General features: G+C 39.7%; 1 protein-coding gene across 1 annotated transcript; it reads right to left on the reverse strand.

Moving 5' to 3' along the window:
* Positions 1-17,832: 17,832 nt before the first annotated feature.
* On the reverse strand, positions 17,833-209,841 carry LOC110175780 (gamma-aminobutyric acid receptor subunit pi). The gene is given in 11 exon segments (XM_055162938.1): positions 17,833-18,045; positions 18,047-18,211; positions 19,963-20,153; positions 23,156-23,308; positions 23,640-23,777; positions 49,210-49,292; positions 63,534-63,751; positions 65,701-65,768; positions 79,543-79,655; positions 207,492-207,608; positions 209,750-209,841. Coding segments are annotated over 11 exon segments (1,551 nt in total).
* Between the last annotated feature and the right edge of the window lie 78,517 nt (positions 209,842-288,358).

Here is a 288,358-nt window from a genome sequence, read left to right on the forward strand (position 1 = left end):
AAAAATCCAGATGAGGATAAATGTACTAAAATTGTGATTAGGTTCTGTAAAGGTTAAAGATAAATTACATTACTGATGCATTCATGTTTCTTTTATGCTTTTATGTCATGTGTATGAAGTACTTTTACAATAGAATATCATGTGAATTCACTAATCCTCGTCACAGTGGGTGTATCTCTGCAGCTCGTGTCCAGATGATCCGTGTGTGAAATCTGCTCTGTGACAGATATGACCACGTTTCATTCTGTGCTTTTCCCTGCGGAGTTCAGTCATGTGGGAAATCATTTTTGGTCTCCACAGTCCAACAAATCCAGAGACAGAACACACGTCTATATAAATATTTCAAAATCACTGTTCTCACTGGCCTCTCCAAACAACCAGCTGCAGTACAAGAACACTACAGCTCTGGTCCGGACTAGAACCAGGAAGTCCGAGCGCATAAACCCCCTGCACAGAGAGAGAGACCTCCTGCGGCTCAGAGAAGAGACTTTAAAGCGGCTCTGTTGTACACAAGTCTCTGCATGGCCTAACACCAAAGTACATCTGTGACATGTTAGTGACATATGAACCATTTCGCACTTTGAGGAGCTCAGGGACTGACCTCCTGCTGGTGCCCAGAGTCACGACTAAACACGAGGAGTCAGCGTTTGACTTTTATGCAGCTAAAACCTCTTATAAAAACTCTGACTATGTTTAAATCCAGGCTCAGAACGGTTCTGTTTAGCCGTGCACATGACTGAAAGGTTTTCATTCTGCACTCTTCACTTTTAATGTTCATTTTGTGATGATTATTCATGTTTTGATCTGTTTGTATTGTTATTTTAATGTCTTTCTCAATCTGTAAAACACTTTGAATTACTTTGTTTACGAATTGTGCTATACAAATGGACTTTTAGCTCATACAATATTCCACAGTATGGCATAAAACTTATCTCTATTTCAATAGACTCTTTCCACCCCTAGAAAGTTAAGTACCATATTTTTCGGACTATAAATCACACTTTTTTCATGGTTTGGGTAGTTCTGTGACTTATACTCCGTTACGACTTATATATTAAAATTTTCACACTGACATTTGTCTTGACAAAGAAATAAAAGAATCAAGTACAATGATGACATTTTAAAAATACATAAAATCAATTGCAATGTGTATGTATGAAAAAGAAAAGTAAGTTGTTGTGCATAAAAGTGAAGATTTCTGTTTGCAATTGATCAGTAATTGTGCCTGAACTGATTTGGAATGTTTAGTAACCATCGGTGTTGATGTTTTGTCTAGAAAGGGGGACAGAGAACATAAGATTTCTCTTCTTTCTGCTCCTTTTCATTCATTTCTTGTATGTCTGATGTTATGACACTCTCGATGTCTTTTTATACTTTATGAATGAAATGAATAAACAAATACAAACTACAGTTGCGAGAAGGTGTTCTAATCTTGTGTGTCAGTATCTGCTGCTCCTGTTACTCCTGTACCACTGTCACTTGGCTCTACTGCGCGTGTCTCCTGCAGAAAGAGTCTCTGTCCTGCTGCAAGTAGTGAAATATGCAGCTGAAAACGGTAATGAAGCAGCAGAAAGAAAGTTTGGAATGAGCGAGAAACTTGTGAGGGACTGGTGAAAGGCGGGGATGGAGAACACAGCTTCATGGGGACCGGGAGGGTTCGCCATGCAACTTTCCTGGAATCGATGGATGGATCGACAAAGCCTGGACTTCAGTGAAAACCGAAACCATCCTGTTGGGCTTCAGAAAGGTCGAAATAATTCAAACTGATGCTGAGTCTGATGACAGCTATGCCGAAGTTGCTCAGAAGTGACACCGAGGATGAAGAACTGAATGGATTTAGTGATTTGGAGTGAGATGGAGAGTTTGTTAAACTTGTTCTGTTCTGTTGTTTTTACTATAATTATCTGAAGAACTGTTCATTTGTGATGTTAACAGTCTGTTGTTCTCTGTTCTGTTGTTATTACTAGAAATTGCCCTTCAAGATGAAATGTGGGTTCCTGGTCTCTGATTTTATAATACATTTCCCCCCAAAAGTGAGACTTACATATGTTTTTTCTTCTTCATTATGCATTTTTTAGCTGGTGCAACTTATAGGCATTATCTTAAACTACGTTACTATTACTACAACTTTAAAGTATTGGAGAATGTGGTGGATTTAAGCATCAACTTCTTGTCTCAGCGTCACAGCAAAGTTAAGAGCAGTCAAATGTCTACAAGCACCAAACTGTAAAGACGTATCCTTTCAATGACCTGCCATGTCCTTGAGAGTAAATCGGCTGCATGTGAGTCTCTCCTGCATGAAAATATCAAATCAAAAAAGCAAAAAGAAAACATAAATAAGCAAAGTAGGATCTCAGAAGAGGATGTCCCAGTCCCCGGTGTTGTGCAGATCTGAACAGCTGCAAGCTTTTGGACATGTTTGAAACTCGCTCGGGGACTGCGCTTTTCTCCAGGCGTAATCTGAGACTTTTGGAGTTCTCTTGTACTTATGGAGATGGGTATTTAAACTTTATCAGATGGATTGTTGGCCTGTATTTTTCTTCTTTAGGACTGTCTGAAAAAGTTGCAGCGAAAAGAAAGGGCCTCTGAGGTAGCTCCTGAATAACAACAACACAACAATCATACTCGATAATCTATCTTTCCAACACTTGTTTGTCAAAAGTAAAAAGCTTCATCATTTTAGTCTTAATGTTCATATTAACCTGCTCTACATGATCCTGGTGTTTTTATTTCACTATTTTGTCTGTAAATCAATTCCTATTTCTTATTTAGAACTCTGCTCCAAACTTGAAGCACTTCATTTGGCTGAAGTTAAATGCTCTCGGTGACGTTACACTCCGTAAGTCCACTTCTTTATGTCCAATCTGAGCTGTGTGCGTCTAATTTTAAAAAGTTTAACTGTCCAACTGCCTAGGAAGTGTGTTAGCATGCTAGTTGTTGTCCGCTCAGAGTTATAAAAGCTCTTATAAACTCATCAGATACAATATACATCTCGATACAGTACACTTTTGATTCGATACAGTATATTTCAAATTGATTCGATATGGTTCAGTAAAAAAATAATGGCTCTATCATGGCTGTGATACTAAGGCCCCATCCACACTTGCGCATATTTGAGTGATTTTCATTGTGGATGCAGTGTTCTTTCACACTAAGCCAATGGAAAACGGCTCCAGAGACGGAACGATCTGGTGCTGTCAGCTCCCACGAATTCATCTGAGTATAGATCTGATCCGGCACTGTGTGGACGCCTGAAAACGCTGATACGCTGATGTAGGAGCTTTATTTCCTGTCCTTATTGGACCACGTCACTATGACTTTCTTGAGTCGCTGAGAAAAAAGCAGATTACCATTCTTTTTTTTTAGTTTTCGACTTTGTGTTTAAATGAACAAACGAAAAATTGGGTAATGGCCGTTTCCCATTTCCGTGACTTAAACTGTGATGCCAAACTGAACCAGGACTAAAATAGGACTGAACCAGGACGACTGAACCAACACTAAACCAGGACTGAACCAGGACTAAACCAGGACTGAGTGTGGGAAGCAGGCCCGGAAGTGCGCCCGCGTAGACTGTCGGGTGACTGCCGGCGAAAGAAGCTCTGCGCTCCACGGGTCATGTTGTCCTGCCTCCACTGGTAGGAAGACAGCACCAAAACTTGTAAAAAACAAAACAAAAACACAGCAACATCACGTGACCACTCTGAGAAAGACCACAGGGAGCAGTCGAAACTGTTTTCAGGTATGAAAACTGAAGTGGTGTGGTCTTGGTCTGAAAAAGAACCTAATCACACCAATATTATTATTATTCAGAACATATTATGGCAAGAATCAAACGTGCTAAAAACTTTCTTGAAATCGAATCACTGTGGGTCAAGTATCACCAAGAAAATAAAAAGTAAGATACAATTAATCAAAAATAAAACAGCTTACCCTGGTTTGGCACAGTACACAGCACGTTTATGATCCAAACTATGAATTCAATATTTTAAATTTGTGATTTAACATAGCTCAAAATCAACTCTACCTCTTTGTTTGCTTCTATGTATTGTACCTCCACCTCTATGTTTACCTCTGTGTTTACATTCAGACTATGTTGAGCCCACCAGTTCAGATTGGTCTGTGAATTCTCCGTTGCAGTTTGGATATTTTATGTGTTTGATCTGAGGTTTGCTTGGTTTGCACTCTGTTGTAATGACATAGGAAGCATTACATCAGGTTCTTATGCGCCGTGCATATATGAATCGTAATCGTCTCATCTTCTTTCATAAACATTTACATTGCGTCATGATAAGACCTGTAAACAGACAATACTGCAATGGTGGCACAGGGTTTAGACTTCTTCATACTTAACAGGATGGTCCCATGTTCTGTTTGTGTGGAGGTAGCGTGTCCATTATGTGCACGGGTTGGTTTTCTCCATAACAGCAGTTTTCTTCCATCTAAAACCTTCACAGTGAGCTCTCCTTCAGCTAGTTACTGTAAAAGATTGGAAAATGGGTCCCCAGATATTCCCCAGCTTTCATTCACTGTTCAGAAAAAATAAAAATGTGACTGTTTGAGGTTGCGCTTGGAAAAAGGATCGAAACTGTAAACACAACGAAATCCAGGAACTCCAAAAAAGTGAAAGTCGCACAAAGAAATCAGGGCTTAGTTGGTTCGACCGTGACCATTTGGACTAACTAATCCCTGATGAAGACCGGTCATGGTTGAAACATTTTGTCTTTGGCCATTTAAATAAAGGCCTTTAACTATATTTTCCTTGTGTGACTTTTACTTTATTGGAGTGCCTGGATTTCGTTGCGTCTAAAGTTTCATTCACTGTTGTTGGCAAGATCTCCCAGCGCCACTGAGCTGCAGTTTTTACATCCATACATGTACCAAAATTGCATTGTGTACCTGTCTCTTTATACTTCAAAAACAGCATTAAGGAAAAAAAATATAACAAAGCCGTATTAATCCTATTGTCATGTTTGTTGTTTTGATGCCATTATATAAAGAAACTCAACATGAAAGGATTCAGTATTCGGAAAACACAAAATACATTTGCAAAGTATTTTCCTGATGTCTTAACTCTTCCGTCTGCTCATTTTCATCCATTTTCCTGTATGTTTAAAGCAGAGCTAAGTACCTTTGTTTTACCTAATAAGTCTTTTTAAGTCCGTGGGATGGTTAAATAGATATTGTTGCGGAGTCTGAAGGGTCCGTTGTCTTCCCCTGCTGTCCCTGTGCAGAAAACCAGCCTTACAACATGAAGGATATCGACCTGAAAAGAGTTCTCTAGGCAAACCCTGGCTCTGAGCAGGGGTCAGCAGCATTATAGAGCCAGACATGACCTGAGAAAAGAAGAGAAAAGAAAAGAAGAAAACAACAACAACAGGGAAACATGTACAGTCACTTAAGTTCAGCACATCTGCTCAACCACTCCATGTCTTTAAAGGTCCTATATTAAGCAAAAGTGACTCTTATGAGCTTTAAGCCAAGTTAAAATGTTGTTACCTTATCAAAAACATACCATACATAACATATTCACACATGTTTGAGTAACCTGACTGTCTGTGTACATCTCCAAAGCCCAAAATGCTCCAGGACTGAAATATTCCAACTTATTCTATTGAAGGTGTATGGAGTTTTTAAAAGTACTTCCTGTTTACCACATGAGATCATAAGGTGCAAGAAGAACTCAGCTTGAATAAACAGGGTTTGTGTGTTAAACATGTGTGAATGAAACAAAACACAACTCTGGGTATGTTTTTGATGAGGTAACAGTATTATAATACAGATCAGATCACTTGGACTACATTCAGACTGCAGGGTTTAATGCTCAATTCAGATTTTGTGAAATCAAATTTTTTGGTGAGGTCGTTCACATTTCCAAATAAATGCAACTTGTATGTGATCTCCAGTGTGAACTTTAAATGCCCCAAAAGTGTCCAGCAGGTAGAGGTAAGATCTTAAGACCGAGCCCAAGCCCGGGCTTCAAATAAATATATGTTTATAAAATGTATGCTAAAACGATGTGTGGATACTAAACTAAGGAATACTTGTTATAAAATAAATAATATGGATAAAACAGAGAAGTAATGTAATGTAATTGCTATTTAACTACTAAACAGGATCCGCAGAGCCAGAGCTCTGCGCACGTGAACGCCCCCTCTTAATTTAATAATCTTCCCCTCCGCAAGTCTGCATCTATTTTGACCTGGTGTCCCCAATATGGAGGAGCAAGAAGTTAAACTAAAGGCAGGAGAACTGAAAAGACAAACACGCACCGGTAAGAGTGAGGTGTGGAAAAGCTTCAAATTGATTGTTGAAAATGCTACAGAAACTTGCGTTGGCTTCGCTGAATGTCGTCAATGTGGCGCTTTGCTTTCATACGAGAGCAAAAAGACTGGCACCTCGACGCTGAGCACTGCTCCTCCTCCCGAGTCCTCACAAATAAAATATGACATTTCGGGTTTGCTTCGGGCTCGGGCCTGCAAATCAAGTTAATTGGTCGGGCTCGGGGCGGGTCGGGTTTTAATACCCGCGGGCCGGGTCGGGTCGGGCTGGATTTTTTAGGCCCGATCTCACCTCTACCAGCAGGCGCATTGGAGGACACAACGACGTCACACACAGTGGCCGTGCTCAGTGTAGGAAGTCGCCTAAAAGTTGGGCTTGTCTCCCAAAATACGGTCCAGTTACACGTCCATGGCCGCTTCGTTTGAGTCTTTAGCCTCCTTGTATTTGACTCGCAGGATGTTTATTTTTTGTTGACATTGGAACCAGGATTGCCTGTGGCTGCACTTGGTAATTTCTTTGATTGTCATTTCAAAAAACGCCTGGTTCCGATAAGACTCCTCCAATTTGGCATGAATACAGCGATCCCCCCAAATATGAATAAACTTGCTAAACTCGTTTTCCCTCCATTGACGAGACTCCGAGACGTGTAGGTGGGATGAATGCGACCTGGCCGTTCAGACTCAGTCACATGTCAAAAGATCGGATATGTAGCGGTTTTAGGAGAACATATCCAAGTGGCCTGGGTCACATTTAAAAAAAAATCTGATCTGTGTTGTTCAGACTGTTAAAAGATCAGATACAGGTCGCATAGGGGCATAAAAAAATCGGATTTGAGTCACTTCAGGCTGCAGTCTGAACGTCGCCCCAATCCTGCATTAACATTATATTTATGAATGGAAAAATTTAAAAGTAAGAAAACCTCAGAAACTGCAGGTGTCAACAGCGCACATGAAATCTCTTTTATTGCTATCATTCATATTCTTACACCAATAAACATGCATAGTGGTACTATGTATTTACAAGAGGTTAAGCGAACCAAAAGCCTATGCAGTAATAATATTAACATGGTACTACAATTTAGAAATACATTTCACATGAAGAGTATATCCCAGGTACGGTGAGGTATTACATATACGCACACCTCCCCACTGGAAACTGCAGTCTTGAATCACTGGTCCTTCCAAAAATCATGCTTCCAACTCCCATTCTTTCACAATAGGGAATCCATGTACTTTAGTTTACACATATGGACATGGGCCATCTGTAGAGTTCATTTTTCCTGCAAAACTTCCAACGTCTACATAGAAAAAAGCAGTTCTCTTGTGTTCCGTTGGCTCCAAAACGGCGGAAACTTCATATGCACTGGGAACAATAATATTCACAATACAACCGTGGTCCTATATTATAAACCAAAAATAAAAGTAAAGGTGCACTGTGTAGCTTTTGGTGGAGGGTCCATCGGCAGCTGCTGTCTGTGGAGATGTTGCCTGGAATATTCCCCAGTATAGCATTACACTTATTTATCTCTACAGAGACAGCGGGCAACGGCAAACGGTAGGGCAAAGATACAGGTGAGATCTAGTGTCGTAGTACTCGAGACCAGTCCCTCGAGGCATTTTTTTTTTTACGGTTTTGGTCTCGTCTTGGACTCGAGCGCAGCTGGACTCAGTCTTTTCTCAGTTCTTGAAGGTGTTTGAACTCGGTCTTGTCTCAAACTCGAGGTCTGACACTCAAGTGCGATCATATTTCATTTTCGGCCGCTACTGTCGGCAATAAACTTGTGTGCAGGAGTGTGCAAGAATGTGTGGGAGTGTGCGGGAATGTGCGGGACGTCTCACTGCAGCCTGTGCGCTCGTCTGGAAACCGTGGACATTGCGCGGCACATTACAAACAGCAGCAGCTTGTGCGCAACAGTGTGTTCCCCCGTGTCCCAGTGTGTATCACAGGGCAGGTTAAACTTCTTAAAACATCCTGCCTGTGCACGTGCCTCACGTCAGCGGACCTCTCCTTGCCTTTTCACGCTCTCGCACCTCCACGCATATAGTGCGCACAGGCTCCCACTTCAAAGCGTGCTGATTAGAAGAGCAAGACGAAATGCAAAACAAAAACGAATCTAAATTTATGCTGCAGTGTCCGAACAGAGCCGGCCTACAGCACATGGCAAGGCTAAAGAGACATGCGACTGAAGTTTGCCAAATTAAAGTGCTTCCAAACCATTTGTATTTGTACGGAGGCTGGATCAATATCATCGCAAAACCAGTAAGATAATGTAAGTCCAGTTAGGAAAACAGGTTTAAAATTCTGACACACTTTCTTCACTTTAAAGCAGCTTTGAGTAAAGTGCCAGTGAAAGTTCTCTTAAAAAAGGGTCACAGACTGTTTAAGTGCAGTACAGATTGCTTGGCTTATTTTAAGATTAAATTAACACTTATCAGATCAAATGGAATTAGATTTATAAAAAGATTGATATATATATGTGCCAAAATAACTGTAAAATACAAATAAATGTCGAAATTTTCAAAGAAGGTCTCGATTTGGTCTCGATGGGCTGTGGATTTGATCTTGTCTCGATCTCGACATTTAAAAGTCTTGGTCGTGTCTCGATCTCGACCTTTAAAAGTCTTGATCTTGTCTCGGTCTCGGGACCCTGTGGTCTCGGACTGGTCTTGGTCTCGATTAGTGCGGTCTTGACTACAACACTAGTCAGATCTGTAGCAAAGTCAATAGAAACCCATGTTATTGAGTAAATGTGAGATGGACACGTTTAATGCCACTTTGGGACATTCCAGACAAAGCAACAACATCTCCACAGATCAGAACAGGCGGGCGGCAGGACCCTCCATCCTCCAGGAAAGTTACACAACGCACCTTTAGGTAAAAGCCGCATTTATCGACATAGCGGTAACCTGACGCGAATGTAAAGTCTCTCATTCATCCTCATAAATAAATAATTACAATATGTCCTGTACACTTGGTGAGGTTGCGTCGAAAATATAGAATTAGAGAAACCGAAAGCTACACTTGTAATCATGCACAAGAAATCGAAATTAGCTAGTAACATCAGGCAAACATAGCAATCGGGAGTCAGCGGGGGGCGGTATCAAAACGAGAAAACGCGTCGGAAATAAACGCCGAATGAAGCTTTAGTTGGGATAGTGTTGCACAGAAACTCCCAAATGAACAGCTAAATCCAATGTGGTGAGTAACGTTGTAATACCAGATACAGCAATAAATAAACATGCATTGTGTTGGACTAAACCTTGTGTTGTCTGGGCAAACGAACCAGCTATCCAGTTGCAAGATGGCGGCATGCAAGCTGTGAGTACCCAGATAGCTAATAAACCATCGGAAAATCAAAAAGCTCGAGGGGGGGGGGGGGGGGGAATTGGAGAAGAGACAGAAAGAGCGAGAAAATGAAATTAGGATCTTTGGTTCTTTGGTTGGCGTCACTAGCCCCAAACACATCCGCACGCATCGCTTCCGAAATTGAACAAAAAAAGAGAGAAAGAAAGGAAGCGTAGCCAGCCGTTCTTCCATTTGGATAATAAACACATTACATGACGACATCCTGGTGAAATTTGCCGGCCCCATTCGCTCGTATTCAAATCACTGGAACATCTAAAGCTCGACTACAGCTAGAGAAAGCACAGTGGAGACATCAAACCAGCAGCGGTGCATAAATATTACTAGAATACTAAAAAACAAGTCCAGCCGAGTGCTCCCTATACGGAACACGGCTCCTCGGTACATTTGCCTGATCACACAAGCTGAGATTTTAGTCAAACAAACTCGAGTGGGGACAAATATTGGAGCTCATATACAGTTTGTCTTTCTCATTTCCAAGGCAGAATCTGTTAAATTTGAGGTGCAGTCCAATATCAATACGACTTGTACGGCGATATGTGACTATGTATGTTGTACAAAGAATTTTAATTTAACTCGGAAAAGCATGTATAGGAGCCAAGAGAGGCCAAATAAAGTATAGTATGCCAATTTCAAGACATGAATTGCGGTCTAAAGTGTCAACTACCTACTAATGATTGAATACAACTTTCTTTATCTATTTTATCTTACATTTTATTATTATTAATTTATTATGATTATGATTTAACTACTTTATTTATATATGTTTTTATTTGTTTTTTAAATTTTGTTTATGTAAGAGATGTAGAATTTGAATTTAAATTTATTGATTTTATTTTTTATTTAATTTATATTCATTTATTTTATTGTAAGTGATGCTTACAGTGTAATTTAATGATTATTTTAGCTTTTCCTAGTCACTGTTTCTTTTTTTTTTTCTTCTTCTTCTTCTTTTTTTGTTAGAGAATATTTGTTCTAAACTAAAAAATAAAGTTATAAATAAAGCATAAAAAAAAAAAAAAAAAAAAATACACCTTCCTTGATCTTTCTATTGATTAGGGATGCACTGATATGTTACTGGTATTGGATATCGGCGACAATAACAAAAATTTTGATGGATTGGACTTTGGTTCCAAGATATTGGTTCAGTCGATATCCCATTTTGGTATTTAAATTGGTATAATAAGTCTGTTTACATACAAACATTGACCCGAAACACCTCGTAATATTGAACTTTATATAATTAATAAGTTACAAAACACATTTCGATCATTGTTTCCCATACGTCATTTGTGTTTAAAGGAAATAAATCATATTTTCAGACTCTGTTCTGGTAGCAGTTGATGTCGGGTATCGACAAATAGTATTGACATCAGTATCAAAACAGAAATAGCTGTATCAGTGCATCCGTAGTATTAATTTGAGGTTTCTAGAACAATCCAGTTGCAAGGTTCTTTGGCAAGATTTTAAACCAGATGGCCTCCCTGTCACAATACAATAGATTAATGTCTTAACTGAAATGTTTTTTAGTTTTAGTCAAGATTCAGTCAACTTATTCTTTTTGGTTTTAGTTGACGAAAATGTCCAGTAAATCCATAATATTAGTCAACCAGAAAATCTATATACTTATTTTAGGTCTGATGAATTGGGAGATGTAAAGAAACATTGATCTTGAGTTTGTATATCTTCTAGTTTGGTCTTGTTAGTCATAGTTTTTTGATGACTTTTTATTAAGGGTTAGTCTCCAAAAATATGGCATTGATGATAACTATGATAAAAAAATATTTTAGTCAATAAAATGAACTCAGGTTGGATTCTCGGATCAGACAGGGCCTTTCTGTGTTTCTGGTATGTTTGGGGAACACGTTTTGGTCCTCTGGTCTCTCTCAGCCTAAAACATGCACATTAAACTAGTTTCAGAAGTGTCAAATGCAGAGGATAAACTTATAGAGAGACAACAAACAACAATAAAGTGTAAACCTTTACCATACAAATGTACTTACTGGAATCAAAACACCTTCCAACTTGTTTGAACCAAATGTAGAGGATTTTACACCTTGGAAATGAGAAATATCGTTAATACCATTTTACCACATGTACCATTGGCCCTATTCCCAGCTGCTTGTATAGAAGGCCACTACATTTACAGTGTCACAGATTCAGACAGTGGTGCAAAGACATCACATGGCTGAATGAATGAAAATAACTAAAAATAATGATTTCAATTAGACAGATTAAAGAACACATGTTATGCAAAACTGACTTTTTGAGCTTTTAACAATGTTTTGGCATTGTTCCCTTCTCAAACACATATACCCAGAGTTGTATTTCACTTCATTGGTCTATATTCACTGAATCTTGTGCAGTAAGCTGCCACAAATTTATACTTTTTAATTTGAATTTTCCCTGGATTGTTACATCATAGATCAAGAATCATCAAACTAAGGCTCCCAGGTCGATTTCTGATTTCATCCCGCCACGTCCCTTTGATGGGTCTCCAGCTCCTCTGCCCTCTTCCACCTGAACTGGCCCTATGAAGCAATCGTCAAAAGTTGTCATGGCCTATGTTTTTTTTTATACATTTTGGCAAATAATAACATGTTTGCATCTTGTATTTTGTTGATTTTTTTCAATTTAAAAATGATATTTATATGAAGTATTTATGTTTATATTTAAATAACGATATGACATATTTACATTTGTCGCAGAATTTTCATCACCTGTCAAGCTCGAGATTAAACAGTGACAGTCGTGTGCACAGAGTTCTGTAGTGCAGCTAAAAACAGCAAAACGGCAAGTGTTAAAGTACGAAACGTTGACAGAGAGTGCCAAGTTTTCAAAGAACAGTGGACGACCAGTTACTTTTTTGTGTTCAGTGTAAGGACCGTGCAGTTTGTCTGATATGTAAAGAAAGTTTGGTGGTTTTCAAAGAATATAATCTGCATCATCAGGGTCAAACGATTCTGTTATACGACCGACCCGACCCCGTCACAGTCAGGAGCGACGATGTGGCCCCCAGAGAAAAAGTTTGGTGACCCCTGCCATAGATGTAACAGGTTAATTTCAAGTCTTTCTGCTATCAAATCATGTTCATTACAACCGTTTTTACATTAACACATCTGGGCATGTTCCTTGATTGGTTAAATTAACATTTTCATTATGGCAATTCCTTCTAATGCCAGTAGATGGAGCCCTAAACCAGTATGAGGAGCTCCTGAAGTGAAAAATAATTTCTGGTTCTTTCTATAGTTTTAATTTACGTTCTAAAACATGAAATGCCAAAGTAAAGATATTCAGCTATTGTTAAAGTCCAATACTAACACAATAATGCATAATATGTGTTCTTTAAAAGTCAGTTCATAAGGTTCTGTATTCTACTGTAACACTACTCCCTATGGCTCTATGTAGTTTGACTTTCTTCCTCTTTTGTCTCTCTCCTCTCCACTTATTGTCCATCCATTAATTTCACTGCACGCACGGTACCTGCAGGCAGCCAGAAGTAAATGAAGTTGTAAAATACCAATGTACAATTCATCATGGCGCAGTATCAAAGTGGAGTGGGCTTTTTCTCAGCTTGGCGGTGCTAGTGTGTCCTGTCACAGAGAGCTGAATTACAGATCCATCTTCGGACGGAGAAGAGAGAGCCTCCGCGGAAATAAATACGAGACGTTGTACCTCCTCAAGCAGTGTTTTCCATCTCTACTTCACATGGAATTAATTGAATCTTTCCCATCAAATTGTCACTCTCTTTTCATGTTTCCCAGCTGTCAAATTTTAAAAGCAAGCCACATTAATATATAAAACATGGAGAGGACATGAGTCTAAAATGAATCCAATACGTGTATGTAACAGTGAAAACATGTGGTAGGCCCATCGGAAATATACTGATGTACAGACGCTGCCTATTACATTAAAAAAAAAAAAAACATATGCAAATTTGGCTGTTTTGAGCTGTTAAAACATTGTTTCATCGTCAAAAACATCGTATTTTGCAAGGATGTAGGTTTGCATAGGGATGTTGGGGACATGTCACAACCAATATTTGGGGAACACAAAATAGTCCCTACCAATATTTACCATTTTATTAAATTTATTCTGATATTTTTCCAAACTGAGTAGTATTAATTTAACACGTTTTGGTTCACATTTTGTTTATTAGACGTTCTGAGATGTATTCAGTGATATGACGACAGGATTACACCTGCCGCTGTTTCATTGGCTGCAACAGAGTGATGTCATTAGTGGTACCAGGAGCCTAAACTGTCGAAGCGGCAGGACAGGGCCGCACCTGAAGATTTGCCGCTTGAGCAGACGTGAGTGAAGACGCTGCTCACCAAACTTTGAAAAACTTTTCAAAAGGAAGGCGAGGACAAAATTCAGTTTGTCGACTGGACAAAAGTTTGGTTGAAGACGTTTCGCAGCTCATCCAAGCTGCTTCTTCAGTCCAGTTCAGTTCAGAACTACAGTAAAGAAGCAGCCTGGATGAGCTGCGAAACGTCTTCAACCAAACTAATTTTTGTCCAGTCGACAAACTGAAGTTTCTCCTCGCCGTGGATTCTACCTGGACGACTGAGGGATTCTTCACACTTTTAAAAAGGAACTTACTTGGCTTCATCTTCAGTTAAACTTGTCTTATAATGAGTCGCCGCAGAAAAAGAACAACTATCACAAGTGCACCTCCCAAACGGAGCCCTACTTGTGCACTGTGAGCAGCTGGACTCTACTGACAATATTCCATGGAAAAATGTCTGGACATGACCTCAGAAATATCTCATCACACTTCTACATCTCTGTTATCCGCTAAAGAATCATCTTAGAAGAACAATGGACACAACTGTACATTTTGCAAACTGAAAAATGAAACCACCTCTCACTTATTTTGGACCTGCCCAGACTGTGTGTTTTTGGAAAAAAAAATCATAAAACATATTTGCAACTTCTTATCCAATTTTGTCCTTTCCTATAAAGATGTGTCCAAACCTACGCCCTCGGTATTTTGCCTAATTTATGCTTCTTTCTGTAATCCTGTGCACTAGAATCTGTTTTAATTTCCCCCAGATAGTTAAATAACTGAAAAAACAGGTCCATAAAACTTCACTGAGCTTGTTCTGAGCGTTTCTCTTTTCATATTGGTTTCATAAAACTGTGTGTGTATATTAGGATGGCAGTCACGTCGCTATATGCTTTGTAGTTGTCTTTTCATAGGTCATGGCTATTGCTGGGAGCTCTAAAGTAATCTGATTATTCTTCTATAGGCCTCTTGCTTTTGAAGTGTTTTCCAAATATAGACGTTATATTATTCGATGCTCTGAAAAGCATGCTTAGGAGCAAAATAAAGCATGATATGTCGACCTTAAGTCACAAATTGCTGTCTGAAGATCGCGGCGTGGTGCTTTTGTCAACTACTCTAAAGCCTCATTTCCATTGGTTCGCTTTGGAGCAGATGGGTACAGGCCACAAATGTCTCCAAGTGACCCGTACCTTCCTGTTGGAGGGTTCGAAGTGGACCCTGGAGGATACTAGCTCCCAACACGGCACTGATCTCTCGGGATGTGGAAACACAGCTCCACTGAAGGAGCCCACATAAAACAGACCTGCTCCAAGGCTGCCCCGAGCAAATGTGTTTGAGTAAGAATTGATCTAATACAATTTCCAAAGCAGCTGAACGGTGATTTGGCAGGATTTTACACCGAGTACCCTCCAGTGCAAAGATTTTAAAACTTATATCAGGTTATTCATCCTGTTTTCAGATTTATTATATACTTACTAGTTCTGAGATGCTTAATTCTAGTCTAGAGGTGATTTATTTTAAGATAACTTGCTGCATTGACAGATAATTTCACTACTTTTAAGTCATTTTCTGGTAGATTTAAGTGTTTGTATCTTAAATTTTGACCAAGTTTTTCTTTGCAGTGTCCCTGAGTTTTTACTAAACTTCATGTAGTTGACGTGTCTTGCCCTGGAGCACAACAATATTACGCATCCATGCAAGAATCAAACATAAACTCTGAAAAGTGAAGCACTGTCAATTTAAATCCCTATACTGTGTCCGAGGGCCCAGTTCATGAATTTCTCTCTGGTCCCTTTTTCTTCTTTTCAAAAGTATCACCAATAGGGATCATAGAATATTAGAATTAAAGACAAACTGCAGCGCTGGCTCTGATGCTCTAGAGGCAAAAATTCTCAAAATTGCACATGTTTTAATGTTTCCTTTAGCTTATCTTTTTAATCTGTCTCTAAAACATCTACATTTGCTTCCATCTGGAAAACAGGAAGAGTTACTCCTCCAACCTATTGATATGAGTAACTGTCAACCTATTTCTATTCTTTGGGCAGTCGCTAAAATATTTTTAAAAACATATTTTCCATCAGTTATATAATTATTTCAATAACATGTAATATTCTATCCCCTTTTCAATCTGGCCTTCGCTTTGGTTTTTCTACTACAACTAAACTACAGCTAAAATTTACTAATGATGTATTCTCGTCTTTTGTTTGTAATCAGTGCGTCAGATCTGTATTTCTTGACCGTCCAAAGCTTTCGATGTAGTTGGTTATTACTTGCTCCTAGACAAACTTTACACTGAAGCCATTTTGTGGTTTAACTTAAACCTTCATCATAGACGTCAGTTTGTTGTTTCACTTGGTGCTCAGTTAGACAAATGCATAATAGATAAAGGTGTGCCTCAAGGCTGCATCTTTGGCTCACTTTTATTTTCAGTTTTCATCAATGATCTTCCTCAAGTAATTTGAAACTGTTCAAGAAATATATATGCTGATGTAATTTATACTTCTAGTTCAGATCTTTCCTGGCTTCAAAACCAGTCACAGCTTGATTTTATAAAACTTGTTTACTTTTTGGAACTCACCACTATTTAATCCATTCCCCTAACCTTCACATTCAGTTCAGTGATGGGTACAGGGTGATTAAAACTGAAACTATCAAATATCTCGGGACCCTGAACTTAAACTCAACTGGCTACAACCATATAATAGACGATGAGTAATTGGATTCAACAAATAGTTTATATTTGTTTACTCTTAACTGTCCCCATTATCTACATCAATATTTAGTCCCAGAAAGATCGTCACATTCACTTAGAGGCACCCACTGTCTCACTTTTTCTGTTCTCCAAATCTGCAAAGAACCTGGATGCAGATCATTTCATTATAAAGCTCCTTCAGATTGGAATAGATTACCCACACGCTTAAGAACTTTAACTTTTGATTCATTTACTGTATTTCTCAGACTATAAGTTGTACTTTTTTTCATGGTTGGGTGTTTCCTGCGACTTCCACTCAGTTGCGACTGCAGAAAGAGATGCTGTCCTGCTGTAAGTAGCAAAATATTCAGCCGAAAACAGTAATCGAACAGCAGAAAAAAAAGTTTGGAGTGAGCGAGAAACTTGTGAGGGACTGGTGGAAAGTGGATGATACTTGAACTGCAATGAAGAAAACAATAAAGTTAATTGCGGGCTAAAAGATAGATTTAGCTAGAATTGGTGGAGTTGCTCAGAAGTGACACGAGAATGAAGAATCAATGGATTTAGTGATTTGGAGTGAGATGGAGAGTTCGGTAAACTTGTTCTATTGTGTTTTTTTATACTATAGTTATCTGAAGAACTGTTCATAGTTTAGGTTTACATCCCAGACACATATTCTTATAAATTTTAGATAAATTCCCATCCAAAAATGCAACTTACTGTATAGTCCAGTGCAATTTATATATGTTTTTTTTCTTCTTCATTATGCATTTTTTGGCTGTTGTGACTCCGGAGCGACTTTTAGTCCAAAAACTAAGTGAATCGTCTTTGTATCCATATCTCAAAACTCCTTTTTTATGTTTTTAGTTTGTATTTTTATTTTTCAGTTTGTTCAATTTTTTATTTATTTTTTTCCATTTGTTCATATTGTATTGTATTGTATTGTGTTTTACTAATGTGTTGTGTTTTTTGGACTCCCCTCCAATAAAATAAAAACTAAAACCTCAACAATATCATCCTGGCAAAAGTGTCTGTACATGAGTATATTAGAGCAAGTTTAGTTTATGATGTGCTGATTATGTAAGACCGTAACTGTCCACACACGTCTCCACCCACACCTGAAGAACACTTACTGTACATACATACAGCAAAATACACTGCGGCTCTACAAACAGCAGCGCCCCCTTGTGGAGAAGCCGGGGAACTGCTAAAAATACAGGTAGTATGTCCAGTAGAGCAGGTTGACTATGACGAACGAGAGAGGGAACGTGATTCGGGAGTAGTTGTCTATGTGATGGGGGTTTTCCACGGTGCAGCACTTTATGGAGCGGAGGAGTTTGCGCAGGGTCGCCAGGGCGGTGATGCACCAGTGGGTGTGTTCGGGCGGGGCCGGCTCGGGCTTGGGCTCGCTGCCGGAGGGGGGAGGAGGGGGTGACTGTCAGTTCGGTGGAGGCGGGGGTGGTGGCGGGCGCGGCGGGTTGCTCCTTGGCCCGTCTCTTGGCGCGGTTGGCGGCGGCGGCGTGGCTGGAGATGGTGGTGACGATGCCGTTGATCTCGTCGTCCAGGTCGTGGAGGTGGTGGCTGTACTGTGGACGCAAAAGCAGGAAACCAGGTGTTAGTGAAAGATATTTTGGTAACACTTTATTGATAGTTTGCAGTGGGGGTGTTCTACATGTATGTCTATGGTGGAATAGACGCATCAAGAATCCCGGACTTCCGGTCATTGCGCAATACATACTGGGAAGGATTTTTGAAAAAGTGAGCATCAAACTGCCATGTTTGTTTTCCCAGTGGGATGCGTCTATTGACAAAGCCGATCTTTTCAAGTCTTTTGAAGCGTATCACTTTTGTTTCTGGTTCTGATATTGTCATATTTTAGTTTTTTAGTTTTCATTTTAGTGCCATCAAAGCAAAATCCTGATCCTTCGCTCAACCTTGGTTATGAATTTAAAAAGTCAACACCAAAGCAAAACGCACCAGCTGTTCGCCAAGAAACAACTTCCACTGCAAAGCGACCAAGACTTAATGTTGCTGTAAAACCAAAAGAACAAGAAAGTGCGAGCTCAGTCTGTTTGTCTTCTGCACCTCTCGCTTAACAAACAGGATTTTTCTTTGTCGTTGCTCCACATACAAAATGTTCTCTGCAAACTCGGGATGATTTAGGCAGTCAAAGGTTTCCTTTTTTGTCCTTCCCGTGAATCAATCCTGCCGATCGCCTTCACCTTTCACTATTTTTTAATTCCGCTGGGAAGGGAAACAGTTTGAACGGAGTTGCAGTCACACAGATCTGATTCCCTTTTGTATTTATGTGTTTTGCCATTTTCCGCTGTTAGGATCCAACAACCACACAATTATGATGTCCGAATCCCAAAACTAAAATATGACAATATCAGAATCAGGAACAAAAGGGATATGGTTCAAAAGACTTGAAAAGACTGGCTTTGTCACTAGACGCATCACACTGGGAAAACAAACATGGCGGTTTGATGCTCACTTTTTCGAAAATCCTTCCCCGTTTGCACTGCTCGATGACCGGAAGTTCGAGATCCTTGATGTGTTTTTTTATCAGAATATATGTGCAATCCCTCAGTCATCCAATTGTGTGTACTGTATCGCCATGACAACGTCTGATAGCTCCTGGCAAAAGGAGAAATTCACTTTGTCAACTGGACAAAAGTTGATTTGGTTGAATATGTTTCGCAGCTCATCCAAGCTGCTTAAACACACATTAGCAAAGTCAAAAGTCAAAAAAGTTTTAAGTTCAATAAAAAATACAAAATGGATTCAGCCTGTGATCTATATGAGTGTTCATGCTCCTGTTTAGGAGTTTCAAAATTAAATCAATTTCTTGAAACGTTTTTGACATTGTTTGCTAATGTGCACATTGTGTCTCCATGGTAACTGCTGAATATTTCACCACAGAGCTAGAACACCCCCAGCATGATGTAACTGCAAATTATCAATAGTCTTACTACATGAGAAATAACTGAATTATGAAACCATTTTGATCTTTAAAAGCAACAATAATAATATTAGCAATACATTAGTTTTAAATTGTGTTTTTCTGGACACTCAAAGACGCTTTACAGAGCATTATTCATTCACTCCACACTCGGTGGTAAACTATTGTTGAGATCTGACAGGATCAGGCTTTGACAAACCGTTATGGCGATTGTAATATTAATTTCCGTTGTTTGTTCCAAGTTATGAATCCAATATCTCCCCTCACTTATTTTTACATGCTCCTGTAGATGATATTTACTCAGATTACCCCAAAGACTTTACTTGTTCCCCTAAGACTGCATAGATGATATTGGTTACTTACATAATGTCTTACCATGAGCATGTGGGAGTCGGTGCTGGTGAGGGTGCAGAAGTGGGCCACGGCGTACTCGATCAGAGCACCGAAGATGAAGCTGAAGCAGATGCCCAGGTACACGTCTATGGCCTTTATGAAGCAGTTTGCGTTGGGCAGAGAGGTGCGGGCGCCCATCATCAGGGTGGTCATGGTCAGCACTGTGGTCACGCCTAAAACGGAGACAAACACATGGGAAGGATGTTTCAGGTTCCAGATCACAGTGTTTACATTTTATCTGTTTGCATGCTAGTTCTTGTTGCAAAACTCCGCTCTGGGCTTTGAAATTGTGAGCACTTTTTAACTCATTGCGGTGAATGTGTTAGGAAAGTGAGGAAAACATTTGGACTGCAAAAACTATTTAAAATTTACTATTTTTTTCACATCATTAATACAGTTAGAAATAATATATAGTTTCTGTAATCATCCCAGCTAATGATACCCCACACAGTACAAACAAGTCATGAGCACATAGTCCATTTTACTATAACCATTAATTATATTCTTCAAATATGGAAATTGGGGAAATTTAAGTAAGAGATAGTTAACCTTGCACAATGAGATAGATTCTAGAGATATTTGTGAGTTCACAAGCTCTTGAGAGTCCATCTTGGAGTGCACCCACTGTACCACACACCACAACTCTGTGGGTGGACTAATGACAGAGCAGCATTGTGGGTTTGTTCAGAAGCCAAAGGTGAAGCCCAAACCGCAGACTCACGTTCTTCAGTCTGTTTAGCATCATTGCGGACTATTTTGTTTGTGAAAAAATGTGCACAAGGAAAGAGCTTTGTGCATTTGTAGACAGGGAAGATTTCTCTCAACTGGATGCAACAGAAGTTACATTTTTTTAGCTTAGTCGTCATGACATGTTTCTGAACACTTTCAGTAAGAGTCAGATTGATAAATTAGAGATGTGCGGATGGGATATTTTTTCATCTGCAACTGCATCACAAAACTCATCATCCATCCACTGTCCATTTATACCCACGCTTTTTTGACCAGGTTTCAAAACCGCACTCGTCTGCCACCCATCGATTGATCGCAGAGTTCCGAGTTTTTTATTCGAGTAGTAAAGTGCGAAGTATAGTTCTGCATCAACTCAACGCACACTGCCTTGTCGCCTTGTCATTTTTGATGTATGGATCTGCGTCGAGGTTTATGTGCCAAAAAGTAATTCACCACCACAACACTAGGAGGCGAGGATATACTGTATATCCATTCATATACATGATCTATGCGTATGACCTGCAGAATCAATCAATAATCTCAGAAAAGTTTAACATGAACCATCTCCAACATGATAGAAGCACAGAACAGACTCATCATCAGCAGAACACCCCTCTGTCACAGAAAGAACACAATTATTATTATATACAAACATATTTCACCATGTCCTTTTTAGGTCTGACGGAAGTTGACCACATTAGGGCACAAGGAGTGAGTTTTTTCAGCTCTAATAGTCTATGCAGTGTCTGTGCCATGTGGTTTTAAGTTTGATTTCTCAGTGTACATTGAAAGAAAGGAAAGCAGAGTAAAACCGCCACCTGCCCAAATTTTATTAAAATATAATTTTTCGTCATGTCATCCCCCGACCCGCGGTTTAACCATGGTTTACCTGCAGAGTCCGCGGCTGTGACCCCCATCCGTGCACCTCTACTGCACATCAGTGTGGTGTGAACCAGGTTAAGAGGCAGTAGCAGAAACATATACTTTTTCACAAATCTTTATTAACAACTCTGGATAGAAGTTGAAATGTTTTGATCTATAAAACTTTGTTAACATGGATTAAATCGATACTTGCAAACAAATTATCGCTGACCACCAAACAACACCTTTGCTCTATGTATTTATTCATATATACATATGTATATTTTTATACACACAGGGCACAACTTGGGAATAGAAGTTAGTTTGACTGTAGACTGCAGATATTGGGTCACTTCTCTTTATGCATTTTCCTGCAGAGATGATAGTGCCTGTATCTCTGCTCTGCTTTCTCTGCTCCATAAAAACTCAAATGTGAGGAGACATAAGCATTAGCTCACAGAGTCATTATCACTCAGCAGCGCACACTCCACAGATCCTGGTGCAGATTCACTTGATTTAATGAGCAATGTAATGAAGTAACACCATTTCTCTGCAGCCTGCCTGTGTGCTTATTCCAAACATTTTAGCATCTCCAAACAAAGCATCAAAGGTCCCTCTTTTTGAACTTCTGCCACTTTCAAACTTTAGAAACAACTTCAAGAGACTGTAGCCAATTTTTCCCATGTATTTGAACACACTTTGTCTTGCCCCAGTATAGATATATTGTATAAGCAGCTTTTGAGGTCAAAATAAGTCCACTGTGTACTGTTTGCATCTAATTATGAAGCCTTTTAATGTCCGATAATCAGGAAGTGTGCTTTAATATGCAAGTTGTTGTTAGCTTTTTCCGAGAGTTGTGTAAAGTGCATATAAACTGAATGCAGTGAGTAATTAGGATGCATAAGATAAGTGAGAAATAACTTTGGACCACTGTAAACTGTTAAAATTGAGCTAATGCTTTGAGAACCTCTAAGGTGGAAAAAGGCCGGAAAAAGGTGTCTTGACCTCTCCGGGTGCGTGGAGAGTCCCTGCCTCAAGTGGAAGAGTTCAAGAATCTTGGGGTCTTGTTCGCCTCCCTCGAGAGGTGTATCAGGGATGTCCCACCAGGAGGAGGCCCTGGGGAAGACCCAGGACACGCTGGAGGGATTATGTCTCTTGGCTGGTCTGGGGACGCCTTGAAGTCCCCCCATAGGAGTTGCAAGAAGTGCTTGGGGTGAAGGAAGTCTGGAAGTCCCTGCTTAGACCCAGCCCCGGATAAGCTGAAGAAAATGAATGGATGGATGCCTCGAAGGTAGAAAAGTGCTATAGAAATGTTCTGAGACTGCCAAGATTCCTACTTTATTTAAGATTAGAATGAATGCCTTATTTGATTTCCACGTGTCTTCTCTCTGTAAGACTTTGTAACTATCTGCAAAAAGCTCTATAGAGATAAAAAAATAATAATAATAATAATAAAAATTACTTAAAACTTTAATAAAATGTTTTATAGAAATAATACTATAGCATGCACAAAACTTCAAAAAGTTCATTTAGTGTATCATGTAAAGGCCTTGATTGTCGCTTGTATTATAGTTTGTTTTTTTACCTATACAGATGCGTGCCGGGACAGAGGAGAGCGAGATCCAGAAGGAGACCCAGGACAGCACCACCAGCAGGCTGGAGGGCACATAAGTCTCCAGGATGAAGTACAGGATGCTCCTCTTCAGCTCGAAGTGGAACACCAGCTTCGGGTAATGCCCTGGAACAAGAAAGAGCAAGAAAGTGAGTGTCATTTATTAATTATTAGCAATTTAATGACAATCTAATATCAAATATACCACATGGTAAGATCTCCAATACTGAAACTTTTGGTGGAGGGTTCAGTTACGTTTTTAGCGATAAAAACGTGTAATGGAATAAATTGAAGGCATAATGTGGAAAATTCCAGGCAAAGCAAAAATATCTCCTGCTGAAAAGCTTTAAGTATACCATGAAAATACCCACAATTTGGATATTTGCTACATAGCTAATACATACTGTGTAGCATCATTATATTAAAAAGACAAATATTATAGTTGCATGTGACTTGCCTGTCTCGTAAATGGCCTCAGACACAGAGGTGTAGTGGTCTTCCACAGTGTACTGAGCCAGCTGCAGAGAGTCCAGCCCACTCACAGACTCGTTCCCTCTGGTCCAGTAGAACATCACATCGTTTATGTTGTAGCCCCCTGTAAAAACACAAAATAGGTCAATATAAGCTATTTGACATATGAATGAAGGTCAGTATGTTCAGTTCAGGACTGAGTGTCGGGTGACCGCAGGTGAAAGGACCGTCACAGAGCTCAGCGCCACATGGGAGTAAGTGCATCCATCGCCTGATCGTGACATCCTGCTTCGTAGGGTCTCTCTCCCTTAAGTCCAAGATTAGACCTGGTCTAGTCCTGGTTGAGTCCTGTTTTAGTCCTGGTTTAGACCTGGTGTAGTCCTGGTTTAGTCCTGGTTTAGACCTGGTGTATGGTTTGGACCTGGTGTAGTCCTGGTTTAGACCTGGTGTAGTCCTGGTTTAGACCTGGTGTAGTCCTGGTTTAGACCTGGTGTAGTCCTGGTTTAGACCTGGTTCTGGTTTAGACCTGGTGTAGTTCCTGTTTAGACTGGTTTAGACCTGGTGTAGTCCTGGTTTAGAGTCCCTGGTTTAGACCTGGTGTAGTCCTGGTTTAGACCTGGTTTGTAGGTTTACTGGTAGACCTGGTGTAGTTCTGGTTTAGACCTGGTGTAGTTCTGTAGTGGTTTAGACCTGGTGTAGTCCTGGTTTAGATAGTCCTGGTTTAGACCTGGTGTAGTCCTGGTGTTAGACCTGGTTCTGGTTTAGACCTGGTGTAGTCCTAGTCCTGGTTTAGTCCTGGTTTAGACCTGGTGTAGTCCTGGTGTAGTCCTGGTTTAGTCCTGGTTTTAGACCTGGTAGTCCTGTGTAGTCCTGGTTAGTCCTGGTTTAGACCTGGTTTAGTTCCTGGTTTAGACCTGGTGTAGTCTCCTGGGTGTAGTCCTGGTTTAGTCCTGGTTTAGACCTGGTGTAGTCCTGGTTTGGTGACCTAGTCTTAGTGGTTAGTCCTGGTTTAGACCTGGTTTAGACCTGGTTTAGTCCTGGTTTAGACCTGGTGTCCTACTGATGTTCAGTAATGATAAAGTTGCCTCACTTTGCCCTGCATGAAGTTGCAAAAATTGTTTATGAATGCACTTAAAAAAAAAAAAAAAAATGACAATACAGTATTAAAAAAATATACCATCAGTTGTTTTTGAAACTCATCATTTCCAGGAACACAAAAGATGCATTTACTTCAAAGGTCTGTGCGGGGGAGGGCAGGTGGAAAGGAGTTTGGGAAAGGGGGAGGTGCTCGACTGTCTTTATCTACTCTAAGGGGAGACTTATATTCACCCAGTTTGAAAACCCCTGCAATAGAGAATTTGTGATCAAAAAGGAGGAGATGTCTTTTATTTCGGTTTAGACATGGTCAAGTTCTGGTTAAAGGTCCCATATTACACAAATGTGACTCTTCTGAGCTTTAAGGCATGTTACAATACTGTCCCCTCCTCAAAAACATTCTCAGAGTGTTTAGTTTTATTCACACACCTTTTACCCTTTTCAACAAGTCCAGGACTGAAATTATCCAAATGATTCTAGTGAAGGTGTGTGGATTTTAAAAACACAGTGGGCAGTGTTGGGGAGTAACAGATTACATGTACCGGAGTTACGTAATCAGAGTACAAATTCTGAGTAACTGTATTCGGTTACAGTTACTGTTTCAGTGAGTGGTAATTGGATTACAGTTACTTTGCTGAAATAAATGGATTACACAGCAGTATTTTCCTGTTTTCACATTTTGGGTTATATCCACCCCCTTTTTTTTTTTTTTTTTTTTTTTTTTTTTTGGTAATTCCACTCATTGCTGGAAACTAAACCAGGTCTAAATTAGATCTAAACCAGGTCTAAACCAGGACTAAACCAGGATTAAAACCAGGTCTAAACTAGATCTAAAACAGGTCTAAACCAGGTCTAAACCAAGTCTAAAACAGGTCGAAACCAGGACTAAACCAGGAATAAACCAGGTCTAAACCAGGACTAAAACCAGGTCTAAACCAGGTCTAAACCAGGACTAAAACCAGGTCTAAACCAGGACTAAAACCAGGACTAAACCAGGAATAAACCAGGTCTAAACCAGGATTAAACTAGGACTAAAACCAGGTCTAAACTAGAGCTAAATTAGATCTAAACCAGGTCTAAACCAGGACTAAACCAGGATTAAAACCAGGTCTAAACTAGATCTAAACTCGGTCTAAACCAGGTCTAAACCAGGTCTAAACCAGGTCTAAACCAGGACTAAACCAGGACTAAAACCAGGTCTAAACCAGGACTAAAACCAGAACTAAACCAGAAATAAACCAGGTCTAAACCAGGACTAAACTAGGACTAAAACCAGGTCTAAACTAGAGCTAAACTAGATCTAAACCAGGTCTAAAACAGGACTAAACCAGGACTAAAACAGGATTTAACATGATAGGACTAAATCATGCTGTGTGGACGTGTCTCCTCTTCTTCTATCAATAATATTTTTAATTTGGTTCAGTAAAGTCTGGGCTTTTTATTTTCTTTTATCAGACAAAACTTCTTATGTTATGATTTCCTCGTCTTTGCTTCTCTACAGCAAATCAAGTAATCCAGAGTATTCAGATTACATTACTCACCTTCAGTAATTTAATGGATTATGTTACAAACCACATTTTGGGGTTTGTAATCTGTAATCTGTAGGGGATTACATTTTAAAAGTCACCTTCCCAACACTGACAATGGGGCACTTCATGTATCACAAGGTGGTACAAGGGTTTTCAGTTTGAGAGACGAACTTTGTGTGAATTAAACCAAACAACTCCAGACACGTTTGTGGTGAAAAAACAGCATTGGACATGGATTAGAAAATAGTGTAATGTGAACCCTTTAAAAAACGTTTTACTCAACTAGATGCTACCAACGTCTGACACCACCAACAGTAAATAAAATAAACTTCAGAGAGCGAAAGTGTATCACACAGAAAACAGAGGCAAAATCTCCATTGCAAAGCCCGACTGTAGCACAACAGACTAATCATGCACAGAGCACCAGGCCCCAGAGAGAGGCCATAACCCAAATAAGACCAGAGGAAGGAGCCATGCAAATTTAATATGGTTAGATACACAGAGCCAGCGTTTCCACCCAGAAGAAACACTCTGGCCTTTTCTTTTCCAAGTAATTTCAGAAGAAGGTTTTCCTAATATTGCCTTTTTGAATTTTGAAACTTCACTTGAGAAATTACATTTTTGTGAGACTTTTTAAAGTAGTAAAGTAATAAAAACACTTTATTATAACACTTCAGTAGTAGTAGTAGCAGGAGCAGGAGGAGCAGTAGTAGTAGTAGTAGTAGAGTAGTAGTAGCAGTAGTAGTAGTAGTAGTAGCAGTAGTAGTAGTAGTAGTAGTAGTAGTAGTAGTAGTAGTAGTAGCAGTAGTAGCAGTAGTAGTAGTAGTAGTAGTAGCAGTAGTAGTAGTAGTAGTAGTAGTAGTAGTAGTAGTAGTAGTAGTAGTAGTAGTAGTAGTAGTAGTAGTAGCAGTAGTAGTAGTAGTAGTAGTAGTAGTAGTAGTAGTAGTAGTAGTAGTAGTAGTAGTAGTAGTAGTAGCAGAAGGAGCAGTAGCAGCAGTAGTAGTAGTACTTACTGCTGTAGTAGTAGTAGTAGTAGTAGTAGTAGTAGTAGTAGTAGTAGCGTAGTAGTAGTAGTAGTAGTAGTAGTAGTAGTAGTAGTAGTAGCAGAAGCAGCAGTAGCAGTAGTAGTAGTAGCAGTAGTAGTAGCAGTAGTAGCGTAGTAGTAGTAGTAGCTAGTAGCGTAGTAGTAGTAGTAGTAGTAGTAGCAGTAGCAGTAGTAGTAGTAGTAGTAGTAGTAGTAGTAGTAGTAGTAGTAGTAGTAGTAGTAGTTAGTAGTAGTAGTAGTAGTAGTAGTGGCAGTAGTAGTAGTAGGAGTAGCTAGTAAGTAGTAGCAGCAAAAGTAGTAGTAGAACTAGTAGTAGTATAGTAGTAGTAGAAGAGTAGTAGCAGTAGTAGGAGTATCAGTGGTAATAGTAGGAGTAGTACAAAGAGTAACAGGAGTAGAAGTAGTAGTGATAGTAGTATTAGGAGGAGTAACAAACAGGCATAGCAGGTAGTGGTAGAAGTAGTCGTAGTAGTAGTCGTAGTAGTAGTAGTAGTAGAGGTAGTAGTAGTTCTTTTTACAAGCACTTACATAAAACCTTACAGTTACTTTTACTTGAGTAACTGCATCTTAAATCATCAGATAAAAAGAGTCGAGCTTCTCTTCTCTCTTGTTAAAAATGCGTATGAATGTGCATTAACAGAGCCTCCTGGTGTATTTACATGAGTGACCTGCAGGGGGAGCAAGAGAACCAGGGAAGCACACTGTGTGAAATGTAAGAGCGGAGCTACACCTCTGTAATCTGCTCAAACGCTCTATAATTTGCTAATCCCTGTTAACCCCATACAGAGAGGGGCTGTGTCCACACTGAGCCCGGGGCAGCCAACCAACAGAGGGGACTTTGATCATTTAATAGGCTAGTTCAGGGACCCCTCGAAGTTTTCAGACATAATATTTTACACTTATTACTGAAATATCTTAATTGCATACGTACAAAACAGCACTAGTATAGGATAAAACATGGACAAAACAGCTACTGTATTTCAGACTAACCAGGGTTATGCACGGTCTAAACGGGGTCTAAACCAGGACTTAAGGAGGGACCAAATCAGGACTGGACCAGAACTAAACCAGGACTACTACTGTAAATGAATATTGGCTAAATCAGGACAACACGAGGGACTAAAGTGGACCTATAATCATCTTAAAGGGCCCATATCACACTACTTTCTGATCTCTGTTATAACACAGACCTGGAGTTGTGTTTTGTTTCATTCACACATTTAACACACAAACTGCAAATTTAGGCTAAATTCTTCTCTCAAACATGTGTGAATGAAACAAAACACAACTCCAGATATGTTTTTGAAGAGAGAAGATCACATAAAAGTCAACTTTCTGTAATAAAGGATTTTTCACATAGCCTGATTCATCAGCTGGTTTCACTTCGTAGAAACCGTCTGACCTCGCAGTGTTAGAATTCGTTCGCTTGACGGTAGGCGGATACTTTTTTTTTTCATTTAACCAATCGCTGCTATTTGGTCATGACGTATGTAATGTGCTGCTAACAGGGCTAACTAGTAGATAGTAGTAGTAGTAGTAGTAGTACAAAAGGCAGTAGTAGTAGTAGTAGTAGTAGTAGTAGTAGTAGTAGTAGTAAAAGGCAGTAGTAGTAGTAGTAGTAGTAGTAGTAGTAGTAGCAGTAGTAGTAGTAGTAGTAGTAGTAGTAGTAGTAGTAGTACAAAAGGCAGTAGTAGTACAAAAGGCAGTAGTAGTAGTAGTAGTAGTAGTAGTAGTAAGTAGTAGTAGTAGTAGTAGTAGTAGTAGTAGTAGTAGTAGTAGTACAAAAGGCAGTAGTAGTAGTAGTAGTAGTAGTAGTAGTAGTAGTAGTAGTAGTAGTAGTAGTAGTACAAAAGGCAGTAGTAGTAGTAGTAGTAGTAGTAGTAGTAGTAGTAGTAGTAGTAGTAGTAGTAGTAGTAGTAGTAAAAGTAGTAGTAGTAGTAGTAGTAGTAGTAGTAGTAGTACAAAAGGCAGTAGTAGTAGTAGTAGTAGTAGTAAGTAGTAGTAGTAGTACAAAAGGCAGTAGTAAGTAGTAGTAGTAGTAGTAGTAGTAGTAGTAGTAGTAGTAGTAGTAGTAGTAGTAGTAGTAGTAGTACAAAAGGCAGTAGTAGTAGTAGTAGTAGTAGTAGTAGTAGTACAAAAGGTAGTAGTAGTAGTAGTAGTAGTAGTACAAAAGGCAGTAGTAGTAGTAGTAGTAGTAGTAGTAGTACAAAAGGCAGTAGTAGCAGTAGTAGTACAAAAGGCAGTAGTAGTAGTAGTAGTAGTAGTAGTAGTACAAAAGGCAGTAGTAGTAGTAGTAGTAGTAGTACAAAAGCAGTAGTAGTAGTAGTAGTAGTAGTAGTACAAAAGGCAGTAGTAGTAGTAGTAGTAGTAGTAGCAAGTAGTAGTAGTAGTAGTAGTAGTACAAAAGGCAGTAGTAGTAGCAGTAGTAGTACAAAAGGCAGTAGTAGTAGTAGTAGTAGTAGTAGTAGTAGTAGTAGTACAAAAGGCAGTAGTAGTAGTAGTAGTAGTAGTAGTAGTAGTACAAAAGGCAGTAGTAGTAGTAGTAGTAGTAGTAGTAGTACAAACAGTTACCAAAGTGATTTATGTAGTAAAGGGAAATACTATTGCTGAATGTTGTTATTGCAGTAAGTTACAAAAGCATTACCTAATATATCTGTCACACTAATACAGTTTGCTCAAGGACAGGCAGAAATAAAAAAAAAATAAAAAAAATACAGCTGTATAAATAGAACGCAGCCTGGGCGCTTTATTTTTTTATTTTATTTAACCTTAATTTAACGAGGAGAACCAACAGTGTCCTGGCCAAGACGCAGCGCAATTCACGTCAAGTCATCAACCAGAGACAGAGAAACCTTGGGACAAACAACTGCACATGATTACACATAAAAAAAAAAAAAAAATCATTAGGAAATTATAAAAATAGACGCCTCATATAAAACAACTACAAACAGGCGATTGTTCCTCCAAGACAAAAGTATGCACACAGAAATTGGGACAAGGCAGTGTGTGCATTTATACTTTTATCCAATCAAAGTAGTACAGTTTTGGCTTCCAGAAAGAAAAAAAATGACCAGAGTCCTCATGTACAGAGAATCAAGAACTCAGGGGTGTCCAGATTGTGGTCCAATAAAATAATTTGGCCCAGATTGTAAGTTTGCCTCATCAGCCATTGCCTTCTACTTTCTTTGTGAATTCAGAAAGAACTGGAACAGAACAACAGAGAAATCTAACCACATTTGTAGCACGTGTCACTCAAATGCAGAACTCATCTCCTCTCCAAAATTCTCGTATAATTCAAGACAAAACATACAACTCCTTTTACCTGAAATAAGTTTTTTGGACACCTTTTTCATGGTTTGGTTGGTCCTGTGCCTTATACTCAGGTGCAAATTATATATTAAAATTTTCACACTGGCAGCGGTGAGGGGCTCTAGTCTTGTGTGTCAGTATCTGCTGCTCCTGTTCCTCCTGTACCACTGTCACTTGGCTCTACTGTGCATGTCTCCTGCAGAAAGAGCCTCTGTCCTGTCTGTATTCATGTCAGTCGATCGCACCATTATTTCTGTTCCACTGAAAATTTTAAATTTAATCAACCTTATAAAGACGACTGAGAAGACTGAACACAAATGCTCCCAAAAAAGACAATCATATTTTGCAGATTACAAGCTGCAAATAGCGAAATCTGCAGCCAACAATGGTAATCGAGCAGCAGAAAGAAAGTTTGGAGGTAAGCAGGAGGATGCACCATGCAGCTTTCCTCGAAGTCACTGGATGGATCAACAAAGCCTGGACTTCAGTCACACTGAAACCATCCTGTCGGGATTCAGAAAAAACTGAATAATTCTAACTGGAACTGATGCTGAGTCTGACAACAGCTACGCAGAAGAGGAAGTGCTGCTCTGTTTACCTCCAGAGGTCGTGGAGTTGCTCAGGAGTGACACCGAGGATGAAGAATTTAATGGATTTAGTGATTTGGAGTGAGATGGAGAGTTTGTTAAACTTGTTCTGTTCTGTTGTTTATGTTATAGTTTATCTGAAGAACTGTTCATATGTGACGTTAACAGTCTGTTGTTCTGTTGTTATTACTAGAACTTGCCTTTTAAGATGAAATGTCAGTTCCTGGTCTCTGATTTTATAAAATACATTTCTCCCAAAAACTGTCTCATATATGTATTTTTATTCTTCATTACTCATTTTTTGGCTGGTGCGACTTACACTCCGGAGTGACTTATAGTCTGAAAAAAATGGGAAAAGTTTGTTGCTTAGATTGTGGATGCTGTAAAAATCTGTGCTGTTTCAGTCCTTTGTTATTTTTTTACCCCGTCTTTTACATGTGAATCTCCAGGTTTGTTTTTGACTCTTTCACCTCTGATTGGTTAATCCATCTGTCAATCATGGCCTGTGAAATCAGGGAGACAGGATACAGCTCCAGATCCACTTATCTTTGTAAAGTTTTGTCAAACCTTGTGCTTCTGGCTCATAAAATCCAATGAAAATGACAAAGAATAATCTAGTTTGGAACCCATTACCTCATGTATCATAATTTAACTGTGTACTTTCTGAAACAACTGACTTTGAACTAACACATTTCCAACAACTCTGTCTCATCTGTCACGGAGGACAGTACATTTTGGGAATGAGAAGAAAATGACTTCACAAAACGCTCCACAAAAACAAACAAAACGCTCTGTCTTTTTGATCGATAGTTGAATTTCTTGGTTTCAGTTTTGACATTATACCTCTCTATAATCACATGCCGCCAGTGAATGAAACAGCTCAAGACCTCAGAGGAATCTCGTGTTTATGCTGTCAGAACGCACTAAATATTTTACATCAACAGATCTACACAGCCCCACTTCCATAAACAACTGTCATCAGCAGAGTGTTCACTTTGGCATCACATTAAAACATGAATCTATGCATAAAACTGTACAACTTTATCCTGGGGTGAAGGATAGGTCAGGCCTGCTGCAGTCAAATATGTCAAGAGACTGAGTTGATGTGATTTTATAACACTCTAAACTTAAAATCAAGTTGGAGGAAAGGCAAGTATTCTCTGGTAGGCATAGATAGATTTTATTTAGTTTAGGATTATAATGTTTTGGCATCGTTCTGAGATACATGCATGATTATTACTGCGTGTGTGGCCCCAATAATCTAATAACAAATTACCATGAAGGTTGGGAAATCCATAATATCTCTCTGTAATTTTTATACAGAGGAACATCTGCACATACTGGTCACTAGGGATGTATAACTGATATAACAATAACTGAAATATCGTGATATCGTATCGTCAAAAGTCTCACAATAATATTGTGCGCTGTCACAATATATCAAATTACAAAATCTTAGCTTAAATGAATTGTTTTATAGTAGCAATAGCTAATAAACATCAGGAACTACATATCCCATGATTCATTTCAGCGCAGACAACCTGAAGTTATGTTTTTTACTTGAATTCTTGGGATTATGACGGAAATAATTCACACCAAAGTCTTGTCAATCTTGTTGTTATATATATATATATATATATATATAGACATACATACATAAATAATATTGTACCAAGAGATTTGGAAATCGTTATATCCCTACTTTCTTACTTACTTTCGTCAGCATTCCTTCTTCATGTCTTGAGCCAGAACCAAACACGATCGTGCACTAGGATTTGTTTATTTCAGAGATGCATGTGAAATGACTGAGCTCATTGGTCACTCATCATTTTGAACAAAATGAGATCACCTCAGATTAACAATTTAGATCTTTGAATTAGCTCATTTTAGTCAGAGAGGAGGGTTTGTTTCAAGCCCTGGGATCGGCCGCTCATTCAAGTCACTGGGCCAAGCTCAATGGTGCATCTGCATGTTCCAGATGAGCGAAATATGCAGCCGAAAACGGTAATCGAGCTGCCCGGTGAGGTACTTCCGGTGGATCCCTGTCCATTGAACATTCGCAGTAGTGCTCTTTTCTCCCACCGGCACATGCATGCGAGTGTGCACAAGGAGAGCATATCATGTGATCGCTTTGACCAATTAGAGCAAGAGGAGCTAGAGTAGAGCATAGAGTAGAGCCGGAGCTAATGATTAAAAAGCTGTTTTGAGAACAACTGAAGAATTCTGAGCTTATGACCTCAAATTTAGTTTATGGTCTAAAAATAGGTAAAAATCGCCACAAAATCTGACCTTTTTAAAAGTTGTAGGTGCCCTGTCAGCCGAACAAGAGCAGTTTGTGATTACATTGTGAACACAAAATCCTTTCAGGGCAGGAGAGATTTTTTCCACTCAAGTACCAGTGAGTGAGCACGATGTCAACTCGAGGCAGCTACAAGCACCAATATCCTATCCAGTTATTTTAATAGATCCATTGTTTGTTTACCTGCTTTAGATATTTCGGCTACTTCCTGCAGCCGTCGTCAAAAGCGTGACATGACGGTGTAGTGACATGTCTTGTAGGCTGCTTTACTTGGTTTTGTCAGAAATGATGAGAAGGCAAAGAAGAAATTCAATTTGAAAACTGGACAAATACGTTTCACAGCTCATCCAAGCTGCTTCTTCAGTTCTGCTTTGTCCAGTTGACAAATTGAATTTCTCCTTTGCCATCGATTCTACCTGAACGACTGAGGGATTTTTCACACATCTGAAGTCGGAGAAGCTTACGTCAACTACTGTCTTGGTAGTGTACGCTTCCTCGTTACAACTTTTGCACGTTGGACCTTGTTTGTTGTCTTGTCTTGCAAATGAGGTCCATCAAGGTCTGAGGCTACAGTAAGCAGCTGAAAGATGTAAAGCAAGTAAACAATAGCTCCCATCTGACAAAAATAACCGCTGATTCTAAGTTTAAAAATGAAGACAGAATGAACCTTTACCTTACCTTTTTTCATTGTAAGCAGTCATATTTGTTTTGATACCGTACTATGCCACGTTCATTTCATGGCTCATGTCACACTCCCTAAGTCCACTTCTTTATACAGTCTATTTTTGATACGGACAAACCACGCATTTCCCTGATTGGCTAATCCACCTGTCAATCACGCTCATCTGAATCACCAGTGACAAGACTCACATCTTTGTAAAAAAATAAATAAATAAATGGTACAGTAAAACATAGTATAGTAAAAAAAATAGTACAGTGGTCCCTGAAGTACGCAAAGTAGTCAGTTTTATATTTTACAATTATTATATCTGTTTTAAGGCTGTAAAACCCCTCACCACACACTTTATACTCTTTTCTCAGACAGGACAGTTGCTTCCTTCTTAAAACGTATTGCTGCTGTCGTCCTTTTGTTATTTTCCTCCTTCTTTATGTAACGAACCGAAGATTAATTTATTCTGTAATGGAGCCCTACAGTGCAGAGTGCAGAGTCCTGTACAGGTCCATTTTTGGAGACACAGCACCTCTCCCTCCTGAGAATATATCAAAATTGTGTGCTGCCTACACCACGGACTAAAACAAGACTAAACCAGGACTAACCCAGGACTGATTCCAGGACTCAAGAGGAGGACTAAACCAGGACTGAACTAGGAGCAAACCAGGACTAAACCAGAACTGAAGCAGGACTCACTGTCGGGACGGGCTGCTCGGGGTTGTCTCTCTTAAGTCCTAGATTAGTCCTGGTTCAGACCTGATTTAGTCCTGACCCGCGCGTAATACGCAATACGCCTTCATAAGCTGTAAAAAAAAGCATGCGAAATTTCACAAAAAAAAAAAAAAAAAATCTGCAAAACAGCGAGACCGTGAAAGGTGAACCGAGGGACGACTGTATTGAGGTATAGTTTGTATTCTGGATTCTAGTCAACCAAGGCTAACAATGGCAGGTTTTCTGTTTGGTAACATATCTTGGTAACTATCTCCTGAAGCAAGTCCCTCTTCGTTCATCTGAAATCATCACTTTTTTTTACAATGTTGTGAGACAATCTTATCCAGTGAATGAAGCTCGAATTTCATCTTGGATCTGAAAGAGCACAAGGTCTCTCCATCATCCTCTCCATCACCAGAGTTTAACCTCCAGATGCGGTTTTGTGAGGTTTTTTTTGTGCTCGGAGCAGAGGGGTCGCTAGATGTTTTATTTGGCGCACAGGTCCGGGTGGGCTCCTGACAGGGATCAGACGCAGCTTAGCACCGGCTGCTGTCATAGAGCACACAACAGACGGAGAGGGAGACGGAGAGAACAGTAGAGACAGAGGATAGGAGTGGAGCTTTTCTCTCTCTTTTTTGTAATTTTACAGTAGCTAAAATAATATTTCGTCATGGGGGTTCAGCTCTCCGGTTACATCATACTGCAGTCTACTAATCCACTTGGAGACAGAGCTTTTGGACGTTTGGAAGCTCAAATTTAGACTGAATTAGAAAGTAATTAATGTAAAATAAATTATGTTAAATGTGCATTAAAACACTTAACATGATTTGGTGCAAGTTTGGGCCCAGATTTGTCTGAATGTATACTTTGTTTGGTGCTGTTCTACTCCTGGTTTAGTTCTGGTGTAGACCTAGTTTAGTCTCAGCTTTAATGTGGTCTATGCGCATGTACACATCTATAACGTCTTACATATCAATAGAATCCAAAGAATCCAAAGTTATTCCTGACTTTATCATCGTTTTCTTAGCATCCTAATCATTCAGTGCCACAAATTTCTTAGCACTTTCCGCAACTTTCAGAGGCCAGAGCTGAATTATGTCACGTCACTGCTAACAACCAGTATGCAAACAGTGCAAAGCAGAAATCAAACATCTACAAATGTATTAAGTACCTTTTTTGTTAAGTATTGTGATTAGATATGGAAGTTATGTTTAAAAAGTAGGATTCTGTTCACTTTGTAAACAATTCCGGGGGCATTAACATTACCCCGAATTTACACCAAAGTGTAACAGCGGTAAGCACAGCAGCACCGCCCACGACCAGCATATGACTTTCCATTTTAATCTGTCGGACAATTTACACCTGCAGTGTCATACGTGCGTCCAGCGACCGTCATGACGCTGCGCGCTGCTTAAAACAGGTTGGAGTTAAAATTTTGCAGCGTCAACAGAGAAAGACAGGAAATAAGCATGTGGTGTCAAAATAAACTTCCGAAAGCCTTTCAAAATACATTCTCTAAAACCACTACAGTCGCCTAAACACTGCGTCACATCAGGAGCTCGGGGCATGACTCATGATGGACTACAGAAAGTTTATAGCTGTAAAAGATAAACACAAAACACTTTACGACATCAGACAGCAACTCTACAAGAACAACATCTGAAGGAAAAGATGTGTGGTTCAGACAAACAAAGTTAAAAGGTGAGTAGCTTCATACGTGCACCGCAGATACGGCTCATTATCGCTGCAAAGCATCGTCTCTATTGCTGTCAACTTTTATATTGTGATTTAAAACATAATTCATCCAATCAATAATGAATACATAAGCAATGTCAAAAGTTTAGTGTTTAGACATGAGAATACACAGAGGCTCGTGTCACAGGAGCAGTTTTGTTGTCTCTGGTGTAAACTGAAGCTTTTAAAAGTATGTATGCGTGTATGCAGCGCTGTCTCCATTATGTGCTGTTGATGCTCCTGGTGTAAATTCCCATTTAGTGACAAGACTGAAATCTGAACTGATGTGGTAAATGGTCACTCAAAGGAACCATCAAGGAACCACTCACCCATTCACACACTAGAGTATGTACACCGACACTGGAGGCAGGGCGCGTTCAGTACCTTGCCCAAGGACACAACAACAGCATTCATCTGTGAGAGCTAGAATCGCACCACCAACATGTGTCTCAGTGGATCTGAATACTCAACCAATGATGTTTGTGTTGAGAGGGGGATTCAAACCACCAACCTTCATATCAGTGGACAAACACTCTACCAAGCAAATACAAGAATCCCATGCATTTCTGAGCAAGTTTGGCCTAAACCAGTGTGTCTAAAACTTTTTATCTGGGGACCCATATTTTAAAAGTCACAAATCTTCGCAACCCAAGTCAACAGATATTATTCATAAATCACAAAATAAAGATATGACCATTGGATTTCACCATTATTGAACATTAATGAGGATATTTTATTGTTGACTGATCGTGTCTCTCTGAACAATTAGTATTACTCAAGTTTTAAACAATGAAAACAGTAACTGAACAGAAGTAAACGGATCCATAAGTCGCCTATTTGGACATTAAATGTAGCCCATTTCTTTTTCTTTTCAACATTCAATTGAACCAGCAGCAGTATTGGAACAAAATCATCATTAAAATAATTACAAAAAGATTAGAAATTATACAAAACATGTTTTAACATTTCAACATGTCTAATGAGGTGAGTGGGCCTGTCTGCGTTTTTGTGGCATGTTCCAGTCTGCAAATTCAGTCTGTTTCTGTGCTTTGTCTTCGTTTTTGTGAGCACAGAAAATCACAATTCACACATATATGTAGTAGTGAAAGGAATAAGCAGGAAATACTGGCCCTACTGAGGACAGGAAATTCTGATGAAGTGTTTATCCAGAATGATGATAATATATTTGCTGACTCACTCGCTCTTTCATGTGTCAGAACTGTACATTGCAGACCTACATGCAGATCGTGACAAGGCGACCCAAAAAAATCTCTTGCGAACCACCTGAGAGTCACGATCCAATCTTTCAAAAAACAACGGCCTACACTACAATTTTGTTTTGCTTCAGTGTCTCACCTTTTGGCAGCAGGGGGAGCTGTACAAAACCTATTCTTGTAAGTGTGTGAACTCTCGAATATCACGAGAATTCATGTTGTTATTGTGTAAGTAATAGCCATGACATACTGTACACAGCAAGTCAACTGAATAAAAACTTAAAAAAGAAATAACACTGTCCATCGCTCCATACTGTTGTTCCCATGCCGTCCGTTTGAAGCCCTCTTATGTGACTGATTTATTTTAATTGGCGTCCTTTGGCTCTTCATGTACACAGCGGCAGTCAATTAACTGTAGTGTTTTTCATCATAAAGAACAAGGTCATGCGTCTAATGACACCATGTTTTACAGCGGCTCAAACCACCACAGGGCTTTTATCTAATGATGCACAGATGATACAACTCCTACAACACACAACATGCGCCTACAGCATCCAGTCAGCCAACGGTGTCCCTAATAAACAATAACACATTACATAATTGAGAGGAAACTGTTATTGCACAATTCATCATTCTATTCAATCTAACTGGTGCACGATTAACAAAAAACAAGGTAATAAGACAGAGGTGCGCAGCTTTTTGAGGTCAGTGTTGTGATCTTGTAGAAATGAAACAAAGGTTATGGTCGTAAATTGTTTTCAGACACAGATAATTACGTTTTCCACTGCCGAAGTCAACGCCAAGGCAGCAATCGCCTAATTATGTTTTAAGTGTCTGTTTGCTCAGCAGCAGTAAACATTGAAATGAAGCAAATTAAGGAATCACAAAGCCAACATGTCCTTCTGTCATCTGGCTTGTCTTCAGGTCAGTATTCAGTCGTCGTGCCCATTGAACTGAACATGAATTATAAATTAGATTGGATTCAAAGTCAAGAAGTTGTTACAGTTGACTGGCTAGCGCTATTGTTTCCTTCATCAACCCAAAACATGCAGAACAGGTTTAATCCTCCATTTTAGGCTATGTTCAAACTGCAGGGATTAATGCTTTAGGGAAATCAGATTTTTTTTCATGTGTCCAATTAACTACGACTTGTATGTGATCTCTAGCCAGTCTGGCACCACCTACTGCCTCTGCTCAATTTCATTTCTCTCCAGCGACTAGATCAGGAATCAGAATACACTAGACGGTTCGCAAAAACCCCGGAAGTCGTAGATCACGCACCGGCCAATCAGAGAAGAGCTGTGACACCATGACCTCAAACTCAGGCTCCTGTCTGGGTCCCTTTTGTAGAACAACACAACAGTAAACAAAGCGGTCGAGATGGATGTAGATGAAGACAGACATTCTGTATTGGCAACAAGTTCCTGAGATCGAGGATTTAAAGCCAGAACAAAGAGAATGTTTGGTGAATTTTATCAAGGGGAAAGACGTTATTGCCCTTCTTCCTACGGGATTTGGCGCATTACATACGTCACGACCAAATAGCAGCGATTGGTTAAATAAAAAAATGCACCAACCTACTGTCGAGCGAACGAATCCTAATGCTGTGAGGTCAGATTGATGAATCAGGCTATGTGATCTCCAGTGTGAACTTTAAACGCCCCAAAATTGTCCGACATGCGCATTGGAGCACACAACGGCGTCGCATGCAGCGAGAGCAACAAGCATGCTCAGTGTTTACGGAAGTAGCCTAAACATGGATGCGAGCATTGAGCACCTGGAGATTTTAAAGTTGCTGTTGTACCGGAGCCAGAACATGCACAGCTTTTTTGTTTCAAAGAGGAGATTGAGAAGGAGAAGGACGAGGTTTTTGGCCATGGTGTTTTGTGGGGCAGCGGCAGCAACGTCCGTAGAAAGGAACATCTGGGTGCAGGAGTTGCAGCCAAGAGTGGTGGGATTGAAATGTGCTTCACTGCTTCACTGACACAGAGTTCATACACAAGTTTTATATGACGAGAAGAACGTTTGTGGACATTTGTGACGTGTAGGTGGGATGAATGCCACCTGGCTGTTCAGACTGAAGTCGCATGTCAAAAGATCAGATATGTATCGGTTTTAGAAGCACATATCCACGTGGCCTGGGTCACATTTGAAAATATTGGATCTGTGTCATTCAGACTGTCATTGAGTGCGTATACATGCACATCAATAACCCGGTTATTAGCCATACCCCGGTTATGTCAGTATTCGGGTTACTGCGTTTACATGCGCACTGAGAAACCGGGATACTCATATTCGCGTATACATGATCAAATGGAGTATCCCGGTTTCTTGACATAATCTTACAAATGCGCAGGCGCAGAAATTAACTTAAATCAATTTCATAAACCAGGAAAAATACAAACCGTGAGCTCCTTTAGCATAAGAAGCTAAGGAGCTACGAGATCTCCCACAATCCACTGCGCAGATTCTTCATTAAAATCTTCTGCATAAATAAACTCAACTTTACAACATATAAACCATAAACACTATTGAGCTACTTCAGCCCGTACGTGTGCAGGTTTAGCGCAGCTCTTAATTTTACAGTCATTTCACTCGTTTGGTCACTTTGTTTATGTTGGTCAATTTATTTATGTGACTACTGTTGTGGTGAAAGGCTGGAAAGTGTCTTTTGGACGCATGCGCACTCAACTTTATGTTGCAGTAACCGGGGTACTGCGTATACATGCCACAAGTAACCCGGTTACTATCGGAATAAACCAGCTACAGTAACCCGGTTTCTAATAACCGGGATACTGCCATAACCGGGTTACTGAAACCGGGTTACTGCGTATACATGCACCATCAAGAAACCGGGATACTCAAAAAACCCGATCATAACCGGGTTATTGATGTGCATGTATACGCACTCATTGAAAGATCAGATGCAGGTCGCATGGGGCAAAAAAAATCTGATTTGGGTCACTTCAGTCTGCAGTCTGAATGTGGCCTAAGGTAGTCCTGACTCAGACTAGACTCAAGATCTGGAAGGGTGGGTCAAACACAGAGGACACATTTTCCTTGCATGTCAACAATTAGAAAATGGTCAGTTCACATTTTTGTAGATCCAATAATATTGTGTCAAAATGCAGTCAAATTCTAATTCAAGCACTTATGAACTTATTCAAGATCGTCACTGCTTCGTCTTCTACATCTTTTCAAAAACAGTCTGGTTCTTCTGAAAGCTCAGTCCCTCCTGAGCACAAACTGCACATGCTCAGTCACAGCCTCAGGAGTCTGTGTCTGTGAGGAACTCCAGTCTGTTCAGGTGCAGCTGGTTACAGAGCAGAAAGAAGCAGCTGCACACAGACTAAAAAAGACCAGACTAAACCAGACTAAAGAGGACCAGATTAGACGGGAGTAAAGATAACGAGACGAAAGCAAAATAATGAAGACCAGACCAAAGAGGACCAGGCTAAACCAGACTACAGAGGACCAGACTAAACCTGACTGAAGAAGACCAGACTAAACCAGACTAAAGATACCAGATGAAACCAAAATAAAGAAGACCAAACTAAAGCAGACTAAAGACAACCAGACTAAACCAGACTAAAGATGCCAGATGAAACCACAATAAGGAAGACTAGACTAAACCGGACTAAAGAGGACCAGATTACACCAGACTAAAGATAACCATATGAAATCAAAATAATGAAGACCAGACTAAACCAGATGAAAGTGGACCAAACTAAACCAGTCTAACGATACCAGATGAAACCAAAATAAAGAAGACTAGACTAAAGAAGACCAAACTTAAAAACCAGACTAAAACTGAAGAGGACCAGATAAGAGCAGACTAAAGATAACCAGACAAAAGCAAAATAATGAAGACCAGACTAAACTAGACTAAAGAGGACCGGACTAAACCAGACTAAAGAGGACCGGACTAAACCAGACTAAACCAGACTAAAGAGGACCGGATAAGAGCAGACTAAAGATAACCAGACAAAAGCAAAATAACAAAGACCAGACTAAACCAGACTAAAGATGCCAGATGAAACCACAATAAGGAAGACTAGACTAAACCGGACTAAAGAGGACCAGACTAAACTAGACTAAACGTAACCAGACGAAAGCAAAATAATGAAGACTAGACTAAAGAAGACCAAACTAAACCAGACTAAAGAGGACCAGATAAGAGCAGACTAAAGATAACCAGACAAAAGCAAAATAACAAAGACCAGACTAAACCAGACTAAAGAGGACCAGACTAAACCAGACTAAACGTAACCAGACGAAAGCAAAATAATGAAGGCCAGACTAAACCAGGCTAAGGAGGACCAGATTAGTCCAGACTAAAGATAACCAGACAAAAACAAAATAATGAAGACCAGACTAAATAGACTAAAGAGGACCAGACTAAACCAGACTACAGAGGACCAGACTAAAGACAACCAGACTAAACCACACTTAAGATACCAGATGAAACCAAAATAAAGAAGATCAGACTAAACCAGATTAAAGAGGACCAGACTAAACCTGACTGAAGAAGACCAGACTAAACCAGACTAAAGATACCAGATGAAACCAAAATAAAGAAGACCAAACTAAAGCAGACTAAAGACAACCAGACTAAACCAGACTAAAGATGCCAGATGAAACCACAATAAGGAAGACTAGACTAAACCAGACTAAAGAGGACCAGATTACAGCAGACTAAAGATAACCATATGAAATCAAAATAATGAAGACCAGACTAAACCAGATGAAAGTGGACCAAACTAAACCAGTCTAACGATACTAGATGAAATCAAAATAATGAAGACTAGACTAAAGAAGACCAAACTAAACCAGACTAAAGAGGACCAGATAAGAGCAGACTAAAGATAACCAGACAAAAGCAAAATAATGAAGACCAGACTAAACCAGACTAAAGAGGACCAGACTAAACCAGACTAAACGTAACCAGACGAAAGCAAAATAATGAAGGCCAGACTAAACCAGGCTAAGGAGGACCAGATTAGTCCAGACTAAAGATAACCAGACAAAAACAAAATAATCAAGACCAGACTAAACTAGACTAAAGAGGACCAGACTAACCCAGACTAAAGATATCAGATGAAACCAAAATAAAGAAGACTAGACTAAAGAAGACCAAACTAAACCAGACTAAAGAGGACCAGATAAGAGCAGACTAAAGATAACCAGACAAAAGCAAAATAATCAAGACCAGACTAAACTAGACTAAAGAGGACCAGACTAACCCAGACTAAAGATATCAGATGAAACCAAAATAAAGAAGATCAGACTAAAGCAGACTAAAGACAACCAGACTAAACCAGACTAAAGATGCCAGATGAAACCACAATAAGGAAGACTAGACTAAACCGGACTAAAGAGGACCAGATTACAGCAGAATAAAGATAAGCAGATGAAAACAAAATAATGAAGACCAGAGTAGACCAGACTAATGAGGACCACACTAAAGCAGACTAAAAACACCATATGAAATCAAAATAAAGAAGACCAGACTAAACCAGATGAAAGAGAACCAAACTAAACCAGTCTAACGATACCAGATGAAACCAAAATAATGAAGACTAGACTAAAGAAGACCAAACTAAACCAGACTAAAGAGGACCAGATAAGAGCAGACTAAAGATAACCAGACAAAAGCAAAATAATGAAGACCAGACTAAACTAGACTAAAGAGGACCGGACTAAACCAGACTAAACCAGACTAAAGAGGACCGGACTAAACCAGACTAAACCAGACTAAAGAGGACCGGATAAGAGCAGACTAAAGATAACCAGACAAAAGCAAAATAACAAAGACCAGACTAAACCAGACTAAAGATGCCAGATGAAACCACAATAAGGAAGACTAGACTAAACCGGACTAAAGAGGACCAGACTAAACCAGACTAAACGTAACCAGACGAAAGCAAAATAATGAAGACTAGACTAAAGAAGACCAAACTAAACCAGACTAAAGAGGACCAGATAAGAGCAGACTAAAGATAACCAGACAAAAAGCAAAATAACAAAGACCAGACTAAACCAGACTAAAGAGGACCAGACTAAACCAGACTAAACGTAACCAGACGAAAGCAAAATAATGAAGGCCAGACTAAACCAGGCTAAGGAGGACCAGATTAGTCCAGACTAAAGATAACCAGACAAAAACTAAATAATCAAGACCAGACTAAACTAGACTAAAGAGGACCAGACTAACCCAGACTAAAGATACCAGATGAAACCAAAATAAAGAAGACCAAACTAAAGCAGACTAAAGATAACCAGACAAAAGCAAAATAACAAAGACCAGACTAAACCAGACTAAAGAGGACCAGACTAAACCAGACTAAACGTAACCAGACGAAAGCAAAATAATGAAGGCCAGACTAAACCAGGCTAAGGAGGACCAGATTAGTCCAGACTAAAGATAACCAGACAAAAACAAAATAATCAAGACCAGACTAAACCAGACTAAAGAGGACCAGACTAAACCAGACTAAACGTAACCAGACGAAAGCAAAATAATGAAGGCCAGACTAAACCAGGCTAAGGAGGACCAGATTAGTCCAGACTAAAGATAACCAGACAAAAACTAAATAATCAAGACCAGACTAAACTAGACTAAAGAGGACCAGACTAACCCAGACTAAAGATATCAGATGAAACCAAAATAAAGAAGACCAAACTTAAGCAGACTAAAGACAACCAGACAAAAGCAAAATAACAAAGACCAGACTAAACCAGACTAAAGATGCCAGATGAAACCACAATAAGGAAGACTAGACTAAACCGGACTAAAGAGGACCAGATTACACCAGACTAAAGATAACCATATGAAATCAAAATAAAGAAGACCAGACTAAACCAGATGAAAGAGAACCAAACTAAACCAGTCTAACAATACCAGATGAAACCAAAATAATGAAGACTAGACTAAAGAAGACCAAACTAAACCAGACTAAAGAGGACCAGATAAGAGCAGACTAAAGATAACCAGACAAAAGCAAAATAACAAAGACCAGACTAAACCAGACTAAAGAGGACCAGACTAAACCAGACTAAAAGTAACCAGACGAAAGCAAAATAATGAAGGCCAGACTAAACCAGGCTAAAAAGGACCAAACTAAACTAGACTAAAGATAACCAGACAAAAGCACAATAACGAAGACCACGCTAAACCAGACTAAAGAGGACCAGACTAAACCAGACTAAAGATACCAGACAAAACCAAAATAATAAAGACCATACTAAACCAGACTAAAGAGGACCAGATTAGACCGGACTAAAGATAACAAGACGAAAGCAAAATAATTAAGACCAGACTAAACCAGACTAAAGAGGGCCAGACTAACCCAGACTAAAGATACCCACACAAAAGCAAAATAATGAAGACAGGATTAAACCAGACTAAAGATACCCAGATGAAACCAAAATAAAGATGACCACACTAAACCAGACTAGAGAGGACCAGACTAAACCAGACTAAAGAGGACCAGACTAAACCAGACTAAAGAGGACCAGACTAAAAGAGACTAAAGAGGACCAGATGAAACCAAAATAAAGATGACCACACTAAACCAGACTAGAGAGGACCAGACTAAAAGAGACTAAAGAGGACCAGATGAAACCAAAATAAAGATGACCACACTAAACCAAATAAAGATGACCACACTAAACCAGACTAGAGAGGACCAGACTAAACCAGACTAAAGAGGACCAGACTAAAAGAGACTAAAGAGGACCAGATGAAACCAAAATAAAGAAGAACAGACTAAACCAGACTAATGAGGACCAGACTAAACCAGACTCAAGAGGACCAGATTAAGGCAGACTAAAGGTAACCAGATGAAACCAAAATAACCAGACTAAAGATACCAGGCGAAACCAGACTAAAGAGGACCAGATATAAACAAAATAATGGAGACTAGACTAAACCAGATTGAAGAAAACAAAAAAAGTCATGTAAATCATAAATGAACACAGAGCTTTTCCACCTTCAAGTCACTCAAAGCGCTTTAAATCAAGGAACTTCTCACCTGTTCACACACACACTTATACAACCAATGTACACAGAGACTGGGAGTGAGGTGGGTTAAATGTCTTGCCCAGAGACACAACAACAGTGGGTCTGACTGCTCTACCAAAGATGTTTATGCCAAAGAGCGGGATTCGAACTGCCACACTTCGTATCAGTGGACAAACACTCTACCAACTGAGCTGCTGTTGTGTTTTTCCCCATGAACTTCCTTTATAAAGCAGAACTCCACACTGCAGACTTTAAGGTTGTATAGAGGATTTTCCAAGGAACGAGAAATCCAGCGACTGTTTGTCCTTTTTCAAATGTTGCGCATGCGTGAAACCACCCCCCCTCCCCTACAGCTCCTACGTAGAAACGCCTCCTCCCGCCTCCTCTTTACGCCAGAAACAGGTTTGTTTACAGCCGGTGCGCTGCACATGACTTGTAAACAACTAACTACAGTGTTGGTTAGGCAAGACGGAGAAGTGAGGAGCGGGGGGAGGGGGTGTGCGGACATTTCGTTCGCGGACGAGAAGTGAGGAGCAGGGAGAAGAGCGGAGCAGGGAGAGGAGAGAGGAGCGGTGCGCGGAGATTCCGTGCCCGGAGAAGTGAGGAGCAGGGGGAAGAGTGGATCGGGCAGCGGGGACAGGAGCAGGAAAGGGGAGCAGAGAAGGTTGCGCGGAGATTCAGTGCGAATGAACTAGCTACAACACGCAGCAGCAAGCGGACTCTTTCTTTGCCTTGAAAATGACGTTTTCAGACATAGGATATCGCTTTCGTGTTCTGAAAAACGTTTGTGTAGCTCTTGGAAATAAAGTACGTTTTCATAATAAGCAGAAGTGACCTGTCCAGGAGTAATTTGTGGACCAGTGCGTCAGTCTTTAGACCCTGCGTCTGCTTCAGTTGCGCCATCGCTGGAATGAATCTTCAAGAATCACCTTAGTTTGGCTTCGCTGCTTTTCCCCTTGTCTTCTTCTTTCAGCAATCTCAAAAACTGACTTTCTTTTGCGGCGAACTGCTCCTGGATTCTTGTCGCCATTGCAACAAACTTTGTGCGAACTGCGAGGAAGATATAGGTCAAAAAAAGCCGCTAAGAACTGTTGCGTTGGTGGAGTAAACAGCGTCTTGCGTCTGTGGACTGCGTGACAGGCGTATGCAAACCACGTACCCGCGGCGCGCAGGCAAGTCAGTTACGCTAGAAACGTAGGGAGATTGATTGACAGCCTGTCAGCTAACAGATAACGAGGCAGTGTCGTTATCTATTGGCAAATGTTTAGCCCCACCACGTCCAGAGTTGATGAATTTTTATTCTCTTTTTTTTGGTCATCATAATTACAAGGCTACTGCACCTCTATAATGCTATCATTGACAACTTGAAAAAAAAAAAAATGCTCCATACAACCTTTAATGACCCTGATTTGTCCCTTTTTTTTTTGTCTCCCTGCTGTTACATAAGACTGAAAACGTACCCCTACCTCTCTCCACTCTCAGATGTTTGATCCTGTGGTTTGATCACACACATTTGAAACCAAACCCAGAGGACCAGACATGCATCGCTACATCTTCAGGACTTTTCTTCACCGATCCGACCTCCCCGCCCTGTCGCTGAGCCTGGACCAGAGCTCATCTGTCCACATGTCCTCACGTGTCCCGGCGCTTTCCACATCTAAAAGCTTCTCTCACCGCAGCAACCAAAATATATCAATAATGCAGTGTGTTTCTACAACAGCAGGTGGCGCTTATGACTAACATAATTCTCAATAAATCTGTGGTGTAGTGGGGATTTTTTAAGTGGGGGTATGCACTTTGTGATGTATGATTTATGTAACTCCCACCCAAACAAACATAAAGGTGGTAGTCCAGTAAAAATCAGTAATATTTGATGTTTTTTTTTTTTTTTTTGTCAAAATGATGCAGATCATGTTACTAACATTAACGCTAATCATAATCACCTACAGAACATCAATCACAGACTGCAACATGTGCCCAGAACTAAACCAGGACTAAACCAAGACTAAACCAGAACTAAACCAGGACTAAAACAGAACTAAGCCAGGACTAAAGCATGACTATACCAGGACTAAACCAGGACTAAACCCGGACTAAACCAGGACTAAACCAGGCCTAAAACAGGACTAAACCAGGACTAAACCAGGACTAAAACAGAACTAAAAGAGGACTAAACCAGGACTAAAACAGGACTAAAACAGAACTAAACCAGGACTAAAACAGGAATAAAACAGAACAAAAACAGGACTAAACCAAGATTAAACCAGAACTAAACCAGGACTAAACCAGAACTAAGCCAGGACTAAAGCATGACTATACCAGGACTAAACCAGGACTAAACCCAGGACTAAACCAGGACTAAACCAGGCCTAAAACAGGACTAAACCAGGACTAAAACAGGACTAAACCAGGACTAAAACAGAACTAAAAGAGGACTAAACCAGGACTAAAACAGGACTAAACAGGACTAAACCAGGACTAAAAACTAAACAGGACTAAACCAGGACAGAACTAAAACAGAACTAAAACAGGACTAAACCAGGACTAAAACAGAACTAAACCAGGACTAAACCAGAACTAAAACAGAACTAAAACAGGACTAAACCAGGACTAATCTTGGACTTGAGAAAGGGAGAGAACTCAGAGCCCATGGAGCAGGGTGTCTGCAAAGCGAGATCAGGCGACAGCTGCGCTTGACCCTGTGGGGTGCGGAGCTCTGCACCCGCCCTTTCTCCTGCGATCACCCGACACTTTATGTAGGCGCCTCCGGGCATGTCCTGACACTCTGTCCTGGTTTAGACCTGGTTTATTCCTGGTTTAGTCATGTTTTAGTCCTGTTTTAGTCCTGGTTCAGTCCTGGTTCAGTCCTGGTCCCTCATGTGGCAGGTCACTATAGGACAGTACTGCAGATATCATGAGCCTATGCAGGTTGTTTTCACCATTGCCAATATCTCCAGTTTGAGATTTAAGTTGTAGCTATTTTATATTTGGGTGAAGTGGGTGGACTTCTCCCGATACCACGGACCACGCCCACTACACCCGTACAATAAACTATAGTTCTGAAAGCAACATGAGCTCTTGGCATCACATACATGGACAAAACAGACTGATTTATTATGACTTTTGTCCAAAGACAGAGGCACTTATGTTTGGATTTACACAAAGCTAAAATGAAGCTGAGAGTTGTTTGTTGCTGAGAGGGAAAAGAGAGTTTTGTGAATGGAGCATTGGGCCACTGGGTCAGCATTGGAACTGCCGATAATCTCCTTGGTGTGAAAGAGCCTTTAAAGCTTCACAGTTGAGATTAGCTCCATGTGAAGTGTTCGCTCGTACTCACAGCTCTCCAGTTGCAGCGTGCACGTCTGCTTGTCCATGGGGTACTTGGTGAGGTCCATGTTACAGGCCACTGTGGTGGTGATCCTGAAAGAGAGACACATCTGTATTTAGTTTCATGGAATAAAAAACACACCTGGAGAATCAGTGTGTCATTCGTTCATTCGTTTGTCAAAATAAAACCAAAAATAAGAAAACCAAAAAGCAACTATTTTCCTCATTATTTGTCTCCAGAACCAAAATGAAAAAATGGATAATGTTTTTTCAGTTTTCAATTTTGTGTTTAAATGAATAATGGAAAAAAAAAAAAAAACAGCTAACGGACATTTCCCTTTTCTGTGACTTAAACTGCAATCCCGGATTTTTGCACCACATATTGACTAAATCAGGACTGGACCAGGACTAAAACAGGACTAAACCAGGTCTAAACAAGGTCTAAACCAAGACTAAACCAGGTCTAAAATAGGATTGAACCAGGACTGAACCAGGACTAAACCATGTCTGAACCAGGTCTAAACCAAGACTAAACCAGGACTAAACCAGGTCTAAACCACGACTGAACCAGGACTGAACCAGGAACCAGGACTAGGACTAAACCAGGACTAAACCAGGTCTAAACCAGGACTGAACCAGGACTAAACCAGGACTAAACCAGTTCTAAACCAGGACTGAACCAGGTCTAAACCAGGACTGAACCAAGACTGAACCAGGACTGAACCATGACTACAACAGGACTAAATCAGGACTAAACAAGGTCTAAACAAGGTCTAAACCAGGTCTAAACCAGGTCTAAACCAGGACTAAACCAAGACTAAACCAGGTCTAAACAACGACTGAACCAGGACTGAACCAGGACTAAACCAGGTCTAAACTAGGTCTAAACCAAGACTAAACTAGGTCTAAACCAGGACTGAACCAGGACTGAACCAGGACTGAACCAGGACTACAACAGGACTAAATCAGGATAAACAAGGTCTAAAGCAGGTCTAAACCAGGTTTAAACCAGGTCTAAACCTGTCTCAGTCCTGGTCTCAGTCTTGATCTGGACTCGGTCTCAGTCCTGATCACTCAACAGTTTACGTGGGTGCACCTCTGAACCTGTCCCGACACTCAGTCCTGGTTTAGACCTGGTTTAGACCTGGTTTAGACCATGTTGCTGTCTGTGCCTCTAACTCACAGTTACACAGGTACGACGTTCTTTAGATGTTTTCAGTTTTTAAAATAGACTCTTTTGAGATTTGTGATTGAATAAAACTCCATCATAAGTCGGTGATCACTTGAAACATTTTTCAGTCTTGTTATCGACTCGTCCATTTCTGTTCTGAATCCATAAAGATGTATTTGTGGAACGTTGAAGTTGCTGCTCGTCCATCATCAGCTGACAGCTCTCAGATCGAGCGATTCGAGGTTCAAGTATGAAAGCAAGGGAGCATAACGTTTTTGAAATTTAGTTTAAAGGCACTGTACCTGATTCCAAACCATGAGGCAGGAACATTTTTCAGTTTTAACTTTTAGCCCAACAACTGTCTGGGAGAGTGACATACAGTTCATAACCAGTGTTGGAAGTAACATGTTATAAAAGTAACAAATTACTGTAATGTGTTGCTTTTTGCTGTAACACAGTAATGTTCAGCTTTACAAGGAAAAAAACTGTAATATTTGACTCTGTACAAATGTCAGTATCGTGTGTCACAATGCTTTTTTTAACCTGGATTGAACGTGGTGGGTTTTACGTTTTTCTTCATACAAATTCGCTAAAATCACCGTGATATCAGCAGAGGTGAAACGCCGGAGGTGCGCCCGCGTAGACCGTGATCTCGAGCGAAAGGACCGGCGCAGAACTCCACGCCCCACGGAGCTAAATGCAACTGACGCCCGATCGAGCTCAGGGGCGGTCCTAGATTCCATGTTCTAGTCCAAGATTAGTCCTGGTTTGGTCCTGGTTCAGTTCTGGTTTAGTCCTGGTTCAGCTCTGGATTAGTCCTAGTTTAGACCTGGTTTAGTCCTGGTTTAGTCCTAGTTTAGACCTAGTTTAGATCTGGTTTAGACTTTGTTTAGTCCTGGTTCAGTTCTGGTTTAGTCCTGGTTCAGTTCTGGTTTAGTCCTGGTTTAGACCTGGTTCAGTCCTGGTTCAGCTCCGGTTTAGTCCTAGTTTAGTCCTGGTTCTGGTTCAGTCCTGGTTCAGCTCTGGATTAGTCCTGGTTTAGTTTAGTTCTGGTTTAGACCTGATTTAGCCCTGTTTTAGTCCTGGTTCAATCCTCCTGGTTCAGTTCTGGTTTAGTCCTGGTTCAGTTCTGGTTTAGTCCTGGTTGAGTCCTGGTTCAGCTCTGGATTAGTCCTAGTTTAGACCTGGTTTAGTCCTAGTTTAGACCTAGTTTAGATCTGGTTTAGACTTTGTTTAGTCCTGGTTCAGTTCTGGTTTAGTCCTGGTTCAGTTCTGGTTTAGTCCTGGTTTAGACCTGGTTCAGTCCTGGTTCAGCTCTGGTTTAGTCCTAGTTTAGTCCTGGTTTAGTCCTGGTTCAGTCCTGGTTCAGCTCTGGATTAGTTCTGGTTTAGACCTGATTTAGCCCTGTTTTAGTCCTGGTTCAATCCTCCTGGTTCAGTTCTGGTTTAGTCCTGGTTCAGTCCTGGTTCAGTTCTGGTTTAGTCCTGGTTCAGTCCATATACGGCGCAAAAGTTCAAGCATCTTCACAGATATTTTGGTGAGAGTAAATTAAAAGTGCTGCAATAGTAATGTAATGTCTTACATTTTAAATACAGTAATATAGTAATGTAACAAAATACTTTGAAATGACAGTAACTAGTAAAAAACAACACATTACAGTTTTAAAGTAACTTGCCCAACAGTAGTTTATAATCTTAAACTTGTCCAATCTCTGTCTGTCTGTCTTCGTAACAATTAGCGTTGGGACTTTTTGCTCTTTTGTGAGATCCGAGTCTTTAGGATCCGTTCATTTCAAAGAGCTTTTCAAAAGACTGTCTCGTTTTACATTTATTGACACGACAGAAGCCAATGTTAGAACTCGTTTTATCTACAAGATGATCACAGAAAGAAAGGACCGAGGCTGAGATTTGTTTAAAATGTGAGGGAGTGGGAGTGTTTACTCTTTGAAATTATGCAAGATCTAAATAAAATGTTGCACTACAATATTAATAATTTAAAAAACGAACTGTTATTTTGATGTCGGATGTGTTTTTTGTGCACAAAGCCTCTCTCTCATGTTTTCTACTGTGTTTTTCTGATGATTTTAGTGTTGGGTTACCATTAATTAGTATAAAAATGGAGATATATATTTTTATCTTTTTTTAGGAGATCCAGTTTCAACAGTTCACGTGAAGGAGCCGTTCAAAAGAGCCGACTCGTTCATCACTGCTAACAATGTGTCAGAGGGGATGTAAAAAGGTGACCCTGTCCTTAGCTTTTGTATTACCGTATTTTTTGGACTATAAGTTGCACTTTTTTTCATGGTTTGGGTGGTTCCTGTGACTTACACTCCAGTGCGACTCATATATTAAAATTTTCACACTGACAGCTGTGAGAGGGCGCTTAGTCATGTGTGTATGTCAGTATCTGCTTGTCCTATTACTCCTGTACCACTGTCACTTTGCTCTACTGCGCATGTCTCCTGCAGAAAGAGCCTCTGTCCTGCTGTAAGTAGGGAAATATGCAGCCGAAAACAGTAATCGAGCAGCAGAAAGAAAGTTTGAAGTGAGCGAGAAACTTGTGGGGGACTGGCGGAAAGCAAGGATGGAGAACACAGCTTCACGGTGACCGGGAGGATGCACCATGCAACTTTTCTGGAAGTCATCGGATGGATCGACAAAGCCTGGACTTCACTAACAACCAAAACCATCCTGTCGGGATTCGGAAAGGCCAGAATAATTCTAACCGGAACTGATGCTGAGTCTGATGACAACGACACAGAAGAAGAGGATGCGACGCTCTGTTTACCTCCAGAGGTTGTGGAGTTGCTCAGAAGTGACACTGAGGATGAAGAATTGAATGGATTTAGTGATCTGGAGTGAGATGGAGAGTTTGTTAAACTTGTTCTGTTCTGTTGTTTATGTTATAGTTTATCTGAAGAACTGTTCATATGTGACGTTAACAGTCTGTTGTTCTCTGTTCTATTGTTATTACAATAACTTGCTCTCAAGATGAAATGTCGGTTCCTAGTCTCTGATTTTATAAAATAAATTTCCCCCCAAAAGTGCGACTTATAGTTCGGTCAGACGTATATATATATTTTTCTTCTTCATTACGTTTTTTTTTTTGGCTGGTACGACTCTTGTGTGACTTATCGTCCAAAAAATACGGTAGTAATTATCCGAGAAAATGCTATGTAAAATAAAGATAGGTCTCTATTTTCTTATCTAACAGTTTTTACTTACATGATGAAAAGAGAAAATATTTTGACCAGAATCAATTCAAATCAGGCCCTTTAAAGGTCTAACAATGCTTTGTGCTTTGTGTACAATGTTTCACAGTATGGCATTAAACAAATCTATATTATGTTACGGATCAGATCTGTGGAGACTCAACACTGCTCACAGCAAGAATGCATGTTATTCCAAGTTATTTTTCACCAATAAAAGCACCTGTAATTCAATACGTATAAGCTGGAACATTTCAGGTGAAGCAACAACATCTCCACAACAAGCAGATGCCAGACCCTCCACCAGAAAAGTTACTTAACCTTGCATAATTAGAAAAATTTAACTGCTTAATTACAAAAAATGTGTTTCCTTTTTGATTTGTTGAACCATATTTACTCAAAAACATACACATTCTCCAAAATTCAAATTAAACGCCTTTTAAAAATACGAACGAAAACGTCTTCACGCTGCTGTAACTTTCCCGTCACAACTTGATTAAACACAGAAAAGCAATTTAAAACCATGACCTCAAAATTAACCCATAATTCCGCTCCTCTCGTATATTTTATGACTTAACCAGCAGCGTAACCAGACAATTAGGAATGAATAAAACTGCTTTAGCATATTAACCACGGCGTCCTCCCCCTTTAAGGCAGGTTTGGCACTGTCTTGACCTCTCTCCAGTAGCATTACCGCAAAGTCCCCATACTTTAATTTAATAGTCCGTTCTAATTGCCCGACCTTGAGTTATCTTCTCTTCCTTGGTGTTTCGTCCCCCTCCGGCAGCGCAATGAGACTTTTACCTCCGTCGGTCCGTCTGTATTTCTGTGTGCAGCTCTGACCCTCTCTCTCTTTGGGGTCTATAATCCCTAAGGAAGCTGTCTCTCCTGTGAATATCTACTTCGATTTTCTCTATATCTCGCTCTTCTTCTTCTTCTGTCTATCCTATCTCTCCATCTAATCCCCTCTATTCTCTCCGTCACTCAACCTTTCACTTCTGCTTTCTTTCCACAAACATTCAAACGCACACTTTCACTTCTCTCTTCTCTCTCTATCGCCGTCTTATTCTTTCTACTCCCTCTTGTTGTTGTCTCCTCTAAACTCCCATCTTCTCTCTATCTATCTCTATCACACCGTCTCTTCTTATAGTCCCAGACCTCTTTCACAAAGGCCAGAAATGCTGCAATGTAGGTTAACCGTCGCTTAGGTTAAAGGTTTTCTATGGCAACATATCTGCGGAAATGTCTAGTGTATTTTCCACCAGCTTCATAAATCTGTCCCGTCACCAAATCTTCAACCAACAAGGTCGACAAAGGATAAACATTCTAACATGAAGAATTTATCCACAGCTATCAAGGTAAAAAAGACGAAAACGTAAAGGAGAACAACGACTGGCAATAGGTTACCGTGTTTTCCGGGCTATTAGGCGCACTGTCATTAAATGGTCTATTTTCTAACTTTTTTCACAAATAAACCGCACCGGACTTTAACTCTTTCCCCCCTGGACGCCTACTAGGAACAACCCATACATATGTTACTAGTTCTACCCATAGAGCATAATTGCATAAAAGAAAACAGACTTCCACGAGTGATTATAAATGATTTTTACACTCATGAACTTAATTGTAACACAGACATATTTGTATCTCTGGAAACCTTAGACTCTGAACTCTTCATTTATGGATGTTTAAATGTGATTCAACTCATTTATAGGTGTATAACATTTATAGGTGTATAACATCACTGAAAATGAGAGTTTACCTGGTCAGGTGCAAACTCGAAAACAAAAAACTACATTCAGCATCTGATATATACATGTTCTGAGAACTATATTCATAAAAAAATAAAAAAATATACTTTGTCAAAGTATTTAAACAGATTTCATATCACCAGATACAGTATAGCCAAGTGTGCACCTGTTTTTACCTGTTGTTCACCTGTGTGCACCCAATAATTTTTTTTCCATTTAACTTATTCAACTCATTTAACTTATTCAACTAATTTAGCTTATTATAATATAATAATAAAACTCTTCCCCGTCAGTGTGTGTCCAGTATTTGTCATCTTGGCTATTTTCTCGTGCGCAGAGCTCCGCATAAGCGTTTTTTCTGTAGTGATTCTGTTATACATCGCATCTTGGGAAAAAAAGACTGAAATATTTTAAAGGACTCGCCTGAGCAACATCCAGATTTCAGGGCGATTTTGGTTCATAATCGAGTATAAAGCTCAGATAGTTTGTTCGGATATCGCAGGACTCCACACAGACGCATCAGCGGCATTCTCATCTTCTCCCCGAAAGTCCGTCGCTATCGCTGTTTTCCACTTTATAATCAACTTCAACATCATCACTTTGAAATCTATAAAAGTCACTTTCTCTAAACTTATCCATAAAATACGTCCGCTCCTCATTATTTCTAAAACTGTGCGCCGCAGCACCGCGATCTTTCCATTGCACGTGTTTCGTGTTGTGTTTTTTCCGGAAGCTACCATCGTCACTACTTCGATTAACTTCGGAAAAAAATCAACGAAAAACATATCCTTGAATCCTATTGGTCAGTCTAGTGTGGGTTGTAGTGGCCCCCACCGATCACAGTCTCTGTTTAAATGTGAAAAACCGAGCCATTTCTAAAGGTCGTCAAATCTCGTCTTTAGTGATACAGCGGAGGTGTCAAAAGTCGGCATTAAGGAAACAAGGGGGGTCATCAAATGTCGTCTTCATGGGGGAAAGAGTTAAACGAAACACAACAGTTGGATGGGTCAGTGGGACTCTGTTTGGCGTGTTCACAGTGACTCTGGGCTTTGTTCAGTTGTGGCGTTTCGCTTCGTTCCTCCGTTCCCTTCCTCGTCGGCGTGGAGTGATGAGTGCGGCTGTGGGCGTGTTTCGCTGTGCGGTCGCTGTCTGCTCCATGCGTGTTTGCGGCTTTGTAGTTTACTGAAGTCGTGCTGAGACCCCCGAGTGGATTCATGTACAGGGCGCTCTGGAATTCGGGGCACGCGGCCGTTTTTTGATGGGGTTGGAGGCGTCTAATAGCCCGGAAAATACAGTACGTTTACACTGAAATTAATCACTGCATCGGAAACGACTTGGTCCAGACACGTCATTTCTGTGTCTGCATTCAAACCCTTCCCTGTCCACACAGTAACACGAAACTGCCTGACTGCCGATTTCGAGCTGAGGAAGATGTGAAGCATGAAAACAGTCTTTTCGTGGGCCGACGACGAGGTTCAGTTGTTACTGGATTTTAAAGGTTGTATGGAGGATTTTTTTTTTTTTTGTTTCAAATTGTCAATGAAAGTTTAAAATACCATTACAGAGACGAAGCAGCTTTGTAATTATGATGACCAAAAAAAAAAAACTCTGAAAATCTATCAACTGTGACGCAGTGAGACGAGATAAACATAAGCCAATAGAAAACGAGGCTGCCTCATTTCCTATTGGCTGTTAGGTTGTCAATCAAACTCCCTACGTTTTTAGTGTAACTGACTCGCCGGCGCGCGGGGATTACGTGGTTTATGCGGCGCTTCTTAGAGGCTTTTTCAAACTGTCGCTTCCTCACAATTCGCACAAAGTTTGTCGCGACGGCGGACGAGAATCCACGACCGGTTCGCCGCAAAAGAAAGTCCGTTTTTGAGGTCGCTGAAAGAAGAAGAGAAGAAGGAGAAAAGGAGCGAAGACAAACTGAGGTGATTCTTGAAGATTCCTTCCAGCGACGGCGCGAATGAAGCGGATGAAGGGTCTAAAAACTGACGCGTCGGTCGCTAAATTATTTCTAGACAGGAAACTTCAACAGTAATTCTGAACACGAACTTAATGTAAACAAGCGTGATTTCTAGAGTAAAAAAGGACTGTCGCTGTATTTCTCTTTCCTTAAAAAATCCTCTATACAACCTTTAAGACGAGCATGGATCAGAGTGTGGACTGGTAATCTGTGCAAGTAGTTTTAGATACGCTGTTTCCCATTTGTCTACGGTTTGTTTAAACTGTTTTCAACAATAGTATCACATGACCGTTGTCACAAACCCAGCGAAGCAGGAAGGTGCGAGTCACAGTCACGTGGTCCAAAAAGGACGCAACTAGAGCTCCTATGTCAGTGAATCAACGTTCTCAGGCGTTCACACAGTGCTGGATCAGATCTGTACTCAGATGAATTTGCGGGAGCCGGCGGCACCAGATCGTCAAGTCTCTGGAGCCATTTTCTATCGGAATAGTGTGGACAAACCCTCCATCCGCAACGAAAACGACTCGAATACGCACTGGTGTGGATGGGGCCTTAGTGAACTACTCCTGAGCAAAACTAACATCATGGTCATGAATAAAACAAATAATAAGTCATTTGTTAATACGTAACTTGTGGACTAATTCCAGAATGATGTAGATATTGACATGATGTTCACAGATCTAACATTTAAACTGCACAAATCTCTCTGTCTATGCCAATATCTACATCATGAAATCATTTTTTTTTTTTTTTTTTTTATTTTAGAATCAGTCTGAGTTCACAAGTTACTTATGTTATTATTTATGACCATAATGTTAGTTTTGCTCAAGAGTAATTTACGTTTACCTTTATGTTTTCATCTTTCTTACATTGATAGTTGTGGATAAATCGAACTTGTTGGATGAAGATTTGGTGATGGGGCAGATTTATGAAGCGCGTGGAAAATACACGAGACATTTCCACAGATGTTTTGCCATGGAAAAGCATTAACATAAGTGACGTTTAACCTACATGGCGGCACTTCTGGCCGTTGTGAAAAAGGTCTATCTCAGTCTCTCACCTCTCTCTCCAATCCTGTCTCTCTCAGCCTTCCACTACTCTGTTTGTCTTTCTCTTTCCCTCGAATGCCCCCTCTTTCTCTATGTCACTCTTTCACCCCTCCTCTCTCTCTCTCTCTCTTTGGCTTACTGTGACTGCTCCCCTTCTTTCTCTCGTCTCTTCTTTCCTTCTCACATCATCTCTTCCTCTTTCACCCACCCACTCTTACTCTCAATCTCCATCGCTCCCCTCTTTTGTTCCTCTATCTATCTCAGTGCTTCCCCTCTCTCACTCTCTCTCCTTCTACCTCTTTCTCTCACTGTCTCTCTCTCTTTCTTTCTCTCTCAGTAGTCGCAGACTGTCTGTGCCCTCCCCGACTTCTCCAGTGTCACGGTAAAGTCCTTAAAATGAAGCCTTGACTGGAGAAAAGAGGTCAGGTTTGAAGCCGAGTGCTGGAGCAGAGAAAGCAGTTATCGCTCCGAATATTCACCAAGGTGTGTCCTGAATCTCAAAGTATGTATGATAAAGTGAATCGAACAACAGCGCCCCCCGATGGTAATTCTTGTGTTCTGGATAGATAACTTAAAGGATGCACAATTTGTTTATGATCATTTCGTAAACAAAGTACAGGTTTTAGCTGATAGTGAAGGTGATTTTGGTGTGATTTTGGTGCCAATAGACCTTTTTCACAACGGCCGGAAGTGCCACAATGTAGGGTAAACGTCACTTCCGGTTAAAGCTTTTCTAAGGCAAAATATTTGTAAAAATGTCTCGCGTATTTTCCAGGAGCTTCATAAATCTGCCCCATCACCAAATCTTCATCCAACAAGGTCGACAAAGGACAAATTCTGTCCATGAAGAATTTATCCAAAACTATCAAGGTAAGAAAGACGAAAAATTAACGGCAAACAAAGACGAGCATTGGCCAACTACTGAACAGACCCTTTCTCTTTCTCTTTTCTCTCTTTTTATCTTTCTCTCTCTTTCTTTCTGTTATACATATTGAATTAGAGCCGGTGTTGACAGAGCTATGTTAAAAGCATGTTTAAAGGTTAATAACAATACAAATATAAATATTCCCAAATTGTATTCTATTCCTGAACTGAACTATTTTACTATTGTTGCAACTAAAGTCATTTACATTACACTGTTTAACCCTTCTAGATCTAAAGGCAATTTGAATAATTTGTCCTCGCCTGGATTTTTTTTCTTAATTTTGCTAATAAAACTCCCCCTTTTACCCCCTAATGGAGTGTTATACATCCTTTTTTTTCACTACAACCTGTTATTTCACAATCTACTGCTGTAGTTGTGTCATATGGCTGTAATAAAAGATATAGGACCAGAAATACAAATTAAAAAGAAAAAAAAAAAAATAAAATTTGCACTCATATAAAACAAACAGCAACCATGTCTAAAGAACTCCATCAACTGTCAAAAAAAAGAAACTTTTTGGATTGTAACCTTAAAGGCCACACAACATCCGGGCCTCAATGATGATTTGGATTATTCCATGTTTCTGTGAAAGTTAACTTTTTGGGTGATTTTTTATTGTAAATGATATTTTTTTGTACTTGTGATAGTCAATTGTCTATGTATTTCATATGTGATGGACACACCTACTCCCCTCCAACATGTCTCGTTATTCTTGTTGTTTGGTGGGGCTGCTCATTACTTATATATTCCTCATGGTTGGCCAACCTTTTGTTTTGTTTTGGGGTTTGCTCATTGTCTTTTTCCTGCTGTCATGTGATGTTGTCATGTGATTAATTGATTGTATTTATTGACACCCGGTGTGTCTTGTTTTTACAACTTTGTCCTGACGAAGACCATCTTGCTGGTCGTAACGTGTTGGTGTCCCTTCATGTAATAAAGGGCTTTTAATATATTCAGTCTGCGTGCCTCGGGTTTGTACCTTACCCATTTTTTTACATTTTTCCTGTAAGGGTAATTTTCTGTTCTAACAACTAAACAACTTTTTGGACATGCTTAATTTAGGGCCTTAGCTACAAAAGTGCTAAATATCAAGTCTCTAAGTAAACTCAAAATATCCTTATTGCCTCAAAACAAAAAAAAATTGCAATGGCCCCATGATTTTCCTGGTGTCAGTCACGGTAACAGCTCCTGTCAGGTCCAGGGCACAGAGCCACATCACTTCCTGCATTTCCATGGTGTTTATTACATTTGGATTTGTACATTTTGACAGAAATAAACCTTTCAAATAAAAATAGCAAGAGATTACGCAGACCAAAATGCATAATTTGCCATTTATTTGAGAAATATCTGCACTTAGAACTGATTTTTCAATTGTTACGAACACAGACGCTCAGAGTAGTCGACCATTTTGACTCATTACACTCTTTGGCAAAGTTTGGGCCAATCAAAATGGATGGAGCGCATGAATTTGGCGTAAAACAAAGTTCCCATTGGACACTTCGTCATCAGGCAGCGTGTGTGTGACGTTGGATAATGACGTAAATGTGTTCAGAAAGCTACAACTGTCAGCTTTTTCTTTGCTTTCTATGAAATCTGGTGTGAAGTTATCGAACATCGGTTTTGTTCAGAATTTTCCAAATGACGTCCCACGCGCATAATTCTATTCCATGTATTTCCATTTTCCAGTAACACATCTCACAGTTAACGTTGATGTCCTGCCTCCGAGCGCCCGTAAGCACACCGCCTTCACATTTGTCCCGGCGCAGTCACACGCCCGCAGAGCTGCCACTACACTGTGAGTAATTTCATTCTTACTTTAAACCCAAAGTTGTTATCCGGAGACAAGCCACCATCCCACCTCCCCAATCCCTGCGTCGTTTGTGTCAGGAGCCAGGAAATCCCGTCACACGAGCTTAAAGAAGCAGAACTAATTCATCCGCGCATCATCTCCGCCTCTCCGTACCCTGCACCGGTCTGCGCCCCTACCCGTTTTAATCAATGCATGTTCCACGTACTTGGCCCACGTTAAGCCCTTGAACAGAGGACAATCAAAGCTTAAAGATCCTAACAAGGCTATAGTGTTGCCCGCATATCTCCTCGCATCGACGTATCGCGTGTTACAATCCGACGCAATCCAATACAAACTAATAGAATCAACGGCGACTTCCCTGGGATTGCGTTATCCTCAATCCATCCCACACTTTCTCTTCCTCTTCCTCGTCTCAAAGCCGCTATTCATTGTTTGGCGAGGCGGTAAAGTAAACACAATTACGGTCGTATTGAACTTACAGCTGTAGCGCGGTGACAAGGCTGAATGTTTACACAGACTGGCTTCGGATTAAATATGAAATAAGAGTTTTACATTATGATATGACACCAGTCCAAGATAGAACATCACATAAGCAATCATGTAATAATCAAAAACTGTAATAAAGTGAGCGTTATGTGATTTAAAAATAATATTACTCAAAATCAATTTATTAAAGGTGGATTGTGGAGGGTCCATCAAATGCTTTTCTTTATGGAGCTGTTGTCTTGAATGTTTTACAGTATGGTATTAAGTCTTTATATCACCATGGAGACCAAATCAGATGAAGTTACAGGTCAGATCTGTGGAAAGGCAACCCCGCTCACAGTCAGAATGCTTGTTTTTCTGAGTATTTTTGAGCTGTAAAACCAACTGTAATTGAATAAATGTAAGGTAGATCTGTTTAATGTCATACTGTGGAACATTCCAGGCAGAGCAGTGACGTATCCATAGAAACACGCAGGTGACAGACCCTTAACCAAAAAGTTACATCGTGATTTTAACAATGAAACTAAATAAAAGCACCAAGGAGTCTCATGGTACCACTGTGATACCAGTTCAAGGTAAACATCAATACACAACTTCAAATGTGTTGCATAGTTACAATTAAAATACTTGGACACCATTCTATTCTAAGTTACACTGAGATCTTATTAAGATAAATTAAGGTACGACTAGCCCGGTAAAATTGTTTTGTTGATTGAATTATTCTCAATTGTAGTCTGGACAAGAAGTAATACACAGGCACAGTTAAGAGTTAAGAGATTAGAAAGCTGGACGTGAACAGCGTGGTCATAGATGTGTTTATTGTCTTTCAGTCTAGGGCTGGGCAACAAAAAAAGAATCACAGTTTTATTTCCCATAGTGATCAATTTCGATTTTCAATTTGATTTTCCTCCATCTTATTAAAAACAAAAAAAGACAGATATAACTTCAGGCATAAAGAACTGTGTGTCAGGATCAGTATAGTCTTTAGTTTGTGTTGATAGGACTGATAATTCTGGAGAAATCCACATGTAAAATTAGGATGAGTGTACAAAATATTAAGCCTAAAAGCATGCGCACAACTGCTATCAACAGAAGCACGGGAGATGTCTGTGTGCTAAATGAGGTCTTAAGTTGTGCTCATAAACGGTGAGAAAATAGTCGTTTAGTTTCTGGCACTTGGATTATAAAGATGAGGTGAGAAAGGAGAAAAGCCCTTTTCTCCTTTCTCACCTCATTTGTGGCTGGATCGGAGAGGGACAGTGGGCGGGGCAGATGGCACCACACACCGACAGGGACAGAGGGAGACTGGACTTTTTAGCCAAATTGTGCAGATTTAAGTCAAAACTTGTGAAGACATAAGAGGCACGTTGTGGCTCAGGCCAGAGAGAGCGTAAATAGTCATCAGTACCACACGCTCTTACTACCACATGATTGGCTGTTGACCTGTTGATTAAAATGCACTTGCCTTATCATCGAGATCGACCTAAGTAGAGATCACAACCTGTCAATCTTTCGATGTTTGGCACAGCAATAAATGGAAGTAAACACACTCTCTGATCTCTCTTTATTCCACCACAAGAGTTACATTAGCAAAAGAAAATTTTATTTTCTGGATAAAAATATGTCTGCTTGGAGCGAGATGAGTCATAGGGACATGAACAGTTATGCAAAATATGACTCAAGTAATAGTTCTTACATTAGAATAGTTCAATGAATTTAACTAACAACTTGGGTGTGTTGGCTTCACAGTAGTTAGTTTCAGACAGATTAACACAGTGGCTTATCTGACCCCTGCCTTTTAAAAACTCTTGTCCAGCAGACAGAGTTCATTTTTCTTTTGTTCAATAATTTGGTCTTGAACACTAGATTTTCAAATTAATATGAACAAATGTGGTTTCGTTTTAACCCAGCAGGGGCATACGTTTCATTCAGAACTGTTCCCCATCCAGTAAACCCAGCCTTTACCTGAGAGCGTAGAGGACGGTTCCATTGGGGAATATCCGGATCAGCCTGTTCTCCACAGTGATGTCGTGGAGAAAGGACTTCTTGGAGTCCACTATAAACGTGTCCGGGACCCAGAGCAGCTCCACCAGGCGCCCGTCCAGACTCAGGCTCTTGTTCCCCTCAAACACCAGCCGCTCATCAGTCCAGCGCTGACGGAGGAAGATGGTGGCTGTGTAGTCCTGCAAATGAGGTCACAAGGTTAACAGTTTAGCTGCATGGAGATATTAAAAATGTGTGCACATGGGAAAAAATGCATGGTTTGCACAAAAACACTTGTCCATCAGCATTTTCTCTTATTTTAAAATATAGCCTCAAACCATTTTGTTGACCTTTTAACCCTTTATTTGTTTGTGAGACTGGCTGGGACTGATAACCACAGGCAACCAGGCATATGCCCCAGGGCAACTGTGGCTAAAACAGCAACTCACAAGAACAAAAGTGAGACTGGAAAATAATAAATAATGAATCAAATTGTACAGTTGCATTGGCCACATTTACATTATGTTTTTTAATTCTGAATTGTTCTGAATCAAATAGTTCTGAATTGAGGTTTACATGGAAAACACGTTAACGATCGACTTTATTTAATTCCTCTAAAAGGGTTCTGATTGGACAGGGACATGAACATGAAAGCAAACTTTTTTCACAGTCCAGTTTCCAATGATAATTAAGAAGCAGCTGGAGAATTCTCTCATCACGCCTTACGTCTGTCAGTTGAGGAAGAGAAGGGAAGAGTGTCGGGGAAGGAGGAAGAAGACAAACTGAGTCAACGGCTGCTCTACCTCAGCCTGATTCATCAGCCAGTTTCATTTCGTGGAAACTGTCTGACCTTTGTTCGCTCGACGGTAGGACGAGTACTTTTTAAATCCATCTTGACCACTTTGTTTACTGTTGTGCTGCACCACAGAAGAGACCCAGACAGGCTCTTGAGTTTGACGTCATGGCTTCACAGCTCTTTGCTGATTGGCTGGTGCGTGGTCTACAACTTCCGGGGTTCTTGCAAACCATCTAGTGTATTCTGATTCCTGACCTAGTCACTGGAGAGAAATTACATTGAATGGAGGCACTAGGTGGCGCCAGTCTGGCTAGCTCTACCTCAGCCCACTCCCACATCCCACTCGCAAATCCAAAGAGCAGTGGATGAAAGTCCGAAGCCAGGACTGGTGGAGCCGGATCGTGTCAGAAGGGCGACCCAACGAGCATGCACTGAATGACTGGAGTTATTTTTAAGAAGAATCAACGTCCGGCTTTAAAATTGGAATAAACCACCCACTTACTCTTCAGAATTAAGTTTAATTCCGAAGAGTTTATTTATTTTTATTCAATCAAAGCTCTCATGTAAACGTGGCAATTGAAAAACTATATGTAGTGTTCATTAGTGTGACCTTCCTGTGGTATCTTGGGTTAAGTTTGGTTTCTTTATTCATACTCATAGGTAAGTTAGTTTTGCAGTTTGAGAGTCTGGTCCCACGTTTTTGAGGACTTTTCACCATTCAAAAGATTTTGTTTTGTTAACTTAATTTGGAAAGAGCACTGTGTAACGTTTCTGGTGTTGGATCTGTCATCCGCTTTGTTCTTGTGAGTTAATGTTTTAGCTTCAAATGTCCTGGGACATACGGTTACCAATCCCAACCAGTCTCACATTGACACATTTTTATAGGCAAAGCAAAAAGTGTCTACTGAAGAAATAAAGGTTTAAATGGTCAATGAATTAGTTTAGGGCTGTATTTTAAAATATGTTAAGAAAATGCTGACAGACAAGTGTTTTTGCGCCAACCAAGCTTTTTCCCATGCACCCTGTTACTCTGTAGGCATATTTTTACATTGTTGGATATTGATAGCGTCAGGTCCCTGAGCTAAGGTGCACTTCAAGGAAAAATAATCCATCGCAATGCTTCAACTCAGCAAGTATTTCCATGCTGCGTTTCAAGTCCAAGGATCATGTTTTTTATTCTAAATGTCTCTCTGTTGCGTCACATGGGATGAAAGCGTGGAATGGATTTGCACCTATTGTAGAAACGAGCTGTGAATGCAGCGAAGGGCCTCGCGTGGAGTTTGTGCAGGCTAAACAGAATTCCCTCGGTCATGGGGGGGTCACGAGGTGGGGTTAAGGGGAGTGGGAGCGTACCATATTGATTTCTGAGATGGTGTCGATGCTGGCGATGTCCAGGCTCATTCCCACCGTCACAGGGCCGTCTGGAAAACAAGCAAGAAAAAAATACATTAGTGGGAAAGAAGTAGATTGGATTACGGTGTATAACGGCAGCGCTTCTGGTGATACAGTGTTTGGTTAAGGTTAAGGTTACACTTTATTGTCCCCGTAGGGAAATCTGTCCCCTGCATTTGATCAAGAGAAGTGGACGCACAGTCTGGTGCACGTGGAACCATCTCTGTTAGTCTTGGTTGGGACTACTTTAGCTGGAGGATTTGACCTATGTAAGTAAGTAAGTAAGTAAGCCTTTACTTATATAGCACCTTTCACAGATAAAAAATAATCAGTTCGATGCTTTACAGTGCAATGAACAACATATACAAGTGCAGGGTTATTACAGAGTCATCTAAAAGCTTTTCTAAATAGCTGTGTCTTGAGCTGCGTTTTAAAAGAGTCTATAGAGTCTGTGTCATAGAGAGCTGGGGCAGGGCATTCCATAATTTGGGAGCCACAGCCTGGAAAGCACACATCCTCTCGAGTTTTAAATCAAGTCTCTGGGACCATCAAGAGGCCCTGACCTGAGGACCAGAGGGTGCGGCCTGAGGAGTAGGGGCGCAGTAAGTCACTGATGTACTGGGGTAGCTGTCCATTTAAAGCTCTGTGAGTTAAAACCAAGATTTTAAAATCAACTGAATAGGAAGCCAGTGCAGTGAAGATAACATTGGTGCTCCTGTTAAAAACCTTGCATCCGAGTTTTGTACAAGTTGCAGCCAGTTAATTTTAGAAGCGTTAAAACAAGTAAAAAGAGTTAGATTGAAAAGAGAGAAAGAGAGAGAGAAAAAAATTTAATAATGAATGAACAATCATTTCAAGATCAGCGTTTGATAAACTTGGTCTTAGTTTAGTGATGTTTCTATGCTGCATGTTTTGGGTTGAAGGGGGAAACCAGAATGTCCAGGGGAAACCCACTCCGACACGAGGTAAACATCTGAACTCCACACACAAAAGCCCGGGTCACCCAGGAGTGGAACCTGGAACTTTCTTGCTGTGAAGTGTTAGAGCTATAGCAAATTCAATATCAATATTCTGGATTCTATTGGCACTCCCAGCCTTTGGGTAAGTGGATCTGACCGCTGAACCAATGATGTTTATGTCAAGAGCAGAATTCGAACGAATAAACTTCGGATCAGTGGAAAAAACACTCAACCGAGCTACTTATTGCTTTGATTGGAATGTTCCACAATAATGGTTAATGGTATTACAAACTATTCTATTCTCTATTACCACAGAGACAAGCAGGTGAGATGATATTTCACCAAGAAAAAACTTCAAGCTGAATAAATTAAAGTTAAGACGGGCGTACACTGTGTGATTTTTGTCAGTTTTTGAGATGATTTTTCACTCGTGTGACTGTTTTTGGGATGATTTTTTGCTTAACCATGAGTTGTGCTTCATGTAGTAAACCTGGGATAACGAGAACCGATTAATACCTCACGACCAGCTCCCGATTTTCAATCAAAGGTTGCAAGAATATTAATCCTGTTTAAAATCCAGTCACCTCTTGTGAGGGTTTTGCACTGTTGAAGTAGTTCCATGAGCTGTGAACTTTTAAACCCTGTGATCTGGTCGTACAGTTTGAGCTGAAAATATCAAAATATCAAAAATATCGCACCGTGTACGTCCGGCAATAAACAAGTTTAATCTCACACTACTGAACATTCCAGCAACTTTTAACAGTGTTAGTTATAGATTTTAGTGTTTGCTGCTCACTGCAAGTTGCTGTAGATACAATCATAGCAAATACATACTAAAATATAAAGTTATTTTTCATACCATATACAGTATTATATAGATGACAGAGACTTCTTACTACATTGCAGGTAGTATGTGTACTTGGTTGTACTAAACTCTATCTGTACCAACTTCTGTTCAGTGTTTCAGTTTGTTTAAATATAAAACATCTTGTCCATCTGTGTAATTATAAACTAGCTGCACCACTGTTTATTTCCTGTCTAGACTGAATTTCTTTTTAAATGTTTCTGAATGTTTTTATCCTTCTTTTTCATCTCTGGTCATTTTGTGCTTGATCGGTTTTGTGACTTTTCCCTTTGGCCTTTCAGATACTCGTGCTTGTCTCTCCACTTCTTAAACTCCTTCTGAGTAAACAGCTTTGCTCCCAGACTGGATTTTGTGTGCTTTTGTCCAAGCTCGTTGACGGATAATTAAATGTGTCTTTACAGCTTTGGTTTTAAGCTGTTTGGTCAAGAAGACAACCTCTGAACGAGCAATCAGGCAGAAACTTATAATGATATGCAACTATTTTACAATAAATTACTGGTTGAGGTGTTGTTACTTTGCTTGGAATATTTCAAGGTCTGGCTTTAAACACGGCAAGCTACAGTATCTCCATGTCACAGGTCAGATCTGTGGAGAGGCGACCCAGCAACCCCGCTCACAATAAGAATAAGTGTTTCAAGTATTTTTTTGTCAGTTTAAACATCTGTAACTAAACATATCAAAGATAGATATGTTAAATGTCTTACTGTGGAACAGACCTCGGCATTGTCCAGCTCCCGGGCAACATACAACCCTTTATTTGACTCTGACCAGCCTGTTTAAGCTCATTTGGAATTACAAAATAAACACATTTTATCATTTTACCTCATGCATGGACTAAAGCTGCATTACTTTTATTTTAGAGGTGTTTTTTAATGACATTTTTTGTAAGGCGACCTCACTTTTTCTTTGCTTAGTCATGACATAAACTCTTAAAAGTCTTATCAGCTCATCAAAACAATGATATTTACTGCTTTTATAAAGAAATACAATTAATATTATCCGCAGATGTCCACGTCTTCAAGAATGTTTTCAAGTTTGGGCCGTCTGCTTTTATCCCCTCTGAAAAGTTTTTGTCGTCTTTTTGCGTTGAGTCAGTTCGCCGCGCTGCCATCGCCAAAATCTCACCATCGACTCATTCATGCCAAACTCAGATTTCCTTCTCCGACAGTCACATCAAGCGCCGTTAACTTAAAACCTGCATCATCTGCATTTCTTTGTGTGTTTTCCATGAGGAGGTTGTGTGTATGATGCGCAAAATAACTGTTCAAAACACAATCAAACGAGAATCTTCCTCGGCGCATCACCCCCGTCTCTCCCCGTGCATGTTTCCTGCAGAAAGAGTCTCTGTCCTTTCTGTATCATGTCAGTGTCTTGGAGGATTTCAGCAGATTTCAGACTCTCTCGAGGGCGGGGTTAGTTCTATCAATCAGGTAGGAGTGGACGTCCGGCTACTGAAGTTTGAGACGTTTCTTCTCGTCATTTTACACACACGGGTAACACGTATCCTCTTCACTAATGTTAATTTAGCATCATAACTTATTTTATCACACGGCGATAAACTATTTGAGTGTGCTTGAGCTCGTGTGGCAACTTCATGTGAACCCTAAATGTGTAACCGCACAGACAGCGGCGTTTTAGACCATATATATGAATGGACAAAGTGCCAAACAAAGAATCCGTCCATATATTAACCGCACTGTTTTATTCGACGCAGTGTTTAAAGTGTGAGAAAAAAGAAGCGGCTTATAGTCCAGAATTTACGGTATGTACGTATGTGTGTGTATATGTGTTTCAACCACGTGTTAAGGTAAAACAATTGGGGTAGGACACAATACGTTTTTTTAAACTTCATTCTACTCCTTTTGAGCACCAGAAATGGTCCAAAACTTGCACACGTACCAATCCTTACGTTTGTAATGTACTCTGCTGAAACAGAAAAAGTCATGAAGCAACAATTAATAGCTATCTTTTACCTTTAGTTCAGTAGAGATTGTCAAATCCAGGGCTGAAATTGTCCAAATGATTCTAGTGAAGGTGTATGGAGTTTAAAAACACAGTGGAGCACTTCCTGTATTACCAGTGACATCACAAGTTGGCAGAGTGTTTTCAGTTTGAGAGAAAAACTCTGCCTAAATATGCAGGATTTGTGTGTTAAACATGTGTGAATGAAACAAAACACAACTCCAGGTCTGTTTTTGATGTGGAAATAACATTATAACACACAATAGATCAGAAATTAGCATAATATAGACTCTTTAAATCCCATATCAAGTGTCAGTCAGCAGCCGTATAGTTTCTTCTATCACTTGAGCACACCATGAGCTTGTATAATAAAGTCTACAGAGTTACATAATACGAGGTTATTATAGGTCGTATTGAAATGCTAAGACAGACCCCGCACTGGATTTTGAGGCTTCTTCGGGGAATTAGTTCTTCTTGATAAACAATGAAAGAAGGAAAACTTTGGCACTTTACGATTTGATCCCTGCTCCCACTCCCACTTATCGCTGTTCATTTCTAACATGGTGAATGGGGGCGCTGTCATGGAGCAGATACAGCGCCGTGTGTAGGCTGTGCACGCCGAGCCCACGTGAACTGACGTCAACCAAACAAGAGCTCACTCCTTTTTATGATTAAAGGTCATATATTACGCAAAATGGACTCTTGTGAGCTTTAAGCCACGTTAGAATGTTGTTACCTCCTCAGAAACACAGCCGGAGTTGTGTTTTGTTTCGTTCACACATGTTTGAGTAATCCTGTGTTATTAGTCTGTCTGCATCTCCAAAGCTCAAAATGCTCTGTTCTGCTTTGTGATGTCATGTAGTTGTAGTTTTCAAGTTAACAGCTACATATTACCTTTTGTTTAGTAGAGATTGAAAATTCCAGGGCTGAAATTATTAGGGGTGTAATGATACATGTATTCGTGCTGAACCTTTTTGGTACAGGACATTTGGTTCGGTTGATGATTTTGCGCAATTTGTGTGTTTACATTTCACCACAAATGGCTCGGGAACTCGTCCGTGATTGGGTTGGCAGTGTTTCCCGCAGCGCTTTATACTTAGAGCGGACCCCTTGCCTTGAGTACGTCCCTCCAAACCACTTGAATCCTCGCAAAAATATGAAGATTGAGTAAAAATTCATCCTGGAACTGTTACTGCTTTTACTTTTTGAAATGTTTTCTTTACAGTTTACAAGGAATTCATTTTTTATAATATTTCATACATGAGAACAAGAATATTTTATTTAACTTACTGGTATTACCAAGCAGCACTTTGCATTTATTTTATTTTCCTGTGTGTATAATATTAAAAACAAATTGGTGGTTAAATTTGTGGTGTTACCTGCCGAGGGACTACAGATGGAAAATAGCATTTTTCCTATAATCTGGCATATTTACACTGCAGTGTTGTAGATGTTCATTAATATGCTATGTCCCTATTAAAAAATAAATAAATAAAAATGTATAAACACAGAAATGGTTTTTCATTTTGTTCCCATACTGCACCGAAAATGAACTGAACCATGACCTCAAAACCAAAGTACATACAGAACTGTGATTTTTGTGGACAGTTACACCCCTAGAAATTATCCAAATTATTCTAGTGAAGGTGTATGGAGTTTAAAAACACAGTGGAGCTCTTCCATGTATTACCACATGACATCCATACACCTTCACTAGAATCATCTGGGTAATTTTCAGACCTGGTAAACAGTAGTTGTTAACTTGAAAACTGCCACTACTACGACCGTTTGACCTCGCAGCATTAGGATTCGTTCGCTTGACGGTAGGCGGGTACTTTTTTTTATTTAACCAATCGCTGCTGTTTGGTTGTGACGTATGTAATGCACCAAATCCAAAAAAAAGGAAGAAGGGCAATAACTTCTTTCCCCTTGATGAAATTCACCAAACATTCTCTTTGTTCCAGCTTTAAATCCTCGATCTCAGGAATCGTTGCGAACACAGAATGTCTGTCTTCGTCTACATCCATCTCGACCGCTTTGTTTACTGTTGTTGCTGTACCACAAAAGGGACCGAGACAGACGCTTGAGTTTGACGTCATTTCTTCACAGCTCTTCACTGATTGGCCAGTGAGCGGTTTACAACTTCCAGGGTTCTTGCAAAGCGTCTAGTCGCTGGAGAGAAATGAAATCAAGCGGATTCTCGTGTACCTCTATAAATTATCCAAATGATTCTAGTGAAGGTGTATGGAGTTTAAAAACATAGTGGAGCTCTTCATGTATTACCACATGACATCCATACAACCTTCACTAGAATTATTTGGATAATTTCAGACCTGGTAAAAGGAGCTGTTGACTTGAAACCTACCACTACTTCTTGACTTCAAAAAGTGGAACAGAACATTCTGAGCTTTGGAGATCTAATAATGTGTGAATGAAACAAAACATAACTCCAGGTCTGTTTGTTATTTTCTAACAACGTTTAAAGCTCACAAGAATCAGTTTTGTGTAACGGGAAACCTCTAAACTAATAAAAATGAATGACAACGCCTTTATTTTGTTAAACTGTCAGAAAAATGTCTTCTTTGTGCGAAAAATGTCTCTGCATTTTTGGAAGGAATTGATCACAGCACTACTTTCTGTTATTCTTGTACCTTTTGTTTTGTACTTTTCTTCACAAACTGACACTTGACTGGTGTAAAATGATGATAAAGATCGATTTACGCTCTCAGTAGTAATTAGAAAAATATATGAATCTGTCAAATGCACTTGGAGTCGGTGAAGTGAACTGGAGCTCTTTCTCATTACATTATTGCTTATAGGCTTTCAGTCGCTTTCAAAGTCTACAAAGTGATCCCAAAGAGGACATAAGCATGGCAGAAAAACTTTGTAATTAAAATTTTAAAAAGTGAAGTGGTGGGTTTTTGAAAACTCACAGAAATTCGAACTTTCTTGCTACTTTTTTTGTTTGGTTTATCATTCCCAGTAACTTTCTTAACTTGGCAATATAGTTTCAGCAATTGGCTCTGTGTACAGTAGCACGCTTGGGGTTCGTACCACTGCTCCCCGGTGCCGCTGTTTTTGTGATGCAAAAACACAAAACTAAAATCTTCTTTTGTCACTCACAGTGGTAAAACTTTCCCTGAAGTAAGAGTAATATTGTAAAGTAGATTACTCAAGTATAAGAGGAAAAGCAGGATGTTTGAAAACTCATTTGAAGAGCAGTGCAATTTTATTAAAAACGGACTGAACTCACAACCTTTTTCATTGCACAAAGGCAGGTGTTCTAACCACTTCTGAGCCCAAGTTTTAATCAATAAATCCTCCGTTGGCTTTATATATGATTTTAAATGTCAGGATATATTGGGCCCATGTTCATCTCTGTAGCTTTCCCTTGGGCAGACTAATGAAAGACTGACTCTACACTGGTATTTCTATCAGCACGAATCACACACATTTACATATTCATACAAAGTCGTGTCAAGTAGTAATACAAGAAGTGCTCCACTGTGTTTTTAAACTCCATACACCTTCACTAGACTCATATGGATGATTTTAGCCCTGGAATTGCCGATCTCTTCTGAACTAAAGGTAATAGGAGCTGTTCACTCGAAAACTACCACTTCATGACATCACAAGGTGCAACATACGCTGTCAAATCTAATAAGTAGGTGTTACTTGAAAAAATCTAGGAAACCGATTGCCTAGAAAATCTGACTAAAGTGACTGTGAATCTAAAGCTGAGTTTACAAGTAGTAATTCCTCAGTGTATCCATCCATCTGCCCATCCATTTTCTTCCGCTTATCCGGGGCTGGATTGCGGGGGCAGCAGTCTAAGCAGGGACTCCCAGACTTCCTTCACCCCAAACATGTCCTCCAGCTCCTCCAGGAGGGACCCCAAGTCGTTCCCAGGCCAGCCGAGAGACTTAGTCCCTCCAAAGTGTCTTGAGTCTTCCCGAGGCCTCCTCCCGGTGGGACATGCCCGGAACACCTCCCGAGGGAGACGTCCAGGCCTCAGTGTAGTGTACGGTAAATTCCTCTTTCATCTAACTAGGCACAGCAAGTTAAATATACTTTAATTTTCATTCATATAACTCATGTGAAGCTGTGCCAACTAATCAGTCAATTCCTCAAATCTGAAATATGTAGTAACCTTTACTTGAAGAGTAAGTTCATCTTACATGATAAAACCATGGAAACCGATTACCTTGAACTGAGCAAATAAATGTTACTTATCTACACAAGTTAGAGTAAAAACAGGTTCTATTCTACAATAATGCCATTTAGATCTAGCCTGATTCATCAGCCGGTTTCATTTCGTGGAAACCATCTGACCTCACAGAATTAGAATTTCTTCGCTCAACAGTAGGAGGGTACTATTTTTTTATTTAGCCAATCGCTGCTATTTGGTCATGATGTATGTAATGCGCCGCTAATGGGGCTAAATGGAATATTAAGTTTTTCCCAAATCCCTTAGGAAGAAAGACAGTAACATCTTTCCCCTTGATAAAATTCACCAAACATTCTCTTTGTCCCAACTTTAAATCCTTGATCTCGGGAATCGTTGCCAACACAGAATGTCTGTCTTCGTCTACATCCATCTCGACCGTTTTGTTTACTGTTGTGTTGTACCACAAAAGGGACCCAGACAGACGCTTGAGTTTGACATCGTGGCTTTACAACTCTTCGCTAATTGGCCGGTGCGCAGTCTACAGTTTTTGCGAACCCTCTAGTGTATTCTGATTCCTGACCTAGTCGCTGGAGAGAAATGAAATTGAGCGGAGACACTAGGTGACGCCAACCTGTCTAATTTATATTTGCATCAGGTACACAAGGACTTGAATATTTATTCGTCTTTGAAAAAAACGCAGCAAAACTTTGGTTCAGCTTAAGGTCAAAACACATCGTAACATGTGAAACAATAAAATAATAAAGCTCAGTCATTCCATGTCAACTCAACCAAGTACCCTGCACTTACGGCTCAAAAAGTGCTGGAAGAAACAAAACAAGAGTACAGGTGTAATCTGGCAAAGACTGAATGAACAGACGGAGGATATAGAGATGCCCTGGGAGGATTCAGGAATGAGTGGCGGCTGTAGGAAAAACAGGGAGGCAGCAAAAGGTGGACCGGAACAGACTGGGAAATGGAGCTGGACTCTTGTCAATAATAGGTCACTGTTGAAGTTACTCGTCTCATTTAAGTTGAACTTAGTCTAATTGACAAGTAATGTGCTTTTTTAAACCCTGAAAATCATTGTTACTTTACCATAGTCATTAAGATCCACAAATTCGTAGCTGTTAAGCGAACAAGCTGAATGCAAGTTAGATTTTGTTAGACATGAGGTTTGTAGTACAGTATTTTTGCTATATTTTTTTTCTACATCATAAATCACACATATGATTTACGTACTCATACAAGCAACCAATTTCTCCACCAATTTCTTCCCTAACTTTGCCCTAAAACTCTAAACGAGAAAGCCCAAGCAAAAGGCGAAGTGAAAATTGCTAAGACCAGATTGAAACTTAATTAAAGTCTTTGTGAGTGATTGCGTCTGCAGGCTTCACCACCAAAACAAGACGATGAGAGGAAAGAGAGGAGCATTGTGTAGATGGCTCGGTTAATTCGGAGTTGTTATTACAGATAAGAAAAATGTGAAGTAAACAAAACCTAATCTTATTGTGTTGAATTTGGCTCTGAAGAATAAAGGCAGCAGTGTTTTGGGTGACGTAATGTTTCTCTCTTCACAAACCTGTTTCATGGGACTCACAGGGAATTAAGAGTCTCCATCTGATAGAAAAATAACAACTAAATGAGAGCTTGTTAAAATATAAAACTTTATGGAGAATGTATTTTAAGTCTGTTTACTTTTTAAGGTTCAGTTTACTGACCCTGTAGGGAAATTTGTCCCCTGCATTTGACTTGCGTGAATTTGGCCCCCTCATCAAACGCAAACGTACACAAAAACTAATCAGTCGTTTGTGCTGCAAAAAGTTTCCTTTGTGCTATTATGGTTCTTAAGATATAGGCGAGTTTCAGCTAAATTCATTGTTATTAAAAGCCCGCGTTGCATGCTGGGAAATATTTTGGTCGGAGGCAAGAAACACGATAGCGGTCAAACAAAGTGCGTAACCTCACATATTTATCCCCGATAATGGTAAATTCCTGCTGCATTATCGGATGCACAAATAGAAGCACGGAAGAAGGAAAATGTCTTTTTCGTATTCCGAGTGAAAAGAACCGCTAACGGTGAATTAAACGGCTTTCAAACATTCGCAGAGCAAACGTAGAAGATCCTAACAAACCGTGGACTCCAACAAGTTCAACGACGCATCGAGACTCTTGGAGGTTTTCATCTTTTCTGCTGTGAATGGCCCAGGAGTTTCCACCAAGTCATTGTGGATATCGCCCAAGTGAATATTTGTCCAGGTAGTTGGTGATTCTGACCAGAAATTTGGTTTGGTCCACCTTTTGTCGGGGTTGAAAAGGGTGATTTGGCGTCCATTGATGCTTATGACCAATTTCTGGTCAAATCGTCTTCAGTCCTCTGCCGTTAGAGTGGATAAATAACCGGGATCAATACCCTTTACGTGCTTTCTCGCTCCGTCCGTCATGTTGAATTAGTGTTTATTGCCGCCGACCAAAATAATACCCAGCATGCAACGCGCGCTTTTGTCAACAATGAAACTCGCCTATTAGGAGTTTTATATTTAGCCGAGCAGTTTTTATTTTGTATTTATTTATTTATTTTCAGTAGCCTGATTCATCAGCCAGTTTCATTTTGTGAAAACTGTCTGACCTCGCAGCATTAGGATTCGTTTGCTCGATGATAGGCAGGTACTTTTTTAATTTAATATTTGTTTGAATATTGTTTAATGAAGATACACATTGAGTTGAAGCTTAAACACTGAAATCGTATAAATGTTGAAAGGTACTACTGTGTGTCATACATAATGTGCTTTTAAGGAAATTCCTTTGCAGAACCGAGGCTGTGGAGATAACCCGGGCTGCCTTATCTAAACTGACTTGGCAGTGATTTACAAATGGTTTGGTGGGGATTGTCACTTCCTCCAAAGAAGAAATGCGAAGAAGCTTGAAGGAGGATCCAAGGCGTGAACCTGCTCAACATATTATTTGCATATTCATAGTGTTGTTTTATATCTCTGGGTTGAGGGAAACACAGGCGTTGAGATCGCCTGATTCAAGTCCTGTGTAGATGTAGGCCGTCAGGGGCAGCGATTTGACCCAGAGCTCTGTATTAGGATTGTATTGGAAAGGGAATACATTTTATGATTTTAGTCATTTTTGATAGAATATGCCTAACACTGGTACATTAAGCTTTTCCCAAATCCCGTAGGAAGAAGGGCAATAACGTCTTTCCCCTACAATTCACCAAACATTCTTATTAATGAATTTAAATCCTCGATCTCGGGAATCGTTGCCAACACAGAATGTATGTCTTCGTCTACATCCATCTCGACGCTTTGTTTACTGTTGTGTTATTCCACAAAAAGGACACAGACAGATGCTTGAGTTTGACGTCATGGCTTCACAGCTCTTCGCTGATTGGCTGGTGCGTGGTCTACAACTTCCGGGTTTCTTGGAAACCATCTAGTGTATTCTGATTCCTGACTTAGTCACTGGAGAGAAATGAAACTGAGCGAAGGCAGCCTGGCTAATCATCCAGTCTCAAAATGTTAAATAGTCTCAAAACAGGCAGAAAATACTTCAGATACATGATTTTTAAAACATAAAAAATTGTAGAAAAACAATCCACAGGAAGTAGAATCACTATCACGAATCTGCAGTCTCACCTTGATCCGTGCGCTGTGTGGATGTAAACAGACACAGTTGAGGAACTACTCCTGCCTTTTTACGTTGAATGCTTCAAACTGCATTAGTAGCTCTGTTTTGTGGACTGGATGTCATTATATGAGGAAAATCATTTCTATGGATAATATGGATGAGATGCTCCTCTTTAAATTTAAAACTTTACAAGAGGTGAGTAATAAAGTTTCTCATCATTTTCTTTATATCTCAAGTTCGTATTTTGCATCTTTGTGTCCGTTAGAGGCCACACAAACAATATCCTACGTGCATTAGTAGGCAATTTTTATTGTGTCGGGTTCAGTCAGGTTTGGACACAAGTATCTTAATGCCTATCGGGCTTGAGTCGGATTCAATCACTGCTCTGTTGGACACGGGCCGGGCTCGAACTGAAAAATTCAGCCTGATCCACACTTTAGTTAGCAATAGTTTCTTTTAATAAAACATGACATTTGTCAGCGACACATAAAATAGAGCCATAATGATTGGATCTATATCTGGCTATGAACATGGACTTTCTGTAAAGCTTTATACTCACCCATATCGCTTATGCTACAGAAAGCTCCCTTTGTTTTGATGCACGTATGCAGTACACTTCAAAGTGACTCTGCTGTCAGCACATATTATTCTATAGGGACGAGAGTGTGGGGGGGGGTCCAGGTGTTTCTCTGTCAAACACGTCTCTCGACTTTGTCTCCTGTCACATGTGTGTGCTGATTCTTACAGCCAAACAGAGGACACGGAAGTGAAAGAGAAGAGAGGAGGAGTAAAGGGATAAGAGAAAAGAGAATGAGAATAAGAGTTAAGAGAGAAAAGAGTAGGAGGTAATAAATGAGAAAGAAAAGAAGCCAAGAGCAAGAGAAGTGACAAAAAAGGAGGAGTGAGAAGAGGCAGAGAGGGCAAAGAGAGAAAAAAGTGGATAGGAGAGAGGGAATGAGAGAGGAGAGGAGATAATGAGAGCTAGAACAAGAGAGAGACAGTGTTGGGAAAGTTACTTTTAAAGTGTAATCCCCTACAGATTACAGATTACATACACCAGAATGTAATTTATAACGGAATCCATTAGGTTACTTAAAGTGAGTACCGTAATCTGAATACTTTGGATTACTTGATTTGCTGTAGAGAAGCAAAGACGAGGATATCGTAACATAAGATGTTTTGTCTGCTAAAAGAAAATAAAAAGTAAAAAAATTAAAAATATTATTGATAGAAGAGGAGGAGACACGTCCGCGCAGCATGATTTAGTCCTGTTAAATCCTGTTTTAGACCTGGTTTTAGACCTGGTTTAGACCTGGTTTAGACCTGGTTTAGACCTGCTGGTTTAGTCCTTGTCTAGTCCTGCTTTAGACCTGGTTTAGTCTTGTTTTAGTCCTGGTTTTAGACCTGGTTTAGACCTGGTTTAGACCTGATTTAGTCCTTGTTTAGTCCTGGTTTAGACCTAGTTTTAGACCTGGTTTAGACCTAGTCTTAGACCTGGTTTAGACCTGGGATAGTCCTGGTTTAGTCCTGGTTTAGACCTGGGATAGTCCTGGTTTAGTCCTGGTTTAGACCTAGTTTTAGACCTGGTTTAGACCTAGTTTTAGACCTGGTTTAGACCTGGTTAGTCCTGGTTTAGTCCTGGTTTAGACCTGGTTTAGACCTGTTTAGACCTTAGACCTGGTTAGTCCTGGTTTAGTCCTTGTTCAGACCTGGTTTAGACCTGGTTTAGACCTTGTTTAGACCTGGTTTAGACCTGGTTTAGACCTGGTTTAGATCTAATTTATACCTGGTTTAGTTTCCAGCAATGAGTGGAATTACTGAAAAAAAAAAAAAAAAAAAAAAGGGGGGATATAGCCCAAAATGTGAAAACAGGAAAATACCGCCGTGTAATCCATTTATTTCAACAAAGTAACTGTAATCCAATTACCTCTCATTAAAACAGTAACTGTAACTGAATACAGTTACTCATAATTTGTACATTGATTACGTAACTCCGGTACATGTAATCTGTTACTCCCCAACAGTGGAGAGAGAGGACAACAGAAGAAGGGCGATATAGAGAGATATAAAGTGGAAAGGAAGAGAGAAGGATGGAGGTAGAGGAGGAGATAAACGATGAGAAGAGAAAGAGAGAGAAACGGTGAGGAGAGAGAGGAAGACATAAGGAGGGAGATAGAGAGAGCTGAATGAGTATCATTTGTGTGCAGATTTCTTACTGTCAAAGAAGGGCCTCAGGTACTTGTTGTATCCTTTCATGAGTCTCTGGATGGTGGGAGGCAGGATCTCGCCCTCTTTCACTTCTGCGTTCAGCATCGAGCTCTCCAACAACCTGACAATACACAAAGACAAGAATGAAGTCGTAATCAGGATTTGACATGCAGATTTGTACACGGAACAAAAGACGAGTGGAGACCATTGTGGTTCTGAGATACGGGGGTGAATTACAGGTCACAGCCGACGTCACAATTGTTTAGGCTTATTATATTTAAAGGTCTTATATGACGCAAAATGGACTCTTGAGAGCTTTAAGCCATGTTATAATGTTGTTATCTCATCACAAACAGACCTGGAGTTGTGTTGTGTTTCATTCACACATGTTTGAGTAACTCTTTATTATTACTGTATTTTTCAAACTATAAGTCACACTTGTTTTCATGGTTTGCGTGGTCCTACGACTTATACTCAGGTGGGACTTAAAATGTTCACACTGACAGCCGCGAGAGGGCGCTCTAGTCTTGTGTGTCAGTATCTGCTGCTCCTGTTCCTCCTGTACCACTGTCACCTGGCTCTACTGCGCATGTCTCCTGCAGAAAGAGCCTCTGTCCTGTCTGTATCATGTCAGTCGATCGCACCATTACTTCTGTACCACTGAAAATTTTAACTTTAAACAAACTTAAAAAAAGACTGAAAAGAACTGAGAAGACTGAACACAAATGCCCCCAAAAAGAAAATCATATTTTGCAGATTACAACCCAAAACATGCTACAGGTCTCCAAGAACAGTTGATAATCAAGGTCAGTTAAATACAATCAATTCAATCATTGTGTCCTTAGGCAAGACACTTCATCCACATTGCCTTAGTATGAAAGTGGTGTGTGTGTGTGTGTGTGTGTGATGGTGGTGGTCGGAGGGACCGATGACGCCGATTGGCATGGCACCCGCATTTCTGTCAATGTGCCCCAGGGCAGCTGTGGCTACAACCGTAGCTTACCATCACCAGGGTATAGATGAATGATAGAATGAATGAATGCTAAATGAATAATGCTGAAAAATGCTCTGTAAAGCGTCTTTGGGGACAGAAAATGTCTGTGAAAAGCGCTATATAAATAAAGACTTACTTACTTACAAGCTGCAAGAAGCGAAATCTGCAGCCGAAAACAGTAATCGAGCAGCAGAAAGAAAGTTTAGAGTGAGCGAGAAACCTGTGACACCAGGAGGATAATCCGTGTATTGTGTATGTATGTATGTATGTATGTATTCGTTTTTCAATATAAAACCAAAAATAAGAAAACGAAAAAAGAACAGTTTTCTTCGTTTTTTCAGTTTTCGATTTTGTGTTTAAATAAAGAATGGAAAAAACGGATAACGGCCGTTTTTTCGTTTACGTGACTTCCGTGACTGCGATGCCGAACTTTTGCATCGCGTACGGACTGAACCAGGACTGATCCAGGTCTGAGACCAGACCAGGACCAGAGCGGGACTGAGACCGGGTGCGGTGCAAAAGTCCGGCATCGCAGTCACGGAAGTCACGTAAACAAAAAAACGGCCGTTATCCGTTTTTTCCATTCTTCATTTAAACACAAAATTGAAAACTGAAAAAACGAATCGTTATGTTTTTTTTTCATTTTGGTTTTGGAGACAAATAGTGAAGAAAACTGCTGTTTTTTCGTTTTCTTATTTTTGGTTTTATATTGAAAAACTAATGAACGAATGATACACGGATTGAGGATGCACCATGAAACTTTCCTGGAAGTCACTGGATGAATCAACAAAGCCTGGAATTCAGTGACAAATGAAACCATCCTGTCGGGATAAAGACCGGAATAATTCTAACTGGAACTGATGCTGAGTCTGACAACAGCTACACAGAGGAAGCAGCGCTCTGTTTACCTCCGGAGGTCATGGAGTTGCTCAGAAGTGACACCGAGGATGAAGAATTCAATGGATTTAGTGATTTGGAGTGAGATGGAGAGTTTGTTAAACTTGCTATAGTTTATCTGAAGAACTGTTCATATGTGACATTAACAGTCTGTTGTTCTCTGTTCTATTGTTATTACTAGAACTTGACTTTGAAGATGAAATGTCAGTTCCTGGTCTGATGTAATAAAATAAATTTCACCCAAAAAGTGCGACCTATAGTCCGGTAAGATTTATATGTTGTTGTTTTTTTCTTATTCATTATGCATTTTTTGGCTGGTGCAACTTATACTCTGGAGCTACTTATAGTCTGAAAAATAAGATAGTCTGTCTTCATCTCCAAAGCTCAGAGAGAAGGAAGGTGGGAGAAGAGAGGGAGAGAGGGGGGAACAAGAGAGGAAAAGGGGGAGAGGAGAGAGAGGATGGGAGGAAATTAGAGGGGGAAGAGGGAGACAAGAGAAAAGCGAGAAGAGAATGAAAGAAGAGGTGAGAGAGAAATAGAGAGGGAATGAAAAAGGAGCTGATAACACGTCACACTCGTCAGCTCCCACCTCTAATGAAGGTCCGACCACCAAAACATTTCAAGTAAATAAGCTCATACAGCATTTTTGTATTGTTATAAGAAAATGGAAAACTGTACTACAAAAAGAAGACTCAATAGATGAATGTTCAAGTATAATTGGTGTCACAAACCACATTAATCTTAAGGCTGAAAGCAGAACTAAGCATTTCATGGTTTTGTGAGTTTCTGTGGTGGTTAAATATGTATAAAATATTTGTAAGTGATTATGTGAGCGCTTTTAGTTTGTTCTCTGAGTGCATTCTCGTAGGGGAGCTGCAGGGGGAGCTCTACTGCCAAAAGTGACTTAGTTCTTTCAAGTTTCCATTACAACACTGGTCTTTGAGGTTAAATAATCACACGATTTTCTGAAGCTATTGTGAATAAAACATTAGAATTTGGTTTATTTATCCTGACAGAGAAGACGTCCAGCTCAGTTTTTGTTCCATGTGGATTGGCCCCAGTAATGACAAAGATATTAAAAATAAACCAGGTCAACAAATCTGCAATCTGACAATTAAACAGCAAATTCCACCAAAGATTCACCAAAATATCCATTCAGAATTATGAGAAGTTTGGATCAATCCCATTGCAATTAACAAATCAAAGCGTAACGCGGTATGACAATTACCAATGTGCAATTAATTGAAGTTTAATCGTGATTTTGATTTATGTGTCAAACGATCTCCAAACTCATATAATCGAGTTGAAACTATTCAAAGCTTAACAAAGTTTATTTTAGGATATTTTGATATAAACAAGTATATTTATTTATTTATTTATTTTTAAATATAGAGATTATAGAATAGCTGGATATTAGGGATGGGCATGATTAGTCGACTAATTGATAATTGATCATTAAGAATTTTGTCGATCACGTTCATTTTTAATCAACAAACCGAATGGAGGATGCTGTTTGTAGCGTAAGGAGAGGAGGCTGCGTCTGACACAAACACTGGAGTTGTGCCTCACAGTCCCAGGTTTGTGTCCCGGGTATGATCGGAGTTTTTTGAGTGTCCCGGTTTCGTCATGGTGCATGTAAACGCAGTATCCCGGTTACTGCAACATAAAGTTGAGTCACATGCGTCTAACAGACAAACAGTTTTCAGTCTTTTCATCACAACAGAAGCCAACATAAATAAAGTGACCAACATAAATAAATAAAGTGAAATGATGTTAAATAAAGAGCTGCACTAAACCTGCACACGTCTGATCTCTGAAAACATGAACCATCTCCAACACGACACACACACAGAACACACTCACCATCATCATCATCAACATCCCTCTGTCACAGAGAGAACACTCATATTCCACTGAGTCGAGTCCTTTAGTCCGACAGAAGCTGAACCGCATCAGCGCACAAGGAAAGAGCTGTTTTTTTGTTTTTTGTTTTGTTTTTTTTTGGGGGGGGGTTCAGCTCTTCAAGTTTATTCAAATGAGTCATGTGATTTAAAGTTTAATTTCTGTAAAACATAAACAAATGTGTCAAAGCTGCATTGAACACATCATAATCTCAAACGGGCTCTAGAGTGTTTATGGTTTATATGTTGTAAAGTTGAGTTTATTTACGCAGATTAGTAAAAGTAATAATAATGATGATGAAAACATGAATGATTAATAAAAAATCGATTGTTAATTCTCCCGAAGATCAATTAAGAAAATGTTATCGAATGCCCATCCCTCCTGTATATATAGTTTATTTTGGATCCATTTATGTTTTTCTATGCCTTATTTCATATTGAAAGTATATTTTATTCATTTTATATTTTATACATCGCAAAACTGCTCTAAGGCACATATTTGTAGCCTATATTTATTTTCAGTTTGAAAGTTTGCATAAATTATTATAATTAAGTGTTTTTTGGGGGGGGGTTTTTTTGTTTTGTGAGAGGAAATTTCTGAATAAATACATCTTGTAACAAAAAAAATTATCGTTTGAATAATTGTGATTTCAATATAATAAAAATCTAGCAGTTCTTTAATATGGTTTTATATCTTTTGAATGGTCACCGGTCCTCAAAATGGCACCATATAACAGAAAGCTGAAACTCACACTGCAAATTTCTCTGATCTGGCGAAGATTTTCAAACTTATATCAGGTCATTTATCTCCTTTTCAGATTTATTACTAGTTCTGAGACTGTTTAATTCTAGTTTATTTTAAGATAACTTGTCAGGTGAATGATCTTGCAGCATGGACAGATAATTTCACTAATTTTAAGCCATTTTCTGATAGATTTAAGCTCTTTTTTTTTTTTTTTTGCACGAACGGTGAGAAATCTCGTGAAACAAACCTACTGGAGATTACGTAACGCTGCGGTCTCTGATAACGTTCAGTTTGACTTACAGATGACCACTTGAAATCCCCTATACTTCCTCCCTGCTCATCTTCTCTTTGCCTTTAAATCCAGCCCCTTAAAGACGCATTTGAGACACGCACACACACACACACACACACACACACTCTGAAATGGAGGCAGATGATTGCATTGTCGCGTCTGGGGAATAGAGAAGCATCATTGCAGGTCGGTCTCCCCAGTGGTTTGTGTGTTTGCGTAAATCAGGCTTTAAATATGAGCAATCCGTGAAAAGAGGGAAGAGAAGGAGAGAAAGAAAGGGAGAAAGAGACGGGGGAGGGTTTTAAGAAAGAGCGACGGGAGCGGGAAGAGAGAAAGAGAGAGAAGAGGTGAAAAGACGAGAGAAAAATGAGACGGAGAGAAGGGACTGAGGAGAGAGGAAGAGAAGAGACGGAGAGAGGTGAGAAAAGAAGAGATGAGAAGGAGTGAGAGGGAGGTAGAGAGGAAAGAGAAGGAGAGGGAGAAGTTAAAAGACGAGAGGAGAGGAAAGAGGGAGAGAATGAGAGATGGGAGGTGGAGGTAGAGAAGAGATGGAGAGAAGTGAGAAAAGAAAGAGGAGAGGGAGAAGTTAAAAGACGAGATTAGAGAGATGGTGAGAAGATTGAAAGCAAGACAGAAGGAGAAAAAAGGCTGAGAGGGAGAAGAAGGAGAGCATAGAAAGACGGAGAGGTGGGAGGTAGAGGGAGAAGAGATGGAGAGAAGTGAGAAAAGAAAGAGGAGAGGGAGAAGTTAAAAGACGAGAGGAGAGAGATGGTGAGAAGATTGAAAGCAAAACGGGAGGAGAAAACAGACGGAGAGAGGGAGAGGAAGGAGAGCACAGAAAGACGGAGAGAGAGATGAGAGGTGAGAAAAGAAGAGATAAGAAGAAGCAAGATGGGGGGAGAGGAGAGGGAAGGAGAGAAGATTGAAAGCAAGACAGAAGGAGAAAAGAGACTTAAAGAGGGAGAGGAAGGAGAGCAAAGAAAGACAGAGAAAGATGGGAGGTAGAGGTAGAGAAAGGCGAGAAAAGAAGAGATGAGAAGGAGTGAGAGGGAGGTAGAGAGGAAAGAGAAGGAGATGGAGAAGTTAAAAGACGAGAGGAGAGAAAAGGCGAGAAGACTGAAAGCAAGACAGAAGGAGAATAGAAAGACAGAGAGAGAGATGGGAGGTAGAGGGAGAGAGAAGTGACAGAGAGAGGTGAGAAAAGAAGAGATGAGAAGGACTAAGAGGGAGGTAGAGGGGAGAGAGAAGGAGAGAAGATTGAAAGCAAGACAGGAGGAGAAAAGAGTCAGAGAGGGAGAGGAAGGAGAGCATAGAAAGACGAGAGAAATGGGAGGGAGAGGGAGGTGAGAGGAGAAGAAGGGATGAGAAGAGAGGAAAGAGAAAGATGGAGAAATTAAAAGACGAGAGGAGAGGGAAGATTGAAAGCAAGAAAGGAGGGAAAAAGGAGACAGAGAGGGAGAGGAAGGAGAGCACAGAAAGAGCGAGAGAGAGAGAGATGGGAGGTAGAGGGAGAGAGAAGTGAGAAAAGAAGAGATGAGAAGGAGTAAGAGGGAGGTAGAGAGGAAAGGGAAGACGAGAGGAGAGAGAGGGAGAGAGAAGATTGAAAGCAAGACAGGAGGAGAAAAGAGATTTAAAGAGGGAGAGCATAAAAGAAGGGGGAGAGAGAGGAAAGGTGAGGGACAGAGAGGGAGGTAAAGAGAGAGAGAAGAGGGTGAAAGAGACAGAGAGAGAGAGAGAGAGAGAGAGCCCAGGGGCAAGTGCCTGATGTAAGAGGGACTGAAGGAAGCTGGAGCGAGCCGTGTGCAGAGGCTGAAACATTCAAATGAAACACTGGCGCACTTTCAGAAGAACAGGAGAGCAGAAACACTCATGCATTTTACACGTGAGGTTAGATTTGCTTTGGAATCTGTTGTATAATTATAATTATCAGAGCAAAAATCCAACCAGGACCAAATTATTTACACCCCCGCACTGAGGCTCCCTGAGGTCTGAGGGGCAGATCCGGCTCTCGACGCCTGAGACGAGACTTAAAGGTTGTATAGAGGATTTTTTTAAGGGAAAAGAAATACATCGACAGTCCTTTTTCAAATGTTGTGCATGCGTGACACCACCTTCCTCATCCACAGCTCCCTCAGTAGAAACACCTCCTCCCGCCTCCTGACTCTAGAAATCACACTTGTTTACAGCCAGTGAGTGTTCAGAATTACTGTTGAAGTGACCCGTCTAGAAGTAATTTAGCAACCGAAGCGTCAGTTTTTAGACCCTTCGTCAGCTTCATTCGCGCCATCGCTGGAAGGAATCTCCAAGAATCACCTCAGTTTGTCTTCGCTCCTTTTCTCCTTCTCTTCTTCTTTCAGCGACCTCAAAAATGGATTTATTTTGCGGCGAACTGGTCGTGGATTCTCGTCCGCCATCGCAACAAACTTTGTGCAAACTGTGAGGAAGCGACAGTTTAAAAAAAGACTCTAAAAACCGCTGTATAAACCACGTAATCCCCAGTCAGTTACACTAGAAACGTAGGGAGTTTGATTGACAGCCTAACAGCCAATAGAAAATGAGGCAGCCTCGTTTTCTATTGGCTGATGTTTATCTGGCCTCACTACGTCCACAGTTGATAGATTTTCATTCTTTTTTTTTTTGGTCATCATAATTATAAGGCTGCTGCATCTCTGTAATGGTATTTTAAACTTTCACTGACAATTTGAAACAAAAAAAAAATCCTCCATACAACCTTTAAAACCAGAGGGGACAGCTCCTTCTCTGGCTCTGAAATGTTTGTAAGTGCTTTTTAGTTTGTTCTCTGAGTGTATTCTCATTGGGGAGCAGCAGGGGGAGCTCTATCGCCAAAACTGTCTGAGTTCTTTCAAGTTTCGATTCACAACGCAATGACAATTTGAGGTTAAATAATCACACGACTTTCTGAAGCGATTGTGAATAAAACATTCCACTTTTGTTTGTTTAAACTGACAAAGAAAACGTCCAACTCAAGTTTTTGTTCCATGTGGACAGGCCCCCAGTAATGACAAACATATTAAACATAAACCAGATCAACAAGATCTGACACAGTGGAGTGTTTTAAGTCTAAAAGACCCACTTTTACTCTCTGGCTTTTAACACTGTGTGAGTTGTGTGGTCCTCTGTGTCTTTTATCTCATTTTATTAATTCATTCTTTTTTTTTTTTTTTTTGCATTTTTAGCTTTATGCATTTTAACACTTTTATTTATCACGGAAATCCTTGAAAATCCGTGGAAATGAAAAATATCATTTTCCCGGCCTCAAAAAGTCATAGAATTTTGTAAATTCACTGAAGGTTTTGGAAAAGTCATGGAATTTTAGTATCTCTTTCACACAACTGCAGCGTCTATCATGATTACTTCCGAACGTCTGAGCTTTTTGTTCAAAAGAGACGACAATAAATGCACTGACAGGATTTTGAATGTTAAAAAAACTATAATTCCAAACCATAAGGTGAGTGGAAAGGGTTAACATTTCATATTTAGAGCTAAAAGTCTGATCAGTTCTACACAAGTAGGTGTTGTAAAGTTATGGAAAATTCACTTTAGGTCATGAAAAAGTCATTGAAAAGTTTTACAATTTTGTCAGTAAAAAAGAGTGGCAACCCTGTATTTATGATTTACTGGTTTTATTGCATTATTACATTCATTTGTCTGTGCAGCACTTTGGAAACTGTCATCTTTATAAAATGTCTTATATAAATACTGTAAAGTGGATTGGATTGGACATATTTGTTACCTTGTCCCAACCTTGTTCTTAAGCCAACCTGCTGCCAAGCTTCTTTCTCAACAAATAATTTCTCTATTCAAATAAATACTCTGTCCTTTCTAAAGACGAATGATTACGGATGCCATATCTAATGAAGCAGCCTGGTTTAGTCCTGGTTTAGTCCTGGTGTAGTCCTGGTTTAGTCCTGGTTTAGTCCTGGTGTAGTCCTGGTTTAGTCCTGGTTTAGTCCTGGTGTAGTCCTGGTTTTAGACCTGGTGTAGTCCTGGTTTAGTCCTGGTTTAGTCCTGGTGTAGTCCTGGTTTTAGACCTGGTGTAGTCCTGGTTTAGTCCTGGTTTAGTCCTGGTTTAGTCCTGGTTTAGTCCCGGTTTAGCCCAAAATGTGTACACAGGAAAATACTGCTGTGTAATCCATTTATTTCAATAAAGCAACTGTAATCCAGTTACCACTCACTGAAACAGTAACTGAGTACAGTTACTTATAAATTGTACTCTGATTACTCTGATGGGCGGCAGTAGCTCAGTCGGTAGAGCATTCGCCCACTGATCTGAAGGTTGCCGGTTTGAATCCAGCTCTCAACATAAACATCACAGGTTGAGCGGTCAGATCCACTGACCCACAGGTTGGCTGGTGTGATTCCAGCTCCCACAGATGAATGCTGCTGTTGTGTCCTTGGGCAAGACACTTAACCCACCTTGCCCACAGTGTCTGCGTATACTGGTTTGTGAATGGGTGGTTCCTTGTTGTAAAGCGCTTTGATCACCTTGAAGATGGACCATTACGTAATCTGTACTATACTGTGCCTAATATCTGCCCCTCTGACATGATTGATCACACACACCGGGCGGGTGGGTTAAGTGTCTTGCCGAAGAACACAGCAACACATTTTGTTCAGATCTGAAGTATGTTTATTTATACAGGATACTATAAATATACTTCTGCATAGATAGAATTACAGAAAACACAATATTGGAAATGTTAAGTCTATTCATATATACACAGTACAGAGGGAGTTATGATTTATTCATGGTAAATGCTGCACGGGTCCATTATGGTTTGTTTACGCAGGTGTCACTCTGTCTCCACTTCACATAACAGGGACACACAGCCCATAACGCGCTCATCTGTACATGCTTATATTTGCATGAATGCTAAAGCGACTGCATTCAGCCAGAGCTTCTGAAACCAGCTCCCATCAAAGAGCTTTACATCAGCAGCACTTTTCAACCATGAGCACAATAAGCATTTATGAATGTACAGTACACACCAGGAATACTCAAGAGGGCACGCAGGGTTCAGTGTCTTGCCTAAGGACATGGGCAGCATCTATAGGAGAGGGGGGGGGCATTTTAAAATAACTACAATAGGGTGACCATATTTCCATTTGTGAAAACCCGGACACCTTACCGGGGGTGGGAGGTGGGGCCTCAACATCACATCGAGCTACAGTTGTACCTCGCTATATCACGGTTCACCTTTCACGTTCTCTTTTTTTTTTTTTCTTTTTTTTTGTTTTTTTTTTGTTTTTTTTTGTTTTTTTTTTTTTTTTTTTTACACACGGGTGGGTCAGGACTAAACCAGGTCTAAACCAGGACTAATCTTGGACTTGAGAGAGAGAACCGAGCAGTTTGTCCGCAAAGCACGATCGGGCAATTGCCGCGTTTACCTCCGTGAGGTGCGGAGCTGAGCCGGTCCTTTCTCCTGCGGTCACCTCCGAGCCCGTCCTGACACTAAGTCCTGTTTGACTTCTGGTTAAGTCCTGGTTTAGTCCTGTTTTAGTCCTCGTTTAGTCCTGGATTAGTCCTCCTCTTCAGTCCTGGAATCAGTCCTAGGTTAGTCCTGGGTTAGTCCTGGTTTAGTCTTGGTTCATTCCGTGGCATAGGCAGCGCAATAGTTTGATATAATCTCGGGTTATCGGGCAGGTGCGATGTTGTACTGCAAGCGTGCGGTGCTGTACTCTCTCTCCAAAAATGGACGCGTGCAGGATTCTGCGCTGTTGGCTCCATTACGGAATAAATGAATCTTCAGTTCGTTACATAAAGAAGGAGAAAAATAACAAAAGGACAACAGCAGCAATAACGTTTTACGAAGGATGCAAAGGAAGGATGTCTGGGAAAAGTGTATAAAGTGTGTGGTGAGGGGTTTTACAGCCTTAAAACAGATATATTATAATTGTAAAATATAACCTTGTCTACTTTGCGGATTTCACCTATCGCGGGTTATTTTTAGAACGTAACCCCTGCAATAAACGAGGGACCACTGTACTCTCACCTCGCAACCTGTGCACATGGCCTCACACGGAGAATTTCTTGTACAAGTCATTGTTAAATGCATATTTGCGCTTCGGCATGTTGCAGACTGACCGACTGTTTGTGTCTCGCTCCTTCTGAGTCACAGATGCTACGAGAGACGCTCAGTTTAATGCCCCCAATGAACGGTAATGAAAACCCAGACATTTGCATCACTTTAAAAAAAAAAAAAAAAAAACCCGGACGCCCAGAACAGGAAGCAAAATACGGACATGTCTGGGGAAAAACGGACGTTTGGTCACCCTAAACTACAACCTAATTCATCTTAATAGAGCATGATGAAAAAAAGTTTAATAAGAGTGACTGAGAGTTAGTAATAACAAAAATGCAAAATAACAAGGGGTGGGACATTAACGCCTTCATTACAATTAATTAATTACATCATCATCATCATCATCTTTCTTCCAGACTCATGGACAAGGACAGTGACATTACAAAACTAATAAACATTTGTGTTTTTAAAAGACAACCAAACCAGTGTCTCCACATTTACACGCATCAAGAATCTCAGACTTCCGGTCATTGCCTAATTCATACTGGGAAGGATTTTCCAAAAACGTGAGCATCAAACCGCCATGTTTGTTTTCCCAGTGGGATGCGTCTATTGACAAAGCTGATCTTTTCAAGTCTTTTGAACCATAAATTTGGATTTCACAAAAAATCTGAATTGAGCTTTAAACTCAGTCTGAACGTAGCCATAATGTACAAAATTGCATTCTCTGAGCTTTTAAAGTTTAACATTGTCCCCCAAAACATAGCTGCTGTTGTATTTAGGTTCATTCACACTAATTCTGTTAATGAATGAGAGATCAGAATTCACTCCGTTTAAATTTTCCCTGGATTGTTACGTCACAGGTAGAAATCCACAGGCAGTTTTTAAGTTCATGAATAGTTTTCCGGCTTGTTCAAAAGTTCAAATTGCATTCATTTTGCACTTTTTGCATTATTTGAAGTTCTCCAACATGCAATGCCAAAGCAAAGGTACTCAAAAGTATACTTATAATTCAATAAGTATACAGATAGTGCATAATATGTGTCTTTGTGAGGTACACTTTATCATTATGACGTACCGTGTAGTACCCCAAAAAAAAAAAAATCTCCCATTCTTTCCAGATTTCTGCCTATTGTGCATCATTTTCTGTTGGTCTACCTGTAGTTAGACTCTGACTGACACAAAATCACATCGTATTTCATGTTTTACTGCTTTCATTTCTTCACAGTCTTTACTGAGGATATAACTTTAAGCACAACACAACCGCGCAATCCAGCCCTGTTAGATCCTTTGTTACAAGTTTTTTTAAAAGACTGTTCTGATCACAGGCTCCATTTCAGGCACCCACTTTGAAGCTGAGAAAACCAGCAGAAAAATGCCTTATTTTGACACTGCTTGTCACAACACAGTCCTCTCTGTTCCCTATTTTTAGATCAAAACTCGAACCAAAACGCAGTGAGAATCAAAATGACACACATCAAACGCCTGATTTTTCCTGCTTACTTAAACATCTGCTTCACTGTATAAGAATATTACATTTGCCACATAGATTTCCATTGTCTTTCCCCGAGAGCAGAGAGGAGGAAGAGGAGGAGGAGAGGTAGGACTTGTCTCACCTGACTGTGTCAAATCAGCTTAGACAGACTCCACTGTTGCCATGGTGAAGCAGCAGCCATGTTGTTTCCATGAGGAGGGACGGGATTGTTTAAAAGCCCATATTACGTTTTTTTCTGATCTATGTTATAATGCTGTTTCCTCATCAAAAACAGACCTGGAGTTGTGTTTTGTTTCATTCACAAACACTGCAAATTTAGGCTGAGTTCTTCTCTTAGACCCCGTTTACACTAAAACGAATCCACGTATCACCACATCACTGGATCGGAAACGATCTGCGTCCAGACACGTCATTTCTGTGTCTGCAATCAAAGTCTTCCAATGTCCACACAGTAACACAAAACCACCTGAAACGCTCGTCACGTGATAGGCTGATGTCACGTTGTCAGGACGTCTCGACGTCACGTGAGCGGTAAAAACAAGGAAGTCTGAAGTTGCAGCAGCTGATTTTGAGCCGAGGGAGATGGCAAGTAGAAAAACAGTCTTTTCGTGGAACGATGACGAGGTTCAGTTGTTACTTAGCGTAACACTGGATTTTAAGACAAGCATGGCGGCTCAGAGTGACGACTGACTCGTTTCTGTGTTCGCAAGCCTTCCCTATCCACACAGCTTTGAGCATATTTATTTATGTTTTACAGAAACAAAACTTAAAACCACATGGCTAATTTGCATAAACTAAGTGCTCAAAAACAGCTCCCTTTTGTGCACTGATGCGGTTTAGCTTCTGTTGGACTAAAGGGCACGACTCAGTGGATTATCAGTGTTCTTTCTGTGACAGAGGGGTGTTCTGCTGATGGTGAGTCTGTTCTGTGCTTCTATCTCATTTGAGATAATTCATGTTAAACTTTTCAGAGATTATAAATCTGCAGGTCGTACACATAGATCGTATATATGAATGGACATATATTCTAGACTCTTAACGTTTTGGTGGTGAATTACTTCGTGGCGCATAAACCTACATCGGCATATCAATGTTTTCAGGCGTCCACATGGTGCTGGATCAGATCCGTACTCAGATGAATTTGTGGGAGCTGGAGGTGCCAGATCATTCTGTCTCTGGAGTCGTTTTCAATCGGATTCGTGTGGACGAACACTACATCCACCATGAAAATGACTCAAATACGAAGTAGTGTGGATGGGGCTAAACACCCACCCACACCTTGTGATGTCATGTAGTAATGCAGGACGTTCTCCACTGTGTTTTTAAACACTCCTGCATCCCGCTCACAAATCCAAAGAGCAGTGGATGAAAATCCAAAGCCAGGACTGCTGGATCATCTGGATCTCGTCAGAAGGGCGACCCAACGAGCATGCACTGAATGACTGAAATTATTTTTAAGAAGAATAAACGTTTACATGATCAAGGAATAAATTAAACCACCCACTTACTTCAGAATTACATTTAATTTCAAATAATCATTTTCATTAGGAATTTAGAGTTTACATGGTCTTAATTAATGTTTTTTATTCGGAATTAAAGCTCTCATGTAAATGAGGCAAATGAAGATTTTAGTAATAGAATGAGTATCTAGTGTCGATATTAGATTTAGTATTGATTAGTATCTGCTTTCGATACTTTTGACAAACCTATTCAGAAGTGAAAAATGTAAAAAATAATGAGTAAAAAATCAACTTGTACAGAAAATACTCGACTTCGTGGACCACAACAAACTACCTTTACTACTACTACTTTTAAGAAAAAGTCAAATTGCTTATTCTACTGCTGCTGCTGCTATTGGGCAACCTGCTTTTCCCCCTCCAAAATATGCACTTTTTATTTAGAACATGTGTGTTTTAATTGCAGAAATATAAATTAAACCACCAGCCAAAAGCCACATTCGGAGATATTCCTGTAGCGTTTGAGAGCTCTCCACTCCAGCCCACACTGTCCACACTGCAGCCTTCAGAACAGAGCGTCTTATGAAGGGCTCATGTTGGTGACAGTACAGACAGTGCAGCACCCCAGGCACCCAGCGCTCCTTTAATCTGCCTCACCCCACCTGACCTTCATTTACAGCTTTTGTACTGAGAGGAAATGGAGAGAGAGGGAGAGAGAGAGAGAGGATGGAGGGAATGAGAGAACGAGAGAAAGCAGAGAGAGGATAAGATAAAAGACAGAGGGACGATATGTGTGAGGCAGGAGTAAGAAAAAGGTGAGGGTGGTTTGGGAGAAAGAGGAAGAGAGTGATGATGAGCGAGGGTGATGAAGTGAGGGAGAAAGGAAAGACAGAAAGAGAGATAAGGAGTAAGAAAGCTTTCAGAAATATCCCAGTGCATAGGACAGAAATCTGTGTATATTTAACTGTAGTTGAGCATAAAATAAATATTTGTAAACTCTCGAATGAGTCCAGTTATACATAAAATTTGTTGTGTGTCTTTTATCCATCAGAATGAATTGAAAAGTTACGACATCAAAAATTACGATCACAAAATGAACATTTATTTCTGGTTATGATTACTGGATTACTGGTTCAGTCCTGGTTTAGTCCTGGTTCAGTCCTGGTTTAGTCCTGCTTCAGTCCTGGTTTAGTCCTGGTTCAGTCCTGGTTTAGTCCTGCTTCAGTCCTGTTTAGTCCTGCTTCAGTCCTGGTTTAGTCCTGGTTCAGTCCTGGTTTAGTCCTGGTTCAGTCCTGGTTTAGTCCTGGTTCAGTCCTGGTTTAGTCCTGGTTCAGTCCTGGTTTAGTCCTCTTTAGTCCTGGTTTAGTCCTGTTTAGTCCTTTAGTCCTGCTTCAGTCCTGGTTTAGTCCTGCTTCAGTCCTGGTTTTAGTCCTAGTTTCAGTCCTGGTTTAGTCCTGGTTCAGTCCTGGTTTAGTCCTGGTTCAGTCCTGGTTTAGTCCTGCTTCAGTCCTGGTTTAGTCCTGCTTCAGTCCTGGTTTAGTCCTGGTTTAGTCCTGGTTCAGTCCTGGTTTAGTCCTGGTTCAGTCCTGGTTTAGTCCTGTTCAGTCCTGGTTTAGTCCTGCTTCAGTCCTGGTTTAGTCCTGCTTCAGTCCTGGTTTAGTCCTGCTTCAGTCCTGGTTTAGTCCTGGTTCAGTCCTGGTTTAGTCCTGGTTTAGTCCTGGTTTAGTCCTGGTTCAGTCCTGGTTTAGTCCTGGTTCAGTCCTGGTTTAGTCCTGGTTTAGTCCTGCTTCAGTCCTGGTTTAGTCCTGGTTCAGTCCTGGTTTAGTCCTGCTTCAGTCCTGGTTTAGTCCTGGTTCAGTCCTGGTTTAGTCCTGCTCCAGTCCTGGTTTAGTCCTGCTTCAGTCCTGGTTTAGTCCTGCTTCAGTCCTGGTTTAGTCCTGCTTCAGTCCTGGTTTAGTCCTGCTTCAGTCCTGGTTTAGTCCTGCTTCAGTCCTGGTTTAGTCCTGGTTCAGTCCTGGTTTAGTCCTGCTTCAGTCCTGGTTTAGTCCTGCTTCAGTCCTGGTTTAGTCCTGGTTCAGTCCTGGTTTAGTCCTGGTTCAGTCCTGGTCCTGGGTTAACAACAGGGGAGAGAAAGAAGAGCAAAGCAAATGAGAGAAAAAGTGGGAGAGGAGAAAATAGAGAGAGTGAGACAGAGGAGAAAGAGGGAGGTAAAGGAAGTAAGAGAGTGGGGTTAGAGTGAGAAAGAGAGGAAGAGAGAGAGAGAGGAGAACGAGGGAGAGAAATGAAATGAGAGAGAGGAGGAGGAGATAGAGAGCGAGAGATGAAACCAATATAGGAGAGAAAGAGAGAAGCAAAGCGAATAAGAGAGAAAGGGAGAGGAGAGAGAGAGAGTGAGAAAGAGGAGAAAAAAGGAGGTTAAGGCACTAAAAGAGGAGAAAGAGAGGAAGAGGAGAGCAAAACTGAGAGATGAATAAACAACAGGGGAGAGAAAGAGAGAAGCAAAGAGCAAAGAATGAGAGAGGAAGGGAGAATAGAGAGAGAGAGGAGAACGAGGGAGGGAGAAGAACTGAGAGAGTTGGGGTGGAGTGAGAAAGAGAGAGGAGGAAGAGATGGAGAAAGCAAGAGATGAAAACAACAGGAGAGAGAAAGAGGGAAGCAAAGAGAATAAGATGGAGAGAGAGAGTAGAGAGAGAGTGAGACGGAAGGAGAAAGAGGGAGGTAAAGGAACTAAGAGAGTGGGGGTAGAGTGAGAAAGAGAGAGGGAGGAAGAGAGAGATAGAGAGATGAATAAACAACAGGGGAGAGAAAGCAGAGAGAATAAAGAGAGGAAAAGGAACTGAGAGAGTTAGGGAGAGGAGGAAGAGATACAGAAAGCAAGAGATGAAAACAACAGGGGAGAGAAAGAGAGAAGCAAAGAGAATAAGATAGAGAGAGTAGCGATAGAGAGTGAGATGGAGGATAAGGAGGCGGGAAAAGGAGAAAGAGAGAGGAGGGAAGAGGATGAAGATAGAGTGAGAAATGAAAACAACAGGGGGAGAAAGAGAGGAGCAAAACGAACGAGGGAGAAAGGCAGAGTAGAGAGAGAGAGAGGAGAACGAGGGAGGGAAAGGAACTGAGCGAGTAGAGTGAGAAAAGAGAGAAAGAGATAGGGCGAGGAGAGAGAAGGATAGAGAGCGTGACGGATGAAAACAACAAGGGGAGAGAAAGAGAGAAGCAAGGAGAAAGTGGGAGATTACGGAAGAGGGTGGGGGTAGACTGGAAAACGAGAGAGAGACAGGAGCGAGGGGGAGCACCGGGGAGGACCTCAGTCAAATCCCTTTACGTAACAGTTTGCGATAGTTTCAGATTGACAGGCTTATATTTGGTCCGAGGCAAAACAGCGTGAGCTCAGAGTGTCCGAATTTCAATCTGAGCGGCTCGAACGCGCGAGTGAAGAAGAATCAAACCCCGAATTTAACTCCACCGGGTCCACGCAAACAGGAACTAATGATTAACTCCTTGTCCGATTTCTTGGGGGCTGATTTGAGAAATAATCTGTATCCAACCGCGTCGTAATTGGCAGGCAAAGTCGTTATAGATTTAGTGTCAGAAATCTTGCCTAGCTCAACTTTATTTATGAATTCATATATTCTGGCTTCTGGAGCTTCAACATCTTGTCATAATATTTTAAAGGTCCTATATTCAGTGTTGGGGAGTAACAGATTACATGTACCGGAGTTATGTAATCAGAGTACAAATGATGAGTAACTGTATTCAGTTACAGTTACTGTTTCAGTGAGTGGTAATTGGATTACAGTTACTTTGTTGAAATAAATGGATTACACGGTGACATTTTCCTGTTGTCACATTTTGGGCTACATCCCTTTTTTTTGTTTGTTTTCCTCAGTAATTCCACTCATTGCCAGACACTAAACCAGGTCTAAAACCAGGTCTGAACCAGGTCTAAACCAGGTCTAAACCAGGTCCAAACCAGGTCTAAACCAGGTCTAAACCAGGTCCAAACCAGGTCTAAACCAGGTCTAAACCAGGTCCAAACCAGGTCTGAACCCAGGTCCAAACCAGGTCTAAACCAGGTCCAAACCAGGTCCAAACCAGGTCTAAACCAGGTCTAAACCAGGTCTAAACCAGGTCTAAACCAGGTATAAACCAGGTCTAAACCAGGTATAAACCAGGTATAAACCAGGTCTAAACAATTAGTAAACCAGGACTAAACCAGGTCTAAAGCAGGACTAAAGCAGGACTAAAACCAGGTCTAAACCAGGACTAAACCAGGTCTAAAACAGGATTTAACAGGACTAAATCATGCTGCGTGGACGTGTCTCCTCTTCTGTCAATAATATTTTTAATACGCTTAAGTAAAAACTGGGCTTTTTATTTTCTTTTAACAGACAAAACATCTTATGTGAAGATATCCTAGACATTGCTTCTCTACAGCATATCAAGTAATCCAAAGTATTCAGATTACGTTACTCACCTAAAGTAATTTAATGGATTACATTACAAAATACATTTTGGGGTATGTAATCTGTAATCTGTAGGGGAATACATTTTAAAAGTCACCTTCCCAACACTGCCTATATTAGACAGATTTGACTCTTGTGAGCTGTTAGTCGTGTTATAATGTTGTTTGCTTATCAAAAACAGACCCAGAGTTGTGCTCAAAATGCTCTGTTCCACCTTGTGATGTCATGAAGTGGTGATTTAAAGTTAACAGTTATCTTTTAATTCAGTAGAGATTGGCACTTCCAGCTGAAATGATCCAAATGATTCTAGTGACGTTGTGTGGAGGTGGACAGGTTGTTTTCCTTATGAGAGAAGAACTCAGTCTAAATATGCAGGGATTGTGTGTTAAATAGGGGTGTAACGGTACGGATTCATAGCGAACGTTTCGGTACGAGACGTTCAGTTCGGTGCAGGGCTGTGCTCGAGTGAATTCACGCAATTTGTGTGTGTTTACATTTCACCTCTACATGTGCAGCTACACGTGAGGCTCGGCTCTTCAAAGGGACAGTCTGGAATTTTGGACATAGGGCCTCATTTCCTAGTGAGCGTTGAGTGTTGGAGACGTGTGGAGACACTTTTGTAAAATATTCCATCCAGTCCTTGTATTTGCAGAGGCATAGTTATCCTGAAATTTAAAACAGTTTTACCCACTCCACAAAACACCCGAAGAAAATCTGTTATTACACCAGACTGTCGATGTAAATGTCTGTGTTGATAGAATAATTTAACACCTAGCATCTATCTTACCAGCGAAGTAAAATTTGGCTGCTTTTGAGAAACTAGTCCCTCAATATGAGACGATTCATGAGATGCAAGGTTAGTTTTATTTCAAACATTATTCTTGTTACACTTACTTCTTGTTACTCGTCCATGATTGGGGTGGCAATGTTTCCCACTGCGCTTTATAGTTAGGGCAGCCACCTTGACAACAATCGCCTTCCATCTTGACTGCATCCCTCCGAACCACGTGACTCCTCGCAAAACTACAGTCATTGCACCCTGGTCCTTACTTTTGCCTTTCATCGGCACAGAATCTCTGCTCGCCCGTACACTCCTCCACCTCCACTTCATGCTGGAACTGTTAATGCTGCGCGTTGCTTTTTGAAAAGTTTTGTTTACTGTTTGCAAGGAATTCATTTTTTATAATATTTCATACATTTGTTGCTTATTTGAGAATATTTTATTTAACTTATTAATATTACCAGCAGCAGTTTGCATAAATTTTATTTTCCCGTTTGTACAATGTTAAAACAAATAGTTGGTTTAATAAACACACAAAGAAACAACAAGAAAATGGTTTTGCTTTTTGTTCTCATACTGTACCGAAAATGAACTAAACCATGACCTCAAATCCGAGGTATGTACCGAACCATGATTCTTGTGTACCATTACACCCCTAGAGTTAAACATGTATGAATGAAACAAAACACAATTTTAACATCAGATAAAATAACCCGAAGTCATATAATAATAAGCATCTTGAGAAACATTTCACGTTTCAACTGCTTCATATTCATTTCTCACCCAATAACGTGTCAAATTTTGCTAAAAAAAAAAAAATCCAGTGTAGACCATTTTAATTTACAAAACAATAACAGATTTATTCAGATTTAACAGATTCTTAGAGTAATACTATAATCTTCTTTTGTGTAATGGAAGAGGAAAAATATGGCTATTGGAAAATGCCTAATTTCTAACAAAGTTTGGACTGTCATGTGAGCTCCTCTGACAGAACACTTTGTTACCAGGGAACAAAGCGCTATCATTTGGAGAGCAGATACAACATGTCTCAGAGATAAAAGAGCTGAGTGATACTTCAAAGTTACCAACACAATCCAAGCAGCACCTCTCTGCCAAAAACATTGATTCATGAACTCAGAAAGTGACAGAACAATCCATCTCAAATCTCACTGTGATTAAATATGGATCTTCAGACCAACAAGAGGCTCAAGAACAGCCCTCCTTTATCTCCTAAACTCCCCAGACTATGTTTAGCAGAGAGCCAGAGTTCAGGCTGACAGTCAGCTGTGAGCAGAGCGCTCACACACACACAGATCACAAGGATGAAGCAGAAAGACTCGTGTGTCAGAGGGTCTGGACGGTTTGATGTGACTGTGTCATAATGAGGCCATACTGAGGTGAGAGAGATAAAGGTTATCTCTAAAGCCACACTATGGAACTTTTGAGCCAAAAAGTAGACTACATTTATTTATTTCTATACTTTTTTGGTTGTTCATTGAAAAACATAGAAAAGCACATGTAGACTGTTCACAGAATACAGAAGTGGACTAAGGGAGCATGACGTCACCCATAGTGTTTGGCTCCACTCAAATGAAGCTCATCAAGACTTGTATATGGGGCGAATTTGGAGCACAGAGTAGCAAAATAAAAAACACCAGGATCACGTAGAGCAGGTTAATGTGATAAGACCCTGATGGAGAGATTGGTGGCGTTTTCTCAAGCAAAGTGAATTGAAGCTGAATGCATGCACATTCTGACCCCGAGTATCAAAGCAACCAAAGAGGTAATATGGAACGAGGCTGTTAAAGGTAATAAGAATCTATAATCTTTCTGATTATGGCATAAAACGGATTTATCTCCATGGAGAATGTTCTAAGCCACCTCCAGAAATACATACTGTACAAGGTCAGGGAACTGAAAAAACATTGCTATGTGCCAGGAGCAGCTGGTCAAGTAGAGCCACTCAGTGAGTGTGTACACATGCACATCAGTATCTCGGTTATGGCAGTATTCGGGATACCACATATACATGCCACAGTATTCCGGTTACTATCGGAAAATACCAGCTTCAGTAACCAGAATACTGCCTTATTCGGGATAATGAAATCGGGATACTGTGTATACATGCACCATGATGAAACCGGGATCAAACCCGGGACACTGAAGTGCGTAACATGCACATCAGTATTTGATTGATTGATTGATTGATTGAAGAAATTTGGCAAAAATATCAATATTTTTTCTCAAAAAGCTGAAGAAAAACACAGCATTTGAGCATGTGGAAGATATCTGGGCTATTTTCTTTTAATATTAATTTAAAAATTCTGTTGTGGCTCCTTCACAACTCAGCTTGACCTACAGCTGAATGCTCAGAGAACTCAGTTTGATAACAGGTTCTTATTGTTGACAAGACACATTCAGGTGTTAAGGTTTGAATTAAATCCTAAATATATTTTTTGTGTATACGGTGTTTCAATAGCATTGTCTACCGTTCCAAGTAATTATTGGGGCATTGTTACTGGAAACTTGGTAAATGTGCAGCTTTGTGTTCAAAAACATATGACACAGAGCATGAACTGTAACATCACACAAAACTACTCTGATACAGCCAGATGTGTCTGATTAGAAACTCCTGGCTGCAGGGGTGAAGTTTGAAGAGTGGATACCTGTTCGACCAATCACACTGTTCCTTATATCCCCAGACTCCACCCCTATTCTCCCTTTTAGTTCACAGGTGCTGACCATTTCAGCAGCTTCTATTAGAAATGTGATTGTGGGCAGAGTTGCGGTGTTTATTACAATAGGCTCTATTCACTATGCGATAACAACTTCCAGTGGGCGCTGTTGTTGGAAGAATGAGTGAAATAAAAACACCAGGGCCATGTAGAGCAGGTTAATACGAGCATTTTAAGACCAAAATGATGAGCATGACGGCAGCAGAGCAGTGACATTTTTTCTATACAAAGTGAAATGGAGCTGGAATCGCTGGAGCTGGAAGAGCCCCTGTGCTCATTCCCTGTTTGGAACTCGTCGGCAAGCAAGTTAAGTATGTCCGTTTATATAAACAGTCTATGGTGCCACTTTAATTAGCTGTATTTCCTTTTGTATTCCCTCCTCAGGCTCTTATGTAAAAGCTAGCACCTGGTCTGGATGCACATGGGCTCAGATAGTCTTGTGGTCCCTGTGGCTGGATGTGAGCAGGTCTGAGGGACGCTGTTAGTTAAAAGCAGTCTGTCAGAGCAAAGCACCTGTTGGCACCTGCCACTACCTGTCACTCACTGAAGACTCTGCCCCACAGCTCAAGAGAGGCTGCAGACACACTCCGTACAGTCAGTGTAGTCTCCCCACGCCCCTGGACTGTTGTACTGAACAAATCTGACACGGCGGGGTGCAGGGAGTCAGACGGATGAAATTCAACTATTTTTCAAGAGTAAGAAAACTTCTCCAGTCGGTTGGCAAGATGTAATTAACAAAAATCTAAAATAATACAATAATGCATAATTAGTTAATATAGTTGTAATGTACTTACATACAGTATATACTGTATTTTTCAGACTATAAGGCACACCAGATTATAAGGCACAATATCAATAGTGTTGAATTCTCTCATCTGTTTTCATACATAAGGCACACCGGATTATAAGATGCATAAAGTCAGACATGTCAAACTCATGCCCAGGGGCCAAATTTGTCCCGCAATAGTATTATATTTGGCCCGCGAGATCATATCAAATATGTATTAGAGCTGGCCTGCCAGCTACAGAGGCTACAGAGACATTATTTATTTAAAATTTAATATTATACTTGTTCTGGATTCAATGTTTATGCAAAACTATTATTAAACATTTATTTTAATAAGAAAAGGTTTAACATTACATATTTCAAAAGAAGTGAAAACACGACTTAGTCCCAGTTTAAAATTTTGGCCTCTGTGAATTTGAGTTTGACATCCCTGCATTAAGCGAAACAAACTGATGACACTTGAGACTGATCCTTTAGTCCAGTCATCCAAGATCCATCAGCAGATAGTGGCGTAATTCGCCCGGCATTGCCTCCCTGTCTTGGTGAATGTATATGTGAGTGGATGATTAAAATTTTATGTTATTTATTTTTATTTCCTATGAGGACTCAAATATACACTGAGTAATCATGTATTTAATGCAAGTTTGCGCACATTTGTTAAGTTTTACAGAAACGAAAATTAAAACCGCATGGCTCATTTGCATAAACTATAAGAGCTGGAAAAACAAAACAAAAAAACAAGATGGCTCCTTGTGAGCATGAGTCAGTGGAATAGTGTTTTCCAAAAGCTGTGGTTTGCTTGTCGATACAAAAACACAACACCGGCATTCTCAGATTTTTCCACTCTGGAACCTGTTCTCAAAAAACACTGTTTTTGCCCACTCAAAACGCCGGCTCCATGTGGACAAAAGGCCAAAACGAATACAGACTTCACTGTTTCGACCAAAAAACTTTGTCGTGTGGACAGACCCTAAAAAAAACCATATTACGCAACATGGAGTCTTGTGAGCTTTAAGCTATGTTATAATGTTGTTACTTCCTTCAAAAACAGACCTGGAGTTGTGTTTTGTTTCATTCACACATGTTTGAGTAATCCTGCTTTATTAGTCTGTCTACATTTCCAAAGCTCCAAATGCCCTGTTCCTCCTTGTGATGTCATGTAGTGGTAGTTTTCAAGTAAAAAATCTGTAGATATTGGCACTTCCTGAGCTGAAATCATCCTGCATTACTACATGACATCACAATGTGGAACAGAGTGTTTTCAGTTTGAGAGAAGAAGCCTAAAGATGCAGAGTTTATGTAAATGAAACAAAACACAACTCCAGATATGTGTTTTGATGAGGAAACAACATTATAATGGAGTTTGTAGCAGCAAATTTGAAATCATTTGTGTTAAATTCAACTGAACACTGAACTAAAAATCTCATTTATACAGTAATTAATGAAAGCCATGTTGCAGTATGAAAAATAAAAGTCATGATTATGATCAATATGTGGAAGAAAATGAACTGTTTTGCCATTTCACCCAACCCTAGTATTAGAAGTTTGATATAATGAATGTCTGTTCATTACCATCCGGACTAATTAGACGGAATTAATCAACTTTAAGTCATATATTATAGCATCATGAAGCAAAGTTAAAACTCTCATTAAGTCACTGCGGATGATAAAACATGTCACACATAAATTTCACCATCAGAACTTGTACATGTATCTTTCACTGTGTATTTGACTCATCTAGAGCTGCAGCTAGACTTTATTTTAGTAATCGGCGAGTCAGCGATTCTTTTCTACTTTTATTAGTTGAGTCTAAACTTTTATATCTATTATACAATGAGGTTTTTACCAACATTTTAAACCAGATTAAAGGGACAGTCTGGAATGTTGGACATAGGGCCTCATTTCCTAGTGAGCCAAAGTATTGGAGACGTGTGGAGACAATTAAAAAAAAAAAAAATTCCATCCAGTCCTTGTATTTGCAGAGGTCGCTGGTGCTAGGCTAGTGCATGTCAATGGCCATAGTTATCCTGCCACTAAAAACAGTCTTACCCACTCCACAAAACACCCGAAACAACAACATAGAATCATTTTAGAAGTAAAACCAACCTTGTATTTGAAGGATTTATGTCTGAGCAGCAGCAGTGAGTTGTACTTCCTGATAGAAAGCTCAGCAGAGGCGGACTGATATCACCTACCACCTACGTAACTGACAAAGTAAAATTCGGCTGCTGCTGAGAAAATAGTCCCTCAACATGCGACGATTCATGCGATGCAAGGTTAGTTTTACTTCAGACATTATTCTATCAACACAGACATTCACATGGACAGTCTGGTGTAATAATAGATTTGCTTTGGGTGTTTTGTGGAGTGAGTAAGACTGTTTTTAGTGACAGGATAACTATGGCCATTGACATGCACTAGCCTAGCACCAGCGACCTCTGCAAATGCAAGGACTGGACGGAATATTTTAAAAAGTGTCTCCACACGTCTCCAACACTCTGGCTCACTAGGAAATGAGCTCCTATGTCCAAAATTCCGGACCGTCCCTTTACGCACTTTGAAATCTTAGTTTGTTGGATTATGACAAAACCAAAGTCTCGTCAAGGAATTTGAATAGGTAAAAGTATTGACATATATACTGAAAATTTTGTAAATTAGGATATTTGCAGTGGTGCTACAACCTGGTACCATGCATCTCTGCGGTTAAGGTTAATGTAGATTGTGAGTAAGGCATCATGGTCTATGTAGTTTAGCTTTTTTTAAAGCTCATGCTGCATCATAACAATGAATTCAAGCAAAGAGACTTGAGATTCGATATATTGTGACTGCCTCGATATTATTGTGAGACTTTTGACGATACAATATTACAATATTTCGGTGACTGTTACATCCTTATTCACTAGGGATGTAACAATAACCGAAATATCATGATATCGTATCGTCAAAAGTCTCACAATAATACCGCAGTGTCACAATATATCGAATTACAAGTTCCTTTGCTTAAATGCATTGTTTTATAGTAGTGACAGCTTATAAACATATGGAACTACATATCCCATGATTCATTTCAGAGCAGACAACATCAAGAAATATGTTTTTACTTGAATTTTTGGGATTATGACAGTAATGGTTCACACCAAAATCTTGTCAGGGTATTTTAAAAGCAAAAAAAAAAAGCATCCTATCCACAATTTTATATCAGCCTCTTCAAAATATCACAATAAATATCGTACCGTGAGATGCATATCGTGATAATATCGTATCGAGAGATTTGGATATCGTTACATCCCTACTATTCACACATTTTTGAGTAACTCTTCATTATTAGTCCGTCTGCATCTCTAAAGCTCAAAGTGCTCTGTTACATCTACCTTGTACCTTTTGTTTAGTAGAGATTGGAAATTTCGGGGCTGAAATGATTCAAATTATTCTGGTGAAGGTGTATGGAGTTTAAAAACGCACTGGAGCACTTCCTGTACCACTACCACATAAGTGATTTTTTCAATTTGTGAGAAGAACTCAGCCTAAATATGCTGAGTTTGTGTCTTAAACATGTGTGAATAAAACAAAACACGACTACAGGTTTGTTTTTGATGAGAAAACAACACTATAGTATAGATCAGAATGGGAACTTTAAATAAAACTATTCAAAAATTGTTCCAGTGATCAACTAATCGCAAAACTAAACCCAGACTAGCCATCCACCAAAACAATCATTAGTTTCTGTCCTAATCAAACCCACACTTCTCCCAATCTCCCAGAGGTTGCCAGATCAGGAGCTGAGGAGCCATTTGTTGACAGAGCTTCAGATTCGATTCCCCCGTCTGAGCTGATGTGATTGTCCTTGATGTGTCATTGTAGTGCGAGAAAACCCAAACTCTGCTGTGACACCTGACACCCGGCCTCTCCCACCTCACACACCGCAGTGCTGCTAATTGGACAGTCACCGTGAATGATAGCCCTCGTTATGAACCCGAAGAGCAGCTCTGTCCCTCTTCATCTTTGTGGAGAAGAATGCTTTTGTGTCATGTTACTTCTAAGTTCTTTGATTTAACCCGTGCTGTTGCTTCACCACACATCGGCTGACAGTCCGTCGATAATTCATGTTAACAAATGATACAAGATCTAAGGGTGTGTTCAGCTTTTGCACAATCGCCACATCCAAACTGGGACTAAACTCAGAGTAAATCTGAAACAAAATCTAGACTAGGCCAGGACTAAACCACAACAAGTCTACATTTGGACTCTGGGCAAAAATAAATGGTCCTATATTACACAAAATTGACTCTTGTGAGCTTTAATTAGTTAGAATATTGTTCCCTCCTCAAAAACATACCTGGTGTTTTGTTTCATTTACACATTTGAACATTGGAGATGCAGACAGATTAATAATAAAAGGTTACTTCAAGTGCTCTGCTCCACCTTGTGATGTCATGTAAAAGTAGCTTTCATGTTAACAACTATCTAATTACTTTTAGTTTAATAGAGATTGCCAATTCCTGGTCTTAAATTATCCAGATGATTCTAGTGAAGGTGTATGGAGTTTAAAATCACAGTGGAGTACTTCTTGTATTACCACATGACATCACAAGGTGGAAAAGAGTGTTTTCTACAGAAAATTTGGTAATGAAACGTAACTTTACTAATGTTACTTTTCTGTGTACACGGGCTGGTCCCCACCCTGGCAGCACGGCGCAGTTGGGGAGGACAGTCCGCCCGGGCTGAGAGCAGGTGGCAACGCTTTCACATCCTCTTTAACTCCCTCTTCAAAGTTCTTTCCCTTATGGTATTTGTCGACTGTCGGTCTTGTGCCTGTATTTAGCCTTAAATTTATTAAATTTGGATTGAATATCCCAGCTCCCTCAGCTCAAGAGGGAGCTGAGCCAAAAGGCGAAGCTCTTGATTTACTGATCAAGTCTACGTTCCTCCCCTCACCTATGGTCATGAGCTTTGGGTAATGACCGAAAGGACAAGATACAAGCGGTTGAAATGAGTGTCCTCCGCAGGGTGGCTGGGCGCTCCCTTAGAGATAGGGTGAGGAGCTCAGTCACAAGGTATGAGGTCCGAGTAGAGCCACTGCTCCTCCACGTCAAGAGGAGCCAGCTGAGGTGGCTCAGGCTGTTCCAGATGCCTCCTGGGCGCCTCTTTCGGGAGGTGTTCTGGGCATGTCCCACAGGAAGGAGGCCCTGAGAAAGACCCAGGACACGCTGGAGGGACTATGTCTCTGGCCTGGGAACACCTCGGGGTTCCCCTGAGGAGCTGGAGGACGTGTCTGGGGTGAGGGAAGTCTGGGAGTCCCTGCTTAGACTGCTGCCCTCGCAACCCAGCCCCGGATAAGTGGAAGAAAATGGATGGATGGATTTTACCACAAAAAAAAAAAAACAAGTAATGAGCAAATACTACTTTTTTACGGTAATTTCCCCACCACTGATGGTGGGGAAATAATGGAGTTTGACTGTTATCCAATTTCCTCATATTTAAAGATGCATTGTGTAACTTTTTTGGTGTAGGGTCCATCAAATACTTTTCTCTGTGGTATTAAACTTTCTAGCTTCATGGAGACCAAACCAAACCAAGTTACAGGTCAGATTTGTACAGAGGCAACCCCGCTCACAGTCAGAATGTTTGTTTTTCTAGGTATTTTTGAGCTATAAAACCACCTGCAATAAAAAAGCAGGCGACAGATCCCAGCTAAAAAGTGACATTATGTCGTTTTAAACAGCGACCTGAGTTTAGGTTTAACATGTGGAGAAATGTCTGTGCATGTGAGTCGTTTCAGCGAGTCGATTCTCTATGTGGAGGGGCTTAGGGATCTGCTGGGGACTCATGAAAGGAAGAAACAGCTGCTTTTATCCATAAAGCGGGACACGGGCTCAAAGACGATTTTTTATTTTATTTTCTCTCCTTTTTTTTTCGACGATGGTTGCGTCTTTGCGTGGTGGTGTGAGGGGTCTGAGGGTCCCTGATGAGCTGGAGAATAATCTGAGTATATGAGAGCAGCCACTTGCCTCAAATCCCTTCTCGCAGCCAAAAAAAAAAAAAAAAAAAAAAAAAAACAAATATAAAAAAGAAAAGAAAAAAAAGATGTGTAAAAAGAGGTGACAGGCAGCACAATACACCTGGAGGAAGGACAAAATATGATAAGATCCGAGGTGGTAGAGTTGTCAAAAATACAAAAAAAATAAATAAATACTGCATGTAACTATTGTATGTAGATGTGGTTTCTTTGCCTGGAATGTTCCACAGTATGGCATTAAAATTATCAAGCAGACGGCAGCACCAGAATCCGTGTATCATGCGTTCATTCATTTTTCAAAATAAAACCAAAAATAAGAAAATGAAAAAACAACAGTTTTCTTCATTATTTGTCTCCAAAACCAAAAAAAAAAAAAAAAAAACGGATAATGATTTGTTTTTTCCTTTTTTCGATTTTGTGTTTAAATGAATAATGGAAAAAAATGGATAATGGCCGTTTCCGTTTTTCGTGACTTAAACAGCGATGCCGGACTTTTGTGCCTTATACAGACTGAACCAGGACTAAACCAGTGTCAGTTCTGGTCTCGGTCCCAGTCTGGTCGCAGTCTCAGTCCTGGTTGTGGTCCCGCTCTGGTCCCAGTTTCAGTCGTGGTCTCAGTCCCGGTTTTGTCCCAGTCTGGTCCCAGTCTCAGTCCAGGTCTCAGTCCCAGTCTGGTCCCGGTCTCAGTTCTGATCACCCTACTGGCCACGCAGGTGCACTTCCGGGCCCATTCCAACACTCCTGGTTCAGTCCTGGGATCAGTCCTGTTTTAGTCCTGTTTTAGTCCTGTTTCGGTCTTGGTTCAGTCCAGCTTCGCAGTTTAAGTCACGGAAACGAGAAATGGCCGTTATCTGTTTTTTTTTTTCCATTTTTCATTTAAACACAAAATCGAAAACTGAAAAAAATCTGTGGATCATTCATTCATTCATTTTTTCAATATAAAACCAAAAGTTAGAAAACAAAAAAAAACAACAAAAAAAAACAGTTTTCTTCATTATTTGTCTCCAAAACCAGAATGAAAAAAACGGATAACAATTAGTTTTTTTCTTTTCGATTTTGTGTTTAAATGTATAATGGAAAAAAACGGATAATGTTTCTGTGACTTAAACTGCAATGCTGGACTGAACCAGAACTAAACCAGGACTAAACTGTTTTCAGTTCTGGTCTGGTCCCGGTCTGGTCCTGGTTTCAATCACAGTCTGTTCCTGGTCTGGGCCCAGTCTCAGTCCCGGTCTGGTCATGTTCCCGGTCTCAATTCTGGTCTCAGTTCTGATCTCAGTCTCGGTGCTGGTCCCGGTCTAAGTCCTGGTCTCAGTCCTGGTCTGGTCCAGGAGCTGGTTTAGTCCTGGTTTAGTCCTATTTCAGTCCTGGTTCAGTCTGGCATCGTAGTTTAAGAAACAGCCATTATCCGTTTTTACTATTTTTCATTGAAACACTAAATTCGAAAACTTGAAAAAACAAATCGATATCCATTTTTTAATTTGGTTTTAGTTTCTTTTTGTTTTCTTATTTTTGGTTTTATATTGAAAAAGTAATAAACGAATGATACACGGATTCACTAGGTCCATATTCCGCTATTTTCTGATCTGTGCTATAATGTTCTTTTCTTATCACAAACAGACCTGGAGTTGTTTGTTTCATTCTCACAAGTTTGTCCTCTGAAGCCGAATTTCAATTAGGACTCTAGAATATTGAGATGTCAAATACCGTGATATCCTGTGAAACTGCGCTGCCTTCGTCATGAGTTCTTCGGCGCAAAGCTCTAGCAAATTGGTTTCAGCACATACACAAGTCATGGGTGCTTTGATGTGCGCCGCCGTTAGACTTCATGTGAATGGGAATTAGCCTCATTCATATTATTCCAAGGTCACCTCTGTCACAGTCATATTTAACAGCTCTGAACACACCGTGACATTTGTACAGTTAACAGCGAGAGGGATTAATGTCCTGTATTCCATCTTTAATTCTAATGAAGGACTGAAGGTGGGAATTATGGATGTCCTCGGGCTCTCACAATGCTTCAAGTCAAAGATCAAGACATTTTCTACACACTGCACCCAAGCCACGTTCATCTTGCTCTATCCCCTCTGTACTGTACATGCATGTGATCAACTCCTCATTTCTGTCCTCATACGCCAGCTCTGTAACTCTTTTTGCCGCATACTCATAGTTAAGTATTACTTGAAGGGCCACAGATTGACAGACTCGCTTCCATAAGGCCCCGTTCACACTAGTACGTATTCGAGTCGTTTTCGTTGCGGGTGCAGTGTTCGTCCGCACTAATCTGACAGAAAACGGCTCCAGAGACGGAACGATCTGGTGCCGGCCAGCTCCCACGAATTCATCTGAGTACGGACCTGATCTGACACTGTGGGGACGCCCGAAAACGCTGATACGCTGATGTAGTTCTATGCGCCGCGATGTAATTCACTGCTAAAACGCTTAGAGGCTAGAATATATGTCCATTCATATATACGGTCTGTGTGTACGATCTGCAGACGTAGAATCTCTGAAGAGTTTAACATGAACCATCTCCAATGCGATAGAAGCACAGAACAGACTCACCATCAGCAGAACACTCCTCTGTCACAGAAAGAACACTCATATTCCACTGAGTCGTGTTCTTTAGTCCAACAGAAGCTGAACCACATCAACTCACACTCAGTTTTTTAAGCGCTCAGTTTATGCAAATTAGCCATGTGGTTTAAGTTTGGTTTCTGTAAAACGTAAACAAATATGATCAAAGCTGTGTGGATAGGGAAGGATTGTGGACACAGTGAGTTGTTTCAGTGTAAACGTAGTCTAAGTCTGCTCCAGGACTGTCTTGAAAGGCACTATATAAATCCAGTGGCTAATTTAATAAATTATTTATTGTGACAATATGAAATGATATGAACATTTGTGTTTCTTGCACTGCTCCATAACAGATACTTTAGTGTTTTTTGTTTTTTTTTATCTCTCTCATTTTTGTTCCTATCATTGGAAATAGCAGATTTTGTAATGTTTTGTTTTTCCAGATGTTACATTCTCATGATTTGTATTCTTAAAGCCCAGTAATGTGTGAGAATTTTTGATCATGTGAGACGCAAAGTTATGAAAGGGCTGCACCTGTGAGAATTAAAAAAAAAATAAAAAAAAGTGTAGTGTGCCCGTGGGGAATGCGGTGATCACACAAAAAGAGAATATACCATGAAATGTGTTTTAATGGTTACAATAAACACTCTGTAGAGGGACCCTCCTAACAACTATTAATTTCATGGGCCGGCACTTTGTACTTCTACTTAGGTAATATAATTTTGAAGTACTCTTACTTGTGTACAATTTTTGGCTACTCCACCACCTCTGATGTAAGGACGGGCTCTTTGCTGGCACACTGAGGAATGAAGCAGTGTAAATGGGTAATAAACAGGAAACTACATGTGTAACAATATCGAAGTCTGACAATACGATATCGTCACGATATCAACCTCATGGTACGATATTTATTGCGATATTGTGGGAAAGCTCACGATATGGTGGGGGGGCTCACAATTAGGGATGTAACAATATCCAAATCACTCGGTACAATATTTTCACAATTACAACTAATGGTTCAATATTTATAGTGATAGTTTTTGAAGCTAACAAAACTGTGAATATGCGACTTTTTCCTCTTAAAATGCCCTGACAAGACTTAACCCAAAGAACGAAGACTTAAAAGTGCTTAGAACTGTTATTTCTTCTTGTAGTCTGCACTGAAATGGAGCAAAGGATCATGGTCTATGTAGTTCCCTCTGCACCATAACTCTTAATTTAAGCAAAGAGACTTATAATTCGATGTATTGTGATAGTCCACGATATTATTGTGAGAACTTCGATGATACGATATCATGATATTTTGGTTATTGTTACATCCCTACAGGAAACTCTAACTTTTCTTTGAAATAACTGCAGATGAAAATAAAAATGCAGCCAGCGCAACCATGAGTGGCTAAACTCTCACAAAAGTCAATTTGCTATGAATAATTTCTCGATTTATCCGCAGAAAACATCTTTAATTAACAGTAAACAACAACTTCTAATGTGCGTGCTTCATATTTTGTAGCACTCACAAACTGTCAGCTACAGCTCACTCTGCCTCATGTTGTACTTTAAACATGTGTGTCTAGTGTCCCCAGTGTGTTTCTTACACATGTGTCTTCTCCCTTTGTCAGGCCTGAGTTACAGTGATAGAGCGGCGAGAGGAGAGGAGAGGAGGAGGAGGAGAAGAGGAAAGGGGGGATGTCTTTGGAAGAGGGGCCCATAGAGAAACCAAACTCTGCAGGGCTGATGTTCAGTTGAATTAAACGTCATTTGATTTGGCCCCTAAAGGAATTGAGCTCTGTGGTATAGATACAACTGCTGCTATGAGGTCTGTTCTGGTAGGAAATTTCTCTTTAGATTAGCCTCACGTTCAGTTACGTTGACACGATTACAGTATTTTTCAGACTATAAATCGCATTTTTTTTCATAGTTTGGATGGTCCTGCGACTTATACTCTGGTGTGATTTATATATTAAAATGTTCAGACTGACAGTCGCAAGAGGGCGCTCTAGGCTTGTGTGTTATTATCTAGTGCTACTATTACTCCTGTACCATTGTCACTTCACTCTACTGCGCATGTCTCCCGCAGAAAAAGCCATTGTCTTGCTGCAGATAGTGAAATATGCAGCTGAAAACGGTAATCGAGCAGCAGAAAGAAAGTTTGGAGTGAGCGAGAAACTTGTGATACCGGGAGGATGCACCACGAAACTTTCCTGGAAGTCACTGGATGAATTGACAAAGCCTGGACTTCAGTGACACCGAAACCATCTTCACAGGATTCAGAAAAGCCGGAATAATTCTTACTGAAACTGATGTTGAGTCTGACGACATTTGTCTGTTTACATCATGGATCTATGGTTTGTCTCCGGAGGTCACGCAGAAATGACAGAGTATGAAGAATTCAGTGGAATCAGTGATTTGGAGTGAGATCGTGATTTTGGTAAACTTATGTTCTGTTGTTTATATTATAGTTTATCTGAAGAACTGTTCATATGTGACGTTAATAGTCTGTTGTTCTCTGTTCTGTTGTTATTACTATAACTTGCAACTGCAACTTCCTTGTCTCTGATTTTATAAAATAAATTTCCCCCCAAAAGTGCAACTTATAGTCTGGTGCAACATATATGTTTTTTTCTTATTCATTGTGCGTTTTTTGGCTGGTGCGACTTATACTCCTATAGTCCTGAAAATACGGTAAGTTAAACTGACTTTTATTATTTTCTAACAATTAATTTTCCTCTTCAGATTACTTAACAATGTCACAATATTAACATTTCAAATTCTGGTATATATAAATACAAATTGCAATACCATGTACACTCTTTATTTAGACAATAGAATGTGATTTTCAACATTAAATCATAATACTTTCTATTATATCACCATGTGGCCTTGTATCTGTGTAATTCCTCATAAATATTTGTCTATGTGCTCTTATACTTGTTCTGATTCAGCTCAAGATCACTCGAAAACTATTCAGAAAAGGTCCATTTCTGTCCTGTCAGTGTGACTTTTTCAATATTGATACTTGCTCAGATGAGTAGTAGTTTTGATAGTAGTTTTAGAATCGACTAGTATCTGATTTCCGATGCTTTTAACAGTTGTAGTTTATATTATATTGTATTGTAAGAGATTCATGCATGTTTGAGTCCTCCTGTATTGTCCAGCTTTCATAGCGCGAGAGCTCAAAATAAATTGTGTTTGTTCCTTTCTCATTTTACTGCCCCCGGCTCTGGACTTCTTGCAGTTATTTTTACAAATTACACTTGAGTTAAAATACATAGACAAAGAAAAAGACAGTATATTAAAGGGTCCATATTGCGCTATTTTCTGATCTATGTTATAATGTTTCGTCATCACAAACAGACCTGGAGTTGTGTTTTGTTTCATTCACACATGTTTAACACACAAATCCTGCATATAAAGTAAATTTTCAGTAATATAAGACCTTTAAATTGTGCTTGTGATTGCTATGAGACATGTTGCAAAAAAAAAAAAATGGTTCAGCAGTTTGTGTTTTGATGTTAGAAGTCATGAAATATGTCGGAGGTAAATCAACTAAATTATTGGCCTACAAATTAAAGAAGGAACAGTCAAGACATAGTATTTATAAGATAAGGCATCCTACTACTAAAGAAGTAAAATATAAAACTGAAGATATTCAAAAATGTTTTGAGTTATATTATACAAATCTCTATTCAAAACCAACATTGGAAAAATTTAACAGGAAGCAAATCGTTCTTTGAAGGCCTGATTTTACCAAAAGTCACAGATGAGCAGAATCGGTGTCTTGTGGCAGAGATTACGGTGCAGGAAATTGACTCGGCAATTTCAAAATTAAAGACCAATAAATCCCCAGGAGCAGACGGATACACCTCGGAGTGGTACAAGACATTTCGAGAGTTATTAATTCCAGTGTTACAGAAAACTTTTAATTGGGTATTTCAAAAAGGGGAAATGCCCCATTCATGGCGAGAGGCGATAATATCAATGATTCCTAAAGAAGGAAAGGATGAGCTTGAATGTTCCAGTTACAGACCTATCAGTGTACTTAACCAGGACTACAGACTGTTCACTGCAGTTTTAGCCCGGCGTATGGAAAAGATTTTGCCAGATATAATTCAATTAGATCAAACTGGCTTTATAAAAGAAAGGCAGACCTGTGATAATATTAGACGGTCCCTACATGTGATGCAGCATATTCATGACAAAAGCATGGAAGCAATTATTATGGGGATGGATGCTGAGAAGGCATTTGATTCCGTTAGTTGGGACTTTTTGTATAGAGTGTTAAAAAAATTCAACTTTGATGAAAAAATAATTAGAACTATACAAGCACTATACAGGGAGCCAACAGCAAGGGTAAGGGTCAATGGGAGTCTATCTAATAATATTGTATTAAACCGTGGATGTAGGCAGGGCTGTTCAGCTAGCCCCCTCTTGTTTGCTATATTTCTTGAACCCCTTAGCCAGTCAATAAAACAAAATGAGAAAATACAGGGTATAGATATGATGGGCAAGGTGCAAAAGATAGCACTGTTTGCAGATGATGTTTTGATATATCTATCTAATCCTAATACATCATTACCAGCAATTATGTCAGAATTTGAGAAATTTGGACAATTATCGGGCTACAAAATAAATGTACAAAAAAACGCAGGTGCTTACTTTTAATTACAATCCAGCTGACAATATAAAAACTACTTTTGAAATTAATTGGGATTTAAAATTAATAAAATATCTAGGTGTAAATCTGACAAAAGATTTGAATCAACTGAAAGCAGCCAATTATGAGCCATTATTATTTAAAATAAAACAAGATGTAGAGAGGTGGAACTTAATACCATTTACGACAGTTGCTTCAAGAGTTGATGTGATAAAAATAAATGTTCTTCCCAGATTATTGTACCTTTTTCAGACCTTGCCAGTGGAGATAACAAACAATGAATTTAATGAATGGGATAAATTTATCTCAAGGTATATTTGGCAAGGGAAAATACCGAGAATAAAATACAGAACACTACAATTGTCTAAGGGAAAAGGAGGATTAGCTCTACCCTGTTTAAAAAGTTACTACCAGGCTGCTCAAATTAAATATTTGTTAAATTGGAGTAACCCATCATATTGTGCAAGATGGAAAGAAATTGAAAGCAATAAAATACAGGGAATACCTGTTCAAGCACTAATTGCGGATAACAAACTATACAATCAAGTCAGTGGTAAAATTAATCAATTTGTGCAAATTTCTTTGAAAGTATGGTTTGAGATAGTTAAAAAGAATAACTTGATACAGTTTAGTAAGTTGTTAAGATGGGTGGGATACGATTCAGATTTTATACCCAATAGGAATGATCAGCGATTTAAAACATGGGAACATGGTCCATGTATGTGGTGGGAATTATTGATGAATAACAAATGCAAAGGTTTTCAAGAGATCAAAGAACAATTTGAGCTAACAAATCAAGATTTCTACAGATACTTACAATTAAGGCATTATTTGGAGCATGACATAATAAGGGATAACTATGAAGGACAACCAGAAATGATTAATTTGTTTATATTAGCTCACAAATCTAAACTAAGTAAAAAAAATGTTTCAAAGATATATATTGGGTTGGAAAATTTAAAAAGGGATGATACACAATACATAAGGAGGAAATGGAATGTGGAAGCTAATATTAGCCTAACAGAGGAAGATTGGGAAGAGATTACTCAAAATATTTGGAAAACAACATCATCTTTAATGTGGAGGGAATATGGTTGGAAAAATCTGATGAGATTTTTCAGAGCACCGGCCCAGACAAAATATCGAGATACAAGATGTTGGCGACAGTGCGGGAAATGGTGGCAAGTCATATACATATTTTCTGGACATGTCCTTTAATACAATGTTATTGGAAAGAACTGAAGAACGTTATGGACGTGGTCCTACATATTGACCTCCCTTTTACCTGTGAAGTCTTTTATTTTGGCAAACTGGATGCAAATGTTAAAAACAAAATTAATTTCAAGATATTTAAAATCATGATGCTAGCAGCAAAAAAAGGTATTACAAGGAAATGGTTAAATGCTGAAGCACCGACAAAAGACAATTGGGTTGATGTAATTCATGATATTTATGTGATGGAGAAATTAACTTATGCTCTAAGATTAGAAACAGAGAAATTCGAAAAGATATGGAAGGGTTGGCTGAGTTTTGTTAAAACGATACGTTTGGATTTTATTTGAGGGCTCATTTCCCCAATGTTCAGTTTCGCTACCAAATTATGTTTTTTTGTTTTTTTTTTTTGTTTTGTTTTTTTCCTTCCTTTCTCTCTTTTCAATATAATAGAAAAAATCTGTATTTTATTTGGAAGATTAAGTTTAAGACAATGTTTGATCCTTAAACAATATTTGCATATGTGTAAGTGTAATAATTGTCTTGGAAAATTAATAAACAAATAATATTTAAAAAAAAAAAAGAACCCCATTCTATTATTCAGTGGTTTCAGATCCATATTTTGGTTTATTATAAAAAGTAAATGCTGTAAATGTATTTTATTTACTTATTAACATGTGTACTATACTGTTTTGTTTCTTTTGTATTGCATATTGTATTTTGTGTGAATTTGGACTGTTGTAGATTGATATTTGTACAGCTGTAGGTCCCATTGAGGCTTATTAGTTCAGTTCATCATTTTTGGCCTTGTTTGGACGTGGATGTATAAGTAAAATAATGATTCCCGGCTCATGTGGGGCTTGTTGTTTGTGGAGTTTGCATGTTCTAGTCCTGGTGGTACGTCGGTTTTCCCCGTCAGTGAAAAACGTGCACATAACAAGGGCTAAATCCTTCAGCTGTAGGTATTCATGAGTGCGTTTACATGCACATCAGTATCCCGGTTATTGGCCATATCCCGGTTATAACAGTATTCAGGATATGCTATTTACATACACGCTGAGAAACCAGAATACTCATATCCCTGTGCACACGATCCAATGGAGTATCCCAGTTTCCTGACATAATCTTACAAATCTGCAAAAATTCAATATTTAATGAACCAGGAAAAATACAAACAAGCATATTATAATGTGCTGATGCAGCTTTGCGCAGATTTGTTTCATTTCATTCATGTATGGTGACAAGACTTGTGCAGTAGTGAAGGATGGTGGCTTGTAGTAGTCCATTTTCTGGGAGTTGTAGTTTTGACTGTAGTTCCTGCCGTTGGTTAGGAGGATCCAGCTCCACCTAAAGCAGCAATAGGAGCCTGAGCTTCTCTTCAGACTTACTGCAGGCATGTTTGTTTGTCTTTTGAACGCATGCGCACTCAACTTTATGTTGCCTTATTCGGGATACTGCATAAATATACCACAGTATCCCAGTTATTATTAGAATATCCCAGCTACAATATATATAAACGGTATAACCGGGATACTGGCTTATTCGGGACACTGAAACCATAATACTGCGTATTAATTAATCATTGCATTTATATAGCACTTTTCAAGATACCCAAAATGCTTTACAGTTCATTATTCAGTCACTCAACACTCAGTGATGGTAAACTACTACTGTAGCCACAGCTGCCATGAGACAGACTGACAGAAGCGAGGCTGCCAATCTGCACCATCGGTTCCTCTGACCACCACCATCATTCACCCACACACCACTTTCATAGTAGGCAATGTGGGTGAAGTGTCCTGCCTAAAGACACAACAACAGTTTTTTGCAACTGGAGCCCCCTTGTGGCACCTGGAATTCCCAGTGATCTCACATCCAAGTACTGACCAAGTCCTGCTGATCTTCTGAGATCTGACGGGATCAGGCTTTGACAAGTCAGTATGGCCACATGTATAAATGCACCATGACGAAACTGGGATGTTAAAAAAAACCATTCATAAACGGGATAGTGATGCATGTAAACGCACTCCATGAGTCCTGACCAAGATCCTGGACAAGATCTGGAAAATATCTGAAGATAAGTCCCCATAGTTTTGAAAAAGGTTAGGCCCAAGATTCTGAAATGATTCAAATGAGTCTAGTGACGGTGTATGGAGTTCAAAAACACAGTGAAGCACAAGATGGAACAGTTTGAGAGAAGAACCCGGCCTAAATATGGAGGATTTGTGTGTGTTAAACATGTGAATGAAACAAAGCACAACTCCAGGTCTGTTTTCAATTAGGAAAAAATAGCGTAACACGGGCCCTTTAACTCAGACGCCCTCTCTCTCTGTCAGTTTGATCCGGCCCCACCACTGCAGCGTGAGGTGAAGTTGAACCAGGCTGTACAGTGCGCCGCTTTTGGTAAGACTTTGGATGTAGAAGCGGAGAGCGCGTGGGGGGATGGGAGGTCTGTGGAGAGACGGTGTCACCAAACAGGATCTGAAAAGGCACTCCTCCCCACAGGGTTGGAGCTGTGCGTTTGGAGCCTGGCTGTCATCTCTGCATTAGTCTGTCTCTGCGTATCTCTGCAGCACGGACCACATCAGAACTCAGCTCGCATTAACATCGCCGCTAGCCCGTACATGTGTAAGACTGCATGTGGAGAGGCCCGCTGTGTGCGAGTGGACCACAGCCAAATCGAACATATAAGGGTGAGCGGGCAGGGGGCATGAGCTACTGTACTGCACGCATTCATATTTAATACAAGGCTTTAAAGCGCTCATGTTACGCTATTTTCTGCTCTGTTAGTATGCTACAGTGTTGTTTCCTCGTCACAAACGTACCTGGAGTTGTGTTTTGTTTCATTCATTCATGTTTAACACACAAACTCTGGATATTTGGTTGTTACACTGGACAAAAAACAATATCTAGGTCAATTAAAATGTTAATTATTTGAGTAGATTCAACTTGACAAGTAAAATTATCTGTGTGTTTTTCTTAATTCAAGCAACATTCAGTTTAGTTTCTTATTTTAAGTGCAAAAAGTTGTCTTATTTTCAGTGTAGCAAGATGTATTTTCATATTTTAAGAACAAAAAGCAGATAATTTTACGTGTCAAGGGAAATTTACTCAACTCATGATGAAACTTTCTTAATTCAAGTCATCTTAACTTTTTGTTTTGCAGTGTAGGAGTTCTTCTCTCAAACAGAAAACACTTTTGATGACCACTACATGACATCACAAGGTGGAAAAGAGCATTTTGAGCTATGGAGATATACAGACTAATAATAAAGAGTTACTCAAACGTGTGAATGAAACAAAACACAACTCCAGGTCTGTTTTTGATCAGGTAACAATCTTCTAACATGACTTAAAGCAGCTCACATGAGTCAATTTTATGTAATATGAGACTTTAAGCACGTAGGTAGGTAGAATTTGTTGTCATTGTCAAGTTAAAAAGCAATGAAGTATGACTATAGCAACTCTCTGGTCAGGCAACAATAAATAACGGCCGATATTAAAGGGCCCATATAACCGATATGTTATAATGTTTCCTCAAAAAAAAAAAAAAAAAAAAAAACAGTACCGCAACATCCCACAGGTTGTGTTTTATTTCATCCACATTCTTGTTTCAACACTCAATTCCTGCATATTTAGGATGTTCTATTCTCAAACAGAAATGTAGTAAAACAAGAAGTGCGCCTCCGTGTTTTTAAACTCCAGGTACTTTCATTATAAAGATGTGGATAATTTCACCCATGAAAGTGCCAATCTCTACTGAACAAAATGTAAAAGGAGATGTTAACTTGAAAAATACAGCTTTATGACACCACAAGGTGGAACGGAGCATTTTGCGTTTTGCAGATTTTGACAGACTAATAACGCAGAATTACTCAAACATTTGTGAAAGAAACTAAATACAACTCCAAGTGTGTGTTTGAGGAGGTAACAACATTCTACCATGGCTAAAAGCTCACAAGTCAATTTAGTGTACCGTATGTTTTGGACTATAATGTGCACCAGATTATAAGACACACTATCAATAATGTCGAATTACCTTATCTATTTTCTTGTAATAAGTACAAGTGTCTAAGAATATAAACAATTAAGTTTAAAATGTTGTTGACATTAAACCATTATCTTCTTATTAGTGTACAAAGTTAGGCACCAAAATAATACATGTACATTTAATTTATCAAATAAACACTTACTAACTATATCACAAAACTTCTTTGTCTTGTTCAGTTTTTGAGGAGCAAATTACTACAAAAAGCCTTTTTACCACTTGAGGTAAAAGGTAAAGCACCAGTGATGGCTTTATGGGAATTACAAGAATTATGTCAAATTTGCATCTGGAAACCGTGCTGTGCCTGAAACAATCTTCCACATTTAATATTATTCCAGCTTAGTGTACAGAAACTCAGTTAGTTCATTGCTAAACTAAACAAGCTTCATGTTAAAAAACCCATAATTATAAATTTCTCCTTAGATAAATCAATTAATCAATTTTATTTAATTTAAGGAACAGGCTTTGAAAACGTAAATACATAATTTATTAGACAATAATGGAATTTTGCTTTGATGCCGCTCCACATACAAAATGTTCGCTGCAAACTCGGGATAGTTTCAAAGGTTTCCTTTTTCGTCCTTCCTGTGGATCAGTCCTGCCCATCGTCTTCGCCTTTCACTATTTTTCAATTCCATTGTGAAGGGAAACAGTTTGAACAGAGGTTTGCAGTCACACACATCCGATTCCCTTTTGCATTTATCGAGTTCGCAAACAAACTTCTCGAGACGTTTTCCGGTGTTAGGATCCAACAACCACACAATTGCGATGTCTGAATCCCAAAACTTAAATATGACAATATCAGAACCAGAAACAAAAGCGATACGGTTCAAAAGACTTGAAAAGATCGGCTTTGTCAATAGATACATTAAACTGGGAAATCAAACATGGAGGTTTGATGCTCACTTTTTCGGAAAATCCTTCCCAGTATGCATTGATGACCCGAAGTCTGAAATTCTTGATCTATTAGTATCTGGTTGTCAATTGTTTTTATTCTAACACTGTTGTATTGCAGTTTAAAGCAGACGCAACACTACACTGACTCCACTTTAATAACAGACCTCTATCCGTCGCACACATTGAGTCCTGACAGGTTTAGTCTCATTGTAAAACCAACATACAGACCTGGGTCTAATTCGATTACCCTCCTTTCTCCAGCAGCGCGTGTGTCACAGTGAAACCTGCGCTCACTCATCACTGAAGAGCACAGGAGCATTTGTCAAAGCACAGGCTGGTTCTATCACCTCCACACAATTACTCTGAAGGATGGTTTTGTGCGCCTCATCCAGCCCCTGTGCCCTCAAACAGCCCCGCTCCGTTCAATTACAGCAATCACAGCTAACCAGGCCTCAGCAGCACATACGCGGCGAGCTCACAGCTGGCCGCGAGGGTCTGCACGGCGTCGGAATTTGAATATGTGTTTTTATGAAAGGGCATTCCCTAAACAGCGGGAGCGTTTATGGCTGCTAGTAACAATATTGCAGATGTGTCACTGAGGAAAAAAGCAAGTCAGACAAAGTTTCAGCATTCAAATGGAAATAAGTGCACTGCCAGACAAACGTTTGGACTCGCCCTCTCATTTCATTTTTATTTTTTTTTACGACTTATGCATATGGATCACATCATGAGATTTTAACCAAGTAACAATTGCTGTATGTGCAGTTCAAAGGGCACAAGTAAGGAGCATAGACTGTTCATATAAATGGACATAGGTAACATGCAAGCCACGTTCCAAATAGGAAGTTCACATGAAGTTCTTCCGGCTCCTTCAGACCGTGGCTTCTGTTGACTTACACTGGAATACTATCGTCCCTCTCTTTTTACCTGTTGCTGTGAGCCTTGCCCTTTTGGTTTTAAAATGTTCCTATTAACCCGCTCTACATGATCCAGTTTTTTCTTTTTTCAGCTATTTTGTCTGTCAAAAAAATGATATTCATAACGTAAAGCCTGTCTCCAAATTCACTCCTGTAACCGTGAGCATCTCGAACTTAATTTGAGTGGCGCTGAACACTGTGGGTGACGTCACATTCACTTAGTCCACTTTTTTATACAGTCTATGGTGAGGACATGTTTTTCCTGTATCCATGGAGACCATGCAAGAGGCCAGCGAAGGAGCTCGCAGTGGGCATTTGAGGTGCTACAGGCTTTTCACACCATATGTGACAGCAAGTGTAGCAGAAGACCTTTGACAGGACCTACTCCAAGACCTACCAGAGGGAATGTTTTGAGGGAATGGCACATTTCATCACCAGCTGTGACAACAGAGCAGAGTTAAAGTGAGTGAGGTTCACCTGGCGCCCGCTGGACGCTGCTGTGATGCTGCAGGACACAGAGGAGGAACACTTTTGGCTCTTCTTCTCCTCAAACTGCCCTGACACAGACCTGCTGACCCAACCTGACCAGTCCTCCTGTTAAACTGCACTGAGACTTTTGACTGAGACTCAAAGGCCACTGAGACACACAGTGTAAATTTTGCTGCAGCAAAATTAGAATTTCATTCAAGATTTCTCTCCCATTACTAAAGACTAACAGTCCAGGAGAAAAAAATATTTACAAAACTGAAGCTGCTTTTAACACTATAATCACTTAATCATAGAGCCATTTGCAGTCAGACACTGGAGTATTAAAGTCTATTTGTGTGTCAAATGCTTTTATGAAACACTATTAGACTAAGACTATTATGTATTATCCAACAACAGCACTGCTGCTGCCTTCACTGCGACCTCTGTTCACACTGTCGCCTCAAACTGAGAGGAAATCCCTAATATGGCAGCTTGAATGAGAGCGCACAAGCTGACGTTTAGGACTCTACAAAACAGAACACGAGAGTTCTTCAGTGACTTTGTGAGCGGTTTAGTCGTGTGTTTGTGGTCCTGCTGCGAGACAAATCCAGACACAGGCAGGAGCTTGGGAAAAAAAAAAAAAAAACACAGTCTGCCTTATGTTTCTGCACATTTAAGCTGTATCTTTTCTTTTAAATGTTCATAAGAGCGCAACATGAAGTGGTGAGTAATAAAGCATATTTACTTGACTGGATTATATTGTATATCTCAGGGGCATTTTCTGACACCCTGTGTTTATGTTTACAATATACTAGTATAACTTTAAAGGCCTCATATTTCACTGTCTGATCTATGTTATAATGTTGTTTCCTCATCAGAAACATATCCAGAGTTGTGTTTTGTTTCATTCACATGTTTAGCAGACAAATTAAGGCTGAGTTTTTCTCTCAAACCGAAAACAATTGTAATACAGGAAGTGCTCCACTGTGTTTTTAAACTCCGTTCATTAGAATCTTTTGGGTCATTTTAGCCCTGGCATTGTCTCTGCTGAAAAAATGGTAAAATGAAAACTACCGCTGCATGTCACAAAGTGGAACAGAGCAGTTTGAGTTTTAAATGTTACAGACTAATAAAAAGGGTTTCCTCAAATATGTATGAATGAAACAAAACACAACTCCAGCTCTGTTTTTGAGACGGTAACAACATTCTAACATGGCTAAAAGCTCCAAATTAAATTTAGCATAATAATGACGGTGTTAGGCCACTTGCTTGTCTCTAAGTAATTGTTTTCACGTTGCCTGACATGTTTCACAAATAAATAAATTCTGCAGTGATTTTATTACAGGTATTTTTAATGTTTGAAAGAAATACCTTGAATATCAATCATTCTTAAGATGAGCTGCGTCACCTCTCCACACACCTGACCTGTAACTGCATCCCACAATGAAATAAAAGTGAAATGAAAAGGCTAGAGATCCATCCATTTGAGTAAAAGTTCAGTTACTCTTTCCACAGTGAGCGAAATCTGAGCAGGACAAAAATCTGTATGTTTAAAATATGAAACAATTTGAACATTTGCCCTTCTGACACATTACCTTCACATTGGATTTTTCTACAACTCTCAGCATCTGTGCATTATTTAATCTTTTGTCAGACTCCATCAGCTCTGAATCATAAATCAGAGTCCCTGGAGTGGGCTTAGCGGCAGAGGGGTGAGGGTTCATGTCCCGAGCCTGGACTCTGCAGGATTAATAAAAAAGACTGAGGAGAAAAAAATCAGACCCAGAGGAGTTTTTACTTTTCCTTCAGTCTGGAGTGACGGCACAGACTGCAATCCATGACCACGCTGAAAAGTTGCACCACTGGATGTAACAATGTGTGTACATGTTCATGCCCCGTCACCAGACATTTTGAATTTGTATTTGAGTTTAAAAATATTTAACCAAAACCAATACAGTTCATCTATAGACTGTACATGATTAGATTAGATAATACTTAAAGGTTCAGGATTAGAATATTTTCAGATTTGAGGTTTTGAAGACTAATAAAGGTGTCAGCAACATTGATGTAACTTTTTGGTTGGAATGTCACCTGCTTTTTTCTATGGATATGTCACTCTTCTGCCTAAAATGTTCCACAGTATGACATTAAACAGCTCTGCTTTACATTTATCAGTCCATATGAAATCAGCCAGCCTCCCCTATGAGCCATCTCACATTTGGCTGAAAAAAAAATTTCTAAAAAATTCTAAAATTACTAAATGAAAGAATCTAAAATTTTAGCTCAGTCCCTTGAGTCATTCCTGAGTTATGGCCCGTTGAAATTTTGGGGCCATGCTCACTTTTTTGGAAGCCTTAATTTATAATCATGTTTGAGAGACAATATCTTCATAAAAAATAGAGCTAGGAAGATGAAAATGTGTATTCTTGCAGATTCTGGGTCATAGATTCTGAATCTGTTGTCACATATTGGGTATGTTTATTAAGGGGGGTGCTGTGGACCCACAAAATCTCACATTTGGTTGCCACTCAATTTTTATTTTATTTTTTTCAGTTTTTGAGGTCTTAGATCTACTTACTCCAAGCAGATATTTACAAACTAACAGTTGAACCTGAATATTTGAGAGAATGCCCATTTCTGACAACAATGTCACACTATTTTGAACTTTCATGTGGACGGTGTAGAGTCCCAAATATGGACACCAACCAAGTTTGACCTTTTTGGCCCCTTCTTTGGCCCCTAGGTTCGCCATGTGGGCACACTTAGATGTTGATGATTTTTTTTTAGCAGAGAAACTTTGGCATATTAGTTTAAATTAATAAAAACATCTACTCTTCCTTCACTTTAAATGTCATTTTTGAAAATCCAAACATTACTTTTATGAAATTGTTTCAGCCAAATCTGAGATGGCACATAGGGGAGATTCCTTGAAAACATCTGATTTCATATGGACAGACCCTTATTCAGTTACAGGTGGGTTTACTGCTCAAAAATACCTAGAAAAACATGCATTTAGACTGTGAGCAGGGGCGCCTCTCCACAGATCTGACTTATAACTTGGTCTGGTTTGGTCTCCATGAAGATATAAAGGTTTAATGCCACACTGTGAAACATTCCAAACAAAGCAATAACATCTCCATGAAGAAAAGCGTTTAAAGGACAGACCCTCTACTTGAAAAAGTCACACAATGCACCTTTAAGATCTATTAAGCTTAAATTATTCCTGGTATTCTTGGTGTAAATGTAAACTAGATTTTTGCTTTTCAACTTCTTACCCTTTTCCTGACATATCTTTATTGTAAAATCAATTAACCTTGACATCACCACTTTATCATGGCACAAATGTAATCTGTTAAATGTCACATGTTTTTATGAAGCTGATAGTAAAAGAACATGCATTTTTACAGCATACAGAGTGCAAATTGGAAAAGTTAATGCCTGGGTACACGTGAAGTCAAGGGCAGCCATCTCTAGAATGTCACTCAGTCTAATTAAAGCGGTCGTCTGTGTGGGATGATGAATGAGAGGACGAATACAGCTCACGTCAACCCACTTTTATCAAACAGACTTGATTTGCATGTGTTTTGTATCAGTAAAAATACAGTTACCTTGGTCCGCTGGCGAATATTCAACCACTCTAGCCGGTAGCAGGTAGATAAAAATAAAATTGGAAATAAAAATGGAGCAGCGCATGGTGAAAGAGAGAGGCAATGTTTTTCAGTCACTCCAAGCTCAACCAAAACATTTCCAAATTACACAGTTTGGAGGATTGTGGTGTAAACAACGTCAGTGCCATGGCTCCTGGTCTTAGATTTGTGAAGTGCAATTGTTTCTGTTCTGGTTTAGAACTTTCAACAGTGCACTCTGAAATAGCAAATTATAGATTTCCTCAGTTCGTTCAAATTGTTTCACGGTTTTATTGAAGCAACAGACATGACCAGAGGCGATTCTAAGCTTTAGAGTTTAGAGATACTTACACCAAGAGTAATGTATTTTATGTTATTAGGTTCTTTTTACAGGCCAAGAGTTTGTTTTCATACCTGACAGGTTCGACTGCTCCTTGTGGTCTTTCTCAGAGTCACGTGCTGTTGCTGTGATGTGTCCGGTCTGCTGATTTAAAAAGGTTTTGGTGCTGTCTTTCTACTCGTGGAGGCAGGACGACAGCGCCATCTGCAGTCCGACTTCCTCAGGACAGTATCCCAGGTGTGTGAGAGTAAAAAAGCCCCCTCGTCCCGGTTTATAGTCCTGTGGGCACATTTCCGTACTCTGACTGTGTCTTTAATCCAGTTGCGATTTTTGTTTTCCTCTGTCCCAATGATGTTTGCTCCAGTCCATAATGTGGTTCTCTCTTTTACAGTGCTCAGAGATGGTCGATTTGAATTGTTCCTGTTCTGCTTTGTGTATTGTTGTTCGTGTTTCATCTTTGCTGTTTGCTTCTCGCATTCTGTTCTGTGTTCCTTTTTTTTTGTGTACTGAACGAATCTGTGTATCATTTGTTCATTCGTTTTTCAATATAAAACCAAAAATAGAAAACAAAAAAAACAACTGTTTTCTTCATTATTTGTGTCCAAAACCAACAATGAAAAAACGGATAACGATTAGTTTTTTCAGTTTTCGATTTCAACAATGAAGAATGGAAAAAGCGGATAACGGCTGTTTCCCTTTTACATGACTTCTGTGACTGCGATGCCGAATTTTGCACTGCATACGTACTGGACGAGGACTGATCCAGGTCCGGGACCACACCGGGACCAGAGCGGGACCAGAGCGGGACCAGAGCAGACTCCGAGCTTTAACTCCGAGCCTTCGTGGGGTCCGAGCCTCAGCCTTGAGCTCTGGCGCTGCCGTGGGCTCTGAGCCTCCGGTCTGGTCCCGGTCTGGTCCCGGCCTGGTCTCAGTCTCAGTCCCGGTCTCAGTCTCGGTCTGGTCCCAGTCTGGTCCCGGCCTGGTCTCAGTCTCAGTCCCGGTCTCAGTCCCGGTCTTGTCTTGGTGTGGTCTCAGTCTCAGTCTGGTCCTGGTCTGGTCCTGGACTTGGATCAGTCCTGATTCAGTCGATATGCAGCGAAGGTTCGGCAAGTTCGGCAAGTTCGGCATCGCAGTCATGGAAGTCACGTAAAGGGCCGTTATCCATTTTTTCCATTCTTCATTTAAACACAAAATCGAAAACTGAAAAAACAAATCATTATCTGTTTTTTCATTTTGGTTTTGGAGACAAATAATGAAGAAAACTGCTGTTTTTTTGTTTTTTTATTTTTGGTTTTATATTGAAAAATGAATAAACAAATGATACACAGATTTGAACGCCCTCCCTGTTTCCCGACGCGCGATGCAGATAGCTCTGTCGTCCTGCCTCCACGAGTAGAAAGACAGCTCCAAAACCTGTTTAAATCTCCTGACCGCACACGTCACAGCAACATCACATGACCACTTTGAGGAAGACCACAGTGAGCAGTCAAAACTGTATGAAAAACAAACTCTTGGCCTGAAAAAAAGAACCTAATAACATAAAACATTGTAAGACCAAATGAACCTCACTGGACTCAGAGTAATGTATGTGAGCCGCAAATATCATACCATCTTTCTTACCCATCTCAGGACCTTTAAATATAATAATGATTTTCACTGTGTTTTAGTAAAATGAATAGTCTAACTGGTCATAGTCACTTTAATTCCATTGTGGAACTTTCCTGATTACTTTTTAATTGCAGAGGAGTGGAGCACTGAATTGGACACACAGGCCGCCTCATAACTACATGAGACACTCCACTGGTTTTACACGTGTTCTCCATTAGCAGCTCAATAAACTGTAATGGATGTTCAAGATGCTGCACACAATATGGCATAAACATGAACAGACTGTTATATTTATTTTATTAGTGAAAGTTAATCGAATCGTCTTACAGCCAATAGCATTTCAGAATGGGTTTTTATACAGGATTTGGTGGACACAGAGAGTTACAGTTACAGTGGCATTGTTGGCTGAAGAACAAATATTACAAAAATTACAAAAAAGTAGCATCTATGTAGTACTCAGATTAAGAACTTTTAACTTGATTTGAGGAGATTGGACTAAGTAAAAATATTTTTTTCCTCATCCAAGATGACTTAGATTGTGTTTCTTATTTTAACTACACAGAGTTGTTATTTTTCTTATCTTTTGTGTGACAAGATTATTATGTTGGTTGATGGAGTTTTAGGCGGCACTCACACTAACTCAAGCACAATTCAGTAGGGTTCTATGTTTCGCACTCACACTTGTACAACCGAACCGAGCCACGGCTGATGACTTCATCACACAGCGGTGTTTGTTTACATGATGTGCAGCAGATCTAACACTTTTAGCAGAAAAAAATAAATCCGGCGGCATCAAATATCTATTAAATAATGAGGTAGATTTGAGTCCTGCTGCGATACGTGTTTCTTCTTGAGTTTATGGATATAAAAATGAAGCGGAGGAGTGAGAACAATCTGAGGCTGCAAAACTTTTGTCGCTGCCCACAGTCCTAAGGTAAGCGCAGATTCACTGTGTGTTTTAGAGCGAAGTTTATTTACAGTTTTCCTCATATGAGTAACATTAGCGCAACTGACAATTCTTGTATAGTGAAGCCGTCCGTGTGCACGTACATGAGCAACATGAGCCAAAAGCCATGGACTCACACTGGACAAATGTACCTCGCTTTAGGACTTTAGAACCATGTCCATGCACGGATTGTCTCTAGTGCTTCCTTACTCAACTACAATATGCTCTAGTTCACTAATAATTTCAACAGCAGAAAGAAGAATTTAGTGAGTGAAGTTGAAGATTTGATATTTTTGGGATTAAACTCATGTTTAATCTGTTTATAGAAATACATTGCTTTGTTTTCTACATTATAGTTATTTTTGCTGGTGTAGTCTTGGGAATGCAGTAACATATCAGGAGAGCTCTGTGTGTACTTGGATTTCCGGTCCATTTGACAGCGTAATCCAGTTTACATTAGGTATATGCTAGAAGAGGCATATCTGAATACTTTGGATTACTTAATTTGCTGTGGAGAAGCAAAGACTCGGACATCTTCACATAAGAAGTTTTGTCTGCTAAAAGAAAATAAAAAGCCCAGACTTTACTTAACCAAATTTTAAAAAGTATTGATAGAAGACGAGGAGACACGGTCCACACGGTATGGTTTAGTCCTGTTGAATCCTGTTTGAGACATAGTTTAGACCTGGTTTTAGTCCTGGTTTAGTCTTGGTTTAGTCCTGGTTTAGTCCTGGTTTAGTCTTGGTTTAGTCCTGGTGTAGATGTGGTTTAGCCTTGGTTTAGTCCTGGTTTAGATCTGGTTTAGATCTGATTTAGACCTGGTTTTAGTCCTGGTTTAGTCTCGGTTTAGTCCTGGTTTAGACGTGGTTTAGTCTTGGTTTTGTCCTGGTTTAGATCTGGTTAAGACCTGGTTTTAGTCCTGTTTAGTCATGGTTTATTCCTAGTTTAAACCTGGTTTAGACCTGGTTTTAGACCTGATTTAGTGTCCGGCAATGAGTGGAATTACTGAAAAAGAAAAAAAAAAGAGATATAGCCCAAAATGTGAAAACAGGAAAATACCTCTGTGTAATCCATTTATTTCAACCAAGTAACTGTAATCCAATTACCACTCACTTAAACAGTAACTGTAATCGAATACAGTTACTCATAATTTGTACTCTGATTTCGTAACTCTGGTACATGTAATCTGTTGCTCCCCAACACTGAATATGGGGAGACAGGAGTTTGGTGATACAGAATCAATATCGTGGACTGTTATATCTCCAAGAGTCAGATACACTGAGATTTGAAATAGTTTTGAGAGCTTTTGCCACACCGTTTTTAGTCGAAAAATTGCTCAGCAGGACCGAGAATTTCTTTAGGCGACTACAACCCCGATAATTACCATATTTACCAAGCTATTTAGTACTGTTGAGGACTAAAACACGCACTTGCCCACATACACATACACATACATTTAGTTTTCCAATCAACGCACCAGAAAGTCGCCACCTCCAGTGCAGCCACTTTCTCATTAAGACAAATCATTACGCATGCATTTTATGGTTTGTGAGCAGTGCGTTTGCGTAATTACTCTTAGTTTTTCTTATTCTGTCCATTACTCTGACAATTTCATAGCTGGAGTAAAACTGATTAGTTGTGAAGACAAATGAATCCATCCAGAAAAATCAGATCGCTGAGATAATTAAGTGTATTTTCCGAGCACAGGCAGAGAAACAGTAATAGAAGCTCCAACCAAACATGTGAGTGTATAATTAAAAGGAAAGACAGTTCTTATTTTAGCCCAGGGATAAAAAATATTCGCTACTTCCTCCTTTCACAGTTATAAAAACCCAGCTTTAAAAAGGTGGTACGATGCAAAATGTACTTTCTGGAGCTTTCTACCCTGTTATAACATTTGCTCATCAAAAAACATGCCTAAGGTGCTTTTATATGTCAGCCAGGCATGTTTGAGAGTCCCAGCTCATGCAGAGCTTCAAAAACGAAAGTGAAACTAATTAAAAAGTGTAAATATGTGGATAAAAAGTGTAAATATGTGGATTTCTGTGAATATAGTATTGTCGAAACAGTTTACATTTACCAAAAAGTATTCAAATTTCATAATAAACTCCTATTTTCTGTCCACGTTTGTGTTTTATGAGCAATTTTGAGCAAAAGTACCAGTATAGATGGATTATATAAGCAGCTCTTGAGGTCAAAATAGTTCTGCTGTGTACTATCTGCATTTAATTATAAATTGCTGTATTGTCCTATAATCAGAAAGTGCACTATTAGCATGCTAGTTATCAAAACATTCTGGAAAAGCTCTTATAAACTCATCGCAGTGATTCATTAGGATGCTCTGAAGGCATAGAGTTCTGGAAACGTCATGGAAACTGAAAATGTCGGGGGTTTTTTGGCCTGGAAAAGTCAGAAATTGTTTTAATTCAATGAAAGTTTTGGAAAAGTCATAGAGTTTTATTATCTCTTTCACGCAACTACAGCGTTCTGTTAAGTTCTCATTAGTACGGAAGCCGAGAGGGGTCACAACAGACGCAAACGGCGCAACAAATACAAATGCGACAACGCAAATGCCGCAACACATTAAAAAGCCACAACACGTCAAAAAGCCACAACGGAAGTGACCGCGGGACTCTATTTTTCAAGCGGCAAGTGAAGAAGAAAAACTACAACGTGAAAAGTAAAGGAACGGAGAAGTTGGAAACCTAAGTAAAAGTAATTTATTGTTTTATCTTTATTCATTTCACATTGTAGTTCTTCTTCTTCACTTGCCGCTTGAGTGGTCTGTCGGAAAATAAAGTCCCGCGGTCACTTCCATTGTGGCTTTTTGATGTGTTGTGGCTTTTTAATGTGTTGTGGCTTTTTGATGTGTTGTGGCTTTTTAATGTGTTGTGGCTTTTTGATGTGTTGTGACTTTTTGATGTGTTGTGACTTTTTGATGTGTTGTGGCTTTTTAATGTGTTGTGGCATTTGTGTTTGTGTTGCGGCGTTTGCATTAAAATAGAGTCCCGCGGTCATTTCCTTTGTGGCTTTTTTTGGTGTGTTGTGGCTTTTTGTTGTGTTGTCGCATTTGTATTTGTTGCGGCGTTTGTTGTGACCCCTCTCGGCTTCCGTACATTAGGCTATTACGATTATTTCTATGCGCCTTTTGTTTAAAAGAGACGACAATAAATGCACTGTCAGTATTTCGAATGTACCTGAATATAAACCGTATCAACAAAATTTTAACAAAATTTAAAAATTGCACATATGTAGGCCGCACCTGAATATAAGCCGCAGGTGTCCACGTCTTCAAGAACGTTTTCAAGTTCGGGCCGTATGCCTTTATCGTCTCTGAAAGTTTTTGTCATCTTTTTGCGTCGAGTCAGTTCGTCACGCTGTCGCCGCCAAAACCTCACCATCAGCTCATTGATACTCAAGCTCACGTGCAGCAGCTCTGTTTACTTCTTCAACAGTCAGAAGAAGGAAACAGAGCTGCTGCATCATCTGTATTTCTTCGTGTGTTTTTCATGAGGAGGATGTGTGCATGAAACGCAAAATAACGGTTCAAAACACAAACAAACGAGCATCTTCCTCGACACATCATTCCCATCTCTCCACGTCGCTCTACTGCGCATGTCTTCTGCAGAAAGAGCCACTGTTCTGTCTGTATCATGTCAGTGTGTTGGAGGATTTCAGCAGATTTCAGACTCTTTCTTGAGCGGGACTAGTTCTATCGATCAGGTATGAGTGGATGTCCAACTACTGAAGTTTGAGACGATTCTTCTCTCTACGGGTAAGACGTATCCCCCTCACTAATGTTCATTTAGCATCATAACTTATTTAATCACACTTCGATAAACTGACAATATCATGAGCTCTTCTTGCAACTTCATAGATCCATGTGTAACCGCACAGACAACGGCATTTTCTGCACTCAGGCTGCCAAACTATAGACCATATTTATGAATGTGCCAAACAAACAATCTGTCAATATATTCGCCTTATCGTTTTATAAGCCACAAGGTTCAAAGTGTGAGAAAAAAGTAGCGGCTTATAGTCCAGAATTTACAGTAATAACATGCCTTTTTAACATTTTTATCAGGTGATGGACAGACCTTCCACCAGAAATTCTACAGAGTGCAACTTTAAATGCTGTATATAAAAAGTGAATAAAACGAAATGACTTTACAAACTTTCTGATAGCTCATATTGAAAAAGTTACATCCGATCTTTTGGCGTTCACTTAATAAAGTTTCAAAAGAAGTTGAATTTCCAAAAGGCGGTGAACAACAGTGGAAGTTTGACAGTATTTTGCCGAGGCCTTTACAAGAGGCTGGTGCGGTCACTGTTTGTTTTGATGGATTCAGCTCAGCGTATAAAAGTTATCACATCTCCTCGCTCCATTAGGCCCAAACTGCTCTGAGCGCAATCCCTCAGTGAAACACGGTGCGTTAATCTAGTGTCAACCCTCTGAGGGGAGGCAAGATGGCCGCTCTTTATTTACAGCACAACAGCCTCTCCAGTTTGAATAGAGGGGGCAAAACATCAATTTCCTCTGGCTACGATGTTATTGAAGTTTATTTTTATATGCAAGATCGCTTGTCCGAACATGTGCTTATGTGTTATGTGAGACTGCACGCTTTCTTTTGTGTTCATTCATGTTGAAATAGCATTAGAGATTGCTGGATTTGACATAAGCAAAAGTATAAAAATGTGTTTTCTGTAACCAGGAAGTTTTATTTTTTATTCGATAATGTTCCTATGCTATATTGGATGATCTAGTTTAAAGAGGAACTAAGTAAATTTTCTGTCATTTGTCTTCAATGTTATAACTTTGCTGGGTATTTTCCATAGTAACCAGGTAAGATCTGTGGAAGCGAGCTCCCTCAACAACCTTTTTCCTCCAGTGAGCTGCCTTTACAAAACGAAAATGCCAGAGAGCTACTCATTTAAGTGGACGATTAAGAAGAACGAGAAGCAAACCTTGGGGTAAAGTTAGACGCCTATAAAACAAAAGCCATTAGGGATGTAACAAAAAGCAAAATATTGTGATATCGTATCATCAAAAGTCTCACAATAATATCGTGGGCTGTCACAACATATTCGAATTACAAGTTCCTGCTTGTAATTCGATACCATTGCTTAAAATTCATGGTTTTACAGTAGCAACAGCTTATAAAACATCGGGAACTACATATCCCATGATTCATTTCAGCGCAGACAACATGAAGAAATATGGTTTTGACTTGAATTCTTGTGATTATGATGGAAATAATTCACACTAAAATCTTGTCAAGGTATTTTAAAAGCAAAAAAGTGACTTATCTACAATTATATCAGCCTCTTCAAAATATCGCAATAAATATTGTATCATGAGACGCATATCGTGATAATATCGTACAGAGAGACTTCAGTGACAACCGGAACCATCCTGTCGGGATTCAGAAAGGCCGGAATAATTCTAACTGGAACTGATGCTGAGTCTGATGACAGCGACACAGAGGAGGAAGCGGCGCTCTGTTTACCTCTGGAGGTCTCGGAGTTGTTTAGAAGTGACACCGAGGATGAAGAATTGAATGGATTTAGTGATTTGGAGTGAGATGGAGAGTTTGTTAAACTTGTTCTGTTGTTTATGTTATAATTATCTGAAGAACTGTTCATATGTGACATTAACAATCTGTTGTTCTCTGTTCAGTTGTTATTAGTAGAACTTGATTTTAAAGATGAAATGTTGGTTCCTGGTCTCTGATTTTATAAATAAATTTCCCCAAAAAAGTGCAACTTATATATGTTTTTTTCATCTTCATTAAGCATTTTTTGGCTGGTGCAACTTATACTTCGGAGCGACTTAAAATATGGTAATCAAATAATGCAAGGTAGTTCTGTTTAATGCCATATTGTGGAACATTTCAGGCAATCCAATAACATCTCTTGCCAGAAAAGTTACATAGTGCACTTTTTAACAAACTCCTATTTTTACTAAAAACATACTACAAAAATATATTTCTCATTACATTATTTGTTATGGATTCTGTAAAGAAATACGACTTCCTATGGTTTTTAAAGTAAAATAAAAGGCATTAAAACATGTATTTAACTCAAGTAATGTGTCCATGCAGCTTAAACGTACCAAATAATACAAAAATAAAGCAGTACATATCATTTCATTTGTCTTGAATCTTTACTTTCTTAATCTCTTGTCCACAAATCAAACTCCATTTTCCACCTGACACTGCGACTTCAAAAACGTTTCACGAAGCAATTACCCAAACTTATGACAAATGAGCCTGAGCCCGAAGAGGACAGGTCATTGGACTTGTGCAGGTATTGACCTCGCTAATGCTTCTATTACACTCATACTTCAGAGTGCTGTCCTGGGATTAGCTCGGCTCTCAAGTCTTTCAAAACTATTTTCGAAAGAATGCAAGAAAAATGGCTTCTCTTCTTCTGGCGTAACAAAAAGAACTCTCTGTAATCTTTGGTCGTGTCCGTAGGGATGTGTTATCAGCAGCAATAGAAGGAGCTGGTATGTCTTTATTAAATCTCCCTTTACACAAGCAAGCGAGATTTCCACAGCTCAAGGCTATTTAAGATTTTGGCTAAGTATTAATTAAAATGACACTACAAAGCATTAGTATCCAGGCAGTAAAAGCACTATTCGTAGACTGGCTTTTTTTTTTTTTGAGTCCCTTGAACCCAAACGGACCTCGGAGCAGAGAGCAGCACAGCCCGGGTCTTTTCTGTTAAAATATGCAACTTGGAGTTTTTGCATATTTTGGACAAACTTTAGTGAAGTTTAAAGAGTTTGCAGCAAGATTTGGTTACTCGGGGCTACTTCAATTTAGGGTTTTCCTAGAAACTTGTCTGAAAAGCCATTAGTTTGCAGTTCTCCCAATATTTTACAAAAATGTGCGTCTGATCACTGGTGAATCCCCCTGACTTCAGAAGGGCTTGATTGACAGATGGATTAGCCAATCAGGGACATGCATGGTCCGTCCGTACCAAAAGCATAAACGAAGCACTGAACTCTTGTTAATCTGAGGTGAGAATTTTCATTTTGTTTGTAAATAATAAGAGACCAATGAGTTCCTTCATTTCACGCATCACTGCACAAAAAAAACAAAACAAAAAACAAAAAAAAACTGACTGTCATTAAAACATGAAAGTTTTACAGTGCAATTTTAGCTGCCCCCATCTGTATTAAATATTATTGGGCTATAGAGTGTCATGTCAAAATAGTTATTTTATTTAGTAAAACATAAAATGTATACTGGTATACTTGGTATCTTTACTGTTTGTATTATTATATATATTTTTTTTCACTTAGGATGGGGTATTTTTTTTTTTTCTTCGTGGTTAAATTTCTATTTATTTATTTATTTATTTAATTTATTTTGTAAATGCATAAAAACAAAACAAATGCATTTTTCTATGTACACTGCCGGTCACACAAATTTTTCCAGCTATTTTTTGCAATTCGATTCGTGCAAGTCCAATGAAGAGCTTGAAATGATACAAAGGTAAGAACTGAACAGACAGAGGTTAAAAAAAAAAAAAAAAAAGATAAAAAAAACTCAAGTCCAAACTCTGCCAAAACTACCTCAGGAAAAAAGAACAAGATGGTAAACTTGAAAACATGGAGTGTCCAGCAGCACAGTGTCCAGACTTAAACCCCATGGAGCTGGTTTGGGATGAACTGGACAGAAGAGTGAAGCAACCTACAAGTGCCACACATTTATGGGAACTTCCACGTCACTGTGACTTGTGCCTTCCTGATTCACTGGGGTCATGACATCGGTCATGTGATGCTATTGCCGGAAAACTGTTTAAACAAACCACAGACAAACGGGAAAGAGCGCAGCTAGAACTTCTTGCTAGTAGAAAAGACTGTTTTCACACTTGCCATCTTCCTCAGCTTGAAATCAGCTGCTGCAACTTCAGACCATAGACTTTATAAAAGAAATGGAGTGAGTGTGACATCATCCATACTGTTCAGCGCAGCTCAAATGAAGCTTGCGATGTTCATGGTTACAGGAGCGAATCCGGAGCCAGACTATGTTATGAATATGATTTTTTTATGGACAAAATAGAAAAAAAAAAAAAAAAAAAATCAGACCAATATGACGAGGCTCACAGCAGCAGGTACAGAACGAGGAACGACAAGATCCCAATGTAAATCAATTGGAGCCAGAGTCAGAAGGAGCCGGAAGAGCCTCCTGGAGAACTTCTTATTTGCTACAGCATTAGCTATGTCCACTCTGAAGATCTTTGCTTCAGACACAACGCTCCACTTTCTTGTTTTTACCGCCCACGTGTCTCATGTGAGTAGCGTTTCAGGCGGTTTTGCGTTACTGTGTGGATCATGTCTGGATGCAAATCGTTTTCAGTACAGTGATACGGTAATTTGTTTCAGTGTAAATGTAATCTAAGTTAACAGCTACCTTTTACTTTACTGTCTAGATTGGACATTCCAGAGTTGAAATCATCCAAATGATTCTAGTGACGGTGTGTGGATTGGGATGGGATTTGTGCGTTAAACGTGTGAATAAAACAAAACCCAACTCCAGGTCTGTTTTGGTAACACTTTATAATAACTACACCTTATTTAGCCTTAATAAAGCATGAACAAAGACTTAATTAATAATGAACAAAGCCTTAATTAATAATGATTCACGCTTAATAACTACTTAATTATTACCTGAATTAGCACTTAACTTGCACTTAATTTGCCAAGGACTAACCATTTGTGTGTGCATTTGTAAATGTATATTTAAGTACTAATTTGAGTATTTATTAATGATTAGTAAGCCATGAGAGAATGATTTACTAGTAATGCATTATTGTTTCTCTGGAATTTGACCAACCTTAACAAATGTTTCATAAAGCATAATTAGTCTTCACTTTAGAAAAGCTCTCAGAAAGACTTAACTAACAGATAACAGCTGCCTGAATTGATCATTGCATTGCCTTATTAGTAAATCATTCTCTCATAGCTTATTAATCATTAATAAATGCTCAAATGTGTACTTAAATATGCATTTGTAAACATGCAAATGGTTAGTTCATGAATAATTAAGAAGTATTGAGTTACTATTTACAGCACAGGTGAATTGAGTGCAAGTTAAGTGCTAATTAAGGTAGTAATTAAGTAGTAACTAAGCGTGAATCATTATTAATTAAGTCTTTGTTCATGCTTTATTAAGGCTAAATAAGGTGTAGTTATTATAAAGTGTTACCTATGTTTTTGATGAGCAAACATTATACCAGGGATCAGAAAACAGCGTAATATGGACCCTTTAAAAGATGCGACCAAACCTTTTACTTTCAATTACGTATATCTAACTCATTGTATGTGTTAAAAAAAAAAAAAAAAAAGTAGCTGACCTAAAAAGCAAATTGATTCACGCGTAACTGACTGACAAAACCTTTGCAAATGAATGGCACTCGCTTTATACAAACATGCAGTACATCTTCATCGTACAGCCTGTGTGAAGTATCGCCTGCAGCCATTTAAGCCTGTGACAAAACAACAGCTTTATAATCTCCACTCTCGCCATCAATACAAAACACTGACAGGTTTAGCATCTAAAGAACCACGAGCGTATAGTTTAAGCCCTTAATCTGCCGTAATAGGCTTCATCCCTGCTTCTTCTAACTGTACGTGCAACTCCATTCATTTACGTCGCAGTATTTTCGTAGTTTTACTCATTATAAAGCGAGTAGTGCAGCAGATTATACGAGAAACCCCGGCTTTGATGCCATCTCCACTTTTTTAAACGCTTTTACTTAATGACTAACAAGAAGAGGCGGCTCGGTGTGGGACAAAATGATGAATGCCGTGTGCAACGAAGCAGTTTAAAGCTATAATATGTCACATTTCACAGTAAAATAAGCTGATTGTGTTGCTATAGGTTTGTGTGGGAGGAGATCCTATGCGCCGGGACTCAAATGCATATGTATGTTATGTTATGTAACTGCAGATGTAAGAAGTTGGAACCTGTTTTCATTTAGAGGAGCAGCTTAAGGTTTAGTCATGGTTAATGTACGGGTTTCGCAAAGGCTGTTTTGATGCGTTGAACTGTCACTTATTTGGCATTATTCTACTGTAACAAAATACAAAATGTGCTGCTTGCTCGGGTGAAAATGATTGCCATGTTTTTGATATGTTTTGGTCACATTTAACTTAAATTCACCTTTATTTATTACGTTATCTTCTGATCTATGTTATAATTGTTTCCTCATCGCAAACAGACCTGGAGTTGTGTTTTGTTTCATTCACACGTTTGAGAAACTTTATTATTAGTCTGTCTACTAGAGATGCAATGATTTTTTATATAATATTGACTCGTTCGATACTGGTCTCACGATTCGATACACGTGTCGATATTCATGTGTCGCTCATTTATTTTGGACTCAAAGGAAAACAGTTATCGCAGCGTCCTTCTCAGATGCAGCAGAAAACAGCTCCATAGGGACATACAGATGAAATATTCTAACAGAGGTGGGTTTTATGTTTTAGTCTCTTTTTATTTTACGTTGATAGACCCGGGAATGACAAAGATATGAACTTTTAAATACTTTAGAATCACTTTTGACGTCACATCGGCCTTAATCAAATGCACTTGCAGGAGAAAACATTATAACACATATAAAACATATTATATAGAATAATATATAATACGGACCATTTAAATCTGGTATCCATCATATCTAACCCTGCACAGTTTTATTATTTTAATCATCAATAAGCAACAAAACTCTCGAGTGGTCACAAAAAATAGCTAAAAGATACAAAAAAATACCCTTGCCAATATACCTTATCGATAAAGCAGCCGATAATAACGACAAACTATCAAATTTTGTATCACAATATATTAAAATGTGCACAACCCTGATAAGCAGATAGGATACAGACAATGTCCATTTGAGAATTGGGGCTTCCAGTCTGACCAATATAGCGATTTTATGCATTTCAGTCATAAATAATTAAGTAAATAAAAAGTGGGTGATATACAGAGCTTATTTAAAGAAATTATATATGTTTCCTTTAATCAAAATGGGTGAAAGGGAAGGACATGAGGGACCCAACAGATAAAAAAAACACCATCATTTTTTATCATCTATTGAAAGCCTGTGGTCGTATAGAGCTTCTATTGCGCACCATATATTTAATTAAACTGTAGGCGACCAATCCAATATCTAAAGAAATTGCTTCATTTTACAAGGTGTCCGCCCATATTTCCCTAAAGAGCAGCCCCCTCCGTCAAATCGATCCAGTTCTGATTGGTTTCCATTTTCCACCAGTATCAGCTTTGCGAGGATACGCAGATAAACAGATAACGATACGGTGAGGCATGTGGAAGAAAAGGGTGGAGGCTACAGGGCGAACACAAAATCAAATAGTTGTAAAAAAAAAAAGGGGTCACAAATGTTTAAAGGTCCTGTATTACACAAAATGAACTCTTGTGATCTTTAATCCCTGTTATAATGTTGTTACCTCCTCAAAAACAGACCTGGAGTTTGTTTTGTTTCATTCACACACAAACATGTTTGAGTAACACTTTATTATTAGGTGGTGTCCACATGACAACGTTTCTTGGTCGAAATGGTAAGGTTTTTATTCGTTTTGGCCTTTAATCCACACAGAGCCGGCGTTTTTTGGGTGGGTGTTTTTTGAAAACGGGTTACAGAGTGGAGAATTCTGAGAACGCTGGCTTTGTGTTGTCATGTGGACAAGCAAACCACAGCTTTTGGTAAACAATGACCGTCGCGACCCCATCATCTCTACGTGACGAGAAGAGAACCTCGCACAGGAAGGACTTTATGCGCATGCGCTCTTTGTAGTTTTGTGTGCCCATTCAAGTCACTGGGCTGAGCTCAAGGGCACATGACTCCAGCTCCGCCTTTAGCCCAGCGAAGTACTTCTGGTGGCTCTGAGCTGATTGAGCATGTGCAGTAGTGCTCTTTTCCCGCCAACACACGCAAATGCAAGCGAGTGCACGCACGGACGTCTTGTGTATCACGTATCATCGCTTTGACCAATCAGAGCGAGAGGAGTTAGAGCAGAGCCGGAGCTAACAATTATAAATGAGTTTTTTTTAAGACAACTGAAGGATTTTGAGCTGAGAAAAAGTTTATGGCTACGTTCAGACTGCAGGGCTTAACACTGAATTCCGATTTTTTTGTGAAATACGATGTTTTTGCGAGGTCGTTTACATTTCCAATTAAATGTGACTTGTGATCCCCAGTGTGAACATTAAATGGCCCAAAAGTGTCCCGCATGTGCACTGGAGGATGTGTCTGTGTTTACGGAAGTTGTTCAAACATGGACGCGAGCATTGAGCACCTGGAGATTTTAAAGTTCCTCTCGTACCGGAGCCAGAACATGAACAACTTACTTGTTTTAAAAATTGAGAAGGAGAAGGACGAGGTTTTTGGCCGTGGTGTTTTGTGGGACAGCGGCAGCGACGTCCGTTGAAAGGAACGTGTGGATGTGGAGACGTAGCCAAGAGGTGAGTGGTGATGTGCTTCGTTTCAGTGACACGGAGTTCATTAACAATTTTCGCCGACTTCAGCGCAGAATAGTGACGTTTGTGGCTTGTTGATAACGTGTAGGTGGATGAATGCGCTTTGGCCGTTCACACTGAAGTCGCATGTCAAAAGATCGGATATGTATCGGTTTCAGGAGCACATATCCAAGTGTCCTGGGTCACATTTGAAAAAATCGGATCTGTGTCGTTCAGACTGTCATTAAAAGATCAGATACAGGTCACATAGGGGCCAAAAAATCAGATTTGGGTCACTTCAGGCTGCAGTCTGAACGCAGCCTAAGATATGAAAATAGGTAAACATCGCCAACAAATCCAACATTTTTAAAAGTTGTAGGTCCCTGTCAGTCAAACAGGAGCAGTTTGTGATTACATTGTGTCTATGAGAAAAATCCTTTCTCAACCCAGGGGATTTTTTTCTGCTGTAGTACCAGTGAGTGTCACTACGTCAACTGGAGGCAGCTATAAACAGCAACAGTTATTTTAATAGATCCATGGTCCAGTGACTGATATTTTTTGATCCGACACGTGTGTGAAGGCACATTTTTTTTCAACACAGAAAAACAAATCCAGGAGCGTTGTTGTGTGGATGTAGCCTCAGTCTGTCTACATCTCTAAAGCTCAAAATGCTGTGTTCCACCTTGTGACATCATGAAGCGGTGTTGTTCAGTAGAGATGGGCAATTCCAGGGTTGAAATGATCAAAATGTAGCAATAGTAGTAGTGTATTCGGTAATTTTGCAGCACTACAAAACAAAACATAGACTACAACCCCATGGATCATGACCGAAATGGTTTAGGCTGAGGTAAAAGTATTTATAACGCAAAACCCGATTAAACAATGACAGAATTTCAAGAAAAAAAGGAGCATATGAACAGCAATTTTGCATTTTTAATTTCACTTATGAATTATTGTATATATACGAGACAAAATATAAATTAAAATTAATTCCAGAGCTCTATATCTTTCAAAACGTAACACTTTATACTCTTTTTTTTTAAAGGCTTCTACAGTGTTTTTTTTTAATATACTAACCTCTCTAACAGAAATACAATCACCTTTTTCTTTTTCTTAGTTCTTATCTTCATTTCAAGAAGACTACCATTATTTTAGTCTGTAGCAAACAACAAAATATCCTGTCTTATCGTCTAAAAACTTTAATTGAAGTAGATTTTTGTGTGTGATATTTTTACTACTTTTCTGAAGCCAATCTAAAATGAGTACAGAATATTCATTTGTCGTTTGGCTTTGGCCCGGTCCTCCGTGTTGGATTGTGTTCCTTGTTCCGTGGTCTTAGAGCTGTAGACTCTTTGATGCAGCAGTGTCTTGTGGGAGAAAGAGGAGGATAAATCCGTTGAATTAAAGCCTCTAGTTTGACATGTTGAGAGGGTGACACTTGCCTCATTCACATTCAGCTGTGTTGGTGGTACAATCCTAACACAGTTTCTGACGCTATTTTCCATTCTGAGTAAGGCTCTCACTGTTATAAGGTGAACTGTCTAAATCTTGTGTCTATTTTGGGGGGAAAACCTTTGTAAAGTCTGGAGTCTGCTGCATCATGTTTTCATCATGTCTCGCTACACACTGTGAGGACTTTAAAATCAGAAAACAACACACATGCACACTGAGGAATGGTTCTCAAAATGTGTCAGACATCAGGCTTTAAGCTCTGGAAATATGTTGAATGTAACCACGCTTAAATTTCCAACCATTAACGATAGAAACTTACTTTTTTCCCCCTTGAAAAGCTGACAGTTGTGGCTTTCCGAGCGTATTTCCGGCATTATCAAATTAACAAGTGTCCAATTTTCCGCCAATCACATGCGCTCTATCCATTTTAATCGGCCTAAACTTTGCCAAAGAGTGTAGTGAGTCAAAATGGTCGACTGCTCTGAGCGTCTGTGTTTGTAAGAATTGAAAAAGCCTCTCTAAGTGCTGTTATTTCTCAAATAAATGGCAAATTATGCATCTTGGTCTGTTTAATTGTGCATCCCTTGCAATTTTTATTTGAGAGGTTTATTTCACTCAAAATGTACAAATACAAATATTACTTTACTTAGACTTGATAAATTAAGCATTTTTTTTTATGTCCAAAAAGTTGTTTATACATGTTTGCTATGTGTTTTGTTTGAAAGAGTGTGAATTTTATTATAATTTATTTATTTATTTTATTTTTTGTTATTTTCTGGTCTTATAGTTTTGGGTTTGTTTGTTTGTTTTTATCACAGCCATATGACACAACTACAGCATGCAGTGAAATAACAGGTTGTACTGAAAACAAAAAGGATATGTAACACTTCATTAGGGGTTAAAAGGGGGAGTTTTATTAGCAAAATTTATAAAAAAAAATAAAAATAAAATAAAAAATCCAGGTGTGGACAAATGTACTAAAATTGCCCTTAGGTCTTGAGGGGTTAAAGTCACTGAATTTATAACAGTTAGTGCTACATGTGTACAGGTGTTTTCACATTTACAAAAACTTAGTAAATGAAAGAAACTTTTCTGCTTTTACTCTGAGGAGCACTTGTGTTACTGCGTTTACTCGTGTCACATGTTTGACAAAGATTGATCACAGACACGGTGAGAGGAGGGATCACTCAACTACTAAGACTTCACAATATCAGACACGTTTGATATCAGCATGGATCAATAATAAGAACTGGATGAGCCCAGACAGAATACCACCATAGAGCACAATGCATTTTTTGGGAATACAAACGGTCCATATTCGGCTGAAAGGACATTGACAACTTCCACAAAGTTTAGATTTTATAGGAATTCTGATGGCCCATTCAGACTTTGGAGTGAAGGAGTCCAGTTTATATGCAAAGTGTATGTAGATGCGTGTCCAGCGTTTTTGAGGCGCGTCTTCAGGTGTCAGCACAATGAGAATCTGATGTTGACACGGCATGTCTTGAGTATTCAGGCGTCAATTCTCTGGACTACACCAGGACTGGATTAGGTCTAAATCAGGACTAAACCAGGACTGAACCAGTGTCCTTAGAGGAGTATAAATATATGTACACGCCGCAGCTGCTGAGCCGATCACCTCCGCTGATGGTTTTATGTAATCAATACACTACAGTCGCTCTCTCAAACTGGTCTGCCATTGTTCGGGGAAAAGACTGGGAAATGGCACTTGTTTCCCCAGCAAAGGACACCCTGGACGTGCATCAAGTATTTTTCATCTAAACTCAAATGTCCAACTAGAGGCGTCCAGCGTGTTTTTTGACGCTCTGGTCTGAATGGAGCTTTAGCCTTCCCCCACTCTGAGCCCGCGTTAGCTCTGGTCTCACTCTGATTGGTCAAAACAGGCCATGGCGTGCACATTTCTGACGTCACACGAGTGGGAGGCGCTAGCGGATATTGAAGAAGTAATACGGAAGAGAAAAATAGTTTTGGGACCATGTGTCATTGAAAATAAGACAATGCCATCTTGGGTTCACCTTCCAGATTTTAATGGAAGTTTGTTGTTCGTCTTTGGTCATACGACACTTCAAAGTCAAATCTTTGCCCCTTTCTTTTGCAAGAGCTACAACCAAGATTTGGAACCATGACTGATTTTCCGAATGATCAAAAATCTTATTATTATAACATAGTTCAGAAAACACCAAATAAAATCGTCCCTTTCAGTTCAAACTCATTTAAATAGTCTTGTGAGATCTGTATTATTCCTGAATATACACCTATAACAAACACAACATATAAATCCGTGGGTAATTTTCCACACTGCTGATCCCGCTCTCTCCATCCAGCCTCCCACTGCCTCTGCACCTCTGGGAGACAGGCTTGTATAATCCATAATAATATGACCCGGCCAATTCATCTTTCAACTACAGGCCATTTCTGTCCCTCCAAGTGCTCCGCCGGTGATACATCTCTCCCATATTGACCTTTTATGAGCTCACACTGGTCCAACCTGCGACCCTTTACAAGACACAGCCGCAAAGTAATGTGCGGTCAATTTCCTCAAGGCCAGAAGTCACATTTGTAAAGATATAAGGTTAAGGTTTGTTCAGTGGGTGGTCTGCACAGCCAGACAGGGTGATGCTCCGATACCTTTTATTGAGTAAGTTTATTTGTACTTTTGTCATATATTTTTAAATAAATGTATTAGTCTTAGTTACTTCTCCTCTATAGAAGCTTGGCACTGTCATGTGACCCCTGTAGCAACGGTCCCTACGCCGCCATGACACCGGGCACGCTATGTCATTGACTTCAGCAGCATCGGAGAAACATGGGCAGGTTTTGTTGTGTATTTGGTTGTTCTAGACGCTCTGAAAGGGATAAAACAAATCGTTTCTTCACTGTTCCTCTGGAAATGACTCATCAGGAGCTCAAACAAGGGAATTATCGAAAAAAAAAGACACTTATTATAGCTCACAAAATAAACCGCAAAGAGATTTCCAATGGTACCATCAAGACACCTGAAGTTTCATCAAGGTATTTGCTCTTTAAATTGTTTCATAGTTTATTTAATGAAAGAAGCACATTTCTCTAGCCATAATTCCTTTTTTTTTTTTTCGATAATTCCCTTGTTTGAGCTCCTGATGAGTAATTTCCAGAGGAACAGTGAAGAAACAAATTGTTTTATCCCATTCAGAGCGTCTAGAACAGGGGTCGGCAACCCAAAATGTTCAAAGAGCCATATTGGCCCAAAAAAACAAAAACCATACCTGCCTGGAGCCGCAAAAAATTAAAAGCCTTATATAAGCCCAATATGAAGACAACATGGGCTGTCAGTGTATTAGCTATATAAGCCAACTATTAAAATGTCTAAGTAGGCTACAAATACAAAATGAACATTCATGATTACACAAACCCCTTTTGCGACCCTCTTAAGCCCCGTTTACACGTACACGGGTATTTCTAAAAATGGAGACATTTCCCTTCGTTTGTTCACATCGTTTACACGCAAACGGTGAATTTGCCTCTGAAAACGAGTCTTTCTAAAAACTCTGGCTAGAGTGGAGATTTTGGAAAACTCCAGTTTCACGTTTGCGTGTAAACTAAGATAAACGGAGGTTTGGCAGCTGACGCGTTGAAAGTGCGACCGACGTTTACCTGTTGCTTTGACGATGATGATGATGGAAGCATTCAGAGCAGCAGTCACCTTTCTTCTGATCGTGCATAGGAGCACTCAGAAAACAGCAGCATGTAGAACTTTCTACGCAACATCAGCCCGGAGCAGAAGCTCTGAGCTCGGGCAGCAGTGCCAAACACACGGGAGCAGTCAGCGCGCAGCTCCTCAAGACGGAGCTGGGGGTCCAGTGTTGGTCAGATTGTCTGGAGGCTCCATCCTCCGTGTCCTGGTTTCCAGACGGGGGCGAGGAGACCAGCGCACAAAGGACTGGGTCCGAGTGCGGAAAAAGCGAGAATGCGCTGTGGACTACAGGTCCGGGCGGGCTGCTCCGGTCCTCCGCGCTCGACCGCGGCCTGGTTCCTAGGTGATGCAAAGCATTCGGACAGAAGTGTGAATCCTGTTTGGTTTGTTTTATGTTGTTCTGAGCGGTCCAGCACGTGTTTTTTTTTTGTTTTTTTTTCGGAAAAAGCGCTTCTCAGGTGGAGGCACTGGACACCACCCCCGCTTCAGTTCATCTATTTGTTCTGCTGAAACACTTTTCATGTGTTTGCATATGCACACACAGCTGATGGATCAGATCCATGACCAGAGATGAATGAGGGTTTTACCCCTAAAGAAACCATAATAAAACAACAACCAAAAAAATCATTCCTTTTACATTTTCACTCATTTTTGAAAAAGCTCCAGGGAGCCACTAGGGGAATACTAAAGAGACGCATGCGGCTCCGGAGCCGCGGGTTGCCGACCCCTGATCTAGAACAACCAAATACACAACAAAATCTGCCCATGTTTCTCCGATGCTGCTGAAGTCAATGGCATAGTGTTGCCCGGTGTCATGGCGGCATAGGTACCATTGCTATAGGGGTCATATGACGGTGCAAAGCCTCTATATGAAAGTCTGTAACATTTACATTTTCTTCACTTCAGATTTAATTTAGACCAGTAAAAAAAAAAAACACCTCAGCACATGGTCAAAACACAATCCAACATTAAAACTCGACTTGCAATTGTTGTAGAAAGAAAGAAAAAAACAGAAGTTGCCGAGAGCTGGACGAAGAGCCACAAGGCTGGAGTCCAGTCGAGTCTGGCTGTGCCTCCGTTGTAGTCAGTATTACACCTCGTATGACGTAAGATAGCCAAGACTGAGCTGGCAGTGTGGATCTGGCACAGCGCAGCAATACAGTTTCTCTGCCAGTGCTGGAGGGAGGGAGTGCTCAGCTATATTTGGATTATAGGAACTTTTTGAAGAAATTGCACTTAAATAGCGACAGAGTAGATTCACTTTTAGTTGAGTAATTTACTGTACTTTTACTTAAAGATTTAAAAGTAAATGTTTTATTTACTTTTCCTCTGTGTGGAAGTGTAACAATTGTATTTTTTGCTACTTCTCTGGACTAAAACAGGTCTAAAACAGAACTAAAATAGGACTAAAAGATGACAAAAACAGCACTAAAACAGGACTAAACCAGGACTAAAAGAGGACGAAAACAGGACTAAACTGGGTCTAAAACAGGACTAAACCAGGTCTTAAACAAGACTAAACTAAGACTAAATCAGGACAAAACCAGGTCTAAAACAGCACTAAAACAGGACTAAACTAGGTCTAAAACAGGACTAATACAGGACAAAAACAGGTCTAAAACAGGACTAAACTAAGAATAAACCAGGACAAAAACAGGACTAAACCAGGACTAAAAGAGGATGAAAACAGGACTAAAACAGGACTAAACCAGGTCTAAAACAGGACTAAAACAAGTCTAAACCAGGACTAAAAGAGGATGAAAACAGGACTAAACTAAGACTAAACCAAGACTAAACCAGGACTAAACCAGGACTAAAACACAGGGATGTGATTGGCGGAGGACAAAAAAGCAGGAAAATATATAGAGCCGTAGTTTGGCGGCACGACAGTCACGCGTAAGGCAACAGTTTTATTTACTTTTCCTCTGTGTGGAAGTGTAACAATTGTATTTTTTACTACTTCTCTGGCCAGATATGATTGAGCTTTTCTCATTTTTGTCATCTATCTACAATAAAACATACTTGGAAAACTTCTCATAATAAAAGTAACTGTCAGCCACTTCACAAGAGGATAAATCAACACAGACGAGAGAGCAACACAGGACCTCAGTCTGCCGTACATCTCCACTTAAAAGCCACAGGCCACTCATTTGAGGACAGCGAGGTACCGATTTTAGCCCGAGAGAAACATTTATTTGAGAGGGGAGTGAAAGAAGCTATTTTTGTTAGGAAAGAGAATCCTTCTCTAAACAGAAATGGACTCAGACACCATCTATCTCCTAGGCTACGTTCAGACAGCAGGGCTTAACGCTCAATTCAGATTTTTTTGTGAAATTTGATGTTTTTGTGAGGTCGTTCACATTTCCAATTAAATGCAACTTGTATGTGATCCCCTGTGTGAACGTTAAATGGCCGGAAAGTGTCCCGCATGTGCACTGGAGACACGACGACGTCAACCGCAGCGAGCGTGCTCTGTGTTTGCAGAAGTTGTCCAAACATGGATGCGAGCATTGAGCACCTGGAGATTTTAAAGTTCCTCTTGTACCGAAGCCAGAACATGAACAACTTACTTGTTTAAAGGAGGAGATTGAGAAGGAGAAAGACGAGGTTTTTGTCCGTGGTGTTTTGTGGGACAGCGGCAGCAACGTCTGTTGAAAGGAACGAGTGGATGCGGAGACGTAGCCAAGAGTGGTGATGTGTTTCGCTTCAGTGACACGGAGTTCATTAACAATTTTCGCCTACTTCAGCGCAGAATAGTGACGTTTGTGGCTTGTTGATAACGTGCATTTGGCTGTTCAGACTGAAGTCGCATGTCAAAAGATCAGATATGTATCGGTTTCAGGAGCACATATCCAAGTGGCCTGGGTCACATTTGAAAAAATCAGATCTGTGTCGTTCAGACTGTCATTAAAAAATCGGTTTTGGGTCACTTCAGGCTGCAGTCTGAACGTAGCCTTATTTACAGCTCCATCCTCAAACCTAAATCAAAACAAACAAGAGAACAACAGGTGTACTCAGGTCAGGTCCAGAGGTGTGGAAGCTCCATTATGGCCATGAATTGTTATACTAAATAGACCCCACACCCTGTACAGGTCAATAGACATAACTAACTAACAGAAACTGTAAACAAGTGTGTGTTAGTTTCAGTTATTTAGCTCCTCCCTGCAGATATATAAGAAAGTGTCCACCAGCGTCTGACCAGAACTGAAGAAGCAGCTTGGATGAGCTGTGAAACATCTTCAACCAAAGTAACTTTTGTCCAGTCGACAAACTGAATTTTCTCCTCACTTACTATAAGAAGTTTTCCAAATATGTTTTACTCTCATTCAGGCATTTTTTTTTTCCTTGTATTTCTAGTTTATTCAGATTATTTTGAAATTACTAATCTACTGTTCTCTTACTTAACGACTCTAACGCTTTTTACACATTCATTTGTATTCTTCAGACTGAGCCACAGAGAGCAGTTGTTACTTAAAATACTATCAAGGTGTCAGGGTCCAGAGCCTAATTCAAAGAGATTGGTTTGAAGATGAGGCTGGATCAACTCTACTTCTACCCAATGTCACAGGGTCACAGAGCCCACGGAGGAGGACGCTTATCGGTGGACCATGCGGACAGTTATTTTGGTTGTACTTTGAAGATTTATTCACAAAAAGGACATTTTCAAAGCCAAAAATGTTGATTGGAGTCACTGCCATAATGTTGTACCGGCCATCTGCGAGAATGGTTCAAATGGGACTAGCGGACTCATTTAATAAAGACGGCAGTTTCCAAATGAGCAATTCATTTAGTGTTTATTCTTTACAGCAGTCTGTTCATTATCTCACTGGAAATAACAAATGCAATATGCTGCAGACATCCACTACAAATCTGTCAAAACAAAATACGGCCTAAACTGAATCAAACTCTTACACAACATAGCAAAGAACCAGGACTAAAACAGGACTAAAAGAGGACTAAAACAAGACTAAACTAAGACTAAACCAGGACTAAACCAGGACTAAAAGACGACAAAAACAGGACTAAAACAGGACTAAACCAGGTCTAAAACAGGACTAAAACAGGTCTAGAACAGGACTAAACGAAGACTAAACCAGGACTAAAACAGGACTAAAAGAGGACCAAAACAGAACTAAAACAGGTCTAAAACAGGACTAAAACAGGACTAAACTAAAACTAAACCAGGACTAAAACAGGACTAAAAACAGGACTAAACCAGGACTAAAAGATGACAAAAAGGACTAAACCAGGTCTAAAACAGGACTAAACTAAGACTAAACCAGGACTAAAAGAGGACAAAAACAGGACTAAAAGAGGACTAAAACAGGTCTAAAACAGGACTAAAAGATGACAAAAACAGGACTAAACCAGGACTAAAAGAGGATGAAAACAGGACTAAAACAGGACCAAACCAGGTCTAAAACAGGACTAAACTAAGACTAAACGAGGACTAAAACAGGACTAAACCAGGACTAAACCAGGACTAAAAGACGACAAAAACATGACTAAACCAGGTCTAAAACAGGACTAAAACAGGACTGAATCAAACTCTTATACAACATAGCAAAGAAACTGGATTGTGTAGGTTAAAGTTGTAAAAAAAACATGTTTGTTGTGGATATTGTAACTTTTGCATTTCATGCCTTTCACTTACATTTAATCTTCTGTACTCCCACTCAGACCTGCAGTTATTTATACAAAACTTTGCAAGAAAAGGAAGTGTGGACATTTCTTAAGACGGAAACATTTTCAATAACTCATTCAGTTTACATTTTATGGATTTTAAGTCAGTAAAGATTTAATTATGTAGTTTCAGTGACGTAGTGGGGATTTTTAAAGTGGGGGTACGTGAATAGTGACGTCAAACATAAAGGTCCAGTAAAAATCTGTAGTATTTGAGTTGTTTTTTTTTACTCAAAATGATGTGGAATCATGTTATTAACATTAATGCTGTTCATAATCACCTACAGAACATAAATCATAGGCTACAACACATGAACCAGGACTGAACCAGGACTAAAACAGGACTAAAAGAGGTCGAAGCCAAGACTAAACCAGGACTAAAACAAGAGTAAAACAAGACTAAACCAGGACTAAAACAAGAGTAAAACAGGACTAAAACAGGACCAGAACAAGACTATACCAGGACTAAAACAGGACTAAAACAGGCTAAAACAGGACTAAAACAAGAGTAAAACAAGACTAAACCAGGACTAAAACAAGAGTAAAACAAGACTAAAACAGGACTAAAACAGGACCAGAACAAGAGTAAAACAAGACTAAAACAGGACTAAACAGGACTAAAACAGGACTAAAACAGGACTAAACCAGGTCTAAATCAGGACTAAAACAGGATTAAAACAGGACTAAACCACATCTAAAACTGGACTAAAACAGGTCAAAACCAGGACTAAACCAGGTCTAAAACTGGACTAAACCAGGTCTAAATCAGGACTAAAACAGGATTAAAACAGGACTAAACCACATCTAAAACTGGACTAAAACAGGTCAAAACCAGGACTAAACCAGGTCTAAAACAGGTCTAAATCAGGACTAAAACAGGATTAAAACAGGACTAAACCACATCTAAAACTGGACTAAAACAGGTCAAAACCAGGACTAAACCAGGTCTAAAACTGGACTAAACCAGGTAAAACTGGACTAAAACAGGCCTAAACCAGGACTAAACCAGGTCTAAAACAGGACTAAAGCAGGACTAATCTTGGGAGAGAACCGTGAGTCCGCAGAGCTCCATGGGGTGCAAAGCTCTGCGCCAGTCCTTTCGCCTGCGTTCACCCGACAGTCTACACAGGCGCACTTCTGGGCTCATCCCGACACTCAGTCCTGGTTCATTTCTGGTCTCAGTCCTGGTTCCTCATGTCTTAGATCTCTATAGGACAGTACTGCAGATATCATGAGCCTATGCAGGTAGTTTTCACGATCGCCAACAGCTCTGGTTTGACATTTAAGTTGTAGGCTATGTTATTTTTTTTTTATATCTCACGTCGGGAGAAGTGGTGGACGGTGAACCCACGCGTTCCACACCCACTACACCCCTGAGTACACAAACCAAGACTCAGCCTACCAGCCTATGTCTTCCGTGCTCCAAAAGCAGGACCATTTACAACTTCACAAACCTGACACAATGTGCAGCTGTAGAATATAGCATTTTCAAAACAATGAAAGGTAATGTGGTGATCTAAATATGATGTGTAACAATGTAGAAACTAATGGCTAATACTGCTGCATATTTCACCTGTCACTCACTTAAAGGTTGTATGGAGGATTTTTGTTTTTGTTTTTTTTGTTTCAAGTTGTCAATGATAGATTATAGAGATGCAGTAGCCTTGTAATTATGATGACCAAAAAAAAGAGAATAAAAATTCATCAACTCTGGACGTGGTGGGGCTAAACATTTGCCAATAGATAACGACACTGCCTCGTTATCTGTTAGCTGACAGGCTGTCAATCAAACTCCCTACGTTTCTAGTGTAACTGACTTGCCTGCGCGCCGCCGGTACGTGGTTTACGTACGCCTGTCACGCAGTCCACAGACGCAAGACGCACAGACGCTGTTTACTCCACCAACGCAACAGTTCTTAGCGGCTTTTTTTTGACCTATATCTTCCTCGCAGTTCGCACAAAGTTTGTTGCAATGGCGACAAGAATCCAGGAGCAGTTAGCCGCAAAAGAAAGTCAGTTTTTGAGGTCGCTGAAAGAAGAAGACAAGGGGAAAAGCAGCGAAGCCAAACTAAGGTGATTCTTGAAGATTCATTCCAGCGATGGCGCGACTGAAGCAGACGCAGGGTCTAAAGACTGACGCACTGGTCCACAAATTACTCCTGGACAGGAAACTTCTGCTTATTATGAAAACGTACTTTATTTCCAAGAGCTAGACAAACGTTTTTCAGGACACGAAAGCGATATCCTATGTCTGAAAACTTAATTTTCAAGGCAAAGAAAGAGTCCGCTTGCTGCTGCGTGTTGTAGCTAGTTCATTTCGCACTGAATCTCCGCGCAACTCTTCTCTGCTCCCCTTTCCTGCTCCTGTCCCCGCTGCCCGTTCCGCTCTTCCCCCTGCTCCTCACTTCTCCGGGCACGGAATCTCCGCGCACCGCTCTCTCTCTCTCTCTCTCTCCTCTCTCCCTGCTCCGCTCTTCTCCCTGCTCCTCACTTCTCGTCCGCGAACGAAATGTCCGCACACACCCGCTCCCCCCGCTCCTCACTTCTCCGTCTTGCCTAACCAACACTGTAGTTAGTTGTTTACAAGTCATGTGCAGCGCACCGGCTGTAAACAAACCTGTTTCTGGCGTAAAGAGGAGGCGGGAGGAGGCGTTTCTACGTAGGAGCTGTAGGGGAGGGGGGGTGGTTTCACGCATGCGCAACATTTGAAAAAGGACAAACAGTCGCTGGATTTCTCGTTCCTTGGAAAATCCTCTATACAACCTTTAACATAATGCCTGTATTAAATTGGTGCAGCAGTTTTTATATTGTCCAGCCCTCACCCTCCTCCTCCCACTACAGTTGAGCAGCACCAGACTGTTGGGGACATTGCTCTGACTTTACCTTATACATAACCAGCCCGAGGTATTTCTACATTCACTGTCCTTCCTACATTTGGTGACACTTTTCAGATAATACCCCGAGTCACTATTTATCAGTGAAATTCATCTGTTTCTCCAACAGGCTCCAGCTCCTGTGAGATGAGGAAAATAATTGAAATGTGACTGGTTTTGGTATCAACCTGGGGGCCAACTTGTCTATCAAACTAGTGCTGCAAGCTGCATACTGTATCTCTATCTAATAATGTCTAGTTCAGTTTGAATCAGAATTGTATTATTTTTCTATTGGTGGTTTTCTCAGATTGTCATGCTCCAAGATGGGGGCACAAGGGCCAGATTTCCCTTTTGATAACATTGTACTTTTCAATGAAATATCCAAAATGTAAATTAACAACTGTTTAACTTTCTAATAAGGACCAGAGCTAACTTCACGTATTACAACACAAATCAGATCACGTATTACTTTTCCCCCGACATTTATAGATGTGTTTTGGCGCGACATCAATAAACTAGCCTCTTAGTAATTTCTTGGTGTCCTGCCCAGAGATACTAGCCTGATTCATCAGCCAGTTTCACTTCATAGAAACCGTCTGACCTTGCAGTGTTAGAAATCGTTCGCTCGACGGTAGGTGGGTACTTTTTTTATTTAATCAATCGCTGCTGTTTGGTCGTGACGTATGTAATGCACCAATAACAGGACTAACTGGTATATTAAGCTTTTCCCAAATCGTGTAGGAAGAAGGGCAATAACGTCTTTCCCCTTGATAAAATTCACCAAACATTCTCTTTGTTCTGACTTTAAATCCTCGATCTCGGGAATCGTTGACAACACAGAATGTATGGCTCTTCGCTGATTGGCTGGTGCCCAGACTCACACTTCCAGTGTTCTTGCAAAGCATCTAGTGCAGGGGTGTCAAACTCATTTTGGTCCGGGGGCCGTATCCAACCTACTTTTATCCCAAAGGGGCCGGAAAAAAAGAAAAAAGGCATATATATACCCCAAAAATAGCAATAAATTCAAATATTTGTGCAGAGAAATGCAAATCTATTACGGAAATCTTTTTTAATTGATAAACTCTTTCTTTTACAAAATATTAGAACATTATGAACAACCTGAAACTTTAAGAAAAATGCAATTTCAACATTCAAACTTTTAACATGAACTTGGAAATAAGATTAAGTAAATTTTTCTTGGAAAATCCTGCCCTCGGCTCCACTTTTCTCATTTTTGACATTTTGTTGATGAGGGTGTCACGGTCAAAAGTCAAAACGATCGTCCTTTAAGAGCGTTTGGAAAGAGACAAGTCTTCATTTGTGCTGCTCTGGTGGGAGGGGCCACGTACAGAGACACTGGAGACGCTGCTGTGATAAACACCACAGAAAATTACCAATATTTTAATAGAAAATATAATTAAAATATTTTAGTAGAAAATCAGCCGAGGGCCAGATTAAAGGTCTTGGAGGGCCGAATCCAGCCCCTGGGTTTTATGTTTAACACCCCTAGTTTAGTGTATTCCGATTCCTGACCTAGTCGCTGGAGAGAAATGAAATTGAGCGGAGGCACTAGGTGGCGCCAGACAGTTTGCACTTAGGTAAGATTTATTTGAACTCTTGACCCTTCTGTTTATGGTGTACAAAATCAATACAGCATAATGTTCTGCTGAGGTTTCTAATCAATATTTCAAAATGAACTAAAACTATGTTCCACTATGAGTTATTACACCAAAGAGCATGTGTTTGCATTAATTTATTTAAGATCAGTGATTAAATTGTAGCTTAAAGTTGACATTCGTGTTGAGGTACAATCCTTTTGATTTGGAAATCTAACATAGCATTTCAATTAAATAAAAACAGCAAACGCACTGATAAATATTGCATATGACCTCCACACTGAACTCCTATGTGTAAAAAACAAAACCATGTTTTTGAATTAGTCCATTTTAACATTGCTTCTCCATCATATCTGAGTCTCTTTTGGAATAATCTGCACCACAAAACGCTATGAATAATAAAACACCAGTGTCATTTATTTATCTTGAGTTGAAATCTTGATGCAAAACACAGTAAGGCGAAGTGTACTGCCTTCCTGCTCCAAGTATAGGGTTAGTTCTTTATTAAAACAGAGAATGAATCTTAACTAGACATGTTAATATGCCATATGTTTCCGTACATTTCAGTTCTTTACACATTTGAAGAGGAAAATACACACAAGAATTTCTGTCAAGTGGGTAAAAGCTCAAACTGATTTATTTTTCTTGTCCAGTTCGAGTTGAGTCTTCTTTACACTTGCACATAAACCACTTCAAAACTGGGAGTAAACTTAAACAAAACCCTGTAACTAAACCTGAACTACTCCAGGACTAAATCAAGACTAGAGTCATTTTCACACAGTGTGCACTAGATTCTGTTCTGCCGACTTTACGTTTGGATCAGCCTTTTCACATACTGTACATCATTCATTAGGGATGTGACAATAACCAAAATATTGTGATATCGTATCATCAAAAGTCTCTCAATAATATCTTGGGCTGTCACAATATATCGAATTACAAGTTTCTTTGCTTAATTGCCTTGTGTTATAGTTTAGGGTGACCATATTTCCGTTTGTGAAAACCCGGACACCTTACCGAGAGTGTGGGGCGGGGCCTCGACATTGAGCTGCTCTCACCTCGCAACCTGTGCACATGGCCTCCCCCTTGTCCTGACTGGGCTGGAAAACTGAGAATTTCTTGTCCAAGTCATCGTTAAAAGAGCATTTCCGCTTTGGCATGTTGCAGACTGACCGACTGTTTGTGTCTGCAAGAGCCGCTCAGTTTAATGGACCCAATCAACGTAATATAAACCCGGACATTTCCATTACTTAAAAAAAAAAAAAAAAAAAAAAAAAAAAAACCCGGACGCCCAGGACAGGACAGAAAAAACTGACATGTCCGGGGAAAAACGGACATTTGGTCACCCTAGTTATAGTAGCAACTCCTAATAAACATCGGGAACTTCATATCCTGTGATTCATTTCAGTGCAGACGACATGAAGAAATATGTTTTTTTACTTGAATTCTTGAGATTATGAAAAAAATATAACACCAAAATCTTGTCAAGGTATTTTAAAAGCAAAAAAAAGTGTTCTATCTATGTTACGGCCCCAGGCCTTAGTTGTAATATTTCTGCAGAGTTCTCTTGATTCCTGCTGCACGAGCCCTGGTCTGTGATTGGTGGGGCAAGTCGACGCCCACCTCACCTGCAGCCACCTCCCCCTATTTAAGGAGATTGCCAGCACCTGTTCGGGGCTGCTGGCCTTGGTGGCCAGTCTGCCATTTTGTTTTGTGTTTGTGTGTGTAGTTTAGTTTAGTTTTGTGCCTTTTTTTGATTTGGTCACTCGATTCTGTTTGTGGGCTTGTGTGGTTTGATTTGGGGAACTTGTGTTTTGGTTTGGTGTGTGTCCCTAAGTTTTATCACTCGTTTTTTTGTAAGCCTGTGTGACCCCTTTTGTGGCACAAAACTCTTGTTTATTCTGTTGTTCTGTTTCTTAGTTTAGGTTGCTTTCTGTATATTTTTAGTGTTTTGTTAATTTACCTTTACATTCCTGTTAATTAAACATTACTTAATTTATTCCATTTTACATCTTGGTTTTATTTTTGTTACTTCCCTCACCCCAAACGAGCTGGGTCGTAACAATCTACAATTATATTAGCCTCTTCAAAATATGGCAATAAATATCGTACCGTGAGATGCGTATCGTGATAATATCGTACCGTGAGATTTGGATATCGTTACATCCCTATCATTCGCCCCAAAACATGCAAAATGAGCCACGTTTCACTTATTTCTATGACAACATGCTTCAAGTAGAGAGCCGTGAATATGCACTTTCACTTGCGGCTAAATACACCATGAGAACCGTACGGTGGTGACGGCAGAGAAAAGGCTTTTTGAGCGACACACAGACAGATCCAGACGGAGGCAGGAGGAGAAGCAACTGAGTGTGAGTGGAGCCGCTCTGAGACCTCCTGAATCAGAATGCTGCTGTCATGTTCACACAGGCCCAAGCGCAAAACTCTCAGACCGAATGCTCTTTTACCACAACCTACAGTGGCAGTGTTAAAATAACCCAGAACAGTACTAAATCAAGTGTACATCAGGACTTAACCGGGCTCAAATCCAGACTAAATCCTGACGAGTTACTTATAGTCTTTGCATTTCCTTGGACATTTGGCATCACTTATTTACAACAGAAAGAGCAAGCCACGTTCACAAACAGCTTATCTACGACCACGTTTACATGATGTTTTTTAGTTCCGATGTAATTATTCCGAATTCATTCATTCAGAATTTAGTTATTCTCTTTCAAGTTTACATGGAAATAATAATTCCGAATTAAGGTTTACATGGAAAACACGTTAAATCGGCTTTATTTAATTCCACCCAATGTCTGGGGGTGAGGAAGGGTTCTGATTGGACAGGGGGTGTACAAAAGTATTTACGTTGACTGGAAGAAAACACGCTTCAGCTGCTACCGCCTTTTTTGTCATCTCGGTTTGTCGTTACCACGGGCACTGTTCCCAAACTTAGGGAACAGAGGTCCAAACCCAGACTTCTGAACCAGCAGGGAGCAGCTCTGGTTCAGCTCAGGCCCAGATGAGCTGGACCGGGGGAGTCTGAGAAGCATTTTCCCCGGGGACGAACTAAGAGTACGGAGGATGGACCGCTCAGAACAAGATATAATGAACTAAATGGGAGTTGCACTTCTGTCTAGATGCAGCACCACCTCAGTACCAGCCGCAGCCCTCGAGCACGGAGGACAGGAGCAGCCACAGCGCATTCTCACTTTCGCTGCAGGAATCCTGTGCATGGTCTTACTCGCCCCCATGTTGAATCAGCACATAGAGGACAGAGCCTATGGACCTGTCTGACCAATGTTGAGCCCCCTTGTGTCTTTACCGTTGTTACATGATCTCAGAGTTTCTGCTCTGGGCTGATGTGCGGTGAGTTGTGTAAAGTTCTAGGCTACATGCTGCTGTTTTATGAGTTCATGATGATAACTTGGGATGAGGACAACTCACGGTGTTAACAGGGAACCTCGGCAATTACATAGGCACCGGGAGAGTGAGAGGTACAGGGACACAAACATGATACAAACTTTTTTCTCCATATTGCAGTGCGTCATCACACCAGAAGTGTGATCCAACGCACTGGCGCTGAATGAATCATTTTTTAAGATGAATAAACGTTTACATGATCGTGGAATAAATTAATTCGGCTTTAAAATCTAAATAAACAACCCACTTAATTTGGATTTAAGTTTAATTCTGAATAATCATTAGGAATTAAGTGTTTGCACAGTCTTTTTAAAGCGGAATTAATTTTGATTCCAAATTAAATTATTTTTAATCATAATTAAAGCTCTCATGTACACGGTGTATGTGTGAAAATAACCCAGAACAATACTAAATCAAGTGTACATCAAGACTTAACCAGGCTTAAATCCAGACTAAATCCTGACAAGTGTGACCATACTTATAGTTCTTTAAAATCATGACCTGGTTTTGACCTGGTATATTAATTTGTATTTATATCCACGTTCTGGTTTACTCCTTGCTTTTACAGTCAAACGTTTTAAACTACTGCAGATGGTAAAAATTCAAAAACAAGCTGTTTCAAGACATTCATTCCCGACTCGACTCACCAGTTTATCAAGAATGTGTTAAAGATTCACCAGCAGTCCAGAGGAGATAGCCTCTTCCAAAATATGCCAAGTGCACTCTGTGATTCTACGCTTTGAAATTTGACTTAAATGACACATTCAGAAGAGCTCTTTTTACGGTAACTGACAAATATGGACCAAAACATCCCATCATGCAACTGTGACCTGTGTAGGGGTTATTACACCAGAATATGAGCTGACTTGTGCTGTGGAGAGGCAGAGGGAGGGAGCATTCGTTTTGCCCAGCAGGCTGAGTGGCCATGGGGGTTGGGTTTTTTAACTTACAAAACCAGCGGGCGTATTCATGAGCTTCAGCTTTCTGTTAGATGGGAAGTTTTGAGGAGATCTCGCCAAGATAAAATATTGGATTTTGATTTGCTGTGACGACGGGGGGTCTTTGCCATAGCTTGAAATTGATAAACAGGCCTATGCAGCCTTTTCTACAGACAGATCTGCATGTGAAACACGTCTCAGTCAAATATTAGGGCTGTTGTCATCGGGCATTTAAAACACAATATTACTGTATTTTTTGGATCATAAGTCGCACTTTTTTTCATGGTTTGGGTGGTCCTGTGACTTATACTCTGGTGCAACTTACATATTAAAATTTTCAAACTTACAGCCTCTAGTCTTGTGTGTCAGTATCTGCTGCTCCTGTTCCTCCTGTACCACTGTCACTTGTCTCTACTGCGCATGTCTCCTGCAGAAAAAGTCTCTGTCCTGTCTGTATCATGTCAGTCGATCGCTGACTACTGAACATTTTAACATATTTTGCAGATTACAAGATGAAAGTAGTGAAATATGCAGCTGAAAATGGTAATCGAGGAGCAGAAAGAAAGTTTGGAGTCAGTGAGAAACTTGTGAGGGACTGGTGGAAAGCGGGGATGTAGGAGACAGCTTAATTGCAACCAGGAGGGTACATCATGCAACTTGGAAGTCATTGGATGGGTCGACAAAGCCTGGACTTCAGTGACAACTGAAACCATCCTGTCGGGATTCAGAAAGGCTGGAATAATTCTAACTGGAACTGATGCTGAGTCTGACGACAGCTACACAGAAGAGGAAGCGATACTCTGTTTACCTCTGGAGGTCGCAGAGTTGCTCAGAAGTGACACAGAGGATGAAAATTTCAATGGATTTAGTGATCTGGAGTGAGATGGAGAGTTTGGTAAACTTGTTCTGTTCTGTTGTTTATGTTATAGTTTATCTGAAGAACTGTTCATATATGACATTAACAGCCTGTTGGTCTCTGTTCTATTGTTATTACTAGAACTTGACTTTCAAGATGAAATATCGGTTCTTGGTCTCTGATTTTATGCAGTAAATTTCCCCAAAAAAGTGTGACTTATAGTCCAGTGCAACTATACAGTATGTTTTTCATTATGCATTTTTAGCTGGTGTGACTTATACTCCGGAGCGATTTATAGTCTGGAAAATATGGTATATCTTTTGAAAAATGTTTACGGAAAATGTCTACATAAGTATTGTAGTTAATAGTTTTACAATTAGTGCAGTTTCCAGCCTCAACTTAACACCTGCACAATATTGAAAAAACATCTTTCTTGCTAAGTCCCCCTAACCAGCTAAATGAACAAAGGGGTTTCAGATTACTCAAAAATTGGTATTGTTGCCATTGTGATTAAATATTTAAAACAGTGACAGTAACATCCATGCCAATAAAGCCAAATCTTCATCTAAAACATACAGATATTCCCCATAAACCTTTTTCTACCAATATGTATGTTTGACGACTACCACCAAAGTTCAGTCATATATAATGCATCTTCGTATTGACTCATGCCTCTGGTCTGGGGTTTCAAGGTGATGTTGACGTCTTAAATTCTGATAAAGACGTATTTATTCTTCCTTTTACGTTTTCTTGGCTTACGTCCTACAACCAAAGTCATCGCTTATAGTCTTTGCTTTTCCTTGGACATTTGGCAGCGCTTATTTATAACAGAAAGAGCAAGCCAAGTTCACAAACAGCTCATCTACGCTACAGAAGTCATCTACACATAAAAATACTGCATGTTTTTACGGCTTTTAGACTATAAAATGTGATAATGTCCTTGTATTGATAACACAGTACTAAATAAACATAAAAAATGACACTATCAAAAAGCTCTACTGTCTATCTCATGAGTTATCACACATTAAAGAGGACATATTGTGCATTATTTCTAGTATTTGAGATAAACTAGGGCTCTCTCCTTCAGATGGCATTTCACTGGAGCAAGCAGCAAATTTGGTAACATTAGTACTGTATTTTTCGGACTATAAGGCATGCGTAAGGTGCACGGGATTATAAGGTGCATTAAGCGAAACAAACGGACAACACTTGAGACTGAAACCTTAGCCCAGACATCCTCGATCCATTGGCAGATCGTGGTGTAATTCGCTCGCCGTTGCCTCCCTGTCCCTTCTGTATTATGAATATGAATGTAAATGTGGGTGGATAATTTAAGTTTTTATTTTTTTATTTCCTACGAGGACGACTGAAATATACATTGAGAAATAATGTGTTTAATGCAGCTTTGCGCACATTTGTTTACGTTTTACAGAAGCAAAAGTTTAAACCTCATGGCTCATTTACATAAACAAAGTGCTGAAAAAACAGCTCGCTCCTTGTAGACCAACACGGTCGGCTTCTGTTGGACTAAAGGACACGACTCAATGGAATATATGTGAAAATCGATTTGAGGTTAATAAGCAGAACCAGAATTAATACATAAACATAATACACAGGATTGTAAATTGCACTGTCGATTTTTGAGAAAATTAAGAGATTTTAAGTGCGCCTTATAGTCCGAAAAATACGGTATACATCTTACTGCAAGTATGTAAGCAGGGTGGTAGGGGGTAGGTGAAAACTTTTTTTTTGTTTGTTTGTTTGTTTCTGATCTATGGCACTTAGAATGGGGGACATATATGGATTACTCAACCACGCAGATGTCATCATAATACAACTGTGAGTAAGATAAAGATAAGGGAAAATGGTTGTAAAAGTTGATTTAGCATAATGTCTCCCCTACAAGTACAGGTTGGACTACTCACAAAAACACAGTTAACATCTTTATATTTAAGATTTGTGCAAAAACATTCACAATTGTTTTCCCAGTTTTGCCATTTTTTAAATTTAAAATTTTACTTTGTGGTTGGAAATCGTGACATCGCACTAGGGAAGTCCTCTAATCTACACAGAACGCATCATCTCACAAATGAAAATGAAGAAAACACCTTTATTTTGTTGAATTAATGTTGAAAGCAATAAAAAAAAAAAAAAAAAAACTTGTCTTGTGAGTATGTACAATCACTCAGTCGTCTAGGTCGAATAATATGACGAAAGAAGAAATTCAATTTGTCAGCTGGACAAAATGTTTATTTTGGTCGAATACGTTCTATAGTTCATCCAAGTTGCTTCTGTAGTTCTGGTCAGATGCTGGTGGACACTGTCTAATATCTGCCTGAAGGGAGGAGCTAACTACACTGAACCTACTGTGAAACTAAAGCCCTAGTCGTATGGGATTAGTATGACCTGTGAACCTTTGTTGATTTGTAATAATTACAGAGGATGCCTGAGATCTTTATCCTGTGCGAATGAGCCATGTCTGTAATTTGTAAAGTAAAAATTCTGCCACAAATTACTGACTATATTTCGCCAAATACAGACATCCAGTGATAATAGTAGTCCCGTGCAAATCTGCAACTCAGTGTTTGTTGTTGTAATTGCGCCTTTTCTATCTCTTTTACCTCTTCCGCGTTATTTTCTCTTTCAATCTCAGTCAATGTCAGTAAGACAGAGTCATTTATAGACTTTGCTTATCCCGTGCGAATGCAAGTAACACAGAGGTGGGGCGGTAAATTTGCAAATTACCAGACGTCCTCAGCTTGTACTTATCCCGTGCAAACAGGGCTAAACACACGTACTTGTTTACAGATTCTGTTAAAGATTTGTGCAAATTTCTGTGTGAAATATGAGCACACATCTGTGAAAGATTTGTGCAAATTTCTGTGTGTTGACAGAAATTGTAAACAAGTAGTTGTGTTAGTTTCAGAGTAGTTTCAATGTAGTTAGCTCCTCCCTTCAGGCAGAGATAAGGAAGTGTCCACCAGCATTTTGACCAGAACTGAAGAAGCAGCTTAGTTATTTAATTTAATTTCTTCTTTTGTCATTTGTTTTGTGTAAATTGTGCAGAACTTTTTGACAGAATTCTCCCTAGTGAGATGTCATCAGTATGTTTTGGAACTCTCTACTTCGTGTAATTGTCAACATATGTTTCAACTTTTCTTCACAAATTGCTTCCTGACAGGTGTAAAACTATAATTTATATTTACAACATGTATTATCCCACCAAATCAAGGCAAAATAAGATAATCTGTCATATGCACTTTAAAACAAATCAACAAAGCACATCGATTCTGATCATCTAAAACAGAGCAACTTCCAAAGCAATTAAAACCAAAAACACAGTTAACATTATATTTATGATCTCTGCAAAAACATTCACACTCGTTTTCCAATTTTGCCATTTTTTAAGTTTTAAAAAAAACGAAGGCAAGTCATTTCTCAACACTATAATTGTTCGAAATTGTCTAAATGAAGCAGGATTTGGTTGTGATTGGATGGTCTTACCTGCTGAAGAGGAGGATGGAGAGGACGGTCCCCCCGGAGAAAAACAGGGCCATGTCTCAAGACCAAGACGAAGAGCAGAAGAGAAGATTTATCTGCGAGAGACACACAGAGGACAATAAAGTGTCATTTACAAGTGATTGATTCTCCCTGACAACAGCGCGTCATGCATCTCAATGAGAAACAACAGCAGCACGCGCAGATGTTGGCTCCCTCATGTAACAAGATGGAGAATTTGAGTATAAAAGTAAGCCAAATGATGCTTTTGTAATCACACTTTTATTGTGCGCGCTGTGATTGTGTGATATCTAAGCTGTTTGATGGACAGGAGTAAATAGAAGTTCCAAATGAGGTCCATTATATTTCAATCAAGTAAAAATAACTGTTTTCAACACAGTTATTTACTTGGGATTATCTTAAATTGGGAATGCAGTTTTTTTCTTTTTCTTTTTTTTTTTCTTTTAAACTAGGCAGGGACTATTGTTGGGTTTTAGATGAATAATAATAATAATAATAATGCATTTTATTTAATGGTCACCTTATAAGTAAAAATAAAAATAAAATCACAAACATACAAGGACACAGGAGGACAGTTGCTGTAGAGATCCAGGTCTCACAGGTCTCTCATAGGCCAGTCTGCAGAGGTGGGTTTTTAGATCGGTTTTGAAACAAATGAGGGAGTCTTTGGCTACGTTCGAGCCAGAAGTGACCCCAGTCTAATTTTTTGGCCTCTATGTGACCTGTATCTGATCTGATCCGATTTTTTCAAATGCGACCCAGGCCACTTAGATATGTGCTCCTAAAACCGATACATATCCGATCTTTTGACATACGACTTCAGTCTGAACGGCCAGGTCGCATTCATCCCACCTACACGTCAGACTCGGAGTCTAGTCAATGGAGGGAAAGAGAGGTTAACGAGTTTATTAATATTTGAGGAGATCGCTGTATTCAGGTCAAATTGAAGGGGTCTTATCGGAACCAGGCGTTTTTTTTTAAAAATGATTGCCAAAGAAATGTCCTACCACAACTACAGACGGTCCTGGCTCCAATGTCAACGAAAAATAAAGAGCCTGCAAGCCAAACACAAGGCGAAAGACTCAAAACAAACGAAGCGGCCGTGGATGTTTAACCTGTCCATTTATACAAAGAACTGGACCGGATTTTGGGAGACAAGCCCACGCGACTTCTGTAAACACTGAACACGCTTGCTGTGTGAGGTCGTTGTGTCCTCTAATGAGCATGCAGGACACTTTGGGGGCGTTTAAAGTTCACACTGGAGATCGTATACAAGTCACATTTAATTGGAAATGTGAACGACCTCGCAAAAAAATCCAAATTGAGCATTAAGCCCTGCAGTCTGAACGTAGCCAAAGTCACAGATGGATGATGGGAGTTCCAGAGTTGGTTTGCACAGCGGCTGAAAGCTCTGGACCCCGTAGAGGACAGGCTGGCAGGAGTGTGGCATTTATTGGAGGATGAGCGCCGGGAGCATGAGGGAATGTAAAGGTGGAGGAGGTTGGACAGGTAAGGACGTGCGAGACTGTGAAGGGCTTTGTATGTAAGAAGAAGTCATATTTATAGTCCCAGCGGTATTTGACAGGAAGCCAGTGGAGATGGCAGAGGATGGGGGTGATGTGGTCAGAAGTGGGGCAGGTTCTGGTGAGTCTCAGGGAGACACACATTACATCGCAATGTCCTATAGTCCTACAGCATTTAATATGGAGATTTGGATATTGAGTAGTAGGTACAAATGTAAGCTGTGCCCATTGAATTCAAGGTTTTGTCATTGTCCGGTTTGATATTTTTAAAACTGAATCACCAACATAGGTTTAACATTAACTTGGCAGATGGTGATTAGCTGTGTTTGTTAAAATAACCTCCAAAACAGAGGCGTTTTTGGCTAATTTTTATTTAGAACCTTCCCAGATATTTTTTTCTAGATAAAAAAAATGTTGGATTAAAGGTATTTTTCAGAAATTTCATAAACGATTATTATCTGTTTTGTTATTTAAGACTGTATAAAGAAGTGGACTAAGGGTGTGTGATGTCGACCATAACGTTGAATTCCAGTCAAATGAAGCTCATGAAGCCAGTGAGTTATTGCTGGGTTTCAGATGAAAAGCAGACGGGGGTCAGAAAGTACAGACAGATGCACAGAACCTTGTTTACCTCCGCTGACTCAGCGCCAAAATGCCTGATTTCTGTTTAGTCTATAGTTGCTGCAACTGCTCTGATTGGGAGAAAGACAAATGTTTTTGTTTTGTTTTTTCATGCACTGAAAGTGGTGTGTCACAAGGGAGTTAGTTTTTTAAAAAGACGACAAAAGTGGATCTACTATCTCCGGGTAAAAACAGGAGGCGTGGAAACAGACAATGCTCGAGTTTACAATGACCACTTTGTAACAGATAAGCATTGTGTAATTTAATAACTAAGTATTTTTGAAGTTTTTTTGGACAATTTAGAAAGATAAGCATCGTAAGTGACAGGTAAACTTTTGCATTATAGGTTCTAACTTGTCAAAAAGCTTTATGTGGCAAATTTTATGAGCTTACTGTTGTAATTTGGCTATTTATACCCTTTTTAATCATTATTTTAGATTATCCAAGTGCAGCGGGTGATTTCAGTTCTAAATAGCTGTACGCCTCCAGGCTTTTAAAGGATTTCATTTGGCTCGCAGTTTAATACGACCTCTACAGCACCAGATCATTTATTATATCCATCGCCTCAACGCCGAAAAAATCGTCCAAATTGTATGAAAAGTCTGACTTCTCCATATTGTACGGGTCATAACCTATATTTAGACTTATTGTTTCACGATAGTGGGTCTGTGCCAGCTCGTTCAAACTTTGAGCGTACTCGCTGTCCCCCAATGTGCTGCTTTGAAGTGGAGCAAAACACTTCCTGCTCCCAGATCTGAATTTCGCGCCTCATCAGGGTCACGTGTAGCCTGATTCATCAACCGGTTTCACTTCGTAGAAACCGTCTGACCTCGCAGAGTTAGAATTCGTTCACTTGACGGTAGGCGGGTACTTTTTTCATTTAACCAATCGCTGCTATTTGGTCGTGACGTATGTAATGCTTCGCTAACGGGTCTAACTGGTATATTAAGCTTTTCCCAAATCCCGTAGGGCAATAACGTCTTTCCCATTGATAAAATTGACCAAACATTCTCTTTGTTCCGGCTTTAAATCCTGGATCTCGGGAATCGTTGCCAACACAGAATATATGGCTCTTTGCTGGTGGCCGAACTTGCACTTCCGGGGTTTTTGCGAAACATCTACTGTATTCCGATTCCTGACCTAGTTGCTGGAGAGAAAAGAAATGGAGCGTAGGCACTAGGTGATTGAAACCCAGCAATTCAGCTCAGTGTGTTATAAATCCTAGTGTCTCAAACCAGCAACATCAAACTGAAAAACAAGGCGAAATATCTTCAGTGCACAAACTGTCCAAATGAACAGCCCTGCTACAAATACAGTATTTTGCTAGAAGTTTCAAAGCAATGTAAAATGGATGAACGAAGCATCTTTCCCAGACATTGCTCGGTAACAACCCGGATATTCACAAGTATAGACGGCGGTGGTAAAATATAGATGAGAGGAGCAGACATTTTATTTTAAGACTTAATCCAGACAGGGTTTTGGTGACTAAATGGTTCCATAATTAGAGGTGAGTCAGACGTCGTAGCTCGCGGGCTTCACAGATGGTCTCCTCTATCTATTTTTAATCTTTACAGTTTGTGTTTCTGCTACAGTGATGATATCTAACTCATGTAATAGTGTCTCTGTCCTGGTCCAGTACATTACAGCCCTGCAGTCAGCCAATCTGAGCTAGTTTACTTTAAAGGACCCATATTCTGATCTATGTTTTAATGTAGTTTCCTCATCACAAAGATACCTGGAGATGTGTAAATCATACATATTTAGCCTGAGATTTTCCTCTTAAATGGAAAATACTCTCTTCCACCTTGTGCTGCCGTGTGATAAAACAGCTTCACTAGAATCATCTGGATAATTTCAGCCCTAGAATTGCTAATCCCTACTGAAATAAAGGTTAAAAAGTAGGTATTAACTTGAGAACTGCAGTTTGAGATTTGGAGATGTAGACAAACGAATAAAGGAGTACTCAAACATGTGTGAATGAAACAAAAAAACAACTCCAGTTTTGTTTTTGAGCAGGTAACAGCGCTTTAAGGCTACGTTCAGACTGCAGGGCTTAATGCTCAATTCAGATTTTTTTGTGAAATCCGATGTTTTTGCGAGGTCGTTCATATTTCCAATTAAATGCGACTTGTATGTGAACTACAGTGTGAACATTAAACAGCCCAAAAGTGTCCCGCATGCGCACTGGAGACACGATGACATCAACCGCAGCGAGCGTGCTCTGTGTTTACGGAAGTTGTCCAAACATGGACGCGAGCATTGAGCACCTGGAGATTTTAAAGTTCCTCTCGTACCGGAGCCAGAACATGAACAACTTTCTTGTTTTAAGGAGACTGAGAAGGAGAAGGACGAGGTTTTTGGCCGTGGTGTTTTGTGGGACAGCGGCAGCAACGTCCGTTGAAAGGAACGTGTGGATGTGGAGACGTAGCCAAGAGTGGTGAGTGGTGATGTGCTTCGCTTCAGTGACACGGAGTTCATTAACAATTTTCGCCTACTTCAGCGCAGAATAGTGACGTTTGTCGCTTGTTGATAACGTGTAGGTCGGATGAATGCGCTTTGGCCGTTCAGACTGAAGTCACATGTCAAAAGATCAGATATGTATCGGTTTTAGGAGCACATATCCAAGTGGCCTGGGTCGCATTTGAAAAAATCGGATCTGTGTCGTTCAGACTGTCATTAAAAGATCAGATACAGGTCACATAGGGGCCAAATAAATCAGATTTGGGTCACTTCAGGCTGCAGTCTGAACGCAGTCTAACATGACTTAAAGCTCACAAGAGTCAGTTATGTGCAATATTGGACTTCAAGCAACCTGTAATAACTTTAGCTTTTTGTTATAGGCAACATTTTGACAACTTTGTTTTGTTTTGAATTACTGATTGCCATGCTAATTGTCCAAAGTTAGCAGTTACAGTAGAAGAAAGCTGTTTATTAGCAGTAACAGACCCAACATAGAAATAGTAGTAGTGTTGCAGCAACAGCAGTAGTAGTAGTGGTAATAGTAGTAGTAGTAGTAGTAGTAGTACTAGGTTCAAGATTCTTAAAGGTACTATATTTAGCAAAACTGACCCCTGTGAGCTATGCCATGTTATAATTAGGGTCCAACCAATATATCGGTTGGATGATATTATCAGCCAATATGTGCACTTAGAGACATATCAGCCATCGGCCTAAATCTTGCCGATATGGGCTGATAGTCGACATGGGCATGTTTTACCTCGTTATGAAGTTTAGACTCTCTATATTACGTGTATTTAATCGTATTTACAGACAGATAAATGTCCTAATATATGGCGTCGCATCAATATTTTATCTACGGAGTTATTTGTCTCTCACGTGCTGGATTATATTGCATTTAAAGGCTGATAGCGGTAGTTTACTTTCTTTACTCACTGGAATGTCAGGTAAAAATGTCATTAAGCCGACCTACTGTCTTTAAATATGGCTGTAATGAGGCAAAATAACAATAAATGTAACTTTAATAAACCCAATTAAAACTCCAAGAGACCCAGGGCTAAGTTTTATAATCAACTGAAGATTTATAGTGAATTTTTTATCACTAAATATATCGGTTTTTATATCAGCTATCGGCACCTCCAACTCCTGTATCTGTATCATATCGGCCGCAAAAAAAAACAAACTTATTGGTCAGGTCCTGGTTATAATGCTTTTATCTCCTCAAAACATACCTGATATTATCTTTGTTTCATTCACACATGTTTTATTATTAGTCTGTCTACATCTCCATAGCTCAAAATGCTTTGTTCCACCTTGTGATGTCATAAGTTTTCAGCTACTTTTTACCTTTAGATCAGTAGAGGTTGTGATATGATCCAGATGATTCTAGTGAAGGTGTATAAAGTTTAAAAACACAGTAGAGCACTTCTTGTATTTTGTTTTCTGTTTGCAAATATGAAGTGAATGAAACAAAAAAACACAACTCCGGGTATTACAGTATGTATACTAAGGCCATTTTTAACCATATTTTTACCAAGATTCGAAGTAATTCTGTCACCTTTGCCGTATCGCCCTGACTCCTCTGCACTTGTTCTGAGTGTTGTGAGTTTGAACGGTGCTTCGCCTCCGGGATTCTCAGTGGGATAATGACCTCTCGTTAACAACTCCACTGCCACCGTCTCACATTAAGCTCCGGATCGAGCTCAAACTAATAAAAAAGTCTGCCGTTTCTCTTGGGCCTATACAGTCTGCCTTCACCCGTCACTTCTCTTTCTGCGTGTGAGTTAGATGGAGATTAAAGTGGACAGAAAACCCTTGGAGACCACAGACTTTACTAGTGAGAGCCGGGCTGTGGGCCGCTGGCTGGGCTGGGGAAGCTGTTGAGGAAGAGTTGAAAGTAAGATTTGACTGCTGTGCTTTAAAAAGTACAGCAGATTAAGTAAATATGGAGCAATGTAAACTTCAGGGCAATGGTTATTATAATGTAGAGCTGTCACAATGCTGATGTTTCAAACTTGAATTAAGGCTGGATATTAGATAACACTTTCTATTGATACTAACTGTAGGCATGCTCTGTCAGAGGTTTTTTAGACTTTAATCTGAGCTTTATTTTAACACAATCTGACAAGAAAAAGTTTATTTAGTTGGACTTACAACAGGTGAGATATTTTTTGCTGTTAAACAAGGCACGTCAAAGAGCTACTGCCAGCAGTTGGACGATACTTTGCATTAGCCAAAACTCAGGGCGCTTTCACACCGCTAGTTCAATTGATTTGGTCCACACCAGGCAATAAAATTGTTATTATGTAGCATATAGACTCCAGTGTGATCCGCTTTCACACCTGCAAACTCAGCAAAAATTGGTCCAATTGACGTAAATTCAAGGCTCCTTTGCACAGCAGGTTCCGCTGCATGTGGCTCTGGGACACTGAGGCTCTCCCGCAGACCAGTCAGCCCTCTCAGAAGCGAGGCTGAAACACACTGTCAGTGGCCTTCCCATGGTGCCCCTCCACGGGTTATGGACAGTGCGGGCTGGTTCCTATCCCCCCCAAGCAGAGGCCACCTTCTGGCAGACACGGTTTCTCAAACCCTGCCTAAGAGCCTCCCTGGTCTGAGGAGCTCGGACTCACAAACCTGCGGAACCACCGGCCGTGGGGCAGGCATCTAGACCCAACCCCAGCCTCCGTCACACTGCGGCTGATCCTGCCAGTAGCATCTGCTTGTCACAAAGATTAAGCCACGCAGGTCTAAGTCCACAGGGTCGATACGGGAAACTGAGAATGGCTCATTAAATCAGTTATGGTTGCTTTGATCGTTCAACCATCACTTGGACCGTGTTTGGCCACAGTTTGAAGTTTGCCCCTTGTCTTCTTCACTCACCACAAACAAGAAATGAAATAATTAGTATTAGAGCCCGACCGATATATCGGTTGGCCGATATTATCGGCTGATATGGGCAACTTTAGGCATATCGGCTATCGGCCGATATGCTTGCTGATAGGGGCCGATATTTCACGTGGGCATGTTATACCTCGTTATAAAGCTTAGACTCTCTACATTCTGTTCATTTAATCCAATTTACAGACAGATAAATGTCCTAATATGTAGCTCCACGTCAGTATTTATCTACGGAGTCATTTGTCTGTGTGTGTCCGTACTGTCCCTGAACACACCACAGAGTCGCGTCACTCACGTGTGTTTGTTTACACCTGCAGACACAGATCCAAACACTGAGATTATATTCTTTTTACGGACAATCGGTTTGAGTCTGGATTAAAAGGACATTTATTAGTGCAGATTTGTGATGTGAGGAGGAGCCTGTGTGAGCGGTGAGTGTTGGAAATATGTCGACTCTGAAGCTAGTTTTTGTCATTTGTTATGGGTTAGCTGCTGTAGCTCCCGCACATAAACAGACTGTTTTCTATTGGTCTGTTCTAAAGTGACTATATTGGCCCTTTATTTGCTACTGGATCTGCACTGATATGTAAATGAGCTGTGAATAGACGTGTGAATTATGACATTTGCGCATATAATTAATTACCGCGGTGCGCACGTATTTACGGCTAAAGGCTAATAGCGCTACTTTCTTTACTAGCGAACGAAATGACTCTTAGAACCGGCTCTTTGAAGGGAACAACGGGAGACTGATCCTTATTGGGAGCCGTGTTTTCTCTTTCTCTCACTTTTTTTCTCTTCACGCCGCGTGCAGATACGTGGTTTGACAGCGGCAGCGGCTAAAAACGAAACTTTGAGAAATTTGCGTGTACGTAGGATTAAAAAAAAACAACAACAAAAAAAACAAGCATATTTGACTGTAGTTTAGCATAAAATAAATAAGTCCCGGTTTAGTCCTTTTTCAGTCCTGGTTTAGACCTGGTTCAGTCCTGATTCAGTCCTGCTTTAGACGTGCTTTAGTCCTGCTTGCAAAAAAACAATCTGAAGAGCCACTTGGGAGCCAAAAGAACCAGCAGCTTTTAGTGAGCCGAGCCAAAAGAGCCGGTTCTCTAAAAAGAACTGGAATACCCATCACTAGTGTCTAGAATGTGATGCAAAAATGCCATTAAGTCAACCTACTGTCTGTAAATATGATGTAAAGAGGCAGAATAACAATAAATGTTGCCTAAATAAATCCAATTTAAAATCCACCAGAGCCAAACCTAAGTTTTTTAAACAATTCAACATTTACAGTGAATTTTTACATCACTAAATATATCGGTGATTATATTGGCTATCGGCAGCTCCAACTTCCATTATATTGGTTTCATATCGGCCACAGCAAAATCCATATCGGTCGGGCTCTAATTAGTATCCCTCCCATGACGCATGTGGAATAAATCGTTTGGACCTACTGTCTATGTCGTATACCATGAACTCTTATATTCATCACAGGCTCCCGAAAATGTGTTTAAGCGCTTTTTGTATTTTTTTCTTGAATTTTCAGACAGATCTTTTGTCTGTGTTTGCTAATGTGTGCATTGTGTCACCATGGTAACTGCTGAACATTCCACCAGAGAGGTACATGTAGTGTAACATCACTGCCAAAGTACCAGTAGGCTGCATTCATAGTTTAAGCAGAGCTGGAGGACAGGTCAGAACTCTGTGATGGAAGTTGAGACTACAGATTCGTTGACCTGGTTTAAGGTCTCTGTCATCTGTCAATCAGGAAGTGCATGTTAGCATGGTAGTTGTTGTTAGCTTTACTGTGAAAACAAAACTCTGCTCTGGCACTCAGCAGTGAATAATCGGGATGCTCGGAATTCACAACATAAGTGAGGACTAACTTTGGGCCTCTGCAAAGCGACAGTCAAAATCAGAAACAGCCTTTAACCTTTAACGTTTTACTGCAGCAGTAACTTGTGCAGTTTTCATCACTGGGTCTGTGCTGTGGTCTACACTCTAATGTCTCCTTTAAACACAGTTCTAAAATCAGTCTCGTCCTCTCTGATGGTTTGAATGTTCCCAGTGAAGCGCAGTATTGCTGTTTATGACTTGACTTAGTCTTTTTAATGTGTTTCCGAGCAGCATGCAACGATAATCACTAATAATGGTCTTATGGAAGGGATGAGCCTCCGCAGCCCACTCCCCCAGCTCAGCTCAGCGCTCTGCTTTGTCTTACAGCTCCGTTTGGCAGAGACTCTGTAAAGTAGCACTGCTCAAAAGGACACTAGAATACATCAACTTAAAAAATGTCTGTCACCCATTTTTGTCCAAGCTCTGTGCCGTACTGTGGAATATTCCAGGCAAAGAAATAACATCTCCATGGAAACAAGAAAGTGGAAACCGAAAAAGTGCACCTTTAAGGCTCAATGTAGCAGAAAACAGTTTGTTACCTTTAAACAAATCCCATTTAAAGGAACTGTAAATAAGAGTTTGATACGAGGCACAAGTTGAAATCAAATATAGCTTTTACTGATAATGATTCTAATTAGGGATGTCCCGCTCACATTTTTTGCCCCGGAGTCCGAGTCATTTGATTTTGAGTGTCTGCCGATATGATACTTCTATAAAACATTATGAAATGAACTAAGAGCAAAGAATAAGATCCAGGATGTATGAGGGGATCAGATTGTGTTGATTTTAATGTGTAGTATTTGGGCTGAACTTAGTGTGAAAAATCAAATCTCCAAAACTTAAATTTTATTAACATTTCTAACCATGCACCATCATTGTTGAAAATCTTTACTTTTCACAGTCTGGTTCTGGAATGTGTAACTTAGTAAACTTAATGAACTGGACAAAACAAGAACCAAACCAGAATCAGATCAGACCCTGAGACTAGACTCTGCCCGAAAGTCCCAGCGTGAGTGCACCTCTAGTACAGCAGACTTTGGGGCAGGCAGTCGCGCTAACTGAATGTCCTTGAGCAAATCCCGCGCCTCAGTTAAAAAAAATAAATAAATAAAAAATGTGTGTGTCCTGTGTGCGCTGTGTTATATATCGATACATAACGTCCGAGTCCAGGACAACCCTAATTTTAATGCAAATTTATTCTTAATAACAAAAACACTGAACATGATATCCCATTTATTTATGTTATAATTTGGTGAGTGCAGCTCAGTGAGTGAATTCTGGATGTTCTGAGCTTTTCAAATGAGGCACGGTTTGTCCAGATACTACAAACATATGTCCTCTGTGTGCAGATTAAGGCAACAGATCTTTTTCACAACGGCCCGAAGTGTCGCGATGTAGGGTAAACGTCACTTAGGTTAACAATTTTCTATGGCAAAATAGAAAGACCAGATTGTGGCAAAAAGTCAAGATTTTAAACAATGATGGTGCATGGTTAGAAAATTTAATAAAATTTAAGTTTTGGACATTTGATTTTTCACAAGTTCAGCCCAAATATTACACATTGAAATCAATATCATCCCTCCATACATCCTGGATCAACCTTCTTTGCTCTTAGTTAATTTCATAATTTGTATAGAAGTATCAGATCGGGACTCGGTATCGACTTGGACTTGGGGGCAAAAAATGTGATCGGGACATCCCTAATGGCAATCCAGGTTTCAATTTTTCAATTTTTTTTTTTTAAACAGTACAAAGATATGCCACATACAGTTCCTTAGAATCAGATTGTGCTATTATATTGTTGGACAGCTTCCTTTGGCTCTATAAAAGTGAAACATTCAAGAGGACAAAATGATAAAAGTCAAGTTGTTAGTGGACTTAAAAACATACTGTACATTTAGTCTGTTCATTACTGCATCTAGTGTATTTAAATAAGAAGTTGCTTTGCTGCTTTGGGCCTGGCTGGTTGCTATAACTCCCACTAACTACATTTTGCTAAATAATTAAAGTGCACAAGAAACTTAATGGTAGAAGTGCTCCCTGAGGCTTTTATATTACATTAAATACAGTACAGCATTTGCATATGTAGCTCGTGTTGTTTACAGTGGTGGAAGAAGTATTCACTCTGTTACTGAAGTAAAAGTACAGACGCTACAGCAAAAAATACTCAAGTAAAAGTATCACATGGAAAGTAAAATTATTCAAGTATCTGTTTAAAATGTGTTTAAGGAGTAAAAAGTAAAAGTTTTCCATGCAATTTTCAAGAAAGCTTCAAATGTTGTGATTTTGAGAATTTAGTCCAAAGGAAACATTTGAATTATTAATACTTTTTTCTAGCTGTTTTGATTTGTGTATTTTTATTTGCTCAAACTACAATTGTGTTTAAAAAAAAATAAACCCCTCAGGCTTTTTAGCAGGTCTCAAAATATAATAAAAAATACTTTCCATTTAAAAAATGTGTTTGAGCAGAAATTACAGACACCTGTTCTCAAATGTAGTAAAGTAAAAACAACCCAATATTTTCTTTATCGGAAGCATATTGGGAATTGTGTTTTGTTTCATTCACACGTTTAACATAAACCATGCAAATTTAAGCGGACAAAAAAGAATACTATTTCCACCTTGTGATGTCATGTGGTAGTACAGGAAGAGCTCCACTGTGTTTTTAAACACCATACACCTTCACAAGAATCATTTGGATAATTTCAGTCCTGGAATTGCCAATTTCTTTTGTGATAAAGAAAAAATGGCAGCTGTTAACTTGAAAAACTATCACTTGATGACATCACATAGTGGAACAGAGCATTTTGACCTTTTGGAATATAGACAGGAACTGAAACATGTGTGAATGAAACAAAATACAACTCCACGTATGTTTTTGAGAAGGTAACAACATTCTAACATGGCTTAAACCGCACAAGAGTCAATTTTGTATTATATAAGTAAAGTACAGATAGCTAAAGTCCTGACATAAAGGGACAATTTGGAATTTTGGACATAGGGCCTCATTTCCTAGTGAGCCAGAGTGTTTTAGACGTGTGGAGACACTTTTTAAAATATTCCATCCAGTCCTTGTATTTGCAGAGGTCGCTGGTGCTAGACTAGTGCATGCCAAGGGTCATAGTTATCCTGCCACTAAAAACAGTCTTACCCACTCCACAAAACACCCAAAACAAATATATTATTACGCCAGACTGTCCATGTAAAAGTCTGTGTCGATACAATAATTTTAGAAGTAAAACTAAACTTTGTATCACAGGAATCGTCGCATGTTGAGGGACTATTTTCTCAGCAGCAGCGGAATTTTACTCCGCTGTAGTTAGTTGTGATGATGATGATGAACGTGGTCATAACTGGAACGGGCTTCTTCATGTGCTCTATGTGCCGCTATGGCAGCTGCAGGTAAACAAACTATGCTGGTTTTAGGCGATACGATATCAGTCCGCCGCTTTCTATCTTTCTATCAGGAAGTACAACTCACTGCTGCTGCTCAGACATAAATCCTTCATATGCAAGGTTGGTTTTACTTCTAAATTATTCTATCAACACAGACATTCACATGGACAGTCTGGTGTAATAATAGATTTGTTTCGGGTGTTTTGTGGAGTGGATAAGACTGTTTTTAGTGGCAGGATAACTATGGCCATTGACATGCACTAGCCTAGCACCAGCGACCTCTGCAAATACAAGGACTGGATGGAATATTTTAAAAAGTGTGCAAAGCTTTGGGGGCAGGAGTGCTACTTGGATATGCAAAAATTGTGCAGAATTGCCCTTTTGGTGCTCTTCAGTGTAGGGACCAGTCTCAAATACAAACTAGGAAAAAAAACTGAGGCACTCAAAAAGTACAAATTATCTGCCATGTGGTATTAAAGGCTTTTAATTATTTTGTACTTTTTGAGTGCCTCAGTTTTTTTCCTACTTTGTATTCAAAAAAGTGTCTCCGCACGTCTCCAACACTCTGGCTCACTAGGAAATGAGGTCCTATGTCCAAAATTGCAAACTGTCCCTTTAAGTATAGGGGTGTAACAATAACCAAAATATTGTGATATCGCATCGTCAAAAGTCTCTCAGTAATATCGTGGACCATCGCAATATATCGAATCACAAGTTTCTTTGCTTAAATTAAGAGTTATGGTGCAGCAATAGCTAAAAAAAACAGAGGGAACTACATCGACCATGATCCTTTGCTCCGTTTTGGCGCAAACTACATGAAGAAATAGTCATTCTAAACACTTTTAAATCTAAGGCTACGTTCAGACTGCACGGCTTAACGCTCAATTCGGATTTTTTTGTGAAATCCAATGTTTTTGTGAGGTTGTTCACATTTCCAATTAAATGCGACTTTTATGTGATCTCCAGTGTGAACGTTAAACGGCCCAAAAGTGTCCCGCATGTGCACTGGAGACACGATGACGTCAACCGCAGCGAGCGTGCTCTGTGTTTACGGAAGTTGTCCAAACATGGACGCGAGCATTAAGCACCTGGCGATTTTAAAGTTCCTCTCGTACCGTAACCAGAACATGAACAACTTACTTGTTTTAATGAGGAGATTGAGAAGGAAAAGGCTGTGGCGTTTTGTGGGCGGCAGCAGCGTCCATTGAAAGGAACGTGTGGATGTGGAGACGTAGCCAAGAGTGGTGAGTGGTGATGTGCTTCGCTTCAGTGACACGGAGTTCATTAACAATTCTCGCCTACTTCAGGGCAGAATAGTGACGTTTGTCGCTTGTTGATAACGTGTAGTTCGGATGAATGCGCTTTGACCGTTCACACTGAAGTCGCATGTCAAAAGATCGGATATGTATCGGTTTTAGAAGCACATATTCAAGTGTCCTGGGTCGCATTTGAAAAAATCGGATCTGTGTCGTTCAAACTGTCACTAAAAGATCAAATACAGGTCACATAGGGGCCAAAAAATCAGATTTGGGTCACTTCAGTCTGCAGTCTGAACGTAGCCTTAGTTCTTTGATTTAAGTCTCGACAGTTTTATTAGCCTCCACAAAATATCGCAATAAATATCGTTCCATGAGATGTATATCGTGAAAATACCGTACTGTGAGATTTGGATATCGCTACATCCCTACGTGACTACAATATTTGACTCCTTTACTTCCACCACTGGTTGTTTATGTGGTATTTTCTGACTTAGCCAAGCTGTCTCTCAAACCTCTAACACTGTAACAGCCTGCTGGGAGACACTCATGAATGAATAATAAATAATTAAGTGACTCCAACACATTGCACTAATTCTCTTTAGTAGCAACCTAGCGCATGTAATAGCATTATGGAATTTCCACTGCATATTTTAAACCTTGGCTCATTATTCTTACATGCGTTGCCATCACAGCTATTCCCAATGAGGCTGGTGGCTTCGACGCTACAGCCAATCACAGCTCATTGTTTGACATTACCAGTTGCATAACAGGGGAGTTGGATTAAACAACATGGTATAATTACATATAAAGTCATTTAACACTTTCTACCATTGGGTTGCATTAAACATGACTGCGAATTAAGTCTTCCTCCATTAATTGTGTATTCAGAACACGGAGTCTTAGTGAATATAATATGTGATGTGTGTAAATCTATTCTTTTCCTACAGTTTGAGTTTTATGGATGACAAAGAATAGCTCAACGATCATATGGGATTCCTGCGCTTTTATGATTTGCAAATGACAAATTAAACATGCAGAGGTGTTACGTGAGCTACGGCAGAATGGTCACGTACAGCGACAATATTTGAGTCTTTTTTTTTTTGGATTGTAGAGTTGTACTTAAATGCCTCTTAATCAGATTTTTTTTTGGACAATCTGGGTGATGAAATTTAGAAAATATCATGGCAATCTAGCACAAATTGAAATAAATACATAAATAAAAAAGCATCAGGGACTGAAGCCAAAATATCATGTGATTCAGTTGTTTGGTTAGTTTACTTAAAGGTACAATGAGTAACTTTCTGGAGGTGGCACATCTATTTATTCTATTATCTATTTTTATTTTATTTTATTTATGTATTTTGCATGTATAACACAATAAAAAAAACAAAAAAACACACACATTAGAAAAAATGTGGCATTAGAAAAAGGTGCCAAAAGAGGCTGTGCAAAAAAATAATAATAATAAATTAATTTGAATCAAACATGGATTAAAACACAATGAAACATCCACAATTGAATGATTATCAAACATTACCATAAAATATCAAAACACCTCTGATATTCCATTATTAACCAGATGTGAAAACTGACTCCAGAATTTAGGTAAAACTGAGCTCTTGATGTGACACATTTTGGAACATGAAAATTTATGGATTTTGACAAGTTTTGCATCTTTGAAACTCTGCATTGGTTTTAAAGTAAAATAAGCTTCCATGGAAAAGGAGAGTTAAAACCATACTGCGGAAGGATTATAACCAAAGGACCAGCGTTTCTTCGGAAAAAAGCAGGAGGAAGTTCTTCAAAGAGTTCGTGAAATTCAATAATATTATGGCAACTTATCACAAATGTGCTACAAAAAGTGCTGCAAATGCTGTAAATGTCTTAGACTTAGACTTAGACTACCTGGTCAAAAGTTTTAGAATACCACACCTTTTCCATTTTTTTACTGTTTACTGTTGACCAAAACATTTTGTACACTTTTGATTCATAAAGTCTGTTGCAGAAGTTCCCATAAATGTGTGGCAGTTTTAAAGTATAGGCATCGTCAAAGAACCACGGGGTCACTAGTTCAATTCCCAGCCGCAACATAACAATAAATACTGCTGTTAAACTAAAGGTCGACTAAGACTGGTTGATGGACGGGCATCTGGTGCAAAATAGTTCTCATTAATTTATAAACAAACATACTGCACACAGGACTGGAAAGGACAGTATGAAACTGAAGTGACTTAGCCAGGCTGGCGCCACCTAGTGCCTCCACTCAGTTTAATTTCTCTTCAGCGACTAGGCCAGGAATCGGAATGCACTAGACGGTTTGCAAGAACCCCGGGAGTTGTAGACCACAAACCAGCCAATCAGCAAAGAGCCATACATTCTGTGCTGGCAACGATTCCCGAGATTGAGGATTTAAAGCCGGAAAAAAGAGAATGTTTGGTGAATTTTATCAAGGGGAAAGACGTTATTGCCCTTCTTCCTATGGGATTTGGGAAAAGCTTAATACACGACCAAATAGCAGCGACTGGTTAAATGAAAAAAGTACCCGCCAAACGTCAAACGAACAAATTCTAACACGGTGAGGTCAGATGGTTTCTACGACGTCAAACCAGCTGATGAATCAGACTAAAAGTGACTACACTGCAAAGGAGAAATTCAATTTGTCAACTGGACAAATGTTTATTTTGGTTGATTACGTTTCGCAGCACATCCAAGCTGCTTCTTGAGTTCCGAAGAGTTCTGTTCATTTTCTGTGTACTGTGGCTTCAGATTGTATTCGTTTACTAAATGTTTGTTGGCGAATATAGTTGGACAAGCAGATTCCTGGGAACAGAATCAGAGAAGTTGTTGTGGTGGTTTTACCCATTGGCTTTATTCTTACATAATACTTAGTTCAACACAATTTGGCTATGTGTTAAATTTGGCACAAACTGCAAATAAGCAGTGGTCTCAGAGGAGCAGAGTCAAGATCAAAGTGAGTGTCTGGGCACAAGTAAGTCCTGGCTTCAACACTATAAGATTACATTCATGTCAACACTGCGATTATACGGTCTATGGGCCCAAATCCAGCTATGATCATGCTCAAATGTTGTCCGCATTATATTTTGGCACAGGATTATCCAGTTCAAACTGTTCAGTGTAGGACTCTTATACTTTTCATGTATGGCTGCGCGATTTGGTGATAAAAGTCAAGTGTGAACTGAAGAACTTAAAGCAGTCTCTCTCAAACTTTTTTTCTGGGGACCCATGTTTTAAAAGTCACAAACCTTCGCGACCCAAGTCAATAGACATTATTCATAAATCACAAAATAAAGGTGGATTTGACCAGGATATTTTATTGTTGACTGAGTGTTTCTCTGAACAATTAGTATTACTCAAGTTTTAAACAATGAAAACCAGTCATTGAAGCAGCAATAAAAGGATCCATACGTCGCCTATTTGGACATTAAATGTAGCCCATTTATTTTTCATCAACATTCAATTGAACCAGCAACACTGGAACAAAATAGTCAATAAAGTAATTTCCATATTTTTTGGATTACAAGGCGCAATATCAGTAATGTTGAATTCCTTTGACTATTTTGATAAATAAGGCTTTTAACCCTCTCCAGGCAGGTGTGGCAGATTTGCAACAGCTAAATTCCAATTACCTACTTTCTCCACATCCATATTCTATGAGACTTTTTTACTCAGGAGCCTTTTTCCCATCCATGCTGATAAACATGGACGATGCAGACTGTGCAAGAATGACTACACACAAACGACCTGCCAGAAGTGCAAAGTACTTTTGTGCTTTACAAAGGATAAAAATTGTTTCTTGGAGTACCACACAAAAAAGTGATCTATACTAAGTTGTTTTGGTTGTTGTTCTGCCACTGTAAAGCACTGTTACACTGTGCTTTTTGTTTTCATTGTTATGAAAAGTGGTATTCACATAAAGTCTTCAGTGTTAACTTACCACACCGGGCCAGTGTTGCAAATCTGCAACATCCAAGAACACATTGGATGTGAAGGTCTTTCTCAAAAAAAAAGTCAGGATTATATATTACTACCCCATATGATAATGTTCCCCAAATATCAGATTTTTCCTGTTACTAAAAATTAATTTGAGCCTGAGAGGGTTAAGTGTCTGGAAAACCATAAGAGCAATAATGAGCTGAATAAGAGCTATTTGAATGTAAAAAATCTGCCCCTGTTTCCCTCCGTTACCACTTGACCTGACCCAGCTGTATACTGCAGACCAACATGCAGATCGTGACAAGGCAAACCAAAAAAATCATGAGGGTCGTGACGCAGTCTTTGTGAAACAGTGACTGAAAGGGCCCATTTTCAGATATGTTATATACTTTTTACTCATCAAAAACAGACCTGGAGATGTGTTTTGTTTCATTCACACCTGTTTAACACACGAACTCTGCGTCTTTAGGCTGAGTTCTTCCGTCATGTGGTAATACAGGAAGTGCTCCACAGCGTTTTTAAACTCCCTGCACTTTCACTAGAATAATTTAGATCATTTCAGTCATGGAATTGCCAATCTCTACTGAACAAAAGGTAAAGGAGCTGCTAACTTGAAAACTGTCGCTTCATGACATCACAAGGTGGAGCAGAGCGTTTTGAGCTTTGGAGATGTAGACAGTGTTGGGAAGGTGACTTTTAAAATGTGTTCCCCTACAGATTACAGATTACACACCCCAAAATGTAGTTTGTAACGGAATCCATTAAATTACTTAAAGTGAGTAATGTAATCTGAATACTTTGGATTACTTGATTTTCTGTAGAAAAGCAAAGACAGGAATATCGTAAAATAAGATGTTTTGTCTGTTAAAAGAAAATAAAAAGCCCAGACTTTCCTTAACCGTATTAAAAATATTACTGATAGAAGAGGAGGAGACACAGTCTGCGCGGCATGGTTTAGTCCTGTTAAATCCTGTTATCGTCCTGGTTTAGATCTAGTTTAGACCTGGTTTAGTCCTGGTTTAGTCCTGGTTTAGACCTGGTTTTAGTCCTGATTTAGACCTGGTTTTAGTCCTGGTTTAGTCCTGGTTTAGACCTGGTTTAGACCTAGTTTAGACCTGGTTTAGTCCTGGTTTAGACCTGGTTTTAGTCCTGATTTAGACCTGGTTTTAGTCCTGGTTTAGTCCTGGTTTAGACCTGGTTTAGACCTAGTTTAGACCTGGTTTTAGACCTGGTTTAGTCCGGGTTTAGTCCTGGTTTAGACCTGGTTTTAGTCCTGGTTTAGTCCTGATTTAGACCTGGTTTTAGTCCTGGTTTAGTACTGGTTTAGACCTGGTTTAGTACTGGTTTAGACCTGGTTTAGATCTAGTTTAGACCTGGGTTCAGTCCTGGTTCAATCCTGATTTGGTCCTGGTTTAGACCTGGTTTTAGTCCTGGTTTAGTGTCCGGCAATGAGTGGAATTACCAAAAAAAACAAAATTATAATAAAAAATTGATTTAGCCCAAAATGTGAAAACAGGAAAATACCGCAGTGTAAACCATTTATTTCAACAAAGTAACTGTAATCCAATTATCACTCACTGTAACAGTAACTGTAACCAAATAGTTACTCATAATTTGTACTCTGATTATGTATCTCTGGTACATGTAATCCGTTACTCCCCAACACTGGGGAACAACATTAAAACATGACTTAAAGCTCACAGTTTTCCTTAGACCTTTAAGTTATCGAGCTCTAAGAATATCGTGATATAATTTTTCGGTATAGATGATTTGTAGATGAATAAATATTGCTTTGCGGCTTTAGGCCTGGCTGGTGACAAGATAACTTTTTGCAAACTATGTTTTGCTAAATTATTAAAGTGTGCAAGAAACTTAATGGTAGAAATGCTCCCTATGGCTTTTATTTTACATTAAATGTGTAAAACATTTGCATATGTAGCTCATGTTGTTTATGTGAAAGTTCTGACTTAACTGAGCTGTCTCTCATGCCTGAACATTCATGAATAAATAATACATAATTAAGCGACTCAAACATTGCACTAATTCTCAAATCATTTTGTTTGCCCAGAATAGCATGATGTGAACATGTGCTCTTCCCCCATGAAGGAAGCACAGTTTTAGTTTAAACGGCCTGTGCCTACAGTGAAATTTATCAAGGGGAAAGACGTTATTGTCCTTCTTCCTACAGGATTTGGAGCATTACAAACGTCACAACCAAATAGCAGCGACTGGTTAAATAAAAAAGTACCCGTCTACCATCGAGCGAACAAATCCTAACGCTGCGAGGTCAGACAGTTTCCACAAAGTGAAACCAGCTTATTCTGCCTCCACTAGTGCTTAATAATTCACTATATGAATAATAATAACAATAACATTATTTGGACAAATGATTAGCATCATGCTAACATTAATGACGGTAAGCTATTAGTGTCTTATATTTTAGGAAGAATTTCAAACTGTAAAACAACTTGAAGTGTCCCACAGAGTGAGTTAACATGTTATAACATCACAGTACATACAGACAGATATTTTCATGGGGCCAAAAGACAGTTTACAGGAATTAAACACTGACAGAACAGTTGAAAAGTCTAAGTCTCGTGAGCCAAACTAAATATTTATTGAAAAATTTCAACAACATCTGCATGTTTTCTCTTCTTTCGAGATATGTAATGTTAAACCTTTTCTTATTAAAATAAATGTTTAATAATAATTTTGCTTAAACATTGAATCCAGAACAAGTGTAATATAAAATAATATAATTTTTAATAAATAATATCTCTATAGTCTATCTGTGGCCGGCGGGCAGCTCTAATACGTATTTGATATGATCTCACAGGCCAAATATAATTATACCACGGGCCAAATTTGACCCCCGGGCCTGGGTCTGACATGTCTGGTCTAGAACAATATGGTGGCTAAGGTAGCACAGTGTAACACATTTTGTTGCAGGTTTTTTTTTTTTTTTTTTTTTTTTGTAATCATTTTAATTTTCATCTTCCCTCTTTCTACTTCACACCTCTGAGACAGTTTTGGGATGCACATTCCTGCTTCCTGGCTCTGATTATCCTCAAATTTAAAAGTAAACAGGCTTTCTGTGGAAACCAGGCATCCTAAAGTTTGTCTTCAGTCGTTTACAAAAGGCTCAGGCAGAGGAAATGAAAACTTTAAGGAAAACACTAAATATTCTATGCTGTGTTCTGTCTGCATTTGAGTCAACATTTTCCCAACCCGGTCATTGAAATTTTGCATTTTGTTTGGATAATAAATGTCAAGCATACTATAGTTTCAGACGTTTTATTATCTTTTGTGTGTCCGACTTGGAGAAAAACGTGGATGCCAACCGGAAAACTGTTGTTGTTTTAGCATTGGCTGAGTACCAGGCGCTCCAAAATAAGTGTGTATGTGCTTCAACCACACAACCTCGAGGAAGAATTCACTATAAATAGTATAATTCAGTATATGAGTGAAGTGAATGTGTTGGTGTCGCATAATAGTAGATCATTTTGGCACCTTAGCGGGGTACAACCCTTATTCCAACAGCCCTCCACACCGTCATGCCCCCATTCTGACACTTTTTGATGCCGCCATTCAGACACCGATGAACCAGAACTAAACCAGGACTAAACCAGAACTGATCTAGGACTAAACCAGGACTAATCTTGGACTTGAGAGACAGAGAGGGAGAACCCCGAGCCAGTGGAGCAAGGTGTCCGCAAAGTGTGTTCGGGCGACGGCTGCGCTCTGCCCCGTGAGGCGCTGAGCTCGTCTCCTGTCCTTTCACTCGCGTTCACCCGACGGTCTACGTGGCCGCACCTCCGGGCCTGACACTCTGTCCTGGTTCAATTCTGGTTTAGTCCTGATTCAGTTCTGGTTTAGTCCTGTTTAAGTCCTGGCTTAGATCTGGTTTATTTATTTAATGGTCAACTACAGTCAAATATGCATATCTATCCTATGCACACAAATGTTTCTGAAAGCTTTCTTACTCCAGATTGGAAATGTGAGTGTTTTGCAGAATGCAAGAAAAATAAAGTTTTGGTTACATTTGAACTCATAAAACAGCAGCATGTAGCCTATAACTTTCTGTGCAACTTACCGCACATCAGCCCAGAGCAGAAGCACTGAGTCCAGGCAACAGCAATAGAGACACGGGAGCACTCACCATAGTGTGTAGGCCCGGGGGTCTGGTCCTTGGTCTTGATACATCCTCCATGTGCTGGTTCCAGACGGGGGGCGAGTAAGACCAATGCGCAACATACTGGATCTGAGCATTTCCATGCTGTTCTCTACGTGCCTGATCCATGTGGCGAAAGCGAGAATGTGCTGTAGACTACAGGTCCGGGCAGGCTGCTCCGGTCTTCCTGCGGCTGGACTGCGAGGTGGTGCAAAGCATGTGGACAGAAGCGCGAATCCGGTTTGGTTCGTTATATGTTGTCCTCCGGGCACTTACTCTGATCTTTACACTTAAGAGTCTCAGAGCGAGTGGTTCTACTGTACACAGGAAACAGCTGATGTGTCAGAGTCCGAACCGAACCCGTCGGACTTTGGTCTGGTTTCCATGCTCTACTTAAACTGTGCATACTCAAGATGCTGCCCATGGTGCTAAATGCAGCAGATAGATAGGCAGGTAGGTAGATAGGTGGATAGAGAGATAGACACGCACAGTGCGAGGGCACCATGTGAATCCTCGCAAAACTACTCAGGTGTCTTCACCCTCGGTCCCCCTCTGTCGCCGGCACATATTCCTCCCCCCACCCCCCTTTCTGTGCGTAGGGCACCCTGATGGCAAGCTACAAGTCTGATAACAGGCTATTGCATTAATATAATTCATGTCAGAAAAGCAAAATGTTTGAAAAAAATAGTAAAGTGTCCCCACTCCGACAATGAAAAGAAAAAAATGTCGGAGATGGAGATGTGGGACACTTGAAAAATAATGTTTGTGCCGTTACTCCGACAACTGCACGTCACTGTCTAAATAGCAGCATGTCGGAATAGCAGCGTGTAACCCATGTTAGCTAGCAGAAAATGAGCTACAATAGGGTGATCGGTGAATGAATCCACTGGGACAGTCCCAGTTTTGAGCCCTGTGTCAAATACGGTCACACTAACCTGTATTCCACAGAGTCATGTCTTTTAATCCGACAGAAGTTGACCGCATCAGCAACACAAGAGCTGTGTTTTTATCTTTGCTTACTTTATGCAAATTAGTGATGCGGTTTTAAGTTTCCTTTCTGTGAGAGTTACGCAAAACTGAATTAAACACATTATAAAGTCAAACGGGCTGATGTGGCTCTAGAGTGGTTATGGTTTATATGTCGTGACGTTGAATTTATTTATGCAGATTAGTAGTGCAGATAGTAATAATAATGATGATCATTTTAATATAAAAACGTTAATAATCGATAATCGATCGTTAATTCTTCCGACAATCGATTAAGAAAATTTTATCGAATACCCATCCCTAATCAGCGTATCAGCGTTTTCAGGCGTCCACACAGCGCCAGATCAGAGCCGTACTCAGATGAATTCGTGGGAGCTGGTGGCCCCGTCTCTGGAGCCGTTTTCAGTCGGATTAATGTGAACAAACACTGCATCCGCAACGAAAACGGCTCAAATACGTGCTAGTGTGGACGTAACATTACACACAGCCGGCTCATCCCCTCACACCTCACTCCATATTTTTTTTATCCACTCCTCCTTGGCATCTGCTCTCTGTCCATCACTGTTTGGCCTGCCTTTTATGTGTAGGTGGGTAAAGAGCCTGTCTCTCAGCCCTCATGCTACTGTTCGCCTCTTGACGCTAAGCCGACTTGAAAAGGGCATTCACAAATATAAAGAGAGCAGTTGCATGTGAATCATGAGGTTTGTGCCACTCAGACGTATTTATTCTGGGCATATGGTGTGAGTCAGGGCGGTAATGGCCAGCTGCTAATCCATACCCACCTCTCCTGTGTTTATTCACCCTTTTATCATCAAATAGGTTCAGCTTCAATGTGATTTTATGAAGTGAAGGTATAGATTCATTTCTCATCTCATTAAATATTTCTTTTCATTGTGTTCCAGGTTTTAAAGTACAAAGAAGACGTGACTCTTTAGACAATATGCAAAAATTTGAAGATCTGTAATTTTGTATACAATAAAACAAATTACCAAATGTTACAAAAAGTTCAGAAGAAAATGTAGAAAAATGTATGGTGTAAACTTGAATGACTGCCCAAAAATGCAAAGGTTCGTTGTTGGATTCCAGCTCCAACCGCTACTATTGTTTTGTCTTTTTTGCAAGGCACTTCACCCACTTTGCTTATAAAGAATGTGGTGAATGTGTGAGTAATCGGTGGCTGGAGAGGCCATTGGTGCAGATCGGGAGTCATGTTCCAGGGCAGCTGTGGCTACAGAAAGAGCCCAATGTGATGAGTGAATGAATAAAGCAGTGGAAAGAATTATGTATCTAAAATTGTGTACTGGATTTTTCAGACTACAGGTCACACTTTTTTTCATGGTTTGGGTGGTCCTTTCATTTATATATATATACATTTTCACACTGACAGCTATGAGAGGGCGCTCTAGTCTTGTGTGTCAGTATCTGCTGCTGCTGTTACTCCTGTACCACTGTCACTTGGCTCTACTACGCATGTCTCCTGCAGAAAGAGCCTCTGTCCTGTCTGTATCATGTCAGTCGATCGCACCATTACTTCTGCACCACTGAAGATTTAGAATTTAATCAAACTTATAAAGACGACTGAGAAGACTGAACACAAATGCCCCCAAAAAGAAAATCATATTTTGCAGATTACAAACTGCAAGTAGCAAAATTTGCAGCCGAAAATGGTAATTGAGCAGCAGAAAGAAAGTTTGGAGTGAGCGAGAAACTTGTGACACCGGGAGGATGCAACATGCAACCTTCCTGGAAGTCACTGGATGGATCAGAAAAAGCCTGGACTTCTGTGACAGCGAAACCATCCTGTCAGGATTCAGAAAGGCCGGAATAATTCTAACTGGAACTGATGCTGAGTCTGACGACAGCTACACAAAAGAGGAAGTGGCGTTCATTTACGACCAGAGGTTGAGGAGTTGCTCAGAAGTGACACTGAGGATGAAGAATTGAATGGATTTAGTGATTTGGAGTGAGATGGAGAGTTTGATAAACTTGTTCTGTTCTGTTGTTTATGTTATAGTTTATCTGAAGAACTGTTCATATGTGACATTAACAGTCTGTTGTTCTCTGTTCTATTGTTATTAACTTAACTTTCAAGATAAAATGTCCGTTACTGGTGTCTGATTTTTTTAAATAAATTTCCCCCAAAATGTGCAAGTTATAGTCCGGTGAGACTTATATATGTTTTTTTCTGCTTTATTACGCATATTTTGGCTGGCACGACACACACCAGAGCAACTTATAGTCTGAAAATACGGCAATATATTCAAAGGCATTATTTTCAAGGTTATATATGTTCCATACTTTTTTTCTACTAGGATAACATTTTATATGCAGCTGATACTTTGCAGTAACATTGTGCTGGGTTGTTCTACATGCATCTCTAATAGCAGAATGTTTAGGAGTTACCATGGTGTCACAAAGCGCACATTAGCCAAAAAAGTTTCATGATTGTCTGAAAAAAACAAAACAATATATAGAATTAGATATAAGATATAATTTGTGTGAGCGATTTGATTTGCTAAGCTGTACCAAGGGACCCAAAGATTTTTCTAGTTTCAGAGTTGGAGCTAAAGACACAGAGAGAACATGCAAACTACAAGCGCTGATGTAGTCAAAAAATACTATAAAATAAGACTGGCTTAGGCTGAAGTTGGAGTACGAGCTGGGAGTGTAAAGGATGGATTTTTCACGCCGTCTTTTGGTTCCTGTGAAGGTTATACTTAGTTTTCTGCTCCTGGGGGCAGTTACATCACCGCTGTGCTGTTTGTTTGGACTTGTTTTAGACTGTGGCATAGTAGCCTCCGTCTTACCCTTGGCTCCTGCTTCTCTGGGACTAAACGGGTCAAAGGTTGTTTAAAGTGTTTACGGTCCAGGTGAAAGGGAGGGCATCCTGAATCTAACAGAACTCTGCTCTGTAAATAAGCAGCCATATTGTATTTTTGTCTTTTTTGTGGAAAATGGGTTGATAAAAATAGTAGTAGCTGTGCGTGATAGGAAGTAGAGCAGATGAACCAGTGAACCAGCGAGTGATTTTGACTCGCAGGTGGGACACGCAGACACAAAATTGGGTAACAGAACAAAAAACTGTAATTTGTTAGTAATAATCCTTCCAAAAGTGCTGCTAAATGTACAACTATTAGTGATCTGTGACCATATTATTAGTTAGTCTTTGTATCTTACTGTAACTCCACTCTGAGTTGCAAAATTATGAAAAAAATACGAAATATATCTAAGGTTATCACTGTTTTAATTACTTTTACTAAGGCTCTGTTGACACCGCATCAATACTGGGACTAAACTTTGGACTAAATCATCTTGAAACCTCTTCTGGACCAGACCAAGACTAAAACCAGGACTAGAACAAGACCAAACCAAGACCACAGATGCTGGAATCAAGACCACACTGCATTCAAAAATGTTTAAAAAAAAGTTATAGTATTAAATTCGTCTATCGTTTATATCATGATTGTTTTGTAATGCTCAAAAATACTTAAAAAATACTTACTATACACAGAGTCACTGCTTCACACTGTAAATTTCTCTGGTCTGGCCAAGATTTTAAAACTTCTATCAGGTTATTCATCTTGTTTTCAGATTTATTGCCTACTTACTAGTTCTGACATGCTTAATTCTCGTCCAGAGGTTGTTTATTTAAAGATAACTTGTCAAGTAAAATGATCTTGCTGCATGGACAGATAATTTCACTACTTTTGAGTCATTTTCTGATAGATTTAAGTGTTTGTATCTTACATTTTGGCCAAGCTTTTTGCAGTGCACAGATATGACCTGTAACTTGGTCTAATCGTGTTGCCTGATTATGTCAAATATGATAGATAAGATTACCGTATTTTCCACACTATTGGGCGCAGTGTCATTGAGTGGTCTGCTTTCAAAGTTTTTTCACAAATAAAAAGCGCCGGACTTTAAACGAAACCCAACAGTTCGATGGGTCAGTGGGACTTTGTTTGTGCGTTCACGGTGACTCTGGGCTTTGTTCAGTTGTGGCGTGTAGGGAGGGTGCTGTCTGGGACCGCTGGATTGTCGGCGTGTTCGCAGTGACTCAGTTGTTCAGTTGTGTCTAGAAGTGACACATTGCACTCACTTTTTCGGTCCATTCCTCCGTTCCGTTCCTCGTCGGCGTGGAGTGATGAGTGTGTCTGCGGGTGTGTTTCTCTGTGCGGTCGCTGTCTGCTCCCTGTGTGTTTGCGTGCACTGCGGATGGTGCGGCTTTGTACTTTACTGAAGTCATGCTGGGACCCTCGAGTGGATTCATGTATGGGGCGCTCTGGATTGTGATGCGCAGTCGTTTTTTGATGGGGTTGGAGGCTTAAGAGCGCATCCTATAGTGCGGAAAATACAGTAATATCGTATATGATACCAGGGAATAAGTTTATATAACTTTTCAACCATAAAAGATAGAAACATTTTTTTTCCCCTTGAAAAGCTGAGAGAGTTGTGAGTTTCCGAGCATATTCACGCGTTATCCTACGTCACACACGCACTGTGATGATGTCGGGAAAACAAGTGTCCAACAGGAGCTTTGTTTTTTGCCAAATTCATGCGCTCTGTCCATTTTGATCGGCCCAAACTTTGCCAAAGAGTGTAGTGAGTCAAAATGGTCCACTGCTTTGAGCGTCTGTGTTCGTAACAATTGAAAAAGCCACTCTGAGTGCAGTTATTTCTCAAATAAATGGTAAATTACACATCTTGGTCTATGTAATTGTGCATCCCCTGCTATTTTTATTTGAAAGGTTTATTTCAGTCCAAATGTTCAAATCTCATTGTCCCGAATTTCGTTTCCCTGTGACAAACTTTGCTTTGGTCCAATTCTAGGCGGCGCTGTTGAGTCGGGTCATTTCAGTCATTGTTGCAATGCTCAGTTTATAAAATTTTCGCCGGGCCAGTCGGTCTGATACCCGGTTGTGGAACTTGTCATCAATGTTCAGGGGGTCAAAAATGAGATTGTATGTGTGGAAAAATAATAATATGTAAGAAATCCACGAAGAATAATACACAACAAACACCATGGAAATGCAGGAAGTGATGGGACCTGACACGAGCTGTTTCCATGACTGACACCAGGAAAGTTATGGGGCTATTGCACTTTTTTTTTGTTTTGTTTTTTTGTTTGTTTTGAGGGCATTTTTAGGATATTTTTAGTTTAAATACAGACTTGATATTTTACACTTTTGTAGCTAAGGCCCTAAACTGAGCTTTTTTTTTTTTTTTTTGTCCAAAAAGTTGTTTATACATGTTTGCTGTGTGTTTTGTTTTGTTTTGTTTTTTCATTTGTATTTCTGGTCCTGTAGCTTTTATTACAGCCATATGACACAACTACAGCCAGTGTTGGGGAGTAACAGATTACATGTACCTGCGTTACGTAATCAGAGTACAAATTATGAGTAACTGTATTCAGTTACAGTTACTGTTTCAGTGAGTGGTAATTTGATTATGGTTACTTTGTTGAAATAAATGAATTACAGGGCAGTATTTTCCTGTTTTCACATTTTTTGGGGGCTAAACCAGGACTAAAACCAGGACTTAACCAGGACTAAACAATATGACACCTAACAGTAGGGTGCATATAATTGAAGGCAGCAGTGATCTCATATAAAAATTATTTCTCTATCAATAATATTTTTAATACGGTTAAGGAAAGATTGGATTTTTTATTTTCTTTTAGCAAACAAAACATCTTATGTTAAGATTCTAGTCTTTGCTTCTCTACAGGAAACGACTGTATGGAGACTTGGGCTCAACAGACAATATGAAGAGAACAAACAAGAATTTTCAGGATGTGGTTGTTACATTCATGTCGTTTTAAAAAGCATGACAATATCATGTAATCCAAAGTATTCAGATTACGTTACTCACCTTAAGTAATTTAATGGATTGCGTTACAAACTACATTTTTGGGGTATGTAATCTGTAATCTGTAGGGGAATACATTTTAAAAGTAACCTTCCCAACACTGACTACAGCATACAGATTGTGAAATAACAGGTTGTACTGAAAAAAATTACATATAACACTTCATTGGGGGGTAAAAGGGGGAGTTTTAATAACAAAAGGAAAAGAAAGAAAAAAGAAAAAAAAATCCAAAATGTGTGCAATGGAATATTCACAACTCCATAGAGACATGCAGGTGTCAGATCCTCCACCAGAAAAGTTATGCACGCACATGATTCAAGCAGAAGTGATTTTTGAAAAGGAAATATAGAATTATAAAGTTTTAAGTAAAGCACCTGTTATACCAACAATAACCATAATAATTTCCATTGACTTTCCCATGTCATCCTCACCAAATCGATATATTCTTGCTTTGCTTATAAATAAATTAACCAGCAGAGTAAACGTACGCGTAATAAATTGTATAAATATGATTAAATCTATACTAATTCACGCATTACATTGCAGATAAGGCCAGTCCCCCTCCTCCACTCCAAGGTCATGGGCCAGATGTGAATGCAGAGCCAGCAGTAAAGTGGTTTGGGTTAAAAATGTATGATAAAGTGTAATTGACTTGACACTAGGGGCGTCGCATAACATTTAAAGTCTAATGGCTTATTTTAATGGAAGAACCAACTGTAATATGGTGGTAATTATAAACCAATCAGCCCAGTAAATTGTGTTTTATGCATATTTTCACAGTAAAGACCCCGTTAAATGCAAATACAACAAATGCGATTCTTAATTTGACCGGCAGCAAATCAACCAACTATGAAAATGATTAGACAATGTGTGAAATTAGTGGTTAATCATGTACGGATCAAATTACAGGCATGTCCACAGGCAAAAGGTAATCTGATTATGCATTTTCCAATCAAACTAAACAGTGTGGATATGTCACCAACGTTTCCTTGGAATGTGAAGCTAACTGTAAGCACTACTCTTTCTGAAGATCTGTTAATCTGAGGTTTATTTTAACACAAACCAGAAAGAGCTGACATAGACTACGTTCAGACTGCAGCCTGAAGTGACCCAAACCCGATTTTTTGGCCCCTATGTGACCTGTATCTGATCTTTTAATGACAGTCTGAATGACACTTGGATATGTGCTCCTAAAACCGATACATAGCCGATCTTTTGACATGCGACTTCAGTCTGAAAAAAACAGAACTGAACACGGACTGAGTGTCAGGACGGGCCTGCAGGTGTGGGGAGAAAGGACCAGCACAGGGCTCTGCGCCCGCGAAGCTAAGCACAGCCACCACTTGAGGTTCTCTCTCTCTCTCAAGTCCAAGATTAGTCCTGGTTCAGTCCTGGTTCAGTCTGGTTCAATCCTGGTTTAGTCTTGGTTCAGTACTGGTTCAGTCCTGGTTCATTCTTGGTTCAATCCTAGCTTAGACCTAGTTTGGACCTGGTTCAGTCCTGGTTTAGTCCTGGTTCAGTCCTGGTTTATATCTGGTTTAGTCCTGGTTTAGACCTAGTTTAGACCTGGTTTAGTCCTGGTTTAGACCTGGTTTAGTCCTGGTTCAGTCATGGTTTAGTCCTGGTTTAGTCCTGGTTCAATCCTGGTTTAGTCCTGGTTCAGTCATGGTTTAGTCCTGGTTTATATCTGGTTTAGTCCTGGTTTAGACCTAGTTTAGACCTGGTTTAGTCCTGGTTCAGTCCTGGTTTAGTCCTGGGTCAGTCCTGGTTTATATCTGGTTTAGTCCTGGTTTAGACCTAGTTTAGATCTGGTTTAGTCCTGGTTTAGACCTGGTTTAGTCCTGGTTCAATCTTGGTTTAGTCCTGTTCTAGTCCTGTTTCAGTCATGGTTTAGTCCTGGTTCAGTCCTGGTTTAGTCCTGGTTTAGTCCTGGTTCAGTCCTGGTTTAGTCCTGGTTTAGTCCTGTTCTAGTCCTGTTTCAGTCATGGTTTAGTCCTGGTTCAGTCCTGGTTTAGTCCTGGTTTAGTCCTGGTTCAGTCCTGGTTTAGTCCTGGTTCAGTCCTGGTTTAGTCCTGGTTTAGTCCTGGTTCAGTCCTGGTTTAGTCCTGGTTTAGTCCTGGTTTAGACCTGGTTTAGTCCTGGTTCAGACCTAGTTTTGACCTGGCTCAGTCCTGGTTTAGTCCTGGTTCAGACTAGGATTCATATTTATCCCATACAATCTTTTTGTTTTATTAACATACTTAAAATATTAATTCATTTTTTTTAAAGTAAATATTTGTATTGACCAAGTTATAGCCTCAATGTTGTGACATATTTCAGCCACTAGAGGGGGCAGTGCCAACCCTGACCCCCTCTAACTCCGCCTGTGGTTTTACTGCTCAGAAAAACACATATAAATTCAGCCGACGTGCCTCTCTGTGATCTGACCTGTTACTTGTCTCCATGGAGATTGGAGTTTAATGCCGTATTGTGGGACATTACAGGTAAAGCAAGTAATTACCAGACCCTCCAGCTGAAAAAAATAACATTGTGCATCTTTATTTTTTAACTTTAACCATCTGTTTGACTCTAATCAACTTTTCCCAGAATGGATTGGCCAGAGACAACTCAAAAAAACAACTGTCACATTTAACTATTCAAGTTTAATAACCAAATTATTAGTTCAAAACAAATCACCAAGAGATTTTTTTGATAATACAAAGTCGATATTGGCTCATATTACAAAGAACAGACACGCTTTATTCTCTTGTCGCATAGAAAACCTCAAATGGACATCTGCTCTTTAAAAGTTTCAAAAGTTCAGCATTTCCACTCTCACCACTTTGCAACACAATCACCAAATTTCAGGCGCTCAATTTTGATCATGATTTTGACAGAGCGGTGTCACCTGCACGCGGCCCAGCGCAGCAGGATAAAGCCACGGCCACGATTAGCACCTCAAAAGTCTGAAATATTCAAACCGGTCCGGGCTCATCGTGAATTTCAAACAGCCGGATGAAAACGCTTCTGTGAGACCCTGAAACTCAGAGTGACTGAAAGGACACGAGCTCAGACCAGCGAGTGACGAAGAGGGTCTGGCATCATTATAACGACGCCACCAGAAGAAGAATATACGACTTTTCACGCACAGAGAGGGGGCAGGGTCGTCAAACTTGTAACTAATGAGAAGTGCTCTTTAACAGTCTTTCCCAAACTTCATTTTTTTTCTGGGGACAGAGATTATTTTAAAAGTCACCAAATAAAGGTCGAATTGACCATTATTGAACATTAATGAGGATATTTTATTGTTGACTGAGTGATCGTGTCTCTCTGTACATTATTATTACAGTATTACCCAAGTTTTAAACAATGAAAAACAGTCACTGAAGCAGCAATAAAAGGATCCATAAGTTGTCTATTTGGACATTAAATGTAGCCCTTTTCTATTTCTTTTCAACATTCAACTAAACCTCCGGTTTCACTTCGTAAAAACCGTCTGACCTCGCAGTGTTAGAATTCATTCACTTGACGGCAGGCGGGTACTTTTTATCATTTAACCAATTGCTGCTGTTTGGTCGTGACGTATGTAATGCGCTGCTAACGAGAGTAACTGATATATTAAGTTTTTCCCAAATCCCGTAGGAAGAAGGGCAATAACATCTTTCCCCTTGATAAAGTTCACTAAACATTCTCTTTTTTCCAGCTTTAAATCCTCGATCTCGGAAATCATTCACAACACAGAATGTATGGCTCTTCGTTGACTTGCTGGTGCCCGAACTTGCACTTCTGGGATTTTTGTGAATCAAGTGTTTTCTAGAAATGAAATTGAGCGGAGGCACCAGGTGGCACCAGCCTGGCTAAACTGAAAAGGCAATATTGGAACAAAATAGTCAATAAAATAATGGCAAAAAGAAAAGAAATTATAAATAACATGTCTTAACATTTCAACATGTGTCAGAACTGTATATTGCAGATTTACATGCAGATCATGAGAAGACAACCCAAAAGAAATCTCCTGTGACCCACCTGAGGGTCGCGACCCAGTCTGTGGGAAACAACGGTCTATAAAATGTTCAATTAAGGGTAAAGAGTAAATGGGGAGTAGTTGTATGTCTAGCCCCTCCAAGAAGAAGAAAACATTTGGTGTCCCTCCATTCTCCTGCTAAAACCTAATACAGGGTTCTAATCGAGGTTATCTGAAACTTTATTTTTTAACATGCTTTGATGGACCACCCTAGTAATCTCCCCCAAAAACCTGCGAGGAACATTGTTAAAGAACATGGCCTGCAATAAATGTTTGCACCTACACAATAGTGAGTAAGAGAAGTTATTTATTCAAAACTTTCTATGTCAAATCTTATCGTAGAACTGAAAAATACCCAAAAATTCCCCACTAGAAAAAGTACCCACGATAAATATTGACCTACAAAATTGTTCCATCTTTTCAAATACTGATAAGTTGATTGATAAGCCTAGGTAAGAGTACCCCACTGTCTGAAAACTACTTTAAAAAGTTACTTAAAGGTGCACTATGTAACTTTTGGGTTGTGGGTCCATCACCTGCTTCTTCCTATGGATATGTCAGCGCTCTACCTGGAATGTTCCACAGTATGACATTAAACAGCTCTACTTTAGTGGTTTTATAACTCCAACATACTGAGAAAAACATATATTCTGACTGTGGTTGCCTCTTCACAGATCTGTAACTTGGTCTTGGTTGGTCTCCATGAAGATAGAAAGATTTAATACCATACTGTGAAACATTCCAGCCAAAGCAAATCTTCATGGAGAAATTTGAAGCATTTGACGGACCCTCCACCAGAAAAGTTACACAATGCAGCTTTAAGTAAATGTAACAGAGCACTAGCCAGCTCTTCCAGCACCTACTGTATTTATAACGCTGATTTATCTTAACCTTTAATCAGAGTAATGTGAGATTGTTATTGAAACGTCCTGGTTATCCACGCTCAAGCTGCTGCCCACTAAAGCGAGACGTACAACTATGGAGCCATCATTTTAAACAGGAAGACAAGGATCATTAGACACTTTCATGCTATTACCACAAATTGAAATATGTAAGATGTAATTTCTCACAAGGTCGGCCAAGAAATGGGAAAGTTTGAGGTTCAGTACTCGGTCAATGTGTCCTTGGGCAAGACGTTTGAAGACATGGAGAGCAATTAAAAAACTTAAGATGTAATTTGCTAATTGTCTTTATTTTTTGCTCCATGAAGACACTTTTTTTTTTCTTATTGCCCAAATCATTAATCAAGTAACCAACAGTTTCAACTTTGATATTACAGCACTACAATTACAACACTATTACTCACAGCCAGTGTTGGGAGTAACGCGTTATAAAAGTAACAAATTACTGTAATGCGTTGCTTTTTGCTGTAACGCAGTAATATTCAGCATTACAGGGAAAAAAATGTAATATTTTACTTGGTACAAATGTGAGTAACACGTGTCACAAAGTATTTTTAACTTGGATTGAAGTGGTGGGTTTTCTTCATACAAATTCACTAAAATCACCGCGATATCAGCAGTGGTGAAATGTCGGAGATGCGCCCACGTAGACCATCAGGTAACCGCGGGCGAAAGGACCAGTCTTTTCACCCATGCGGAGTTCTGCGCGCAAGTTCTAATCCAAGATTAGTCCTGGTTTAGAAATGGTTTAACCCTGATTTAATCCTCCTGGTTCAGTTCTGTTTTAGTCCTAGTTTAGTCCTGGTTCAATTGATATATGTCACAAAACTTCACAGTTATTTTGTTGAGAGTAACTTAAAAGTGCTGCAATAATAATGTCATGTCTTACATTTTAAATGCAGAAATATTGTAATGTAACAAATTACTTTCAAATGACAGTAACAAGTCATAAATAACACATTACAGTTTTAAAGTAACTTGCCCAACAATGCTCACAACTGACTGAGAGGAGCTCAGTCACACAGGAGGAGCTCGGAGTAGAGCCGCTGCTCCTCCACGTCGTGAGGAGCCAGTTGAGGTGGCTCGGGCATCTGTTCCGGATGCCTCCTGGGCGTCTCCCTCAGGAGGTGTTCCAGGCATGTCCCACCAAGAGGAGGCCTCGGGGAAGACCCAGGACACGCTGAATGGACTATGTCTCTCGGCTGGCCTGGGAACACCTCGGGGTCCCCCTGGAGGAGCTGGAGGACATGTCTGGGGTGAAGGAAGTCTGTGAGTCCCTGCTTAGACTGGTGCCACCGCGACCCGGCCCCAGATAAGCGGAAGAAAATGGATGGATGGTTTAGTGTAAGGTGTCTCCCTCTAGTGAGTCTATTTATTAATGTAATTAATTCTGCCTGATTTGACAGGAGTGAAAAAGGACAACTCAAACTCTCTACTGTTCTACAACATTTGGGATCCACTCTGGACAATGAACAGGAGCATTTGCAGGATTTGGTTATAGGTCTTACTTCTCCTTGGGATTACATCTTAACATAACATTGCTTTCACTTGTCACTGTTCATGGATTTGTCATGAGCGTACGGACACTAAGAAGAATCTTGTCCTGGCTACAGCTTTTTCTGAGTTAAAAATCAAAGTGACCTTTTCGATGTTGTGTTGTTTCTTATCGGAAAGCTTCAAACATGGAACACTTCAGGGATACACAATGCAACACCTACGCTGCATACAGGAGGGATTTACTGTGGCCCAGAACATGGTCATTTAACATTCTGATGTACAGCTCAGACAACAAAATCATACTCATACATACAGTCAGCTAAAGCCCTTTGGCATTTGTATCAACGAGGCAGTGGATGTGGCTTTAATCAACAGCAATCTCAAACTTATAGCTGGATATTTTATTTCAGAAGTTGAAAAAAAGGGACGTACAGCAGCTAGGATCCACGCAGACATGGGTACTGAATCAAAATACACTATACAGTTCGCAAAAACTCGGGAAGTGCAAGTTTGGGCACCAGTCAATCAGCGACGAGCCAGACATTCTGTGTTGTCAGCGATTCCCGAGATCGAGGATTTAAAGCCGGAACAAAGAGAATGTTTGGTGAATTTTATCAAGGAGAAAGACGTTATTGCCCTTTTTCCTACAGGATTTGGGAAAAGTTTAATAACAGTTTGTCCCATTAGCGGCGCATTACATATGTCACGACCAAATAGCAGCGACTGATTAAATGAAAAGTACCCGCCTACCGTCAAGCGAGGTCAGACGGTTTCTACAAAGTGAAACCGGCAGATGAATCAGGCTTGTGGTTTCTGAGCCTGAAACACAATGACTCTTACCAACATTATGAGGCAGCCGAATCTTACAGAGTAATGTCCCCCGACAGTAACATCTACATCACTGCATCTTCCTGAAAATCCAGAATATCAAAACTGAATTTCTTTTTATTACCTGGTCCTCGAAGGGTTGACCAGGGTTTGTATTCAGCTTGTGTGTCTGTGTGTCTGTCCACCTGCGATAATTTATAGACCGACAGTCACCAAATTTGGTACGTGGGTCAATCCCCCGTGCCCGATGCTGCAAAAAAGTTTGGTGATGATCCAAGGTGATGTGAGGTCACACGGGTCAATTGAAATGTCACGCCATTATAAAAGATCGGCAATTTCTGAACCATCTGCGGGCTAAAATATTCACAAACTCATCACACAAGTTGGCACACACATAACCGGGGCACACTGGACGTTACAGGTTGAAACCGGTCAAGGTCACTTGAAGGTCAAGGTAACCAAGGTCAAATATGCGTTTTTGGTTATAACTATGCTAAACGAAGGATCGAGCTCGAGTCATTGTGTCCTTAGGCAAGACACTTCACCCACATTGCCTAGTATGAAAGTGGTGTGTGCGTGAGTGATGGTGGTGGTCCGAGGGGCCGATGGCGCTGATTGGCAGCCTCGCTTCCATTGGTCTGCCCCAGAGCAGCTGTGGCTACAATAATAATTTACCACCACTGAGTGTAGAGTGATTGAATAATGAACTGTAAAGGTCTTTGGTTGTCTTGAAAGGTGCCATATAACTGCAATCAATCAATCAATCAAAATCTCAGAAAAATGAATATCTATTTATAATTCTATGCATTTGGCTAGTAAAATATTAATAGTTTTCGAGATAATCACTAATTATAACAGTTCCTTTGTCTTTCAGTGTAGCTGTTAAAATTCTAATTGGAACAAAATAATTTCCATTTCTTCTTTTTCTGGTGATACACAACACACTGATCTACAGTCACACAACTAACACATACGGAACTCATGAAAAATCACATTTTCTTTACACACTAGTAAACACAGACATTCTCATGTGTGACCAATATCACACAAATGTTCATGGGCCTGTACAGATACACACATTGCATTGTGGATATAACGATCATGTCATATGGGCTGAGCTCCTCATAAACTGCTTCTGTGGTGATGAACTGCCCCCACCGACGCCTCATGGGGACCAGGTTGCTCTCTCTGATTGAGCTTGTTTCCCCTGTTTCAACGTTCCATTTGGAAAGAACAAATCCAGTGCCGTTTTTAAAATACCAGCTTTTTTGGATCGCTTTCATACATCAATACTTCTTGTTCCATCTCCAGCTTTCTTGCATTGCTGCTTTCCTTCATGTATCTAACCCAGTTCAACTTTCCTTGTCTGTATAAAGGCCATCTTGTTATTTTTAACATGTAGCTCTGTGGTGGTTGGTGGTGGATGGCCCAGGTTCATCTTTCTTCTGAGCTTTTGTAGCACGGACCGCCTCTGTGCATCTTTCTCTTATTTTTGGTATTCAGAGCACAATCTTTTTAATGGCAAGAAAAAAAAATAAATCTGTATCTATTGTTTGCTTCATGAGTGGTAAAATTTTTATATTTCAAAACAACAAAGTCCAAAGATAAGAATACTGATGCACAATCCACATATCTGCATAAATTACACTTTGTCTCTTTGTCTATTATTTTCTTTGAATTTTTTTAGACCCTGTTCTCCACATAGTGACACTAACACGCTTTCTCTGTTCTTTCATTTCACACAGATGTAGGGCAGTGTATGAGCTCGTGGCAACTGTGGCTCTGATGCTTTGGGGCAGTGCTTTACTCCAGGTCAAAGGTCAGGCTCTGATATAAACCCTATGTGACTTGTGCATATTACCGCTGTATTGGTGATGTAGAAGAAAGCAACTAATGCAAAAAAATATATATCTTAAAAAAAAAAGTCTTAAAAGAGCCCATATGACTTGGACTTCAGATGTACTGTTGTTGCAATGTTGTTTCCTCATCAAAAACATACCTGGAGTTTTGTTTCAATCACACAATTAGCACATAAATCCTGCATATTTAGGCTGAGTTCTTCTCTAAAACAGAAAACACTCCCACTTTGTGATGTCATGTGGTAATCCAAGAAGAGCTCCACTGTGTTTTGAAAACCCATACACCTTCACTAGAATAATCTAGATAATTTCAGCCCTGGAATTGTCAAAGCAAAAGGTAAAAAGTAACTGTTAACATGAAAATTACGTGACATCAGAAGGTGGAACAGAGGGTTACTTATACATGAAGCAAAACACAACACCAGGTTCGTTTTTGAGTAAGTAACAGCATTATAACATGACTTAAAGCTCACAGGAATCCATTTTGTGTAATATTAGGGGCTCTTTTTTCAATCAATCAATCAAACTTTATTTATAAAGCGCTTTTCATACAAAAATGTAGCACAAAATGCTTTACAGTGATTAAAAACAATCCCGCATTTCCATCCACCCACCTACCAACCCAACCCCCACACAACCAAAACAACCCAGACATGCACACACACACATGCTAAAATACATCAAACCGCACATAGTAAAATGTGAGGCTGAATACAGGCGAACCAGTTGAGAAAGCACCATCAGAGGAGCCGTCTACATCAGGAGCAGAGAGACGTCCACCACCACCAGGAACCAAAACAGGGGCCAGGGGAGAGATGAAGCCCAAAGCACCAACCCTCCACCAGGAGCCCACAGGACAGACCCAGCGGCCACAGCCGACCTCCGCTCCTGATGCTAACTTTTCTAATTTTCATGGTATGATGAGATTTAACTACATGTGTAAAAAAAAAACACTCCATTTTGTTCTTTTTCCAAAATTAGGCCCTATGTTCTCATACTTCCTTTATCATCAGTTTCCATCTGATTTTATCCCCATTTCTCCCAATTTGGTCATCAATTACACCCAATCTATTATTCATGCAAGCAGCCATTTGAGCAAATACTCTGGACCACGGGGTCTTGCAGGAGGATAAGGATTAAATGAAATTATGGGGAAATGTAGGAACAATGAATAATGGAAAAAACAGATAATAATAGACCTGGTTCAAGTCATGGAAACAGGAAACGGCCGTTATCTGTTTTTGTTTTTTGGGGTTTTTTTTCCCTCATTATTCATTTAAACACAAAATCGAAATTATCATTTTTTCTTTTCTTTTTTTCCCCAATTTTTTCTTATTTTTGGTTTTATTTTGAAAAAGGAATGGAAGAATAATAAACTGATTCTATTTGACTGTTGAATTTGAGAGCTTGAACATATTTGTTGAAGATTTAAAAGGTGATTTTTTTCTTCTTCTTCTTAAATACTGAATTTTAAGCACTTTGAAAATGTACACTTAAAATATCATCAACTGACACTCAGAATAAAATAATTAAAGCATGTTTTTTTCCAGTAAAATAATTAAAAGTGAGAAATTCAACGGCATTTAAAATAAAAATCTGATGAACCAAATTATCTTCCATAACATGTCCATCTTTAACACTGTGTTGTGTTATTTTGTGGCCATACATACACTCACATGGGTTAGTAGAAAGAGATAATAAAGCTGAATCCATAGAGGAAATAGATGAGGTTCGTCATGTGGAAGAAGGCAGTCTGTTGCGTATAATATTGACGTCTGAACTTCCCTGGGGTCTGTGCTGTAAGTGGTGGCCTAAGCCTCTATCTGATCTAAAGTCAGGAACCATTTCAGGTTTTGGAGTGAATGTCCATAACTTGTCCTTGACTATTTACCCACTCGATAAAAGCGCAGTCTTGCGTGCAGTTCCAGTTCCCTCGGAGATTCTTCTATAAGTTCACGGTGTAAAAATAGCTCCAACAGAATCGCTAATGCTAAAGATACGGTTTCATGTGTGGTGTCTGGAGATTTACGTAAGATTTTGAACAATATTTTGACTAAAAAACCTTCTGCTTTGGAAATCCATCTCTCTTCATTGGTGCAAAGTGCTGAACTAAAAACTGCACTTAATTACTCAATAAATTATGCAGTGTTTGGTATTAGGCAGATTGGCTACACATTTAACAAGGCACGTGTACTGTTGTGTTGTTAGCACCCACAACGCACAACAACGAGGTTCACATTTTAACTTTTAACATTAAAGATGCACCGATACCGATCCTGCTGTTCAATATAGGATCCTGGAAAATTTGCTGGATTGGGTATCAGTTCCTGGTTGGATCATTTATTGGATGTAATAAGACTATTTAGTGTCAAATGTTGGATTGGAATGCTTCATTTTTATTATTATTATTTTTTTTTTTTTACTTTTATTCATACAATGTTGTTCAGTACTTCTTTGCTGGATAAATAAAACAACTGGATCAATTGTGTAGTAAATCTGTTTCGATGTAAATAAACTGCCTTTTTTGATCCCTACACTAGTTATCAGTTCATATCAGACATCCACGGATACCAAAAGCCAAAGTATCAATATCGGTATCGGAACTGATATATTTGGGTTGGTGCATCTCCACCAGGGTGACCAGTTTTGAGTCCTGTGTCCCATGTCCCAGCAGATTTATCCAAAACCAGCGATTTGTCACAATTTTATACAAGAAATGTCCAAGCTGTCCCTGTTTTTGACCAATTTGATCCCCTCCAACAGTAAAGAGGAGGATATGTTGTCATTTGTTTAGCTAAAATACAGAAAACTGTGCTTGAAAACGACCTAAAGTGAGCCAAACATCCCTTTGATTTCATACTGACCCACAACTGAGTCGAGAATGGACTATTTATGGAATTAGATTCTTTTTTCAGACATAGTTTGTTTTTATACCTGACAGTTTTGACTGTTTACTGTGGTCTTTCTCAGAGTGGTCAACAAGACAACAGCATCATCTGCAGTCCGACTTCCTTAGTACAGTATCATAGGTGTGTGAGAGTCAGGTATGAAAACAAACTCTTGGGTCTAAAAAGAGAACCTAATAACATAAATTATCAGAAAACCAAATGAACCTCATTGGGCAAGAATGGACAATATTACGCACTCTTTTCACAATTTTATCCCAACCTGGGTGTGTCCCAGTTTTCAGTTTTGAAAATCTGGTCACCCTAATCCCTACTCAACATTAATATTCACAGTGTTGTAGTACTCGAGACTGGTCTTGGTCTCTAGACCGGCCTCGAGATGCTTTTTTTACGGTCTTGGTCTCGTCTCGGACTCAAGCACATTTGGACTCGGTCTTGTCTCAGTCTTGATGGTGCTTGGTCTCGGTTTTGTCTCGGACTTGAGGTCTGACACATGACGAGTGCGATTATATTTCATTACGGCCGGTGAATGTGTGGAGGCTGCTAAATATCACTGTAAAACCTGTAAGATAATGTAACTATAAATGTTATCAACTTGAAAAAAACTCATTTGATTAACTTTCAAGATATTTTCTGTTAAGTGCCAGTGGAAGCGGGTTTAAAGAAGGGGTTCTCAAACTGTGGGTGAGGATCCAGAAAAGGGGCACAGAGTGTTTCAGTGCAGAACAGTTTGCTTGGCTAATTTTAAGCCTAAATAAACATTAATCAGATAAAATGAAGATAGATTTATAAAAAACATTGATAAATGTGCTAAAAAAAAACTGTAAAATGCATCTAAATGTAGGAAATGACAAAGCTGGTCTCGATTTGGTCTTGATGGGCCTTGGTCTCGGTTTTGTCTTGGTCATGTCTCGGTCTCGGTGGTCTCGGACAGGTCTTGGTCTCGATTAGTGCAGTCTTGTTAACACTAAATTCACAATATAGAACAGTACTTCAGGTAGATACTTCAGTCCTGCTTGCTTAATATCTGAAGAAGAAGAAGACAGAAGACAAACTTTTGTACAATTATTTTGATCAGGAAGACAACGCTGGAGTTTTACTGTGATCAATACAAGCGTCCATGGTCTTATTTAGGTGTTTGATTTTCAACAAAAAGGTGAAAGTGACTGAAAACTGAAAAACGAATGGCTAATGCTTGTGTTTTTTGTCTGAGAGCCTCGTTTAAGACCACAAATCATCTCACCTGTTGTAGTTCCAAACCAAGTCGGCTCTTTCTGTTCAGATTGTGGTCAAATAAAGATCAGATCGAGTCTAAATGAGTAACAACTTCTAACCTCACAGTCACAGTAAGAACAACAACCTACTTTATTTTCTCGAAGTTGTTTTTTTGTCTATAGGCTCACGACCTGCATGATTCCATCGCTCCCTCCACAGGCAGCTCCAGTAGTCTACAGGGCATACTCTAGTCTTCCTCCCTCGTCCTCATCGCCTGCCTTATAACCTGACTTCTCATTATCCTCCACCGCTCTCTGGGGTCCATCACGCTGCCATCATTATTGGGGTAGAGCTCAAAACCAGCTTCTTCTGCCTCTCTTCCACACTTCACGGATCTAAAGACAATGAGCAGGAGATTACGGAATCTAAGTAAGTGGTCTTAAATGTGCGCAGTAAAGAAATAGACTGAATAACCGGTATTTCCCTTAAATCCTTGGTGATGTTGTCGCTTTGGCGTGTTCCACAGTATCACAACAAGTGTTTTTATTTCTCAAAACTACCACAAAAACATTATATTATTGTGAGCAGGTCCACAAATAAATACCACACTGATGATCATTTCAGCGTAGAGTCAAAGTGGTGGACCCTTTATTATAAAAGAGCACCCAAGGGACCAATCTCGAAGTCCAAAGCTCAGGTAATCCACAATACCAGAGTTAATGAAGCTGCCCTCTCTGTGGAGTTCATGCTGCCTTATCCCGGTGTCCCAGAATTGATCACCAGGTAGGAATAACACCGGGTTATCTTGGGTTTCAGTCACAAGACATTTCCGGTTATAGACGCCATTTTCAAATCATGTTCGTCCCACGGTCACCAACCTCGGCGTCATCTTAGACAGTGATTTTAAATTTGATAAACAGATTAACAATGTTTTAAAATCAAGTTTTTATCATTTGCGGCTTTTATCTAAAGTTAAACCTGTTTTATCTTTTAAACTATTTGAACAAGTTATGCACGCTTTTATTTCATCACGCCTGGACTACTGTAATGCACTTTATTCCGGCATTTGGCAAAACGCACTTTACCGACTACAGTTAGTCCAAAATTCTGCAGCGCGACTTTTAACAGGAACAAAAAGGAGAGAGCACATAACCCCAATCCTTGCATCTTTGCACTGGCTCCCTGTTAATTTTAGAATTGATTTTAAGATTTTATTGTTTGTTTTTAAAGCTTTGAATGGACTGGCCCCACAGTACGTCTCGGACCTCATCCAAATTTATACCCCTGCGCTCTGAGGTCCGAGGTCCAGCTCCAGCTCAGGGCCTAAGACGAGACTTAAAACCAGAGGACAGGAGCTTCTCTGTGGTCGGCCCTAAACTCTGGAACGATCTGCCGCTTCACGTTCGAGCAGCTCCCACAGTGGAGAGTTTTAAATCTCGTCTGAAGACCCACTTTTATTCTCTGGCTTTTAACACCGCGTGAGTCGTGTGGTCCTCTGTGTCTTTTATTTTTTTTTTATGTGTTTTTATTGGTTTTACTGATTTAATTTATTTATTGGTTTATTTATTTCTATTCTATGATATAGTTTTATTTTTATTTTACTGGTTTTATATTATTTTACTAGTTTTATTACTTTAAGACTAGTATTAATTTAGTAATTTACTTTATCATCTTATTGTGGTTATTTTTTATGTATTTGTGCAGCACTTTGGAAACAGTTTGTTTGTGAAATGTGCTATAGAAATAAAGTGGATTGGATTGGATTTTGAGGACTTAATGAAGTAAAACCGTTTTGTCCAGTATAAATATATTGTATAAGCGGCTCTTGAGATCAAAATATGTCAGCTCTGTAGTGTCTGCATCTAATCTAAACTGTTTTCTCTGATAATCAGGAAGTGTGTGTTAGCATGCTAATTAATATTTAGCTTTACCATCACTGCAAAACTCTGCTCTGGTCTCTGACAATTGTGAAAAGCGTTTATAAACTCATTACTGTGAATAATTAGGATGCTCAGAATGCATAAGGTAAGAGAGGATAACTTTTAAGAGTCACTTTGCGTTCCTACCCTCACCTGTGGTCATGAGCTTTGGGTAATGACCGAAAGGACGAGATTGCAGATAGAAGCGGACGAAATGAGTTTCATTCACAGGGTGACTGGGCGCTGCCTTAGAGATAGGGTGAGGAGCTTAGCCACAAAGGAGGAGCTTGTGTCCGTCCCACCGGAAGAAGGCCAGGACACGCTCGAGGGATTATGTTTCTTGGCTGGTCTGGGAACACCTTGGGGTCCCCCTGGAGGAGCTGGAGGTAGTGTTTGGTCCAAAGGAAATGTGGGAGCCCCTGCTTAGACTGCTGCCCCTGCAACCTAGCCCCGGATAAGCTGAATAAAATAGATGGATGGAATAACTCTGGACCACTGCAAACTGTTTAAAGTGAACTAGCTCTGTTTTTCACATTTGTCCATTTTTATCCAGGGCCGGGTCGTGGGGGCAGCAGTCTAAGCAGGGACCCCCAGACCTCCCTCTCCACACATACTACCTCCAGCTCCGAGGCGATCCCAGGCCAGCCGGGAGACATAGTCCCTCCAGCGTGTCCTTGGTCTTCCTCTGGGCCTTCTCCTGGTGGGACATGCCTGGAACACTTCTCCAGGGAGGCGTCCAGAAGGCAACCGGAACAGATGCCCGAGCCACCTCAAATCTGACTTCTCTCGACGTGGAAGAACAGCAGCTCTACTCCGAGCTCCTCCCGTGTGACTGAGCTCCTCGCCCTGTCTCTAAGGGAGCGCCCAGACACCCTGCGGAGGAAACTCATTTCAACCACTTGTATTCGTGATCATAAAACTTAGGTACAGCGCCATTAAACTTTGAAATTTGGTTTTAACTAGTTTAGTTTTGGCAAGTATTCAAATTTTTCGACTACAAATATGTTCATTTTTCAAGCTGTCTGTTAAAAAATATGTAAAATTTAAATTGCATTGCCAAAAAATCTCTGGTCTATGGATGGAAGCATAATATTAGCATATGCAGGGGCAAATGCATTACAATGCTCTCCTCACTGCCAGTAGTAGACAAGCTGTCAAAAATATGTTAAACCCTGGTACCTTTTCCAAAAAATCCTACTCAAAAAGGATTTAGCAAGAAACCTGTATCTTTAATGAAACAATCACCTAAGAATGAACAGCAGTGGACTAAATACTCAGTGGAAATTCTATATTTAAGTTACAGAGCCAATTATTTCTAGGTAACTTGTGCCAATGGGGTTTGAAAACTGTAGTTACCCCATCGGAGGATTCAGCTTCTATTTTCAACCTAATTTATTTTGCAACTAGGGTTGGCTGTAGACCTCTCCATTAAAAAGACCCAAATTAATCATCGCTAATTAGAAATGGCTGAATCTTAATTTTGAATAAAAAAACTTGACATTTTGCACAATCTTTCCTCAAAACCAGTTAGAAATGGAATGAAAGCAGATGAATAATAGATAATACATGAAGTTACATCTAAACTTGCCAAGATCCAGTGAACTATTTGAACTCTAGCCCTTGTAAAATCATTGGACCATTGGATCAGATATTGTTTTTCAAATATCAGTTCAGCCGATATCCTGGTTGGGCATTTAAATTGTTGTAATACGACTAGACTACAGTCGTCCCTCACCTTTCGCGGTCTCGCTGTTTTGCAGATTTTGCTTTTTTTTTAACAGCATATGAATGCACATTGTGTTCCTCCCCTGCGTCCTGATTGACTAAGGGACTGTAGACCATTGTCAATCAATCTCCTCCGTGCCGTGTCTCCTGTACAGTACTGAATGTCTTCAGCTTGACAAATTTACATAAATGTTCGATCTCTAGCAGTGTGATTATGAAGTGCTGTATGTCTACAATGTCGACGAAATGTTCTGCATCGACAAAGGCTCCTGCGGTCGCACCCAAAAGACAGAGGAAGATGCAAACCATTGCACAAAAAGTTGGACTTCTGGATACGCTGAAGGAAGGTACAAGTTACACGGCTGTAGGCGCCATTACGGAATAAATTAATCTTCAGTTCGTTACATGAAGAAGGAAGAAAATAACAAAAGGACAAGAGAAGCTATAAGTTTTAAGAAGGAGGCAAAAAGAGTTGTAACTGTCCTGGCTGGGAAAAGTGTATAAAGTGTGTGGTGAGAAGTTTTACAGCCCTAAAACATATATAATAATAAAGCTGACTACTTTGAGGATTTCACCTATTGCGGGTTATTTTTAGAACATAACCCTCACGATAAACGAGGGACAACTGTACTGCAGTACACCCAGAAATTCTCATAATGTTTGAGAGATAAATAACAGATACAGAACACATTTCATTCATTTTTGTTGCCGTTTTCGGTTTCTGCACTGGTATTGGTTGATATCGGGTATTGGCAGATACTTAAAGTCATAGAATCGGGATCGGTGTTGAGTCTGAAAAAGCTAAATAAATAAATCTTTGTGTGTTTTTGTGGTAGTGTTTTGGGGTTTGGTCTTGTCTGCTCAATTGAAAGGATCAGCAATCAACAGGAGTGGAACCAACAGAGCTGCCATCAGAAGATATTAACAGTGACACGACACAGAGGCACAGAGTCCAAACTGGTCCCACGTCATGGTGAGCAGGAGCTAAGCACACACTCGCGCTGCTGTGAGGGGACGGTCTACTCCTCCTGTGATAATCTGACACTATGACAACCAACTCTGAATGAGGTAAGAGCAGTGGTGTAGTGGGGATTTTTTATAAGTGGGGGAAGGCGATTTGTGACGTCATGAATCCTGTCCACCTGGTTTAGTCCTGGTTCAGTCCTGGTTCAGTCCTGGTTCAGTCCTGGTTCAGTCCTGGTCCCCTCATGTCTCAGGTCACTATAGGACAGTACTGCAGATATCATGAGTAGTTCTGTCAAGTGATTAAAAAATGTAGAGGTCAATTAATTATGATCTGTAATTAATTAATCTAATTAATCTCGTTTTTAATCTCACCTAAAAATTGCTGAGAAAAGCTTCAATTTGAGGTATTTTCATTTGAATTCATTATTACATTATTTTCATACTATCATTAATGTTTTTATATAAGGATCATCATTATTATTACTATTACTAATCTGCATAAACAAACTCAACTTCACAACATATAAACCATAAACACTCTAGAGCCACATAAACCCGTTTGAGATTATAATGTGTTTAATGCAGCTTTGCGCAAGTCTCAGAGAAACGAAACTTAAAACCGCATGGCTCATTTGCATAAACTAAGCAGAGAAAAAAAAAAAGCTTCTACTAAAGGACACAACTCAGTGGAACATAGATATTCTAGATGTTCTAGGTGAGTCTGTTCTGTGTCTGTGTCGTGATGTTTTCAGAGATCAGACGTGTGCAGGTTTATCACAGATGCGGGCGAGAACGGGAATGAAAATTAGGCTACAATTCTTTGCGGAAGCGAGCGGAGCAGGACTGCACAGTGCGGGACTGTGTCCTAACAACCCATAAAAACAGATTTTATAATAAGGCAACTTGCGTACAGAAACAGAAAAATTAGAGATTAAAAATAAGATTAACGCAATTAAAAAACAGAATGCCCTAAATATGACTGTAATAATTTGACACCCCTTAATCATGAGCCTATGCAGGTTATTTTCACCATTGCCAATAGCTCCGGTTTGACATTTAATTTGTAGGAATTTTTTACATTTCTTATTCTTACATACGACGCCCACTACGCTCCTGGGTAAAAGGTAACAAGTAGTGAAAAAATATATTAAAAGGTGCACAGTGTAACTTTTCTGGTGGAGGGTTCATCACCTGCTGGATTTCCTCCATGGAAATGTAATTATTTTGCCAAGAAATAAAATGTATCTATCCCCATGGAGACAAACAGCTGGTCATATCTGTAGAGGCAAATTATTTTTTCTTTTATTTATGTGTTTATTTTGGGCAAGTAAGACATCAGTGAAAAAAAAGCCCAAAAAGGAGTGGGAAGAAGAAAAAGAAGAAAACGTATTTGATCCCACCCTCGTCTTCTAATTTAACATGAGCTTTCTATTTTATTTTTCAGACATTTTACATTAAACTATATGAATTACTTACAAAGGCGGATGATGAGTAACTGTTGAAACTTGGTAACATAACTTCATCATACTGCAATAATACATAAGCATATCAACAATGTTAAGGTAGACAACAGATACAAGAAACAGGAAACAACAAGAATTATGTGTTCTCTCTCTCATTCTGAACAAGCTTTGTTGAATAAAAGAGAGATAAGTTCGATATAACACACCATAAAGTCATAGGATCTGCACGGAGACAAGCAGGTGCCAGACTCCAAACAGAGAAATAACTTATAGTGTTATTAGGGATGTAACAATAACGTAAATATTGTGATACTGTATCGTCAAAGTTCTCACAATAATATCGTGGATCATCACAATATATCGAATTACAACTGTCTTTGCTTAAATTAAGAGTTACGGTGCAGCAATAGCTAAAAAAAAAAAAAAAAGATGATCCTTTGCTCCATTTCAGTGCAGACAAGAAGAAATAACAGTTCTCAGCACTTTTAAGTCTTAGTTCTTTGGATTAAGTCTTGTCAAGGCATTTTAAGAAGAAAAAGTTGCATATTAACAGTTTTAGTTGTTTAGCCTCCACAAAATATCGGAATAAATATCATACCGTGAGATGTATATCATGAAAACATCGTACGGAGAGATTTGGATATTGTTACATCCCTAATCATGAGCCTCTCTACCATGTCGTGAACTTTCCCACGATATCGCAATAAATATTGTACCGTGAGGTTCATACCGTCACAATATCGTATCGTGAGACTTGGATATTGTTACACCCCTACTAGCTCGTAATACAAAACGAAAGTCACACACAAAAATGTTAAAACTGCACCAAACTATAACTCCAAGCTCTAATCATAATACTTATACACACACAAGAACACTCACATCTAATGGACGTAAACTATCATTCAGACATTATAAGTGTCCGAGACAGAGGCCGGCGCACGGAGCGTCACGCAGCCACATCGACTGAAGTGTCCGTGGCACGCTTGGTGTGAAAGGACGCCCTCTTGTGGTGCAACAAGGTATAACAAGGGACAACAACTCAATAATCTAAACAACACTAAATGGACTCTCTGGACAGTCTTTTATACATGTTTAGGCACTAGTTGTTTTTCCCAAGTCCAGTGTTAATGACAGTTTATGGAGTTACCTATTGATATGTCATTGCTCTGACTGGAATGTTCCACAGTATGACATTAAACAGCTCTACCTTATATTTAGTCAATTACAGATGGTTTTCTAGCTCAAAAATACCTTAAAAAATATATTCTGACTGTGAGCAGGAGCACCTCTCCAAAGATCTGACCTGTAACTTGGTCTATTTTGGTCTCCATGAAGATAGAAAGGTTAAGTATCAAACTGTGAAACACTCCAGACAAAGAAATAACATCTCCATGGAGGGACAGTCCAGAATTTTGGACATAGGACCTGATTTCCTAGTTATCCAGAGTGTTGGAGACGTGTGGAAATGAGGTCCTATGTCCAAAATTCCAGACTGTTCCTTTAAAACTGTCTTGCATTGGCTTAGGACTGACACAAAAGAGTACGTTTGGCTTCTCCTTGATCATTCATTCCCTTGAACAGGCAGAGTCTTTTGTTCTGCCTGCCCTCTGCACAGACTGTTGTATGTTGTGCGCGTGTGTGTGTTTGTGTGTTTGTGTGTGCGAGTGTGAGATATGAGAAGAGGAGACCGGGACTTGTGTTTGGTAAAGGCTGCGTTGGAGAGCTCAGGGCGTTGCAAACAGACTGCTGCCGCTGATGGAGGAGATTTCACTGTTTTAATGCTAGAACATCTGCTCAAGCACAAACTCAAATACCACAAAGCGAACAGTTTGTGCCCATCCGAATGTGCCGCTAAACAATGTGAAAGCAAAAGTCAGCTAAGTCAGCACTGTGGCTTTCTCTAGTGGGGGATACGCCACCTGCTTGTCTCCATGGAGATGTTATTGCTTTGCTTGGATTGTTCCACAGTAAAGCTTAAAAAACATTCTTGCTTTGATAAGTTTAAAGCTCCTACATTAGACAAAATTCACTCTTGTGAGCTTTAAATGATGTTATAATGTTGTTACCTCCTGAAAAACATATCTGAGGTTGTGTTTTGTTTCATTCGCCCATGTTTTTAATTTTGCGTTATTAGTCTGTCTACATCTCCAAGGCTCAAAATCCTCTGTTCCACCTTGTGATGTCATGAAGCAGTAGTTTTCAAGTTAACAATTCTAAGGCTGAAATCATCCAAATGATTTTAGTGAAGGTGTATGGCAGAGATCTGTGAGGTCGATTGTGGAGGTACTGCAGGGAGGTCGCAAAATCTTATATATATTTCGTCAATTTTGAAGGATGAGGAGGAAGTGGTTTGTCAGTGCTTTCTGGCTGTTCAGTTCGTCACTTCTTTTGTCTCTCTCTTTCTTCATTCCCTTGTCTCTTGCTCCCTGTCAAACTGCAAACACAACGGCGCAGATTTTATAATTTCTTCCAGACCACATGTGAAGAGTTCCCTTACAGCTTTACTTTTACGCACAACGGAAATGAAGCTATCGCACATTGGGAATGGGTCAGGCAACTTCATTCCCCGGCCTCCTCTCTACCCGCTAAGCGACCGAGAGATTAGGGGGAGCGAACAGGAGATAAGGGTGAGTCGTGTCTTTCCTCTCGCTCCTCAGAACAGGATGACCGAAAAAGTTCCGTGTCCCGAATCAAACTCTTGTCCGTGGGCGCTGTGGCTCCTCTCGTTTAATCAGATCTGGAAAAAAGTCACACTTTGAGCCCATTTTCCGTGATGTCGTTGCTCCATTGCTCTGGCCTTTTCAGAGTCTCCACAAGCACAAAGTCCAGCTTAAACCTCAGGCCTGAGTTTAGCTTTGGTCAGACTCAGGCTTATTTCTGTCATGGAACGAGTTGAGGCTTAAACTGGAGATGGAGATAGATTCAGCTCAGGATTTTAGGATAAGCCTGGACTTGATGAAACTCGTTGAAATACCTCCCTAGTATTGAATGAATAACAACAGAGTATCAGTTTATACATGACACGAGGCCCAATTTAATATAAAACACAATTTTATGTCATAGTGGGGAGTCCCTGCTCCAGCTCTACATCAGTTTTTGGGTCCCTGGCCTAAAAAACGTTGAAGATCCCTGGTGTATGGAGTTTAAAAACACAGAAGAGCACTTTCTGTTTACCAAATGACATCATGAGGTGGAACAGTGTTTTCAGTCTGAGAGAAAAACTCTCAGACACATGTGTGAATGAAACAAAACTCAACTCCAGGTTTGATTTTGAAAAGGTAAGAGGATTATAACACGACTTAAAGCTCACAGGAGTCAATTTTTCGATAATATCGGACGTGTAAAGTTCAATGCCTGAAACAAATATAACATCATTGAGATACATTAAAGCTATTCTGATAAGTTGGAACAGGTTGTGCAGCTGAGCGGTGGTTCAAGTGTCAGTCTGTGTTTAATTTGCAGGTTGTGTGCTGGAGCTGTGTGTGGGCTGTGACTGCTGATGGAACACTCATGCTGCTAATGTATCCTACCTTTTGTTATGTTAAAACTTCACCCAAATGAGGACATGTACTGCTGCCAAAGTGTCCACACGAGATACCAATTCCAAAAATATATATATATAAATCCAAGAGATACTAAGAATTGTGGTTTAAATGCTAGAAAAGATAAAGACTAGAAAAATTATAATGTAAAATTTCACAAGCCAAAAATAGATCATTGTCCCTATGTTGTATTTTGATTACTTTTTTATCATCAACATCTCCAAAGTAGGACAATAACTAAAGACTAAAGAAATTCTTGGTCGACTAAAGACTAAATCTCTCAAAATATTTAGGATCTTATGCAAAAACCACTATGTATACAAAAAGAAGTGCTAAACCTAAAGTGGAAAGTCCAGAATTTTGGACATAGGACCTCATTTCCTAGTGAGTCAAAGTGTTGGAGACGTGTGGAGACATTTTTTTTTTAAATATTCCGTCCAGTCCTTGTATTTGCAGAGGTCACTGATGCTAGGCTAGTGCATGTCAATGGCCATAGTTATCCTGCCACTACAAACAGTCTTACCCACTCCACAAAACACCTAAAACAAATCTATTATTACGCCAGACTGTCAGTGTAAATGTCTGTGTTGAAGAATAATTTTAGAAGTAAAAACAACCTTACATTTGAAGGATTTATGTCTGAGCAGCAGCAGCATGAGTTGTATTTCCTCATAGAAAGCTTCGGCAGCGGCGGACTGATATATGAGAAAATAGTCCCTCAACTTGAGAGGATTCATGCGATGCAAGGTTAGTTTTATTTCAAACATTATTCTATCGACACAGACATTTACATGGACAGTCTGGTGTAATAATAGATTTACTTCGGGTGTTTTGTTGGAGTGGGGTAAGACTGTTTTTAGTGGCAGCATAACTATGGCCATTGACATGCACTAGCCTAGCACCAGTGACCTCTGCAAATACAAGGACTGGATGGAATATTTAAAAAAGTGTCTCCACACATCTCCAACACTCTGACCCACTAGGAAATGAGCTCCTATGTCCAAAATTCCAAACTGTCCCTTTAAACAGTCCATGTTATGCAAATTGCTGATCTGTTATAATGCTGTGGGTATGATTTCATAGCCTGATTCATCAGACGGTTTCACTTCGTGGAACCGTCTGACCTCGCACCATTAGGATTCGTTCGCTTGACGGTAGGAGGTAAGGTTTTTTTTCTTAACCAATCGCTGCTATTTGGTCGTAATGTATGTAATGCACTGCTAACAGGACTAACTGGTATATTAAGCTTTTCACGAATCCTGTAGGAAGAAGGGCAATAACGTCTTTCCCCTTGATAAAATTCACCAAACATTCTCTTTGTTCCGGCTTTAAATCCTCGATCTCGGGAATTGTTGCCAACACAGAATGTCTGTCTTCGTCTACATCCATCTCGACCTCTTTGTTTACTGTTGTGCTGTTCCACAAAAGGGACCCAGACAAACGCTTGACTTTGACGTCATGACTTCACAGCTCTTCTCTGATTGGCCGGTGTGTGGCCAATCAGAGATCTCTTGCAAACCATCTAGTGTATTCCAATTCCTGACCTAGTTGCTGGAGAGAAATGAAATTGAGTGGAGGCACTAGATGGCGCCAGCCTGTCTAACGATTTCAGTCCTGGAATTGCCAATTTTTACTGAACAAAAGGTAAAAGGTAAGTGTTAATTTGAAAACTGCTTCATGACATCACAAGGTGGAACAGAGCATTTTGAGCTTTGGAAATGCAGACAGGTTAAACATTGTGGCTAAAAGCTCAATTTTGTGCAATACTGAATTTTTAATGTGCATTTTATAAGAAACACCTCCTAAGTTTGTAAGTAAAAGCTTATACTAAGTAAGTGTAAGCTTTTACATGTCTCAGCTGTCAACTCATATAAGACAGCATGACATCTGGCTCAAAATCACAGACCGTGAAGTATACTGTACATGTGCAAAACATGGAGAGCTCTTACTAACCCTACAGAAGGCCAATGTATCAAGAAATCTCATAATATTGCGAGGGTTGTTTGAGAGCAATGCAAGATGACAATATTATAGCATTTGAATATTACAAAAACAAATCAAACAAGGCTGCAAAAAAGGAAATGGAACCAGCAGAGTAATCTTTCAAACAAGGGTAGAATCTATTTATCTTCATCCTGTTCCTTTTGTTCATGCAGCGAAGAAAAGGTAGAAATATGTATTTATGTTAATTGTCAGATTTTTTGTTGTTGCTGTTGTCTTTAAATTGATGCCAACAAAATAATAGCACAAGCAATAAATAAATAAATATTATATTCAAGACACAACGGATTCCAGGCACTCCAAAACAGTAGAAAAAGTTAACACATCGCACGAGGAAAAATATAATTAAAAGGCCTTTATTTGAATGGCCAAAGCCAACATGTTTCGACCTCAACTGGTCTTCATCAGGACTGTTGAAGACCAGGCATTCTGACTGTGAGTGGGGTCGCTTCTCCACAGATCTGACCTGTAACTTGGTCTGGTTTGGTCTCCATGAAGATAAAAAGGTTTAATACCTGTCTTCACAACCTGCCAAAGCTTTCCATAGGTGATGTGACTCTAATCGCATCTGGCAAACACAACGGTACGCTATGATGACGTCTTTATTTTCTTTCTTCATTAATTTCTTTTTAAATTAGACATCATCAGGACTGATGAAGACCAGTTGAGGTCGAAACATGTTGGCTTTGGCCATTCAAATAAAGGCCTTTTAATTATATTTTTCCTCGTGCGATGTGTTAACTTTTTCTACTGTTTTGGAGTGCCTGGAATCCATTGTGTCTTGAGTCTTGATCCTTTTTTCCAAGAGCACCCTCTATTTGCTCCTACTGATTGGAACACCTGCAGCAAACAGCCACATTTTTTGTTCTTTCTGCAAATATTATATTCACTTGAAAACATTAATCTAAATCAGATATTTTGCTCGCACGTTTCTTTTGGATTACAACAATATCACATGTAGATTGTCAAAGGGAAAATAATAATAATAATGCATCAGTTTTATATAGTGCTTTTTTGGACACTCAAAGACACTTTACAGAGCATTATTCATTCACTCCATTCCCAGTGGTGATAAACTGCTATTGTAGCCACAGCTGTCCTGAGGCAGACTGACAGAAGCGAGGCTGTCAAAGTGCACCATCAGCCCCTTTGACCACCACCATCACACAGACACCACTTTTATACTAGACATTGTGGGTGAAGTGTCTTGCCTAATGACACGACAACAGTTTTTTGTTTGTTTGTTTGTTTGTTTGTTTCGACGGGCGCCCACTGTGGCACCTGATTTTCCCAGAGGTCTCCCATCCAATTACTAACCAGGCCCATCCTTGCTTAGTTTCTGAGATCTGACAAGTTCATATGGCCACGTAAAAGTTAAATAAAAGTTAGAGGTCTTATATTACACAAAATTGACTCTTGTGAGGTTTAAGACATGTTTCAATGTTGTTACGTCGTCAAAAAAAGATCTGGAGTTTGAGTAAATCTTTATTATATCAAGTTAACAGCTACCTTTTTACTTTTTGTTCTGCAGAGATTGGAAATTCCATGGCTGAAATGATCCAAATGATTCTAGTGAAGCTGTATGGCGTTTAAAAACACAGTGGAGCACTTCCTGCACCAGTAACAAGAGTGTTTTCTGTTTGAGAAAAGCCTAAATGTCTAGAATTTTAGGAGCTAAACATTTGTGAATGAAACAAAACAAAACTCCAGGTCTGTTTTTAATGAGGAAACAATATTATTTAAAAATTCACAGATACTTAAAATGGTCTTTCATGCATTGAGAGTAAAATGAACACTGAATTGTGGTTTTGGTGACATTTGGTAACCATGACAACCCTCTTAAGCTATGTTACGTTATGTAATGTAAGAGGAGGGTGAAGGGGAAACTACAAATTACGAGCTTTCCAATGTAGAGATCAGGACCAACAACAACATCTGACCTCAACTCGTGCACCAAAAGGAAAGAAACTGCAACTTCATCTCGAAAATACTTAAACTGTGCTTGATTTTTACTCCTCTGTCCATTCCCAAACCTCAGATTCCACAATGCAGCTGCACTTTTGACAATAAGATCTTTTTCTCTGCACATAAACTCGCAAATTCACCCCATCCTCCCCCTGTCACAACTGGCCCGTTCTCATTCTGATATGCAAATGAGCTATCCATGTTACGCTCGTATATCTTCTGCACCATTTTAGTCCAATGTAGCTTTAAATATTGATTGTATGCAGAACGATAAGAATTACGGGCTCATTTTGATTTGTTTTCCTTTCTTTTTCCTTTTTTGCCGTGGTTCATAACATGGCTAGGAGCGTTTTTGCATTGACTGGCCTGAAATTAAAATAATATTGGCTGTAGAGTCAAAAAACGTGACTATTTTTGCACCATAAATCGTTCAATTAACATCCCCACTCTGCCATCTACTGTCACTGGCCCTATCCCAATTAAGCACCAGTATTGACCAAGACTGACAATTATTTTGAAAAGAAAATCAATAAGATATTAAGCGGCTGCGAAGGTTAAACCAACTTGTTAACCCCTTCACCTTGTTTTTCAAACCAAGAATGAAGCTTTTACGCACCATCGCACTCGGAGCTATACGGGCAGAATTAATTGAAAGCATGAATTTAGAAGAAAAAAAAAGGCTGAGACACATGCTGAGAAGAGGCTGTGTCTGTGTGGATGATGTAACAGCTCAAGATTTGCTTTTTAAAACTGGTGCCAAGCTAAAAAAAAAAAATTTAACTATGATATTTCTCCATATTTCTCTCCACAAGTGATCTCCATTTTCTTACGTAAGACGCTATTGTGATCCTTGACTTGTGCAAAAGTGCTCTGAGTGGGTGATATTGTTAACTGCCATTGTGCGTGAGAGTGCCATGCCTCTAAATAAATCCCCTTCATTCTCTGCCACGCGCTGAAGAATTGAATACAGTCTCAGATTAAATTACCAAAATGAGCACCTCACATCCAGATGGTGTGAAACGTGATGAATGGCGCGGGCATAATCCGGATAACTCAATCTAAAAGACGTCATGGCTCAGGTTGGAGTATGAAGCTCGTTTAACAATATGCACAGAATAAGAATACAGTCTCCATTGTGCGCGCAGAACAGAAACAGGTGGAGACGGAAGGGTTCGTTTCATGGATGTTCTTTTTATGGGGAAAACTCGACGCGCAGCCCACTTCAAAGTTTGCTCAGCGCGCTTCTGCCTCGTGCACCAAAAGCGCACGACAAACAGCGGTGAAAAACCTGATGCGCAGCTCACAAACGCGCCTCACACTGACCAAAAATAGCCCCAGACAGAAGTTAAAAGCGGCTTTACCTGTGGCAGACGGCGTGGAGCATGTCCCAGGCGTCAGCGCACTCCGAAGGAAACAGTCCTTAAAACGCGCTGCTTTCTGCTCGAGAGCGACACTTCCATCCGATTTGGTTTGAAAAGACACAGGCACCTGCCGATCCGCGCGCGCACACGCCCGCACCAACCAGTGGCTGTGCTCCGTCAGCGGATTTTCTATGGACCTCTATGGGCTGGACGCGCCGCTGCGCAATGACGCACGCCATGGACTCGCAGCTGATTTGGAGTCTCCAAAGATGTCCAGAGACGAGGTCCCACTGTAACAGTCACCATAACCTCCCCGCGCGCGAGCCAGAGCGGGAGGGGGCACGAGGCGACAAAACATGTGTGCACGAGGCTTTAACGCGTTCATGTAAAAGAGAAAGTGATGCACTCATCCGTACGCTCTCATCCACTGAACTAAATTAGGACTGTCAAGACAGTACAGCGCCAAAAAACGTTGTGCCAATTCCTAAATGACATACAGTGGAGTCCAAAAAATGCAACATGCCAACCACAAACCAGTTTCTCAAGAGCACAATTTAACAATTATTAATCTGGCCAAGTCTGAAAAAAAACAAAAAACAAAAGCAGCAACAACAACGAAAACAGCCATTATGATACTGGGGCTTTCATGAAGACACATCCAGGACAAAATCATCACGACTTAAGTTGACCCAGAACTAAAACCATTGCACAAAGTTGGAGCTATGCAAATGTAGAGCAAAGAACTACAATTAAAAAAAAAACAATTCCAGGAGTAGAAATTCACTGCATGAATAATCAATAATGCAACTTAAAATGTGGCACTGGTGGGTCAAGACTTACTTAGACATAGACAAAATTTTGTTGATCCACAAGGGAAATTATTTGGACACAGCAGCTCACACATCACAATATAATATAATAACAAAGAGTCAAAATTATAAATGGTAATAAATTCTAAATAATTAGCAAAAAGAGCAAGAGACAAGTGTCAAATAAGATATAATTATATAAATGTAAATGTACAGTAAAAATAAAATAGAAAGATAAGTAATAAAATATAAAATCTCAGCTTTACGCAAGAGGTCAAAGGATACGATGATTGACAGAAACACAAGCTTTTCTGTTACATAAGGGTGAGTTAGTGTGCAGTTGTAGGGAGTATTATCTGTTTAAGGTGAGTTGTTGTACAGTTGTAGGGAGTATTATTTGTCCCTCTATAGTCTGGTGCATTGGGTGACTTTTTGTACAGTTGTAGGGAGTATTATCTCCTCTGTCCTTCTATAGTCTGGTGCAGTGGGTGAGCAGGAGTGTCCATGATGGAGAGCAGTTTGTCCAGTGTCCTTCTGTCCCTCACTGTGACAAATGTCTCCAGCTCACAGACGATCACGTGACCAGTTTTACGGATCAATTTTTTCAATCCGTCCAATGGCCCTTTTATTGGTGCCGCTCCCTCAGCAGATCACAACGAAGTACCAGGCGCTGGTCTCCACAGACTCATAGAAGATCTCCAGAAACTTGCTGCACACATTGAAAGACCTGAGCTTTCCCTGAAAGTACAATCTCCTCATGCTCTTCTCGTACACAGATCCAAACAAACAAATACTACGGTATTTTCAGTTCTAGTTCTTTGCCTTTCATCTGCACCAACCTATAGGTCATTGGATCTGACCGCTTGACCATTGATGTTTATGTCGAGAGCAGGATTAGAACCTCCAACCTTTGGACTAGTGGACAACTGAGCTACTGTCGCCAATCTCTACTCAACTAAAGGTAAAAGGTGGATGTTACTGGAACTACCACTACATGACATCACCAAGTAGAACAGAGCATTCTGAGTTTTGGAGATGTAGTCATGCTCTTCTTGTCCACAGCAGGTGTTGAGAAGGTTACTTTTAAAATGTATTCCCCTACAGATTACAGACCCCAGAATGTAGTTTGTAACATAATCCATTAAATTACTTAAAGTGAGTAACGTAATCTGAATACTTTGGATTACTTGATTTGCTGTAGAAGCAAAGACGAGGATATCGTAACATAAGATGTTTTGTCTGCTGAAAGACAATAAAAAGCTCAGTCTTTACTTAACCGTATTAAAAATATTATTGATAGAAGAGGAGGAGACACGTCCATGCAGCATGGTGAAATCCTGTTAAATCCTGTTTTAGTCCTGTTTTAGTCCTGGTTTAGATCTAGTTTAGACCTGGTTTTAAACCTGGTTTTAGTCCTGGTTTAAACCTGGTTTAGACCTGGTTTAGACCTGGTTTAGATCTAGTTTAGACTTGGTTTAGTTTCTGGCAATGAGTGGAATTATCAAAAAAAAAAAAAAAAAAAAAAAAAGGGGGATACAGCCCAAAATGTGAAAACAGGAAAATACTGCCATGTAATCCATTTATTACAACAAAGTAACTGTAATCCAATTACCACTCATTGAAACAGTAACTGTAACTGAATACAGTTACTCATAATTTGTTCTCTGATTACGTAACTCCGGTACATGTAATCTGTTACTCCCCAACACTGTACACAGCATTACAGTTGTCCCTCCAAACAAACAAAAGAACCGACCACAAATTGCCTTGACAATATATTTATAAAAATAAAGGGCCCATATTACACTATTTTCTGATGATTTCTAATGTTGTTTTCTTGTCAAAAACATACCCAGAGTTGTGTTTTTTTTCATTCACACACAAATCCTAAGGCTGTATTCAGACTGAGTTCAAGTCTCTAACAGAAAAACACTCTATTCCACCTCGTGATGTCATATGTACACATGACTTAAAGCTCAAAAGAGTCAATTGTGTGTCATCTAAGACCTTTAAACAAAACCAGGGCCACTGTAATTCCCATAGTACAGTACAAAGCTAAACTGTTGACATTGTTGTGGTTCGTCTTCGTCTGTTTGAAGAATCCGAGTGGCAGTAATGTTGTCAGTGCGTGTTTACCGCTCCACCTCCTGCGTACTGTACAGATCTACACACAGAGAGGACTGTACATATGACAACACTGCAGAGGACTGAGAAGAAACAGAACAAATGGTCTAAGGGAAATCTTGGTTAAAAAGGTCCGTACTCGATTTTCTATGTACAGTATTCGAGCAAAATGTTCTAGACTCCGCATCAGTGCATTAAAACAGTGGAACACGCATTACTCCTTGTTGTTTAAAGGGCCAATATTACGCTATTTTCAGAACTAGTATGTCTTCTTCAAAAACACATACCTGGAATTTTGTTTCATTCATCATACATGTTTAACACAAAAACAAAAAAGATTTCTTCAGGATATAAGTTTAAAGTTCTACTACTACTTCTACTACTTCTATATTTTACCTCTTGCTTTCTGAGCCTTGGTTGCGCTCCCTCTTGCTGAGACATTTGGGTTGATGGACGAGGAAACAAATGAGATCCTCAGTATAGTTTGAAGATGTTCATCAGTGAGATTGGACCTGTACTTTGACTTAATAAAGTTCATGATGGAGAACAGCTGCCTGACTGTTCAGGTGTCTCCCACTCGCTCCTCGTGTTTCCTGCTCGCTCCTCGTGTCTCCCACTCGCTCCTTGTGTCTCGCACCCACTCCTGGTTTCTCTCACTTGCTCCTCGTGTCTTCCATTCATTCCTTGTGTCTCCCATTCGCTCCTCCTGTCTCCCACTTGCTCCTGGTGTCTCCCGCTCATTCCTGGTGTCTCCCACTCACTCCCCGTGTCTCCCACTCGCTCCCGGTGTCTCCCGCTCGCTCCTGGTGTCTCCCAATCGCTCCTGGCGTCTCCCGCTCACTCCTGGTGTCTCCTACTCACTCTTCATGTCTCCAGTTCACTCCTTGTGTCTCCCACTCGCTCCTGGTGTCTCCCGCTCACTCCCCGGTGTCTCCTACTCACTTTCATGTCTCCAGTTCACTCCTTGTGTCTCCCACTCACTCCTCATGTCTCAGTTCGCTCCTGGTGTCTCCCATTCACTCCTCGTGTCTCCTATTCGCTTCTCGTGTTCCCCTGCTCACTCCTCGGTGTCTCCTGCTCACTCCTGGTGTCTCCCGTTCGCTCCTGGTGTCTCCCACTCGCTCCTGGTGTCTCCCACTCACTCCTCATGACTCAAGTTCGCTCCTGGTGTCTCCCATTCGCTCCTAGTGTCTCCCACTTGCTCCTGGTGTCTCCCGTTCATTCCTGGTGTCTCCCACTCACTCCCCGTGTCTCCCACTCGCTCCCGGTGTCTCTCCGCTCGCTCCTGGTGTCTCCTACTCACTCTTCATGTCTCCAGTTCACTCCCTCATGCTCTCTCCCATTCGCTCCTAGTGTCTCCCATTTGCTCCTGGTGTCTCCCACTCGCTCCTGGTGTCTCCCACTCGCTCCTGGTGTCTCCTATTCGCTTCTCGTGTCTCCTGCTCACTCCTGGTGTCTCCCATTCGCTCCTCGTGTCTCCCACTCACTCCTCATGTCTCCCATTCGCTCCAAGTGTCTCCCATTTGCTCCTGGTGTCTCCCCCTCGCTGGTGTCTCCCATTCGCTCCCATTCGCTCCCCTCCTCTCTCTCCTATTCGCTTCTCGTGTCTCCTGCTCACTCCCTGGTGTCTCCCGTTTTCCTGGTGTCTCCCGCTCTCCTCGTGTCTCCCACTCACTCCTCATGTCTCAAGTTCGCTCCTGGTGTCTCCCATTCGCTCCTAGTGTCTCCCACTTGCTCCTGGTGTCTCCCGTTCATTCCTGGTGTCTCCCACTCACTCCCCGTGTCTCCCACTCCCTCCCGGTGTCTCCCGCTCGCTCCTGGTGTCTCCCAATCGCTCCTGGCGTCTCCCGCTCACTCCTGGTGTCTCCTACTCACTCTTCATGTCTCCAGTTCACTCCTTGTGTCTCCCACTCGCTCCTCATGTCTCCCATTTGCTCCTGGTGTCTCCCACTCGCTCCTGGTGTCTCCTGCTCACTCCTGGTGTCTCCCGTTCGCTCCTGGTGTCTCCCATTCGCTCCTCGTGTCTCCCATTCGCTCCTCGTGTCTCCTATTCGCTTCTCGTGTCTCCTGCTCACTCCTGGTGTCTCTCGTTCGCTCCTGGTGTCTCCCACTCGCTCCTCGTGTCTCCCACTCACTCCTCATGTCTCAAGTTCGCTCCTGGTGTCTCCCATTCGCTCCTCGTGTCTCCCATTCGCTCCTCGTGTCTCCTATTCGCTTCTCGTGTCTCCTGCTCACTCCTGGTGTCTCCTGCTCACTCCTGGTGTCTCCCGTTCGCTCCTGGTGTCTCCCACTCGCTCCTGGTGTCTCCCACTCACTCCTCATGTCTCAAGTTCGCTCCTGGTGTCTCCCATTCGCTCCTAGTGTCTCCCCCTCGCTGCTGGTGTCTCCCATTCGCTCCTCATGTCTCCCACTCCCCGTGTCTCCCGCTCCCCCAAAAGATCCAGACCAAACTAAACCGTAGCAGTTCTGAACCAACACAGGGAGCAGGTCGGTCTGGGTACCATTTAACAATACCTGCTTTTTGATACTGGTTCCTGAAAGACTCTTTTTTTGTTGCCTGTATTTTTTTTTTCAATCAGTATTATTTATAAAGTCATTTTCAATCCTTCCTTTGCAGAACATTCAGGGTAATACAGTGACATCTCCATGACGACATCGTGCAGCTTTAATGAATCAGTCCGTGTGCATGTGTACGTCGTGATGGACAGATATGCCCCGTGTTCCCTCTGAGTGACTGAGCCGATCACTGGACTCTCTCCAAAGTGAAAGCGGCTCCAGGGGACAGAGCCCAGGTCAGTGAGGCAGCAGCTCATCTCATCCACATGTGCAGAAGCAGACATGGTAGTACTCACTTACATTTACTTAGTTACAGTTACTCAGAGAAATGTAACTAAGTAAACATGTGTGTTACCAGATGTGGAATAGACTTAGGTGACCATATCAAAGCTTGTATGAACTTGGAGCACTTCAAAAAACAATCTAAAGTCAAATATAAAGTCAAATCTTGCAGAAATACAGCATATCGAAGACTAGATCGATTGTCTTCACAAAAAAACCACGACTATAAACTAAACACATGCTTTTCTTTAACAATGTCTTTAATGTTACCTTTTATTTTGATAGGATCATAAATGATACATTTTGTGGCTTCTCCATCATTATTATTAGTTTGTACGATCGTAAACGAAACTTGTTTTTTTTTCATTCTTACTGTGATTTATTTGGTACGATCATAAACTTTAGTGCCTTCGTTAACATTTATTGTTAGTTTACGACCATAAACGTAAAACTAAGAAAAAAAGTGGTTGTATTTATGTTGGAGGCTTTAGTAAATGGAACAATCTGAGTGATTATTAAAAAAAAAAAAAAAAAAAAAAGTGTAAGCCTTTAAAAAAAAAGAGTATAAAGCTTTGTGTTTTGAAAGAATTATACATTATTATTTTGTTTGTTTTAATTTATATTTTGTTTCTGATACATAAGTGAAATTATAAATGCAAACTTGCTCTTCATACGCTGGTTTCATTCTTGAAATTCTGTCTTTGTTTAATAAGATTTGGCATTATAAGTACTTTTTACTTCAGCCTAAACCTTTTCGATCATGATTCATGGGATTGTAGCTTATGTTTCTTTTGTTTTGTTTTGTAGTGCTGCAAAATGACCAAATAAAGCTACAACTACTATTTATACACCTAATTGAAGAATTGGAGAAAAGTCTGGGTCACTACTTTTTACTTAAAATTGAGTAATATTATTTTAAAGTATCGTATTCTTACTTAAGTGCAAATTTTGGCCACTTTCCCCCATACTTATAAGAGACAATCACTCAAGTGTAACATGGTGCTCTGCTGGGACACTGGGCGTCTCCACATGTCCACGGTGACACGGGGATACGTCTCCATGGCGACAGAGGGACACGTCTCCATGGCGACAGAGGGACCAGGAAGAGTTCAGAGGAGAGGTGTGAGCTCGAGGGAGGATGTAACATGTACGTGCCCCCATGACCTTCACCAGGAAAAAGCTTCTTTATGAATCATTATAGCAACACGTCATGAGATTGTTCATGACATTGATGATTGACTGCAGAAATTTGAGAAATTTGACTGAATCTAAATAATTTGAGCAAGTGCATATATTTTTAGAGTACAGTTATTTATTTTTCTTAGAGTAAAACGCCAACATGGACAGCCTTTTTGAGTTTATTGCAAAGTCATTTTAATTGTCACATCTGGGAACTCAAAGTGAGAACATCATTCTGGTTTCTGATGACTTAATCATCTTGACAACCAAAACACAAACAACTTTATATCATCCTGTAAAAATGTATTTGTCCAGTTTTGCTGAGAAATGATGACAGGACAGTGCACTATAGTCACACTAAGTTCCAGAACACTGAAGTTTCAAGAGGCAATTGTGTTCTGCCAAAGGTTAAAGGAAAGAACTGATCTTCAATAAAAATCTTCAAATTGCTTGTTCAGTGGAGACTATTACTTTGACAAGCTATTAAAAATAACTAGCAGAATAGAGCCGGGGCACCACCCTGTCACATCAGCAGTGTTGGGGAGTAACAGATTACATGTACCAGAGTTATGTAATCAGAGTACAAATTATGAGTAACTGTATTCAGTTACAGTTACTGCTTCAATGAGAGGTAATTGGATTACAGTTACTTTGTTGAAATAAATGGATTACACAGCGGTATTTTTCTGTTTTCACATTTCAGGCTATATCCCTCTTTTTTTTTTTCCCCCCGGTAATTCCACTCATTGCCGGACACTAAACCAGGTCCAAACCATGTCTAAACCAGGTCTAAAACCAGGTCTAAACCAGGTCTAAAACCAGGTCTAAAACCAGGTCTAAAACCAGGTCTAAACCAGGTCCAAACCCGGTCTAAAGCAGGTCTAAACCAGGTCTAATCCAGGTCTAAACTAGCTCTAAAACCAGGTCTAAACCAGGTCCAAACCAGGTCTAAAACCAGGTCTAAACCATGTCTAAACCAGGTCTAATCCAGGTCTAAACCAGGTCTAATCCAGGTCTAAATCAGCTCTAAAACCAGGTCTAAACCAGGTCCAAACCAGGTCTAAAACCAGGTCTAAACCAGGTCTAAAACCAGGTCTAAACCATGTCTAAACCAGGTCTAATCCAGGTCTAAACCAGGTCTAAACCAGGTCTAAACCAGGTCTAAACCAAGACTAAACCAGGACTAAACCAGGACTAAACCAGGAGTAAACCAGGAGTAAAGCCAGGTCTAAACTAGGTCTAAACCAGGACTAAACCACGTCTAAACCAGGACTAAACCAGGTTTAAACCAGGTCTAAACCAGGACTAAACCAGAACTAAAACCAGGTCTAAAACAGGATTCAACAGGACTAAATCATGCTGCATGGACCGTGTTTCCTCCTCTTCTATCAATAATATTTTTAATTTGCTTAAGTAAAGTTCTGGGCTTTTTATTTTCTTTTAGCAGACAAAACATCTTACGTGAAGATTTCCTCGTCTTTGTTTCTCTACAGCAAATCAAGTAATCCAAAGAATTCAGATTACGTTACTCACTTTAAGTAATTTAATGGATTCTGTTACAAACTACATTCTGGGGTATGTAATCTGTCATCTGTAGGGGAATACATTTTAAAAGTCACCTTCCCAACACTGCACATCAGAAAGTGTTTGACTAATGGACAATACTCCCACAGATTTACCTCATCAACACAGCTACACTTTATTATGATGATAATTATTAAGATTATGACTATGATGTGTTTATTTGACTGTGCCAGTGCATTTTAATGAACATACAGTAAATGGCACATGGGCTGAAAACATGAGGCTGTTGCCGTGGGCTCATCTCCATCTGTTGTCTCACATTTGCTCTCAAACATTCTCATTCACACACCTGTGTACACAGACACTGGAGGGGGGCGGTGAAGTGCCCAGGACTAAAATAAAACTTGTCTGTGTTTATTGCATCGACAAACACAGAAAAATGCCCCTAATCTGAGCTTGCATCTCCATAAACCTGACTCCTACTTGTCCTGGAGGAGAGCTCTTCTTTAACATTTTCTGTAACATTACCTTTTATTTTGTAGGATCATATACGTTAAATGAAAACAAAAACAAAAAAAATATCCTTATTTTTTCCATTCTCATTGTGATTTATTTTGTACAATCATAAACGATCAACTCCTGTGCCTTCGTTAATATTTATTATTAGTTTGTACGACCGTAAACGTAAAACTAAGAAAAAAAAGTGATTCTGTTGGAGGGGATAGTTTATGGAACAAACTGAGAGACGATGTTTTTTTTGTTTTTAAGTCCAAAACTGTAGAAGCCTTAAAAAGAAAAAAGAGTATAAGTTATGTTCTGAAAGCTACAGCGCTCTGGATTTAATGAATTATACATTATTATTTTTGTTTAATTTATATTTTGTCTCTTATATATGAGTGAAAGGCCACGTTCAGACTGCAGGGCTTAACGCTTAATTTGGATATTTTTTGTGAAATCCGATGTTTTTACGAGGTCGTTCACATTTCCAAATAAATGTGATTTGCATGTGACCTCCAGTGTGAACTTTAAATGCCCCAAAAGTGTCCCGCATGTGCACAGGAGGACACGACAACATCAACCGCAGCGAGCGTGCTCTGTGTTTACGGAAGTTGTCCAAACATGGACGCGAGCATTGAGCACCTGGATATTTTAAAGTTCTTCTCGTACCGTAGCCAAAACATGTACAACTTTTACGGTTTTAAGGAGGAGATTGAGAAGGAGAAGGACGAGGTTTTTGGCCGTGGTGCTTTGTGGGGCAGCGGCAGCGACGTCCGTTGAAAGGAACGTGTGGATGTGGAGCTTCGCTTCAGTGACACAGAGTTCATTAACAATTTTCGTATGATGAAAAGAACATTTATTGAAATAAAACTAAACTTGCATCGCATGAATCGTCACATGTTGAGGGACTATTTTCTCATATATCAGTCCGCCGCTGCCAAACTTTCTATCAGGAAATACAACTTGCTGCTGCTGGTTTTCAGTGGGTTCTGTCTGTTCGCTTCTTCATAACGTTTGTCTCTCTCTTTTCATTCTCTCATCTCTCTCCCTGTCAAACTGCAAACAGCTCGGTGTGAATTTTATCGTTTTGTCGAGGCTTCGAGAGCTCCTTTACAGTGACACGGGAAGAGGGAGTTCATTAATTAACAACGCCTCCTCTTGTTCAGAGCAACTGTGAGAGGAGGGAGGAGTCGTGTCTTTCCTCTCACTCTCTCAGAGTCACGTTTAAACTTTAGGAAAAGAACGTTTATTTACATTTGTTGCTTGTTGATAACGTGTAGGTCGGATGAATGCGCCTTGGCCGTTCACACTGAAGTCACATGTCAAAAGATCAGATATGTATCAGTTTTAGGAGCACATATCCAAGTGGCCTGGGTCGCATTTGAAAAAATCGGATCGTTCAGACTGTCATTAAAAGATCAGATACAGGTCACATAGGGGCCAAAAAATCTGATTTGGGTCACTTCAGGCTGCAGTGTGAACGTAGCCAAATTGTAAATGCAAACTTGCTGTTCATACGCTGCTTTCTTTCTTGAAATTCTGTCATTGTTTAAAAGAGTTTGGCATTTCTTACTTACTTGGCCTCTTCTTGTTTGCTTCTTGTTTCCATGAAAATGTTTCTTTGGCTTTAATTTTCCAGAGTGTGGCAGAACTCTCCCCGTGCAGCGTGTGCCATACATGTTTAACTTTCTGTTTCCATGGTATTTGACGTAAAGCCAGCTACTCTTTTATTTCACAGACGTTACTTGGAGAGTCTTCAAAGACAGCTCTACAAATCTTACTCAGTCACCGATCGCCTCCCCAGCTCCTCGCCCTGCTCTGCTCCCGTGTCCTTGTCATGTTACGGCCTTAGTACCTCGTGAATATCCCTGGCGTTTCAGTGACTTCTTATGCATTTGGGAGCAGGGAGCAGGTGACCAGGAGAAGGCTATCTGCCCCCCCCTCGGCTCAGATCTCCACCCACCTCCACGCGGCCTCATAAACCTCGGCATCTCAAACTCATATCTCCTCCTGTCACATCAGAACGCTGCCCGGGCATTTCACCACGTCCACCTGTGTCCTCATTCATCTGCCGCTCTCGCCCGGGCGTTTTGTTCGGGGTTATACAGGAATGCACAGGGATTTCATGCATTATTTATGGACCGTGTTGTGAGGAGACAGAAGTAAGGAGCGAGGTTGTTGTTTGAAGAAGTAAGCTTAATAAAAATACCAGGTGGGTTAAGGGTTGCGCTGATGTGGTTTAGGTAATATAGGACTACTCACTGACTAGAGGGTTGGTGATTCAATTCCCACTTGAGTGTTGTGTTGTTTCTATAGGACACTTCAGTAAAATTGTAGAGTCTTGTCGTAGCTGCAACAGAGAGAGTATCCAGACCAGAAAACAACATCAGCCGTGTAAGAAATACAAAATACATACTACTATTTACTACGAAAGTTGGCAGTTTGATTCCAGCTCTGTGCAAGTGCATGCTGAAATTGTTTCCTCGGGCAATACACTCATTTTCTCTGTGTACAAAGGTGGTGTGCTTGTTGGACAGTCCGGAATTTTGGACACAGGACTTCATTTTCTAGTTCGCCAGAGTGTTGGAGACGTATGGAGACACTTTTTTAAAAAAATATTCCATCCAGTCCTTGTATTTGCAGAGGTCGCTGGTGCTAGGCTAGTGCATGTCAATGGCCATAGTTATCCTGCCACTAAAAACAGTCTTACCCACTCCACAAAACACCCGAAGTAAAACTATTATTACATCACACTGTCGAACTAAATGTCTGTGTTGATAGAATAATGTTTGAAATAAAACTAACCTTGCATCGCATGAATCGTCACATGTTGAGGGACTATTTTCTCATATATCAGTCCGCCGCTGCCAAACTTTCTATCAGGAAATACAACTCGCTGCTGCTGGTTTTCAGTGGGTTCTGTCTGTTCGCTTCTTCATAACGTTTGTCTCTCTCTTTTCATTCTCTCATCTCTCTCCCTGTCAAACTGCAAACAGCTCGGTGTGAATTTTATCGTTTCGTCGAGGCTATGTGTCAAGAGCTCCTTTACAGCTTTATTTTTAGGCACAGCGGAACTTAAGCTCCACAGGCATCGGGAAGAGGTGAGGCAACTTCATTCCTCGGCCGCATTAATCAGGCTCCGCACTCCGCAGATGCCTCCTCTCTGTCCTCAGAGCAACTGTGAGAGGAGGGAGGAGTCGTGTCTTTCCTCTCGCTCTCTCAGAGTCACCGTTTAAACTTTAGGCCTGAATTATCTTTGGTCAGACTCAGGCTTATTTCTGTCATGGAATGAGTTGAGGTTTAAACTGGAGATGGAGCTAGATTCAGCTCAGGATTTCAGGATAAGCCTGGACTTTTTAAGCAACTTCGACAGAATACCCCCCTAGTATTGAATGTACAATAACAGAGTAGCTGTTTATACACGACACTAGGCCTAACTTAATATAAAACACAATTGTATGCCATATATATATAGCAGGGGCTCCATAAGTTTGGGGGTCCTTGCCCTGACTTAATGTATCTATTTGTTCTATGTATTATCATGTGAATGCTCCTGTCGTGTGCTGCTGATTTCTTTTCTTGATCCCCATTGAAAAATAGTTTTTGATCTCATTGGGTGTCTTCCTGGTTAAATCAAAGTTTAAAAACAGTTTTTAGAGGAAGAAAAGCACCCAGGTTTTAAATGGAAATATATTACAAAGATCAGAGAACAGGAAGCACGAGGGCAAAAAGCAACCCACAGCTTCCATGCAGTTGAGCCCAGTCCAGCGTGGTGTGTGATACATAATTTATGAGATGTTATTGTGCGTTTAATAAAGGCCTAATCTGTCTTTGTTAAGCACATTTGAAGTGTGTTTGACAGTGGGTTAGAGGTGAGACTGACGCAGACCACAGGGGGCGCCACATCCGGACTCATTATTCACGTCCATGACAGAGGATTGGGATTTAACGGGAGATCTGAGCTTTGTTTGAAATACTTTGTTGTTTTTGAGTTAATTTCCACCATAAAAAACAACTTCATTAAATATGACAGATCCTAAAATGTTTTGTTTTTGGTCAAAATAATTAGAACGACGTTGGTTTGACAGTAATTATTCAAAGGGCTCAACCAAGTAACAAATATGATAAATGAAGATTGGAGAAATAAATGAACAGTGTGAAAAATTATATTATTACTTTACATTTGAACAGAAAATTAAGGCTTTAGAGTGGTCAAAATATATTTTAAAAAAGCAGAAAAATAAAACAAATATATACAAAAAATTATAATATTGAAAATAAACTAGGACAAATTGTAATGACCACCCAAGTGCATGCATAAAAACAAAAATAAAATCAGGGAATTGAACCCCGAAACCTCCTTCAGACAGTTAACAATGGTACTTTATTCTTATAAGAGGTTTCAGAATGGTAAAATATTACAACTTTTGCCTTAGCGATCAACAATTTAAAATAAAATCTATCTACTGAATGGGAAAACGTCCTCACAACAGAAAGCTGAGCCCATAAATAATATATGTATGACTAAGTATTTTGCAAGAACACAGCGAAATTTAAAGTTTGCTCAGTGAAAAAGTACTAGGCCTGAGTACTTACTTTTCATTCTTAACCCTGATTCAAGATATGTTTTTTAATTAACAAAAAAACAATAACTCTCCAGGCATTTACAATCTAATAATCCACAAAATCCAGTGTTATTTTAAGTGTAGCTCCTGTCCTTTGCTTGATTTCACTCTGGTTGGATGTTAAACTGTAAAATGTATTGGTGGTTTTCAGATTCTACAATGTGATTATGTCAAACTCTCAGGCTACGTTTATATGATGATGGTCTGAGCAGAAGACACAAAAGTGGCGTCGCGTCTTCACTTTTTATTCCAGGTTTAGATGAGAGTTTTTCAGAAAGGAAATCTGCGTGCGTACGGTGACGCAAAAGTGTGTGGAGTATAATTGGATATGCATGCCAGGTTTCTGTGTACTGTGTGACGTAAACACGTACGATCTGACCAGAGTTTTGCGTCTTGGGCAGTGTAGACAGAAACGCAACAGTGGAGCATCTGTGTTTAGTACCTGTTGCTACTTTAAAACAATGTGTTTACACGAAGGAACTTGTAATTTGATATATTGGGACAGCTCTCGATATCACTGTGAGACATCTGACGATACGATTATTGTTACATGCCTACTCAAAACCATGCTACATTACTACAAAAATATGCAGCTGAACTACAGTGCCGTATTCTTTGGACTATAAGTCACACTTTTTGTTTACGCGACATGAGCAGATCTGACCAGAGTTTTGCGTCTTGGGCAGTGTAGACAGAAACGCTACAGCGGAGTGTATTCTACTTTTCCACTCTGGACGGTGGTTTCAGATTTTTGTGTTTTTAAGCAACAAAAACAGCGTCACTGTCAAAACGAAAGGCACTTCCAATAAAATATTTTGTTCTCGTATAAACAGGCCTTCATTTTGGGGGTAAGGGTCAGTTTTTCCTATGATCAGTAGACATTTGGAAACATGTGGGCGGCGATAATCACGCTGACAAAATCTGGGAAAACTGAGAAAATTGCACAGTTTTTATCATCTAGATGTCATTGTATTTTTTTCTTTTTTATAAATTGCCCAAAATTATTAAGTATTATAGCTTTTCTAACTTAATAATAACAAATAAATCTTAAACACAGCTTCACGGTAACCAGGAGGGTGCGCCATGAAACTTTCCTGGAAGTCACTGGATAGATCGACAAAACCTGGACTTCATCCTGTCGGGATTCAGAAAGTCCTGTATTATTCTAACTGGAACTGATGCTGAGTCTGATAACAGCTACGCAAAAGAGGAAGCGTTGCCCTTTTTACGTCATGGATCTGTGGTTTACCTCCGGAAGTTGTGAAATTGCTCAAAAATGACACCAAGGATGAAGAATTAAATGGATTTAGTAATTTGGAGTGAGATGGAGAGTTTGGTAATGTCATTTATAATAGTATATGTAGGTTTGTATTAAGATGTCCCTATAGAACGCACCACTGTCAAATGTATTCATCACCCAACTGTCTCTCTCTTACATCCAGAAGACAGTCACACTTTCTGCAAATGGTGTTTAAACGTTATTACTCAAAGTTCCCACCCTATTTAAAAGAGTTTTTGATTCCATTTAGATCAGCATATCATTTACATCACACTGAACAATTATTTGTTAATGTTCCTATAATAAAAAAAGAAATTGGCCGAAGAGCATTTAACTTCAAAACTCCAAATGAACGGAACAAGTTACCCTCCTCAATAAGATCAATTACATCAATCCACCATTTTAAGGCATCAGTCTTCAGACACTTACAAACATCCTGCTCCTGTTTTCGATAAAAATACATTTTTGCTCTATGTACGTTCTGTTGCACATAGAGTTTTTTTTTGTTTTTTTTTCACTCATTTACAAATATAAGTGTGGTGATGATAAAATCAGAGAGATGTATGTATACCTTAAAATCCTGGACTGTATAGTATGAATCCTCTCTGTGTTTTGTGTGAATGTTGTCTTTGTCTGTCTTTTGTTCTGTTTTGATTTGTTTTTCTTTCTCTTCTGTAAATGCTGCTTTTGTTAATGCATTAGGACCTCCTCACAAACGAGATGTTACATCTCATGGTGCTTCCCTTATAAATAAAAAAATAAACTTGTTCTGTTCTGTTGTTTATGTTATAGTTATCTGAAGAACTGTTCATATGTGACGTTAACATATCAGACGCCTATTCAGTCTGTTGTTCTCTGTTCTATTGTTTTTACTATAACTTGCCTTTTAAGATGAAATTCGGTTCCTGGTCTCTGATTTTGTAAAATATATTTCCCCCAAAAAGTGCGACTTATATATGTTTTTGTTTTTTTTCTTTTTCATTACGCATTTTTGGCTGGTGTGACTTAAACTCCAGAGCCACTTATAGTCCGAAAAATACAGTATATTCTTTTTATCTGCCCCCATCTGTATTAAATATCATTGACCTATAAAATGCTGTGATGTGTTCTGAAACTCAGCAATAAAATGTATTTCGTTACTGACAATAAAGCTGACTCTTATCCATTCTACACACTCCCATCTTTAACCATGCCAACACCGCGAACAGCATCGTAAGTATATCTTTAAAACATCCCCCGCTCATCTGCTCCGTAAAAAGATTCAATTCGATGTCCAAGGTGACCCCCTCTTGTCCAACTGCCGACAGATTTCACATCAAATCCTTCGAAAATCACGTCTGTACGATTTATTAGCCCTCTGTAAGTGTCCTGGCCCCAGTGCCCATCACGAACATACATCTCGCATCAACATCTCACGCCCTTGACTCGAAAAGGTTACGATCTATGGCGAAGTGTTGACATTTCTATAGCCTTTGGTGAAATACGACAGCGGAAAATGACAGCAGAAACGTATTGGCCAAATGTTCACTTTACGAGCATGTCACCGGGCATCATTCACGATTATGAGCGGGCGGTATGGCTGTCGGTGTACATGGATTTGGGGAGAATTGCTTAGGATATTGTTAAATGATTGGGTATTTATGGGGATAGTGGACTGTATAAAGAACTGGACGGAGGAAGTGTGACGTCGCCCATAGCGTTCGGCTTCGGTAAAATGAAGCTCACCAAGGATCGCGCTTACAGGAGGAAATTTGAAGCCCAGTTTCTTATTAAGAACAGATTTACAGACAAAACAGTGAAATAAAAACAGATTAGAGTAGGTTAATAAGAACATTTTAAGACAAAAAAGAGCAGTCTGACAGCAGCAGTTACAGAAAGAGGAGCGACGTTTTTTCAGTACAAAGAGAATTGGAGCCAGAGTCTATGGAGCCGGAACTGCGCCCTTGCTCACTTTCAATCTGGAACGTGGCAGCTTGTGGGTTTGCTATGGTATTGTTTCCCAAAGACAAAGTCAAAAAAGATTTTTTTTGGGTGGCCTTGTAAAGATCTGCATGTAGGTCTGCAATATACAATTCTGACATGTGATTTTCTTTTCTCACAAATGAAGACAAAGCACAGAAACAGACTGAATCTGATCTGCTGTTGCGCTCTCCTCCTGCACCCGGACTGGAACATGATACAAAAACACAGACAGGTCCACCTATCTCATTAGAAATGTTGAAATGTTAAGACATGTTTGTTTAATTTCTAATATTTTTGTAATTATGTTATTGAATACTTTGTTCTAATATTGCTGGTTCAATTGAATGTTGAAAAGAAAAAGAAATGGGCAACATTTGCAGCATGGTTAAGTCCTGCTTTAGTCCTGGTTTAGACCTGGTTTTAGACATGTTTTAGCCCTGGTTTAGTCATGGTTTAATTGTGGTTTATTCCTGTTTTACTCCTGGTTTAGTCCTGCTTTAGTCCTGGTTTTAGAACTGTTTTAGACCTGTTTTAGAACTTGTTTAGTCCTGGTTTAGTCCTAGTTTAGACCTGGTTTATTCCTGGTTTAGACCTGGTGTAGTCCTGGTTTTAGACCTGGTTTAAACCTGCTTTAGATCTGCTTTTGACCTGCCTTAGACCTGGTTTAGTCCTGGTTTAGACCTGGTTTACATCTGGTTTAGACCTGGTTTAGTCGTGATTTAGTCATGGTTTAGTCCTGGTTAAATCCTAGTTTAGACCTGGTTTAGGCGTGATTTAAACCTTGTTTAATCCTGGTTTAGGCCTGGTTTAAGCCTGGTTTAGTCCTGATTTTAGTTCTGGTTTAGTTCTGGTTTAGAGGCACAGCCAGAGTGACATACAGGAGGAGGCATGGTCCGTGCGGTGTACGGGGCGGGGTTCGCGCTTTCACAGACCAGTACCGAGCCTCGCGTTGGGACCCCTGATATAGGGTCTAGTCAATTAACTAATTTTGATTATTAACTCCTTTTAGATCAATCCTGCATTTTAAAATGAACAAAATATAAACTGATCATTTTTTTGTGTGCCATAGTCATCAGAAAAACACCAGCAAAACCACAACGCATCTTTAACCAGCGACATTTATAAAATACTAAGTAAAGTCCACCAAATGGATTCTTTTCACATTTTGTCCTTTTGCTGCTGCAGAGAGGGAACAGAGTGATCAGAGGGACAAGAGGTTCAGTGGAGACTTCAATCTTTCTCCAACAAAAAAAAAAAAAAAAAAAAAAAGGAAAAAAAACAGACCAGTGCTTCAAATGAGTGCGCATGTGCCCAGCTCCTTTGATGATTCATAGGTTTTCAAATGTATTACACCATTGATTTTTAACAGTGTGCAGGGGAACACTACCTTGAGGGATTGCCAGGTGCGCTTCAGAGTTGATTCACACACGTATTTAATAGAATAATTTATCATTTTGTTGTGTTCTGAGCCACTTCTGAACCAGGTGAGGAAGCAAAATCATCAGTGCCAAATAGAAGGAAATTACACAAGGACAATGAAAATGTTCCATACACAATTCTTGCTCTAAATGGTGTAATTTACTCAGATTTTAGTAGGTGTTGTGCTGTGGAATCTTTTTAACCAAAAACAGTGTACCATGACTCAAAAACGGTTGAAAAAAACTGTATTAAACAAAATGAAAAGATAAGCATTTGAGCCAATTCCACATCAGCAGCAGAATTATCAGCCACTTCAACCTATCCTCCTTATTCTCTTTATAACCCCCTGTATATGGCAAAAGGAGAAATTCAGTTTCATCCAAGCTGCTTCTTCAGTTCTGGTCAAAATGTTGGTGGACACTTCCTTATATCTGCCTGAAGGGAGGAGCTAACTACACTGAAACTACTCTGAAACTAACACATGTACTTTACAGTTTCTGTTTGTTAGTTAGGCTTATTGAAATGCAGTGAGTGTGGGGTCTTATTAGCAGAATCTTTCAGGGCCATAATGAAGGTTTCAGACCTCTGGGCCTGACCTGACTACCCCTAATGTTCTCTTTGTTTGTTTTGATTTAGGTTTGAGGATGGAGTTGTAAATAGGAGATAGATGATGTCTGAGTCCTGCATTTCTGCTCAAGGATGGATTGTCTTTCTAAACAAAAATAGCTTCTTTAAATCCCCTCTCAAACCGGTTCTTTTCTCTGGCTCAGATCTGTACTTCACTGTCCTCAAAGGAGCGGCCCGTGGCTTTTAGGTGGAGATGTACAGCAGACTGAGGTCCTGTGTTGCTCTCTCGTCTGTGTCGATACATCCTTTTGTGAAGTAGCTGTTTTGCTTCTCCAGTGTAGCGTTCACTGCAGTCTTCACTACACTGAATGGAGTGTACATGAAGTACTACACTGACTCCATTCTGACCAGAACTGAAGAAGCAGCTTGGATGAGCTGTGAAACATATCGACCAAATAAACTTTTGTTCAGTTGACAAATTGAATTTCTCCTTTTGCCATGGATTCTACCTGGACGACTGAAGGATTTTACACACATCGTCTGTATAGGTACTCACTCATAGCCATTTCTACCTGCCAGGATATAAATGCATTTATATCTTTGATCTGCTCATTTGGTAGCCAGGGCTGGTGCCACCCAATGCCTCCACTCAATTTCATTTCTCTCCAGTGACTAGGTCAGTAATCTGAATACACTAGACCGTTCACAAAAATCCCAGAAGTGTGAGTTCGGTCACCAGCCAATCAGAAAAGAGCCATATATTCCTGAGATCGAGGATTTAAAGCCATAACAAAGAGAATGTTTGGTGAATTTTATCAAGGGGAAAGACGTTTTTACACTTCTTCCTACAAAATTTGGAAAAAAGCATTACATATGTCACGTAGAAGTGATTGGTTAAATGAAAAAAAGTATCCACCTACCATCGAGCAAACAAATTCTAACGCTGTGAGGTCAGATGGTGTCTATGAAGTGAAACCGGCTGATGAATCAGGCTACTCATTTGGTGCACCAATTTTAGAAATCAGTATGTAACTTTTCTGGTAATTCCGCCTCACACTTCTCTATAAATATATAATTGCTTTGCCTGGAATGTTTCACAGTACAGCCTTAAACTTGTCTATTACCGTGGAGATAAAAATGTGATGCGACACGCCAGATCTGTGAATAGGCGACCGTGTTAATACGCATCATTTTAAATGTAGTTTTGAGCACATAAATGATAGTAAAATTTGATGATCTACTTTCGAACATTCCCGGCAAAGCTATCCGTACGGAGACAAGCAGGTAGCTGAACCTTACCAGAAAAGTTACAAATTACTCCTTTAATGCAGGTAGTACATTAATTAAAAAGCAGCGGCCATTAGGATTGAGTAACAGTCAGGTATAAGATTTCCGCCGGGCTGTGGGTTAATTAATACAAGGCTATATAAGTTAATTACAGCTGCTAACAATTCAAGAACCAGATGTCCCATTATTCCCGCCTGCTCCTTCATTTTTATCACCCTGGAAAACACTGTGATAGAAGAAAGGCCGTAAATAACATCCACACTTTTCATATCACCACCAAATGATCTGGTATCATTCACAATTAGAGCAGGCATTAGTGTATTCCTGAGGGGGCCGAGGTGGAGGAGGTTGATCGTAAGCCTATTGAAAGGTGCAGGAGAGATATTGACTTTTTTAATTGAGCGGTTTCGCACTTTTTCTCATTAGTGTCACTCACGGCGGTGTTCAGCTTTGACACGGCCGAGGTAAGTAAGAGCTCTTAATTAAGATAATCTATAACTCTTTACATGCACTGTTTAAGAGGAGGTTAAACTTCTGTGATAAGACAAAAGGACGGGCGCTGGTGTTGGAATGAATGCAAAGTAAAAGTGATACACACAGAATGACTAAATGTTACGTTAAAAATAGAATCAACGTGGCAAAAACGAGTTGTTTTTAACAGAAAACGTGTTGTTTTAAATATTAGAAAGTTAAATGGGGATTCGAGTTGGAGTTACTTGTCAGAGTTGATATGGTTGAAGTTAAATCAGTTTCCCCTAGTGTTAATTCAACTTCTCTCAGTGTTAATTAAACTCCTCTTAGTGTTAATTCAACTTCTTGTAGTGTTAATTCAACTTCCCCTAGTGTTAATTCAACTTCTGTTAGTGTTAATTTAAATTCTATTAGTATTAATTCAACTTCTCTTAGTCTTAATTAAATTCCCCTTAGTGTTAATTCAGCTTCTCTTAGTGTTAATTCAAGTTCCCCTAGTGTTATTTAAACTTTTCCTAGTGTTAATTCAACTCCCCTTAGTGTTAATTCAACTTCCCTTAGTGTTAATTCAACTTCCTTTAGTGTTAATTTAACTTCCCCTAGTGTTAATTCAACTTCTCTTAGTGTTAATTCAACTTTTCTTAGTGTTAATTCAACTTCCCTTAGTGTTAATTCAACTTCCCTTAGTGTTAATTCAACCTCCCCTAGTGTTATTTAAACTTTTCCTAGTGTTAATTCAACTTCCTTTAGTGTTAATTCAACTTCCCTTAGTGTTAATTTAGCACCTCCCACCCACCACTTCCAAGTCCAGCGAGAGAAGACCAGTTTTGTTCATAATTTCATCTTAAATTTACTAAAATAAAGTGTAAAAATAAAATACCTCTGTGTTGTTTAGCTAAATCAGATTAACCCTACAAAGTGTTTTCCGTTTACTCTCAAAACATTAATATAACTCTCGATTTCAGGGTTAAACAGGAACTTTGGTCCAGTGTTACTTAATTAACATTTCCAAAAAATTAACTATAGAACAGATTGGACTCATATAAACCCTGAGAAAATGTTAAAATGGAGTCTGTGAGAGTCAATTTTAATGCTCCACTTTCACTGTAGGCATACATACACAACTACACATTGAGAAAAAAACAAACAAAAACAACCACACTTTTTTTTTTTTTTTTTTACACTGTCAATTAAGGTAAGGATTTTCAGGCACAAAACACCAATCCAAACAACTCATTAACAAACATAACACCTCTTCCCACTTGTAGCTGTACAGACTTGTGTATATGCTGTTATTATTTCCACAGTCGTCGTTATTCTCAGCGTTGTGTTGATCCCTCCAATATACCGTACTGTCAAAATCTATACATTACCACACACGAATAAGTCATTAGTCATTTTATTTACTCACATTCTTACACATACACACCTTTTTATACCTCGTCTGCTGTGGTGTTGTTTGCGTTTGTATTGTGCTGGTCCTTATTGTACTTGTACTTTCATTCATGTTTAATGTCTGCACGCTTGTTGTATGTTGCAAATCAAATTAAGAAAAAAAAAAAAGAACTGTTGTTTGTTGAAGGGTTGCAAAATACACTCGGATAGAAAATCAAGACGAGACGAGAGAGTAGTAAGTATAGCTGGAGGTACAGGATTAGTCTACAGAGCATAATTTAGGTTTTTAAAAAAGAAAATCATCCAAAGAAAAGGAGGAAATACAAACAACAAGGTGGTTGAGTATCTATAGAACTCAGAGCAAAGAAGGTTCTGGGTTTAATTTTTGGGTGTTTCTGTGTGGAGTTTGTATGTTTCTTTCTCCAGCACTTGGGTTTCCACCATCAACCCAAAACACAATAGGTCAAATCTTCCACCTTAAATATAACGAGCTCTTTCACTGTACTGCGGTCGCTCACTGCTCTTGACAGATTGCCCCAGCAGTATTGAAGAATGGGTCAAATGCAGAAGACAAATTGCCTTACGATGACGTGTACTTTAACCTAAAACTGTGTAAATCATTATTGTGAAGTCAGTGTGCCATAATACTACTATACCGCATTGGTATGTTAAAGTAAATCAACTCTAATTACAAAATCTCAGAGATAAAAACAATACCTGCATGCTGTTATGAAGACATGTTTTGTAGTGAAGGTCCTTTGATAAATTATGAATGAAGATATCTAAAGCATGATATATGACGGTTGTATCAGATCGTTGTGGTGAAGAGGGAGCTGAGTTGAAAGGCAAAGCTAGATTTACTGGTTAATCTACATTCCTACCCTCACCTATGGTCATGAGCTTTGGGTAATGACCAAAAAGACAAGACTGAGGATACAAGCGCTCGAAATGAGTTTCCTCCACAGGGTGACTGGGCGCTCCCTTAGAGATAGGGTGAGAAGCTATGTCACACGGGAGGAGCTCGGACTAAAGCCGCTGCTCCTCCACATTGAGGAAAGCAGCTGAGGTGGGTTGGGCATCTGGTTCTGGATGCTTCTTGGACGTCTCCCTGGGGAGGTGTTCCGGCCATGTCTCACCAGAAGGAGGCCCAGCGGAAGACAGACCTGGGAACGCCTCTGGGTCCCCCTGGAGCAGCTGAAGGAAGTGTACGGGGTGAAGGAAGTCTAGGAGTCCCTGCTGAGACTGCTGTCCGTGCGACCTGGCCCCGGATAAGCAGAAGAAAATGGATGGGTGGATGGATGGATGAAGTTTGGAACATTACACCACATTAGAGATTAGAGATAATGAACTGTCTTAAAGGTTCTATATTACACAAAATTGACTCCTGTGTGCTTTAAGTCATGTTAGAATGTTTCAGTGAACAGGTACCTTTTACCCTTTGTTCAGTTGAGATTGGCAATTCCAGAGCTGAAATCATCCAAAATGAATCTAGTGAAGGTGTATGAAAAATAGAAAAAAACACTGGAGAGGTTCCGGTTTTACCACATTACATCACAAGGCAGAGGTGGGACCAAGTCGTTGTTTTGCAAGTCTGGAGTAAGTAAGTAAAGACTCAAGTCTTTGACCTCAAGTCCAAGTCAAGTCCCAAGTCAAAGGCAGGCAAGTCCAAGTCGAGTCTCGAGTCACTGGCCCATAAGTCCAAGTCAAGTCCAAGTCGTCTGCTTTGAGCTTCAAGTCATTTCAAGTCCAAAGTACCACATACAGTCGTGGTCAAAAGTTTACATACAGTACAAGTTCAGAAACTAAATCCCCTACTAACTTCAAGTTACACGCTTCATCCTTGAATAAGCAGCCATTCTGGAATGCAAAGGGTAATCGCTTTTTGGAAATAAAAAGAAAAGGACAATTTCCTGTTAATCATTTATTTATTTAATAGTTCTTTTAACAGCACAACTTTTTCAGTGGTTCATAAGTTTACATACACCTACTCGTTCAGGGCTTAGTACTTCGTTGCATTTCTATTGACCTTGATAACTTCAGCAAGTGGCTTTGGATATCCTTCAATCAGCTTCTCACAGTAATCCCTGGAGATCTTGGGCCATTCCTCCTGGCAAATTTTGTACAGTTGTGCTACGTTTGTTGGTCTCCTCTTACAGACTTGTTTCTTCAGTTCACTCCACACATTCTCAATGGAATTGAGGTCCAGACTCTGTGAAGGCCACTCCAACATGTTCACCTTGTTTGTCTGGAACCATTTTGATAGTATTTTGGCTGTGTGTTTCGGGTCGTTGTCCTGTTGAAACATCCAATTTCGACCAAGCTTCAGACATTTGACAGACTTTTTGAGGTTTCTTTGCAATATTTCTATGTAATCCTCTTTCTTCATGATTCCACTGATCTTCTGGAGTTCTCCAGTTCCCGACGCTGCAAAGCAACCCCACAACATGAGACTTCCTCCACCATGCTTCACAGTTGGAACTGTATTGTTGGGGTGGAAGGCTTCACCCTTTCGCTGGAAAACATACTATTGGTCATTATGACCAAATAGTTCAATTTTCATCTCGTATAACCACAGCACATTCTTCCAGAAGGCCTTATCCTTGTTCAGGCTGTTTGGCAAACTTCAGTCGTGCTTTTCTGTGCCTCTCTTGAAGTAATGGCTTCTTTCTGGCCCGACACCCTCTCAGCCCATGTCGATGGAGAACTCTCTTGACCGTGTATACTGATAATCTGTTCCAGAGGCAGCCAATTCATTGCAGATGGCTTTCTTGGTCGTCTTTGGTTCATTTTTCACTTTTCTGACCAAAAGCATTTCATCTCTGGGTGTTAGTTTCCGTTTCCTTCCAGATCGTGGCATTACAGCTGTACTTCCACGGTGCTTAAATTTTTGGACAATTGTCTGAACAAATGCTCTAGGGACATGAAGCCGCCTGGAGATGGTTTCCTAGGGATGAGCCTGCCTTGTCCAAGGTCACTATTCGGTCCTTAATGTCCTGAGTGTGTTGTTTTGACTTCCCCATATCAAGTCAATGCAGTGTGTGTGAAGTTAAGCTGTTTATATACCCCTCAAATGTATAAAACCTGTTAATTATGCAATATGACTGAACACTGGACTAAATGGGACCATTGCATGGTTGATTGCACAAGCTGCCTTCAACCAATGTATTGTTTATTGGGCAAGGCATGTGGGTGTATGTAAAGTATGAACCACTAAGAAGTTGTGCTGTTAAAAGAACTATTAAATAAATAAATGATTAACAGGAAGTTATGCCTTTTCTTCTTATTTCCAAAAAGCGATTAATGCATTCCAGAATGGCCGCTTATTCAAGGATGAAGCGTGTAACTTGAAGTTAGTAGGGATTAGTTTCTGAACGTGTACTGTAGTAAACTTTTGACCACGACTGTATGCTGTATCTTAGAGTTTTCCCATTTGTATGACTTAAACTAAATTGTTCTTTAAAAGTCATGGTATATTTATATATGAGTATTTATATATATTTTTTCCTTTTTAAAAGTCTTGACAAGAGTGCAAATTATTACAGACAGACAGAAAGAATTCAGATTTGTAGTCATGTAGTCTGCACTGAAATGGAAGGATTAAACTATTTAAAAAACAAAGCAATCTAAAAAACTTTTTTTTTTAGGAGAAGCATCAAGTCTTCTCAAGTGACAGGGCTCAAGTCCAAGTCGAGTCCCAAGTCACTGACCTTCAAGTCCAAGTCAAGTCCCAAGTCTTAGTCCATTTTATCAAGTCAAGTCCTAAAAATAGTGACTCAAGTCTGACTCGAGTCCAAGTCAAACTCGCAAGTCCCACCTCTGTCAAAAGGTGGAACGGAGTGTTTTCAGTTTAACTAAATATGTAGGCTGTGCGAATGAAACAAAACACAACTGTGGGTCTGTTTGTGATGAGGAAAAAACATGATAACATAGATCAGAAAATTGCATCATATAAGCCTTTTAAACGAGCTCTCTGGAAGGAAATGAAATGACGAACTAAACACAACTTCAGGTAGGATTCCAAGCAATTAGAATAAACCTGCCAGTGGGTACATACATCTCAGACAATTAACCCACTGCTGGGACTACATATCTCCTCTGTATTTAGCCTCAGACTGTGGCTTCTGCTGCCTCTTCCTCCCTGTCGTCACATCCCCGTGTTCAGAACCGAAGGGAGCCTCTCACAGAACAGAGCCTTGTTGTGTCTGCTCCAGCCCAGCTCCAGTACGTCCTCGTCACACAGCTGCCGTAGCCAGAGGGGAGAGCTCAAACTGGGCTAAACTCTCCTGCCGCTCCCCTCCCTCCACCGTGAACAGATGTCACCACAGCTCCACATGACACTGCGACGCTGTTTTTTATTGTTTTGTTTCCTGGGAGGTGAATTATTGCTGTGTGTCCCTTGGTAGATGCAGACGGATGCGTTCATGACAATTACCTCTCCTCGGTGAATTAATAAGGTTTAATTATGTTGCCATCACATGAAAATAGTGAAGTTTTTGACTTGTGAGCGTTTGAACAGGCATGGATGATAAAATTAAGACATCTCAAGAGACAGTTTGAGAAAAAAGGTTGGTGGGGAAGGCTGAAAATTACAGAAAGTAGAGATAGAGAGATAGAAGATAGACAGACTCCTTTATAGAATCCAGCTATAAAGAAATCCCTCTATGTCAACAATACACAAAATTCTAAATTCTATTCAAAATGGCAGGAAAATTTACACCCAAAGGACAATTTTATTTTATTTTTTTCTGACAATTCAAACATTCATTTAAGTAAATAGATGAGTTGTCATATTCAGGGTTCCTACTCTTTTTTACTAACAAAATTTCAAAATATTTTCATGACTTTTTCATGACCTAAAGTGAATTTTCCATGACTTTACAGCACCTACATGTGTAGAATTGATCATATTTTTAGGGATAAATCTGAAATGTTAACCCTTTCCACTCACCTTGTGGTTTGATATTATAGTTTTTGTAACATTCAAAATACTGTCAGTGCATTTATTGTCGTCTCTTTTAAACAAAAGGCGCAGACGTTCAGAAATAATCATAACAGTCTAATGTGAACTTAACAGAACGCTGTAGATGCATGAAAGAGATACTAAAATGCCATGACTTTTCCAAAGCTTTCATTGAATTTACAAAATTACATGACTTTTCCAGGCCTGAAAAATGCCACTTTCAGTTTGCATGACTTTTCCAGGATTTTCATGACTGTGGGAACCCTACATATATTACACAAAAAATCATAATTCACAAAATTGACTCTTGTGAACTTTAAGCCATGTTAGAAATGTTTTACCTCATCAAAAACATACCTGGAGTTGTGTTTTGTTTCATTCACACATATTTCAGTAAATCTGCATTATTAGACTCTCTACAAAGTTCAAAATGCTCTCTCCCACACAGTGATGTCATGCAGTGGTAGCTTTCAAGTTAACATGTACTTTTTACCTTTAGTTCAGTAGAGATTAGCAATTCCAGGTCTGAAATTATCCTAATTAATCAAGCGAAGGTGTATGGAGTTTAAAAACACAGTGGAGCACTTCTTGCATTACCACATGACATCACAAGGTGGAACTGTGAAAGTGTTTTCCATTTGAGAGAGAACTCAGCGCAAATATGCCAGATTTGTGAGTGAAACAAAACACAACTCCAGGTCTGTTTTTGGTCCATGTACTATTTGTTCTTTTGAATTTCAATCAAGAAGAACAGTTTGTCATTTCATTATTCCATTTTAGTGGCAAAAACAAAAAAACAGATTTCTACCTTTCCAATATTAGTGCCTATTTTAATTTACATATTTTATTCTCTTCGGTTTATTTGTCCCAGAAGTTATGCTGCTGTCTCAATATTGGATCTTTTATTCTAGTTCTATGGCGTCATCTGAACAAAGGAGAGTTTATCGCTGCTATTTGTTTCTCATCATGGAGTTCAACAAGGACTTTCTTTCTAAGTAAATGTCTCATTATAAAAGAAGAAGACATGTTTGTTCACAAAATTGCAATGATTTTTCAGGTAAGTCCTTCTAGCAGCAGAACTTCATGGGCAAATAAACCAAAGAGAATAAAATATCCAAATTGAAACAGGCACAGAGGCTGTTTTTTGACTGGTGTTATTTGAAAAAAACTTCAAATTAAATATTGGAAATAGAGGTCGAAATCAGTTTTTATGTTTATAATGAAAATAACAAAACTGTTTTTCCATTTTATTGGTTTTTGTTCTTATTTGAAATTTAAAAGAATGAACGGTACACAGATTGTTTTTGAAAAGGAAACAACAAAATAAAGTTGATAGTGGATTTTAGGAGGAGCAGCTGTTCACCGCGTTCACCAGTGTTATTTTAACTATTTGAAAGTTAAATGGGTTTGAATTGGGGTTATTTGCCAGAGTTGATGTGGTTGAGGTTAATTAAACTTCCCTTAGTGTTAATTCAACTTCTCTTAGTGTTAATTCAACTTCCCTTAGTGTTAATTCAACTTCTCTTAGTGTTAATTCAACTTCTCTTAGTGTTAATTCAACTTCCCTTAGTGTTAATTTGGCTCCTCCCATTCACCACTTCAAACTCTTGCAAGAAAAGACCAGTTTGAACCAGTTTTGTACATAATTTCATCTTAAATGAACTAAAATAAAGTGTAAAAATAAAATAAAACACCTCTGTGTGTTGTTTGGCTAAATCAGGATAACTCTACAAAGTGTTATCCATTTACTCTCAAAACGTTAATATAACTCTGGATTTTGGGGTTAAACAGGAACTTTGGTATAATGTTACTTAACATTTCCAAAAATGTAAAATTGACTCTAGAACAGATTGGACTCATATAAACTCTGAGAAAATGTTAAAGTTGATTCTGTGAGAGTCAATTTTAACATTCCACTTTTTGCTGTGTGCTTGGGCTATCTATCTTGCCTTTTTTTTTTTACTTGTACTTGTCATTGGACAATTCCAGGTATGAAATTATCAGTCATTACCCAGAGCTCATGACCATAGGTCATGAGCTCTGGGTAATGACCGAAAGGACGAGATCGCGGATACAAGCGCTTGAAATGAGTTTCCTCCGCAGGGTGGCTGGGCGCTCCGTTAGAGATAGGGTGAGGAGCTCAGTCACACGGGAGGAGCTCGGAGTAGAGCCGCTGCTCCTCCACGTCGAGAGGAGCCAGTTGAGGTGGCTCGGGCATCTGTTCCGGATGCCTCCTGGGCGCCTCCCTCGGGAGGTGTTCCGGGCATGTCCCGCTGGGAGGAGGCCCCGGGGAAGACCCAGGACATGTTGGAAGGACTATGTCTCTCGGCTGGCCTGGGAACGCCTCGGGGTCCCCCCGGAGGAGCTGGAGGACGTGTCTGGGGTGAAGGAAGTCTGGGAGTCCCTGCTTAGGCTGCTGCCCCCGCGACCCGGCCCCAGATAAGCGGACGAAAATGGATGGATGGATGGACTTGTCCATTGGAACTGCTAAATGTTATTGTTTTGATATATTTACTTAATAATAAATATGAAATATTAAAGTTTTTATCTCTCTCTGGATCACTGGGCCTTGAGGAGCACATTTCGTTCTGTATGTATTAGTGAAAAGAGTCTTCTAACCTGTCAAATTCCCTTTAATTCCTCATGAGAATACATCACATTCATCTTGGAAACATACAGTATTTGAAATCTTAAAAGATAAAAGTAGAATTACAGTCACACGGTTAGATTTTCTATCATTGTTTTAGACCTGACTGGCATTTTGATAATACTTTTAATTCATCAGAGCCTGGAAGAGCAGCGCCGTTCAGACTGACAAAATACAGCAAAATAAATACTGAGAAAAGATGAGCGTTTGTGTGTGGATTGGGAGTACTTTGTCAGATAGATGTATGCAAACGTTTCCTCTGACCTTGTGTTTTTAGACTCACTCGTAAGATTAAACTGAGAGGCATTTCTTGTTTGTTGATGGCTCCACGTTAGAGACACATAAAGTACAAATTCAGAAGGACATAAGGTTCACAGATATCGTCCTACTTTAACTCTGCAAAAAAGCTTTCATCAAAGTGTTTTAGAACGTGTTTTCCAATTTCTATGTAACTTTTCTGGTTGGACGTTCTGCTATTTGCTTGTCTCCATGGAGATGTTATTGCTTTGCTCGACGTGTATGGCATTAATGGTCCAATATTACGCAAAATTGACTTGTTACCTCACCAAAAACATACCTGGAGTTGTGTTTTGTTTCATTTACACCTTTTTGAGTAATCCTGGTTTATTATTATTATTAACAGCTACTTTTTTATTTTGTTTAGTAGAAATTGGCAATTCCAGGGCTGAAATTTTCCAAATGATTTGAGTGAAGGTGAATGGAGTTTAAAAACACAGTAGAGCATTTGTATTACCACATGACATCACAAGGTGGAGCAGAGCGTTTTCTGTTTAAGCGAAGAAAGTAGCCTAAATATGCAGGGTTTGTGTGTTAAACATGAAAACAACACAACAATGAAAACACAAATTCGGATGTTTTAATGATGAGAAAATAGCATAATATGGGAACTTTAAACTTATGTATCTGCATGGAGCCAAGAACTCATTTCAGTAGGACAAGATACAGGTCAGATCTGCGGAGAGGTGATCATGCTCGAATGCCTGTTTTTGTAGCAATAAAAACACATATGATTGGAAAAATGCAAGATATATGAATTTAATAGTGTACTGTAGAACTTTCTAAATAAAGTTCATAACCTGAAGGGCAACATATTAAAAAAAACAAAAAAACACAGGAGTCCAGAATTAGCTTTTAATTTATTTAATTTTTTATCTTGTTTTCTTGTTTGTTCTTCCTTTTTAACAGTTTGAAAGAAATTTAAAACCCCTCCCATGTCCCAAAAAATAATGAAAAGTGACGAACAGAAAGGTGGACAGATGAGCTCTCTTTGTTCCGACTTTAAATCCTCGATCTCGGGAATCGTTGCCAACACAGAATGTCTGTCTTCGTCTACATCCATCTCGACCGCTTTGTTTACTGTTGTGTTGTACCACAAAAGGGACACGGACAGGTGCTTGAGTTTGACATCATGGCTTCACAGGTCTTCACTGATTGGCCGGTGCGCGGTCTACAACTTCCAGGGTTCTTGCAAACTGTCTAGTGTATTCTGATTCCTGATCTAGTCGCTGGAGAGAAATGAAAATGAGTGGAGGCACTAGGTGGCATCAGCTTGGCTATGATGAGCCGGCCAAACAGAACAAAAAAGGCACGACACCGGGCCAAACCCATACAGGGCCGTAAAAGCCGGTGCCAGCACCCATAACTAAAAACAAAAAACCCAACAAACCTAAACCCAAAGGAAAAACAAAAACAGGACAGCTGGTCCCACCAGGTCAAAACAAAAGGCTAACGGAGAAGCAGAACAGAGAGCGTGCCATGGACAGGCAGCTGTATTTATAGACTACGCACAGCCACGCAAAAACAAACCATAAAAAAAGAGTTAAGTAAAGAAACACAAATTACAAAACTTATTACAAAAAGCAACAAAAATAACTGGTGGTTTTAAATGAGTGCACCCGCGCGTAACAATAACATATTACACTATTCTCTCTAATGTTTTCTCATCACAAACAGACCTGGAGTTGCGTTTTCTTTCATTCACGTTTAACACACAAACCCTGCATATTTAGCCTGAGTTCTTCTCCCGATCAGAAACCACTTTCTGACATCACAAGGTTGAACACAGCATTTTGAGCTTTGGAGATGTAGACAGACTAATAATAAAGGATTACTCAACGTGTGGATGAAACAAAACACAGCTGCAGGTCTGTTTTTTTAGGAGTTAACAACATTATAACATGATTTAAAGCTCATAAACGTCAATTTTATGTAATATAGGACCTTTTAATATCTCCGTAACACAATCAAATAGTGAAAAGTTACAGTAAATTTTCTTTATATTATATTGTGAGAAAGCATTTAGTGTATTTTTTTCATATAATGTCATTAAATTAATCTTGCCAAACCAGTTTACATTGTTAAAACTTGTTCCAATTACAAGGCCTATTCAATAACCCATTTCCAAAAAACACATCCAATCACCATGTCCACAACACAAACTATAAAGCTCGGTATAATTGACTTACCCTGCACAACAAGCGCGTCTCCTTCTGTGTTGTCTCAGGACCATTGGAAATATGATTTGGCACAAACAGCGTGTCATTATGGAGTGTAATAGAAGCGTCTGGATAAACACAGCCACAGATATGAAGCCAGCACCTGTAAACACATTATCAAAACGGGTTCATTCAAATACGACTCAAATTGACTGGGAGAAATGGAAAAGACAAATCACTATATTCCAGGCAAATGATTCCCTGATGATTTGAAGGATTTTATGAGGGCCTTTCGTTGCCCGGGATCCAGAAAACACACTCTTTCAATATATTATGAAGATGTGAGTCTTGTCATCGGTGAATAACCTCTTTTTCAGATGGTCATGATTGACAGGTGTATTAGCCAATCAGAGAGAATAAGGCCCCGTTTACACATACATGGGTATTTTTAAAAACAGACATTTCCCTTCATTTGTACCCATCCTTTACACGCAAAAGGCAAATTCACATCTGAAAACGAATCTTTCTAAAAAACTCCAGCTAGAGTGGAGATTCTGGAAAACTACGGTTTGGTGTTTGCGTGTAAAGTGAGATAAATGGAGTTTTAGGAGCCGACATGCCCAAATTGCGACCAGTGTTTATCTTTTGCTCTGATGATGATGATGGAGCATTTAGAGCAACAGTCGCATTTCTTCTGGCGCAAACAATTATCATGTGTTTGCATTTGCACACACAGCTGATGTATCATATCCATGACCAAACACAAACGAGGCTCAGAGGTCAGCAAGTGTGTGGAATCCCAGGTCTTGTCCATAACCGTCTGTCCCGCCTGCGATGAACTGGTGCATCCACAATTTGACAGAGGTGATTACAGATCCTTCTCTCTTCACTAATAGTAGCTCTGAATATTCTGTACATTTGTGGGGGGCCTCCTGTAAGTTTATTAGAGTTGCCAGAGCAGCCTGAAGGTCCGATGCATGGAAATGTGATGTAAACGTGTACGCGACGTGAGCAGATCTGACCAGAGTTTTGCGTCTTGGACCGTGTAGACGGAAACGCTACAGCAGAGTGTATTCAGCTTTTCCACTCTGGAGGGTGGTTTCAGATTTTTGCATTTTTACGCAACAAAAACGCCGTCACCATCTAAACGAAAGGCACTTCCTATAAAATATTTAGTTGTTTTTACCCACAAGCATTTTCGTGTAAACAGGCTCTTAAACAAGTGGTTCCAATCTTTTATTTCTTTAAGCCCTCTGCTTGTACAGGAGACTTACCGCCCCCACTCAAACATGTGTGAATGAAACAAAACACAACTCCAGGCATGTTTTTGAGGAGGTAACAGCATTATAACATGACTTAAAACTCACAAGAGTCAATTTACAATGTAGGAACTTTAACTCAAGACCGTAAATGCTCATATTGATCACAGGCTCCTGAAAATGAAGTTTCTAAACCCATTTGAATTCAGTTATCAGGCTATCTTAAAACATTTTTGGTGTGTATTGTATCACCATGGTAACTGCAAAACATCCCGCCATACACATACATGTAGAAGACCCCCAGTGTGATTTCGCCACTAAATATCATTACGTAAACAGCTCTTAACATGTTCATTTCATATCATTTTTTTTGAGAGGCATTTCAGTATATCTTAAAAAATATATATATATTAAATGTGCATTGTGTAATTTTTCTGGTGGAGGGTCCATCAAATGCTCTTCTCCATGGAGACGTTATCGCTTTGTCTGCAATATTTTACAATATGATATCAAACCTTTCAGTTCCCGGTTAGATATGTGTGTTTTCTGTATTTTTGAGCTATAAAACCACCTATAAATTAATAAATGCAATGTAGATCTGTTTAAGGTCATACTGTGGAACATTCTGGGCAGAGCAACGACATATCCATAGAAACAAGCAGGTGATGGACGGACCCTGCAGCAGAAAATGTACACATTGCATATTTAATGTCAAATTAATGCGTGACATATTAATTCATTCTTATAGAGTCTCTTAAAGCAATCTTTTAATGTTCATGCCACATCTTGGGAGCTGTGTCTGTATTTTGACAGCCGTACCTTATGTTTCGGATGAAATTTAAATATATTTGTTTATATTGTAAAAAGCATGGACAGCTTGTTATTTCTCCACACAGTTGGCAGGATTGGAGATGCATGAGGAATATGTATGCAGATCACTTCAGCTCACTATGTCCAGGAAGCTGTTTGGGAGCGCGGCCAAAGAAAACCTGTCCAGACTGTGCACCTGCTGTTGAACCAGATACAGTCGACTCCAGGTAAACTAACACGCGGATTCTACCTCCAAAAATACTTAGTTTGCATTATTACTTCGCTTTTGTGACATTTTTACACACTTTATAATAATAACTCGAGGTGATATCATGATTTTCTTCTGGCCAGATCAAATTTCGATTTTATTTCAATTTTATTTCATGCGCATAAAAATAAGTCATCTGCTTCTTCTGAGACTTGAATATGATTGGTTAATTCACCTGTCACTCACTCAGATCATGACAGAGTTTGACCAATAGCAGCAGAGGGTGGGGGGTGTGTCTGTCTTTGAGAAAGGACCAAAAATGCATCTTGTCAAAAGAATGAGATCATGACAACTATAGTTTATTAAGAAAGTTTCATGCTCAGTAACTACTCAATTACCTACTAAGATGAGAAAGCATTAATTTGTCCCACAATGGAGAAATTCCAGTGTTGCAAAGTGAGCAAAGTTCAAGAACAGCAAGAGAATAGAAATAGATAAGAAAAAGTAAAGATAAATACTGTTTAGAGCAGGGGTCTTCAATCTGTGGCTTGGAAGATATCAGGTCTCCATCCCCTTCCATGCAGCACATAAGGGATTTCTCAATTATATGATTTGTGCGTAGTAACTAAAATCTGGTTAATTACCATTATATACTGTCATTTTAATGGATAATAAATGGATAATGGTTTATATTAAGTATGTGGGTAGCACTCATGCCTCACAGCACGAAGGTTCCGGGTTTGATCTCCGGGTCGCCTGGGCCTTTCTGTGTGGAGTTTGCATTTTTCTCCCCGTGTCTGGGTGGGTTTCCTCCGAGTGCTCCGGTTTCCTAGCCAGGCTGGCGCCACCTAGTGCCTCCGCTCAATTTCATTTCTCTCCAGCGACTAGATCAGGAATTGGAATACAGTAGACGGTTCGCAAAAACCCCGGAAGTGCAAGTTCGGGGTTTTTGAGTCATATATTCTGTGTTGGGAACGATTCCCGAGATTGAGGATTTAAAGCCGGAATAAAGAGAATGTTTGGTGAATTTTATCAAGGGGAAAGACGTTATTGCTTTTAGCAGGCGCATTACATACGTCACGACCAAATAGCAGCGATTGGTTAAATGGTAAAAAGTACCCGCCTACCATCGAGTGAACAAATTCTAACACTGCGAGGTCAGATGGTTTGTACAACGTGAAACGAAATAAAACCGGCTGATGAATCAGACTACCGGTTTCCCCCATTAACCCAAAACATGCTAGCTAGGTGTTCAGGAAAAATAGCTGATAGCTAAAGTCAATTAAATATGATCAATCAATTAACCTGCCAAGGGACTACAGGTGGAAATGAGCACTGGTGCTACAACCTGGTACAATGCAACTCTCGTGTTAAGGTAAATGAAAATTGTGCACTGTCCCTATTTCATAGTCACCCCATCTAAGGTAGTGGCTCTTATACTCAATTTATTATAATTGCTAAAATCAGTAGCTCTCTGGCATTTTCCTTTTATAAAACGTAGCTCAGAGGAAAAAGGTTAGAAACCCCTGTGTTAGAGAATAGATTTAAATTTAACACATTGCAATATACAGTAATGAAAGGCCATAGTTAGCCTACTACTAAAAACACACTTACCCACTCCACAAAACACTCAAAGCAAATCTTAATAACAGACTGTTGCTGTAAATGTCTGTGTCAATAGAATAATGTTTGAAATAAAACTAACCTTGCATCGCATGAATCGCCTCATGTTGAGGGACTATTTTCTCAGCAGCAGCAGAATTTTACTTTTAGTCAGGGAGCCAAAGTCTCAAAAGCTCTAGAAAATGGGTTGAACCTGACATCGCCTGCCATACTTTTTATTTGTGTTTTTTTGTTAACTGTGACACTGAGGACCAATAATTGGACATGTAAACGTTAATGATTAATCGATAATCGATCGTTAATTCTTCCGACGATCGATTAAGAAAATTTCATCGAATGCCCATCCCTAGTTAGGAGTGCACGTAGGTTTAGGGGTTAGTGTTAATTTAGAAGTTAGATCAATGAATAAGGTGCATTCGTGGGGCACGGCATGTGCAGAGCTCAACGTGGCCAGGGTGCGGCGTGGCATGGGCGTGGCATAGGCTCAAGCAAGGGCCGATCATTGCAGCTTGCGGCTATATTTATTATTATTATTAGTAGTAGTAGTAGTAGTAGTAGTAGTAGTATTTAAAAGATGCCTAGGCCATGATGTTTAATAATGTGGACATTAACAACCATGCTAAATATCCAGTGTCTTATGGAATGTTGAGAAGCCTAACATTCTATTGAGGTTCTGGGCCTGTTGATGGTAAAAAATCATCACAGACATTTTGGTTGATTTTTATACTGTGGAATGACTATACTGTTTGAAGAAAGAATGGCAATTGGCTGATGTCAAAACTTGGGGGAATGTGATTGCCAGTGAAGTAAAGATGAAAATACTGGAAAAAAAGTGAAAAAATTCCTTATTTTTTGGCATTAAATTGAGCCAAAATCATGTAGAAATGTGTTTTATGAATATTTTTTTCACTGAATGTTCACATGTGTTCTTTGCATCTGGAATGTATTTGTAGACAGCTTACCCAGTCCACTGAGGATTTGAGGAAATTTTCATTTTTCAAAATTTTCTATCACAAAATGAAGGTTACCTACCTAAAATGGCCACAATTTTTTTTCACGATATTTCCGGAAGAGCAGACCCTCCAATTATTGGTTCAGGGTCACAGTTAACAAAAAAACACAAATAAAAAGTATGGCAGGCGATGTCAGGTTCAACCCATTTTTGAGACTTTGGCTCCCCGACTATTTGCCGGTAAGACAGGTGCTAGGCAGTGGCGAACCATGGACCTGGACACTGGGCCTTCACTGGGACCAATTGCTGGCTATCATATTTTTTGGGGGGGCACATATGCCAAAATTATAAATATATATTATGAATATATATATTATATATAGGCTATATAGTATTATAACGAAAGCCAGAAACAGACAGTCATTTTGGTCACTATTGGTTGAACTATATCTATCAAAGCACAACGCACAGCCAAGCGCAAAGATTACACAACCTGATCCACCGCTCACCACAACACCGCCCCAACAACACAACGTAACACACCACTCACAACCAGTCCTGAATAAAAAATATTGAAAAAAATATATTCAGTAGTACAAAAATTCTTTCAATATCTTTTTCTTGGGCATTCACTGAATACCTTGAAGGCCCTGACGTTCCCCTCTGTGTTTAATAATAGTTTTGCTTAAACATTGAATCCAGAACAAGCATAATATAAAATAATAATGACATTTTAGATAAATAATGTCTCTATAGACTATCTGTAGCCTGCGGGCAGCTCTAATACATATTTGATATGATGTCGTGGGCCAAATATAATTGTATCATGGGCCAAATTTGGCCCCTGGGCCTGAGTTTGACATGTCTGAATTACACAATCCTGTTTGGTTCTGGCTTGAGAAAATGTGGAGACCAGACTGGTATCCCTCTGTATAAAATATACAAACTGATACCATTCTGGATTTGCCAGGCAACAATCATGATCCTCATGGATATGTGCACTTGAACTGCTAAGGCCTGATGCATTAGGCTGTGCACTAAAAGTGTGGATTCTTGGTTTTACTTTTTCCCACAGCATGTTGATTACAATCCCAACAATGGAGCTGGTACTTCAGGGAGCACTGGACACAACCAAGGATCCACACTCAAAAAAGAAATGTATGACTCTCCACAATAATCTAAAGTAGCTGCTTTTGGAATAACCCTCGTCTGACACTAGTGTGGTTGTCTTTTAAAAACATAAATGTTTATTGTTTTGTATTGTCACTGTCCTTGTCTGTTTTAAACATGGACCATGAGTCTGGAATAAAGATGATGATGATAAGCCTAAAAAAAACAAGGAAACAGATGTTACATGTTATAAAAAACATGATGCTGTGAATGCTTATGTAACCCTACGTTGGTAGTACTGTTTATAATAGTTCTAAATGTCTAAAGTGAGGTCGGTTGAAAATAGGTCGAATAGTTAACGAACTGATAGATTCCACCCCCAAAAGAAGCACACTACAACAGATTGATGATTAAATGTAGAATTGTAGAATCAGCTCTATTTTCTATCCACAGTAAATTACAATAACACAAAATATCTTTACACATTTGGCCAAACAACATCTGAGATCTCAGGAAATAACATCAAAATAAAATATTGTCCAGTCCAAACCAAAATTAACCCTGAGTGCACTCAATTAGAAAAAATGTCCTACCGCTCCTTTAATACTCAGTGTCAATGCAATCGTTGCAGCGCTGTTAGGTGAGGAGGTGGACCAGGGAACCAAGCACTAAGGTGAACGAAGAGGGATCCAGCGTCGGTAGAACCAGGAATAGGACCATGAATCAGGGAGAACCAGGACTCAGAGCCAGACCCTCTAAAAAAACAGTCTACAAAAGGTACAGGAAATCACTACAATTGTCCATTTTTTCCAGATTAACTGTACACTTGTAAACACTGAACATAAACTAAATTTGGCATTCATCATACAAAAATAAAAATTGTTCTCCTTTTCAAAGTACAAAGCATTTGAATTTTCAAAACTGAAATTTATAATTCACCCCAGCTTGTTTTATCAACAACAGGGCAGTAACACAACAGAAATTGACTCACCGGGATAATGTGGATTTTCGGAAGAGTTCAGCGCGTGTCCTAGAAAGAAGCACAAGAGATGGAAGGATCCGAGTACAGGCCACTTTATTTCAGCATTTTCAGTTCACAGAGATTCAAGCTGAGAGCTGGGAATCAGCAGAGAGTAACAAAATTTGGGAGAGGGGAGCATTTCGTGTTAAGGCAGTGGTGATTAACCATTCTACTATTGATCTGAGACATGGGATAATGCAACATCCAATTACAACTAGGACAGTTAAAATAATCAGTATAGTAGTAACTATAGATACTATGGTAGCCGTCCAAGGGCCAAATATTTTGTAGAGCCAATTAAACCAAGTATCTTCATATACGCCAGAGTTCCTACCCAGTTCCTCAGACAAGGATTTGAGTTTGGTCAAAGCTTTAATAATCTTTCCATCAGGGGAAGTGTTATTTGGTATGTAGGTACAGCATTCGGTCCCAAACATGCTACATACGGATGATTCTTTGGCGAGCAACATATCAAGGGCAATTCGATTTTGCCAAGCCATGAGTGAGGTAGGGCCTAACTGTTGAACGATACCTTCTAATGCTTCAGTTGTATAATTTATGAACCTTTGTTGATTGTAGAAAAGATAATTTATCCAAACAATATTTTTAGCAGCTGCTACTCCAGGCATTAAAACTGAAAGAAACCCTGCTGTAATTAGGCCCGAGCCCCGACAGGGCGTAGGGCCTATTGCTTCCGCTACGCGGAGCGAATGGGAAGGGACGTGCGCATGGCCGAATGCGACACGACGACATGCAACTATGTCCACGGTCGCCCCGGCACGAACAGCAGTATCCCAGTAACCCACGCCCAAGGCCTGGCTCATATTTATCCATTCATCCATCCATCCATTTTCGTCTGCTTATCCGGGGCCGGGTCGCGGGGGCAGCAGCCTAAGCAGGGACTCCCAGACTTCCCTCACCCCAGACACGTCCTCCAGCTCCTCCGGGGGAACCCCGAGGCGTTTCCAGGCCAGCCGAGAGATATAGTCCCTCCAGCGTGTCCTGGGTCTTCCCCGGGGCCTCCTCCGGGTGGGACATGCCCGGAACACCTCCTGAGGGAGGCGCCCAGGAGGCATCCGGAACAGATGCCCGAGCCACCTCAACTGGCTCCTCTCGACGTGGAGGAGCAGCGGCTCTACTCCTCCCGTTTGACTGAGCTCCTCACCCTGTCTCTAAGGGAGCGCTCAGACACCCTGCGAAGGAAACCCATTTCGAGCGCTTGTATCCGCGATCTTGTCCTTTCGGTCACTACCCAGAGCTCATGACCATAGGTGAGAGTAGGAACGAAGACTGACCGGTAAATTCAATCACAAGTTCACTAACAATACCAGATTAATAGCAGAGTATTCACTTTTTTAACCCAGGTCACATTTAATCACTTTTGTTACTTGTCAAACTATTGTCATTAGTTTTGTCAGACTTAAGGTGACCATATTCTCAAAATTAAAAACTAGGACACCCTGGATTGGGATGGTTGGTATAAATAAAACTGTGAAAAGAGCACGTAACTTTGTACGTTCTCGACTCACTTGTGGGTCAGTTATAATCTGAGAGACTCCTGTGGTTCCTCAGTACGAGCGAGCTCCTCCCACCTGTGTGACATCTGTTTTTTTTGTTTATTTATTTATTTTTGTATTTCTTTTTTGTGTACGTAAAGCAGATGTCACAGGAAGAAAGGAAAAAAATTAAATTAAATTAGCAGTAATGTAATGTGATCATTGCCCCCTCCCCCCAACCCCCCCTCTCAATACCATTAGAAAGGAAAGGTAAATAATAATAATAATAATAATAATAATAATAATAATAATAATAATAATAATAATAATAATAATAAATACAAGGAGAAAAAAAAACCTAACAAAAAAAAAAAATCTTATAATAATAATATATAATATATATATATATATATATATATATATATATATATATATATATATATATGTATATATGCATACTTGTCATAGCATTCGTCTTGGGTCTCGCGTTTGGACTCGGTCTTGTCTCTCACTTGGGGTCTGACACTCCGCCACTTTCAGCTTCAGTCCGCCGCTGCCAAACTTTCAATCAAGAAGTACAACTCGCTGCTGCTGCTCAGACATAAATCCTTCAAATGCAAGGTTGGTTTTACTTCTAAAATTATTCTATCGATACAAACATTTACATCGACAGTCTGGTGTAGTAATAGATTTACTTCGGGTGTTTTGTGGAGTGGGTAAGACTGTTTTTAGTGTCAGGATAACTATGACCATTGACATGCACTAGCCTAGCACCAGCGACCTCTGCAAATACAAGGACTGGATGGAACATTTAAAAAAGTGTCTCTGGCTCAGTAGGAAATGAGGCCCTATATCCAAAATTCTGGACTGTCCCTTTAATAAAGTATTTGTTCATTATGAATTAGGTGTTTGTATCATGCTTTAGTAAGGCTAACTTGGGTGTCGTTATAAATGCTCTACTCAAACATTAATCTGTTCTGGCAAAAGGCAAATTGATATTACAGCTCTTATGAAGTGAGCTCTGTAATATCTGGAATGGCTCCGGGCATTTTCATTCAGGAAGCAGAATTTCAGCCAGTTGACATGCATTGATGATAAAAAAAAATATATATATATGTAGTTTTTGGCTAAATTACTGTACTGTTTTGGTTGGAAAATATACACTTTCTGCTCCACGCCGTAAGTTGTGTGGACTCATCAGTCAAGAATTAAAAAAAATAGAAACTCCATCTTGCCATAATCCAGCTCACAACACAAAGATGAATGAAATGGCTACATAACGAAATACAGCAGATATTTGCAAACCACCGAATGTGCTGTGTGAGTGATCGGCTTTGGTTGGAGGTGCCGATGGTGCAGATTGGCAGCCTCTCTTATGCCAGTCTAGCCCAGGGCAATGTGGTGCTCTGAGAGGCTTGTCAGGCTTCTATAAACACATGTAAGGCACTAATATTATTATTCAGCACACAATGCTGCATGTGCCCTGCATATGTTCTCCAGCTCCATCTCAAATCCACAGAACAGAGTGTGATGTTTTATTGAGCCAAAGAAACATTCACACAGTAATATCACGTTTAAAGATGAGAAGATGTTTAAAGATGTAGAAGTTTAATCTGTATTAACCTAAAACACAGCAGCGAGCTTCTCCTCCTGCTGTGTGCTCCTCCGCCAAAATCCAGCTCAAATCAATCAGACAGAATGTGTGTGCTGAGCTGTGCTAAACATTGAACCACCTTTGTAGTTCTTGTCATGATTCTATTTGCCAAGTTGAACTCCCGCTGCAGCTCCCAAACTTGAAAAAGGATGAGCTTTCTACCAAGAAGTTAGCGTAGGATTCATTCCAATGAACAGACTTTGAACAGTGAAAACATGGAAAAAGATTTATTTTACCCATTCATCTTCCACTCATCCGGGGCCGAAAAGGAGCTCCCAGATTTCCCCCAAACATTTCCTCCAGCTCCTCCAGGGATGCACCATGACATTCCAGCCCAGAGGCATAGGTCCTCCAGGGTGTCCTCAGTCTTCCCCGGGGCCTCCTCCTGGTGGGACATGCATGGAAGACCTCTACAGGTAGCCATCCAAGAGGCATCTAGAAAAGACGCCCAAACCTCAGCTGCTCCTTTTAACATGGAGGAGCAGCGACTCTACTCCAAGTTCCCCACCATATCGCTAAGGGAGCGCCCAGCCACTTTGCGGAGGAACTCGTGGTTGACTGCTACACAGATCTCTCTGCACCGACCCCTTACAGATCTTCTTGGAGGTGCTGGGTCCACGGGAGGGCGGCCCCACATAGCTCCCCTCAGGCTGTGGCTGGCTTGGCCCCGTGGGAGAAAGCACAGACCTCAGAAACTCACTGACCAACACCCACCACAGGCCCGACTCCAGGGTAGGGTCCTGTAACACCAAACCATGCAAGGGAACTTGTTTTCATGTGGTGCTCATCATAAAGAGTTTCTGAAAATTGATTTCAAAATAATCAAAAGTCCCAAATTAATATTAGCTGATTTACAAACTTACTTTAGTACTTAAGCGTTAATGTAGTATTGTTACCATCCATGTAAGCTTTAAATACAGTATACAGTACATTGTTGCCATGCCGCCAGTTTTTAACCAATTAAGTGAGTGTTTAACAATCAAAATATGTGTTTTATTAGTCTTGACATGTTACGTCTTTTTAGTGTATTTTACCAAAAACAATGGGTTAAATCAATAATCCACTGTACTCAAAGAAACCCATTTTAAACAGTTTACCGTCTTTGTGATTTTGTAGAGTGGTTTCTTGTTGCAGGAATAGTAGCGTGCACATCTGTTTTCCTCTGACCTCTGTTTTCCCCTTGAATGAGAGTGTGTCCATTGTCTTAACCTTGTCTGGGTGGGAACAAGGTGATAGCAGGATTGGTTCCCCGTGGTTGCACTGCTTGTGGTTGCTGAAGGGAGGGGAGCGCAGGGGCTGGAACACAGACTTTTACTGGGTTTAAGATGGTATAGGAACGTTCTACAGGCCAATACTATTTAATACAGAAAGGGAAAGTTAAAATATTATTCAGATGCAGAGTCTTGTTGAATTAGACTAGGATTAATGTTAAACCAATGGAGATTTTAAGGTTACGTTTACACTGAAATGAATCACTGTATCATCGTATTGCAAAACGATTTGAATCCAGACACATTGTTTCTGTGTCCGTAAACCTTCCCTATCCACACAGCTTTAAGCATATTTGTTTATGTTTTACAGAAACGAAACTTAAAACCACATGGCTAATTTGCATAAACTAAGTGTTCAAAAAATAGCTCACTATTGTGCGGTGATGTGGTTCAGCTTCTGTTGGACACGACTCAGTGAAATATGAGTGTACTTTCTGTGACAGAGGGGTGTTCTGCTGATGGTAAGTCTGTTCTGTTCTTCTATTATGTTGGAGATGGTTCATCTTAAACTTTTCAGAGATAATACATCTGCAGATCATTCGCATAGACTGTATATATGAATGGACATATATTCTAGCCTCCTTTGGCGGTGAATTACTTCGCAGCACTGTATCAGCGTTTTCAGGCATCCACACTGTGCCGGATCAGATCAGTACTCAGATCTCAGAGCTGATGGGACCAGATCGTTCAGTCTCTGGAGACGTTTTCCATCGGATTAGTGTGGACGAACACTGCATCCGCAACAAAAACGACTCGCATATGTACTAGAGTGGATGGGGCCTTATGCTAAATATTTAAGACAGCAGTTTTCAAACATATTCTCTCTCTATAATTACCCATCATTTTATTGAGTTGTTATACCAGACTTTCATTTATTTACTTTTTAAAATCATTTTGTCTTGTGTTTTTTCCATGTCAGATTTCCATGGTAACAGACACTTTTTGACCAATAGCGTCCATAAATTCAACAGTGTGAATGAGCATGTGTGAATGGGTCAGTAGTTCCTGATGTAAAGAGCTTTGAGTACCCTGAAGGTGGAAAAGCGCTCTATAAAAATGTGACCGTTCAGACTTTGAAGCCCTGATTTTTGCAGTCTGCTGTACCCCTCGCATGTTTGATATTGACTTTGTGTCGTGTTGACTTTTCAGGAGCACAAACATGTTTCTCATTTCCACCTCTCTTTCTGTTTGCATGTTTTTTTCCACTTTTGCAGGTCTCGTCTTGCATCGCTTCACATTGTTTTGGTCTCAGTTTTTCCACTTGTTCTGCAGAATGAGCTTAAAGGTTAAATGTAACAGAAAAACAGACCTGGAGTTGTGTTTTTCTTCATTCGCACAAGTTTGAGTAACACTTTATTATTAGTCTGTCTGCATCTCCAAAGCTCAAAATGCTCTTCTCCACCTTTTGAAATCACAAGTTTACTAATTTACAACTTCTTCTTCTTCTTTATGGTGCTTTGGGAGGGTGCACCATCCACACGTCATTGCATTGCCTGGAATGTTTCACTGTATGATATTTCACTTATCTATTTTACAAAATTACTTGAAAAACAGTGACCTGCTTGTCTCCATACAGATAGAAAAAGTTGCTTATAATAAAAGTGGAGCTCAGTTTTAAGGTGCATTGTATAACTTTTCTGGGGGAGGGTCTGTCCGTCAAATGCTTTTCTACACGGAGATGTTATTGCTTCATCTGGAATGTTTCACAGTATCATATTAAACCCTTCTATCTTGATTGAGACCAAACCAGACCAAGTTATAGGTCAGTTTCTTTTACCTTTAGTTCCAGGGCTGAAATTATCCAAAAGATTCTAGTGAAGGTGTGTGAACTTTAAAAAGGTAGTGGAACATTTCCTTTATTAAAACATGACATCCCAAGTGTTTGAGTCTGTTTGAAGAACTCAGGCTAAATCTGCAGGTTTAAGTGTGTTAAACATGTGTGAATTAAACAAAACACAACTCCAATTTGTTAAGTTTTACTCAACTGTGGCTTTAGTTTTGTTCATTTACCAATGAACAATTATATCTAATTCCTACTCTGTATTATTGTCTCTGTAAACTGAGCTCCACTTTTATTATTTTTATGTCTCTATCTCTATGAAGACAAGTCACTGTTTTTCAAGTAAATCAGATTAAAAGGCGCATTAAGCAAAACAAACGGAAGACACTTGAGACTGATCCTTAGCCCAGGCGTCCATGATCCATTGGCAGATCGTGGTGTAATTCGCCCGCCGTTGCCTCCCTGTCTTGGTGAATGTGTATTATGAATGTGAATGTGGGTGGATAATTAAATTTTTTTCCCCATAAGTAGGACTCAAATACACACTGAGTAATGATGTGTTTAATGCAGCTTTGCAAAAATTTGTTTACGTTTTACAGAAACTAATCTTAAAACCACATGGCTAATTTGCATAAACTATAAGCACTGAAAAAAGAGTTTGGTCCTTGTGCCCTGATGCGGTCAGGTTCTGTCAGACTGTGTGAGGCTCCAGACTACAGTAGCTGTAATGCTCTGACAATCCATCAAGCGGTGCAGTTTCTTAGTTTACCAAAATATTGCTAAAACATTTTGACAGATTTTTAAGCGCCGTGTACCACATTAAATCAGTTCGAGGTCAGTAAGCACAACCAGAATTAATACATAGGGCACACTGTCGATTTTTGAGAAAATTAAAGGATGTTATGTGCACCTTATAGTCCGAAAAATACGGTAACTTAAATGTCATGCAGTGAAACATTCCAGACAATCCAATGACACGTGGATGGAGCAATGTTTCAATGCTCTGTTTCATTTCATAGTTTCTGTACATGTACAGTACTGATGTAAAGATGCATACTTGTAAATGCATGATAAGTTTTGTCGCTGCCACTTTGTCAAATAGTCACTTAGTATTTGATGTTTCTAGCATATGGCAATTTACTATAGTGTATGACATTAGAAATTTGAAATGACACTTGGTTTTTATCTCCTTTGTACAATCTTTAACTTGTCACAAAAACATCTGTTCAGCATTCAGAAATAATGTTGTGAAAAGTCAAACCACATCTGTCCAAAAACCTGTTGCTCTCGTTTGTGTTCTCGCAAAATGACAGTGTTTTGGCATATATTTGTTTTAAATGCACTTGGAGGCGTGAATATTTGACTTGTAGTTTTGGGCTTAATTGTCTGAGCTTTAATTCTCTCTGTTATGTGGCATCTGGTAAATTTGCGTTGAGCTATTAGGCAATGAAAACACATCTGTGCTGGAGGAGCTTCAGTCAGTCTGGGTATTTTTGGATCTCTGGAAAACAGGTTTAGCATTGCGTTGACAAAAGTATCAAAAATCTGATACTAATCGATGCTAAGACGAGTATCGAAACTAGATTTTTTAGATTTGAGAAGGTATCTGTATTAAAAAAGTCACATTCACAAGACAGACGTGAACCTTTCCTGAATATCTTTAAAAAGATCTTGAGCTCAGAACAAATATAAGAGCACACAGACTTTTATACTCCCATGGACCACTTCAGAATCTACCTGGACCACTGAGGAATTACACAGATGGGAACAGTATTATGATTTGATGTTGAAAATCGCTCTCTATTGTTTGAAGAAAGAGTGTTTTTAATTATCACTGTGGTATCAGAAATGAGTACCAAGTCTGTTTTGTTTCAAAATCTAGTTAGAAAGTTTAATATTGTGATAAAACTAATTGGGCATGATTTCAGTGCTTAATGTTTTACAAGCAGATATAATTTTAAAGTAATATACGAAAGAAAAATGGCCCATACATATTGGACAACACAAATATGTAGACAGCTACATATACTGTATGTACTAATACTCATTGATGGCATGTTTTTTATGTTAGTTGAAACAAGCAATCTTCATGTACAGTAAATAGTATGAGAATAAGTCTTATTTCTTAAAATTACGTGAAGGAATGTTAGACCATTTGTTGTTGCTAAAGTTAAGTTGTCACAGTACAAGACGACTCAAGTTGTTGCCTGACCATGTACTGATCACTCTGTTTGACATAAGCCTCACACCTGTTGTGTGTAAAAACAATCTGTTCCTGAGACTCACGCTCTCTGTCTTTGCATGTCGGCAGTAGAGCCAGAGCTCTCTAAGTTTGAATTAAATCTTCAGAAAACACTCTTGTGGTCCTCACCTTTTCTTATACAGAAACCAGAAACTCATGACATCACTAATCCTCATCAAATCAATACTAAATCAAGATTAATATCTTTTGAAGGTCCTATATTATGCTAAATGTAATATTGTTACATCATCAAAAACATATCTGGACTTGTGTTTTGTTTCATTCACACATGCTTGAATAACCCTTCATTTACTCGCAAGGCCCACGCCACAACAATGGAACACGATAAAGATGTTTATTGACAGCTGATAGATGTGATGACTGGGGGGAGACTCAGGGTGGGGGTATAATCTCTAATCCAAAATGGTCACCCAGCTGAATCGGAACACCCCACCTCTCCTTGAAGATAACGTCTTCGGACTGAAGGATGGACAAAAGACTCGGGTGGGAGGGGGTTGAGGGAGCTGACACGGGTGTTGTTGTCGTGATAGGCCGTATAAATAGGGCTTCTGGGTAATCGAAGGCGTGGTTGAGATAAGATGTGGTTGGCTGGAGAGGAGGTTGTGGTGTAGTCTGATTCATCAGCCAGTTTCACTTCGTGGAAACCGCCTGGCCTCGCAGCATTAGGATTCGTTCGCTTGACGGTAGGCCGGTACTTGTCTGGTGCGCGGTCTACAACTTCCAGTTTTCTTGCAAACCGTTTAGTAAAACTGAGCGGAGGCACTAGGTCGCACCAGCCTGGCTAGTTGAGGCATGGTCCAGCTCCTGAAACTCAGTTAATCATATCAACTCCATTTATTGACGTGTCTACATCTCCAAAGCTCAGCATGCTCTATTGCACCTTATGATGTCACGAAGCAGTAGTTTTCAAGTCAACAGGGACCTCTTACCTTTACATTCAGTAGGGTTTGACAATTCCAAGGCTTGATTCTTTAAAAACACAGTTGCCAGGTTTACATGAGAGCTTTAATTCCGAATAAAAACAATTTATTCCTGAATAAAAATGTATTCTACTTTAAAAAGTCCATGTAAACACTTAATTCCTAATGAAAATGATTATACGAACTTAACCTTAATAGTGGATGGTTTATTCCAATTTTAAAGCTTCTCGATCATGTAAGAGTTTATTCTTCTTAAAAATAATTCCAGTCCTTCAGAGCATGCTCACTGTGTCGCCCTCCTGACACGATCCAGACGATGCGGCTCCACCAGTCCTGGCTTTGGACTTTCATCCACTGCTCTTTGGATTTGTGAGAGGGATGCGGGAGTGGACTGAGCTAGAGCAGCTGTTGACTCCGTTTATCTTCTTCCTCCCTTCTCCAACACTCTTCCCTCCTCAGCTGACAGACGTAAAGCGCGATGAGAGAATTCTCCAGCTGCTGCTTCATTATCATTGGAACGACTGCGAAAAATGTTTGGATCTTGTTTGTGTCCGTGGCGTAAGGACAAACTGAGATGACAAAAAAGCCGGTAGCAGCTAAAGTGTGAGTTTTCTTCCGGTAGACATAAAAACATTCATGTCCCTGTCCAATCGGAACCGTTCCCGGCCCCCAGACATTGAGCGGAATTAAATAAAGGTGATTTAACATATTTTCCATCAAGGTGTGGAGTGTTTTCGGAGAAGAAGTCAGCCTAAAAATGCATGATTTGTGTGTTAAACATGTGTGAATAAAACAACACTAAACTCCAGCAACAACATGATAACATAGATCAGAAAATAGTGTAACAAGGGCCTTTAAACCCCCAATTTGTAATTACAAGCAACCGCCCCGCTGTATTGTATTCTCCCATAACCCAGTTTGTACTTCAATAGCCTAGCATCTTGTGATTTTGTGGCATAGCCTGCAGAAAAAGTCTGTTCTCAATTTGAGGACAGTTTTCCCATAAAAGATTCATAAATGTCCTCTTTCAAAACTGGGCTGATCCAAGCGGCTACAAAACAGCTGACGAATATTTACCTAAAAGTCCAATTAGCTTCAACGTGGCACTGAAGTGAAACTGCTATTCCTGTTCTCACTGCGGTCGCCATGGTTACATGAGGATTACACAACTCGTGGGTGTGCGAAATCAAAAACTTTCTCTAACCGTAATTTGACCTTATAATGAGAAGAATGTGAAAAATGCTCCAGTTCGGGTGTTTTGTTTAATAAATATGAAAGTACTGCACAATAATTATTCTCGTCCTGCATTTTTCGTATGAACCATTACTCTATTCTTGAGGTCAAATTGAGCGACAACAGACTCCGGGAAGGAGGCAAAACTTCCTTCTGCACTTTTAGAACAGTGCATTTCAAACTTTTCACAGCAAGTTCCACCTAAGAATAAAAATTGGCTTTCTGAGTGCAGTTCAACCTAGGTCAAAAGCAGGACTAAAACCAGGACTAAAGCAGGACTAAAGCAGGACTAAACCAGGACTAAACCAGGACTAAACCAGGACAAAAGCAGGACTAAACCAGGACTAAGCCAGGACTAAGATAACCAAATAAACAAATAAAACTTCTAAACAAAGGCATAACCCATAGAAGCTAAAAAGCGGTGAATGAGTGCGTATACATGCACATCAGTAACCCGGTTATTAGCCATATCCCGGTTATGTCAGTATTCGGGTTACTGCGTTTACATGCGCACTGAGAAACCGGGATACTCATATTCGCGTATACATGATCAAATGGAGTATCCCGGTTTCTTGACATAATCTTACAAATGCGCAGGCGCAAAAATTAACTTAAATTAATTTCATAAACCAGGAAAAATACAAACCGTGAGCTCCTTTAGCATAAGAAGCTAAGGAGCTACGAGATATCCCACAATCCACTGTGCAGATTCTTCATTAAAATCTTCTGCATAAATAAACTCAACTTTACAACATATAAACCATAAAGACTATAGAGCATCAGCCCGTTTGATCAGATAATTCAGCTGTGATCACATTTATTTACATTTAACAGAAACGAAACTTAAGACCGTAGGCTAATTAGCATAAACTGTTAGCGGCGATAAAAACAACTGCTCCTTGCGCCGCTAATGCGATCAGTTTTTTTTTGGAGTAAATGACACGACTCTGTGGATTATGTGTGTTATTTCTGTGACAGAAGAGGCGCTAATGATGGTAAGTGTGTTTCGTGCATATAGAGTATAGGAGATAGTTCATGTTTTAGCTTTTCAGCGTCACACGAGTGCAGGTCGTACGAGTGCAGATTGTACGTGTGCAGGTTTAGCGCAGCTCTTTATTTTACAGTAATTTCACTCGTTTGGTCACTTTATTTATGTTGGTCAATTTATTTATGTGACTACTGTTGTGGTGAAAGGCTGGAAAGTGTCTTTTGGACGCATGCGCACTCAACTTTATGTTGCAGTAACCGGGGTACTGCGTATACATGCCACAAGTAACCCGGTTACTATCGGAATAAACCAGCTACAGTAACCCGGTTTCTAATAACCGGGATACTGCCATAACCGGGTTACTGAAACCGGGTTACTGCGTATACATGCACCATCAAGAAACCGGGATACTCAAAAAACCCGATCATAACCGGGTTACTGATGTGCATGTATACGCACTCAATGATAAATGTAAACTGACCCACTTTGAAATTTTTAAATCTTATCATATTTTCACTGTGCACTTTGATTTTTTTTTCACTTGTTTTTTCAAGTTTTTTTTTTCTTTTTTTTTTTTTTTTTTTAACATTTATTTACATTTATTTACATTTATTTATTTATTGTTATTATTTTTTTAATGACAGATGGCAGATAAAATAGCTACTTCTTCAAGGCAGTATAGGGTGACCAGATGGGATTGGCTTAAATTCGGGATGGGGGTGGGATGGGGCAAAGTGTAGGCTCAGAAATTTTGATGCGTCCTGTAAACAAAAATCACATTAATGAATAAAAACATAGAGTTTTAATGAATTGTTTTGTTAACACACAAAACGAGAGAAAGAACAAAATAAAAATGTAAACGGCAAAACAGGATTTCGAACCCGGACCGTCTGCACTAAAGACGAGCAGCTTAACGTCGTGAACTAAACTCCATAATGTAGAAGAAAGCTTGACTTGACCTGCGTCACCTGACCACATGTCGCTGGTCACCTAACTCACCTCGCCGTCTCCTCTCTGCTCTCCACTCGGCTCCAAACACGGCGGCTGCTGCGTCCTGTCTGCCTGCACCTTCAGTCAGACGCGTTCCCTTGTGAACAGAGTGTCGAGAAGCCTTCAAGTGGCTCTATACGAACAATTTTTAATGTTTATCAGAAAATAACTACTCAGTATTCTGTTTAATTGTAATTTTCAGGACATTATCCCACACTGAAAAAACGGTCCGAGAGGGGTTGCTCAAATTGCAAAAACAAATTTGACAACAATAACATCACTTTTTTACGTTTCTCTGTCAAGCATGTTTAAATCTTACAAACATCGCTTGATTGTGGCCGATGTGAGACCTGCATGTTTTAATCAGGTTGAGGAAACATTACTTTTTTATCATTTCTGGTGAGGCTCCTTCCTCTGGAATTCTCCTCCCCAAAACTTTTGGAGGGAAAATTCAAATGTAACAGGACACAGGACAGATCCAGGAGCAGAGACACACAGTGTGGAGCAGGAGGATTATCAGAGCTGATCTGGAGGTGAGACTTTTCAAAGATTTTATTATGTGCTTCTCCGGCCTAGAATGTCGTCATTGTTAAAACATGTTTGTGTTGTTTTATTTGAAATTAGAGTTAATGTAAGGACAGCTTGAAACAAATTGTTTTTGACTGTCCATCTACAAGAGTGTGACAGTTGTACTAAGATTTGAATGTGTTGCTTCCAGAGTCGTCTACAAAGAGTGACGTCCAGAGCTCTGCTGGAGCTGTGGGGAAGTTCATGAATGTTATAGTTGATGTTTCAGAAAAAAGGAAGATGTTTGAGAACCAACAAAACACAGACCACAGATGAACAAAGTAAGTAAACCAACTAAAATTATTTTACATTTTTTCAAAATGAACTTCCTATTGAAACTGTTATCGTACTTGTACAAGGTGATGTGGCATTAGGACTTTATACCAGATGCCCTCCCTGTTACTGTGTTTAGAGGAAGAAAAGCAGCACATGGTGAGTTTTGTTTCTGCGGATACAGTTCTAATGTTCTTGTTCTTCTGTTCTGGTCCATTATTGTAGTAATAAGTACTTTAAGTGTATTTAAACATGTAGAACAGAGTAGATCATCAGAATGTGATCATCATGTGTTATTCTGTGTCCACAGGCAGAGACCAGAGCTTCTTCACTGGAATAAATCTTCACACTGTTCAGCTCCAAACTGTGTGTCTCTGTCCCTGTGCTCTTTGTGTTTGATTCTGTTTAAGACAAAACAGAACTGTGGAAAACTAAAGACTGTTTTTGTATTCTTTTACAGAATTAGTTCAATTAAATTAAATTATACATACTTATACATTTCATGATAAGGTACCATAAGATAAATATGCATATTCAGCATGATTTGTTCAAATTTCATCAACATGAAAAAGTGATGTTCATGTTCCGAGAAAAATATGTGTAGAGGGGTTCGAAAAAAGTTTCAAAGCCTAAACATAATTTTATTGCGTGCAACCGCTGTCCATAACTTTTTTACGCAAATCCAGCAACTTTTTTTTTTCAGTGCAGGTCTGAGAGAGTAAAGCCTCTTCTTATCCTGGTTTATTGATACATTACCGGTGCTGTCATCAACGTTCCCTGGGGGTGTGATACTAACCGTAGGCTCTGTTTTGTCTGAGGCTTTGTTAGACTTAAATATGAGCTTCATTTTAACTCAATTAGACCAGAAAGAACTGACTTAGTAGGTGAGCTGATTTTGTGCTGTTAAATAAGTTCATCTCAAATAATATTACAGTTTTTCATTTAGTCACTATCACTCTTTGTTGAAAATAAAACTCAACAGGACCATGAACGTTTGAATTGATCACAGACTCCTTGAAAATGTGTTGTTTAAATAAATTTAGTTTTTTTTTCTTGAGTTTGCAGACTATTTAAAACATATTTGGTTGTGTTTGCTAATGTGTGCATTGTGTCACCATGGTAACTGGTGAACATTTCGCTAATACACATACATGTAGAACACCCCCAGCATGATGTCGTTGCAAAGTGTTAATAGTCCCATGGCGCATTTCAAGCTAAAAAGTTAAGCCAAGTAAAAAAAAAAAAAAAGGAAATAACCAAACAAATAAAAACTTTGGTGAGACTCTTGGATTTTGGCACCACCAAAATTACTTTTCTCGGGAAGAGTTTAGAAAGTGTAGGAGCCAGACTTTTCAAAACTTCTCTTGAAAGAAACTAAAAAAAAAAAATTCCAGACATGTCCAGAATGATTTTTTAATACAGAGGGACGTCAGTCTGGTCCCCAAACGCCCTCGTCATGTCTCGAGCCTCCAACGAAACATGATCGTCCAATCAGATTTGTTCAAAGGAGCTCATTGGTCACCTGTCATTTACAAACAAAATTCAATTTATCAAACCCCTGTGATATTTTTTTTTTCCTCCCTTGCACCAGCCAAGAGCAAAATTCTCTATTGCTGTTAGTATGATGGTAATTTCTCAGTCGTCCAGATAGTTTCAGTGTAGTTTGCTTCTCCCTCCAGACAAAAAAAAAAAAACTGAAGAAGCTACTAGTGAAAGAATAGCAAAACATATTCACTCTGGTAACACTTTAGTTTAGGGACCACACATATGATTTGCTAACTAAAGGCCACCACACACTACAGGATTTTTCAATCTTAAACAATTTTTAAACATGCAACAAAAAGCGCACACTACAGACAGGAAACAGAATCTTATGAGACTTAAAATCTCCGATCACAAAGACTGCTCCTGAATATGTCTGCGACCCACATGTTACAAAGTTGTGAGCTCACCTCGCGTCAGCTGTTTCCTGTCTACAGTAAAAAGACTCATTTTGAGACTCTTAAGTGTTCAAAAGATCAGAGCACTGCACTTCTAGTTTAGATACAAGTCAAACTGTTCTTATAGTTTGTGAAATGTAGTGCAATACTTCAGATACATGAGTTTTGAAACATAAAAGATTGGAGATAAAGTCCACAGGAAGTAGAGTCACTATCGCTAATCTGCAGCTTCACCTCGATCTGTGCACTGTGTGAATTGAAATAGACACATGTGAGGAACTACTCTCACCTTTTTACTTTTAAAGATCGTCTCAAACTGAATTAATAGTGTGGTTTTGTGAACTAGTGGTCATTATTTACAGAGGACATATTCTATGGTTAATGTGGATGAGAAGCTGCAGTTTAAATTTACAACTTTACGAGAGGTGAGTAATAAATATTTTCGCTTATTGCCTGGGTTTGTATCTTGCGTCCCTGTGTCCGTCACTTCTCTGCCCCTGACGCTTTGTTTTATTGTTTGTTATCATAATGTTGGTCTGACAGAGCTGCTCAGAGGCAAACTCTGACAAAGTCGATCCATCCAGTGACTTCCAGGAAAGGTGCATGGTACATACAGACAGGACAGCAGGTCTTTCTGCAGGAGACATGCACAAGTGACAGTGGTACAGGAGTAACAGGAGCAGCAGATACTGAGACACAAGACCAGAGCCTCTCATGGCTGTCAGTGTGAAAATATGTAAGTCACACTGAAGTATAAGGCTACGTTCAGACTGCAGGGCTTAATGCTCAATTACGTTTTTTTGTGAAATCCGATGTTTTTGTGAGGTTGTTCACATTTCCAATTAAATGCGACTTGTATGTGACTCCAGTTTGAACAGTAAATGGACCAAAAGTGTCCCGCATGTGCACTGGAGACACGGTGACGTCAACCGCAGCGAGCGTGCTCTGTGTTTACAGAAGTTGTCCAAACATGGATGCGAGCATTGAACACCTGGCGATTTTAAAGTTCCTCTCGTACCGGAGCCAGAACATGAACAACTTACTTGTTTTAAAGAGGAGATTGAGAAGGAGAAGGACGAGGTTTTTGGCCGTGGCGTTTTGTGGGACAGCGGCAGCGATGTCTGTTGAAAGGAACGTGTGGATGTGGAGACGTAGCCAAGAGGTGAGTGGTGATGTGCTTCACTTCAGTGACACGGAGTTCATTAACAATTTTCGCCGACTTCAGTGCAGAATAGTGACGTTTGTGGCTTGTTGACAACATGTAGGTCAGATGAATGTGCTTTGGCCGTTCACACTGAAGTCGCATGTCAAAAGATCTGATATGTATCGGTTTTAGGAGCACATATCCAAGTGGCCTGGGTCCCATTTGAAAAAATCGGATCTGTGTCATTAAAAGATCAGATACAGGTCACATAGGGGCCAAAAAATCGGATTTGGGTCACTTCAGGCTGCAGTCTGAACGCAGCCTAAGTCACAGGACCACCCAAACCATGAAAAAAAGTGTGACTTAAAGTCCAAAAATATGGTACTAACAAAGATGTAATTAAGCACTTAGAATGCATTTTACTATTAACAAGCTGTTAATATGTGGTCCCTGAACTAAAGTGTTACCTTCGCTCTCTAAAAACTTTTGTCCAGTTGACTGAATTAAATTATCTTTGTGTTTTTGATACTATTCACGTTGCTTGCATTATTAATATTTACACCGCTCAAGGTAAACATATCACAACAAGACAACAAATAAATAAAATCATGAAGCACACTTGTGTACCACAGGGATGAATATTTAAAACCCATTGTAATAAATATTTCAATGTACCCATGATCGACAGCTTGTTTGGCACCTAAATAACTGTATACTTATCAGACTGGGTTTGTTGTTTTAAAAGACAAGGTTTTCCATTATGACTTTGCAGAGGAAGCGTCGTCTTAAGGGGTAAAAATAATGCCGTATTTCGTGGTATTTTTAAATTTATTGGTAAAGAAAGTTGTGAAGTTGTGTAAGGTCAGTGTAATGCATCACTCTGGGACGGGCATTGTTATCCCGCCTTTGCTAACCGAGGTAGAGGAGTCGTAGGTCAGAGTAAATAGAATATAGAGGATGTTGTTTGGAAATATAAATCAGTTCTCTATAGATTTACATGAAAAAAAAAAAAAACTTCCATCCAAAACAAGAGCAAGAAGAAACGCAACACTGTGTAAGTCATGTGCAGTGTCAGATTTTAGAGTTGCGGTTTAATGTGGAAGTAAAATCAAATACACTTTACTTTAGGGTTGTTTGGTTGGGCTTTTTGGTCATTAAGAAATTGCCTATACGATTCATACCTCGATACAGTGCATTTTAATATGTGTATCATTCGTTCATTAGTTTTTTCAATATAAAACCAAAAATAAGAAAATGAAAAAACTATTGTTTTCTTCATTATTTGTCTCCAAAAGCAAAATGAAAAAACAGATAATGATTCGTTTCTTCAGTTTTCGATTTTGTGTTTAAATGAAGAATGGAAAAAACGGATAACGGCCGTTTCCCGTTTACGTGACTTCCGTGACTGCGACGCCGGACTTTTGCACCGGGACTGATCCAGGTCCGGGACCAGACCGGATCCAGAGCGGGACTGAGACCGGGACCAGAACGGGACCAGAGCGGGACTGAGACCGAGACCAGACCAGGACCAGACCGAAACTGAGATCAGAACTGAAACCGGGACCAGACCGAGACAGAGACCAGACCGGGACCAGACCGGGACTGAGACCGAGATCAGTCCAGGACCAGACCGAGACTGAGACCGAGACCAGGCCGGAACCAGACCGGGACCAGACCGAGACTGAGACCGGGACTGAGACCGGGACTGAGACCGGGACTGAGACCGGGACTGAGACCGAGATGAGACCGGAGGCTCAGAGCCCACAGCAGGGCCGGAGCTCGAAGTTGAGGCTCGGACCCTGCGGAGGCTCGGAGTCAAAGCTCGGCCCTGGTCCCGCCCTGGTCCCGCCCTGGTCCCGCTCTGGTCCCGCCCTGGTCCCGCTCTGGTCCTGGTGTGGTCCCGGACCTGGATCAGTCCTGGTTCAGTCCGTATGCGGTGCAAAAAGTCCGACATCGCAGTCACGGAAGTCATAGAAACGGGAAACGTCTTCATTTAAACACAAAATCGAAAACTGAAAAAACAAATTGTTATCCATTTTTTTCATTTTGGTTTTGGAGACAAATAACGAAGAAAACTGTTGTTTTTTCATTTTCTTATTTTTGGTTTTATATTGAAAAACGAATGAACAAATGATACACGGATTCATTTTCAATTCAATACGATATATTTCAAATCGATTCAATACGGTCCAATAAAAAAATAAAGGCTAAATCATGGCTCTGAAGTCTTTGTTTAACCACTTCTTGTGCAAAGTTCACATAAAACATGCCCATTTTAATCATCAAAACAGTGAAAATGTCAAATGTGTTGCATAAAAGAGTTTCCTTCCTCTAAACAAGCAACAAAACTGTAGCTCTATAACAAAATAATGTAGTAAAACAGTCTACCTCAGGGCAGCTGTGGTTATAATAAAACCAGCATGTGGTGGATACCTCTGCCACCACCACAGTGTTAGAATTATTTTATTTCATTTACATTTTTATTCAGTTAATTACAGCACACATAGTTTAATTTAATTTCTTTATTTGGACTTATATTTTCAAATTTTGGGTGCACACATTTTAGTTAATATACGTCTAAATTATTTACTTACACTTGTTCTTTTTTTCTGAGTGGCCAGACGAGGGACCAATAGGAGTCAACCTTCCTTTGGCAGAGACCATCTACACCAAACAAATGGGGAAGCAGTATTTATCGTATTTTTTAGACTATAAGTCGCACCAGCCAAAAAATGCGTAATGAAGAAGAAAAAACATATACAAGTCGCACTTTTTGGGGGAATTATATTTTATAAAATCAGAGACCAAGAACCGACATTTCATCTTTGAAGCCAAGTTACAGTAATAACAATAGAACAGAGAACAACAGACTGTTAACGTCATATGAACAGTTCTTCAGATAAACTATAACATAAACAACAGAACAAGTTTATCAAATTCTCCATCTCACTCCAAATCACTAAATCCATTCAATTCTTCATCCTCAGTGTCACTGTCAAGTCTTTATTTCCGGAATGCAGGTCCAACTTGAAAAAAAACAGGGAAACAGACACAAGGCTCAACTCGGCTTGAAGTTTTTTATTGAAATAATTTGATTCTTTTAGTTGTAGTAGTAGTAGTAGTAGTAGTGGTATTTGTAGTTGTTGTAGCTGCAGCAGTAGCAGTAGCAGTAGCAGGTCGAAAACCTTTAAAGTAAACAAATGTGTAATTAAATTAGCATTTTACAATTTCATTAGTTATATAATCCAATTTAATTTTAATTAATACACTTCAATTATAATATATAATTATATATATATATATATTTATATATATATATATATTATTTATTGTATTTTTTTATATCTAGTATACATTTCACACATGAACTTAAATAGCTATCATTTTAACCAATAATTTTTTAATCCTATAATTAACTTTTTTATAACAGTTTTAAATGAATATGAAAGTAATATTTGAAGATAAATTCTGATACATAAATACATTGTTTTTTAATTGCTAAATAACATATATTTATATAATATTTAACTAGAGCTACTTAAACTTAGGATTTACATCATTTTCTTTATTTATAGAGTAGTAAATCTGATTTAAACAATTTAGTTATTCAACTTAACTCTTTTGGCATTTTCAAACTTAAATTGAATTTATTTACAGTTCCTTTTAAACTTAAAACTAATTTTAAAGTTAAAAATTCCTTACCAGTAGTGTCTCTGTTTCCCCTCACATTCCTTGGTTTGGTTTGATTTGTTTGCACACACCTGGGCCTAATTAAATGATTCCAGAGACACACCTGGTTACCTTGTTTTTTGTCTTGCTGCCATCTACTGGCCAGACTAAAAATAACCTAATCAACTAATAAAAAGGGAGGGGAGGAGGAAGAGGAGGGAGCAGAGGTGAGAGAAGACAGGGCTCTGGACTGGAGATGAAAACTTGGTGCAGGGGCTGGGCTTTTTAACTTGACAGTCACTTCTGAGCAACTCCTTGACCTCCAGAGGTAAACAGAGCGCCACTTCCTCTTCTGTGTCGCTGTCGTCAGACTCAGCATCAGTTCCAGTTAGAATTATTCTGGCCTTTCTAAATCCCGACAGGATGGTTTCGGTGTCACTGAAGTCGAGGCTTTGTCCATCCATCCAGTGACTTCCAGGAAAGTTACATGTTGCACCCTCCTGGTGTCCCAAGTTTCTCGCTCACTCCAAACTTTCTTTCTGCTCCTCAGTTACCATTTTCAGCTGCATATTTTGCTACTTGCAGCTTGTAATCTGCAAAATATGATTTTCTTTTTGGGGGCATTTGTGTTCATTCTTCTCAGTCGTCTTTATAAGTTTGTTTAGTCCCACCTGAGTATAAGTTGCCGAACTACCCAAACCATGAACAAAAGTGCAACTTGTCCAAAAAAGACAGTAGTTAGTTTTGTTTGTTTAATTATTTGCTTTCTTGTTGCTTTGATTAAGTTAGGAGTTTTAGTTAATTATTTAGTGTTATTCCGCCCTTTTGTGTTCAGTTTTTGTTAGTCCTCATGTATTTAAACACCTCTGTTCTTTGTTTGGTTGGGTTAGTTTTGTTCTGTTCAAATTTGATTTAAGTTAACCCCAGCTGGGCCCGGCTTTTGTTAATTTACATTCTTTTGACTTTTTGAAACTTAAACTTATTTTTATACCTTGTCTTTGCCTTATCAAGTACGGATTGAATGAATAATGCACCAAAGTGTAAGGCGACTATGAGAATCTGGAAAAGCACTGTTTCAGACTAAAGTATTATTATAAAGGAGTAGATATTTTCCTCTGCGTATAACTTTTAAAATCCATTTGTTTACTTGCAATATAACGACAGACCATAACCGAGAGTTTCAAGTACATGTCAGCGTCATATATTCTCGAAGCTTTCTCGTCAATTCCCCAGATTCATTTGATATTTGCTGTCATATTTGCCACTAGATGTAATTAATGTGTATGTGTTTGGGGGCTCCCTTCAGGCCTCCGTGTTGACAAGCAGAGCCTCGAGGTATACGCTCCAGCTCAAGTAGAATATTAATCTTACATTACTTTGCAGAAACTTTCAACAAGCAATAAATCATGAGAGTCTAATGGGATGTGATTAGTTACACTCTTGGAAGTGATGTGTCTTGCCTGTGGACAGTTTACATTTCCTGTAGCGGTGTTTGAACCAGCAACCTTTCCTGTTAGTGGGTCAATTTTGCTACCTTAAAAGCAACTGCAGACTCTCTGTGCAAGCTCCCAAATAAACAATCGATAATCATTTTCTATTCTATAAGTGGCCAATGTCAGTAATTTATAAGAGGTATGGTATTAATTTAGTAGTATCTTTCTTACTGTATTTTTCAGACTATAAGTTGCTACGGAGTAAAAGTCACACCAGCCAAAAAATACATAATGAAGAGAAAAAAAAAACATATATAAGTCACCCTGGACTATAAGTCTTATTTTGGGGGGAAATTTATTTTATAAAATCTGAGACCAGAATGGACATTTCATCTTGAAGGCAAGTTATAGTATGTGAAAATCCCTCAGTCGCCCAGGGAGAATCCATGGCAAAGGAGAAATTGAATTTGTCAACTGGACACATCTTTACTAAGGCAGAGTCCACCAGGGTCTGAGCAGAACTGAAGGAAAAGCTTGGATGAGCGGCGAAACGTATTTGACCAAATAAACTATTGTTAAGTTGACAAATTGAATTTCTCCTTTGTCACGCAAGTTCTAGTAATAACAACAGAACAGAGAACAACAGGCTGTTAATGTAACATGAACAGTTTTTCAGATAAACTATAACATAAACAACAGAACAGAACAAATTTACCAAACTCTCCATCTCACTCCAAATCACTAAATCCACTGAATTCTTCATCCTCGGTGTCACTTCTGTAGCCAGGCTGGCGCCACCTAGTGCCTCCAGTCAATTTAATTTCTCTCCAGCAACAGAATACACTAGACGGTTTGCAAAAACGACGGAAGTGTAAGTTCGGGCACCAGCCAATCAGCAAAGAGCCATGTATTCTGTGTTGGCAACGATTCCTGAGATCAAGGATGTAAAACCGGAACGAAGAGAATGTTTGGTGAATTTTATCAAGGGGAAAGACATTATTGCCAGTACCTGGTTTACGATTACCGTTTTCGAGTGCATATTTCACTACTTGCAGCAGGACAGCGGATCTTTCTGCAGGAGACATGTGCAGTTAAAACAAAGTGACAGTGGTACAGGAGTAAATGCGTGATAGGAGTAACAGATACTGGCACACAAGCCTAGAGCGCCTCATCGTGGTTTCAGTTTGAAAATAGTGAACATGTGAAATTATATATGTTAATATATAAGTCGCACCTAAGTATAAGTCGCAGGACCACCCAAACTATGAAAAAAAGTGTGACTTATAGTCTGAAAAATACTGTAACAAACCATTTTCAAATTTTAAAAAAATTTTAAAAGTAAATGATTTGGCCTTTATTTGGTAAAAAATGGCTATGTGTATGTTTGCAGATTTTATTAGCAATACAGCAACACAGTTTTAGTGAAAAAGCTGAATTATTAGAAACTCCAGCTTAAAGGAAGAAATGCATGCTGGGATACCTGACTCCTCAAAACTACAAAGCCACGAAACAGAGCTCATCAATAACGCGCTTACGCTCTGCACGAGTATTGGACAGGGACAGTGACTGTTTGTGATGGATGGAGATAGATGGAGGAATTATTTACACAGATTTTCGCTGTTTGTCAAAGAGGGACACTGCTCTGTATTTTTTATAAGTTGTAACTAGGCCAGGCAATTGCACAAGGATGTTAGAAAAAAGCTGGCCATGTAACTTAAACTGGATCATGAACATGGTCAACAGAGACTCAAAATGATGACATGAGCAGGATTCTTTGGGCAATTAAACAGAAGTAGATTAGAGAAGAGTGTCCTGGTGAAACAATAATACAAAAACACAGTTGCAGTGCAGGTAGAATAATTTTTGGACATACATTTAATGGAACAGGTCATAATATTTACAATAAAAGCAGTGAATTATTAACAGTGATTGAATAAACAGATACTAGGGGTGTAACAGTACATCTATTCGTGCCGAACCATTTCAGTACAGGACGTTCAGTTCGGTGCAGAGCTGTGCACAAGTGAGTTCGCGCAAGTTGTGTGTGTTTACATTCCACCACTACATGTGCAGCTACACGGAAGGCTCGGCTCTTTAATATTCACAAGGGAACTCGTCCGTGAATGGAGTGAATGGGGTGTTTCCCACAGCGCTTTATAGTTAGGGTGGCCGCCTTGACCACAATTGACACCCGTCTTAACTAAGTCCCTCCAAACCATGTGAATCCTCGTGAAGCTACGGTCGTCCGTCATAAATATTTTATCGGAACTACTTTTTGTTTAGACGGTGACTGCATTTTGGGGCTTAAAAACGCTAAAATCTTAAACCACCCTCCAGAGTGGAAAAGTTGAATATGCTCCACCGTAGCATTTCCGTCTACACTGTCCAAGATGCAAAACTGTGGTCAGATCTGCTCATGTCGTGTAGGCATTTACGTTGCATACTTCCAGTACACAGAAACATGTTGGATGGCGTGCATACAAAATCGAATTCCACACACTTTTGCATCACCGTATGCATGCAGATTTCCTCCCGAAGACACTTGTCTAAATGGAATAAAAAGTGAAGACGCGACGCCACTTTTGCGTCTTCTGTTCAGACCGTCATCATATAAACGCAGTCTAAGACGAGACTTACAACTTTCCACTGTGAAATACTGTGAAATGTGGATGAAGCTTTAATTTCTTGGGTTCTTTTTAAAGACAGTTCAGTAAAGTTTGTTTACCTTGTTGACATGTTTTGGCTGCTGCTGCAAGACATCTTCAGATCTGTCACTGGTGTTGGTGGTGTTGAGTCGTATATCAGCTGTAGGTCTCAGCAGGTCGCTCAGACTGACCACGCCTCCCGTCGCCCGGTGTTCTCTGGAGGAAAGTGTGCCAGGTGAGTGAAAGGAGGAATGCTCCGTCATCAAGGTTAATGCTATGCTGTTATGTTAGTGCCTGGTTTCGCTTAGTTTATGCAAATTAGCCATGCAGTTTTAAGTTTTGTTTCTATGAGACTTGCACAAAGCTGCATTAAACACATTATAATGTCAAACGGGCTGATGTGGCTCTAGAGTGGTTACAGTTTATATGTCGTAAAGTTGAATTTATTTATTTATAATAATGCTGATAATTTTAATATAAAAAATGTTAATGATTAATTGATAATTGATCTTTAATTCTCTCGACGATCGATTAAGAAAATGCCCATCCCTACCGAGGACAGATCTGAAGATGGCAGCAGCAGCCAAAACATGTCAACAAGGTAAATACACTTGACTGTATTGTCTTTAAAAAGAACCCAAGAAGTTAAAATACATAAGAAGACAAAATGAACATCTCTGACTTAATGTGGATGAAGCGTCTTGCCTAAGGACACAACAACCCCACTGTGGCTCCTGATATTCCCAACAATCTCTCATCCAAGCCTCGCCTCTGAGATCTGGCCACATTTAGCTTTTTATTTATTCATCTTAAACATGTCGGCTATTTTTATTCTTACTCTGCATCTGTTGCGGCGCTTTTCTGTTTTGCAACACAGAGATTTATCTCGGTTTATCTTATCTCACCTTATCTTAGCGTCGCTGTTAGTCTGTCTCTCCATCTGGCCGCGATTCTGTGTGCTGTGTTCTTTGTGTCTGGGGCGATAGCTGTAATCAGGTCAGGCCTCCGCGTAAGTGCCACAGAAGGGGGAGAATCCGTCACTCTGTCAGAACGCTGTCAACACAATGTGAGCCAGAAGGCAAGACACAGGCCTGCGATGCATACACTATCCACTCATATTCCCCCACGTAAACATATAGACACACAAGGGCCAAATCAGAACATGCTCCATCCATCCAAGCCTCCCAGACACTGTGTACTGACCAGAAATACTCACATCCGCTGCCAGTGAAAACATGTCCAGAAGCCCTGCGTGTGGCTCTTATTCACAGTACAATACTTTTTTATAATTGAGTTTTTCAAGTTTCATTTCGTAAGAGGCTAAATTTATTCAAAGTTGCCTAAAATAGTAGATGAAAAGCTGTTGTTGTCAAAGAAATGTTAATAATAAGAAGGATTGTGCCAAAGATTAAATACAGTGTGTGTGATTTGAAATGCGATGACAAGACAAATCTTTGAACTAGAAATGATTTGATTTTTGTCAACTACCGATATGCAAAAGAAATTAAATGAACGCAGACACTGAAATATACAACTAGGGGTGTGCAAAAATATCCAAATATCAATATATCGTATCGTTTAATGTGATGATACAGTGTCAATATCGGGGACAGCTGTATCGATATATCACCAAGAGTATTTTTTGGTATATTTTACTTAATTATTTTGTTACAGAGCTACAGTTTTGTTGCTTGTTTAGATGAAGGAAACTTATTTATGCAACACATTTGGCATTTTCACTGTTCTGATGATTAAAATATATATTTATTAGGGGTGTAACGATATCCAAGTCTCACGATACGATATCGTCACGGTATGAACCACACGGTACGATATTTATTGCGATATTTTGTGGAGGCGAACAAAACTGTTAATACTTTTTCCTCTTAAAATGCTTTTGACAAGATTTAACCCAAAGAACTAAAACTTAAAAGTGTTTAGAACAGTTATTTCTTCTTGTAGTCTGCACTGAAATGGAGCAAAGGATCATGGTCTATGTAGTTCCCTCAGTTTTTTTTTTTTTTTTTTTTGTTTTTTTTTACTTTTGCTGCACCATAACTTTTAATTTAAGCAAAGAGACTTGTAATTTGATATATTGTGATGGTCCACGATATTACTGTGAGAACTTTGACGATACGATATCACAATATTTCGGTTATTGTTACATCCTTAATATTTATATATGTCATATTTATTGTGTTTTTAGCCAAGCGTGATGGATGAATTTACCTAATTGTTTATGGAACAAACCATTCTGCGCTAGAGCACTGTAACACATTATTTTGTAATTGTGTTTTTATGTTATTGTATATAATGTGGATGAATGAAATGTGAAATGTGAGACCTGCCTCTCAAATCTGCAAAACTAATTTACCTACGGGTACGAATAAAGCAACCTAACCTAACCTAAAATGTTTGTGTTTCAAATGAACTTTGCACAAAAAGTGGTTTAACAAAGACTTTTATTATCACAGCCATAATTACCCTTTATTTTTTATTGAACTGTATAAAATCGATTTGAAATATATCGTATCAAATTCAAAGTGCACTGTATCGAGATATGTATTGCATCGTGGTCTATGTATCGAGGTATTTATTGTATCGTGACCTATGTATTGAGATAGTTATAGTATCATGGCATAAGTATCAAAGTATTTATCGTATTGTGGTCTATGTATCGAGGTATTTGTAGTATCTGCCACTTCTTAACGATACCCAGCCCTATATACAACTTGAACCTTATTGTAAAAATACTGACAAAAGTCTAGAATTGTATCTGTTTATTTCAGGTTTTCAGTCCCCATTTATATTCTTTTTCCTCGTAAGCAGCCATATTTGTTTTGGTACAGATGGACCATGCGTTTTCCTGATTGGCTAATCCACAATCAGGGGCCACAGATGGAAACTGGCT

Source organism: Boleophthalmus pectinirostris, unplaced genomic scaffold (genome assembly GCF_026225935.1).
Source record: "Boleophthalmus pectinirostris isolate CB_2022bp ecotype Guang Dong unplaced genomic scaffold, ASM2622593v1 HiC_scaffold_5, whole genome shotgun sequence".
NCBI classification, from domain to species: Eukaryota; Metazoa; Chordata; class Actinopteri; order Gobiiformes; family Gobiidae; genus Boleophthalmus; species Boleophthalmus pectinirostris.